General features: G+C 52.8%; 1 protein-coding gene and 1 pseudogene across 5 annotated transcripts; one reads left to right on the forward strand and one right to left on the reverse strand.

Moving 5' to 3' along the window:
• Window positions 1–21,466: 21,466 nt before the first annotated feature.
• On the reverse strand, window positions 21,467–226,357 carry CLEC16A (C-type lectin domain containing 16A). 5 transcript variants are annotated; one of them, XM_045993101.1, is made up of 25 exons: window positions 226,120–226,357; window positions 213,782–213,910; window positions 209,751–209,884; window positions 203,548–203,696; window positions 200,802–200,907; window positions 199,399–199,404; window positions 198,858–198,981; window positions 195,424–195,598; window positions 193,915–193,968; window positions 190,979–191,092; window positions 169,553–169,784; window positions 156,260–156,392; window positions 152,123–152,223; window positions 137,853–137,975; window positions 134,498–134,607; window positions 133,692–133,736; window positions 131,277–131,327; window positions 128,290–128,418; window positions 120,094–120,214; window positions 75,202–75,353; window positions 72,817–73,021; window positions 70,955–71,122; window positions 34,586–34,741; window positions 28,425–28,546; window positions 24,867–24,991 (listed from the first exon to the last, which is right to left on the reverse strand). In XM_045993101.1, exons 1-24 carry the CDS (start codon window positions 226,197–226,199, stop codon window positions 28,470–28,472), a joined length of 2,874 nt encoding a protein of 957 aa, XP_045849057.1. In that variant the 5' UTR covers window positions 226,200–226,357; the 3' UTR covers window positions 24,867–24,991; window positions 28,425–28,469. The 5 variants fall into 5 exon arrangements, with proteins under 5 accessions (XP_045849055.1, XP_045849053.1, XP_045849056.1 ...); XM_045993099.1 differs by lacking the exon at window positions 28,425–28,546 and having other exon boundaries at window positions 21,467–24,991; window positions 169,601–169,784; XM_045993097.1 differs by lacking the exon at window positions 28,425–28,546 and having other exon boundaries at window positions 21,467–24,991.
• Window positions 210,725–210,815, forward strand: LOC123934296 (annotated as a pseudogene).
• Window positions 226,358–227,392: the final 1,035 nt, after the last annotated feature.

The raw sequence follows: 227,392 nt of genomic DNA on the forward strand, positions 1-227,392 counted from the left end.
TCCGGAGGGGCCGAGTATTGGGCTGAGGGCCCCCTCCACCCCGTGCCCTCAGTGCCCACCTCCCCTGTGCCCAGCTCCATGCCCTGAGCTTGGCCCCGGCTTCATTCTCGAGACCCCGCGAGGGAAGATGTTATCCCTGTCTTACGGAGGAGGAAACTGAGGCCCAGTGCCGTCTCGGGGTGTCATTTAGAGAATGGAGGTGCCAGGCATCTGCTCGTTTGCTCTCAGACCCACGCCCCGCTCACTTCTGTGCGGTTGGACGGGAGCCCCGTTTCCGAGGCTGGCTGGGCCACGGGCTGCCGGCCCGTGGGGGCTGTGCCTTCAATGGGGGGCAGGAAGGGAGAAGCAGGGCATTCCTCCCTCTGTCCATGTCGGGGGGCACCTTGGGGTACAGTGGGGACTCCTCTGTGGCACCAGCTCCTGTGGGAAAGTCCCTTCTTTTATTTAAAAGAAAATAAGATTTTATTTATTTGGCAGAGAGAAGGAGGGAGAGCGCACACAAGCAGGGGCAGTGGGAGGGGGAGCAGAGAGTTGAGGAAGGAGCCCAACACCGAGCTCGATCCCAGGAGCGTGGGATCATGACCCGCGAGCCGAAGGCAGACATTTCACCCACTGAGCCACCCAGGCATCCCGGAAAGTCCCTTCTGTTAAAAGTCCCACTGCTGGGGCGTCTGGGTGGCTAAGTCAGCTGAGCGTCTGACTCTCGGTTTCGGCTCAGGTCAGGATCTCAGGGTCCGGAGATCGAGCCCCGGCTGGGCTCCGTGCTCTGCCTGGAGTCTGCTTGGGATTCTCTCTCCCTCTCCCTCTGCTCCTCCCCCTGCTTGTGCTCTCTCTCTCTCTCTAAAATAAGTAAATAAATGCAATCTTTAAAAAAATAGATAAAATTTCCACTGCTATTCCTGCTTCCACAAGGGGCACACCTCCTGGGTTCCTGGGCACTGTCTCCTCCTCTTCCCCTTTAGGAAAAGGGGTGCTAACCTCTACTGGCCCCATCGCTCATGCGACCATTTTCCTTTGTTTGAAATACTAGCTGTGGTTTCTGTTTCCCTGACCGGCCTGTGGCAGGGCAGGGATTCGAACTCAGGTCATCGGACCCCAGAGACTGCAGGCTTAGCCGAGACGTGACGCTGTCTCTGACCGGAGCTGTCCTTCCAAGCGTGCCTCTGGCTCCTGCAATGGCCCTGGTGCGCGCGAGCCTCTCTCCAGGTCCCCTTTGTCTAGTAGAGCTGAGCTGCAATTCCACCCACCGCTAGCAGGGGGGAAGTCCCACGTGCTCTCCCGCAAACTGCTTTGACTGAATTTTCCTTTTCCGGAGTCTTCCTCCTGCTGAAGGAAGCAATGCCTTCGTTAATTTGCTGGTCAGCGGGCATCATGAATGGCTGATGAGAACCTCCGGCCCGTCAAGATTCTCAGTGGACAGAATTCCTGGCAAGAGGAGAGAGCTGACGTTTCCCTCCCTGCCTAAACTGCATTGGCAGGGAAAGTGAACGCATCATGTTCAAGTGCGTTTTGCCAAAGATAGCTCCCAGTGGTCCCAGGCACGGGCCTTTGGATCTAACGCGGTGTGTCCCTTCAATCTAGAAATGCCGTATGGTTGAAATTCCATACGGCACGTTCTGGAAAGTGCCTGGCGCCCTCCTTCTGCCGACAGCTCCGTGCCTGGCGGGAGGGGGGCCTCTGGAGTCAGGGAGACCCAAATGAGCATCTCAGTTCCCCAGTCACTGGCTGTGAGGTCTTGGGCAAGTTGCTGAACCTCTCTGAGCTTTGGTCTCCAGATCTCTAGAACAGGGAGATGACCACACCATGACAGCCCTGAGGGGTCGTTGAGCGGATGAAACGAGCTGACGCGTGTGTTACGTGTCCGGCACAGGTAAACCACGCCCCTGCCTTTTATTCCAGGTGTGTAGCCCGTGAAGTCCGAGGCCCCTGGGAAGTAACTCGGAATGTCTGGAGGCTTCTTTGCTCAGGTGACTGGCACCTTTGTTGGCAGGACTCCAAGGCCGGATGTCACTGGGGCTGTTGACCGAGGCGCAGACTTCATGCCTTGGGTTCTGCCACATCATGGCAGCCTCCCCCCGCCGTTCAAGGCGCCAAGGGCAGAGTTGCAGCAGACAAGGTGGGAGTCGTGTGACCTTCCGTGACGTAGTCTCAGATGTCACATACCATCCCTTCCGTGGTGATCTCTCAGCTGAAGTCCTTGAGAGTTCACTCCAGGGGCATCGGGGCAGCTCAGGCAGTAAAGCATCTGACTCTTGATTTTGGCTCAAGTCATGGTCTCAGGGTCATGAGATTGGACCCCACGTCAGGTTCTGTGCTGGGCATGAAACCTGCTTAAGATTCTCTCTCTCTCAACAAACAAACAAACAAAAAACAAGAGTCCACTCCAGTTTAAGGGGAAGACAAATGGGCCTCATACCTCAATCCAGGAAGTAGCAAAGACTTTACACCTATGTTTGCAAACGACCCCATCCTTTGCCATGACCATCCCGTTCCTGAGTATTAACCCTCCTTGTAGGCAGGAGATCATTCCTGTACGAAGGCAGTCACTCTAGCTCCAACTGTAAGAGCCAAAGATTAAGAATAACTCAGATAGAGGACCCAGTGGGGGACGGGGTAAATGAAGCACGGTGCCCCCACAAGGAATACTGTGCAGTTAAACGAAATCAAGTCACTCTAGTGCATTAATATGCAACTATTCTGGAGACTTGCTCAGTGGAAAAAAAAAAAAAAAGCAAGGTACAGGATGGTACATGTGGTAGGCGTCCTCCAGGGGACCCACACTAATTCTTAACTCCTACTACCCGTGCCCTGGTGTGGTTGGTCCTCTCCCACATTAAGTATGGTGGATCCGTGTCACTAATAGGATATAGCGGGAATGTGTATCTTCCGAGGCTCAGTCATAAAGGCTGGTGTGGCTTCTACCTTGCCCCCTTTTGGTTCACTCATCCTTGGGGGGAGCTGGTTGCCATGTGGTAAGGACGTTCGAGCAGCTGTGTGATGAGCAAAAGGCCTTCTGCCACAGGAGGGCGCCATCTTGGAAGTGGCTTCTCCGGCCCCGGTCGAGCCTGCGGATGATCAGGGCCCCGACTGACATCTTGACTGCAGCCTCGTGCCAGACTCAGAGCCAGAACCACCCCGCTGGGCTGTTCCCAAATTCCTCCGACCTGCAGAGACGGTGAGGCGATCAAGGTTGGTAATTTAAGGGGTTAGGTTTTGGGGTAACTCGTTATGTAGCCATGGATAGGTTGAAGTAGCCGCTCAAGTCTCCTTGAAGGAAACAGAAACCCATATCACAGAGCAAGCGGGGTGGCTGAGGTCTGGTTGGTGGGGGGGGGGCTCTTGGGCCCCTTTGGCACTTGAACCAAATTTTCAAAAAGACCAACTGAATGTCAAATAAGTAAATAAAACCTTGGGTCATCAGAGCAGCAGCTGCAAGGCATCGCACAGATTCTCGAGCGGCCAGAATGCTGTCCTGAGTGTGCGTGACTGGCCCTACAACGGGTGTTTATGAATGGGAAAGGCAAGGGTACGGAGCCACAGAGGAGCCCCACCCAGGGCCCCGAGGTATGCCGAGGGCTGTGTCCCAGCCTTGCTGTAGGACTCAACAGCCAGGAGAGGCAAGGCAGGGGCCCACGGACCACGGAGCATCCCTCGGAGGCATGGGAGGGGTGAGGGGTACAGGTAGGGGCTGAAAAGCCCCAGGGCTGAGCCGTCGTCTGCCCAGAGCGTGGCCTCTCTCCCCATCTGGTGCCGGGAAGAGAGTTTGGATGACGGGTACCCGCACACTGTGATGACTCCACGGGGTGTGGGGGGAAGAGGGAGAGAGACCTGGGGAATTCCCATGAGGGAAATCTGGGCATTGGCCTCGCAGAGCAGAAAGGTGTCAGGAGGCTGCGCTGGGGCTCTGTATCACAGTATGACTTTGCCAAGTCCAGAGCTCGGCCCCGTATCTGCCCAGTGGCCACACCCCCTGGGCCCCGTGGGGTTCACGGGCGGCCTGAGATCAAGGCAGAGATGGGAGGAGGGGTGGCCATGCCCATCCCAACTCTGAGGACGACAAGAGGCTGCGCCCCTCAGGGGCAAGCGCCTGGGAGGCACCCCTTGCCTCGGATGGGGGAGAGCTGCTTGATTGGGTTGCTTTCCTCATGACTCATGATTTCTGGGACCAGCCTTGTCCCCCGGGAGGCACTTTCCAGAAAGGCCCCCTTCTGGCCCCTCTGTGCAGATGTCCAGGCCTCAGCTGCATCCAGCTGGGGCCAGGAAAAGGCTGGTCAGCCCCTGGCTAGGAAAGGGGGCCTTGCTGGGATGCAGGCCCGTTTATTCTGGAGGGTGACTTGCCCAGGGGGCCATGGGTGACATATCAACTTGCCTCATATCACCTGCTCCCGTTCACTGACCTCAGTCCAGCACACCCGGTCTCGGGACAGCTGCAGGAGCCAAAGCCTGGACTCAGCCTCTCCTTTCCTCTTGGCCTCCCCAGTGTGATCACCAACTGTCCTCATGTCAGGTCCTTCGAAGCAGACCCAAGAAGAGGGTTCTCATGTTCCCAGGAAGGGCGTGGGTGGTGGGGTGGGAAGGAGGCCATCCTTCATCCACCCTGTTGGCCAATGTCCTAAGTACACGTGAAATGCCTGTCTGCTTTGCCCCATCCTGGCTTCTTCTGAGAGCTGGTTCCTCAAGGAGGCCCTGGGCCAGGGAAGCAGATGGACACTAAAGGGACAATGGCAGCTCTCTGTGTCATGACAGGGGGACATGCAGAAGGTGGGGGCCCACAGGAGGCCCTGGTCCTGCTGAGGGCATCCAGGAAGGCTTCCTGGAGGCAGCAACGCTACGCAGAGGAAATGCCATCCCAGGAAAAGACGGCAGCTTGAGCTAAGCCTTTGAGGCGCAGGAGCGAGCACCGAGGAAGAGTTGTGGCATTACTTGGGGTATGTGTGGGGCAGGGGTGCAGAGAGAGGAGGCCACACAGGGCTGGGGCAGGGGTCTGATGATGCACCAGTCTGTGGCGCCCAGATCCGAAGGAGGCTTGATGCCTGGGCAGTGGAGTGACATGGTCCAATGTAAGCTTAAGAAGGACCCCTTCCTTGCACAGCAGGGCCTGAGGGGGGGAGGCCAGGCAGCCAGGCTCGGGCTGGGACCCGAGGCTGCCGAGGCCGTGGGGGCTGGAAGAGGGATCACGGCAAGCAGAAATGTGTCGCTCTTGCTGGGGTGAGGCCTGGTGAGTCGGAGAGAGGCGACACCCAGGCAGGTCCCAGGGCTGGTCTGGTGGCCTCAGTTTCCTTGTGTGTAAATAGAGGGGACTGGGCATGGTGGGCTCTGGGCCCTGGAAGGGGAGCCAGTGAGGCCACCTCTGTTTCCCGCTCCCCACCCACCAGCTGGGGACTCGGGGACGAGAGGGGGACGCTGCCACAGGCTCTTGCAAAGGCCAGCGCAGGTGCGGCTGCCCCCATTGGCCTCACACGCAGGCTCCCATGTCCAGGGCTGCCCCAGGAGGAAAAGGGATCTTAGCTATTTACAGCCTTCTCCTCTTACGGAGGGGGGGCCCCCCTCGGGGCCAGGTTTCTCAGGACAATCGATGGCATCATTCCGGGAAGCCTGCCCCAGGAGAGGCCCAGATCCCCCACCCCCCCCGCATTTGCATAGCGGCGGGAACAGGAAGCGGGACTCAGCAGCCCGGCTGGGCCCGGTAAGCTCCCGGCTCAGCTCCAATGACCCAGCCTGGGCGGCAGGCAACCTCCCCACCGCCCCCCCGCAGCCCTCAGCTGGGCGCCCTGGGTGGCAGCCAGACAGGTGGCTGGAGAGGCACACCTGGGTGTCAGACGTGGAGACTCCAAGCGGGCTAGCTGCGTTTCCCTGGGAAGGAGGAAGGTGCTGTCAACAGCGCCAGATGGGTGCTCTCTGAGGGGTCAAAGGGCACCGTGCTATCACTGAGCCATCCCAGTTCCCAGAAGAGATGGGTCGACTTTCCTCCTGCAGGAAGCGTGCCTGTCGGCTACCTGGCCCCTCTGTGTTCCTTCCCAGCTCCCCCTGCTCCTTTCCGGAAAGTTGGCCGGACTTTGAGCAGGAAGACTATTTCTCAGATGCCCTCCGGGAGGCTCCAAGCAAGGCGCAGATCTTCATGGGCTCAGCCAGGCTCAGACACCAGGGGTTTGGGGGCCAGCCAGGGCTTGGCCTCGTCGGAGCCAGGTGGGCTGGGAGCCGCGGGCCTCCTGGGCCTCAGTCCTCCCCCACCCCAACAGGGACCACAATCCCCGGGACGGAGGGCCGGCATGGGGAGGCATTACAGAAAAGCTGGGTTACTGGAATTCCAGGATTCACCTCTGCCTGTTGGTGGCCTTGCTCTGGGCCTCTCTGTGGCAGCCGTTGAATGAGAAATCAGGTTTTCACGTACGATGAAGCACGGTGGAGGGAGGTGGGCAGATTCTGAGCCGTTCTGCAGACACAGCCCAAAGCGGGCTTGGATTCCGGCTCTGGCACTCGTTGGCTGTGTCGCCGCCTAGCAAGACCCTGCACTTCCCTGGGGCTCGGTTTCCACAGCTGTAGAGAAGGGGTACACAGTGATACCGTCCCCCAAACCAGGCGTGGTAAGGACCCCATCAGATATGACACTCAAGGCCCTGGTGGGGAGAGAATTGCAATTCGAGGGGGTCAGGGACCCCAGCAAGAGGGTGGTGAGCTCCACTCTGCAGCGGCCCCTGTGGGAGGGGCTAGCATTACCAAAAGGAGCCCCCCCGCCCTGTCCCCCCCATGGCCGGGTTGGGAGCCCTCAAAGAGATCAGAGTTGAAGGGAGGAGTTTGGAAGCCCCAAGTCTTATACAAGGAATCTGGAGAAGGACCGAGGAAGGAAAATGCCTGGCTGGCTGGGAAATCTAGGAGGCTTCCTGGAGGAAGGGATGTCTGAGCTGGTCTGGAGGACTAACAGGTTTGACCATGAGGGTGGCAAGGGAGGCCTGCCAGGCAGAAGAGTCATTCCAGGCACCCACTCTGCCTTCCTCCTTCCCATCCCAGAGGGCCCTCGAGCCTCCTCACCTACCTACTGCCCCTCTCTTCCTTGGCCCTGGGGTCTTCAGATCCCCATCAGTGGGACACTCCTTTCCCATGACATGGGAATGACCATCACAGAGAAGGCAGGACAGCTTGAGGGCACCACGCCTGGTGGGCTGGGCCCCATCCTTCCCCGTGGGACCCTGCCCTCTGTCCTCCAGGGTTTCTGTGGCCAGCCTTGGAACATCCCACCGTCTGGCCATCGTTCTAGGATAACTCCGTCTAAACGAACAAAAGTGTGTCGTCGTCCTCCGACTCTTGCAGCTTGCTTTTTCCCATTAGCTATACACCAGTGACGTTTTCCCAAAGGAAGAGAGATTCCCAATCACCATTTCATGGCTGGCGATGGTCCACGGTAGGGATGGACTGTAACAAACTTAAGTGAGTCTATAATCCCAGCAAACATTTCCTGCGGCAGTTGAGGTGTGAGTGGGCAAAAGAATCAGAGCCCAGAATCCTTTTGTTCTGAGTGCTGATCCTGACTCCACTTCCTAGAGCTGTGTGACTCTGGGCAAGTTACTCAACCTCTCCGGTTATGCTCGGCTTCCTGGAAGATGAGGAAAGCGCAGCTTCCGTTCATGCCTTGCGTGCCAGGTACTTCACTGAGCCAGTGCCCCACAGATGGACAAGCGATGTCCTATCCCTGGTGTCTGGGGGCGGGGGCAGCAGGGTTGATGCTGGTGGTGTGACTTGAGCCAGCCCTGAATTCACCATCTGGGGTGGGGGTGGGGGACGGTGAAGGGTTTGCTTGTGACTACAGCGAGGAAGACACAGAGGGAGAAACTGCTCCCAGCTGCCTCTTCCCCTCCCCGCCCCTTCCAAAGAACTCCGCTGAACCTCCAAGAGGCTGGCTGGTCTCCAGATTCCCAGAACCGTCTGGAGTTGGTCCACCCACAGGGTGATGACAGGTGTGCCTCTGCCCCACGAGTCCCAGCGTCCTAGAAAGTCATCCTTGGCAGAGAAAACCCCACTCAGGTCGGCCTGAGCACCAGCCCACCTCCACGGGACCCCTTCTTTGGCTTTGGAGCTGTCCTCTCCCTCCCCCCTTTTCATGGGCAAATTATCCCCCACGAGGCTCTGCAGACCCTCTGGCGAGAGTCATTGCTGAGGCCTGAGGGGACCCCAGATGGGTGGGCAGATGGATGGAGACACAATCTCCCCACTCCGGAGGGGGAGCCCAGCAAGAGGGCAAGAAAGCCCCAGCCTCAGCCTCCAACGGCTCAAATCCCCCAGCCCAAATTCCCCTGCGGGGATGCCTGGAGGCAGCCCCGTGCCCCCAGAGTCTTTGCCACATGCCCCCTTATTTCTGCCTCTCATCTGCAAGCGCTCCCTGAGGATCTCCCGGGCCTGGGACCCAGGGCTGCCCCCTCCCCAAGCCCCTCTCCCAGCTGCTCAGCTACTCTGAGCCTGTTTCTTGCAAAATGCCACCAGTGAGACTATCAGACGCAGCGGCGCTGGTGACGGTCAGTTGCGCAGGTAGGAACCAGATGGAAGGTGGACAAGGTCGTGGGCGGGAGGCCATCCTCCACCTGCCTCCTGGTAGGTGCAAGAGGACTAGAGGAGGAGAGGAACAGTGCCCTTGGCGTGGGGCCCGACTCCACAAATGTTCACAGTCACTGCTATTATTTACTGCAGTGGGTAGAGCTGGCTGCAAGGTTGGGTCTCAGCCCCCCAAAAGCTCAGCCAGTTGGGGGGGCAGGAGGACCACTCCTGCCCCGCCTCCCCAGGATCTCCAAACTCCCCAGGAGCCATGGGCCCTGGAGCCCAAGGGCTCCCTCCCGGGGCTGGACACTCCTTGCTGAATCGTTGATACACAGTGCCCCCCAAAAGCCCTGATTCATTGTCTGCCAGGCCCAGGAGAGGATAGGAGGGGCACCCGAGGCCGCCTTCATGGCCAGTGACTCAGGGAACCGTGCTCAGGCCCTTGGTGTGTTATCCGTGGCGGGAGTGATGAAGTGTGGGGTCATGGCGTGTACCGTACGCCCTGGCGACTCATCGCCTGGCCTCTGACCTCCTTCTGACTCAGGGCTGGCTCTCCTCCCCGCCCCCCCCCCCCGGGGGACCAGGCCCCTTCTCGGCAGGGGCTGGGGAGGCAGGGACTGCGCCTTTCATTCATGGATTCATTTTTCTCATCCGTCCATTCACCGAGTTAGATCAATCACGGTGGCTCCTTCAGGCGAGTCATCAGCTGGGCCGGCCATTCATTCATTAGTAATGAGCCCAGTAACCCTTCCGTGGGCCACGCTCCCGGCGGCTGCCTGTAGTCCTCCCAGGGCCCCGGAGGAGGGCTGTTGTTGTCTGCCGTCCTTCTTGGGCCATGGCCTCCCCTCCCCGCCGCTGGACGGGCAACCCCTGCTCTGGACAGCTTTGCCCCAGACTGTGACACCTGAGGGCAGGGACCTGGTTGGCCACCCGTGTCCCTGGGCCCATCATAGGCTTCTTCGTGCTCAGCTCTTGGAGAGTGGCCTCATGAAGGCCAACCGTCCCTCGAGGCTATGTGAGACCTGGACCTGCGCTCACCACCTTCAACCCGCCAGGAAGGCACCTTCCCTCCAGCTTTTGGAGAACTTCCGAGACGTCCAGGGTTCCCACCGACTCCTCATCCCCGGCCCCAGGTGGAAGAACTCAGCCCCTCTGTCAGTGCCTCCGCACACACCGCACACTCCCACGAGGCATTTGGGAGAAAGGCGGGTTTCCCGGGATTGGGGTGGGGGGTAGACAAGGAAGGGGGTGGTCCGCAGGAACACCTTTCAGACTGACAGCCCGTGGTGGATGGCAGAGGGCCGGATGCTCTGATAGAGACCCCGGGAAGGCGGAGCGGTGGGGGGTCCTGCAAGGTAGGATTTCAAAGAGTCTCTGTGAGCTCCCCTTCTGCGGGGACATTCAGGGCGTGTGCTGGTCTCGGGATGGGGTGTTTTCCCACTGGGTCCTGCCCGGTTCGCTTTGGCTGCTGCTCCGAGGGCATCTGCTCCGAGGGCATCGCAAGCGGGAGACGGGTCTTCCTACCGCGGCTGCCTTGGCTTGAGATGGCAGCAGAGTGGCGTGTGGAGCCAATCCAGACCCCAGACCGCCCCCCTGCCCCGCCCCACCCCACCCCTGCCCTTCCTGTCATGGACTTTCAGTTTCTCACGGGAGACTCCTTTCCCTCCCTTGCGTGTGGCCGCGTTCCCAGCCCCAGTGAGCAAAGTGAAGCCCTCTTTCATGGAGGGGGAGCTCTTTGGGGTCCTGCTTTTCTGCCAGTCCCTTTTCTGCCCTCCCCTGCACATTTCTGTTCCACGGCCACATCCCCGGGCATCAGATGGGCAGAAAGAGAGCCTACCTTCCCTCGTGTCTCGTTTACCTTGAATTCCTTCTTTCTTGCTGGGTCCTAGGATTTCCTTTTCTTTCTTTTGAGCTTATCCCCCTAACCACCCTCCCCACAGGGCTTCCCAGAGCCCCCAAGGATAAAGCCCAGGCTCCTTGCAACAGCCCTGCCAGCCCCACACTGGACATCACTTGATTTGCACAATTCCAGGAAGGAAGTATGACTGTGCCCACGAACCAGATGGGAACACTGAGGCACAGAAGGGCAGAAGGAGCCCTGCCTGGTGTGATGGGGAAGGGGAAACAGGGCCCTGGGGTCCATGCCTCCTGCTCCACCCACTTCCTGGGTGCCAGGGAGAGGCCCAGGACCCGCAGGAACCCTGCCCCAGGCCACCTGACCACTCCCTCCCTCCCCAGAAGTGGACACGTGGCAGGATCTGCCGTGATCCCCTGGCAAGGGCACCCAGCGGGTAAACACCGGGTGTGGTCCTTCCTTCGAGGAACAGGCTGCCTGGAGGTTTCCTTCAAAGAAGTGGGTGAGGTCCTGTCCATCACGGCCACCGCACCCCCTCTCTGAGGCTGGGCCATAGCCCTGGGCTGGGGCTATGCAGGCGGCAGCTCTGAGTCTCCCGGCTTTGCCAGAGAGGACGTGTGGCCAGAGGGTGAGATCCTGGCCTCTGAAGTCAGAAGGACTGGGTCCTGGCCCCTTCTCTGCCCTGAGCCACCCAGGGGCCCTCAGGCTGGTCACCGATCCTCTCTGGCTCTTGGCTTGCCCATCTGTGCAACGGGGTGGATTACAGCTTGCACGTGGTGGGGTGTGGCCAGAGAGAGAGACCCTGTTTGTGTCCTTACGCCGGCCTCTCTGGGCCTCAGCTTCCTCCTCGGTGACATGGGGGAACAGTGGGGTCTCCTCATAGGCTCGGGAGGAGAAAAGGAGCCATTGCGTGCAAAACGGAGCAGGGCCGGGCCGTGGCGTGGCTGCTGGAGCTAACCGGGACTGTGGTCACCCCCAGACGTGCCAACAGCGGGCAGTTTCCTACTCACCCCTTCTGATGGCAGAGATCCTTCTCTCGTCACTTGCCAGCCTCTTCTGGGGCAAATGCAGTCCCTTTTGGGGTAACTCTTCCGAGGACTCTCGTCTTGCCGTTCCTCCTTGCTCTATTCGCGTCCCCAGGGACAGGGGGAGGGAGAGCATCTTCTGCATGTCACCCAGCCCCGGGAGCCTGGGACTGGGATCTGTCCATCTCGGCATCAGGCTGCTCAGGTCTGGGGGTTCCCTGGGGTGTGAGGGAAATCACTAGCCACTCCCCACCCCTCACCGAGATGCCCGGTTCTCCTCTCCTCCTGGGTGCAGGTCACTGTGCTCCTGGGCCTTGCTGTGGCTCGTGGAATGTGAGCAGGTGTCACCTGTCGCCTCCAAACTGACCCGCGGAGCTGCCCAGGGAAGCTCCCTCACGCTCTCGTGGGTCTCTCAGCCATGTCCGCTTCCAGGATGTTCCACCAAGAAGCAGGTTGCCAGGCTCCTCTGCTTTCAGCGGGGGGCCCTCCAGCCCGTCCGGGTCTCCACGGCCCCACAGCCATCCCCCCCGTCCTAGGCTGAGCTGGGGTGGTCTCGCTTTTCTCACCCGGCAACCACAAACAGGATCCCGTATCTACGCGGTCTCTTTTCTTTTCAAGGTTCCGCGGAGAAGTGAGATCAACAGTGTTCGTCCGGCTCCTGATGACTATCTCAGTGAGCGCAAGACTCTCGCCGTCCATCTGCACTGTCACGAGTGGCAGGACTGGGTTCTTTTTCTATGGCTGGCTGTAGATCCCACATTTTCTTTACCCGTTAACCCACCGGGGTCCCTCGGGCTGCTCCCGTGTCTTGTGAATGATGCCGCCGTGATGGCGGGGAGGCAGATGCCGCTTGGACACAGCGATGTCCCTCTCTTTGGATTAAACACCCAGAAGTGAGGTTGCTGGAGCCTATGGGTGGTTTTCTTTATCGTGTTTCGAGGAAGCGCCGTATTCTCAGCGGTGCCTGCACGGGCTTGGATTCCCAGCGCGGTGCCCCGGGGTCCCCGTGTCCTTGCCGGCACCTGTCTCTGGTCTTGGTGACGGCAGCCGAGCCAGCAGGGGTGGAGGGGTATCCTGTTGTGGCGGACACATTTATTTTAAACCCCACACTTTGAAAAAGGGATTTTCGTGGAAAGGGACATTTCGCGATACCAGTCCCAGCGGAACACTCGTCTGGCTGGACACGCGTGGTGGGGAAGAGTGAAGAAGTACAGCGAAAATCAAAGAAAATTGTCACTTCTGCCTTCGGAGGTGGCCTGTTGCTTCCATGTTTTTCAAAAAGGGGGGAGCAGCACATGTTTAACAGGCCATTAAAGACCTGGCGATTCACAGACCTGTACCCCTGAGGCTAATAATACATTATATGTTTATAAAAAATAAAAATAAAATTATTATTATTTTTTTAAAAAGGCTGTTAAAGGGGTGCCTGGGTGGCTCAGTCAGTTAAGTGTCTGCCTTCGGCTCAGGTCATGATCCCAGGGTCCTGGGACTGAGCCCCACGTCGGGCTCCCTGCTCAGCGGGAAGCCTGCTTCTCCCTCTACCTGCTGCTCCCCCTGCTCGTGTTCCCTCTCTCTCTCTCTGACAAATAAATAAATAAAATCTTAAAAAAAAAAAAAGATAAAAGGCTGTTAAAAATGGAGAAGCGTTCCGTGGAGACTTTCTTTTTCCTTTATGTGATGGACCAAAAGGGAGTGCAGAAGAGGGCGGCTCTATCCCCTGTGCTCTCTGAGGTCACGTGAGACCCCCCCCAAGGCATCTCTCCTGCGTGGGAGCCCCAGCAGGGGTGTGGGGAGCCCCTACAGGAGCTGGGGGCTGGGCTGGAGGAAGCCCCAAGCTCCCCGGCCGCCACCCCCCCCACCCCTTGGTGGTCCATGGATGCAGTGTGGGAAGAGGGCTGCCTCCTCTGGGAAACACAGCCGAGCCCCCTGCACTGAGGGCAAGCACGCTGGGACAGGTGGAAGGGAAGTTAGTGTGACCGTCCACCTCTGCAGGCTCTGGGAGCAGATGCCCATTGGGGGGGTGCCCACTCCCCAGAGGGCAGGGCCTGGGTGCAGAGCTTCCCCCTGGGCTGGGGGCAAGATGCTGGTATTGGGTTAGGCCTATTGGGGAACAATCCCAGTCTCGACTCCCAGATCAGTGATCTTGGGCAAGGCTCCTAATCTCTCCGTGCCTCAGTTTCCTTACCTGGAAAATGGGAGATCATGGCGCCCACCACACAGGGCTGAGAGGTGACAAGAGATGGATCGTGACCGTGCACTTAGCACAACGCCCAATTCAGAGGTGGTGCTCGGTGCAGGCTAGTGACCAAGACACCGATGACAAAGGAGAAGGTGAACAGAATGAGGACGAAGAAGCCAGGTTCCCCTGGGCCCAGCCTTCAGGGTGCACATCCTCCCGTGTCTCTCACCAATGTCCCTGCACGGCTTGCAAGCATGGGAGGCAGAGGTCTGAGTGGCTCCAGAGCCCCCACAGTCCCTCTAACATGCCCCAGGACCTTTGCACTGGCCTTTCCCTCCGCCTGTGATACTCTTACTGCCCCGGACATCCCTTCCCGACCTCCTTCAATCTTTCTCCTTCCTAAACACAACCTTCCCTGATCACTGTTTAGAGCTGCTGCCCCTTCTTCTCCTCCCCGGCTGGCCTGACCCTCCTTCCTCGGCTCTCTCTGTGCTTTCTCGTGCACCTGCACTTGCTGTGGGATTTATGTGCTTATTTTCTTCAATGTCTGCCTTCCCCTGCCGGGAGCTCAGCTGCAGATGGTGTGGAGTTTTGTCTGACTTGTTCCTGGCTGCCTCCCCAGTGCCTCGTACAGTGCCTGGTGCACCGTAAATGTCCAATCAATGTTTGCTGAACCAATGCTCCAGCGACAGGGAAAGTAAAACTTGCCTCCCCGCCCCCTGGGGCCTCCCAGGGAGCAGCTGGAGGGCAGCGGGGTGGGGGGTGGGGGGCTCTGCAGTCACCTTTTCTCAGTGACAGATGCCACCAAGGGCAGGGTACAGTTCCCAGGGTATTTTAGCAGGAGCTACCCCCAAAGGACTGTTCCAACCCAGGCAGATTGGCAAGAAGCCCAGAGTCGATAATGCGAGGGAGATAAGCGGGTTCAAGAGAAAACAGTGAGATAGGGCATGCTCTAGGCAAGTTCCTCTGAATTCTCTGGGCAGGTGGGGGGGGGGGTGTTCCCTCTGCCAAGGCAGCTGGAGCTGGCCAGGGCCCTGCTCAGGCCCATGGGAGGAGTGGCGTGGGGACTCTTGTCCTCGCTCTCTAAGAAGCAAAGGGTACAGCTTGGAGCCTCACAGACTCAGGGCTCCTCCACGTCTGAGTTGGGTGACTATGGGCCTTGGGTTCCTCATCTGTAAAAGGGGGATAACGCTAGCACTGCTGTGTGGTGGTGTTTGGGGAGGATAAACTGAGATCAGGCATGTACATCGCTTAGCTGGGGTCGGCATGTGTGCAGAGCCCAGGAGTCGGGAGTTGTTGCGATTGTAGCCCCTACAATGCCACTCAGGAGCTGTGTGACCTTGAGTAAGTCACTCCGCCTCTCTGGGCTGGGTCTCAGTGGCTTCTCTGTAAAAGAGCATCACGCTGACCTTACAGGTTGCTGAGGGAGCTTCTCAGCACCTTAGAGATGCTCAAAATGGGCTGGCTCATGGGGGCTGGGAAGCTGGATGTCTTGGGGGGGGCTCATGTGCCTCGGAGGAGGTCTTACCCCTCCCCCCGCCGCTGCCGCTGCCGCAAATGGTAAGACCAAAGTCAACCACAGCTGGGAAGCTGGGACTGGCTAGGGGCAGGTGGAGAGAGGGGAGGGAGTGGCCACAGGAATGCAGAGGATGCAGAGGGAAAGGGTGAAGAAGGTCTCCCCAGAGGAGTGAGTTCTGAGCCCTGCTGGCAAATGGGAAGGAATTTAGAACTGACAGCCCTCCGTGCTGGGGATGCTGGGGCGGGCGGGGTGGTGGGGGTTGGGGAGGGGGAGATGGCACATTGCTTGTGAGGGCGCCAATGTTCTGGCCTTTCCGGAAAGCCAATTGTTAATTTGTAGCCAGAGCCTTAAAGTGATTTCTGTCTCTACCAGATGGGTAATCCCCAGGCTCAGAACCTCTCCTAGGGATTGATAATATACAATGTGGACAAAGGTTTATGTATCAAGCTCTTCGGCAGGGTGAGTCAAAATAATAAAAGTACAAACAACTTCCATGTCCACCCATGGGCGACAGCCAACCCCGAGGGACACATCCCGCCAGCGGACCTTTGAAACTCTTTTTGGAAACGGAGCTTCCGGGAACACAGGGAGATGCTGGGACCTGGGCGGGGCGGGGGGGGGCACGCTGAATGTCAAAAGCAGGACATGAAGCGACACCCACTGTATTATTTCAACGGCTCAAAGGTATAGAGAAAAGACTGGAAAGGAATCTGCCAGCAGAGGGTTCCCCGCCAAGAGTTGACCCTTAGTGTGGGACTACGGAAAATACTATTCTTGGGTACTTTGCCGGATGGTCACCAAAGCTATGCAATCCTTTGGCAACTGGTGCAAGAGAAGAAAGACAAAAACTGAACACATCAAAGGAGGGAGAAGGTAGTGGGCGGCTCCGCCCAATGAAACTGCCGGTTTTACCTCCTAAATTCGTCTTGGGTCGCCTACTTCTCTTGTGACCCTCCGTGCTGCCATGGACGCCTGCAGGCCCAGGATCTCTTGCAAAGAGTCCCATCTGTCACTTCTTGGCTTTGGACCCTCCTGTGCTTGCTACTGCTCCCAGCGGCCAGGCTTGGGGGCCTCGGGTGGCCACAAAGGGCCACGCTCTGGGCACAGCCTCCTGTCAGGGCGCGCACCTGACTTTCTGTCCGTCTTTCTCACCATCACCTGTCTGTGCTGAGCCCAGCCTGGCCCAGAAGCCACCCTTGCAGAGTGGGGCCGCGGCACGAGTATTGCATGGAATGAACTAGCCAGGTGGTTTCTACCCTCGTGGGAGGAGTACGTGTGGACAAGGAACCCCGGAGACCAACCCGGGGACCCTTGAGGGCGAAGCTACCCTCATCAGACCCATTCTCCAGATGAGGAGACGGAGCCCTGAGAAGTTGTTTCCTGTACCTATTGTGCGGGTGGCAGGGCGGGAAAGGAATGGCCTGCCTGCCTGCCTGTCCGTGTGTCCGTCTGCTGGGAGAGCTTGATCCCTGTGAGGTCAGCGACTGTGTCCAGCTTGTATCCATGTCCCCGGGGGCCCACACCTGCCCAGTGGCTAGTCCACACGCATTTCTGAGTGACGGTCCCCATGAGGAATGTGGGCCCAGGGTCCTTGATTTGATTTTCAGAGGAAGCCATCAATCCAGCTGCTCACAGGCGATCTCCCCTTTGAAGATGTTGGCTCAGTTTCTCTACAAAGCCTGCTTGGGCGGCACGGAAGCTGCTGGTGCGGTACATGGGCTGAGGCCCAGCAGCACCCCCCCCAGCCACCTCCAAGGCCAGGCTCCCCACCCCGCCGGCTCTTGCCCTCAAGGGCCTGCAGGGTCTCCCATCTTTCGTCCCAGTCCCATCGAGGGCTGGCTGATGGGGAGGGGGGGAGCTCCATGGGCCCCAGCCACCCTGCCTGAAGCCAGGCCCTTCTCACCAGGGCACAAATCAACCACAGGGAGAGCCTGTGGCTGGCCTCCTGACCTCTGTGTTCTCGGATGCAGTCGCGAGATGGTTCTGGGAGGTTCTGCAGGGAGGTCCGCAGTGGGGCCTGGGCATCGGGTGCTCTCTCTGCTCCCGCTCCTGCGTGCTGGGATCACCACCTGGAAACCCAGCTGGCACCCACGGCCTTGTCTCTGGCTCTGCTCTCAGCGTTCTTCAAGCTGAAAACAATGGGATTTGGAATGTATTAAATGAAAGTAATTCGAGGTGTGCCAAGTGCCAGGAAGGAAGCCAGTGGACGCTGGTAGAAGAAAGCAGGGGGCTGTCTCTGGAGTGGGCTCTGGCAGGTGACAAGCTGCCTTCTGGGGTGACCAGAGGCATAGTGGCTGCAGGTGCTGAGGTGGGGGAGGGTGGCTCGGAAGAAAGGTGGGTGCACAGGGCCTGTCCCAGGAAAGGGCTTCCGGATGTGGCTGCAGTGAGGGACAGAGTGTGACCAAGGCTCATTCTCATCCCAACTGCCCTTCGGTCACCAGAGGGCCATAAAAGGATTCCATGGCTCAGCCCCACCCCAGAGGCACTCGTTGGAGGCACCTGAGAGGGGCCTGGGCAGCAGGTACTTCCCAAAGCTCCTCCTTGCTTCTAGCTGGGCTGCTGGTGAGGACCACCAGCAAGGTGACCCTAGGTTAGGCCGGGCGTCAAGGGCTTGGCTTCCTTGTCCCCACGATACCACCGAAGCCCCAGCCAGGGCTGGCCCCGGTTCACCCGTGTGCTCCAGGACGAGTGGCTGAGGAATAACAGTGCGGGGACTTGAACCTGGTCTGCGGGCTCTGAAGCCACCCGGTCCTGCGTGAGACTCCGCTGGAGGCAGCAGCTGCCGCAGCTCAGACACCCGGCGAGGGTTGGGGGACGCAGTCTCTAATGGTGGCAGAGTGGAGTCCTCGGCTGCTCCTGTCCTCGTCAATGGGACTGACTAGATTCTGTCCAAGGTCTCCGGCTGGCCTTGGGAAGGCCTAGAAGATACCAGACAGAAGAGAAACAGAAGGAGCCTCGAGGCCGGGGCGACGGGCACAGACACATGAGTGGAACTCGGGCCGTGGGAAGTGGGACTTTGCCCAGGAATGGCCCCTCCCCCCTTCCTTCCTTCCTTCCTTCCTTCCATCTATCCGTCCATCCACCACACATTCAGAGACAGCCCACAGAATGCCAGGTCCTGTGCCCAGCCTTGGGGAGACTGGGTCAGAGAAGACACAAACCTTGCCTTTAGGTGAGGCTACTGGAGAAGGAAGATGAAAAAAACAAAACAAAACAATAAAAGTGAAAAACAAAACAATAAAAGCGAAAAAACTAACGCAGGGTTTGTGCCACGTCTGACCTATGATGTGTGTGTGCGAGAGCGGCACCCCCCATCTGGGGGTCCGGAGGTTTTAAGGGGTACAGGAGCACAGGCTTCAACACCAGAGTCCCAGAGGGAGCTGCTGCTTCTCTCTGATCAGTCCTGTGGAGGGAAAGCCTTGGTTGGGTGCTCGCAGGTCTCTAACTCCAGCGTGTCTCCGGATTACAGAGACAGGGCGGGCCTTGGGCCCGGAGCCCTGGGCAGATTGTGGGAGGTGGTTCAAGGTCAACCACACGGATTTACTTGTATTGTATGTACTTGTACGGGATCTTTAATTTCCCGCAAATTGTGGGTTGAATGGTGACTCTCCCCTGCCCCCAAAAGATGTGTCCCCGTCCCCACTCCCCCCACCTGGGAAATTGTGACCTTATTTGGAAATAAGGTCTTTGGAGATGGAATGAAGGATCTCTAGGCGAGACCATCCTGGATCAGACGGGGTCCCCAATCCAACCACTGGTGTCCTTCTAAGAGAAGGGAGATCTGACGTCACAGGGGACGGAGGAAGGACCGTGAGACGGTCCGGGCAGAGAGCGGAGTGAGGCGGGCCCGCATCAGGACTGCTGGGACTGCCAGCAACACCAGAAGCTGGAGGGGACGGCGGGGAACGGACGCTCCCTCTGAGCCCCCAGAAGGAACCAGTCCACCCGACCCCTTGACCTCAGACCCCTGGTCTCCAGAACAGTGCGGACACGTTCCTGTTATTTGAGCCACGCGGTCTGTGGTCATCTGTTATGGTGGCCCCGGGGAACAAATACAGTCAGCGGGGCTGGTTTTGGGTTTTGGTTTCCAGTGGTAAAGTCTCTCCCTTCTGGAGCACATTGAATTTTGAAGGTCGGCCGAGAGTCGAGGAAATGACAACCCAGGTGTGTTGAGGCAGGCGCCTTTTGGAGGGAAAGCGGGCCGAGCCAGGTGCCATGGGGCCCGGCAGCAGCGGGGGCTGAGGGCCATGGCGCTTGGGTTCTGGGGTGGGTGAGGTGCCTGGAGGGCGGGGGGGCACCTCCTGGGAAGCCCCACGTGTTCCCGTCTGGGTGATTCAGACCTCTCTTTCTTTGGAGAGAAGCGCATCAGACGGGGAGGGTTTTTTCCCCCACCGCTTGGAAGTGCCGCGAGGTGTCAGGATAGGAAGGGAAGGGGGTTTCCAGCAGGAAGCCATTTCCCTGAACGCAGGACCCAAGGTCATTCGCTGGCAGGATGCTGTCTGCCCACCCTCACCCGCTCCTCCACCGTCCAGGTGCCATCACAAGACGCAGGGACAGACTGGCCAGGCACCTGCACCAGAGATGATCCCTCCTGCCCCCTCCCGACTCCTGCCAGGCACTAGGTGGCCCCTTCTTACTCAAGGGCACACAGTGATCCTGGTGAAGCCCTTGAAACTGGTGCGGGTGCTTCCCAGCCTGCCTTACAGACAGGAACTAGGGACTGGGAGAGCAAAGTGACGAGTCACAGACCACCAAACAAGCCCAAGGCCTTTCCCGGGTTTGAGCCTGGGCTGAGAAGGGGGTAGGGGAAGCTGCCACGGAGGGAGTCATGCCCAGAGCTCTCCAGGCCTCCAGCCCTGAGCCGAGCCCTTTGCCTGCCTGACTCCGTCTGGCCTCATGACCCACAAGACTCAGTCCTGTCCTGAGTTTGTAGATGAGGAGACCCAAGGACAGGGAGGTGACCTGGCCATGGCCATGGCCGCAAGGCTGTTGAGCGCCAGAGTCTGGCTCCGGATTCTGCCCCCTGAAGAGAAGATGGCATCTCCCTGGGAGCCGGGAGGCAGAAGAGGGAATGGTACCCCCTCTGGCCTCACGCACAGCGCAGAGGGCCTTCAGCCAGACCACATCTCGGGGACTCGGGGACTAGCTCTGGGGTGTGCCCGGCTGCGATCGTGGACGAGCATTCCAGAGTTCCAGCACCCGTTCACCTGAGAACCACTGTTCCACCTCCTTCCTGTAAACGGCCCGAGGACACTTGGCCCAGCAGCTCGGGTCTCAGGTGGTGTGGGCAGTGCAAAGCACACGGGCCTGGACTTGTACTCCAGGGCCCTTGGGAACATTGCTGAGCCCCACGGGGCCTCAGTTTCCTCATCTGTATGAAGGCGGTGCCTGCACCCCTCACTCCCGGTGCCTGACTCCACAACGTGGGGGCCTGGGCCTTGGTTGGCCCAGAGAGACCCTCTGGAGGGAGCCTGTCCACCACCGGCTGTTCCCAGTCCTGCACCACACCCCCTCTCCCCAGGCCCATCTTCCGCCTTCTCCTGGAAGATCCTTCCAGCAAGTTCCTTTTTCTGAACTGAAGTCCCCGAAATGCGTGAGTGCGCACGTGCCGGCGAGGCAGGGCTGCTCTGGGGAAGGGTGACGCAGCACCCAGCGGGCCGTGGTGCGGAGCAGGATCCGAGCTCCACCCAGGGACCCCCATGACTTCGCCGCCCCAGGCCTCGTGGGCAGACTTCCGAGGAACTGAGTCTCCACCTTTGGCCAGAAACGCCCCAACTCCTGGCATGAGGCGCGTGTCCCGTTCATGTTTAGGATTCAGTTCGGGCTTTATTTTACCTCAAGGCCCAGAAGGTCCTGCCTGTTTCTGTGCCGGGTTTAAGCTGGAGAACCTGTGACCCCATATCCAGGCATTTTCATGCAGGTGCATGTCCGTGTGTTCCGGAACCGTGGCCACCTGGGACAGACTTCACCAGACTTGGTCCCCGGTGGGGAGCCTTCCCCACGTAGCCCGGCCCAGCAGCACGTGTGCAGAGGCTCCCTGTCCCCGGCCCTCCAGTACGAGGCCCTGTGCTTGTCCCATTAACAGCCCCATTCCACAGACGCAGAAGCTGAGGCTTGGACAGAGAGCTCCTGGCCCAGTGGAAGGAAAGCACAGCAGGACCGAGCTCACTGTACCTGGCTGGGCTTGGAGAACCTTCCCAGCGAGCTTTCCCTGCCCCGCCCCACCCCTTTCGGGAGCCGGGGAATACCTGGGCCCGGTCGGGGCGGGGAGAGGCCCAGTGGCTGCAACGGGCCACGGGGTCAGGCTGCAGAGAACCTTCCCATCCCCGGGCCATGGCCTTCTACCACAGTGCCACGGAGCAGCAGCCACATTCTTGGTAACTTTTTTGCTTTTATTGCCAAGTTCAAATTTACCAGGAAGTTCCAGTTTTCATTTCCACCCTCGTGTTCGGTGCCCACAGAGCATGAGTCACACAGGCAAGAGCAGGTACTTCCCTGGAACCGTCCCTTGGCCCAGAAGCACAAGGGTTTCCCAACCCCTACTCCTCTGCGGGACAAGAATTATTTACACGTTTTCACTTCAGAGGGAACATAAGGAACCCTGATAGTTGATGCCCAATGTCAAACATAACTACGTTACATATTTCTTATTTATTGCGTCTAGAGAAGAAGATGAGACTCCGTTCACGCCGTGCCTTTATTTCTAACAGTGCATCTGGAGACCTTAGAGAAATCTAGTGTATGTCTTTAAAGAGGTATGTGTCTTCACTCCCTCCCCGGGCCAGGGGTTGCTAATGCAGGGGCTGAGGTGGGGGGGAAGCTGCCTTCTGCAGGGAGCAGGGAGCAGGGAGCAGACAGGCTGGGCGGAGGGAAAGGGGGCAGGGAAGGCCTGCAGGGGTGCGCACCCTTCTCCCGCCCATCCCTGGGACGGCGGTCTTTGCCCCACATTCCCGCTGTGGCTTTGGGGCTGCTGCTGGAGAGCTCCTGGCCTCAGCCTGCCTGACCTTCACTGAGCGGTGCACTCGCTGGCTCAAGTCCCCGAACTGGAAGGACATACGCTTCTTCACAGCAACTTGCAAAGCTAAGGTTTGAGGGTTCATGGGGCCGACCCTGCCCCTGACGTGGTGAGCCCAATGGGCCCAAGGGACTTGAGGAGGGTGGGCGCTGCCCTTCTCTCTGCGGGGACGTGGAAACAGTAGGCTGGGCGGGCTTGGCGAGTGTGACCCCAGAAGGACACAGTCCCCACGCTTGCTCTGCAAGGACTCCCGTCTCTAGCTCTTTCTGCCAGACCCTGGAGTCCTGGCACTACCCTGTCTGGGCCGGCCTGCCTCCGAGTGCCCTGCTGTTAGGTTTGCGGGGTGTTCCTGAAGACGCGCCTGCTCCCACCGTGATGGTCACGACCTAGCACGGCAGGTTCTCCATCGGAGCCAAGACGGCTGCCTGCCTCCTCCAGACCCCAGGCCTGCACAGACAAGGATGCAGCCTCCTCCTCACCCACAAGGCGACGGGAGGCCGTGGTTAAGGAAGACCCGCCCCCACCCCATAGCTACAGTGTCCCGCTGAGGCAAGCCGCAGGACCAACACTGCAAGCCCGCCTCCGGGACAGGCTGCCGAAGGACCTCCCGCTGAGCCACTGGTAATGTCTCCTTCATTGTTCGGTCGACGTGAAGCTGGCTGGAGCCGCTGAATTTCAGAGGGCAGGCTGCTGGTCCTGGAGCGGGGGCCTCGGTCCATCTGCGTGGGCCTGTTCTTTATGATAATGCCACCGGGCTGGGAAGTCACTCGCCTTCTGTCATTTCTGCCACCTCACCGCTGCAAAGCCAGAGCGCCAGCCTGCTCTTCTGTCCAAGCCAAAGATCAGGCAGGACGTGTGGCCAGCTGCTGGCCCCTATGGCTGATGTCGTGCCCGTTCCTGTCAGGGACCGCCTGACCCCTTCTCCCATCCCACCTGCCTTTCCTTCCTGGAGGGGCTCTGTGGATGGTCACGGCTCAGTCCTGGAATTTCTGCATGCATGGCCTTCTTCGCTGGCCTGGGGCTCTCCCCTGTTGAAGTGGGTGAGCACGCCTACGCCAGGGCCTCTGATGATGGATAGCCCTGTCCCCACGGGCGCCGCGGCCCTCCTTGGCGGGCTCTGTGACTGCAACGGGGTGACAGAGGCCATAAGGCCCGCGGTCCTTGACCAGGCAGATGGTCCCCGGGCCCGTGTGTGCTGGCACTCCGGGCGGGCATAGGAGAGGAAGGTGTGGAAGGTCTGGCCGCTGACCCAGGAGAGGCGACGGTCACCTTGCCTGGTGAAGCAGACAGGAACCGTGTGGGTGCCCGGGCACATCTGGCCCAAAGGGAGAAGCAACAGTGGAGTTTTCATTTTTAAAAATCAGCTTGTGTCTCTGCAACGGCAGCCGAGAGGGACAGTGGCACGCCTGAGCTCCCAGGACAACTGGTCGAGATGGGACGTGTCCCTGCGGCGGGTGGGACCTGGCCCTTGGGCGTTGCCCCGGCCATGCGGAGGACGACCTCTGTAACCTCCTCTTTCCAGCATGGCCACGGGCCGGAGTCTGCAGGGTCCCAGTGGCTCTCTCCAAAGGGAGGTGGCGAGAACTGAAGGTGACGCTGGGAAGCCATCCTGACTGGTTTCAGTCCAGAGAGATGACGGATGGGTCCTGAGCGGGGGAGCTGGCTGGCAGGGCCCCTTTCCTGGGAAGATCTTTCGGGAAACGCAAGGCGCCTTGGCTACTACCACAGAGAAACTTTTGGTCCTCTCCGCTCTGTGTGTACCTGAGAATACATGTATCTCCCTTATCTTTGTTTAAAAAATAAGCTAAACTTTCCAGGAAGGTACTTATCATTCCACAGGCTTGCAGGGTTAGTGAGTGGGAGAGGAGTAAGGACACGGGGAAAGCCAGACTGAGAGCTTCGGACACAACGCTGGGAAGTTCGAGGGAAAATGAAAATGAAATCTTAACGGTACTATTATGCTTTTAACGTGACGTCAAACCTTAAGGGCTGAGGATTCTTTTTTTGGACTTTTTTCCTTTTTTTTTTAAATAGATGCTTTTTAAATAAATGCTTTTCATCTGCTGCCAAAAGTGGAAATAAATATCCAAAGGAGATGCTTATCGAAGTTTGTTTCTCTAAAAATTTCTACCCAGTGTGAATTGGTCCATTTGTTCCGGGCACACTGGGCGTGGCGGCCAGGGAGCTTCTAGACTGTGGAGCGGCTGGCTGGTGGGGAGGGGGGCGGGGGTCCTGCCACCCCAGGGTCACCAGGCTCAGAGACCAGGAGGCTGATCTCTGCCCCGACGCGGCCGCCTGGTTATCGGGGCTCACTGCGGTGTCGCCACCGGGTCCAGCCTGCTCCCCAAGACGTGCAAAGTGAAACGGGAATTCAAACGGAGCGAAGGAGGGTGAGCAGAGATGGCAGACGTGGTTCCTGGGGCCACGGGGACCGTGGGTGCTCCCGATGTGTCTCTGAGTCAGCTATCCTGGGTCCCTGCCAGCGGGGCCACACACACAAAGGGAGGCCGCTCGGCGCCCACTCAGTGCTCGGCGGGGCCCGCTGGCTCCGGGGGTGCGGCCTCCTCGCTGGGCGTCGCTGTGCCCACCGTGGCGGGCGGCGCGGGGATGCCGGTGAGGGTGCGGAGGCTGTGGGGGTCGACAGGAGGGACGAGGGTCAGCGACTCCACGCTCAGCGTGTCGGCAGTGTCCTCACAGAGCAGGGAGATGGTGGGCTGCTGGGTGGGGATGAGGCTGGGGGACAGGCTGACTGTCTCCGCGTCTGCGCTCCTTGCCAGGCTCTTGCTGGGCCTGGCCTCTGCTTCCGTTTCGTTGACGATCACCAACTGGCTGGGAAGATGAGGCTGAGGCTGTTCCATAGTTATGGGGTCATCTGGGCGGGGGGAGAGAGAACAGGCGTACACTTAGTCCCAAGACACTCTGCTCCTGCCGGTACCCTCTGCTCCCGTCCTGCACAAAGGCCCAGGGACATCTGGGTGGGAGACGGTGGTGCTGGGGGGACAGCTTGTCTCCACGTCCTCCTTCTGGGGACACAGGAGCTGGTAAATCCAGTCTTCCCTAGGCCTGGGGAGAAATCTGTCAGGGCCCAGGGCTACCCTGACTTGTGGTGTGAGAGAACAATTAGGGGCCTGTGCAAAATCAATGGGCAGATGATGGCGCCAGGAAGCCGCCTGGGCGGGCTCCGCTTGAGGGAGAGCCTTGGACCACCTGCCCAGTGAGTAAATACGTGTTTACGGAGGAAATAGGCTTGGATGTGCTTATCGCTTCAGGCCATTTCCAGAGCCTACATTTGGTAGTATTTACCCAAGGGGGAACTCGCTGCGATAGTTAAAAAACAAAACCAAACAACAACCAAAAGGGATTCTGTGCAACTCTGCTGCTTGCAAAACCAAAACAAAATCTGACTGTGGTTTGTCTCCCGCTCCTTCTCTGTGAGCTCAGTTAGCGCCTAGACAGGGGCCAGTCCGATCCTGAGTGTCCCCATGGGGGTCACGGAGAGAAACCAGGGCAGGGGGGAAGGCAGGGGAGGCTCCGCCCAGTGCAGTTATTTTTGGAGTGGCAATTTCTTTTTTTTTGGTGCTTTTCAAAATCCTTGATTAGATTACAGACAAATGGCCTATCTGCTTTCCAATGACGAGTCTGCCGGGACAGAACGGCAGCTGAGATTGGCGCTCACGGTGGAAAACATCCTCCCGACGCTGAGCGCCGGTAATCTGGAAGCATCAACAAGAAGGCCAAGCGCATCTCACTCGGAAAGCAAATACCTTATCTGTACAGTTTTGGGGGTTGACCAGGCATCAGCAGGAGGTACTGATGATGGGGTGTTGAGCCATGAGTCAGCGGGACGCTGGGAAGGATGGTTGACATGTTTTGTTCGAGGGGATTCGAACTAGGTGGGTTTTTTTTTTCCTTTTTTTAAGTTAAGCCAAAACAAAACAGAACTGCAAACTGAACATACGGCAAGAAAACGGAAAAACCAAGAGCAAAAGAAAACCGAAGGGCGTAGAGAATGGGATGCGGGAGAGAAGAGGCTCCCCACCGTAGAAAGAAAGCACAAGCAATGGGTTGAGCTTCCCAGAGAATACGACGGCGTTTCTTCCCCCAGGGCTCCTGGGCAAGACAGGCTCTCAAAGATTCCAGAAAATTCCTCCTTAAGGCCTTTTTTGTTTTCCTTCTTTTCATTATTACTATGTGTGTGTGTGCGCGTGTATATATATTTATTTATTTTAAAGAGAAATAAGGCCCCGAGAAAACCACTCCACGGGGCTTTGGGTCTGTCCTGGCTCCGGGGGTGGGTGGCGGTGAGCACTAGCGGAAAATGTGATTAAGGCGGTGAGCTTGAGCCCAGAAATAACTGAATAAAATAGCTGAATAAACACTCCACGCGCATTCTGGTTTCTCCGCATCTCCCTGCACTCGCTCCGCTCAGCGAGCACACCCTCGCAGCATGGGCTGCCTTGCACGCGCAGGCTCACCGTCTGGGCCCGCGCGGTCTACCTGCTGCTCATCAGAGCGTGTGGCCCCTTTGGGGGCTCACCTGCTCTGGCCGCCTCCACCTGGCTTCCAGGGAGGGCGGGCACGGCTACCGGCCTGCATACCAACACATCCGCGTAAGCTCAGCTGCTGACAAGGCAGTTCAGAAATGACTAATTCTCCAAATGGCACTTTTGTGCCATCTGGAGACAGAGCTGCCAAAGCATTTCCTTCATGTTCTCTCGAAACTTCTTGTAAGAGTTCCCTCTTTGCTCATTTGCATGCAGATATTCAAAAAAGCTGGCAAACCTCTTTCCCTGATCCCTAATGGGTTTTCTTGGGGGACGAGCATAATCGAGGATATGACAATTTGCCCTCAAATATAGTTAAAAACCAACAAACCAACAAACAATATTACACGTGCACAAAATTGGTTTCTTCTTTAAGAAAGGAACCAACAATTTTTATTAAGAGGGTCGGGATTTTTTTTGCTTAAGAATAGCCTTTTTTAATTTTTATAGGAAAAAAAAATAACCTCTCACCCATCACCTACAACACCTTTTTTTTTTAAACCTAAAAATTTTTTCCTGAATGTGATCTATAAATATATCCATTCCAAGGGGAATGAAAAAGGAGATCTTTTTCACCAGGGGAAAATAACCCAACGAAGACACATGCTCCGGTCCAGGGCTGAGCCCTTGGTTTTGTCTCCCTGCTGGTGTTTTTGGCTGGAAGGCCACAAGTAGAGGCCTGGCCCTGAAAATGAGAGATTTGGAGAACATTCTGGTTTCCTGGCCAGGAGCCAGGGAGAAGAGCGGCGGCCTAAGTGGGAAGTTCTGGATGTCCAGGGTTCCGTGAGACATGCTTGGCCTCCCGATGCAGTAGGTCCCAAAGTCCCTGACCAGCACCCTCCAGAAGCTGATCTTCAGCTTTGGGGCAGGGGCTGGGCTGGCCCTCACCAAGTGACGGTTTCCAGGAAAACTTTGGGTTTGCGGCCGCTGTGCTCAGACTGGGAGAGGGGGACTGAGTGTGTGCGTTCGAATGTGTGTGTGTGTGCGTGTGTGCGCGTGTAGGGGGTCAGCAGAGCATAACAGGGCAGAGGGCAGAGCTCAGAAGAAGCAGCTTTAAATGCAAAAGAAGGCAAAAGGCTCCTGACGGGGGTGGGGTGGGGTGGGGGGGGTGGGGGTGGGGGTGGGAGGCCCCCAAGGGAAACCCTGAAGGTTTACCCTGAAGGTGGGGAAGGTGGGAGGGAAGGCGGGGAGCAGGCAGATGCGAGGGGCCCTGTGCCGGGAGCTGGCCTGGGTCGGCGGCCACCTGGAACGCGTAAGTATGGGGATGATGGAGTCGCCCCCCAACAAGTGCCTGCGGAGGTGGGGGAAATGGCTTTGGCCCCTGGCTGAGGCGGGACTGAATCCACTACTGAGCTTCGAGCAAGGTTGGGGGAGAGAGGGGGAGGAAAAGAAAAAGAGAACCTAGTTGACTTCTTGGTTGCTTTTTGCAAATTCTACTGCTCAACCCCCGTGGTCTAACCTGGGGGGCCCCCCCGGGGGACTGGGCTGGAGAACCCCCCACAGCTGGGCAGTCCATGGAGAAGGTCAGCATTTCCAGGCTGCCCGAGGCTCAAGGGCCAGGGATCCCCCCAGCCCAGGTGAGGCCGGAGGGGAATGGAAGAACGGGCTTCGGGGAAGCTGGGGAGATGGCGGCTTGGAGGAGGTGGCCCAGGTCTGGTCCCCCAAGGCCCAGCGAGGCCCCGCTTGCGGTGCACAGCCCGCCGCCCAGGAAGGCCGCGGCGGGGCGTGTGTGGGCCGTGCAGGCTAGCGGATGAGACCTGCCTGAGTCGCCTGTGAGAGGTGCCGTGACAGCTGCCGTTCGAAGCACTAAACCCAGTGGCCGCCGTGACTGTCGGCCTCCGACAGGCTGAACACTCGCCGGCGTCCTTTCCTGCCACTCCTGACTAGAGGGAAACACAGCGACAGGTCAGAAAGAGCCTTCAACAATGGGACAGAGAAAGGGGACGCGGAGAGGGGTGCAGAACAGTGGCAGATGTCCAGCGCGGACGAGAGCGTGAACGGAGCAGGATGGGGCCTCGGCGGGGGCTCAGGACAGCTGCGGGGGGCACAGCCCTTCTGAGCAGGTGATGCCCCCACCGGGCCCCACCAGGGCGACGTGCTGTCACCACAGCTAGGGACCCAACTGTGTGCTCACTCGTGGGGCTCACTTGAGGGTCAAGACAGCGAAGGTTCAGTCCTGTTGGAAAGGAAAAGACTGGGGGGTAGTTGGCAACGCGGGGTGTCTGTCGGTGAGAGACCTCCAGGGACAGTTTCACGTGTGAACCAGCGGTGATCACGAGGGCCCGGCACCCCAGGGACCATCTGAGGAGGGAAAGCTGTGCAGCTGGGGGAAGGGAGCCCAGCCAGCTAGTGAAACAAGCAGATTTCCGACCCTCGACTGATGAGGCCCATGGTTCCTGACGTCGCCACACTAAAGCCAACAGCCCAACTCGGGGAGGTCTGGGCAAGCCCTGGACCCCTCCCCAGCTGCAGGGTGCCGCTCTCCAGAAGACACTCACTCGGCTGCTCTGAACCTTTGGAGACCAAGACCAAGCCACAGTGGAAAGGCCTGAGACCAGGTGCCGAGCGGCCAAGGCTGGGTTCTAATCGGCTGAAACAAAAAAGTTAGGAGCATCTCCCTGGGAAAGAAGGAACCGTACTCTCAGACACAACCACGGGATTCAAGCAAAGCTGAAAATTAATGCCACAAAACACAACGGGAATACGGCTGATGCCGCGCGGGGCTGTATGCTTAAAAGTCGTTAAAATGGTACGTTGTATGGTATGTGCAGTTTACCACGATAAAAAAAAGATGAACGCCATGGAGAAAACTAGGCAGAAAAGAACATATCTTGCTCAGGGTTTCTGTCCTTAAAGTCCCGCCTGACTGGTAACCAACTTCGGTGACACGCGGGTCAGTCTTGGGCTTGTCTGGCTCCCACTGGGCCCGAAAGGGACCGAGAGCTGGGGGGAAGGTCACGTGTTCAGACAGCCCAGGCAGCAGGTCAGGATGGGGAGAGCAGGACCCAGCCCCTGCCAGGCCTCAACGAACCCTTCCTTCTTCCCATAAAACCCTGGGGGAAGGTCAAAGTGCTCATAATTCCACTGGCCTTTAAAACGGACGACGGAAAGAGCTGACTTCATTTTTAAACAACTGTCTTTTCTCCTCCAAGCAGCTCACCCAGAACATGCGTGAGACCCAGGAGAGCCGGTCACAGAGCTCTAGCCTGAGGAGTTCTCTCACCTGAGCCCGACGCAGGGCATACAAGTGCGAGCGTGTGTGCTGGGCGCGTGTGAACGAGCGTTTGCTGTGTCTGTCAGCTGTGACCCAGAAAGTTTTTCTCAAGTATTCCTACTGGCCCTACATTTGGTTCCAAATTTGGTCTGTTTTCTCTTTTCCGCCGTGTGTTCTCTGCAATTTCAGCTTCTCAAAACCCTGACCAAGTGTTCAAGGAAAAAGAACCCTGCTAACTCCAACCCGGTCATTTGCTCACTGGGGAGCAAGCAGAGGCCTATCAGGCTGGACGAGAGGGCAGCAGGATGCTGGGTCCCAGGATGCTGCCCAGGGCACCAGTCTCCCCAGGCAGCCTTGGGAGCTTTACTGCACTTCCTACAAAGGGCCAGGGGAACAGGTCAGCTCACACATCAGCTGTTAAAACCGGACAATAATTCCCTCGGCACAGCCTTCACAGGTGAATAGCTAACAATGGAAATAAAATACCCTGTTCCCAACTCCTTCTAGCTGGTTTCTTTGGTTGCCAGGGGATTCAGTTGTAACCTTTCCTTCAGTTGGGGGTATCTCTTGTCCCTGATTGGAGGTCCAGCACTTGCAGAAAAAAGCCACTCACCAGCATCCACACTTTGTCCCTGGCATGTGGTGGGGACTCAGAAGCAGGTGCTCCCAGCACAGAGGGCAAACCAGTGACCCTCCAGGAGGTGCCCTTCCCCCTGCGGTAAGGGGCCCTCTGCCAGCGCTGGCCACAGGCCCCCGCCCCATGGGCACATGGGCGGTTCCTCACAAACAGGCTGCCCCTTGGGGTCTGTATGGGAAAGGGCAAGATTTATAGGTAGACCCCAGGGAGAGAGGGAAAAGGAACCAACTTGTCTCCGGCCATATGCCAGGCTCAGCCTGGGTGGGGTGGGGGGGTGGGGCTGTGTGTGACCCCAGGCCCACAGACCCCTGTCCTCATTAACCCCTCAACCTTCGCTTCTGTCCCCGGTGTTGCCGCCTCTGGGAGCCCACTGGGCCCTCCCGTTGCCTCCTGCGCTGCCCGAGCCCCCCGCACCTTTCCTTTGTCAGAGTTCTCAACTGAACACTTCTGTGTGGTCACCCGGTGGCCCCGGCCTCCCCTGCTAGACCGTGCATTCCTTTATTGCCCTCTGTCCCCAGTGCGGCCCACGGCAGGGACTCAACCGAAACCGGGTTGGTTAGCAAACATTAACGTGGAGACAGGGCCCCAAGGTGGGCAGTGAGGAGATGCAGAGAGAGGCCAGACGTGAGGGCCACCCTTGGAGGGACACAAGTGAGATCAGGTCTGACACCCATAAAACCCAAGTCACCCAGACTCAGGGTCCCGTGGGCAGCTGAGAAAATCTGTGTTCAGGATAAACAAGGGCCTCTTGCAAACCCAGGCAGAGAACTTGAGGTCCCCTGGGCTGGACAGAGGGTCGGAGAGGAAAACAACTGAGTATCTAAAGAGTTTTATGGCCTCATTCGGGGATGACCCCATGTGGGCTGTCAGAGGACACGGGGCCATCTGGGGTCCACTGTGTTGCTGACTTTGGGGGATTCGTGGGCTTCTCCCCACCAGGGCCCCACGGCCCAGCCTTGGCTGACAGGGGCAGCACAGTTGCCAGGGTCTCTGTGAATGGGCTGTGGTTTTCGTGGGTTTCTAGAGCAACCACGCACACTGGAAGTAGAAATGCACGTACTTCGCGGGGTACCCCCCCCATGGGGATCTGGACCTGAGGTCCGGGGCTCTGCAGGGCCCCATGGAGGCACCTGAGACAGACTGAGGAACCGCACGGATATTCTGTGGGGTGATTTCAGAAGGTAGACTCTGATTCTGGAATTACTAAGACTGGGGCTTGTGTGTGGGCTCATCCGCTTCCCAGCCGCACTGTCGTGGCCAAGCCCCCGTGTTTCCCACCACAGGGTAAGGTGGAGGGTGGCAAGTCTCAGCAGAGACACGGAAAGCTGGGCCTGCCTCGTCCCCAGATGGATGGCCTTTCTCGTCTGCCTCCCCGACCAAACACCTGCCTGTGCGAAGTGTGGCTTCGAGTGCAGAGAAGCCACCGGAGCTAATTCTGACAGCCAAGAGCCCGGCAGCTGCTTTCCCCACTGGGAACTTCTTAGACTCAGCGGCTCTGGCAGGACAGGGATCAGAAAGCTTCTGATTCAGCACTGCGTCCTCCAAAACCACTTGGGAGGACAAGTGGCCCCTTGACTGGGCGGCAGCTGTCTTCTGCTCTCCCGGCTGGGTGGGCTGCGGGGAGAGGCCCAGGCCCATCCCGCCGCCTCGGCCCGACTGTGGCCAGCCCGTGGGCGGTACGTCTGGGGAGGAGGCAGCATGGGACCAGCCTGTGCCCATCAGAAGCCTGAACACCAAGCCGCTGCTCCGGGCCGACGTCCCGAAGAGCACCCAACCTGACAAAACCTCCCTTCCAGCATCCACTTCCTGTCCAGCACAGCCCGGGGAGACAGCAGGCGCACGGCGGCCCCGCCTGGGTAGGCCCGCCCTTAGGAGGAACATGGACACCTCCTGTGCTGTGTTCCAGGTGGACCCAGGAAGCTGGAGCCCAGCCTGGAAGTTGGCCATTGGGAGGCTAAGGGAATGTGGCCCTCCCAAGACCTGACACCCCGGCCTGGGACTCCCGTCGCCAGGCCCCTAGACAGCGAGCCGTGTGTGGGTTCCGATGCTCTCTCTTTCCAGGATCAGGATCTGGGTCCTCAGTTCAGGGTGAAGTGTGGGCTGCCTGGCAGGCTGGCCCTTTGTCAGGGGTGAGTGATTTCAGTGTCTGCAGAGACTCGGACAGGCACGCTGGGCTGCAGACTTTTACTGTCAGGCAGCATAAAAAATGGGGACTTGCACGCTTGCCTCCACAGGCCTGCCGGGGATGCACGGAACGGGGGCAGGCACTCAGGAGAGTCTGACCGTCACTTAGCGACTGGCGCTGTCGGGCTATGTGGCAGTCAGGCTCACAGCCCCAGCACTTCTGATGAGAAGGCAGGTCACTGGCACCGAGCAGGGGATGGTGCAAAGCCAAAGCCCCTAGGTCCGCGCTCACGTGAACATGTGCAAACACAGACCTGATTCTGACCATCGTGGGTCTGGGCTGGTTTCAGTTTTAGGCGAAAAAGTATATGGCTCGTCTGTTTGCTAAGCTGTTGTCTGTGCCTTTTTAAACATGAAAGAAAGGCATACATAGCTCCACCGGGAAGAGACCTTCGCCCAAAATGCAATCGTAAGTCTACGTGAGTTGGGTGCACACGACACAAAAACAGAAGCGTGTATACGCAGGCAGCACGAGGGTGCACACACAAGCCCGTGAACACACAACCCTGCCCTTCCGTCCCCAGAGCCAGCCAGCGGGAGATCAGGCTGCAGAGGAGGGTGGAGGGCTGTTCCCAGCTTCTGGAGAAAGCGCCATCTGAATGTCCCACTGTGGACCTGCAGCCAACCTCAGATGGGGCTCCAAAACAGCTCAGACAAGGCGGCCTCCTCCCCTAGGCTGGGGCTGGGAGGGGGCGGGGGGGAGGAACAGGTGCCTAGTGGAAGAGGGTTAGGATGACCCTGGAGCCTGTGATAGATGGATGCTGGCAGGAAGGGGGGAGGTTGCCGGGAGCAGGCAGGGTTAACCCTTCGCTGGGCGATGTGGGACCTGACAGTCCCGGAGGGGAGAGTGCACCGAAGGAGATCCCGCACTGAGGGAATGAGAGCTGGGGGCCCTCAGTTTCCTGGCGCCACCGCTGGGGCTCATGCCCTGCATGGGGCTCTTATCACGACCCCCTCGATCCGCCACCGAACAAGAGTTTGGTCAGGCGCCCTGAGGCAGGATGGGTCAGAGGTCTGGATGGGGCCTTAAAGGAATAGCGAAGGACATGGAGGGTTCCCAAATGAGGGTGCAGACCAGAGTCCCTGGGGGCCTCCCAAATCAGAGCTGCTGGGGGCCCTCTGGACACAGGGGGTCCTGCTGCTGGGGCATGAAGCTTCGTGCACCCTCAAGCCCATCCCCAGCATCCCTGCTTGGGCCCTGCCCCTCTGGCTGCATTGTAGAGCCATGGGGTTCGCGAAAAAACCCTGGTGCCTTGCCCCTGGGGTCTCACCGGGCCCAGTGAGGCACTCATGCGCGAGGGGTCACGGCGGCTGAGAACACAGGGAGCGCCCCCTCGTCTCCCTGTAGCCTCCCTGCTCATGGGGTCTGTCCGCACAATGCCTGCCCTTGTCTGAGGCCCCCGGAAGGCGAGACGGGACTCCGGCACGTTCCGACAGACTCTCAAAATGTATACACTGGGTCACAGACGATGGACTGCACCACGTGTTTACAGAGAAAACTGGTACGTTATGAAGGAAAGAACAAATTAGCAGGGACACAATGCTTCTGCCAGGTCCAAAGCATCCGGTCTGGGAGACCCCTCCTTGTGGAGGTGGTAATGGGGCAGAGGCAGGCTGGGCAGCCGTCCATCCCCTCCGGCTCTGCGGTCAGGGAAGGCCTTTCTCGGCGGCGGGCCAGCCCGGAAAAGGAGTGGTCCTCCCCTGCTGGGAGCTAACCCAGCCAACGCTGCATCAGAACGAACACAGAACCCCAAGCGGCGGTGTCCCCAAACACGGTGGCAAGGAGGAGCTGGGCAGGGGGTCATTGGTCTCAACCCGGAGTGATCGCAGAGTTCCCCGAAGTCCCCCCCGCCATCCCCACCCCGCACCGTGTCACGCGGCCCATACCTGACGGGCTCTGGGTGGCGGAAGGGGTGGACGATGAGCCGGCGCCCCCGGAGTCACAGTGGCTGGCACTCCCACTACTGCTGGGGCTCCCGCTGGCAGACGCTGACAACGGGGATGGCGAGCTGTGCTGGTTTATGCACTGGGCCACGGCAAAGCCTGCAAGACAGGTGGAGAGGTGACCGAGTAGGAAGAAACAAGAAGGCCTAGCAGGAGGAGGGCCACACACCCCGATTTCGGGGGAGATGCCACAGGGCAAGCTGCACTTCAAAGGTGGTGCTGGGGACCTTAATGTAATGGCTACCCCCCCAACCCCAGCCCAACCCGGCCCCTTGAAGAGTCCCCAGTTGACCTCGCTGGCCATGGGCGTGACCTGGACACACTTCAAAGCCATTTCAAGGAAGAGGGTGCAGCCGGCCAGAGTGCCGAGGGCCCGGAGCCATAAATCAGAGTGCCTGACTCTGGCTCCGCGAAGGGTTTGCCGTGCTCTTGAAGGGGACACGCAGCCTTGGGGCTTCAGAGACATGCTGGTGAAATTCACACACGGACTGGGGACGGCCTCCTAGCACAACCTTGGGGCCTTCGCTAATGTGCCCGAGTTGACAAAGGCAGGGCCCTGGGCAGGAGGGGAGGGGCCCGCGAGTCTCTCCCTGCCACAGGCTCTGCTTAGCTCTGGAGGCTCTGCTGGGTTTGGTACGGGAGGAACAAAAGCTCCTGCTTGCAGAGTTCCACATGCCCTTGGAGCAACTCTGGGTTCAGAGACGAGGACCACCCATTTGTGAGGCCTGCGGCCTTCCAGGCACTAGGGAGTGGGGGGAGCCCCACGCTTTGGAGATACTTGGAATTGGGCAGGCTCTGCTCCCCATGCAGAAACACCAGAACGCGTACCTAGGACTCCCCTCGGGTCAACCTCACTAGCTGGGAATGTTTTTGTCACTAAGTTCTTGTCACCGCACTCTACTGGGGGTACGGTGGGGCACAGGGCTTGGCACACAGGGAGAGTGGAGTGTCCTTCAGGATGAAAGGAGGCCCATCTGAATGAGCCCGTCTTGGAGCCCCTTCCCTGCAGACCACGGCTTTCTGTCCTTTCCACTGCCTGCCTTCCTAAAGGGCCGTAGCTTCTGATTTTATTCACTAAACACAGGAAAGCTTCCACGGAACAAAAGCCCTGAGGATCCCAGGGGGCTACGAGGACGGGACCGTGGTGGCTTCTGCCTCAGCCCCCACAAGCTGGGCAGGACCACGGTCGAGGCGCTCTGTGGAGCCTGATGCTTGTGCCCTGTAATTCAGAACTGGTGCCAAACTGGGGTGGGGATCGGGGTGGGGGGGGACATGTCCTCCTCCTAGCTGACAGTGGGAGGGATCCCACACCCAGCCTGGGCTCCGGCACCACACAAGCTTGTGTTCTCTCCCTCATCTGCTCAAGTACCAGCCGGTGGGACAAGTCCCCACACTATCCGAAGCCCCCTTCACCCTCCTCTGCAGCCGTGGGCAAACACGGGCCTGGCTGAGGGGGGTGGCGACCTGCGGCTTCATCCCCCTACCAGCTCAGGACGAGTGGGACCCCACACCTGTCCAATGTGGAGGGGCTATTTTGTATTAATGTTTGCGGGAAGTGACTTCTGTCTCAGGATTAGCTCTTTAAAAGCCAGGTCTTTATTGTTTTATCGTATTTATTTAATTTAAAAAATTTTTTTTCTTTTTTTCGTTTTGAGTCTCGTGGACACGCAACGTGACATTAGTTTCAGGTGTCCCACTTAGCGATTTGTCAAGTTTATACAGTATCCTGTGTTCCCAAACGTAGCTCCCATCTGTCCCAGGACACCAGCATTAGAGTATGAGCGACTCTGTTTTCCATGCTCCGCTTTTTAAAAAAATTTTTTATTTTATTTTTTTTTATTCCCACGACGTCCTCATTCCTTAACTGGAGGCCTGTATCTCCCTCACCCGCCCTTCGCCTGGGCAAGCGGGAATACCCAGAGCCAGGCCCTCCAAGTTTTGCGACATGATGGCAAGGGGACGTGAGGCCTTGTGGGAGCGGGGGGTGGGTATCTTTCGTGGAGGGCAGAACTCCTCTCCTCCAGTTACTGCGGATGGACGTTTGCTCCGCAGGGAGAAGAGCAGGACTGACCAGCTGGAGTTCCCAAGAAGAGGCCTTACGTGATAGACTGTTGGTAGAGCGGGAGGCTCGGATTAGCTACGGCAGAGGACGGCGAGGCAAATCGGAATGTCAGTCGGGAAGATTCCCAGGGGGCGATCAGCCCGCAGCCCCAGAGCACCGGCTTTATGGCCGCTTACTTCTTAATCACTTCAAGTGGTAAACCCCCAAGTTTACAAGCTGTTAACTTGACTCGAAAATGAATCATGCCTTAACAAATCAAAATGTCAAGATGCGCCCCCCCCCCCCCCCGCCACAACCCGGGCTGCTTATTTATCAGAGCAATGAACACAGGGGCCGCCAAGTGTGGTAACAGGGTTGGGACAAAGCCTTTTATGCCTCCGACAACGCCCTAGCCGGGACAGACGGCTGGTGTGACTGTCACCAAGGTGACCCCTTCTCGTCTGCCACAAGTCTTCCCCGTCAGGCTCTCCAGAGCCCTGGTTGTTTACTGCTCTAAGACCTCCGGGGCTGGGTGTGTGTTCCAGCCAAGGAGAGGCTGAAAACCATGCCAGGAGACTAGTGTGCCTTCATTTGGGGAATGGATGAGGGTCACACCACATACCTTGGGTTTGTGCTGAGAAATAAATAGAAAAAAAAAAAAAAAATCACCAACTTCCAATATCACCTGTTCCCGGGGTCTGGCTGAGCAGAGACAACTGAGTACATCTTCTCCTTGCTGGCTGCTGCCAACACCCCCCTTTCCTTCTTCCCCACTTTGTACTCCTCTCCCTTCCCCCACGGCACTGGGGACCCGGAAAGTCTCAGTGATTTTTTTTTTTTTTTTTTTTTGGCCAGGTGTCCAGATTCTTCCTGTCAGTTCAAGGGGCCCCTTCCCAAGTTGGTCAGCCACTGTACCAGCAGGTCTGACAAGTCAGAGGGCCAGGAGGGCTCTCGAAAGAACTCAGCAATGCCGGTGGCCTGTCCACGGGCTCTTGCTTCATCCTAGCAAGGCGGTTCTTCATGAACCAGCTTTGGTGGAGATGCCAAGGGGCTTTCTGGGCACGAGTCAAACACACATGGACAGCCAAGTATTTGTAAACACGGATGAGCCGGAGATCATGGGACAAGGGCACAGACAGAGAGGCCTCCCTGAGATCTTCTCCAGCAGATAAAATTCTTGGCTCTCCCCGAGTGTGTGTCAAAAACAGCCTGTGAAATGTGTAACAAAGGCCGTACCATTTTCACGCCATCTGAGTCCACGTCTAGAACTTTAGGCTACAGAAGTCACTGTGGACGGACCCCAGAGTGCACGACACCGATGTTCAAAGCACTGGTGTGTGTACCGGGGAGCTGGAGAGCCCACGTGCCCCGCAGTGGGGGAAAAGACCGAATGAATTAGAATATTTCTAGGTGTTGGAATCGTCTGCGGGGGCTTAAGAATGCTGGTGGGAGAGAAGATTAAGCGCAAAGAAAACGCTTGAGGCAGTAGACGAGAAAAGATTGGAAAAAGCATGTCCCACGTGTCCCTGTTGTTGTAACAAAAAAAGAAAGAAAAAAGAATGAAAGAAAGAAAGAAAGAAAGAAAGAAAGAAAGAAAGAAAGAAAGAAAAAAGAAAAGTCAGTCTCTGTCTCCCTCCTTGTGCAGAGTGGACCAGACTGCAGGGATCCGAGCTAAAGTCATGGCAGGATTGGGTGGTTTTATTACATGAATTTTCATTTTAGTTTTTGCACTTGTCTGAATTTTTTCAAGATTCCTACGATGATTATTATTTTGTACCAGAAACAGAAGGGAGAATGAAGGCAGGGGCATGAGCTGGACAGGCTCAAGCTCTCGGGTCCCTAACACACCCCTAGGATCTGCTCTGGCCTCCAGAGCCCTCTTCCCGGGGCTCATTAAGAGCCTCCCCCAAAGCCGGGGCCTGGCCTGGCGCTCCGGCAGCAGGCAGGCCCACACGGATGGCAAGCCCTATCCCCTGCTTTCCAGGAGTGTGGGTTTCACAGTGGGCAGCCCGGGGTCTTCCTGCCGCCCTCTGGCCCCATTCTGCCACTTATTCTGGGAAGATGAACTCATGAGTAACTCTCTGGCATGTGTCAAGCAAGAAATACCACAAAAAGGTCAGCCTTCTATTTTAGGCCCCTTGATAGAGGGAGCACTGGGCTGGGAGTCAGAACCCCAAGCCTGGGTCCAAGCTCTGCCCAAACGGCTTTGGGATCTTGGACAAGGCTCCTCTCCTCCACGGGCCTCCACGTCTTGATGCGGAAAAAGAAGACAGTTAGTGAGGCTCTCTTGGCCTCGATGGCCAATAGTTTTCTTTTTACCCACAAATCTGAATTTGATTTGAACCCTCTGACCTTTATGGGAGGGAGGCAGAGGAGAAATGCACCTTGAGGACACTTTGTATGCACCCCTTCTCTTGGACGGAATACACGCTAAAGCCTTCCCTGGGAGACCCAGGTTGCTGTGTGGGGTCAGGGTCCAGAGCTGGCCAGCAGCAGCCCAGGCGTTCAGACACTGTGGACCGTTCATTTCTGGAACCCCCATTTGCACACTGGGAGATTTTTATACCCCAATCTGGTCTTCTGGCTTCTTAAAACATAGAAGGATCTGGCATCACTGGGCCCCACTCCCACACAGACAGCAACTAGAGAGAGGGAGAGAGCAGACTCCTTCCCCTTCCCACCCTGACTTTGCCTGGTGTTCCCAGGTGTTCCGGTTATGAATGTCTGTGCTTAGATTCTTGGTCAAATGCCCACCCTGAGGAAAATTCCCAACTCCAGAGACTTTTATGCTGTCTTCCTCCTCAAACCCCACCTCCTAGAATCACCAGCGGGGCATTTCAAGACAGGGACACCTGCCTAATGGCAAGAACCACTTGCTCTCTGCCTCAGCTGGGCTGTTCCCTTGGTTTGGAATTCTCCGTTGCCTCTTCCGTCTCCATAAATCCCTTCCCATAAATCCCTTCCCCATTCTTGAAGGCTCATGCAGCTCAGGGTCAGCTTGGGCCAAGAATTTCTGTGCCAGGGCAGTGACTGCTTCTCACCTCTGTGCTCCAGCAGCCTGCCCGTCCGCTGTAGGGAAGCTGGGCTTCCCACGGAAGGTGAAGGGAACTTCACCGCAAAGATGATTTGGTGGTCTGTACAACAACTTCCCTCACTTGAACCGCTAACACCTGGGATCCTCTGGGGTCGAGAGGGGTCTGGACAGTGTTTCTGAAACAATGAGATGTCTCCCAATACCTATACTCCCCTTTGTCTAGTTGCAGGCCCCGGCAGCTAGGCATGGCCATGTGGCGAGCTTATAGACAAGGACACAGAAATGGAAGTGGCATGCTGGGTTACCAGGAAGGCGTCTTAAAAGGAAAGGGGTATGCATTCCTCCATTGTGCTCCCTGAAACGTGGATGTGATGGCTGGAACTCCAGCCGCTATCTTGGACCACAGGAGTCACGTATTAGGGATGGCAGAGCATGAAGCAGATAGAGGCTTGGGTCCCTCATGCTTTGTGGAGCACCTGACGACCTTCATCCAGGCTTCCTCTACTTGGAGAGGGAAATGAACATCTCTTTGGGGTTTTTCTTGACTGTGTAGTTGAACCTGATCTTAACGGACAGTTGCAAAAAAGCTTTGGTAAAGTAGGAACGTGAGCTGAGCTCTGTGGGGACAGGGGCTGGCAGGTCTCCAGAGCTGGTGTAAGGAAAGCTGCCCTGCACTTTCTGGGGGAATTCTGGGAGGGGTGGAGTGCGGAGAAAGAAGGAAAGGGAAACTGAGATGGGAGAGATGGCCTTCCTCACCCCCACCCCCAAATCGTTAGGAAATGCTCCTTCAACTCTTTCCTTGTGTGGTGTAAGTGGACTTTTTAGGGGGAAATCAGGGAAGGGACTGAGTTTCCATCTGGGTTCCCACCAGGCCATACAGAGATGATGCCCGAGGGCCAAGACCCAAAAATGGTGGGGCCCGCGAGAAACCAGAGGGTAGGAAGGCTTGCCTGTGTGTGGCAGAATTCGGGGGTTTGACCCAAAGGTTTCCTAAGTCTCTGAGGGGCGGGGAGGCCCAGCTGACCTCTGTCCTCTGCCCACAGCTTGTGCTGTGTGGCACACTGGAATTCCTCTGAGGACATCGGTTCCAGGAAGGATCTGACGTGGTTTAGATTTTACTTTGCAAACCCACCGTGCCACGGGTACTGAGTACTGACAGCCACCAAAACACAAACGAAATGACGAGAGTCCAACAATGAAATGCGGCTGGAAACGGAAAATTCACAGCAGAACAGTCCCCAGCGACGGGAAGCCAACATCACTGCTTGGCTCTGTGCTTCCTGGGAGCCAAGACCTCAAGGAAAACTCCCGAGTGACCTCGTTCTCATGACACACTGTCCCTACACCCTCCTGGAAGCCGCAGTTGCATGCCCGGAGATGCGGCCCTATTCTGGAAACAAGGCCATCTCACTGCACTCTGCAAATGCTTTTTTCTGGGCAGCGAAACTCTCATTTATACACAAGCTAAAAATGGAACTATCTTGGCTCCAGGGTGCCCTACCGGGGGTGGGCTTCTTCTGCTGGCTTTTCCAGAACCCTTTACAGATCTGCCCTCTGAACATTACAGAGACAACAAGCAGGTGCCAGGAAGGCTGAGCCCCATGGGCTGCAGACACTAAGCACCACAGGACGGGTAAGGTCGGCGAATTGGGGAGGGGGGCCCGAACGAAGGGAGGGCAGCCCTCCCAGTCCGCCATCTGCTTTCCCTTATTTGGTTCAGACGCAGGCACTCTGAAACAGTTCCCTTTTGTCAGGAAAATAAACACGGCCCATGGACATTCGGCCTCTGTGTCAGGGCGACGGAAGACACGGGTCAAGAGTCTGGAGCAGGCAGGTCGGCCACTGCCTGAGAGCCAGGGCCTGCATGTGGTCACAGTTTCCTGTTCTGCCCAAGAAGCTGGATATCCGGATTTTATGGGAAACTGCCTGATTTTTAAAACTGTTGGCCACTTAATTCACATTCTACTTTCTGCCCGAGAGGCAGGGCACCCCGGGCTGGCCAAACCCAGTGCGTCTCCCGTCTGCATGGGCCATGAGCGCACGGCGTCTGCTGTGGGGGGACGGCGGGCTATCGGCGTCCAGGCCTCGGGGCCCAGCAGGAGACACATGGCTTCGGCGTCTCAAGTACGTGGCTCTGAGCTGCCTGGGTCTCCTGTGGCTATGCTTCCAGGGAGCCCGGGTTTTAAGAGTGCTCTTTCAGGCAAAAGCTCTAAGATGTCGAGGTGAGAGCGGCCTCTCTTAGCAAAAGCCCACATTCATTTGGCTCCTGCCACACTGAAAAGTCCAGGACAAAGCGCGCTGAGGGCTGCCGAGGCAGGAGAAAGAACCCGGGCCTTTCCTGCGGTCTCCAGGGTCCGTGCAGCCCGTGGGGCGAGGGTGCCCTGCCCGAGCTTGCCTTGAGCTGGCAGATTCACAGCGCCCACTGCCGCTCAGGTTTTCCCGATGCCATTCCTGCTTCCTCACCTCCCCGGCGCGGCTGGGAAGCAGAAATCAATATGCCTCGTGACCTCAGGCACAGAACCGAAGAAGGCAAGAACGGTCGTGGCCTAATGCCTCCCCTCGATGGCTCCTTCCCTGGCTCTGCCCTTTCCCCTCCCAGGGCCGTCGGCCAGGTCCCAGGGTGGGAGAAGGGTCAGTGGGGCTGAGTTTGTAGTCTCAGCCTGCGGAAACCAGGACAGACTGCAGTCTCCAGGGCCTACAGGTCACCTGGAGCTCCTGCATCCATGCTCTGGACTCAAGAGTCTGGCTCTGAAGCCTGCCCCCCAGCAAGAGCACGGCGATGCCCACGGGTTCTGGGGCCAGGGGCCATGGCATCGGTGGCCACACCAGAAATGCCGAATTACCCACCAACTCTTCAAAGAGCATGTGCGTGGGGGGCTAAGAAGGCAGGCTTCAGGTTCGAGCCCCACAACAGGCCAGGCCTCCTCTGAGGAATTCACACAAAAATGAAAGAATCTACCAACACGGGTGCAGGACCACTGGGGGTGATCCCCCCACAGCCCCTTCCTCTACTGCTAGGACTTTGAGGTTCTGGTGAAGGTGGAAGGCTCCAGAGCCTGCACAGAGACCTTTCCAGTTTCCCTTTCCGGGGAGCCACACAGGAGGTGGTGTTTTCAGGGGGTGTGCACAAAACTCTGGGCCTCAGTGGCCATCTATGGGCTTCCCCCAAGTGGCCGCTGGAAGCCATTTCTGATTTTCTTCATGTGCATGTCTCGGCCGGTGCCGGGGTCGGGGGCAAATCAGGCCAGGCCTGGGCAACCTCCCCCCATCTACCTACCCCTGTCTACCCCTAGATCACGGAAGGGCTGCACCTCAAAACGCTTAAAGGCTTTTATTTCGGGTCGCTTTTAAAGGGATAATACATCCAACACACAAAATAGCTGAGAACTTGCAGCATCTCTTAGCCTAAAGCTCTTTATCCATGGACAAATCCTCTTGGATTTTAAGGACTATACTTGAAAACCTGCAGAAGAGAAAAAATGGTCTTTCAGTATCTTGCTTTCCTCTGGGGCCATCTCTGTCCCAGCTTTGTCCCTCCAAAGTGCCTGCTCCTGGGTGAGGCCTGCCTGATATGGGGCTGCTACCCGTGGGAGTGCCAAGGCCTCCGGGTCCCTCTGGCAGCGGGGGTACAGTCGGGCAGCGTGGACAGCAGCACGGCACCCGCCTGCTGCCCCGATCACGGGTCCCTCTCCGGGCCGCGGAGGCTCAGCAGCACGTGGGGGTCACGGGTGGACTAGGTCTCCAAGGATCACTTCTGATGGCATCACCTCGCTCTGCTGGGGACCTGGGTGTCATCCCCGAGGCCCGGGCCCCTGCCTTGCCCAGCCCCTGCCCTTTCCGGGGGCATTACCGTCTGTACATTAGTAAGCACAGAGTTCCACAACAGTCTCTCAGCAAAGGCACTAGAAAGCTCAGCAGTGGCCATCTTGGCTGCCCCTCTGCTGAGGCAGGAAACAGGGCTGAAAGAGCAGCGAGAGGGAGGTGGGTTAGACAGCTGTTAGGGCAGAGGGGTCACCGACCCCTGACTCCTGTGGTCCCAGCACCCAAGGGGGCAGAATCTGGGACCACTGGCCCGGGGTGGGCTGGGGTGGGTGGGCTACAGCCTTGCTTGCGAAGGACACGCCCCCCCCCACGCCCCACCCAGCGGTTCTTGCCAGCTTTTGGATCTCTTGGTCCTTTCTGGTGAGTTTCTCATCTCACCAGCCCAGCTCCGTGCCCGCCTTATGTGTTCTTCAAAGTGGCAGTGTGCAAAGGGGCCAGGGAATCCGTTCTGATCTTCTGCAGAAGGCATGTGCCCTAGGCACACACTTAACATGCTCCTGGAGCAGAGCCGTGCACCTGTGGTTGCCAGGTCTTGGGCTCTACAGAGTGGGGTGGTTAATTTTTTTTTTTTTTTAAGATTCTATTTATTTATTTGACAGAGAGAGAGAGAGAGAGAGACAGAGCAAGGAGAGCAACAGGCAGAGGGAGAGGGAGAAACAGGCTCCCTGCTAAGCAGGGAGCCAGATGTGGGGCTTGATCCCAGGACCCTGGGACCATGACCCAAGCCAAAGGCGGATGCTTAACCGACTGAGCCACCCAGGCACCCCTGGGGATGGTTAGCTTCTGCAGCTGGGCCACGTCACCCAAGCCTCTCCTGCTGTGGGTTTTAACAGACTGGGGGCAGGCCAGACCAACAGATGATGACATTCGATGACGCATCCTCTACAAAAAGAACTGGAGATACTATCTGGAACTACGTGAGTCAGATAGAATCAGGGAGTGTGTGCAGAGCCGCACAAAGATCGTGATGAATGCTAGCCCAGAACAAGTTTCAAAAGCCCTAGCTGAGGTCCTCGAGGAGATAGGACTGTCACCTTCTGTCATAGCAGCCCGGTGGAACAAGGCAATCAGGCAGCCGTAAGCCCAGCTCTGCCATCTCTAAGGGAGGAGCCTTGAGAAGGGCACATGTGTGGCTCTGGGCCTGTAGTTCCCACCCTCTCTGGGCATGAGGGACCAGGGTGAAGAAAGTGCATGGGGGTCGCAGGGGGACGGTCAGGCCACCCCATGTGGGCACGTGACCACAAGGGACCCATTCACGCTGCAAGCCGGCGTGTGCTCATGTGTCAAGGGGGTGACCATGGCTCCCTTCACACGGCAGTGAGGCCTGAGGGAGGTTGCAGAGTGGAAGCTTCGGTTAGCCAGCTGATTTAATTATTTAACTGGCACGTGTGGTCCCTGGCACTTGGGTCCAATGAGGCAAGAACTGGGGATTTTCATCTTTATGTGTCTCTACACATGCGGGTATGTGGGAGAAGAAACGGCTAAATGCAAAGCAAGATTCTTTCTAGTGTGATCGCTTTTGTGTGAAGGTCTTAGGAGTTCATAGAGACAAAGGGCTAAGTTTAAGGGACTTACATGCAAACAGTATAGGAGGGGGGGACTGGGTGGCTCGCTCAAGTCGGAGTCTAACCCTTGATCTCAGAGTTGTGAGTTTAAGCTCTGCCCTGGGGCTCCAAGCTGGGTGTGGAGCCTACTTCAAAACAAAACAAAACAAAATAAAACAAAACAACAGTGTAGGAGAAGGCGTTGCTCCTGTTACCTGTTACAATCGGCTCAAGAATGTGTTTTATGAGTTTCTTGGCTAGGGGGTTGAATGTATTGTGTGGAACCCAATGAAAGCCTTTCTCTTAAAGACGTGCACTGGGACAGACTCCTGGAGGACGGGGGAGGTGACAGCCAACTGTGCATTCAAACGAGTAGCTCTCCCTAGGTCTCCCATGCTCAGTCCCCAGTGCATCCCGTGTGTGTCTGTGTGCACCTCCATGTGTGTGTGTGTGCGTGTGTGTGTGTGTGTGTGTGTGTGTGTGCGCGCGCGCATGCACACACACGAGTGCTCCCGTCTCTAGTTTAGTCTGGTCTTTTCATTTCCAGAAGGCACCGCTTCAACGAATTGCTTGGAAATGATGTTTCCACATCATTTCCACACACTGAAGGAGGTGTGTGTCTTCTTGATGGAAAGCCCCCAACGAGGGGGTTTGTGAGGCCTTGGAGGGGCTTCTCAGATGGGCCCCGCTGCCCTCTGTGTCCCCTTTGTGCTTCCTTGCAAATGCTAAGCTAATGTGTTCGACGCTGAAATCACCCGGCTGTTCTACGTTTCTAGTTTTCACTTATTATGTTTTTGTAGTATTATTAATATTTCATCATAAAAGTATTGATTTCCTTTAACTAAGAGACTTTAAAGTTTGCTGCATCCTTAAGCATGATTTTATTATGTCTTGGGGCCAAATGTTTTTTCCTCCCCCCACCCCAAAGGAATGCTTTTCCTTTTATATAATGTGTGTCAGGAAGAAAAAAGGAATTGATTCACAGAATTCTGCCTTATAGGCAACTTTTAAGGAACAGATCTAGTAGGAAGACTGGATAGACCTCTCCTAAGCATGCCCACGGGATCGCACTGTTAAGCCTTTTCCTCTTTTAGGGGTTAAGAGCCAAAGCACAAAATTTGTATCAAAATATGAGACAGCTCAAAAAAAGAAAAGAAAAAAACGAGACAGCTCTAAGAGAACCCAGTTTGGGACAATTAAGACAACTCCAGACACGACCTCAAAGCTTAAAACTCCTTGCAAGCGCCCTGGGATTTATCAAAGCCTCCGTTTTCACACTGTTTTCCCTCTGCCTCCCTTTCAGAAAGCCTGCAGAAAGCAAGAAGACATACTGCCGGGTTGGGGCTGCCTCGAAGAGGCTCTGCTTTCCTCCCCATGCAGAGCACCGGGGTCAGAGGCTGGCCGCAGAGACCGGCGAAGGGCGCCCAGTTTTGCAGAACCTGTCCAGGAAGCAGGCCCAGGGCAGTAACCGGCAGACCAAATGGAGCGCTCCGAAATGTTTAAATATTGAACATCCTTTTTCTTCTCCTTCCTCCACATTTATTATTAACTTGGACCCACATCACCGTGTATGTTGACTTCACTTCTTCCCAAGAATCCATGACCCAGTGGACAAAGCTCGGGGCTGGCGAGTGGGGGCAGGGCAGAGATTTGGGTTTTTTCTTTCATACCCTCGCTGGAAATCCTTTACGGTCAGCTTGTTTTTAGAGCCATGAATTCCTGGAAACGTCTCAGCCTTTCAGTGACCCCTGGCGCCCGAATGCAGATGATTAGTGCCCCAAATATTGACAGACCGGACTTTTTTCCCATTCCCAACAAGGGAGCGGTGTCGGCGCGAGGCCACATGGGGAGATGCTGTGGCCACCGGACCGGGGAGGTTGTCATGCAGACAGGAGCTCTATTGTTTCCTCGCGGTCCCTCAGCCTCGCCCAGGTCTCAACAATGCCCGCCGTGCCAATGTCACAAGTGCCTTTTTTTTTTTAAACAAAAAAACCCCAAAACCCCCAAGAACTCTGTCTACAGCTACCAGATGTCCTCTGCTTAGTCATGACACACAGGAGGAGCTGGGGGTGACCCTGCTCTGACACGCGAGGCACACTGGATGTTAGCAGCCTGGGTGAGCCGCCAGCGGACTCAGGGCCGGGCCCTGCATCACTCCTTGTGAAGAGGAACCTTCGGGTTTGGAAACATAAACCTCAAGCCTTTCCAACACACAAGGCAGCACTATTTCTTGGGAACAAGAAAGGGGGGGCCAGGGTGAAGCATCCGTCATGCCCAGGAAGAAAGCGGCCATCCTCCTGCCCAGAGGACGCCTTTCTCTGGCCCTGCCAGCAGGGTAAGCTGGTGGTAAGCATTCGTTTTTTTTCCTGGGCTTTTATCTGTTCAAGGGAAATTGTCCCAAATGACCAGCCTCAGGCTTCCACTTTCTTTTAAAAGACCGTACTACATTGGAGATCGATGTTTTCCCCTGAAATGCTGGCTAAATTTATCCTTCCCTGCATCTACTCTCTGGTCTCTGCAGTAAGCTGGCAGGCTGCGTGGGCCCGGCCTCGCTGAGGGAACTGTCTGTCTTGTACAACACTCGCTCCTCGCTGCCGGGAGGGTGCAAGCATGGAGCCCCGGCCGGTCCTTTTGTTCGCCGAGCATACCCAATTCCCAGTTCTCCTCCGGATTCCTCCGCTGCCTCATTCTCTCAAGTCCCGGGTGCTGGAGCTCTTTACCCGGCCCTAGCTCTCACCACCTGCCCTGAAAAGCCAGCGGGGTAGCTGGCTTTGACCGGCTCTTAAGAATCCCCTTCCTGGCTGTCCCCCGTCCCCCCCGCCCCCCACCAAAGTGGCTGAGTGCTCATTATTTGATTGCCTTTCGAAGCAGTGGGATGATGTAGCTATCGTGGGCTTCACGGACTGAACTAAAGCAGAGAACTTACTTCTGTCTCCTGCTCTGGCTTGGCAAGCCACCCTGTGAGTGGAATTTCACTGATTGATTTAATGCCCAAAGCCCAGAAAGCCCAGGATTTCTGAAATCTTTATTCGTATATGCGGCTTCAAGAGAACATGCCCTAAACACACACTCGCAGCTACGGCTTCTGGTGCTGTTAACCCGTGGACTCTCTTTTTGGCGGGAATAAGAGATAAAAATAAAAATGAACCCGGAGAGAAAGAAAGCACGTGCCCCTGCTGGTAGGCCCGTGGGGAGGAATTCTGCCTTGAAGCGCCAAGCAGGCTGGTGTTTCTGGAGGGCCCCACTGAATCAGAGTGCGGGGTGCAGGTGTGGTCAGTCGAATATCCCCCACCCTGCTCTGCTTTCTGGAAAGCAACCTGGCAAGATGCTATCAAGAGCCTTAGATACGGGCATTCTTGCTGATCCCAAGAAGTGGTTTCCAAAGAAATAACGGGAACCATGGACCAAGACTTCTGTGTAAGGATGCTCATCGTCGGTGAGGCATACAGTGCGGCGGGAACTGGGTAAGAAGCCAACAGAAGTGGCCTGGCAAAGCAAATTTCGGTGAAACTCCAGACTGTTAAGAGTTGAGCTGTGTTTCCCCCTAAATTCTAATGCGGAAGTTACCCCCTAGTACCTCAGAACATCACTTCACCTGGGAACAAGGTCATTCTGCACATGGAAGTCGTGGAAATGAGGTCATGAGTGTGGGGGCCGGAATCGAGTGTCAGCGGTGTCCGTATCTGAAGGGGAAATGCAGACACCAAGGCGAGCGGTGACCCGGGGGTGCGGGGGTGGGTGGTGGTGGTGGTCCATGGGAAGATGAAGGCACAGATTGGAGTCATGTTTGGACAAGCCAAGGAACCACAGGACTGCCGGCAAACCACCAGACGCCAGGAGAGAGGCACGGCTCTTCCAGACCTCCTTCAGAAAGAGCCAACCCTGCCGACACCAGCCTCCAGAACCGTGAGACAATATATCCCTGTTATCCAGGCCACTATGTCCCCGGCACTTAGTGACGGCAGCTGTGAGAAGCCAATACTCAGACCAAGGATGTCGGGGACAGTGAAAACCTAGAAATGGAATAGATGCCCAGCCCAAGACGCTATGGAATACCACACAGCCACGAAAAGGAGTGAGTGAAACCTGTACCCCTGCTTAACACAGGAGGATTTTTACTCACAGTGGTGTCAGAAAATCAGGCTGCAGAAGGATATTCAGAATCTGAATTCTGTGTAGGTTAAAAGCGGGGGCACAGCCCAAACCATGAGACCATTTACAGATCCAAGACCCCTTCTCCTAAACCCTTGAGGCTAGACATGCCTTAGGCCCTGTGGTGCACACCCACACATATTAAGGCACACCCTCAGCTGGTCTCTGGCAGCTAAAACCCAAAATATTGCATTTCTGCAGGAAAACAACAACGACGACAACCCACATGTACTCACAATAAATGGCATCTACAGTTCTTACAAGTGGCCTACAAATAGTTCAGGGCAGGTTCTGCCACCAAGTGAGTTACGAAAAATCTTTTCATTTTCAGTGCTGCTTGGATTTCAGAATTGCAGAGAAGGGGGCTGTGGCCCCTTCCTGCCTGCTGGTTGTGGGCACATGGAGAGAATGGAACAGCACACAAAAGGATCTGGAAGGAGGAAGCCAAACCATCGAATGTCTGGGGAAGGGTGAGAGTATGAACGAGTACTCTTCTGAGGGGACATAAATCCCATTTGTGATATTTTTGTTTAACTTTTACTTTTTTTTTTTTAAGATTTAATTTATTTATTTGACAGACAGAGTCACAAGTAGGCAGAGAGGCAGAGAGAGAGAGAGGAGGAAGCAGGCTTCCCGCTGAGCAGAGAGCCCGATGTGGGGCTCGATCCCAGGACCCTGGATCATGACCTGAGCCCAAGGCAGAGGCTTAATCCACTGAGCCACCCAGGCACCCCTTAACTTCTACTTTTTAAAATGAAGAATCAACTCATGTATTTCTTCAGTGACTAAAAAAAATAGGGAAAAGAGAGAAGATACAGATGAGAAGAAAGCAGAAATATTAACAATGCTTTTCTCTGGGGTCGGAGGACTGTAGGGATTTTTTTTTTTTCTGGTACCTTTCCTGTTTCTATTGATTAGCTTCTACATTTGGGCACAAGAGCGCACAGATGAAGAGAGTGGGCCCGTGGTGATGGCGGGACAGCTGACTGGTGACTGGTCCTGTCCCTCCCTGTCATCAGCAGCTCATCCCCCAGGGCCCTGGTGACCTCACAGGGCGGCTCTTGGACTCGCTGCCACAGCCACCCCGGGCTGCTCCTGCTCCCAGACTCCAGCCTCCATCACCGTGAGATATGGCCCCGTCCCGGGGCGCTGCTCACACTGGCCACTTTGATTCATCATCTCTCTTACTCTCTCTGTCCTTTATTTTTCTGCCCTCATTGGCCCTTGATTGCTTTTCGGGAGTTTATCATATTGAACTTTTATCCCTTTCCAGGAAACCCTATTCTTTTTTTCTTCCCTTTCACAATTAATAAATAATTGTGAGAGCACTTCTTTGGACAGAGCACATCCTGCCTCCTGAACAGAACGGCTGGAGCGTTTCTTTTGGGCTCCTCTGGGCCTGTGAAGGGCACATCACCTGTCACAGAGAAAGAGCATTTTGGTCTGTCGCTGCGCTGTGGGGGAGGGTGCCAGTGGCGTTCTCAGTGTGGGAGCCGCGCCAGCCCTCCAGGACCAGGACCGCTGTACTTTCCCAGCTATCCTCCAGGGAGGGGCCAGGCAGGACGGGTGCTGGCTGGGGTACTGAGTGCTGGGGTATGGACAGGGAAACATAGGGACAGGATAAGAGTTACAGTGTGAGCTTTGAAGACAGACAGATGGGTTCAAATCCCAGCCTCCTACTGCTGGCCTGTGTTACCGTGAGCTTCTGTTTCCCTGGGTACAATAGGGAGACAGTAATCCCTACCTCACGCACCATCACGCCTAGCACCAGGACTGATCCGTAGCAACGGGCCGATAAAAGAGCAGAGGGCACTGCTAAGCGGTAGCTCGAGCCATGGCTCTGAGCCTTTCTCTTCACACAACTCCATCAGTTTCTACCACGCAAGAAGAGCACAACTGGCCTTAATCATCTCCAAGAAGGAACATGGAGCCTTTGGGATCACATTTTTTTTAAAGTCACTGGAGTGAGCTGGACAGAGTGGCCGACACATCACCTAACCTCCTGGTGCCAAGAGGGGACTCCCGGAGCGACAAACAGGTGTTGTTCACCTGTTTCCCGTCTCAACTCCACAACACAAATCGCTTGCTCTCTTCAGAGGTTTTCGTTCAAAAAATGCTCGGAGCAGTGATTTTCAATACCTACTTTCTTTCCCAGAAGCCTTGCTTCTGAGGTCAGACCACAATCAACAGAGACTTCTGGAAAGGTACGAAATGCAAATTTATCTCATAATTTACAGGAAAGGAAAGGGAACAGGAGACTATTTTACCAGTAAGAACAGAGCCTTTTCTTCAAAGTCAGAAAATAAATGGAAAAAAAGGCAAATTTTAGGGAAGAGGAAGGGTGCCAGGTAAGTCTGCATTGCATCAAGGTTTCCAGATTATTCCTGTGTTGTGGGTTCCAACTTTTTTTTTCTCCCACATCTGGACGGCTTTAAGGAAAATGCTGCACGAACTGGACGACTTTATGATCAAAATAGGATACAAATGAGATAATCTGGTCTTTAGAAAAAGATGATAGCTTTGCGACAGTCTGACTAGTTTTTAAACACAGAACAGCTTTTGGGGCACCTGGGTGGCTCGGTTGGTTACACGTCTGTCTTTGTTTTAGGCCGCGATTTCGGGGTCCTGGGATTGAGCCCCACACTGGGATCCTTGCTAGGCAGGGAGTCTGCTTCTCCCTTTTCCCTCCGTACCTCCCCCTGCTCATGCTCTCTCTCAAATAAATAAAATCTTAAACAAACACCCAACAGCTTTCTCAAGTTACACTTCACATCCTATATAATGTATGCATTTAAAAGGGTACAATCCAATGGTTTTTAGTCTATTCACAGAACTGTGCATCTGTCACGACAATCAATTTTAGAGCACTTTCGACCCCCTTCTAACTAGTTGTGATCGTAACTTGCAGCGGGGGCTACAGACACATTTATCCCCAGTTACGCTAATGAGTCTAGAACCTGGTGTTTTCAAAAACCTCCCACTCCAGACTCTGCCATTTGTTCTCCTGCACATGGCATAAAACATTTTGTTCTTCACGTCCGGCCTGAGCCCGTGAACTTCTATTCCCAAAGAATTCATCGGAAACACGTCCTGGGTCAAAATCTTCCTTCCACGCTCTTTGCTCACACGGGAAGAGACCTGGGTCACTGCTGGGAATGCTGGGCTGAACCCCTTCCTAGGAAACAGGACTGGGCTCTGTGCCCCACTTAGCTGGCCAGGGAGGAAGGTGACAACAAAGGAGAATTCTGTGTACAGACTGGTGACAGGTTATCACCTGGAGAGCAGTGTTTTCATTCTTTGGGTATCTGGGCAGCCTGTGGGCCCAGGCATCAAAGTCCATCTGTGTGCTCTCCTATCTGGGATGGATTCCTGCCCAGCCTGGCTCCTTCACTTCCTCCCAGGCCAACAACCCTTCCTCAAGACATGCTTTCCCGGACTTCCTGTCCAGGTCAGATCCCTTTGTGGCACACTATCCCAGCTCTCCGCTGGTTTCTTCAAGGCCCTGATCACGGTCGACATCTATGGCATCCACAGGACCTGGGAGCTCCAAAGGGACTAGTGTGTTCAGCATACACCCAGAGTCCCCCGTGAACAATGTCTAACACATGAAGGGGGTACTGAATGTCTATTGGTTCCATCCATCAATCTCTCTCTCTCTTCCTCTGTATCTGCCCACCCATTCAACCATCCATGCATTCAACCATCCATCCAAGGCTCAGCGGAGGGGGGCTCCTGTGGCTGCCCTGGAGTTGGCCAGGGGGGCAGTGGGGAGACGTGAGGTCTTGAGCATCTAGACTGTGTGGGATCTTCGGGGCCACCGTAAGGAACTGGGCTTTCATTCTGAATGAAAAGGGACCCAGTGACGGATTTAAGCAGAAGACACACATAACCTGACTTACACCTGAAAAGGATTTTTTAGCTACGGTGCTGGGAACAGACTGAACTGTGGTGTGAACCTGGGTGTGTGGGTTTGGGGATGGAGAGGTGGGCGGGGCTTGGCGGGTGATCAGGACAATTCTGAAGGCCAAGGTCAGGAGTCAGAAAACAACATCCTGCAGACCAAATCACAAATCCAACAGCTGGCCTGTTTCTCCAAGTGACGTTTTACTGGGTGGGGCCACGCCTGCTCATTTACGTATTATCAGGGGCTGTTTGGCTGCAGGGGTAGAGTCAGTCAGACTGTGACAAGCAGCACACCGCTAGTGAAGCCTGAAATATTGACAACTGGGCCCTTTAAGAAAAATGAGCGAGTCCCAGCCTAGCAGATGGGGTACAGTGGTGGCAGGGACTGGATCCCGACCACGTTTCGCAGGTGCACTAACAGGCCTGGTGAGCTTTGGCCCTGGAGCGGAGGAGCGCTTGGGTCTCCAGCTGCTGCTTCTTTCCAACTAAGTGTAAGTCATCCGATCCCATGGGCAGCCCAGGCTGGGGCCGGCCCCTGTGAATGACCCCGTCTTCCGGCTGCCAGGCTGGTGTGTGGTCAGTTTAGAGGGCAGCCTTTAGCGCCAGCACCCTCTTGCCCAATTTGAAGCCCCTCAGCAGCTCCCCCTGGGCTCCTCCACAAGTCCGAGACAGTGGACCTTACAAGGGAGGTCGTTTGCACATGGCCTCATCTCCTGCTGCCTCCTGTCCCACACATCTCAGGCAGCTTGCGGGACCCATGTGCAGACCATGGTGTGCACAGCCCAGAGCCTGCCCTCATTTGCCTGGGACGCCCCCTGTTTAACCTGGCCCATCTGTTAAAACCTTCTTCTGGAACCTCCTTGCCCTCCAGTTCTGGTTGGGCTGACGTCCCTGTCCTGGGCTCCCACACCATTATGGCAGGGATCAGACTACGTAGATGTTGTCTTTCCCAGGACATCAGGAACTCCTGCAAGGCAAGGCCCATCCAGAACCTTCTACTCTCTGGTTCTTGGCAGAGCATGGCATAAAGCTGCACCCATGATAGGTGTCCCGAAAGCATGCTGAGCATTGGTCTCTCCCGAAACTGGGCCCAGGGCACCAGACAGATGTGCTCCCAAACCCTGAATGTCCCAATACTCCAAACTCACTAAGGAGGAACTGCTCTGATGGAGGAGAGAGCCTGTCCGAGCATGACCCCAGCCCACCAGGCTGTCCACCCATTTCTGGGCTATAGTTGATGGGGCTGCTCACAGGGGCACATCGGATCTATGGAGAAGGGATCTCGGTCATGCTAGGCCCCATGCTGCACAAGCCAATGGTAGGAGTGCGATGAAGATTTGTGGATTAAAGAAATGACAATCGGGCCACAGCATCTGACCCCAGTGGTCACCCAGACCCTCTGGTTAAGCCACCTAAGAGATCTCTTCATCTCTAATAGTGTTCTCAAGACTGGATGACCTTTAGAAAGGGCCAGGGAGCTTCAGAAAACACCAGTGACCCTTCTCCTCACCCAGATTTAACGGGCACTGGGCTTTTCAAATGTTCTCAAGGTGATTCTAGAAACACGCAGCCAGAGCTGGGGGGGCAGAGGCAGGGTTAGGCTGGTTCGGCCTGGGGCCTCTAGCTGTAGAAGATCTTGCAAGAGCTCAGACTCCATGCTTCTAAAAAGGTTGTGCCTCTGCCCCCAGGAAACCATGAGGACAGGACCCACGGGATCCTCTGGCTGAGGGAAGGGTCCCAGTTGACTGGCTTTCTGATCACTCAGGTGGCTATCTCACAGAAGCTGTGGGGGTACCGGACTATAAACGGACAGGGCCACCTGTCTACAGGAGCAAGGAGCTGGCCCAAAGGCCTCTCTGAGCTGAGCAGGCCCTATCGCCTCCCGCAATAGGCAAATGAGGTCACTCTCTAGCCAGAGGCCGGAGGAACACCCCCAGACACGGCCCAGCACACTCAGCCCCTCTGCTCCTTGGGGATGGCACAGCTGAGCCTTTTGGATGGGGTCCTTGGATGGGGTCCTGACCAAGGCTCAGGGATGTGCTTACTGGAAGGTGGATGAAGTGGGCTTGGGCGTCAGTCACTCGAGGGGTTTTCTGGAAAAAAGCTACACACCAGGGACAGGAGACACATGCAAAGTGCAGTTTGGGGCTTCTGGCTGTTTGCACATTGGAGGTCAATAACTCAGAAGTAATTATCATCCCATGGGCTTGTTAGTTACGGGGTGCTGATTCTTCTGGCAGGCCTCTGAGTCTTATCAGTAACAACGTAGGCTAGGAAATCAGCGTAAAAATAAGAACACAGAGAGGGAGGCTGGCAAGAGCAGAGGCTGGGGTCAGGCAGAGGGAGGATGGACACAGGAGTCACCAACTTGCTGTGTAAGTCTAGGTAAGTTCCTCAAATACTCTGGGCCTCAGGAAACTTTGCAAAATGGGCGGAGGTCTGCCTCTCCCCAGGCAGGCTCGGAAGGGGAGAATGAATCCATGCAACGTGCTTGATACCGAGTGGGAAGCACAGAAGATGGCCCATTGAGGGGACCAATATGAATGTCGCAGTGATGGCGAGCGGGGAGACTGGCCCTCACTCCGTGCTCAGCTTCCCTGAGCATGCTGTCCCCTGCCTGGAGCCCCTGTCACCTCCCATCCCGTCTGCTCTAGCAAGTCCTCCTGTATCGGCCCATGCCACCGACGCAGGCAAGCCTCCCCGGTCCCCACTGGAGAAGACCAGGGGCCCCATTATCGGTTAATCATCTCCTGGTACAATTACATGAAAAACGCTCTTACTTTCACAAGAGCGCAAGCTCCACGTGGCGGGGCCACAGGCGTCACCTTATAGGCAAGCCCAGCACCTGCCACACAACAGATGCTCAATACACTTAAGCTAAACAAAGGACTTCCACGGAAGCCCGTCTGTGTGGGGCCACAACGGCCACAGCTGAAGAACTCCCCAAGCTCACGTCCCTGAAGAGCTGAACTACGGGCTGGGCCAGCCCTAGAACCTTCCAGAGAGTCTCTCAATTCACCCCGGACCAGCAGACCTTACATCTCCAGAGCAGAGGCTCCCGTGCTCAGCGGGCACACGAGTGTTTCCCACACTGCAGTTAGTGCTTTATAATTTGGGGGGGGGGGAGAGTTCTGGCTGAGAGCCAGCTCAGGCTGCAAAAATGTAGGGCAAAGCTGTGGCTACATCACACCTATGGCAGCTGTCCATTGGCCTGGGGAAGCCTAGGCAGCCACTCAGCGCTGCGCGCCACGCACGGGCATCTTGGGCCGGATCGATCAGTGCGCTGTGACGGGCGAGCGCAGGAACCCCGTCTCGGCCCGGGAGCAAAGCCGGGCTCAGGGACCATGTGTGAGGGGCTGCAGTTGAGATCCTGGTGTTCCCCTCTACCTGCTGCGGCTCCCCCAGGGCGAGGCTGAGAACATCCTTGGGTCTCCAGGCCCTGAGTAGATGGGGGTGTGAGGGGCAGAGGAGTGGGTTTCAGCGGCAACCCCGACCACTGTGCGACCTAGGGCAAGTCACTCAACCTCTCTGGGCCCTACACTCCTCAGCTGTGAAGTGGGGATAATAACAGGGCCTTCCTCCCCAGGCTGTTGTGACCTGGATCGTGGAGACACTCAGCCAGACGCCGGTGACGCGGTGAGCCTTAGGAAATGGTCTTCAGTAGCAAGCGAGCAGTTCAGCCACTTCAACCTCCCAACAGCTTGAGGGGTAGAGGGCAAAGCACACCGGGGCCTCCTGAAGGTCCGACCTGGCTGGTCACCTCCACTCCAGGGCCTCGGCTCCCCTTCCCCTCCCCTCCTGGCATTACTGAGTGTGTGAATGGGAAGTGCTTTGCAGACCGCAGGTGCCACATGGGGACATCAGGGGATAGCGTCATCCTCAGGAGCACACCTGTCACAACCAGGCAAGCTGCTCCCAAACCGTCACTGACTGCGCTAGCCGCTGCCCTGCACTGCTGTCTCCAACCTGTTCCGACCTGGCGGCCACAAGGAGCTCCGACAAACGCAGATCCACTGTGCCCTCGCCGGCTTGGAAGTCCAGAAAGCTCGGATGAAATCCACATCTCCCGCCAGCCTGCCCCTCCCCCCAGAGCAACCTTCTCTACCTAGCACCCCTCACCCCCTGCATGCCAGCAGCAGCCGGCCTCTGGGTGGCTTAGCTGTCCGCACCTGCCTCCCCACTCCCCATCCCTCATGACTTCTGGCACAGAGGACACCCCATTTCCATGTCTTCTGCCACACAGGCTGCCGGCTGCACGAGGGCCAGGCGTGGAGCCGCAGGAGGTACTCAGTACCTGCTTGCCGGAAGAATGCGCAGGGGCTGAGATGGCGCTGGCTTTGGTGGCCCTCGCCAGGCTGGTGCCCAGAAGTCCCCTTGGCTGGCAGAGTCTGAGAGCACCAGCAAGTCTGCTTGTGAGTGCCTGGGTGAGCTGGGCCAGCTGCCCTGTAAGGGGCTAGAGCCCCAGCCACAGGGCCGAAAGTGCTGGCAGGTTGACCCCAAGGTCAACGTGGGCAGGCTGCTCTAGTCCTCGGGGCACTGGCGCCCTCCTCTTCCATCAGAGACTTACTTATGAGGGTCTCGTGAGGCCCCTTACAGAGTGCTGGCCCAGGGCTAAGCTCCGGCCCTGGAAGGGAAGGCCGTATTCTATAGAAGAAGAAAATGAGGCTCAGGGCCTTCCAGAACTTCCTGACAGCACACAGCTACCAATGGGTAGGTACCAAAAAAGCGAAGTGGGCTAACTCCAGGGCACGGGCTCCTACCCTCCTCCTGGCGAGAGCTCCCTGGCAGGGTTGTAACATGGTTTGGAGCACCCGGGGGCATACTTGTGGCAGAGCGAAGATGCCTGAATGTTGGGAGTTTTTAAGCTGCTTGAGGCTGTGGGTGTCCCTGCAGGCACGAAGGGCCCCTCTGCTGACCCAGTGGGGACACAAGTCGGTACAGGGTGTTTTCTGTACCTGATTTCTGCTGAGGTGGAGGGAGAAAGTCAGAGAGGGCACAAGGAGCAGGCCGTGCCCCCACTGCACGGACACTGTTTCGAGACAACAGAATGCTGCTCCGAGCTGTGGAATGTGCTCCCTGGGCATCAGGCTGGGAATCTGTCTTTGTTTTTTAAAAAGCATTTTTTCCAGAATGCCCAAGATTTTATAAATGTCAACTATCTCAGAACATTCTCCAGGATACTAAGGGTAGGGGCAGGACGCTCATTCTGTCAACACGGACTCTTCCTGCCGCTGGACTGAACCCAGGATTTATGAGGACCTATTCTGCCTGGGAGGCTGGAGTGTGCGTCGTACGCAGCACCTGAGACCCAACCGTCAGCCCGTGAAGTCAACGTACTCAGAAAGCCACAACAAAAGGCCACTAGATCTCAGAAGCGCCAAAGAACCTTGAAGTCAATTTAGCAAGAAAGGAAAGAACACTGAGCAAGAGATAACCTTTTTCTCAGGAAGCAGGTAGAAGCGTTACAAAGGGTTGGAGTCTGAAACCAGGCTCAAGCTCTCCGGGACCCCGGGTAGAGGGTCTGCATTTGAGTCTCGCTTATCCCAGCTGCAAACGCGGGGTTAATGATGTGAAAGTTTTTACACATTTCTCTCTCTCTTTTTTTTTTTACAAAAAGCAACTCGCTCATTAGTGCCTAGCTAGCCCATAGCAGGCATTCAATACAGGGGATCCTGGAGCCTTACAAGGTCTGTGAAGTTAGAAGTAGGCCACATATGGCACGCATCTGAATTCTTACCAAACTGGCACATATGTTCAGAGAAGTCAGTGCAAATCACCCCCCAAACTTAGTATTTCATGCAGTTGAAGCATCTAACGCCCAAGTCTCATGGTGATTTCAGGGGTTGGAGTTCGTGGCAGGCAGCTGTGGAGACAAAGTAAAACAAGTCATCTGCCCCTGATTTGATGGGCTTCGGGCTACCTTTTTACCGTTATTCTGCGGCTCTAGGAACAGGCTGTTGAAGTGTGAAGTGATATCACAACACAGCCATTCCTGCCACACTGGGCTAATATTGACTTCTGGCCCTCTGGGAGTCTAAGATGTTGAACAAATAATATTCTGTGTTTCTGCAGAAAAGCACATTCATACAAAATGCCCCGGCCAGACAGCCACAGATAAAGGAAGCTGTCCTGAGTCATGGGATGCTGGCTAGAGAGAGGAAAGAACCGGAGACAGTCCGAACCCCAGCGGAGAAGCCAGGAGGTCGGAGGAGAACCCCCGGGGGGTGCTATCATGCCATCATGCCCTGTTGGCGATGACAAGCCAAACAGAGGGCACGCCAGCCCTCGGGGGCCCTGCGCCCACTCCTGGGAACCTTTCCAGTCATCACAGCTCTTGAAGGCCTCCTGGACAGAACGACATCCACAAGCAACGAGGATTTTGCTAGCTCACAACTTGGGATCATCAGAATGCCCTGGGTAGCTACGCGCACACAGAAGGTTTACAGAGAAAGTGGGACTCCTTGATGGCCCTGGGAGTCTCTCTCTCCCTCCACCCACATAATGAAATATGTCCCAAGTCCCATTAGGGCCGCAGCCCTAGACACTTCTGGATTCACTTCACGGTTACCTGCTCCAGGCAAATCCTTGCGCAATGGTGCGCAGAGCGCTCATTCTTTGTTAAGGACAAAAATTGGCCCCAACCTGAAATGTCTGCCAATGGAGACCTGGCTAAATAAACAGTGGTTTGCCCACACGACAGATGGCTCAGCAGCAGTAAAAATGAAAACGGGCACTCTTATGAATGAACAGAAAGAAAAAAAAAATCCAAGGTGTGCTGTTGCGTGAAAACAGTGATCGTCTGTGTAGAAAACATACAAAAGCCATGCAACACTGGAGCACAAGCACCGCAGGCACATACAGACAGAAAGGTCTAGAAGGAGGCAGAGCAAGCTGAGGAAGGGAGGACCTCCACAGAGAGGCCGCTTCTCACCCCTGCCAAGGGCACCGCGCCATCCACTGCGCAGGTGCGGCCCACCCGCTGAAGGGTGGAGAGGGCCTTCCGTGTCTTTTCTGCCTACCCTCTTCTCCTCTGCTCTTCCTGACTCCAGTGAGGCAAAACCCATGTCCCCTGACTCCTCATTCCTTGGCCTTAGTCCCTCCGAGGACTTCCTACTGCTCCCAGGGTACACTTCCAACCCCTCAGCAGCTGCAAGCCCTCTGCCATTTGGACCCCCACCCAGCTTTGTAGCCTGTCTCCCCATCACTGCCCGATGCCCAGCCATGCCACCAAATGTCGCCTGCTCCCTCCTGCCTTCGGTGCATGTCGTCCTCACCACAACCGCCTCGTTGGCCACACAACCTGTTCGTGCACCCATCCCCTCCGTCCAGTCTGGTGGGCTCGCCACGCCATTTGTTTGACTCCTAAGAGACCCCTGGAAACACGCATCCTCTCTCCTGACCTTCTTGGTGTATCTGTCATGTAACTTCCTGGGAACTCTTGAAGTTCTTCTGGAAAAAATGCCCGTTCCTTCATAAACCTGGGGTCCTCCTCTTCTCTCCCTGGTGGTCCCCTCTCTGGCCCCTAGGTGCTGCTGTGTTTTGAAGAGTCCACAAAGAAATGGGGCACAAAGGAGAGGGACCTGTGTTGGACCGATGACTGACGCCGCTCTGGGAACACGCAGCACTGTTCCCGTGTCCCGTGCCTGGCTTCTGCTTTGGTTCTTCCCACCCTGTGGAGAGGCCTCATGAACTCACAGCCCCTCCTCCTAGCCATCTGCACATTCAGCAGTGCCACCTGGTTGGCATCACACCCTCTGGGATCCCAAGGCCCGCACTATGACTGGTTCTTTGGAAGTGGTACAGCAGTTCTCAAACCCAGTTCCGGGGGGACCCTGGGGTTCCTTAAGCGAGTTCAGAGATATTTTAAGGTAAAAATCAAATCAAGGTGGTCTTTTTCCAGTTCACCGACACAATTAAGGGCTAGGGTCTTCTCTGCTTCCAGGTTTTACCCCCTCAAACCAGACTTCAATCCTTGCCGTTTGCTATCACTTATCTGTAACAAGAGCCTGTGGTTGGTAGGACAGATGACTCAGCAGCAAAAAATAACATCTATAGGAAAAGGCTCATAAAGTTTCTTCATATAATTTTATGGGCTTTTCCTCTGGACGCACTTGTGTCCACAGAGAATGGTCATGTTCTTTGCTGGTTTCCACACACCTGGCTCATGCTATGGGATGGAATACAAGAGTTCATGGGGTTCCCAAAGCACACCTGATTCCCAGGGGTCCACTGCCCAGTCACCTTTGACGCTGAACACGTGGGCTCACGGAGCGGGCCAGGTGCTCTCCCTCCCCGAGCTCAGGTTTCCGGGTCTGCCTCCCAGGGTTGTCCGCGTGGTCGTGCGGGAACTGCCCTGCTCAAGCAAACGTGGAATTAGCCACGGGGGTATTGTGGGGAGCGGACCTGTTCCGGGCTTCGGTCAGAGATCTCTGCTCTCCTCGGGCCCTGGCTCTGCCTCTACGAGCTACAGGGCCTCGGGCACAGCCCAGAACCACAGTCCTCATGGCCCTTTGGCAGGTCAATTCTGCCCTAGTGTTTTATCAGCACCTGATGAAAAATCTTTCTGAATGAGCAAATCTACACAATGGCCGTGTCTCTGTTATTTACAGCAGACGGAGCCGTGGGTGATTAACTTTGCACAAACCGATTTAACATGTAGAAAGGGAACCTATTATTTAGGGTCCTGGGGGTCAGCCCTGACTAATAACAATGACAATGAAAAATACCGAGAACCTAACCCTCGCCGCACCCTGCACACATGTGAGGCGTCCTGCTAGGCACTTATGTGAATTAATTCCTATCACGCTCACGACAGCCTAATGAGGTGGGTGACACTTTCAACCCCGCTTTTTTTTTTTCTTTTGAATTGTGGTAAAAATACACGTTGAGATTTACCATCTTGACTGTTTTTTAGTATACAGTTCCGTGGTGTTAAGCCCATTCACATTTGTTCTATGAATAAACAGGCGCAAGGGGCGACCCAACCGGCCCAAGGCCACGCCACGAGTCTAAGGTACAGCCAGGACTTGAGCCCGAACTGTCTGTCCCAGGGCTGGGTTCAGCGGTCTGCTTCTGCGGACTCTCCTCTGCGTGAATGCTGCTGCTGAGAAAAGAGGAGAGGACGATGGGAGAGGACACTGGATTTGCTTCACGGACACCTCACTTGGGGAGAGGTCTAGTGCCTTCTGTCTTTTCTTGGTGCTCTTCCGTTGTTCCCGACGGCCCTGTAATATAGGGGCTCGACCCGTCCTCGGAAGGCTGACGGTCCCGAGAGCCAACGGGAGCTGCATTCTCCAGGGCGGGCATGGGCGTGTGCGCACACACGGGCACACCACCGTGCCACTTGCCCTGACACGTGCCTGACCGTCCTGCGCTGCCAGTGAGGCTGTCCCTGGGGGCCCGCTGAGCCAACAGAACCTTTCCAAGTGCAGCCAAGGTCAAAGGGCAGAGTGAAGCTGGGGTCCGGTCTCCTCTCCTGAGCTCTAGCATAGGCTCTCTGCTCTCGGCTCCATGAGTGACCTGGGCCGTGTTCCCTGCTCCCCGACGTGCTGTTCTCACCATAAGGCTCCCGGGCACACAGTCACTTTGACAGTTTGAGGTGGGGAATGACCCCGAAAAGTGACGCAATACTCAATTCTTTGGAACTTTCTCCTCCTCTCTGTCTCCACCCCCCCAGAAAGGCTCCTCTGGGACCTGAAGGCTGCCTCTGCCTGCTGTGTGCTCCGTTTCGCAAGAGTGCTCCTCAGGCACGGAGTGTTGATTGGGAAGGAGCCTAAATCTGGGGGTACGTTCCAGGTGAGGGAACCTTCTGGGCCCTGATTCACGAAGGTGGTTCCTTGTGGGCTGTGTGCTCACAGCCTTCTTCATGGCTGCCCTGGGGGCCCCCAGAAGAGGCATGGAAAGCAGGGACCCTTAGGACTCAGCTCAGGGATGATTTTTATACGGAACCTGATTCCCACATCGCCGACCCATCGGCCTGGAAGCTGCTGTCTTGGACGTGACTGCCAGAAAGCTTTGAAGAGAGCTCACATCCTGCTGCTTTTGCACTGGCAAGATTGAAAGTCTCATTTCTGTTTTTCTGGTCTTCACAAATCTTTACGAGGCTGGGCCTTCACGTGACCCCGAGCTCTACCCCGTCTGGAAGTCTGGAAGTGGGGGCTGCCGGGGAAGAAGAGTGTCCTTGCATATGGCTGCTTTGCAGGTTTATCCCTGATCCCAGGTGGGGCTTCGAGCACGTGGGTGTGGAGCAGGGAAGACAGGGACGGGGACCGCTGCGTCTCTGCTAGCGCCGCCACAGCCCTCTGTCTAACGGGGGTCTGTCTCGCCAACCCTTGGCAATCGGGGCTATGTGGCAGAGCTTTCAGGGCTCGGTCTCCACCAGTGCCGGCCTTGAGACGAACAGGGTTTGGAGGCAGGCAGTGGAGGCACGGCTCGGGGCCTGCGCCGTTGGAGCCTTGCAGCCTGGGTCCACGCCTTGGCTTCCTGTGTGTGGATTAGGACAAGCGCCGCCGGCTCCCGGCACTGCCCACAGCAGAGAATTGGTGCATACTAAGGGCCTGGCGCAGTTCATTCTTCCATTCAGACTCTACTTTGCGCTCCCAGAAGGCAGATGATGCTGTCTGTCTGAAACACAACCCCTTTTGGAGCCAACAATGTGGTTTTGCCTGATACCAGGGAGGCCTCAGGTGGCTGTGGGGAGGCCTTTATTTCTAAAATCAGAGAATTCACTTGGGATGTGTCCAAACGGAGTCAGGAACTAAGAGGTGGTGAGGGTGGGGGCAGCAGCGGCCAGTCAGGGTCTGGCTCAGGCCATTCCGAGTTCACGGCCTCGCTGGGTGGGGGGGGGGCGGGGGGCTCCCCGGCGGCGGGGGTGGGGTGGGGGAGGGGCACCTGGTGTGACCTTGGGGCACTTGTTTCCTCACAGGCACAAAAGGAAAATGGCAAAACCTCCCTTCTGAGGGTTGTTGGGTCCAATGAGAAAATTAAAGAAAGTGCTTAGCAGCTCAATACGTCTTGCTTTAAAAAAAAAAGAGGCCTCGGGGTCAGAATCCAGTTTCTCTAACTCACTGACCCAGGGGCTAGAGTCCTTGGCTGGGAGCTAAAGGCTGGAAGCGGGGAGGAAAGGGAAATGGAGCACTGGAGGAAGGTGGCAGGGAGGTTCTCTTTCCCGTGTCTCTCCAGAAAGGGCGCTCCCCTTGCCTTGGGGAGCTGGAAAGAGAGGACCGGTTCCAGTGTTATAATCGGAAACAAGAAAAATAATGGGCCTAAAAAATCCGTTTCTGGGAAACGCTGTCATGAGATGACATTAGCACCTAGTACGTTATCCCGTGAGAGAAGTCAGGACTGAGGTCTATGAATTAAACATTGATTTTTTTTTTTTTTTTTTTTTGGCTGTCAGTCCGAGGCTTCGTGGTCAGCTCAGCTGGCTCTGAGCACACTGTCATCTCTGCATTCTTCCTGAGTTACTCAGCTGCCAAGGGTTGGCTCTGGAACCGTGTTGCCTTTCCACAGAACTATTAAGTGTTCTGGGTCAATGACTGATAGGGCCGGTTTGTTTGCCTTTGATAAAGATAAGTCTCGTGGAAGGCAGAGCCCTCCCTCTGTGCTCGGGGATTTGCATGTTTGCTCAGAGGCAGCTGGTGCCCTGGATCCAGGAGGACATGAAGCTGGGGCGAGAGGAGAATAAAGCAGAGCTTGGCCCTTGCGGGATGAAGTTGGACTGTCCAGCTGGCACCTGAGCCAACAGGTGCAGGTGCCCAAGCCGGGGTGGAGCAGGACAGCTTATCGAGACACTGGGTGGTTCCCCCAGCCCAGCCTCTATCCAGCAATCCGTGTCCCTCAGCCGCATTCGAGAGTCACCGAGCACCTGTTCGCTAAGTGTCAGCAGCTGAGGGCAAGACGAACAGGAACCCCAGGCCCTTGCCGGTGAGTGTAGGGCGAGCGACACAGATGACAAATGGGTCAAACTTCAGCTAATGGCAAGGGCTCTGGAGACCGTGGGAAAACCCATCCCAACTCTGATGCAGATATTCCAAAGAACTGGGAACAGGTGTTCAAATAAAAATTTCCAGGTGTACACTCACAGCTACGCGGTCGCCTGGAGGTGAGAACGAGCTGCGTGGCCATCAGTGGGTGAGAGAACGGGTGAATGAGATGTGGTCTGGCCACACAGTGGCTAGCTCGGACACACGCTACAACGTGGAGCAACTTCGCAAACACGACACTACGTGAACGAGGCCAGACACAAAAGGCGACGCAACATAGGATGTATACGAAACATCCAGAACAGGTTAAGTCCAGAGAGACAGAAAACAGAGCAGCGGTTGCCAGGGGCTGGGGAAGGGCGAATGGTGAGTGAACGCTCAATGGGCTCTTACATGGGGGGCAATGAAGCTATTCTGGAACCAGCAGAGGTGGTCACCGCTCAAGACTCTGAATGGACTAAACGCCACTGAATTGTATCCTTTCGATATGCTTTCTGTTATGTGAATTTCACCTCAAATAAATAAAAACCATCTGATGCACAGAGCAGTCCTGGATGGGTCGGGGCCCCCAGTGGAGGCCCCCCTGAGCAGGTCGCTGAGCAGAGTCCTGAATGCTGAGAAGGAACCAGCCACGTGGAGGGCTCCAGGCAGAAGTCTGGATTAGAGCTGGGAAGCAGGAGAGGGCCTGAGCAGGAGGCACTGGGGTGTTCTGCCCACTCCACGTCACCACGACCTGCCAGGTGAACACCTGTGAGTGGCGTCTGGGCCAGAAGGAGTCCAGAGCGGGGCTCAAGGCTGCCCTGGGAGGCCAGAGGCCTGACCCTCTGTCTGGAGACTGCTGCCAGGCCACCACCACCCCGACCCTGGGGCAATTCCCGGAACTGCTTCTGATCCACTTGGTGTTTGTGGAAAGAGGTCTCGGTGGTCTAGTTTTGGACACCCCGCCTCCCTTGGAAGATTCCGGCAGTCAGCTGACACTGTGCGCTGGTGAGACAAGTCCTCGAGGGCACGAACCACCGAAGGCTGCATCTCAAAGGCCGAGTCTAGAGCTGGCCGTGCCTGTGCACCTGGACACACTATCTGCTGATGCCCCGGACGCCTCAGCCAGGCCTGCACCCAAGCCTCCACCCTTTGGAGTAGGACACTCTGCAGGGGCAAAAGCCATGAATCTAAAACTGGCCAATACAGAGAATTTACGATTTCTCTCCAAGCCCAATGAGAAAAGAAAAATATACCACAGTGGCTAAGAGGCCTGATTTATATTCTACTTTAGTATCTCTTCCAAGGAGATGGAGGATACATTTTCATCAAATATCATCATTTACAGCTTGTAAAGGGGGGGGCAAACTGCTCGGTGATGACCACCTGGGCGGCAGATGACGTTGGAGCTAGCTCCTCTAGCCGCCAGCCCAAGGCAGGCGGCCAGAACTGACTTCTCCACCGTGAATTATCCCCCAGGCCGGAGTGGCGGTCCCACGCGGCCCGGGGTTTCGCAGCTGTGTCGCCTAGGGTGAGGGACACAGAGCAAGACCATTGCCAGAGTGCGGTTGGGGCGGCAAGGGTGCACTCACGGGCCCAGACAGCAGCGGGCGATGCCGTAGCATCAGAGGCCAACCTAGGCTGTGCTTCCGATGACCGCCCCCAACCCCTCCCAGCCCCACACTTCGGTTTTTGAAAACCTCCAAGTCGAGGGTGAGGAAATTCTGCTTAAGCTCTTCTGGGGGCTCCATTCCCTGGTGTCCCTTCCCTAGTCCGAGTACCACAGACTAAACAACCCAAGGTCTAGGGCCCCAGAGGGAACTTCGTCTTCCCGGTGTTCACGCAGGGAGAAGGCATGAGTGGGAACTGCGCCAGCACAAGTGTGGGTTCATCCTGCATCTAGTAAATACCGGATGGAGGCGTGAGGCTAGGTGCTGAGGTACAGCAATAAACAGGACCGACCGGCTCTCCACGGGAGGGGTCTTCTCCATTCAGAAGACGGCAGCCGGGTACCCAGATAGGTCATCCAGGTAAAGAACTGCAGAGAAAATAAATCAGGCTAATGAGATGGAGGAAGGAGGGGTGAATCAGGAAAGGCCTCTCGGAGGAGGTGGCATGCAGACTGAGGCCTGCGCAGGAGGAGGAGGCAGGCACACATCCAATGAGGACGCCCTAAAGCAGGAGAGAGGCCGGTGACTTGGAGGAGTGGTTCTCAAAGCATAGTCTGGGGAACCCTGGGGGCCTTCCAGGGTCAGAGCTACTCACATAAAAATAGTAAGACAGCGTTTTCCTTTTACATTCACTCTCCCAGGAGCATATGGGGGACCTTTCCAGAGGCACAAAACGTACGCTATGACAACAGACTGAAAGCAGAAGCAGACGCAGGAGTCCAGCTGCCTTCTATTAAGCCAGATATTACAGAGATTTGCAAAAATATAAAACATGAGGTTTTGTGTTTTGGGTTTATTTTGCTTTTTGTTTTTTGCTTTGGAAAACAGTCATTGTTCATTAAAAACTGTTATTTATATTTACGTGTGATGTGTGAGGAGTTTGTTTTTATTTAAAAAAAAATACGTGAGTGAAGTATTTCTGTTTTAATTTGTACTACCTGAAATACTAATAAATATAATCGATATAAGCTATACCTCTTTGGGATCCTTGGTACTTTTTTCAAGGATCTAAAGGGGATCCCAAGGCCAGAACTTTGAGAAGCCATGAGCCCCAGCTGGTACAGCTGGGGTATGGGACGGAAGGAAGGGGGGGGGGGCTGCTTCTGAGAGGACAGCTGGGGCCAATCTCACAGCAACCACACAAGACCAGAGTGAGAGCTTCGGATCGTATTCCAAGTGCAACAGGAAGCTGCTAGAGAGTTGGAGGAAGGGGCACGGTGTGATCTATGTTCTGGAAAGATCTCTCTGGCCAAAAGGGAAGAGGTGAGGCTGGATATCCAAGCCCACCGCAGACAGTCCTGCACGATCGCAGGCGAGGGCGGCTGTGGGGCAGGCCACTGAGACCGTAGGTGGTGAGGAAGGGCGGGGCGGGGAAGAGCTCCCCTCCCTCCGTCTGAGTCATGCTGAGGCTCACGGCACGGATTTCACTTGCTCTTTAGGTCCCATCTCCGACACAGGCCAATGCGGGAAGGCAGCAAGGCCTCTCTCCCCAAGGGTCCAGAGCAGTCGCCCTTGGGGGCACATGAGGGTGAATGTCCCACTCCCTACCTCGCACCACACCCGGCACCTGAGCAGCACTTCCAGGGGCTGCCAGGGGCGAGAGACAGGGAAGGGGCAGGCGGCCAGCTTCGGCGACTACCTTTGCCCTGCCACAGTCTCCAATGGCTCAACCTCAAATTCCCAACCCTGGGGCCCAGCGACAGGATGGAGGCATTCCAGCCATGCCGGACCCCCTGCCAGGCAGGCCTAGGCCGTGGCAGACAGGACCGTACCCCCAGCACTGGATGAGCTCACTTCTCCCCCGGAGCCCAGGCAGGGTGGGAGAAGTTAGCAATCGGGCATTGTAAAGCCTTCTGCAAACAGAGACACGATTATGCAGATGCCGAAGAATGTGACATTTGGCTCTATTTATTTATTTACATTTGCCTCGTTCCAAAAAGGATGGAACGGAAACAAGGCGCGTGGTCTTTCTCCTTAACCCGTTCACTCCCGGGATGAAATCCGAATGACCCTAAGGAAATAATTTCTTAATAAATGTTATATGTCAGGGGGCCTGGGTGGCTCAGTGGGTTAAAGCCTCTGCCTTCAGCTCAGATCATGATCCCAGGGTCCTGGGCTCGAGCCCCACATCGGGCTCTCTGCTCAGCGGGGAGCCTGCTTCCCCCTCTCTCTCTCTGCCTGCCTCTCTGCCTACTTATGATCTGTCAAATAAATAAATAAAATCTTTAGAAATAAATATTATATGTCAGTTATAGCTCAATGACAAAAAAATCACAAGGCAGTGCTTATAGAAATGTTACAATAAATTATAACTGCATAGAAAAAAAAGAATGAATGAAAGAAGAAGGAATGATTTCTTACCAAGCCAATCTGTGTTTAACCCAGACTCACGGCCATCATTTATATTTACTTAACAACCATCTCTACAGAATGTGAAAAAGCCTTGACACTTTTTAACAAAGAATCCTCCAGAGGCTCTGTCAGTTAAGCATCCGACTCTTGGTTTTGTTTCAGGTCATGATCTTGTGAGATCGAGCCCCGTGTCGGGCTCTGCGCTCAGTGCAGAGTCTGCTTGAGATTCTCTTCTCCCTCTCCCTCTGCCCCTCCCCACCCTTCAAATAAATAAATAAATAAATAAATAAATCTTAAAAAAAAAAAAAAATTGTCCAGGTCCTGAAGGAGGCAGAAATCATCTCACATTTCATAGCTGAAAACAGAGGTGGGGACACAGTGGGTCTTACAGACTAAGACTGGTTTTAAGGATGAAAAGAGTCACAGGCAGTGGGTGACGGCGTGAACTGGTACATTTTTCCAGAGCGCATGTTGGGACTACATATGTCAGGAAGAAAAGCCTCCCTTTTGACTGAGCCAAGCCACTGCTGAGAATTTATCCCCCTGAGACTCAGGATCTGCAATGGTTACACCAAGGCATCTTAAGGATGTTCTCTACAATACCGGAAGAGCAAAACACGGGGAATGACCCAAACATCCATCGACACAACACAATATAAAAGATTTTTCTGGTCCAGCCATACCATCAAATACCATACAAGAGTTAATTATTAATTAACGTGAAGTCAATCTATAATGCACTGACATATAACACCAAATTAAGTAAAAAAAAAAAAAACGCAAGGTGCAGAATTACACATATGGTACGACCCTATGTGCAAAAACAGATAAGAAAATACATAAAGGGCATAAAATGAACACTTCTAAAATAAGCAAGAAACCGTTTACAGTGATTCCTTCTGGGGCAAAGGTGACTCATGTCTCATTTTATCATGTCCTGTTTGGGTTTTTAAAAAAATATCATATATACTTACAGTATATATATTTCTAAACTACATTAATGAAATCAAAGAACGAAGAAAGGATCAGTCACGGAGTGGAGGGAGAAGGATCCTGATTTTGGACAGGTCCTTAACGGCGGCACTTTAAATCAACAGCTGTTCTTTAATTGATAACTGCTTTCAGACACATTTTGCAACTTATCAATTGAAGTTCGAAACCCTAAACGCTGGCAGGGGACAGCCTGGCCAACTTTCGGAAGTTCTGTAATCAAGCGCAAGGTTCTCTTTTGAGGGATCGGTGTGCACGTGGATTTACTTAAGGCGGACACACCAGCCCAGGAAGGGGAGAGCCCCCCGGCCCTTCTGGAGAAGCAAGCTGCCTTTGAACTTTCTCTTCATGTTTCTCTTTTTGGGAGGGAGGTGGTTTCAAGATGAGCTTGAGAGAGAGTGGGAAGAAGAGCTCCGAGATGGGAGACCGTGTCACGGCCTGTGGGGAGCTCTCCCTTCTTCAGGGGCCCTAAGAGGAAGCATGCATGTCATCTCTCTAGTCATCCCACACGGAGAAGGAAACTACTCCCCCACAACCTCATTACTAGCAATCTAAGTATTTCCAAGAAATTTCCAAGAAACTTCTTAGTCTTAGTTCTGAGAAGTTCTTCCACATCCCCAGAAAATCTCTGGAAAACCAAACCCAGGTGGCAGAATACCAAAGAGAAAGCCAAGGTTTATTTCTAGGGCTCATGTTTCGACGAATTCTAAGAAATGTGTGCTTCCAGCCGACCGGACTCCACGGTGGGGGGAAAGGGAAGCTTGCTTGCGCAGGCTCCTGGGACAGCAAGCCCGGACCCCCAGGAGGGGATGAGAGGCGGCGCGGGCTGGGGGCGGCTTACCTGGCACCTTGTCCACCGACGCGAACACAGAGCGCTGCACCGTGGGGTCGCTGCTGCCCCGGCGGCACTGGTCGTAGAAACGGAAAGGCAGGTGCTGGGTGGAAGAGGAGGAGCCAAGTCTAAACCCCAGGACTTCGGTCGTCGGCTGGATCGGGAGGTCCAGGAGGGCTATGTTCAAACAACACCGTGGTTCATGCTCATCGCGCGGGCTGGGGGAGAAGGTGACGGGGCTCTGGACGGGGCGGGCCGCGGCTGGAGGGGCGGCGGTTCTGCCGGGCGCATCACTTGGATGGTGCCACGCGGGGAGCCGGCAGCCTCGAGCCGGGGAGGGCAGTGTGACCCCAGAGGTCACGCCGGAGCTCAAAACGCAGCCGGCGCCTAGCAAGGGTTTCGGACACGGATGCTGGCCAGTCTCCACTTTGGACATTTGGCTTCCGCACGTGAAAGACCCTTGCCAGGCTTCGCCGCGAGGGTCATTTCAGACCCCAGAACAAATGGGGCCAATTCTGCCCCGAAAGTTCCCGTGCGTACGTGCGCGTGGGGCAGCGTGTTGAGGGCGAACCTGTCCGCGTGTGTGCGCACGCGTGTTTATGAGCCTGTGTGTGTCTGTCACAGTTGCTGTTCTCCCTTCCGGAAACAAGTCTCATGATAGAGCAATTTGGAGGGGCTTTTTAAAATCAATTTAAGGAATACCCAAGGCGTTACTTCGAACAGCCACTTTGCGGCATAATTCTCAATTTTCAAATGAAATATTTAGCCTTCGTGCCAGCGGTGAGAAATTGCTTTACATTAACAACAATGACAACAACAACAGCATCCACAAAAAACATTCCGAAAATAAATCCTCCGAGAAAGGACTGAATGATTTAAGTCACTTTGCACATTACAAAATGCTTCTGTAATGATTTCATAGGCCAAGTTTCCGCTCAGTGAGAAATGAAACAGGGACCGCCTGGGACGCAGGCCTGGGCAAACCAACAGGGCACGCGCAGTCAGTAACCCAACCCCTGACGTCCAGAGACCCGGCCCGCCAAATGTTTATTTTTCGGCGATCCCTTTAGAAGGCGCCCTTCCTCCCCAAGTGGGCTGGAAGTCCTCCCGGGGAGTACACCAGAATGACCGTTGGTGCTTGGTGTCTGGAGGACGACTATTTAGAATCTGAGAAGCTAATAGCCAGCCTTGCCCCCGGGGAATGCCGCGCTGTCAGCCCTGATGAATGGAATGCCCTCTTTTTAGGGCCCTGATTTCTAAGAAAGCGCGGGCCTTCCTGCAAGGGGCAGCGTTAGGCCTCCTTGCAAATTCACCGCAGTGCCTATGACGCGTACACCAACTTCCGAGTTTAGTGCTGGGTCATTGTGGCCCCCTTCGCCAAGCAGGGCTGCCTCTCACGACAGCTGGAGGGAGAGGGGGAAGAGGCGAGCTCTAAAGTCAGAAGTTCTGCATTTGGGTTCTGCCAACTAGCTGCTTGTGTGACTTTGGGGGGAGTCACCGAGCCTCAGTTTACTCTTTTGAGCAGTGGGCAGAACAGCCCCAACTGATCTTAAGGGTTAAGGATCACAGGTGGATGTGGAATGTCCCAGCGTTTTTAAGTATAAGCCAGAAGACTCCTGTGTGCGGGACACCCACACAGATACCCGGCCGCTCGTGGCCTCCTGCTTGGTTAGGGAGGATTCCCCTTCTCTTCCATGGAGCCCTAGAAGCTCTCTAGGAATCAGACACCTGGGGGATGGGGAATTCTGAGCAGATTCTCTGTCCTTTCACCAGAACACAATGAGCTCCTAGACCCCAGGCAACCTCTCCTGGGGGTCAGCGTGAGAGCCCGAGGGCTCCAAGGACAGCCGCCAGGGCTGGCCAGCACTCACCGGCTATCCTCTGCATCTTCATGCGCCTTGCCTGGATGCGGCCCTTGGCCAGGCGCTGCTTAGCGATGATGCAGCGGATGTGGTCCGAGAACACAAAGGTAGCCTGGAGGATCGGGAAGGGCTTGGAGTGGGGGCTGGATGCAGGCTTGTGGATGGTGATGTTCAAGGCGCGGCTGTCATCCTCCACGCCCGTCACCTGCATGTCCTACGGAAGGGGCCAGACAAAGGGCATTCGTGAGGTTTGGCAGGAGGGCAGCAGCTCAGAAGCTGTGGGGTCAGCATCGCGTCAAGAAAGGGGTTCCCCAAATTCAACTAGGTTTTTGCCCTCAAGGGGCAGCCTCCCAAGTCGGAGTCAAGGACAGGCACCCACCAGACCAGGACGTGTGGAGAGGACACATCAAGGGAGCCCGTGCTGGGTGTGGGGGCTGGGACCCTACCGATGAGGACCCGAGTAAGCTAGTGAATAAATGGGGGCCCCAGCTTCATCAAGGGGCCACAGGGATTCAAATGGTCAGACTCCAACAGTTCTGACTTCTGAGAAACAACAGATAACTAGCCAAAAATGCCTATGGCCATCTGACCTCATCTTAGATCTATTCACCCATCCACTGACTGGCTTCTTCCTGGCTTCTCTTAAGAAGGGGGCATCTCTGGCACCCATTTGTGTGTGGCTGAAGAATTTCTGGTCCCTAAAGGAAAACGCTAGCCCCAGGAAAGGGACTGGGAGGGCCCTTGCGGCAGGCATGCGAAGAAAGCTGCACTTGAAAGGCATGGAAGAAAACTTCACACACAGCAACTGTGCTACGGACGGATCCCCTTGCAAACCCCAGAGTGGATTCCGTGTAAAGAGTCTGCTTCCCACCAGAGCTGGAGGCGACACAGGATGAAGGCAGGAGACAGGAAGCAGGTGCGGAAGTCAGAGGCGCTACGGGAGCTGGGGAAAATGCTAAGAAGGCTCCCAAGTGAGATGGTTGCTGTCTGTAGGCATGAAGTCTGACACGGGCTCTTTGGAAAGAAAATCTGCCTTGGAATGTGGCGGTGGGGATTAGATGAGATGTTACACACTGAAAGCGGAGAACCTGGCACACAGTAATGCGCCTGACAAATAAATAGTAACTACTGGAAGGCGACCAAAAGGAAAGGTTTATGTGCCTTTCATTGTCTGATGGAGGACATGTATTAATCCTTCGAGGGAGAAAAACACTTTCCTGACACTAAATTCTACAGGAAATTGATCCTAAGTCTAGATAAATAAGAAGCACTAAGTCATCTAATGGACAGCCTCTTACACGGGAGTCTTTTTTTTAAATGAAACATTCTTCATAGAGTTTCTCACATCACCCTCTGCAAAAGACATTTTTTATATGGAAAGATCTGGAAAAAGAGGAGGTTCCAATAGCATGTTCAAATACGTGGGTGGCTCCCTAAGAGAGTGGGATGTTGCCTGTGGATCACACCACGCAGGGCTAGACGTTGGGCAGGCCTGAGCAAGACCCTGCCGGCGACCAGAGGCTGCCCAGAAAGGAAATGGGCTGCCTCGCAGCCAGGCACGCCTCAGGCCAGGGAGAGCCAGCTGGGTGCTCCGGGAGTGGGGGTTCTAACCGGGGACAGGAGCTGGAAGACTGTCTTCAGGACTCCTGGTTCTTCGCTCCCTTCAGTCAATGAGCTAGCATCAGTCACCCAGCAGACAGACACACATTAAGAAAACCCAAGTCCCAACTTGGTGTTTTGGCATTTTAGAGCTCATCTCTGCTACAAAGGGAGAGAGGGCCAGGGGACTCTTGTGCATTGCCGGTGACGACAACCACTTGAGAGAGGGATTTGGCAGCATCTATGAACAGTGCAAACAGGCACACCCCAACTTCTTAAGAGCCGCCGAGGGAAACCCTGGCTCGAGAAGGAAGGATGGTTCTGTTCACGGTGGACCGTTTGTAGAGGTAAAAAAGCTGGCTGACGTCATTATGCCTTGTGGGGTCATGCAGCAGTTCAAAGAATACTAGGGAGTTTGCGTATAGTAAGACGGTTAGCTCTAAGAAAGACATAGATTGAATAAAAAAGAAACTTTAGAATGCGTTCCATGTGACACTACAAAACACACACACACACATCCTCTCAAGTATGTGTGCACCATGTTTATAAACAGTAAGTGTAGTTGTATTTATATGTGCATTTGGGGGAGCACAAGCTCTGGAAGGACCATAGCGACCATGCAGGAGAAAGTTTAAAGAACTGAGGGTTGGGTCAAAGAATACTTGACCCTTATCTGTGCAGTATTTCAACTTTTTTTTTTCAATGACGGTCTGTTCACATATTCCTTGTATCCTCAGAAATTAGTTTGGTTTAGAGCTGACCAAGAAGAGCTTCCAGAGTCCTTGGACGTCATACCTGCAGGAGGCCGGCGAACTTGACCACTCCCCAGCCAAGCCTGGACACGTCGGGTTCCACCAGGCTCATCTGGTAAATATCGACAGCCAGGAAGCGCTGGACCATGCCGCCGTCCTTGGTGATCACCGTGCACGCAATCAGGTCGCTGTTGTCTGGGGGCAGGGAGAGGGAGAACAAAATGAGGTGCTGTCTGGTGGCCCAGCCTGACGGAGACGGGCTAGAGGGCGGACCTGCGGTCTGGTGGGCAGCACAGTCTGGTCAGCGCTTGGGTCTGGGGTTACACACTGCGAGGACTGAGTCCCCCGCCCCCGAGTCATACTGGACAACTTTTTTTTTTTTTTTTTAACCTTTCTGGGTTTCACATTCCTCATCTGGTAAATGGGATAATGCCTACCCCTTTCAAGGTGCCAACTGAAGGAAGTACATACAGCAATTAGTACAACGTTTACTAAACACAAGGCGCTCAAACTATAGCTAAAAACAATAACCAAGAATCTGTGTAACATTTCAGTGCTTCCTTGCAGACCAATGACGGTGGACGGCTGCGATGGTGTTTGCCTAAATTAAGTGGAGACAGGAAAACAAGAGTCCCCCCCGTTTGGTTACAGAACCATCAAGCTTTCAGTCTGGTGTCTGGCAACTTAGAGCCGAGCTTCGCGCTATATGGTGTGTGATCTCGGGCAAGGTCCCCATGAACCACAGTATTCCGTCTGTAACATGGGAACAATCTCCCTTCTCTTGAGATCTTTGGTGCTTTAAAAGAGAACAGATCAGTAAAGCATTTAACATCGAATCCTTACTGTATTCCGGGCCCCTTCTCTTACTTGGAAATTACCCCCAATTCGATATCTAATTTAGTGCCTATCCTTGATGGCTTTGACATCACCAGAGGAACACAGGACCATGTCATCTATGGCCTGCTTTGTATTTGCTCCAATGGAATCCTTTGCCTCAATGTTTAAAAAAAGAAAAGAAAAAAGGCCAAAACAGGAAACAACCTAAATGTCCCCAAATAGGGGAAAATGTTATGATTTTTTCCCCCATCACATGCAAACTTATATGCCCACTTAAAAATTATCTTTAACCAAAAAAAAAAAAAAAATTATGTTTAACCAAACTGTGAACAGTGGTTGTCTAGGGAGAGGGAAGTGAGACTTGACAGTGGGAGTACAGGTATGGGGCGGGGGGTGTCGGTGGGAGAACGTAAATGTTTGTACCATATACCACTGTACTCCTCGAAATTATTTTTAAATGAGGAGGTACTCAAGACGTACTTTTGAAGTACTTATTAAAAACCAGGGGCGCCTGGCTGGCTCAGTCCATGATGCATGTGACTCTTGATCTCAGGGTTTCCAAGCCCCATGCTGGGTATGGAGATTACTTAAAAGCAAAATCTTCTAGGGGCTCCTGGGTGGCTCAGTGGGTTAAAGCCTCTGCTTTCGGCTCAGGTCATGATATCAGGGTCCTGGGATCAAGCCCCGCATCGGGCTCTCTGCTCAGCAGGGACCCTGCTTCCCCCTCTCTCTCTACCTGCCTCTCTGCCTACTTGTGATCTCTGTCTGTCAAGTAAATAAATAAAATCTTAAAAAAAAAAAGGAAAGTAAAATCTTTTAGGGGCACCTGGGTGGTTCAGTCAGCTAAACAGCCGACTCTTGATTTCGGCTCAGGTCATGATCTCGGGGTCCTGGGATCGAGCCCCATGTTGGGCTCCGTGCTCAGCAGGGAGTCTGCTTAGATTTTTCTCCCTGCCCCTCCCCACTCGAGTGCGTTCTCTCTCCTTCTCTAAAATAAATAAATCTTGGGGCGCCTGGGTGGCTCAGTGGGTTGGAGCCTCTGCCTTCGGCTCAGGTCATGATCTCAGGGTCCTGGGATCAAGCCCCACATCGTGCTCTCTGCTCTGCAGGGAGCCTGCTTCCTCCTCTTTCTCTGCCTGCCTCTCTGCCTACTTGTGATCTCTCTCTCTGTCAAATAAATAAATAAAAATTAAAAATAAATAAATAAATCTTAAAAAACACAAGTACCTGTTAAAAACCCAAGTTGAAAAAATCCTATTTACAAATAATTGCAATGATGTTGGAAAAGATCGCAGAATTTGAAATGAAGGATAAAAATTGTATTATTGTGGGTGCTTGAGTGGCTCAGTGGGTTAAGCCTCTGCCTTCAGCTCAGGTCATGATCAGGGTCCCAGGTTCGAGCCCCACATCGGGCTCTCTGCTCGGCAGGGAGCCTGCTTCCTCCTCTCTCTCTGCCAGCCTCTCTGCCTACTTGTTCTCTCTCTCTGTCAAACAAATAAGTAAAATCTTAAAAAAAATTGTATTATTGTGATCTTGCTATGTTAAAAAAACAAGTATCCCTGCAAAGCAAATGCAAGTGCAGAAAATAGAACTGAAACATGAGGACTTTGTGATTAGAAGAATGCTAGGTGAGCTTTTCTGGGAAGCAGCTTGAATGAGTCACAATTTATACACCCATTTTTAAGTGGACAGTTGGGAGCTTTGGCACATTCACAGCTGTGCATCACTGCCTTCCAGCTGTGGGACACCTGCGTCACCCCAAGGACTTCTCTCGACAGCATCGTAACCAAGTATGTGACTTAGATGTATTGGCGGTGGGTAGGTGGGAGAGGGGAGGGAAGGCAACACAGAGAGTAGAAATCCTGGCCCCAAACGTAGACGATGACAAACCTGGGCTCTGGTATTCCCCAAGGATTCCACCACTCCCCACCCCCATCCCGATTTCTACTTTTCCTTCAGACCTACAGAGGACAGGTAAGTCTCCTCTCAGCACCGTCTCCACAAATACAGCTCAGTTTAACAATCTGAAGGCTAATCTGCTTGGGACTGGAGCTTCATGGGGACGTCTTCTGGTGCACCCTCTGGGCTCTTAAGGGCTCCATCCTTCTGTGTGTTCTGCCTGGGGCCTGCCTGCCTAGGATGGCCAGCAGCCCCTTGGCAAACACCGGCACCGGGCAGGATTAACTCTCTGGGTGGTGTTTTCTCCTTATTCTGTGGCCAGAATCTTCCTCCCTTTCCCAACCGCGGACCTTCAAAGATTTCTAAAAATTATGTCATCCAGAATGTCCAGTGAGTGCCCTACTGGAAGACAGGTAGCCCTCTGTATTCAGAAGTGAAGACAGCCTCTTCACTCCTACTAGCATGTTCTCCGGGGCACGTGGTTTATTTTCTTTACTCAGAACTTAGCACATTTTCCTCAAGGACAAACTCTTACCTTTTTAAATAGAAAACAAAACCATAAAGGATGCTTTTTCTTCCCCTACCCCCCCACCGCCTTCACCTTCCCCTCTCTAAGCAGGACTCCTAGGATTTCTTCTCTTCCCCTTCACGAGAGATGGGCCCCCGAGGGTGTGACCGGGAAAGCAGGCAAGCCATGGGTGTAGGGGTCAATGTGCTTTGTAGGTAGGCAACCCCTCATCAAGCCCGAGGACCTTAAAGGCACCCGGGGGGGGGGGGGGGGGGGGGGGAGAGACACACGGACGGACCCATCCTCCATCACTAAGAACAAAAAAGGAAGGACAAAACCCCGAAGGGGAACAACTTTCAGAAATACAATTGAGACATCAAACATCAAACCCCCTTCAGGGATTTCAAAAGAAAACTAAAAGGCAAGCATCCCCAGGGAGCAGGACCTCAGCAGTGAGGGAGCCTCTGGCTTTTCAGAAGCTTTGGGGCATTTAGGGAAAAACAAAGGAGGCTTCCTCCTGGGAGACCAGGGAATGCTTGCGGGGATGGGGGTGGGGGGGTGCTCATCTGTGGGCCTCTTGATGTCATCTTGGAGAACTCCTTCCCCTCCCCACCTAGGGCTTTGGCTGCTCTCACGCTGGCTATGGACAGGAGCCCTGGGGACAGGGCTTCTGCTCTTCTCTGGATGGCCACGGTGTCTTGGGTGGAGGAGGACCCAAGGACGACCTACTGAACAGAACCCAGTCCTGCCCACAGAATAGTCCTATGCCTGGTCCCTTTATGCGGGAACCTGGATTTTGCTCTAAGACACAGGAAAGAGCCAGGCCAGTGTGGAGGTACCGGGAGGGACATGGGGACATGGGGAGGACTGTCAGGGTGTGTGACAGCCTCATGAGCCTCCCTGCCTGACCCCCAGGAGTGGCCTGTGGCCTGGACACTGGCGCCGCCCAGATCCCACTGCCCATTCCAACCCACTGGGGCCCTCCCTCACCAACTTCAGTTCCAAAGGGGTAGGGCCTACGATTCTAGTTTAAAAATTCACAGCAAATAGCCAGAAAACAATATAGGACAATCTCCATGTGATCTCAGGGGCAGGGAAGAGTTTCTTTAAAAAAGAAGAATCAACATGTACCAAAAAATAAATATGAGACGGGGAAACGGATTACGTCAAAATTGAAACTTACAGAAAACAAATGACTTTACGGCCTCAGTGAAACAACTGGAAAATATCTCCAAGAGCCGGAAGATCTTGCAGCAAACGTGAAAGAAGGAGACAGCCAATGAACAGGCGACTCACAGACGAGAGAACGGAGACAGCCAATGAACAGGCGACTCACAGACGAGAGAACGGAGACAGCCAATGAACACACACCGAGGTGTTCAACCTCACAAGAAAACCAGGAAAAAATTTAAAGAAGATCTCAACCTCCTACCCATTGACTGGGAGAAAGAAAAGGCGTTGGTGAGGACACAGAGAAGCCGGCATTCTCAAACACTGCTAGCGGGAGAATAGGCTAACCGAGCCACGTTGAAGGGCACATTACCATTGTTTATTTAAACTGAAACTTTCACACCATATGACCTGGCAAGTCGTATGTTCCCAAGAAAAACAAACACGAGCGCCAAGAGGCATGAACAAGGATGTTGACAGCAGGATTTGGGTCTACAGTGACCCAAATCTCCCACAACAAGGGATAGCCTAAAAAAATGAAAAGTACATGTCCACTAAGTATACAACCAGCCAGAACAGGGAACGACTTAGATCTCTGGCTATTTCAACACTCAGGCGAAGCCCCGAGAACACACGGCGGAGTGTAAAAAGCACGTTGCAATAGGACGAGTGCAGTAGAATGCAATCTGGGTGAATTCAAGCCTCACAGACCAGGCGGTCTGGTTTCCATGGGCTCCTACATGTGGGTGTAAAAGAGAAAGTTAAGAAAATGCCTGGCAGGGTACACAGCGATGGCCTTTTTGGAAGGGATGAGGTGGGATGGGTGGGGGGGGGGGGTCATGGTCATGAGTTTAAATGCAATGTTCTGATTTTTCAAAGGAAAAGGATGTGTTATCTGTGTGCTTAAAATTCAACCAAGAGAAAAGTGAATCTCTTTCCACATTCCTGCACAAAGGGCCTCGGGTCCTTTGGGGCCCTGGCTGAGCTGTAGGCTAGCCGGCTCTGCCTGATCTGGAAGGGGTGACTATCATCACGAACGGGGCCATGGCGGGAAGCTGGGTCTCTCCAATAGCACCTCTTGGTACACAGGCGTGCACATTTCCAAGCCGGCCAGACGTGTGTGAGCGGAAGAGCTCTTGCCATCGGGTGCTGGGGTCCTGGAAACATGGTGGGCCTCTGTGATTGCCTGGACCAACGGAGTACACATCAATGTGATCCTTCGTAGCTTCCGAGGCAAAGTCACCAAATGCTTGGCACCAGCCTGCCCACCCTGCCGTACGAAGTCCAAGGAGCCATGGAGACACATGCAGGGACAAAGCAAGCCCTCAGGCCCAACCTGCCAGCCCCCAGTTGAAACCACGCGGAGCAGACATAGGCCGCCAAGCCCCACCGGGCCAGTTAGAGATCTGTGAGCAAAATGAATGACTCTAGATGTTCTAAGGCACTACGTTTTGAGGTGGTTTGTTACTCAGCGATTGAGAATCGCAAACGCCGCTGTTGTGATTCACTGTACTTCGGTGCTGTACCCAGGTTCGCCTGTAGTGCTAGATTCTTCTAGATTCTTCCAGCACCACCACGGGCTATGCACCACGTCATGGAAACTAATCTGGAGAAAGAGCGCAGGGCTGGCCGTCTGGAATGCAGAAAAGGTTCTGCAGCGCTTCCGGGGATTCAGGGAAAGGAAAGGCAGCCGTTTTCCAACAACAGGTTAAGGCGTTGACAGAGAACAGGAGAGAAGGAACAAGCATGAAGGAGCCACCCTGACACGACGTGCAGACTTGGGAAAGCACCTTGGACTTGGCGCCGTGGGGCCTGGGTTTAAATTCCAGCTCCGGCCCTAACGATGATGGGACCCTAAAGCCACTCCCCTATCTGGGTCCCGGGTTCCTCCCTATGACACTGCACCTGGGCCCTGGTGGCGCCGTTGAGTGGATGGGAGAGAGGCCTGGAACCGTGCCACATGCAGTGCCCAGGGTGCGTCACGGACACAAGCTGTGTGGCCCTCACCAGCGGTGGCCGGAGCTTGACGGCACCCTAACTTTCTGGAGCCACGACTCTCTACTCAGGGCCCTTGTGCCCGGGGCAAAGTCGTGCTATCCGAATGCAGGCTCTAGCCCGAACAAGGCTCTTCAGAGGGAGAAAATGATTCATGGTTTTTGGGTGTTTCTCAGAAATCCTGTGGGGTCATACGGAGGTGAGCTACACAGGCGCGTGGCCTCTCCGAGGGGCCCCTGCCCTGATCCCTCATCCGTGATCATCCCACTCACCCCATCTCTTTCCACCGTATCTACGCAACTGACCGCCAACTGAGCCCCAATGCCCACCAGTCCCCAACATCCTGTCCACCCCTTTCTTCCAGGTTGAGTCAAGCTCTCTACCTAGACAGAAGGCCCTGGTGGGCAGGGCCCCAGCCGGTCTCTTCACTATTGTACCCCAGGAGGGTTCTGGGCAGCAGGAGGCACGGAAAAAGTATCGGTCGAAGAGCTGGAAGGACGCTAATGTCTTTTGCCCCCCCCCCCCCCCCCCCCCCCCCCCCCCGGTTGGAGAGACAGAGGACTTCCCGACCACTGTCATTTCAGCCCCAGGGCTGAGGCCTTCCTCCGCCGCTCCTTCTGACAGGCTATAGCTCATTACCGAGCGATAAATGGGGATGATTGACTTTTGCTGTGTTTAAATAATCCCTTCATAATAAAATATGGATGCCAATACTGTAATTTAAGTCTTGGCGTTGGTGGCTCCAAATGCATTTAGAAGCGAAGTCTTTATCCTTACAGTGGGATTTCTAGGCCAGCTGCATTTCCAGAGCTTTGAAATCCAATACTCTGGGCTTTAGGGTCAATTCTTGGACCACCACCACAGCTGGAGTTTAGATTAGCAACTCTGTAACACTACCGAGTCTCCCAGGCACCTGCTGTTAACCAGAGGTCAGGAAGGGTTTAGAAACAGGGAACACGGATTCCTTGAGAAGGGCAGGCCACCCTGGGATTCCTAGATACCCGTCCCATTGTCCGACTTCACAGCTGATAGGAGACCAGGATTCCTTTGTGCTTACACAGCACAGACAGCCACGCCACTGCTTTTGCCCGGAATGCGTGGTTCTGCTTCCTCTGTCGATCCAAGTGTGGGCTGGCTTTCTACTCCGGGAACAGCAGGTGTGCCTGAGGTTAGGGAAGGAGAACCCACACCGGCCCATGGGCCCTCGCATAGCTCGCTAAGACAGCAGGATCATGAACTCTCCCCGCAGCGGCTGGCTCTGTCCAGCGGGGATCTGGTGTCACAGCAGGCTTTGGTTCTCTGCAACCACATGCTGGAAGACTGTCGGGGCTGGCTTTTTGGATAAAGGAGCCTTGGGATAAGGGATCCCAGTTCTATGACTGCTGCCAGCACCCTAACAACCTATACGGAGCACTGCTCTATGCCCTGCGCCGAGCTCCCCGCGACACGTTCCCCGGATGCTGTGAGGTGGGATCACCTTACAGGACAGCAAGTACCATTCCAAGGGCACACGGCTGCTAAGGACATGGCGAGATAGGAAGCCAGAGTGCACATGTGACCTGAACAATGTGAGTGTAACCTGGGGTCTAGTTGTCTGGACGGTGCCCAAGAGAGGACTGAGCCTCGTCTCCCCTGAGAAGGGGGTGCGCCTGACCCCCTTCTGGCTCTTGAGGACGCAGGATGCCAGCAGACTCTGGCAGGAAAAGAGTCAAACAGCCCGAGATCTGAAAGAGGCCGGCCCCGGGGTTCTGATCTCACGGCGGTTGACTTGGCAAAGATGCCCGTGTGCTCTTGGACTATACTTGCCAGATTCCCCTGCACCGGGCACTTGGTGGCCCTGGCAGACCTAGGCCCTTCTCTAGCTTGGGGAAGAGCTGCTTCTCTTCCACCCCTGAGGGTTCCCCTTCCTGGCACAGAGGGAAGATTCAGGCTAGGTGTCCGTGCCTCCCTTCAGCTCTCTCTGGGAGCGGGAAAGAGGCAGAGCAAGGCGGGCCGAGCCCAGGGGCTCCTGGAACCTCCCGACTCATAGACAGATGGCAGCCCTTTGGAGCTGCCCAGCACTCTGGGAGTGGGCCTGCGTGAGACACAGAAGGGACTCTGGAGCAGTGAATAAAGCTTTGATGGTGGCTCCAGGGAAAGCCAGCCCTGAACGGCTCCCTAATGACAGAATGCAACCAAGGGGAGAGGCTGTTACTGGTCAGTAAGGCATGACTGGGAAGCAACTGATGACTCACTGGGCTCTGAGTGGCTCTCTGGGAGGTCTGGGGGCAGAGGCAGGCAGCGGCCTCGAGAGACAGTCCATCCGAGGCCCGGTGGGAAGGGGCGATCCATCTCCCGAATGTCACCACTCCATCAACATCCACTACCAAAACGACAATGATAGCTGTTCCGGGGCGAAAGAAAGTTGCTCACACAAGTTTCCTTGGGAGCCACCCCGAGCGCTTTGAAAAGGGGGTCTTGTCCTGGGGAGGCAGGAACCAGGCGCTGGTAAATCCTACAGATCCATCCAAGGACAGTGATCTTGTCAGCAACCCCAGCCCTCCTCGAGCCAGATGCGTGCCAGGGGGAGGACACTCCAGGCCCGGCCCGTGACGCTCTTTAGTCCGACCAGGAACGCGACTCAATTGCTCCCACTTAGGGTGTGAACAAGCACACTCAATTAGGTTGGCTGCTTCTCCTGACAGGCAGATCAATCCTTTGAAGAAAATTAAGTAACCATTTCTCCATCAACCCACGGACAGCTTATGGGTTTATTTGCTCCAAGTAGCAATCAATTACTCTGTCTTCTTTGAAGCTCCCTAAAGCTTTCCTTCCGAGCACAGCTTGGGGGCCGTTGTAAAGTGCGAGGTTTCCTGGATGGAGAGTAGGTCTTGGCACATTTCTACTGCCAGTCATAGGAGTGAGCTCCCTCCAAAGGGAGAGGAAAAAAAAATGTACTGGGACTGGTCTTTGGATTTGCAAAGGGGAAGAGTAATCAGGGACACAGATATTAGGACGTGTGCTAGAATCCGGTCGCCCAGGGAAACTGGGCCCTCGTGCTGGCTCCAGGACTTCTAGAAATCCTAGAATGGGCTCCTCTGCCATTTTGCAGGTGTGCTGACCCTGGGCACGAGACTTTGCTTCGCTTGTCTCATCTGTAGGCCAGGGTAACAGAATGACTTTATTTTTTTTTAAAGATTTTATTTATTTATTTGACAGACAGAGATCACAAGTAGGCAGAGAGGCAGGCAGAGAGAGAGGGGGAAGCAGGGTCCCTGCTGAGCAGAGAGCCCGATGCGGGGCTTGATCCCAGGACCCTGAGATCATGACCTGAGCCCAAGGCAGAGGCTTTAATCCACTGAGCCACCCAGGCACCCCACAGAATGATTTTATAGCTCCATTTTGTGCTATGCGAGTGGATGTGTTTCAGGAGAAGGGTAACTGATGCCTTGCAATTTACTTGACTTTGTTATGCATCAAAAAAAGAATAGAAAGTGTTGCTAGATGGAGTAGATACATGATAAAATGAGTGGAGGAAGATGTGAGCAGGAGAACGCTGCAGTTAGGTGGAGCAGAAGGCTGCTCGCTGTACAAATCTTTCAACTCGGTGGTACACCTGACTTCTTTCAAAATAAAATGTTGGTGGCGGCGGGGTGGGGGTGGGGCAAACGGACCTGTTCGAGTTGTCAGAAAAGTCCAACAAGCACACAGCAGAGCCCAGGACAGCAGGGGCCGGGCAGACAACGGCGCCTGGGATGCGATCATTCACTCTGCCCTCCTGCAGATCACACTCTGTGTGCTTACTCCAGGATCTCCTCGCTGCCCAAACCCACTGGGTTCCCGCATTTGAACAGCAGGGGGTTAACAGGAAGAGTTTGGACCGAGGGTTACCCATGGTGCTCTGTCTAGTGATTCTTTTTTTTTTTTTTTTAAGATTTTATTTATTTATTTGACAGACAGAGATCACAAGTAGGCAGAGAGGCAGACAGAGAGAGAGGAGGAAGCAGGCTCCCTGCAGAGCAGAGAGCCCGATGCGGGGCTCGATCCCAGGACCCTGGGATCATGACCTGAGCTGAAGGCAGAGGCTTTAACCCACTGAGCCACCCAGGCGCCCCCGTCTAGTGATTCTTAATCTTGCAGAATTTTAACACCACCCTGGGCATTCCAGGGCCAGCAAGGAGGCTATGTGGGTGCTGACTTGGTTCGTCTGGGTGGATAAAGGTCATGGTACGGGTCACGTGTTCGTTTGGCAGTTATTTGAGCAATGATGGGTCAGCGTCTTGGTGCCTGTCAGTGGCCAGCTGGAGGGAAGGTACTGGCGCTGTTTTCAGACAGGGAAGCCGATGGCTTAGGGAAGCCAGCCCTCTGTCTCAGGTGCCCACAGGCTAGGGACAGTGCTGGGAGTGGGCTCAGTGCCATCTGCTTCCAGAAGAGGGGTTTTCCATGGCTACTTCCTTTCTCTTGCTTGAAAAGCACATGCCATGCCTAGTAAAAGAATGTGACCTCTTTTCACAAAGTGGTCAAGAAAACCCATCACGTCTTCATGTCCCCCCACCCCTTGAGGATTTCAAGAGACTTTGTTCTTGGGAGAACAAAGAGTGAGAATTTGCTGTTTCTTGTTCCCTCCTGTCTAGACGTGTGTGCGGGGACAGAGCCCTGTGACTGCTACAGTCCCCATGAGGACCTTCTTGCCACCTGCCAAAGCTTTATTCCCCGTTCCTTCTTTGTACTACACAAAGTTCACAGGCGCACAGCTTGGCGAACACGAAATTACCAGAAGCAGAATCCCAGTGAGCAGCAATTCCAAGTACTGCATGGCCTATCGTCTTATCAAGTGACACGCAGACTGCCACCAGAGGCGCAGTGACCTGATCTTTCTGATGCCTTGGTGACCACACTTATCTCTACACCCGCTCTCCCCAGAATGCCACATTTGCATAGCACATTGCATAATTTCCTCTCTGAAAATGGCCCTGTTTAGCATGAGTAAATAAAGTTACCTAACTCTGAGGCAGCCGAATGGAATACTTGAGATTTCCAAGAAAAGATTTGAATACCAGAGGTCTTCACTATGCAAGGCAAGATAAACTAACACAGAATTGACTTCTGGCTTTCGGTATGGCTCCCTCTTTCCTGCTACTCAGCGGCCTGGCAGCTGATGAAGGAGCCCATGTGCCCCCACCCTGCACCCCCCTCCCCCAGCTGCCATGATTTCTCTGCTCTGGGCCCCTCCACAGGATGTGGTCAGGTTGACCTGGGCTCGAATCAGGGCTCTGCCTTTCCCTTCCTTCTGCTGTTCCCCCACCTGCCTCTTCACCCAGTATTTGGCGGGTAGCTACGAGGTACCTGGCACTGGGTTATATATCCCTGTGGAGTGATGAAGGAGGGAGACACGTGCCTGCTCTGGGTGACTTTCTGAGCCTCAGTTTTTCTCATCTGGAAAATGGGCTGACCAATTATTTCATAGGGATCCTGTAAGGACCACAGGAGATGAGGTACAGGAAAGTACCTGTGATTTTTCTCTATGAACCATTACATGAGTGTATCTTCCTCCTGCCAGACAGAAGGTTCTGAAGATAGGGACGAATATTCTCTTTCCCCTGATACTTCATCAGGAAAGCGTACAGCTCCCGGCCCATCGGATTCTCCCTCCTTAGGCTAGGGAGGGTCCTTCTGGCAGAAAACATGAGCCAGAATCCTTTCCCCAAGTACGAAAACCAGAGGGGAGGGGGTTATATTGTTAACGCTAGAGAAGGCATCTGGGGGACATCCGTGCACCGGCAGGCTGGCTAGACTTCAGCGAACTCTTCTGGTCAGTGGCTCTGAGCTTGACCTTCAGGGTCCTTCTCGGGTGCTGAATGTTCTCTCTTGCTAATATCCAACCCAGACCCCGGATCCAACCAGGCCAGTTGTGGAAGGACGAAAATGGCTTTGTGGATAGGACCATTTACACCCACTTTCCTCTTCACTGTCTTAGACTTTGCATTCGGACATTTCTGGGGCACTTTTCCTCCATGCTAGACCCTGTGCTTGACAAAGGGGGCCCCAGAGATGAGCAAGACTTGTCCCTCGGGAGCTCTTGCTCAGCGGGGGAGACCAAGCAAGTGACAATTACATATAATTTGGCAAAGGCCATGCAGAAGGCCAGAAGAGGGACACCAACACATCTCAGGCGTCAGGGCTTCCCGTAGGAGGCGACCTTTTAACCGAATTCTGAAAGAAGTCCAGAAATGGGCCAGGCATTTCAGGCCAAATCAAGCTGTTGCCCCCTCTCTGGAGGACTTGTGGGCTCCTCCGCTACTTTCTGACCCTTCCTGGTCTCGGACTAGCTTCCCGTTTTCCACTAATCCTTTGGGGTTTCCAGGCTCTGCATTATTTTGGTTGGAATGGAACCCATTTCCCTGCCTATCACTTGGGTCCTCCCTCTACGTCCGTCCCTTCTCTCGATGCTTCTTCTTTGCATCCCAGAGAGGCACAGCCTCCTGGTGAAGAGCACCAGCGAGGGACCTCCGCACCCTGCTGTCCACGCTCTGGTCCTCAGGTCCCCAGCCGGCAGATGGGGTGATGACAGCACTTTGCCCATGGGGCTGCCATGAGGAGTAAGCAACACTCAGAAAGCACTAGAATAATGCTGGGCACTTAGGGATCAGAGAATTGCTCTGAATCCAGCCCCGCAAGAGCAAGCGGGGTTTGGTGAGAAGCACGGGGTGAGAGCGAAAAGAATCCCAGCCGGGCACTTAGGAGGCTGCCGGGCCTCAGCTGAGACGACTGACCTTTTCGGGGTGGGTCCTCAGTTTCCTCCTCTCTCAAATGAAGAGGTTGGGACTAAACCACATGCCTCTTTTCTGATGGGAAAGAAGGTCTAAATTTCACACCAGGGGACACATTTACGGCCGTTTGGCAGAAATTAGTTCACAGAGTGAATGCTTACCGGCATAGCAGTCTGATTTTTAATTAGCTTGTGGGAATTCAGTATACTTCAAACATTAAAGTAAAATATGGGAGACCTCTGGTGGAGACAAGCCATACCTTTGGGCTTAAACAAAAGCTGTATACCTCACACACCAAACTGCCTGCTTCACGTCTTTAATCTCCAGTGCTCAAACTGAGTATCAGTAAACGTTTGGCCCTGGAACAACATTTCCAAAGCATATGATTTAAAGTGATACGGTTAATGGGAAACCAAGTCTTATCAGCCTAACTCCATAGAACCCAACGCACCCGATCAGATGGACGTATTTACATTATTAAGCTGTTTCAAGCCGAATTAAGAATCCAGATTCTCAACTATTTTTCCCTCTGAGTCTTTTAAGAGTGAACTTGAACGTGAACTATGCCATTAAATTCATGAAAATCAAAATAAAGAAGGGAAGTTCACTCATTCATTTTACTTTAGTCATTCAAGGGGAGTGGCTCCTTATACAGATTCCGGAAGGATGTGGAATCAGCGGAGGGAAGGGCATGGGATGCGAATTGGAGACAGGTGAGAACACGGTGAGTTTGAGAAGTTCCCTCCTTTGGGGGGGGCTGGGGTGTGTGGAACAAGGCAGTGGGTCCTGGTGGGGAGTGGAGGTTGAGCCTGCAAAGACCACGGGCTCATCTACAAGGCTGTTTATTAAGGTCATGCCAAGTAGTATAAACAGATATCCAGGAAATGGGAACTAAAGGAGAGTTGTCATGGCAACCAAAGGTTTTGCCTGTGGTTATTTACTGAAACTTCAAGCAGGTCTTTAATGGGAAGTATATAATTAAGAGCCAGTCTGGGTCTTAGAGTACACATGAAAAAAGGGCTTCCTAAGGATATAAGAAAATTAACAGTATTTCCCAATCATGGTTTTGTTAAAATTAATTCGACAACTATTTACTGGTCTGTGCTTTGTGCCAAGCATGGTCCCAGGCACTAAGGATGCAGGAGTGAAAAAAAAAAAGGTCCCTGCCCTATGCAACTGTCAGTCTGGTGACAGACCACGAACACAAAACCAAAATAAATCTATTAGTAGGAGCTGGGCCAACACAGTAGGAAGGTAATGCTTAACCTGCTCGTACAGAAACTCATTTCAAAGGTTCATTTGCAAATCCTACAGTTAGAGAGACTGGTTTCAAAAGTTCCATTTGCAAATCCTGCAAATAGACTTTTCAAAGGTTCCACGGACAAACGCGTACCTACCCTAACTTCAGACAATGACGGTTACAGTTTATCCAACAGTTTTATAAGTGCCTGGCTCTGTGCTGGGCCGTCAGGACCATCCAAGGAAGAAGGGACTAGTTTCCTATGGGTCACAGACGAGAACACAGAGAACCCTGACGGGGTTCCTGACTTGCCCAAGGTGGTGCTGCTATAATTTTCAGTCAGATCAGCTCCCGGGACGCCAGGCAGGAAATGCCCAGAGTGAGTCAGTTCCAAATTCCTCCGCACACTTGAAACCAACCCCCGACAGTACCAAACAGATTCTGTGGGCCATACTCTACACTCAGTTACGTGAGTTGGGATGGGCAAGGGAGACTGCGTCTGACCGCCAGCCCGACTAAGACACAGCTGCCGTGGCTTGATTTTGACCAGGCTGTGCGGACATCACCTGCCAACTTCTTGGAAGAGGAACTCTGCCACCAGGGAAAGGGAAAGGTTAAAGAGAGACAGAGATCTTGGCAGGACGGTATGGGGTGGATAGAAGGGGGCGAGAAAGCCCAGCTCCTGGGAGCCGAGAGCCTCGCACACCGACCTCCTTGGTACAGCGAGGTCGGTGCTGAAAACCCCGTTGCCTTCTTGAGTTTGATGCACAGAGAATGTTCTCAGGATTAGGATGCCAGAGATCCAGACTTGTTAGGCAAAAGTGGAAGAAAAAGAAAATGCAGGCACTGCCTTCTTTATGTGAAAGCTAGCTGGGCTGTCCACTGGTAAGGATAAAGCATGAGTGGAGGAAGGAAGGGGTTAGGCTGTGGAGGTCTGCCGGGACGCTGGGCAGGGGTGCAGGGGCAGCTCGAGATCAGTGCCCCTCACCCCTCCACGAATCATACCCCCCACCATTTCTCCTGCCTGCCCTGTGCTGGCTGCTTACACACAGTCCAGGCTCTGGGCCTCCACTTCCCCATCTGTAAACAGGGGTGCTAAGAACAATGAGCTGCGGGCCCTGGGGAGCAAACCAGCAGAGAGAGGGTCAGTGCCCAGCAATCAGCACGGTTCCCATCAGCATCACTGGGCCACAGAGGAGGGCACTTAGGGCTCGGCAAGATTAAAAACAGGGGGGCCAGGATTCGGAAAGCTTCCAAAACCGGTGCTTGTCCTGCTTCCTGACCTGAGCCCCACCTGCCAGACATTGCTGCCCCAGAGAACTTTCTGCGCTGACGGGAATGTTCTGCATCTGTGCTACCTGGCACGGGGCCAGCAGCCACCTGTGGCTATTTTGATGAAAATAAAAGAGATTTCGTTGCGCTAGGCACTCAGGACTACTGAGCATCTACGTGGGGACTAGTGCAGCGGGCGGACGGGGTCTTTAGTTTTATTTCATCTTCGTGTTATTCTTGGCCATTGAAATCGAGATAGCTACATGCAGGTAGTGGAAACCAAAGAGAAAGAGGAACCCTGAGCTCTGTGTGGGGCTGTTGAAATGGCCCCGCTTCGAATCTGGCTAAAAGCTGTGTGTGAAAATGACCTGTCCCAGGAGAGCTTGGTGATAGGTGGCAGTGTGACCCTGGGCTGGGGGCGGGTGCTCCCTGATCTAGAAAGAACGGGGTGCTTTGGCCATCGGCACTCCTGGCTCTCGGCTCACTCGGTGTAGGAGCCTTAGCGCCCACCTGTCGTCCTGGCCCCATGGTCCCTGCAGGTCTGACGGGAGGGACGTGCCCCACCCAGCTCTCGGGAGCACAAGGGATGACTATAAGGCGGCGGCAGTAAACCCTCTGCCTCACTTCTGGGTGGGGCCCCTCTTGGATGGCGCGCTTCTCTCCAGCCAGGCCTCTGGGTCTTCACGGCCTGGGTGTCTGTGTCCTGGCCCCCACATGGGGCCAGGGCACAGTGCGGGGGCGGGAAAGGCCAGTGGAGGAAATGAGCTGCAAGGTCACTGCCACACACCTAGCACTTGGGAGGGGCCAACGGAAGAGGCAGCAAGGAAGACACATCACCTAGGGAGGCCCCCAGTTCTGCTCCCGGTGAGGGCCACTGAGAGCCACGGACCCCCAGACACTGGGGTCAGTGCAGATCTCAGGACTCTGCACTCAGATTCGAAAGGGGTAAGGCCCGGGAGACCTGTCAGAGCCCCGACACGGTTACAATGGTCACACCGAGGCTCAGCACTCACGGCTCTTCACCGGGAAGCTGCAGCCGGGCCCACTCTCCTTACTGAGGAGCCTGACCATTCTCCCAGCGGCAGGGGACTCCTCAGCAACACAGGACAGGATGGAGACACCTGGTGGCACTGAGAACAAGAGGCTGACTGTCCCTGAGTCTTCCCGTCCTGGGCACACACAGGCAACCCTCCCAGCAGGCAGGCTCACCTGGCCCTTCCAGAGACAGGAGGCCGAGGACGATCTGGCTTCTGACACTCCACCGCTCCCTGAGCATCCTGTCAGCCACCACGAAGAGGCCTCAGTTAAACCTTACAATAGCGGCTCCCAAATTCGGTTGCACATGGAATCACTCGGGATTTTTATTTATTTTTGAGAGGGGGGAGGGGCAGAGGGGGAGGAAGAGAGAGAACCTTAAGCAGGCCCCACACCCAGGGTGGAGGCTAGCACAGAGCTCAATCTCACAACCCTGAGATCATGACCTGAGCTAAAATCAAGAGTTGGATGCTTAACCGACTGAGCCACCCAAGTGCCCCTCACTTGAGGATTTTTAAAAGCACTGATATCATCTCCCACCTTGGACAGTGGGATTTCACCAGTGTGGGGTGTGAGCTGGGCACTGGGAATTTACTTGGCAGCAAAGCTGCAGACCACGGCCTGCATGAGGAGGCTGGCACCCCTCCCCATCCTCCGGGTGCAGCTGGGTAGACAGACTTGGCCACGGCCGCACTTGACCAACAAGCAGCTCAGCCTTGATGAAGAGGCTTATGCTCCCACTATCAGAATGCAAGGAACTTGCGGCCCACTGCTAAGTCAAAGCAAAACAAAACACAAAATCCCTTTCCTCATCTTATTCTGAGACGCTGAGACCCCAGGGGAAGATGTTCCAGGTCATTTGCAAAAGAGATGTCCAACAGGACCAGAAAGCCATTGAGCTTCTCAGGCACAAGGAGGATCACTGAGAAAATGCAGTTAAATATAGGAGGCCATGGTCATGCCATTCTAGGTCTGATGGATTGCTTACAGCGTCCTTGGCAGTTGACGAGAACAGCCCTGAACTCGGTCCTGTGTGTCAGTGCTCTCTGCCATTAATGATTCAGGTAAAGAAAGACATAAAATAATAGGGAAGGGAAAGAAACTAATTGAGCTAAGCCAACTAAAAATACTTCTGATACATCAAATTCTAATTAAAGATTAACACACCCAATGGAAATATTAAAAGGCACTTACAAAGGCCCCCAGAACACAGTGAGAATGTGAAATCTGTCAGGGGTGAGCAGACCGATGAAATCTTTCAGATAAGGGAACTGGTGAGTGGCATGAGGCCATCTGCTTAGAGCCCTGAATGTAAATCAGGAAAATAGCTCCTGGTGACCTCACCCTGCTGATCACAACTGCCATGGCCTTCCTGGAGGGCAACCTGACAACGGGTGAAGAAAACCTGCCAGCTGGGCTTGCCTTTGAACTTGGGTGTCTACTTCTAGAACTGCATGCGGCAGCCTCACAGAGATTCAGCTACAGGGATGTTCAGAGAGAGAGAGGAGGGGGAGGGAGGGAGAGAGAAAGAGGACGGGGAGAAAGGGAGGAGAAGGGGAAGGAGAGAGTGGGGCGGGGGAGAGAGAGAGGCTGTGTGTGTGTGTGTGTGCTGGTGGAGGGCTTAGATGGGGAAAAATTCACCCAATTAAAGGAAACTTAATCTTGGCAGACCCTCACCACGGGGTGTTACATAGACAATGGTGGAAAATGTTGTTAAAACAGTGTTTCGTTTCTTTACCCCCCTAAGGATTTTCCCTTGTTGTAAGGTCCCCTCCACTTACTTGCTATTTTCCTTAAATCACATCCCTCCCTTTTAGCTAAACTTTCAAAGGAAACTTTGTATCATTTCCACAAGTACAAGGTCAGCATGGGCTGTCAATCAGGGGACACCACCATATTCGGGGAGGACACACAGGGGCACCAGCCCTACTCACCCCAGGGCCCACCTTGAGAGACAGCTGAGAAAAGCGCCGAGGGGGGCAGAAATGTGTGCCCCTTGGCCTGGCGGGAAGACGCAGGGTACCACACAGGGTGCACAGAAGGACCTCGTTTCATGTAAAACAGACTTGTGTGGTTATCTTTGGCTTACAGGACAATTACAAGGTATCTCTAGTTCTGAAATTTTCTACCGCGGACCGATAATATTTTTATAATAAAAATACAGGCTTTTAAACTTTAGTGGTCTCATGTTTCTCCTGCGGGTCCCTACGTGCTTATTGGAAGATGGGTCTGGAAGGATACACACCTGACATCTGGTTATCTCCCGGGAAGTGGGGCTGGCAGGGGGCAGGAATCACCTGGTTTTGCTTTCTTATAAGGATGATGTACTTGGATGGTATTTGTGTCATTAGAAGTTAATGAAAACCGTAACTACCAGAGTGCAGGCCCTGTCTGGAGCCCGTCTTAGACCCCTGCTGCGCTTCTAGCTCCTGTCTTGCTCAACTGTCCCGTGGCATGCGGCCAACGGGCAGGCCTCTGCTCCCAGCTCCCCGCTCCGCCCAGCACGCAGCAACGTCGGGAGAGGATGCCAGGTCCAATCAAGGTGAAGGCGGACAGGCAGGGAGAGCTGCAGACCCGGTGCTAGAACACGGCGTGGTCAGGCTAGGGTTAGGGTCCACCCAGCCTTCAGCCTTGACGGGGGCTTTTCTTCTTGTTCCTTCTTGTGCATTCTTGGCTCCCCTTTCTTCTACTTGCTGCCCTTCCTGTCTTCTTTCTGGGTTTCGCTCTTAAAGTGTGGCCTAGAAAAGGCAAGCTTTCCATGTTCCATAACATTACCGCCCACTTTTTCCTGCTATTTACATCAAAGATCCCAAGCTCACACATTTGAAACAGAATGTCATTTAAAAGATTACCAACTAAAAAAAAAAAAAAAAAAAAAAAAAAAAAAAAAAAAGAGTAGCAACCGTTTAGAGAAGAAACAAGTCATGGAAAATCTGACTTTCATTCTGGTTCTGCTCGATCACACCTCCCAAGAAGAAAGTAGAAACTTCAAAGGGAGCCCAGAGCCACGAAAGGTTATGTGCTTTGCCCTCACAGACCCCCTGGTGGACAACTTTTTCCACCCCTGACAAGGGGTGCTGTGTTTAAAGGCCCACGGGCCCCTTCAAATTGGCCCCCACTTCTTCCTAATAAGGATAACTTGATTCATTCTACAGCCTTTATTGATTTAAATGTGATTCATGTAAAATTCATGGCAGCCATGCAAAGCTCATTTTTTTTTACACTGGAGTTCTATTATGAGCTCCCCGGCAGAGAGGTAAGGAAATGAGAGGAGGCACATTTGGGCAGTGGGGGGCCCAAGGCAGGCACGCAGGGCCCCAAAGTGACAGAGGGGAGGGATTCTTTCTGAAGAACTCAGATGCACACGGGATGTACGAGGTCAGTTCTCAGGAAGGGAAATGCTTGGCATGTGTGGTCAGCTGTGGCACCCGAGACCTGGCCTGCGGGTGGGGAGGCGGTGCCTACAAATGCCTCCAGCTTCAGAGGGAAGGCCTTGTGGGGGAGCAGCCGCCCCAGGCTGAGCAGCTGCTGGCGGGAGGGCCCCGAAAGCCACAAGAGCGCTCTCAGCCTCCTCCCACAAAGCCTGCACCTGGAGGGGAGACCGGGCCTTTAGGGATCGGGTAGGGGCCCTTCGGACTATTTACTGTAATCACACACTCACGCTGGAAACTTCTGAGGCAAGGCCTGGCTGGGACTGCCATGGACCTTCTGGGTCAAGCCTCTGGAACCTCTGACTCACATCACCTTTCAGTTTCCCTTTGAGGCCCTGGAGCCTGCGTCTTTTGTCATCTCAGGGTGACACAGTGGCAGGGCCCGTTACAAGGTGGTTCATTAGGACACAAGCTGGGAAGGGCCCTACAAAGCCAGCAGGTGCTGCAGGGAAAAGGCTGCGCCTGGGGCATCACTTCAAAGAATGGGGTCAGTCCTATTTTCCGATGGCACTGTTATAAAAGAAAACAGAACTAAACCACCACAGTCCTCTGTGGACCGGGACGGGGGTGGGGGGGCTGCCTGCCTATCATCCAAAGGCACTTGTCCCCACTCCTCCCTCTACCCACGGGGAGCGAGGCCATCATCCTTTCGCTCCAGGTGCAACGGGAGGCGCACCCCACCCCCCAGCTGCCTGCTGCCCCTAGTTCCCCCCTCCAGGCTCTTCATGACTGCGAAAGTGACACGCATTGTAGAACACGCATCCCAGCACATCACCCTTCCGCCCGAGGCACAGCTTCTCCTGCCTTCGAGGGTGCCCCCCTTGCAGCCCGCTCTCCCGCCCGCACGCCACTTGAATCCAACAATGCTCAGTCTCCCGCACGCACTGGCCTTCCCTGGCCATGCTGCATCTTCGGCCAGGCGGGCTCCTGTCCAGCCCTGAATGCCTGGCTGATGTTTACCCTGCAGAAGTCAGCTTACTTTAAGAGAGATTTATGTGGTGGCTCTTTGGTGCCAAGCAGCATGGGCACAGAGAGAAAGCCAGTCTGTCACTGCCCTCCTTCCCCGGAGGGAACCACAGAAGACAACCAGGTCCGGCTGTCACTCGAGTGTGCATCGAGGCATGCCCTCCACCTCCTCTTGCCTCTGGACCAGGCGCTAGCAGAGGTGGGTGGGGGCCTGGAACCCACAGCTGTGCCTACCCCAAAGGGCCGGGCCAGCATTCCAGCCTCCAAAGGCTCTCTTAAACTCTGGAGCACCACCCCAAAGCAGCCTTCCTCCCCAAGTGAAGGACACCGAATAGGCCAGAGCTTTTACTGAAAAGCCACACACACAACTTCCCTTCCACCCTTTGGAGTAAGTGATTTCTTCCTCCGCACCAGCTCTCAGTCTCCTGTTTCTTTTAATAGAAGCAGTTCACGGGGCGCGGTGGGGCAGATACAAACATAGAAGGGAAAAGTGCTTACCGCAGGATTTTACCGAGAGAGGAGGGGGGAAGCTTTAAAAGCAAAATCCACCCGAGCCCGCAAGACACAGGACAAGAGAATCTACAGCGGTGGGGCGGGCGGGCGGGGGGGGGGGGGTACTGGAAAAGATGTCGCTATGAAACAGTCCGCTTGGGAATAAGATGCAGACCAAGTATTTGAAATGCCCACCAACATCACACTCTGCTCCCTGAGGGCATTTGTCACATCAGAACTCCCAATTTCTGGTCCCCCAAGGTCTCTTCTGCAACCAGTTCCCCAAAGATCATCGGGTGAAGCCACCAACACGGGAAAGGAATGAAACATTTCTAAACCTCTTCTTCAAGTCAAGCATTTTGAAGTGAATGGTGATGGGTCACCCACGGGACCAATGAGGCTTTAGTCTTCTGAGGCAGGTCCCCGCTTCCGCACTTCCGAGGAACCAGATTCACGCAGGGGACACACTTTTAAAAATTTTTTTTAGAAGATTTTATTTATTTATTTGAGAGAGAGAGAGAGCATGAGAGGTGAGAAGGTCAGAGGGAGAAGCAGACTCCCCGGGGAGCCGGGACTCGATCCCGGAACTCCAGGACCATGACGCGAACCGAAGGTAGTTGCTCAACCAACTGAGCCATCCAGGCGCCCCCACACTCTTTTATAAGACAGAAATCTGGCCAAGAACCAAGCATATTTCTGGTACAGTTTTAAAATAAACAACTGCCAGGCAGAGGATTGGGAACGTCTAAACAGAGATTCTGAGTGTGAAGAATGGTCGGGGCTTGAGAGAACACAGCTGCGTGTCCTCGCAACACGGATAAAAAGAGTCAGGAATTCCAATGGCAGGAAGTCTTTTCTGGAACCTCTTTGATATGCCAAGACAGGGATGGGAGAAACAGAGTGGGGCGCAGGGTTGGTCTGGATGGCACTTCATGGGGCTTGGTGGGCTGAACCCAGGCGGGGAGCGAGCCTGAGCTCCTCAGCCAGCAGCCTTGCTGTTCTCACCAGGGCCCTCCTCCGAGCTGGTCACTTGGGATCAGGAAGGTGGGATTCCTGCAGCCCCCTTTGAATACTGAAGCAGGCGGACAAGGCATAGGAGACAGATGTGTTTCCGCCATGTTAGCACAGATGAGAAAGGCTGACAGTGGTCAGTGTGGGTGAGAGGTGAGGACATGCGCGCCCCCTACACTCTCCCCCATGGGTACAGCTGAGTTCGAGAAGGCCAATTTGATAGCAGATCTCATACACAACAAGATACCTATCTCTCACCTAATGATTTCTCAGCTAGGACTCCCTCCCACCCCCACACGGCACGTGTGCATGGAGCTGGTCTGGAGGCCCGACTCTCCCGGGTTCTTTGGGGTAGTGGACAACTGGAAGTGGCCCAAAAGCCCCATGGTGGAGGCGGCCACATGAGCGTGACGCTTAGGACGTGTCCATTTAATGCAACAACGTGTAGATAAGTTCCACCCGCGTCTCCCAACACAGGAAAGCCCCACTTTTAACTGTAAAAACCAAGCTGTGGATCAAGATGTACACAGTCCCATTCATGCAGAAGCTACTGGGAGAGCCACACATGTGATAAGTATTTATCACATGCCTACGAAGTGCCAGGTCCCAGGCCGGGCCGGAGTGAGAGTGGTGAGTGAGACATGTCTGCTGTCTACGAGCACGAACGTCTTTGTGCCCCAGCGCAGAGAACAGGGTCTGGAAGGACACGAGCCAAGACCGAGCTAGGGCCACTGCTAGACCAGCCGGTGGGCTTGCCGAGGGCCGCAGGGTGTCTGAGAAGTGGAAGAGGTCCTTCCACTCGTTAGGCTACACGCTGTACCCTCTCAGGTCTTACAATATGAGATATAGACTTCTGTATCACGTGTGACATGAAATCACGGACTCAGTGGCAGGACCCCTGCCTGACAGGGCCCAGGACAGGTGCCCACTCTGTGGGTGGGCAAGGGACTGAGATGGCATGACGAATGGGCTGATTTTCCAACCACCGCCAAGGTTACCACTTTGCCTCGTATCCAGGTCCCTTGGAAAGGGCAGGTGTGCAGGGCATAGACTCGAGCAGCCCATTGGTCTACTCTGGAATTGTGGGCAGGCTCGGAAGCCCGGGGCCGTGCGGCAGAGGGCAAAGGACCCCCTGGGAACACTGAGCAGGAGATCACGGCGGACCTTCTCCCAGCACCCCTCTCTGGGTATGAGAAAACACCCCGGAGGTTTTCTGGGCCCGCCCTCCTCCCCAGAGAGGTCCCTACCCACTCCTCAGCTGAAAGTGGGTGGCTGATTCTGCCATGTGCTGGCTATGTGCCCTTGTGCCAATGTGAGCCTTGGTCCTCAAAGACGTAAAATAAAGCTGTCACCTGCTTCAAAGATACAGGAAGATTCCCCAAGAATGCCCCCCACCCCCATCTCAGTGAACCCATGAGTAAGGGGACCAAGGAATTGAGGTATGTCCACTGATGCCTGGGAACTTTGCCCCAAATGCAAACTGAGCGGCATTTTAATTACCTACCCTTGGTGACTGGGATACATAATGTGTATATATTCTCTGCCTCCTCAGAAGAATGGGTGATGAGGCAGGAGCAGAACTTTTTTCCCCACGGCCCAAGGAATCTGGGATTGAATCTTACTATTAGTTAAACCCAGCCCTCTAAACTGATGCTCAACCAAGCAGAATCTGTCCACATTTAATATCTATAGGTAGATATTTAAAAAAATACAAGTAATTTAGATTTATTTGCTAAATTAAAAATGACAGTATTGAACATCAAATGTGGTTTTATAAACTGCCTTGTTATCCCACTGTTCCAGGATGAAAATCACAGCCCATCTCCTAGGGATGGAAAGGCTTTTCCTAGACGCTCCGGGGGACCAGTTGGGGGGTCTATGGGCAGGCGGGGTCCCGGAGGCGATGAACAAGTACACAGTGTGTGCAGACCATGGGGAGGGGAGATGGTTTTCGAAGGTACACGTGTGAATGTTTACTTTTATTTGAGTCATTCTATATTTATCATCACGTGCAGTGAGGAAAACACACACATAGCTTACGGATCCCATGATTTCGCGGGTATAGGTAAGGATTAGCTTAGCCTAACTCTACCCTGGCCCTGAAAGGGAGAAACTGGGAAGACATTCAGAAAAAAATTTGAATAAACGATAGTACAGTTGGTTCTTTGACTAAGGGGTGGCATCCGATGCCTCCCACATGGGGAGTCCTGGTACCTCGCCACAGAAATGTCTCTGCTCAGCGGAGGTGGACATGGATCGAATGGAAGAGGCAGGGTAGCGCTGATTTCAAAGAGGACACCAGGCTCTGGAAAGGCAAGAACAGGGGCTGACCAGGCACGCAGGCCATCCATCACACCAGCTCTCTCAGGCGGCGACAGAAAGTGACCCGGCGGCCACCACCCACTGACCTCAGCCCATCTTGGCTACGTCTTCAACAGGGACATCAGTTACCCTGGAGTCACCACCCCCAGGACATATCCCAGCAAAGCACTGGGAAGACAGCACAGATTCTCTCACTGAACGCTCACGATGGCACCTTGAAAGGGGGAAACGGTGACTACTCCCGTGGTACAAGTGAGGTCAGGTAACCTGCTGCGGGCACAGGGATAGGAAGTGAGCGGGTGGGGCACGTGGGTGCTCTGAACCATGACACCTACGGCCCTCACCTGCCAGGCCAGGGCGTGGGCCTGCCATCCCCACTTGTGCCGTGTCCCTGGCTTCAGTGCTTCTGTGCACAGCCCCGGACTGAATCTTCACAGAAACCACCGTTAACGGTGATCAGAGCGCGTTTCCAACAAGGACTGGCTCTGGGCTTTACACCCACGGTCTTATTTTAGCCTTGCGACGCTCCTGCTGAGGGGCCCTTATTTATTGCCCCCTCTCCTGCACGGGGGAGCGACTGAGGACCTGAGAGGTGAGGCTCCTTCCCGCGGCACAGAGCCACCAAGCGGCGGAGGCAGAAACAGGACCCAGGCCAGCCGGCCCCCAAAGCTCCCACTCGCACCCACTTCTCTCTGCAGCCTCCCCTGCCACACGGCTTCGGCCTTGCTGCCTGTGCTGTTAGCTCCCTGGGTCGCAACCAGTTCTGATCCCAACTGTGTTCACGCTCTCCCGGCCTCCCTCTTTGCTGGCAGTGGTACTGGGGCGCCGGGGTAACCCTAGGTCAGTTCTGCGGCTTCCTCTGCTGCCTGCCGGTCAGCCAGCAGCCAGGATGGTTCAGGAACATGACCACTGGCAGATTACCATCCTCCCCCGCCTGTCCTCCTGCCTCCACGGGCCTGGTCCATTTCAGCCCAGCCCCAAATTTGCCTCCTATTTCAAAATGGGTCAAGACCCTCATTCACCAAGGTCTTCCTTTCTCTTTCAGTCTGTCTTTGCTCCTCTCTCACTGTTAGTGCCTCAGCTTTTCTTCCTAGCTTAGCAGGGGGTGGGGGCCTGGGCGCCCCCGATCCCCCAATACCCCAATGCCAAGCACTGACGTTCATTCCTGGGGACAGACAGAGCGTGTGCACCTCTGAGGTTGGCCGAGACATTCACCTGGCACCAAGAAGCTGCCCCCCACCTGCTCCCCAAGCCAAGAACCAGGGAGGCGGTAGGGTGGCAAGCATATGTCCAAACATGCTGGGGCCCTAAACACAGAGAGATGAAGCCACTTGAGAGAAAACCAGGAAGTCGTCCCGGGGTCTGGCACCCCGAGCGTGGCATTGACAGCCGAGCGCTCGTAACATACACTGTGCTGAGCAGCTCGAAATGTACTTTCCCACCATCTCCTCTTGACGCCTCTGCGTCATGGTATTGGGCCTCAGTACCCTCGTTTTACAGATGGAGAAGCCGAGGACTGTAGAGATGAAGGGGCAGCTGAGGCTTTGTGGGGAATGACAAAGCTGGGATGTGGCCCAAGTTTGTCTGTGGTCACCAGTCTGGGGCCGCCTGGCCACCTCCATCCCAGGGACTCTGTCTGAGGCAAGTTTCCTCTCCTTCCCTCAGAGTGTCAGGCATCGGTTTTTTATAAGCCACAGATGTGCCCTCTGACCATCCAATTAAGGCTTGCACTGTGAAAATGGGTCTGTCACGTTCCGTTCTGACAGCCAGGACAAAAGCCCCTGCCCGTGCTCCTACTGGAAATGAGGACAGGGGCCTCGCAGCCTTGTCCCAGGGTCCAGCGCTTGGGATGGCAGAGAATGGGTGTTGGAGAGGTGCGTTTCAAGCCCTCAGACAGCGACAGATTCTGGGAAAAGGGGCTCTGGGGCTGGCTCCCTTCCCCCACCCCTGACAAAGGCACCTGCTCGCGCTCTCCGCAGAAGAACTGATTTATACGCAGGGCCAGGAAAGGCCTCCCAAACCAGGGCCCACATGGTCGTGAGTTATCCAGCCGACATGCAGCCATCTGGCCGCGGGCCCTTCCAGCCTTCAGAATTGATGGTGTGGTGTTAATTTTCCTCGAGATAATCACCAGGCGCCTGGGCCGCTTCTTCATAAGCAGCACCTTCCGGGGGCGCTGCACAACGGCGGGCGTTTGGAGGGACGGGAAGGAGCACCAGGTAGAAGGCAGTATGATTTACTAAGGTTTTCTGACATCCTGATTGACCTTAAGAGTTTCAGATTGCCTCTGTGCACGATGACAATGACTCGCGTCGCCGGGCAAGTTCCAGAGACTCATGCTGGTCCCTCGGATCCAGTCTTGACCTCAAGTCCAACATCCCAGTGAGCAAAGAGACCAACTAAAGAAGAATGTCAGATGTGTGCCAGACGGCAGGTTCACAAGGATGCCCTTGGGCCCTGGGATCACGGTGTAGTTTTGAAAACGAGGCCAATGTCCTAAGTAACAGGCGCTTTCTCTAAGTTCCTGCCGCTTTCTCATTTCCGTTCATTCGTATCCAGCAAATCTTCCCCGAACAGCTGCTGTGCGGTCAGCCCCAGGATTCAAGAGGGAAGAGTCAAGGTTTCCCCGCCCCTGCAAACAGCCTGGGGCCCACGTCCATCAAAGAACCACAGAGGACAGAACATCACCTAGGGTGGCCAGTGACACGAAGCGCGCGAGATTTGCTGGGCAGAAAGGTTCTTCTGTGGAGGCCTGGAGGATGTCAGGGCGTTGGCCAAGGGGACCATGGTGGCTGAAGGGCTCACCCCAGACTGAGGGGCTGGGCTGTGTGAGCGTCAGCAGCAGAGGGGAGCACAGTTAAGGCAGTGCAGCTGGAGAGCAGCTGAGACTCAGACTGCACAGGCCCTGGTGCCCTTGACCTTGCCAGTGCACAGAGAAACCAGCAAGGGGGGCGGGGGGCGGAGCTTGGGTATGGCTGTTGCCAGAGGCCACCTGTGCCTGCCTCCTCCAGAGGTGAAAAAGCCCACTGCCCGTTTCCATCCCTGGCAGAGTAAACCACACATGCAAGCAGCTCAGAGCTGTCCCTTCTCCCTCGGGACAGCAGACCCAACGATGTCCCCCTCAGACAGCCTGACGGGCCCTCCCCGCTAACAAAGGAGCTCCCTAGGCAGGAGAGAGGACTGGGACTCAGGGCTAGGGCAGGGTGCTCAGGCTGGGATCGTAGCACCACTTTCAGCCAAAAGCAGCGTCAGGGAAGCTGGAGATGGTACTACATGTGCTGCAGAAGAACAGGGCTTCAGGTGGAGAGCAGCTGGGCGGCATGAGGATGATTCGGAGGTCTGGGGGCTCGCTGGGTGGGAGGCTGGGAGCTGGAGCTCAGCAGGCCCGGGGTCAGGTGCTGGTGGGACCCCTCCTGGCCGGGGGACCTGTACACATAAATCCTCAGGCAGCGCTTGACATCCATGCCACCGCCACCCGCCAGGCTGGCTGTGAGTCTGCAGGACTTCTCAGAGCCTTTGACTGGGTTCTCCAGGGGATCACTGCTATTGCCGTGGGCTGGGACCAGGAAGAAAACTCGAAGCCTCGCCAGGAGAGGAGGTGCAACTGATGGGGAGCTCCCACTTTCTCCCTAATTGGGCACAGATGCTGTTGATGTGCAGCTGACTACGCACTTCCCACAATTTCCAGAGCTAAAAGGCAATCTCACACCCACTCACAACCCGACAGCAAAACCAGGATACAGATTTGTCAAATAAGGAAGGTGTTAAATCTTTATGTCCAGGGCGGGAGGAACCTATCCTGGACCCAGCGGTGAGTGAGTTTGGCCGTTGGAGGGTTGTGTCCCTTTATTTTCATGAGAAGAGGCAAGACAGCTGACTCGGCAGGGCCCCGGCGGGCACACAGTAGGGCTGCAGCAAACGGCTGAAGGTCACATGCAGACTCATTCCCAACTCTCCAGCAAACCCGTCAAGTTAGGCCTTGCCACGTCTGTCAACCCTAAGGTTTCATCCATATGAATTCCTGTCATGGTGTCACCCCCGTTGATCATTTAGGGGGTAGGGACGGGAAACGTCACATGTTTTTGAGAAAAACACTTTCTTCACAGCAAGAAGAGAAGTGAAAGCCTGGATCTGGGTCTTGGGGAAGGGTGGCCTGGATGGGGAAGTGGTGCCACCCATGAGCCCACGGTCCTGGCCCGAAGGGGTGAGCGGCTATACACGAGGGGGTCTGGATTTCCACAAAGCAGGCTACCGTGCTTTCCCCTTACATGTGCACACACGCACACGCATGCACACGTGCGCACGTGGTATCCACGGTTACTGTGGGTTTGTGTTTGAGCAAAAGCCATCTGCATAACTCGCCGAACCTCAGTTCCCATACATATACTTAAGGCCTGAACCAGAATGTTTTTCCATCATGGTCAACAATGTTCTCATTTCTTGAAGCAAAGCAAAACAAAACATATTTATTTTATTTCATTTTTAAATCTAACCACTTTAGTCAATGACTAACATTCTGCAACAGACCGTTTAATGACTGGAACTATCTAATCCCTTCCTGGAGGAAGGACCATCTCAAAACCAAACTGGGACATTGGGTAAAAATTCCTTCTGGCCAGAGTTGGCTACAGAGAACCCCCATTCTCAATACTGCTGTCCTAGACTACTGGTGTGGGAGCACAAACAGAATACAAGGGAGCAAGGCCTTCTGTGTGTGTTTGTGTGCGGGGGTGAAGGTCTGACATTTGAGCTTTTTTAGGGCAGAAAGAGAGTTTTGGGGAGAAGTGAGCCCGGGTTGTCTGGGAAAGCACCAACCATAGGAAGAGCTTCAGCAGCAGGAACCCAGGGGAAGGACAGAGAAGATGGGCAGAAAAGGCAGGAAGTGGTTGGGGCCTGGAACTGAGGGGGGGGGGCGGCGGCTTGGGGAATGTCAGCAAGCGAAGAGCAGGGACATCCTGGGGACGGTGGCAGGAAGCAGGGCGGCAGAGAGTGGAGGGTCTTAACCTGTACCACCAAAGCAGGGCCCTGCTGGGCATGCCTCAGCGCTTAGTGGGGCGGGAAGGTGAGATGGATCTGCCAAGGACAGGGCAGGGGGACAGGGCCCAGTCATATAAACCAAGAACAACCCGGGGATAAATGTCCCTAGCCTGTGCATCTGCTATTGATTCTAGGGGACTCCTCAACTGTGGGGTGCCAGGCAGAGCTCCTACCCCTCTCTCTATCCTTATCTGCTGCCAGTTTCCATTTTTCACCAGTGGGAGGTAGAAGAAGGGCTCCCGAAAATGCCATTCCAGACCAGTGACTGTGCGACCTTACAACAGGATTTTCCCCGGTGTGATTAACTTACAGACCTTGAGATGGGGAGGTTATCCCGATTATCCGGGTGGGTCCCATCTAATCAGAAGGGGTCCTTAAGAGTGGAAGAGGGAGGGAGAAGAGGTCAGAGTCATGTAAGGATGCTTCATTCATCCCACCGTTGTTGCCTTGGTAGATGGGAGAGGGGCATGAGCCAAAGGATGCAGGCAGCCTCTAGCAGCTGGGAAAGGCAGGGAAATGAAGGAAAGTAGGTCCGCTGACATCCTGACTTTAGCCCACTAAGACCCATGCCAGACTTCGGGCCTGGGTCTGCACAAGATAATAAGTACGCACTGTCTGAAGTCACTAAGTTTGTAGAAACTTGTCACAAGAACAACAGGAAACTATCACACAACCCGAGGTTCTAGACATGGGGTACTGACCAAGGTCACCACGAGCATGGTTGTGTCTTCGCTCAGAACATCCGCCGCCTGGGACATTCTTGCCCAGCTCGTCTGCCTGCTGAACACCCCCATGAACAACGATCGGCTCAGAGCCCGGGGCTCCCAGAAGCAATCCCTGTCCCCATGTACCCCCACTGGTTTTCCCCACTGCACCTTAAGGATTCCGTCCAAGCACTCCCATCCACCTGCTGATGTAGCCCCTGCTGGGACACCAGCAGCTGTCCAAACAGAGGGCTCTGTTTGATTCTTCTCTGTCCTTCTACCACCTAGCCCAGGGCCCGCTCAGTAAATGACGGATGGGCAGGTGAGCGGGCGGGTGAGCGAGCGAGCGAGCCGAGGAGCCCGACATCTGCTCAGTCTTGTGTGCGTGTGTCCTGGCTCTCCCGCTGCCTGGCGGCGCATCCTTGGGCAGCTTATTCGACCTCTCTGTGCTTCTGCTTCCTCGTCTGTAAGGTGGGGTAGTCACAGGACCCAGCTGGCCAGGTCGTGAGGGTTCAATGCTCTAACCCATGCGAAGTGCTCACCAGAGGGAAGAAATGGACCGTTGACCCGCAGCTCTCATCCCTGCTCTGGGATGCAGCAGCGGGTGCTGGCACAGGAACGGAAGGAGCTGGGGCCAGGGGTTGGGGACACCTCCGGGAGTGGTGACAAGGCTGCCCAAATCCAGCCTTGAACCTTCCCTAGACACTGCCTGGAACTCCTGTTTCCACTTCCGGCTTCCTCTCCGAGAGTCCAGTCGTGGGGCTCAGCGGAGTGGGGGCAGCAGAGGGAAGCGGGCACAGCAGGGAACAGAGAAAGCTGTAGATCTTCATCAGTTCTGCTGCTTGGGGGTGGGGGTGGGGTTCAACCTATCACTGCAGAGAGGCCAGTTTTGTGAACAACCAGTTAAAGGGTAAAGGTTAACTGGAGTCATTGAAATGACATAAATATTTCCTGGCTTTGCAAGGGCTCTGGAAAACCCCGATTGCACTTAGCAAAATGCAAAGCATATCATCAAACTTGCAGGCCTGGGTACGGGTGATGAAAACAGGGAAGGCACACGATAATCTGGACACACAAACTGAAAACCAGGAAGCTGCATGGGGCTCTTCTGCACAAAGAGTTGGCATTGAGAGGAAAGGTCTATCTCACCTTGAACATGGTGTAAGAAAGGGTGGCCCCAAGCAGACCAAGGGAGGAAGGGAGGGAAGACAGGATGGAAACCTTTAGCTCGTCATTAGAAGCAAATGACCTGCAAACACTTGGGAGGCCTGGAAAAGGCAGGCCCGGCTCCATGGACTTCTAAGCCTCCTGGTCTGACTGTCTGCACCCGAGACGTTTTTAAGACTCTGCCTGAAACAGAGTAGGCTGGTTCCAGGCCTGGTGCTGGTTCAGGGCGACTAGAGAGCCAGGGCTGGGCTGGGGCCGCGGTGCTGCAGACACTGTCCGCTCCTGTGCAGCCCACGTCCTTCCTCAAACAGGCCGAGCACAGCTCCAGCTCAGCGCTGCTTGGGCATGCATGTAGCTGGGGGTCGTGGGGCGGGGCTGCAGGGGTGCTCCGGGAGGTCCAGCCCGGAACCTTGGTCCCTCCTCTCTGCAGGCTGGACTCTGCGTTCACACCGCATGCACAGTTAACGGACACAAACCCAATTGCGTGCACTCAGGAAGGGAAGGGACAGAGAAATGTCAGGCCTTAAATACTAAAGGCTGCTCCCACGGAAGCAGCACACACCCCCAGTGAGCCTGAGGAGCAGATGGCCTTCCGTCGTGGGTCCGGCTCCTCCTGCCTCTCCCGGGAGGACCCCTCCCAGTGGCCAGCAGAATTTGGCCAGACAGAGACCCTCACTCTCACAGAACCGCAGCACAGCTAATGCCCTCTTCCTCCAGTGCTCAAGGACAGGGACTGTTTCAGCCCTGGAGTGTCAGACTCATTCAGAGACGTCACGCTCCCAACAGGTCACCTTCCAGAGGGGTTTGTAAGGTTGACTTAGGAGGGATGAGGTTTGCACTCAAGAAGCAGACGTCAGAACCTAGAGAGATGCGGCCGCCGCATCACACCCCCAAAGCCAGCCTCCCCAGCAACCGCTGGTTGATCAGGAGGTGGGCAAGGAGAGCTCCAAGAGGGAACTGGAGTTTGTGGGAAGCAGCAAAGTAAAGACGAAGCATTAACTTCTGGAATATTCCTCGGTTTAACCCAGTGGTTCTCAACGCTGGTTGCACAATGGAGTCCTCCAGGAAGCACTTAGAGACGCCAGAGCCCAATCCCCGGAACAAGTGAGTCAGAACTTTCTGGAGTGGGCATAGGTAGTGTTTGAAGCTACTCAAGTCATTTTAAGACATAACACGGACGGAGGATCTGCACGGTCACCCTCCTTCGACAGAGGGAGCCCCAGGTCAGAAGCCACTGGCCCACCCACCACCCGCCCTAGGGAGTTAGGCATAAGTACGGTGCCCAGAAGCCCTTCTTGTGACGCAAAGCCTCATTAAGGGCAGCGTAGGAAACCAGTTTTCACTTCTATTTTCAGGCAGGTCGAAATGAAATGACAATTTCAACTTCTGAATGTCACAGGATCTCTACTCTGTACACTTACTGATGGCTTAGCAGAGCAAACACCATTTGATATTGACTTGAAAAAAAAAATCAGTCCAGACCACCTATGGTGCCGCACAACCCGCTGGTCACTGGGAAACAGGTCAATCCTTGTCACCGCTGCCCTCAAATCTTCCCGTGCTGACATCTGCTTAAATCAGAGATCCAGTGGTCAAGTGCTTCCTATGTCTTGACTTTGACCTCTACTTAGGAATTTGGGTGGTAACACTAATCTGAATGAAATACATCTCCCCGCCTGGTCCCCTTTCCCTGCTTCCTGTGCTCTCCAGTGGGGACAAGGGTGAGCTGGAAGGTGAGGACAGGTGACTGGTGGCCCTCTGATGACGGTCACACTGTATGTCACTGCGTGGGTCTCCCCAGAGATTTGCTCTGGGTGCTCTGTGGTTGATCAGGTTTCAGGGGCCAGAAGCCAATCTTCCCCTCCTGAGGCCTGAGCAGTCCTGCGTTGTCCCTGGTGGCCGGATGGGGCTGGGGAAGGGGATGTGTGGTGGGCGGGGAAACCCGTAGCTTCAGGCTGAGGAACCCTGTGTAGGCAGAGCCCCAGACAGTCTCACTGAGTGGGCTGGAGTGAGGGATGTCTTGAAACTCAACATTAACCCTCAACCCCACGCCCTCCACGAATTCCTGTTTCCCGTGGCAGCTCATTGCCCCCGCCTGTGAGCCACATGTGGTCAAGGAGGCTGGCTTCAGCCGCACCATGGGGCAGGGGCTGGTGGGGAGGCGCTCAGGAGCTGCTCTGAAGCCAGTGGTCTGGGGTGAGACTCTTCTATGTTCCCCTGACTGGAGCAGCGCAGGTGGGAGAGATGGGGATACAGGGCAGGAAAATGACCAACAGGTCGCAGGCAGGATTCGGGGGGGGGGGTGTCTCTGGAGGGTTCTAACGGCCACTTTGAAAGGACGCCGCAGGCTCTAGCTAGGGGAGAAAGGCAGTGGAGGAAGCTGGCAAATCAGAGAGAGGTCAGTTTCCAGAGTCTGCACCAGTGGGGGCCAGATTCTGAATCCACCTCATGCCCAAAGTGGCAGGATTTGCAGAGAGCGTGGTTGTAGGGGTGAGAGAGAGAGAGAGAAGAGGGGCTGCTCCAAGGCTTTTGGCCTGAGTGACTGCACAGATGGAACTTTCCACTTACTGACTGGGAAAGATGCTCACGTTTGAGTAGAATCGTTGTTGGCCTTTGCTGGCCAGGCCCTATCAAGTCACCGCAGGCCCCTGCCTGGCAGGCATCGTCCCTCCCTCCCGACAGCCCCGTGATGTACAGACGGAGAAATCCCAGGTTAGGGGACATGCCAAGGTCACAGAGCCCGAGAGTGCTGGGGCCCTGTCGGCTTTTCTGGCGGCCTTGGAACACAGCCATATCAAAATCAATCCGCTTCCCAGTGGCCGTGCCATGCCTCCCAAGATACTGTTCCTTGAGCAAATCTAAGCCACCAGGTCCCCTCTGATCAAAGGAAACAAAACTGTGGCCCCATTTTCAAACACATGGGAAGGACTGGGATTTGGGAAAAACAATGATGTTGTAAATCGCCTTCAGTAAAAACGACCATTTTTACAGGCAAGGAAGAAAAAAGCTCAAAACCAGTCCCTTCCACTCAAATACCTCATTTCCCAGTGCACAGAGTAGAATTTAGAAATTCTGCTTCGTAGAGGGGAAAAAAAAAATCTTAATTTCTGTCTTTTCCAGAAAAACTTGTCTTAGGACTATTTGAGTACGTAACTGACAACAGAGGGCACAGCCATTAGATGACCTTGTGATTTCAGCAAAACGTGTCTCTCTAATGTAGCTCAATTATGATTGTAAGTTTATAAAACAGGGAAAGATTACAGGAATATACATTAAACCACATCAATGAGCTCTACTAAGAAAAAAAAAATTAGTCCAGCAGACAGGTACCAATCAAATAATCAATACGCAGGAAGCAGCTACATCACCCTGCTTTAGGAGAACCAAATAATGCTGCAATTGGATTTACTTTAAAATTTTCCACTTGAACAAAACTGACAGCTGTATTATAATCACATTTCCAGTCACTTTATAAGATACAAATTTCATTTCTCCATATTTCTACTTCATTTCTGAAAAGGGTCCAGCAACATTATTCATCAAGCACACAGAGGAGCCGCCTAATTCATAGAGAGGGGGGAAACGCTGTTAATCCCATGTTTTCTGTCCCCTTAGAGAATTGGTGGTTGAGTTCGAACATGCTTTTTTCTGATCAGTCTCGTTCAGGGTCCTGGTTGCAGAGAGGGGCCAGGGGGAAAAAGCGCAGCATTTTAGTTCTTGGGTAAAATGATGTGGGGTAGTTCGACTGTTGAAATGAAGACCATCTCCGTGTTTAGAAAGCACCCGGGGCAGTTTAAGACTCTTGGTCTAGTTCTTCAAGGCAGGGATGGTGGTCCGCACTGGGAGCCTGACTATCCCAATGTCTGGTAGTGATGCACAAGCACGGTTCTTAACTCACGATCCAACGTCCTCAAATTACTCAAGACAACATTTAGAAATGCCACTTTCATGTTAAAGAAAGTGCCTTAAGCATTTATGAATAATTAAACATGCTGCTAAAGCTCTAATCGGTTCAATCTAAAGAGCCTTCTTCGAGCGCCTACTATGTGCCAGACGCCGTGCAAGCGCACTGGGGAGATGGCTGGAGACCCCCTGACCACGGGGGTCCCCGTGCTGCAGGTCAGGTGAGGCACAGGTGGGGACGTCCACGGGCAGAGACCCCGTGTGCACCATACCCCCTTTGAGGGACAAAGAGCCCTGGGGGATGTGGGCTGGAGAGCCACAAAGCACACTGTCCTCTGGGGGGTTGGCATCAGCAACAAACAAGCCCATTCTCTGGGGCTCCGCGGCTGAGGGCTGAGCGCTTGAACTAACTTGCCCCCAAGGAGCCATCTGGGTCTGAATCAAGCCTCCCCTGCCGGTTTCGGGTCTTCGCCAAGCAGCCAGCACCCACGTTCCTAAAGTCATCTTTCCACGAGACTTGTCTACCTAGCATGCCTGCGTGGCCGCCTCCAGTGCGCCGCCTCTCAGTGCATCCCATGGACAGAAAGAGTCATGAGGCTTTGGTTCGTAGAACTCCTACAGAAAACCTTCTAGCGGGACAAGTCATCCCCCGCCCAGTGTGGGCGATGAATGCTAGTGACTGTTTTTGTGAGGAAAGCCTGCACCCACGGGAGGTGAGCCCAAGCATTTCTGAGGGAACTCTCTCTTTGATCTGCAGAGCAGTCCTGACGGGAGCACTATCATCCCTACTTCACTAAGAGGAAGAATGGCTCAGAGAGGTTCACTGGTTTGCGCAAGGTCACACAGCTGGGATTCAAACTCCGTTTTTTTCCCTGAACCCAAGGTCCGGTCCCTAAACATGACACTCCTTGAATTACATGCTGGATTTTCAGGGACTCGATTTCTCACCTGCCACTTTCTTAAGCTTTTATTTTGAAAAATTTCAAACTTCTGGAAAGGTTTAAAGAAGAGCACAATAAACATACATAAGCCCTCCACCTAGAGTCACGGGCTTCCTCTCTCACTAAACCCACCCGCTCACATCTTTATTTTGTGAATCATTCGGGAGCCACAGGCAGCATGACAATGTACTCAACACTGCTTCCTAAAAACAAAGACGTTCTCCTGCAGAATCACAGTGCCATTATCACACTACGGAAGGCAATAATGACCTCAAATTACATGATCCAATCATAATCTACATGCAGATTTTCTGTTTTCATTAAAAGAAAAAGAAGTCCTTTAAAGCTACTTGTTCCTCTCCACCCAAGATCCAATCCAAGTGGAAGTGTCCTGTCTCCTCCTCTGTTTCGATCATCTAGAACGATAATCTAGAACTGGCCCCCTCCCCGGTGGTGTGTCCGTCCGTCCCCCCCCCCCCCCACCCCCGTCTTCCGTGACCTTCACATTTTTGAAAAGCTCAAGTCAGTCCTCTTTGAGACGTCCACATTCTGGATCTATCTTTCACAGGCTTTATCATTTATGCTATTTTCTCATTTTTTGCCAGGATGAGGCATACGGCAACGATCAGGTCATCAACAAAATGAGGTAACATAGAGAATTTTCCAGAACTGACAGATGGGACCACAACACTATCACTGTCCTGGCAAGAGAAACAAATCAATGAGCTCACATTTTCATGACTTAAAATCAAGCCACGTAACTTGCTTGGGGAGCTTCAGAATAGGTCGCTGGCAAACAGCATCTCAGCAGTCAGGTGAACTAGCCAGGAACTTCCACACGGCCTACAAGCTCTCGCCTGTCAGGACATGGGGGTGAAGCACGCAGAGTGCGAGGACCTGCGGAAACGGGGAACACTGCCAAGTCGCTCACATCATTCACGTTCTTATCCGTGGACAAACAAAAAGGTGAGAAAGAGGGGGGGACTTGGCCCAAACTCAAACACAGATGCAGTACAGGTAGGGTACGGTTGTCCCACATGTAAGCGCCCACAGCTGCATTTGTTCTGGGGGAACGAGTGGTTTGTGGGGGGGGGGGCAGAGCCAGAACAAAGGCCCTGGGGTGGGAATGTGCCCAGTGTGTCTGAAGAAAGGCAAGAAAGCAGAGAGAGCCAAGTGGTGCTAGGGGACACTCAGCTTCTCGGTCGCTGTACAGAGTGGGAAGGAGGCCGCTGTGAGCGAAGGGAGGACACGATCTGACTTGTTTTGGAAGACGACGCTGGACACCGTGTTGAGAATAAATTGGAAGGGACAAGGCAGAAGCAAGTGACTGGCTTGTGAGACTGGCTACTACAACAACGGAGGCGACAGAAGATGGCCGGGCACACCAAGGGCCAGGGGTGGAGTGGAGAGGGGTGGTCACATCTGGAGAGAGGGGCTGGAGAGGTTCGCTGACCGACTAGGAGGCAAGCGGGAGAGAAAGAGGGGAGTCAAGGATGAGTCCAACGTTCTAGGGCCTGCATGGGGCTACCACTGACCGGGAGATGGGCAGGCTGCAGGGGCAGGTCCGTGAGGAAGCTCGAGCCCCACTGTGTTGGCTTAAGTGGGAGGGGCTGAGCGGGTGGCTGGGGTTTAAGTGGGGGCCCACGGCTGGAGATAGCCAGCTGGTGGGAAGCACTCCTGCCCCTGGGAGGAAGCAGCCCAATGCTGCTTGCGGCCCCAAGGGACCAGACCGTTTCAGATTCAAGGGGAGAGCTACCTGGGTTTGTTGGATAAGATGTCTTGATTTTAAAATGTTGCAATTCACATAAGATTGCCAGACACCAAAGGACATCTGTGGGCCTAAGGGCCAGCAGTCTGCAACCTCTCTATACAGTTCTCGCTCTGCCTTACAATCATCTGGCAAAGGTGAGTGCTGCTACTCCTACTTTATCAATGAGGGAACCGAGGCCGAGACGTGCATCGATTTGTTTCAGGTTGCATGGCGAGGAAGAGGCAGAGCTGGGATCCAGAGGCCAGGTCCATCCTCTCCTGAGTCTGTATTTTTCTGGGACCTGGGGCTTCCCTTCTTCCCTTCTTAAACAGGCAGGCCCTGGGCTAGAAACAGCAGGAGCAGAGCTGAGGGGAGGTCCAGGGCAGCTTGCCTTGCCAGGAGATGAGGACAACCAAAATAGCATTACTGTTGTTAATAATTAGCTTTGAAGGCTCGATGGGTTGGGTTCCAGAGAACTAGCTGAATCAAACAGGACAGGTCTCCAAGCAATAAACAGTCCACGTGCCTGGGCCATAAAGAAGAACCCAGGCACACTCAAAACCCATGGGCTGGGGCAAACCAGTGTGCGCGAGAGGCCGCTGGGCACCACCTTTCGGACAGGATCGGTCTCACAGGCCTGGCCTTGCAACAAGGCTCCCTGCTGAAATGCTGCCCCTGACCCCATAAACCTACCCTCACACTGAGGCCGGGGAGGCCCCTTCTGAGATATACACGTGGATCTTCTCACCAGGTGAAAAACACTTGTCACTGTTCCTAGAAGAAAGCCCCAGGTCCCTGATCCACCTATGAGGCCCACATATTGGGCCCTGGGGCAATCTCAATGTCACCTCACCACCCTGCCCTGCCTGGCCACACTGCTGCTTCTCATCTTCCTTAACTCCCCATCAACCCCAGGACCTTTGCTAGTGCCACATCCCGGGATGCCAGCACCTGCCCCTACCTCCAGTCCTCAGATGGGTGCTCGCTCCCCCAGAAGCCTCCCTGACTGACACTTCCCTGGGCTGTGCAGTCCCGAGGTCGGGGAACCACAGGGAAGGACTCTATCCTACAGGGACACTTCCCAGGCCCCCTAACAAGGAAGGCTGCACCTGGGTGAGGAAGCAGACCTGGAGTGCGGGGACCGGTTTATGTGCCGACACTCCTCTGGAGGCTTGGGATCCCCCCGCACAGACCGCGGGCTCTAGTGAGGAGCTGCTGTCGCCGTTGTGCCACAGCACAAGGGGAGATGCCAAGAGAGCTATGCAGTGGTCACAGGAGACGGCTCAGTCAATGGAATGTCACCAAACACGGGAACTCTGAAATTCATGACAGTCTGCGGAAAACCACTTCTGAGGAGAATGTGGAGAGGGTTCCAACCCTCTCCCCGGACATCCCGGCTGGGCTGCCTCCCAGCACCTCTTCTCGGCCCACCCAATTAGCCTTCCTCGACTGCTTGGAACCAGCCCCTCCTCCAGGGCTGGCCCCCGGCTTACAAAATCACTATCTCCTGACTCCTTGCTGCCCGCACTGTCCCCAGAACCCAGAGTCCAGCTGGGTCTCCAGCATCGCCAGAAAATGCCATCCCCAGACTGTGCTCCTGTCCCCCTTTCCCCACTGTTTCTGGCCCCCAGAACCCCGCTGTGCCTCCTTCATGGCCTCCTAGCGACCACACCAGGCACTGTTCCAGGCACTTCACGTATATTAACTCATTTTCTCCCATGATACAGATGAGAAAACTGAGACACCAAGACATTAAGGTACCTGTCGAAGGCCACAGGTTGGCAAGTTACAAGGTCAAAGCTGGGATTTCACACCAGGCACAAGTGTGGCTCCCTAGCCTCTCGAAATGGCTCACAGGCCCCTGCTGGGACCATGGGACCTGGCCATTCCAGTACACTTTCAGGACCCATGTCTCTGGGAACCCTCAGATGGCTTCCCCCTTCCCTGGACCTGAGATCTGGTTCATCTCAGCCCCTCTCCCCCCGACTCCTCACCTGTGGCCCCAGCCAGCTCTTAGGCCATGCTCTCTCCCACCTCCCAGCCTCACCTCTGCCATCCCCTCTAACTGGTGTGCCTCAGTTTTGCATTTCCTCAGAATTTTCTGGTCCCTCCCTACATGGCACCTAACCAGAGAAGCCTTCTCTAACCAGGGTGGGAGATCTTTCCTCCCAGTTATTCTCCAGCACAGACACCGACACAGGCACCTCCACGGACCATCTCCAACAACCCGTAATTACCTGTTGGTGGTCCTCTCATCCCCACCCCCCAAAGCGGAAGCACCACGGAGAGGAGACCAAGTCTGCCGCTACTTCCCTATACATCCCAGCTCCCAGCACTGTGCCTGGCGGTGCTCAACACGTAGCTGAATGAGCAGACGGGTTTTACGGAATGGTTCTTACGAGTGGATTTAGAAAATCCGAATACAAGATGAGGTGTGGGAAGCACGTGGTGTGGGGCCAACACGCACCTGCCGGGTGCGCACGTGAAGAGGCTGGGAAGGAATTCAGAAGTTTCCTGAGCATGTCCGGTATCTACTTAGGATATTTAGATAATGGGGGAATTTCTCCCGGCTGTTATTGGCCATATTTTCTAGAAACAGGCAAGACTCCTTCCAGAAGACTCTGACGCCAGTCCTGGCAGGAACCTGGGTTCTCCTCACAGCATTGTCCTCAGGGCACACCTGGGGACTGCCGGCCAGTAGGCCCGTGAGGGAACACACAGGAGTGCCCTACCTGGATGTGGGGCACCTTTCTTCATCTGGGCCCAAGCAGCCCCAAGCTGTCAGGATATGCTCTTCCAAATGTTGTTAGAGCAGAAAATGCCCACCCCCGGAGCCCAGCAGTTCAGGTTGGACACACTGATCCGGCAGCCGCATGGGAGCAACAGCCGGCTATCACCCCTGAACACCTGCTATGTGCCAGGCGATCACCAACATGGTCTCGTCTGATTTTCAGTGGCTCTCTCTGCACGCCTTTGAGAACCATTTTAAGGGCAGGCCACTGAGCTTCAGGAACAGGAAGGCCCCAAGGTGGGTCACAAGGCCGGTGACCTCCAACTACACCAGGGGCAGCCAAGGCGGTGTCACTGCGGCCGGCCAGCCCTCCCTCCTGCTCCAGCTCCATCCAGAGCCGCGGCGGAGCCGGGGCAGTGCATGATCCAGAACAGCGGGGACCCAGTCAGTGACAAAGAGCAGCCCCAAGTCCTTCTCTGTGAGAAAAGTTTTACAGATGCAGTGACAAGATGTCTTCCATTGGCTTTCCTACACTCGAGGAGGGCCGAGGTGGGGAGGTACTCTGAAAAGAGAGATGGCGGAGCAGATGGAAAGAGATGTAGAGCAAGACTAATAACCCTTGAAGCTGAAGGCGGAGTATGTGGAGATTCACGGTGCCATCCTCTCTAAAAGTCTCATCATTTTATCCTGTCAAGCTAGCCTTCTCTCCCCATCCCCCTTCCCTCACGACTGCCAGGCCCTGACATGGGCCCCACACCATGGTCCTCTCCAGCGAAAGCAAACAGGCTCGAGCAGTCAGCTCTACCTCCTTTGGGGGTGGGGGACGATGGCCTCCGGCATGCTCCTGGTCTGGGGCCACCCTGTCCGAGCACACCAGGCACACCTGCCCAGAGGCCCTCGGCTGGTGAGCAGACACGTGACGTGGCTTCTGTGTACTCTTATGCTGTGGTTTCTTATCAGAGGGCGACAAGCTCAGTAAACACACTTTAAGTCACCTCTTCTGGCGGTGCAGAGCCGGCGTGCCTTTGAGCCTGTCCGCCCAGATCACATCACCTGCCATAAAGCTGACCAGCTCCCAGCATTTCTCCCTGCGTCAGCTTTCTCCAAATCACGGCGCTCACGAGAAGCATGCCCAGCTTCCAATCATTCGGCAAATATGAATGCCTTTGCCTACATTATGATGTTGCTGGTTATTTTATATACTTAGAGGGCATTTTGTAACATGTGAGGCATACTGATTTTTCCTCACTGGAAGGTCAGATGCTCCCGCATTTAAGAACAATCACTGGGAGAGATACAAAGGAAAAAGAACACAAAATCCAACGACAACACATGCTATCTTATTCTAGTACCATGTGCTCATAAAATCCATAATTCCCAGTACTTTCTGGATGGCACTCTCTTAAGCAGAGACATAATTTGTGACCAGGCTGGGTAAAGACAGACAGCCATTACTTTCTTAATGGCCAACTACCCAAAAAGGCTCAGTTAAGTGATCTCAACTAGCAATCTAATCAATTAAAATTGATAAGTGAAATACTTTTAACCTTTATTTCAGCAGGCTATTCCTGGGGGGCGGGGGTGCAGAGAAGGAAAGAATGTGAATTCCCAGCATAAAATTTAATTCCATTTCATGGATACAAATATTCTTGCTACCCTGATGGAGTGGTCCCTTTGAAAGAAAGCTGTTTCCCTTTCCTTGACTCAAATCAGAGAAAGACTGGCGTATGGTTCTCTGCACTCAATCAATTTAAACCCTAAGAGAAATCCTTATGGCAATTTCTCAAGGAGGAAAGGACCAAAGGAGATGAGCACAGATAGCACAAAGGGGACATAGCTTCTTTGTTCTTCCGAAAGAGCAAAAGAAAAGAGAATAAGGAGAGGGCAAGAAGAAGTTAGGGGCACCTGGGAGGTTCAGTTGGTTAAGCGTCCAGCTCTTAGTTTTGGCTCAGGTCATAATCTCAGGGTCATCAGATCAAGCCCCGAGTCGGGCTCTGAGCTCAGCGGGGTGTCTGCTTGAGACTCTCTTTATATCTCTCTGCCCACATCTCTGCCCATGTCTCTCAAGTAAGTAAATAATTCTTAAGAAAGAAAAAAAACAGTTAGACAGGAGGGTAAAACCTATAATAATCACAGGGAATCTTCTATTTGGGGAGAGTGCTCTCTTCTTTCTACGCATCATGTTTAACGAGCAGGTAACAGCATACGGTTTCTTGAGCACAGTCAGATGCTAGACACTATGCTCTGTCGTATAATATTTCATATTATATTCCGCTCAAGTCTCAAAACAAGCCCATCATCTAAGGTAGTTCATCCCCATTTTCCAGGTGAGGAAATGGAAGTTGTAGGAGTTTCGATCATTCGTTGTGAATACACAGCAGGGGGCATGGGGTTCACATGCCAACCCTCAGTGGTCTATATCATGATTGCTGGTCGCACAACTGAACACTTTTGTCCAAACTCATCCAACGGTACACTAAAACTTGGTGAATGTTGTCGGATGTAAACTGTATTTCACTAAAGCTGAGTTAAAGCCGTGGGGACCCTGTCCTTACCATACACCACAAAGAGTGGCCATCCGCCGCTCCTGCCTGCTCAGCTTCCATCTCTTTGTGCGCTTCCTTTGAGGGCAACCTCCCTCCTCCCTCTCGCGTGAAGAGGGCCCCACTTCTCAAGAAATGGGCCCCACTTCCCAGCTTGGGGTTCGCCACAAGACCCTGGCCTTGCCCAGTGATGAATCACATTCCTCTGACAACGACTGGTTCAGGGATGGCCCACCGACCCATGCCAGGCCAGAGAGCCCTGCTGCAGACTTCCACAGAAGTTACAGGAAAAGGAAGCTCTGTTTCTGTCAGGTCTACTTAGCTGGTTCAGCAGGATTTGGAACTGCAGATGGCCACCTTGTTGCTACCTGGTTAAAACCCCCTCAAAGATGAAGCCAGAACAAAGGGAAGCCGAAGTGAGACAGGACAGCAGCTTCTTGATGATGCTGCTTGAGCACCTAGATCCAGCTATGTCTGATGGCAGACATACTCCTGGCCTTTTCAGTGACACCAGCCAGTTCCCCTTTCTTTTTCCCTAAGCTCACCCAAGTTGGGATTTCTGTCCCTTATAACCAAAGAATCCTACCATATAACAATGCCTCTAAGAAAGAGAAAACCACCTTGACCATCCACGTGCACCTGCCCTACAGCAAATGGAGGAAAGCAAGAGTGGTATGCATGCGAGGCGGATTACAGGGGCTCGACTGGGCTTTAGGCCCACTGGCACTTTTAATCACAGCCTCGTGCTCACGCTGCTGCGGAGAGCATGGCGCACTGTGTGGTTAGGGACGGAGCCCACGGCTGCAGGCTAAGCACACACTTCTCCAGCCTCCCCGCCTCCGCCTCACCTCCAGGCTGGTGATTTGCACTTCTGCAAGTTTTCCCCTTTTCCGCAGCAGAGGCCTTGCATCACTGGAATCCGACAGAGACCCCTTACTACACAAGCCAATCACACTCCGGTTACATGGAGGGCAGGGACGACTCCCCCTTACCCCGCACAGCTCCACCTGGGCTCCGGTAGGCAGAGCCTACAGATGGACTGCCAGGGGCCAAGCAACAAGGGCCCTTCTTTGAGTCTGGCAGGACGTGCACACTCTATTAGCTTTTGGTGACAGATCAACGGCGGGAGCAAACACAGGTCACACCCCAACCTTCCCGCGGACACGGGAGCCAGTGCGGCAGCGAGCGCACCCCTCCCTGCCCCGCCCCTCCATCCCCCGAGCGGGACTCACTCAGATCTAGCACGTCATCCGTTTTGATCAGGTCCTCCTCCCGCGTCAGGGGCAACTGGGTCTCGGGCTCCCCTCGCAGCTGCAGCGACAGGGAGCGGAGCATGAAGAACACCCGAATGGCCTGCGTGGACAGTTCAGGAGCAGAGGAGAACGAAACCGTAGTTATTCAGGGGAAGCGCTCCAAGTGCAGAAATCACACAGGGACTCTTGATTTAAACAAACAAAACCAAACAAAGTCCACTTGTCCCAGGATCATGGCCCCGGTGTTTTCGCAGCAAGGTGAATACACAAATAAACAAATAATGGAAGGGTACAGGCAGTTTTTAGTTCTGCACAGGTTTGGGCCACTTGACTTCAGCTGAGCACCCATCCTTCTGCCGGGCTCTCCCCTAGGGCCATGTGACCTTCACGACACCCCTGCTTAGCAGGTAGCCCCAGTGCGGACAATGCACCGGGACCCCAGGAGGCACAGTGAACTGCCCCAGGCCACACGTCTGGGGGGACTAGAGCCAGGCCTCTTTCTTCCAAGGAAACCGGCACAGAATATGGAAATCCAAATCACAAGTACTCGTGTTCCAATGTCCCGCCTAGCGAATGCGGGAGCAGGGAAGGCTGAAGAGGGTAAGATTCGTAGGATTCAGAGCCAGCCAGACTCCACGAAAATCCTACCCCTGCCCCTCCCTGGGTGAGCACGTTTGCAGACAGTCTCAGCCCCTGGGCAGGCTGTGGATGGGACAGCAGCCCTGGTGCCTGGCCGGCGTGCCGTGACATCAGTGCTCCAAGTGCCCCTCAGACTGACCCCGCCAGCTTTCTGGAGGCAGAGTCAGCTCCGTCAGCACAGGGATTCCTGGCCCGTGGAAGAGATGCCTGGGTGGCGTCCAGTGTGGCCATGAGGCATTCCCAGAGAGCAGGACAAAAGCAGAATTCCCAGGCCCAGACCCGAAGAAGCTGGTGTAGAAAGCAGCTTTTACCCCGGACCCAGACTGCCCTGAGAGCATCCCACCCCTGGGTCCTAGATTGGGGCTGAGCTGCCCACCGACGACAGGCCGGGAAGCGGAGGTGCAGCCCATCGGAGAGGACACCTCCATGCTACTTGCCATCCCACACAGCCGATGGTCCTAGCTTCGGCACGCGCCTGAGGGAAGCAGCCCGGGAGTCGGCCATGTGAGCTCTGTGTTGGGCTTGCCGGGCAAGGCCCCTGACCTCCGTGAGCTTCAATTTCCACATCTGTGAAATGGGGGCAGCAGTCCCTGCCCACAGGGCTGCTAGGAGAGTCTGAGAGAATGCTGGGGGGACATGGGGAGCCCCCGGCATGTGTTCTGAAACAGGGCAACCATCTTTTCCTCCAGCCACCCGCTAGCTGGGCACGGGGGAGGGCATGGGGACAAACCACTGTCGCCACTGGTGAGCCACACAACGATGAGTTCCAGCCCACTTCTGGTCTTCCTGTTTACAGTTCCGAGGCTACAGGCCTGGCACACAGAGAGGGGAGGCTGTCCCTCCTAGGACAAGGTGCCTCCCAAAACAAAGCGGGGAACAGGGCTTGCACAGGCTCCTGCTGACCCAGGCAACAAGGATGCCCACCAGGACATTTAAATCCAAATCCAGTCTTGGCCTGGAACTGGCAGAGACCTGAGCCACTGCCTCCCTCTCCTAATGGAGAAAACTGGAAGAACACGATTCTACCTCCTGGATGTATCCTGAGGCCACGTGTTCCTCTTCGTCCACCAGAAGCACTAGAGAAAGATAAGCCTTTGTAGAATAATGATGTGGGGGACGGAGGGGTGGGGGGGATTAGCACTGATCTGATTGTCCTTAGTTTTTACAGTACAGCTTTCGTAAGACATCTGTCACAATCAAAAGAAAAAGAAGTGCCATTTCATTTTTTAAAAATCAAAATAGCTTCTGGTTATTAGGCGCCCAGTGTGTGCCGGGCACTGGGAGCACCTTACTGCAACAGGGAACTGCTAGGTGGTAAGAAACAGAGCCGGGAGGGACAGAGTCATCGAAGTCCACGTGGCTGGGGCTGCCTGAGCTGGGCTTGGAAGCAGCGGTATCTGATGCACGTGCCCCTTAACCAAGTACACAAGGACACCCCCACGCCTGCACCAGCCTGGCTGCAGAAAGCCCAAGATGCGGGGGGCCGCTTGAACTATATGGCCATCTGAGCTCTCAAGTAAGGAGTCATGGCCTTGGATGCAAGGAGAAAGGCCCATCAGTCAGGCCCAAGCAGAGGGAATGCTTCATTTCGGTGTCAAAAATCCATTCCTCTCAAAGGTTTTGAAGGCAAAGAAATCAAGCAGGACCCTTGCTGGGGGGTGAGAAAAGAGAAAAACGTGTGGCTTTCTACAGACCATCACTCTGAGAACCAGAAGCCTCCAATAGGAAAGGAGTTTGGGGGTACCTGGGTGGCTCAGTGGGTTAAGCCTCTGCCTTTAGCTCAGGTCATGGTCTCAGGGTCCTGGGATCGAGCCCCACATTGGGCTCTCTGCTTGGTAGGGAGACTGCTTCCCCCCTCTCTCTGCCTGCCTCTCTGCCTATTGTGATCTCTCTCTCTGTTGAATAAATAAATAAAATCTTTAAAAAAAAAAAGAAAAGGAGTTCAGAATTTGGCTCCTAATTTAGACCTTTTTGGCAAAACATCGCTTTTGTTCTGGAAGCAACACATAGAAAATATTTTTAGAAATACAAAATAATAATAATAATAATAATAATAATAATACAATAAAAGTCTGAAGAATTGAAGACACTGACCAGCCCCACAACTTTGAGAATTCATGAAAGAGAGATAAAACACCAGGATGAGGGTCCTCAAATCCATCGCACAGCCCCCTAAACCATAAGCACCCCATCCCTGCTTACCCAAGGCCTGCCAGGGATAGGCAGGGCTGGACCGTGTCATCTCCCTAAAGCGTTTTAATGACCCTCTGTGGTTCCCATTTTACAGACTGGAAACCAAAACGTGGGGATGTACGGCAGCCTGCCCACGGTGACTCAGCTAATAAGCGGACTCGAGTCTGTTCTTCTAGCCATATGCCTTTGCCTTCCAAAGATTTAAGGCTTGGGACCCACAGGCTTTTATTGAGCGCTGCCCTTTACTTTGCCAAATAAACATGCACTTTAAAAAGTATTAAAATGGAAAAAAAAAGTATTAAAATGGAAGAAAGAATTATTGCTCTTTCTGATGCTTCTCCAGAATGCCAGGAAGACAGACTCTGGATGCGCACACTAGTTTTGGAAAGGGGTGACAGCTGAGCATGCTCAGATATAATGAAAAGGCTCATCCCCTGTGCTCCAACGTACCTGGGAGCAAGCCCTGCAGCTGGGTGGTGGGGAAGGAGCCCCCTAGGTGGGGCGGGATGGCCTCAGGGTCAGACAGACCATGCGAGTCAATCACGTGAATTTCCTGCGCCTGGTCTTGAGTTCTGGGAATGGGGTACCCACCGGCCCTGATCTCGGGGCCTCCCCGGAGGTGCACCCACCGAACCCTGGGCAGCCCTGGATTGAGCACTCAGGTCCAGCCCTCTCTCTGCTTCCCCTTGTCACATTTGCAAGCCATGGTTTTCGGGCCGCTGTCACCCAGATGAGGAGCCCACCAGGTCGTGGAAGTGGCTGTTAAAAACCAGCCACTCCTAAGTGGGTGCCGAAGCAGGGTCACCTGGGCCCAGCCCGCTATGAAAGCCCCTTTGGCAATATGGAGAGCCTCACACAGAAAATGTTCGTGCCCCCAAACCAGAAGTTCTACTTCTGGGAACTTTGCCGAAAGAATTAAGCCAAAAGAAAGAAACCCTGTATTCGTGAAGCCCGCTCATGACAGTCTAGTTGAAAATAATGAATACTGAAAGCACCAGAATGTCTAGCAGCAGGAAAATGCCTGAGTAAGTCACGGAAGAAGTCGCCAGATAAACTTTCTTACAGTAAGAAATGTGACTTGAATTAAAACTGCATCCCAGCATGGAAAGCTTCTCCCTGTACAAGGGAGAGAGGAAAGGAAAGCCTGGAAGGAAGACCACGACGCACTGTTCCTGCCACCATGAGAAGACGTGATTGAACAAGGACAGGGAGGAGACCCGAAAAGCTATGAGGCCTTGTTTGTTTAGGGTGATGAAATCACGGGAAATTCTTTCCTTCTACTTTCGAAACCCTACGAGATGTTCTTTAATGTGAAACACACAGCCAAAGAATAAAGAAAAAGATCCTATTTCCTCGTGGGCAATAGCGATCAACACAAAAACTGTTGGTGGTTTTACATGGGAACAAGGAACAGAAGTCAGGGACAAATAAAGTTTCACGTGACTCTATTTCATAATGGCTTCCAAGTTTACCACAGAAAGATGGCCGGTGGCTTACATTCAGATTTTGAGATTCACCAGAAATTCCTCTCCCTAACTCTTCTCTACCCTGAAACTTTAGGAGACGGCTAAAAACTCTCTTTCTTTCCCTCCTGGGACAGCAGACCACTCCACTCCTGTTCAACCAACATTTCCTGAGCTCTTCCTGCCTGCCAGGTACCTTACAGTCCCTTTTTCTTGTATGCTTTGGGCAGGAGCTGAGAGACCAGACACATGAGGACCTGAGGCTCAGGGAAGGTAAGCAACTTGCTCAAAGGCACATAGCTAGAGCTGGCATTGAACCTTGGCCGGTCCCACCAGCCTGGGCTCTTTCTTAACTGCTTCTCTCAGCTGCCCCTGGGATAGGTTGAGCCACATCCCCATTTCTGCTTCCATGTTCTCATCAGATTCCAGCAGTTCCCATGACTTCGTTTCAATGTGAACTCCCCTTAGCAGCTAGCATGGCTCAGTGGCACTCTTGCCATTTGGGCCTTTTTTTTTTTTTTTTTTTTTAAGATTTTATTTATTTGTTAGAGAGAGAGAGAGAGATCGAGCACAGGCAGACAGAGCGGCAGGCAGAGGCAGAGGGAGAAGCAGGCTCCCTGCCGAGCAAGGAGCCCGATGTGGGACCCGATCCCAGGACACTGGGATCATGACCTGAGCCAGAGGCAGCTGCTTAACCCACTGAGCCACCCAGGCATCCCTTGGGCTTTATTTTATATTATTTGTTCACAGTCTATTCTTGCATTTTGCACAGTGCCTGGCTCCTAGAAAGCCACTCAACAAATATGTCAAATGAGAGAAGGAAGAAAGTAAATTGCAAAATGCAAGAGGGACGTCATGACTTTTGGTGTCAGTTGCCTCCCTGTGGCCTGCAAGGCCTGGCCATCCTCCTCTCCTGTCCCCTCCACTCACTTGTCACCCTGCTCCTTGAACTTGCTACATTCTTCTGCATCTCAGGGACTCCGCACTCACTGGCCCCTTGGCCCTGTTCATTTCTGCACCCTTGGGCCCAGCATCTGGCATCCAGCAGGCATCCAGGGGCTCTCTGGTGATTGTATGGAGGACTATTTTATAAGTCAGGAATGATGCATTAGTAAGGGGTGTTTGAACTTCTTTAATAAGCCCTTAAAGGAAATAAAAGATGGGATTTCTGAAAAGTGTCAGCCTCCTGAAAGTTAAAAAAGTCTGCTTGGTGAGGGTGGGGAAAAGAAAAAGAAGAAAACCTTTGAATCCAAAAAGATGAAATGGAATGTTCTTTGGATGAAAGCAAAGAACTTGAAACAAACCACATAAGCCCTCAATTGCTTGCTAAACCATACACTTCCTTCAGCTCAAATTCAAAGCACACTGCTGTGTTCTGTGTCTGAAGGGACATAGGAGCTAAGCTTCTGGATGATTCTAGACAGCTGTCTCGGAACAGGAACCAGACTGAGGTGAGTGGCCGAAATCCTTCAGAAGCAAAGGGAAGCTTCTCTCAGATAGATGATGTCACTTTGAGATGGTCAGGGCCGTTTTATAAATCCTGCCACCTTCTCCCCGGCTCTAAACCCAGGGACCCTGAGACTTGAGGATTGATTGTATAAACTCATTGGACAAACAAAGGCTGACAAGAGACCCCAGGGAAGCCCAGGCATTCCCAAGGGTTCTCAGTCTGTGTTTCAGGTAGAGAGGTGGGCGGCACAGCCCTGGGAACTTACAACCAAGTGAGATGTCAGGGGCAAAGGGAGGAAGGGAACCCCTGCCCTCGAGAACTACTACTGGCCTTCTGTGTTCTGCCTTTCACTCAGTCTCCACAGCGACTCTGGCAAAGCAGGTACATGCTGCTTTGAGATGGGAAAAGGAATCCCAGAGCCCAAGTGACCCTCCCTCTGCCACATGCCTTAGCCTTGAATTCCTCCCATCCTCTCCTGTGGATCAGGACCGTCCACCCAAAGCCAGCAGGGCCTGAGGTCAGGAATCAGCTAATAAGACCAAGGTCCTCCATGGGCTCTAAGGCCCTGGAGACTGGCCCCCTCCAGCCTCATCACTTTTCACAAAGCCTCCCTCACTCTGGGCTCCAGCCATGTCCTCTCCCCGGGGGTGCCGGAATGCGCCACATCTGTCTGGGCCTTTGCCTCCCCTGCTGCCCAACCGATCCCTCTGCTGCCCGTTCTGCCTCCAGGGAGGATGAGGGGTCTGACCTCATGTTCCTTTAGCAACAGCCTCAGCCACACGTACTGGCAACACTCCCTTCCCTCCGTTGCCCTGCACACGGACTCCTTGAGGACCGAGGCAGTGTATGTTATGTCCCTGGTGTCCAGCACCAAGTAGGGCTAATAAATACAATGAAGGGAGCAGTGGGAAGAAGCAGGTCAGAGCGGCTAAGAGTGTGGGCTCTGGAGGCCACGCTGCATGCACGGAGTCCTGGCTCTGCTATTTATTAGCTGGGGGACCGTGAGCAAATCACTTGATCTCATCATGCCTCAGTTTATTCCTCTGCAAGATGGGTTCCTATGATGCCAACTTCCTAGGACGGTGGTAGAATTCCATGAGGAGGTTCAGACAAAGAATGACTGATATAAAAACTCATATGAATGACACACCTGATATCAAACAGGAGCTCATCTAAGTCTTGAGCAACTGGGGCCCCGGGGACCAAAAAAGAAGGCGGAGTGCAACCCAGAGTAGCAGCTCTCACTATCCACAGCCTCCCAGACCTCTGGCTCAGGGGACAAGGCGGGTCTCAGGGACAGGACCTTTGTGCTAGCCTTACCAAGGAACATCTCCAAGGCCAACCAAAGGCTACAGGTGAGTACGCCCGCCCGCGAACGAGTTGCCAACATAACCCGCGTTTGTCAGAACCGGTCCTAGGCTGCCGGCTGATGCCGCGATGCCCAGTGCAAACAGTGCCACCCACAAACACGCTCGTGGGCCCGGCCACGGGGCCTGCAGGGCTGCCTAGGAGCCTGAGGAAGGAGGGTGTCACTGGCTCCGACGGGGTGGGTCCTGCCATGAGGTCTGTGGGTTTGGTCAGACAGCAGGGAATGTTCAGTGACTAAAACACACAGGTTGGCTTTCCTCTGCAGTCCCCCCGCCCAGGCCTCTGAGGCAAAATCACCGCATAGGTGGAGCAAGACCACGGAATCCTCCTGTTGGAGGCCAATCCAGCAGGTCCCTCCTGCTTCTTAAAATCCCCAAATGAACACCCCGGCCGCTCCGGTTAGATGGGGATTAGCTGAGAAGTAGAGGGCAAGGAACTCATCTAACGCATCCATTCATGTCTCCAGGGAATGATTTTCTAGGAAGAGGGGATGATGCTTTCTAAGAAAGAAACTGATCTTACACGAGAGATAAAATACGGTGAACCGCCGCAAGTCAGCTGCAGAAAACGGCGCTGATAAGGGACGCGCACTCCCGCAGGGTTCTGAGAACTCCTCTGCTTTTCACACAGGGAGCTGGCTGGCTAGAGTCATGGTCTCATGTGCGTGCGCCTCGCCCCCAGAGGCATCTTACCTCGCCCTCTGCTGCATCTTACCATGGCCCCATGGCGCCGTCTCTCAGGGTCCTGAGCCCCTCTGGGAGGGAATTTCACACCAAGGCCTCCCCTGCCCTTGCCTGTTCTAGCCTCAGAGGTGTCCCCCTGAGAGCCAGGGGCTGGGGCTCTGCTCTGCACCAGCCAAAGCAGCCTGCCTGGCCCTCACACAGGGGAATCTCAATCCTGCTTCAGCCAAGGGCAGCTCGCCTTGGGAAGTTCCTCCCGGTGGCGGGGCGCCAGTGCGGGGTGGTGTCGTCCGCCCCCTGTCCCAAAGGGGGTTGGGAGGCAGGCTCTTGACCAGGTCAGATGGCAGCCCAGGAGAGGTGGGTCCCGCCTGCGCTTACTCACCCGCCGAGTTTTCTCCACGTCGCCACACGGCAGCCGCTTCACGAAGTCGATGCCAGTCAGTGGCGTGCCTGTGGGGGGCAGGAGGATGGAGGCGTCCATCATGAGATACTCCACGTTCATGGGCTTCATCTAGAAGAGAGACATCAAAGGAAACCTCACCAAAGGGAGGAAGAGGACGGGGCAGGTTACCCAGGCCCCTCGCCTGCACCCGCGCACGGCAAGTGAGTAAAGCGAGCCCACGAGAAGGCTGGCATGAGGTCCCAAGGCAGCCCGGAGTGTGAGACATATGCCTTTGTTTCGCAAGACATGGATTTTTTCCTTCCCTTGAGGTGGCAGCTCAGACACTCCCCTGAAGCTGCCTCAGTGCTGTGGAAAGCTGTGGTCTCCCACCGGCTCATTCCCCCACACCCGGGCAGGAGCGGGGCCCTGACTGCAACCCGCCTCCCTCTCTGTGCTGTCAAGGATGACAAAAGCAGACGTAGTGATGGCAGTCCCCAGTTATCGTGGACTACGGACTGCGGGCAGGCGGCGAACTGCAGGCTTTGCCTGCATGATCCTACTTAATCCGCCCAAGGACTCCACAAGGGATGTTGCCCGATCTGCTCGTGGGAAAACAGAGACTCAGCTGGTGAGCGGCAGAACTAGGACGCAGACCCAGGCCTGCCTTGCTCCAGACCTGACTCCTGCCACATGACCAGCAACCCCCTTCCCTGCCTTGCCGTCTTTACCTGGGATCATACAACAGAGTCACTTCCTGAGCATCTACTCAATGCCAGGCGCCAGCAGGGCTCACCTCCTGCTGGACAGCGCTGCTTGCTGATGCTGTTCCTTACTATGGACGGGGACAGTGAGCTCAGAGGAAGGATGTGGGCCCACAGCCTCTGGGCCACATGGGAACAGAACTGTCTGCCTGCTTCCACACCACCTCCAGGAAGCCTTCTCTGATTACTGTGATATTTGGTAGCAACATCTCCCCTCCTAGAACTCTGCTGCATCAGTACAGACAGTGAATATCCACGTGTTTTGGGACATGGACACTTCATTTCCCTGACATCATAAAGGAATGATATTTCCCAAGGTAAATTGCCTATAGAACTAACTTTACTCCTTCAAGTATTCCAAGCTTTTTTGTGTGTCTTTTTGAGTTTTGTTTTTCAGAAAGTGGGCTTCAATCGTTATCACACCCTCTGCCCCTTCTGGAACATACAGCTGACTGACTACCCAGGACAGTTGTGATGAGGGCCCAGCTGTCTGGGCTAGGGAGCCGAGGAGACACTTAGTGCATGCTGCCTGTCTTTTTCTTTTGGCCTCTACAAGCAGATCTCCCGCAAAGCCTGGGGTCCCCCATCCCAAATGCCTTTATCCCAGGGCTGGGCGGTGGAGCCCTGAGCTGCATCGGGCGCCACCCTTGGCATCACCTTCCTGCAGTGCCTTCCAACCTGCCCGCTGCTCCCTAGCAGCAACCCCCCAACCCGGAAGTCGCTTATGGCGGGAGGGAGAGGAAGCCAGTATGAGTGGTGCGCACACTCTCCAGGGGGCATCTCCTAGGCACCTGAGCCCAGGCGCGTGGTGTGGGCCCCATCTCACAGCCGGGAAAAATGAACACTGAGAGTGTAAGCAACCCACGGAAGGTCACGCAGATAGTAAGTAACAACAGCAGAGGGGTGCCTGGGTGGCTCAGTCAGTTAAGTGTCAGAATCTTGGTTTGGGCTCAGATCGTGATCTTAGGGTTGTGGGATCCAGCCCTGCGTCAGAGTCGGCTTGAGACTCCCTCCCTCTCCCTTGGCCCCTCCCTCTCTGCCCCTCCCCCTGCTTGCACACCTAGTGTACACTCTCTCACTCTCAAATAAATACATTTAAAACAAAGGCAGAAACTGAGCAGGGGTTTAGGAGCCTGAGCTTTTCCAAATCGTCAAGTGCCATTCGAGCCTTATGTTTCCAACAGGAAACCGAACTATGGAGAACTACGCTGCAGAACAGGACATCCCAGGGACAAGCACCACAGCAGCTAATCCCCGAATCCATTCCCCTCTAGCTACCGGTCCAAAGTGTAGAAGACGGACACACTCTCCCAGGGGCTGGGGGAATAATGGGGAGCAGCGGCCATCTCCAGGTGGGAGGCGCGCCTGAGCGGCCCGTACACCACCAGAGCAGGCCTCGGGCACTACTGCGGTATTTCTGGAGATGATCTATGCCAGCTGACGTCTTCCCTGGAACAGGCTCTGCAGAGGCCTCGGAAGTGCCGAGGGCGAGGACGCAGTAAGGGCCCAGCAGTCCACACCCAGTAAGATGAGCTTGGGAGCCAGGAGCCACTTAGAGCAAGGGCTTTTGTCTTTGTGACACTTAGGTTTACTACAAACTTCTTGAATCATTCCCCTCTTTGATGAGCAATGTCCATGAAAGGACATTTATCCTCTATTTACTGAGCGCCAACAAAGGGTCAGATGATAGGGATGCGCGAAAATGGAAAGAACGGAGAAAGCTGTCACCTTTGGAACTGAGCTTTCCCATGACTGTGCCAGATGGATGGAGGAGATAGGGCTGACGCTGAGCCGGTGCTGTGGACTCAAGGACAAGCAACATGCTAGAACATTCCAGAGGCACAGCAAAGGGCACTGGAGGTGAACTGCTGGGCTTTGGAATCCTGACTCTGCACCTCTCTGGCTGGGCAGATGTGGGGCCTCACTCAACCTCTCCGATTCTTGCCTCCGGATCGGGACGACAGGAGCAGTAAAAGAATGAACTCATCCAATGTGCTCTACATTCCTGATTCGTATCAAAGGGAATCTTGCTGACCCATCTCTGGCACAGCCCACAGAGGGGGAGCGAGGGACCATGTGAAATTTCACCAGCGGTGGGGATCAAAAGGCACCGCTTCTGATTCACCCCCACCAATCTCGGCCAGAAAGGCTCCAGTTAGACAGCGTTCTCCTAGCGCCACAGGACGAGCGTGTGGGCCCCCGCGTGCGTCCCAGCCCCTCACTTACTGTCATGCTCCTGTACTCATCTTCAAACATGTCCAAGAAAATTTCTTCTCCCTGAAAAGAGAGGAAGGGAGAGAGATTATGCATATTTCTTTCCATAAACACCAAAGTATTACAAACTCCAGCTCACGGCTGTTGGGGCCATCTGCTTCGCATTAGTGAGTTCTTATGAATCGCCAGAAAGGACGATACACGAACACGAATACACATGCTCAAACGAAAGCCCAAATATCATAGGGCACCCCTCAACATTTCTCTCTTTTCTTTTTCAAGCATGTAGAGTTAGATTCCTTCTGTCAAGGCAGTGAATTAAAACAACAAAAAGAACACCACACGTAATGAAACTATAAAAGTGCGTGAAATTACGAGTGTTTCTCCATCATCTGTGTGTTGAGAACGGGTGGAGAAACAGGAAGCCTGGTTCACGGGCCACGTTAAATCCGTGGGGCTCCCACCTCAGAAAGGCAGCATGTAATGAAGTATACTTAACGCTACAAGTACACAGCTCGTCCCGGTCATTTCTGAGGCACACCCGTGAGGCCCCACAGCTCCGCTGGGCTGTGGTGGATAAGACTCTGGCTCGGCGACTCGCAAACCAGGGGCCCAGTCGCAGCTCTGCCTCTCAGAGCCTCCCTCTGGTTCACTGCAAGACTAGAACGACAGCCCACATCTACGCGGGTCACTGCGAGGATGCGAGGGTTAGCCCAAGTAAAGTGCTGGCCGCAGGGCCTGCCACTCGGTCGGGGCTGGTAAATGCTAGCACTCGTGGTCACTATGGTCACCCCAGGATGGAGCACAGCCTGGGAAGGGGAGGGAGTGGAGATGCACCTGAAGGCACCATGGCTATTCAAACTGTCCTGTCTCTCTCCTAAGTCCTGAATCTCATTCTCTCTCTCTCTCTTACATACACACACATGCAGTCAGGACGGGAAAAGGAGCAAGTCCTTTACATAGTTTTCCAATTGTCAGAACTACAGATAAGCTTGAATACTCTTGCACGGCAATAAGAACGACGTAAGAACCACAGAGATCACAACGCTGAGAATATGCAAAAGCTTCTGAGATATTATACTTCGGGTATGACCCTTATAGGACAAAAGAACAACCTGGGTAAGGGGGAAGGGAGCTACAATTCAAATACGGCTCTCCTTAGGCTAAAGATAAATCCTCTGGGAAAATGCCTACCTATATATCTCTGTCTTTCTGGGGGTAGAGGGAACAAACTAAGAGCAGCTATCCTGGAAAGAGACCCAAAGATGACTAATGCCCTCCCACTCTCTGATGACAGAGGCTCTCCCAGTGTCTTCTGGGCTTTGCTGAGGTCTTATATTCTCGCTCAGAGGCCAAGCCCCTCAGGATGCTAACGGGAGCCTGGGATCTCTTCCCCCTTGTGTGGGGTCCCACAGTGGTCTCCCCTCATCTGGGCGTGGCCACCACGTGGCAGGTGCATGGGGTCATCTGCGGCTGGCGAGGTGGATTTCCGGGTTATAAGACCTCGTTTTCTCCCCATGAACACTGACAATCATAGCGGCTTAAAAAGCTTCCTGCAAAGAAGAAGGGTCTGGTGCATCTGCGCCTATGACTCATGGCAGTTTGCAGAGATAATGAAAGGGGCTGAATGATAACAAGATGGCAGCGCCAACACCCTTCCTCCTCCAGGGAGGTTCTCGGCGTCAGCAAAATGATGAGGGGAAACCCTGGCTATCTGGACCTGGAGAGACCACAGAGGTCAAAATCTCAAGGAGCCATGGGGCCCCTGCGAATGTGAATTAAGCCATCTCCTGCTGACAGACGATGCGCTTCCCTAAGGTATATCACGCTTGAGATATAGAGCAAAACAAAACCATCACAGCCAGAGGTTTCAAAACTAACCATCTGGAATCTGAAGAGGACATCGACAAATTCCTCGGTGACTCAGAGTCATGGAGGTCCTTTACACAATCTCACTAAACTCAACGATGAAGGTTTAGAAGCCTGTATGAGGCATCCTGGCATCAATGTCTGTAAGTGATATACAGCGTAGAATTCACGAATGCGTGAGTAACTCAAAAGTTATTTTATACGAAAAACACGATACCTCACGAACATATTGGTTTACATACGTAATTTACTCCCGTGCATGCATGTAATTTGCAATTTATGTATAGACTCATCAATCATCGATTTCACGTATCATTGGATAAGCAAACTATCACAGACTAGGGGTGAGCCCTCAGAAGGGGTTCTGCAAAGACAGGCACGGGCCGAAGCGTGCAGGGCCTGCTGCTCGGGGGTCGGACCCGGCACGTGCTCACTCAGTGTGCACGGGCACAAGAAGGCAGCACAGACTTGTGATCGGTACGTGCGCACGCCTAGATACGACGATCCTGTGTCTGTGATACACACCAAGCTGCCCTCCCCTGCGCCTTGACCACTTACCTTATAAAAATGCCGAACCAGGTGAACGCTTTCTTCTCGGGCACCCTGTTGGGAGAGGGAAGGCGTGAGGGAGGCCACTGAGTTGGGCAAGTCACCAATTCCAGAATCTGAGTGCATATCAAGCAGATGAGAGGCGGGGCTCATATCCTTCCGTCTACTAAGTGGTTTGTAACACAGAGGGAGGGAGGGAGGGAAGGAGGAGGGGCTCAAAATAAAAATGGGCAAAGGAGAGGGGACTCCGGGGGGTGACGTGGAAAGTTATTAACATCCAGTTAGGTGGGGGAAGTGGGTTATAAACTATGGCCATGGTGACTCTTACAATGTGTCAGTGTGTGCGTATCTGGAAAGACACACACCAAAGTGTCCACGATAGCTGTTCCTTTCTACCTCTGAACTCTCTAAATAAACATGGAATATAAATATATAAATATAATACATAAATCCCTCTCAAAATAAACCTGAAAAATAAGAGGGAAGACAATGAAAACTAAAAATGAGTGTAGATATTAGCACAGTAAACCATCAATATGTAAAAAGCATGCATGTGTTTGGATGTGTGTAACATTTTTCTAATGCACAAAGAAAAATAATAAAATTCTGCTTAACAAATACAGGGCCACTAACTGTCACAGAAATTACAGAAATTCCATAGTGAACAGGGCTCCTCAAGCCAGTCTCCGAGGAAGGGCTGCTCCACTGGAATGACTGGGTTGCTGGGAACCCCAGGACCTGGGCTCCCATCTAGATCTAGCATCTTTCTTCCCACGGCCGTGTGCAGAACCTGGGCAACAGGACAAGGCCCTCACCTCTAGGCAGGCCAGGTGCACGTCCTTGATGATGCAGCCTGTGCTGGTCACCACTTGTTGCTTTAGGAGCAGGCAGCTCAGCTCCAGCGTCGCCAATCGGATCTTCCCATCTACAGGGGGAAGGCAGAGTCAGCCTCGCACAGCCTGGTGGGAAGCCGTGAGACAGTGCCTTGCTTTGCCCACTTTGAGCTTAACAGGTCAGCAGATGGCCCCTCGACATCCAGTGGGGACATAGAGGGAACTCACATGCCAACCCCTTCCCAATTACAACAGAATGTTCCATCCACACTGCCCACTCCGAGTATTTCCCTGCACTCCCTTTATCAGGGGAGGGGAGGCAGGAAAAGGAGGATTACTAATTATTCCTGAAGGCTGGGAAAGTGGCCATCTGCGGTGGCATTCCTTGGCTGGGTTCCCTCCCCTTTTCAGGAACAAGCACCCCTCTTTCCTTTGGAGACTCACTGACCCCACTTTGGGTGGAGCCGGTCCCTTTGCTCTGCCCCAGGGAGGGGCCCATCACTCGGGCTGGTCTGCACGCTCTGTTCCTCCGGTCACAGTGACTGGGGTGGGGACAGACAAAGGGGCCTGTCAGAGCCAAGAAGGCTCAATTCCACAAGGCTTTGGGACCCCTGAGCAAAAGCAATTCTCCTTCTGCTGGGCTGAGGGCAAGACAGGAACAGTGCTGGGGCCGTTAATGGCCCTGAGGGCCACCAGCTTGATAATCCGCATGGGCCACCGCTGCACCCTTGCCTGCGTTTCCCACCTTTCGTCCAATGCCCACCCTTTCCACCGGACCACCCAGAGTCTGCCTCCTGAGGCGAGGCCCGCACCCCAGTAGGGAAAGGGATGTCTGGGGCTGTTGTTGGCCATCATCCTGCTGACACACAAAGTGGGACAGCCCAAAAATAGTCCCGAAAGCATTGTTCCAGCTTCTGAGTCCAGCTGTGCCTGAAGCCAGGCTCCAATGGACTCCAAGTTGCACAAGCCAGCCATTTGTTTGCATTGTTTCAGCCGGTCTGCGTGGGGTTTCTGTCGCCGGCAGCCGCGCCCTGACTAACCCACCTGCTGTGCTGCTGTGCTGCTGTGAGCCGGGCACGGTGCTAGGCACGTCGCAGACCCTCCCTCCAGGAGTCTCTGGGAAAACCCACTGCAGTGGGTGCTCTAAAGGCTGAAGTTCTGGCAGGGGAAGTGATGTGTCCAAAGTCTCACCCTGGGGGGTAGGAGACTCCAGGGGCTCTGAATGCCAAAACCCACATCAGGCATTGCTCCTAGAAGCATCTGGGGCTGCCTGACAGGTGGGCAACCTGCTCTTAGGCAAACTCCTCCCTGGGTCTTTGAGTGCACCGCTGGGGAGATGTCTCGGTGTGGAAGAGGAAGACGTCTCTAGGCCACACTCCTGAGGTCCTGGAAACCCCAGCGATCAGGATGGGCTACTGGGAAACACTCAAGGCAGATGTACCACTGCACGCCTCCCTCCCCACCCTTCCCTGCTTCGTGTGTCTGGTGGGGAGCAGGAGAAAGGGGATCACTTGCAGGGAAAGGCTGCTTGGTCTCAGCCACGGAGCTAAGCCCCCTCGGCCCAGCATGAACACTGCTCCTGTGCCGCGTGCACCCGCCTCCCAGCTGCAGCTCTCTGGGGCACAACCTCACTCCTGCTTCCCCTCCGCAGAACCCCGCTGGCTCAGCCACGAGCCCCCTGCTGCTGCCTCCAGGGAAGAGTAGTAGTGTGATCTTCCAACAAGACCTTCCTTCCTTCGCAAGCTCCTGCCAGGTGCTGACATGCCCCACTGGCCCCCTCAAGGGGCTGGCTGTCCCTCCCCACCCTGGAGGCTCCTCTCTAACATTCAGGCCATGCACTGCCTTCCCTCACCACTGGGCCACACATCCTCAAATAGCCCTCAGCCACCATCCTCAGGGATGAGCTCTGCTCCCTGCGCTAGACCTCTCAGTAGAAAACTAACCCCACCAGGTGCCCTTGGTTCTGAGCCACACCTGTCTCTCTTGCTGCCCCTTCTTCTTCCATGTGGGACCTGGCTCAGGCTCCTGTGCTGGCTCCCCCCTCCATGCCACCTGACGACACTTGCAGCGGCCCAGGACTTGGTCCCAGAAGTCCTCTCTTCTCTGCTGTGGCTTCCAGAACCACCCAAATGTCTGTGAGTCCCACAGTGTGAGCTCTGGCCCTGGCCTCCGTGAGCTCTGGAGTCTATCTCCACATGGAGTCCCAGGCCCCTGGGACTTCACACACCCCCAGCTGCGACTCCTGGAAGGCAGAAGCCACAACGGTCCTCCACCTCCCGTACCCTGGTCATTTGCCCACAGCGGCTGGCAGGCAGGAGGCACTCAATAAATATTTGTCCACGGACCCTGTTCCCCAAGCCTCTGTACTCTCTCCCCAAAGTCCCACTGGGCTTCTGGCTGCCTGGCAGAGCTCACTCCTTGTGACTTCTGAAATCCTGGCCTGCAACCAAGACCCCCACCCCTGCCCTTCTCCTGAGACCGACCTGGGCCCAAGCCCACACCGTTCCTACTGTACAGCTCAGTGGTTCTCTCTCAACCAGGCCATGTCTCCGTCGGGCCCCTTTCTGTGCCCTCGCTCACATCATGATGGCCTTTCTCACTGCCTCTACAGAGAACTGGCCTTGCTGGCAGGGTCTCTCAAGCTCCTCATGGCTGACGTTTGGGTCAGGTGATCCTCTGTCATTGGAGGCCATCCTGTGCACTAAGGATGTTCAGCGGCATCCCTGGCCCCGAGATGCCAGGAGCACCCCCTCCTCAAGCTGTGACAACCAAAAATGTCTCCAGATGTTGCCAACTGTCCCCCCGGGGTGGGGGGGGGCAAAGTTGTCCCCACTGAAGGAACACCGTACCGGCTCATTCCATCTGTTTCTAGCCCTTGTCCCGGCTGCAGATCCTCAGCCCAAACCTCAGAACTGGGCTGACACGTGTTCGACGCTGGGCATGTCTTGTACTCTCGAGAGCCCCCGATTCAAACCTTTCAGCCTTCCCTCACACACGCTCTCAGCCTGGTTCATGCTCAGACGTGGCCTCAGCCACCGCGAGAGGAAAGCTGGGGACACCGGCGCCGCTGGCCCAAGAAGGGCTGGGTGTGGAAGGAGAGGGAAGACAGGGTCCGGCACACACACCACGGCGGGGGAAAGAGGAGGAGACCCCGAGGTCAAGACGTGGCTGGACAGGACGGTATGGGTGGCCCAGGGTAGGCAGGGCCCAGGGAGTGGCTGAGACCAGCCTGTATTCCCAGAAAGGCCGGGTCTAGAGCCCCAGACTCGTGGTGCATGGTCCGGGGGCCTGGTCCCTCTCCCTCCGCTGCCCTCGTGAGCAGTCACGCCCCAGGCACCTGGTTGGGCCGCGTTGTTCATGATCCTGATCAGTCTCTCGGCCAGGAGATGGTTGTAGGTGGTCTTCTCGGCCACACCGGGCACCGGGAGCTGGATTTGCTCGAGTTTTTCAGGATCCATGCCTGGAATGCAGAATGGGACAGGCTGTCAGTGGAGTCCCCTCATCAAGGACGCTGCTCATCCCGAAAGCCGCAGTCTGGCTCCGGGATCTCCGCCATGACCGGCGCTGCTCAAAGCCCAGCTTACGGCAGACTTCTCCACGAGCGGAACTTAAACCCACATACTGAAACATGCAGTTTCTGTCACTATTGGTAAATGGGGACTCGGCAGTGCCGCACACCGGCAGTCACTGTACGAAAGAAAAAGATGTTTTAGCCAAAGACTTGACTGACGGGCTACTACCTGTCGTGGTCCGACAATGGGGGCACTGGTGTGTACTTAAGAGGTGGGGAAGACGTGCCAGCCCCAAATGGTGACAAGTTCCTGGACACGATCGGGGGCGCTCAGAACAGGGACGCCGAAGGAGTGACTTCGGCACGGTGAGCTGCCTGGCCATCCCATGCCAGCTCTGCGTGCCACCAGAGGCCACCCCGGGATCAGACACATTCCACGGTGGGGGAAACGCAGACCGAGAGGAACGGACCAGACGGAAAGGAAATTACAGTCGTGCCCAACAGTTGCACCTCAAGCTCTTGGCAGCCAACTCAAGGAGTCGGGCCCGCCACTCGAGGAGCACAGAGGCAGGGGCAGGCGCTGCACTGGGCAAGGGACAGCTCTGGCAAAAAGACATCAGGCTACATCCTGCGACAGAAAGGAGCAAATACAAAGACGCTGATAGCACGGGTCTCTCTTAAAGAGGCGAAGGAATCATTTTTCTGCCAGTAAAGCCGAAGAGCCTTCCAAAGACAAAAGCCGAGACCGGGGAGGGGCGGCCGGGCAGAAGAGAACGGAGAGCACACACGTCTGACGGTGAACTCAGGGTCGGCTCCCCTAAAGCGGAACCTGGGGGCCGGGGTGGCAGGAGGACCTGTGTGGGCTACCTCGGCAGGCCGGGTGTGGGGTGAGGGTTCCCCCAAACCCTTCTCTCTCTCCGCTAACGTGGCTCTGGAAAAAATACGCTCCCAGAAACAAACATTTCACTTGATCCAAGGTTGGAGAGCTGAATGGATTGTTTGTGCTGAAAGCACGTCTTTTCCTGTTATTCTACAAAAGGGGGGAAGGTGGCACTTCTCGGAACTCTTGAAATACGGCCCCTTGAGTACTAGATGACGCTTCATTTAGAACCTTGACAAAACAGTGGAGGAGAGCACTGAAGAGCTGACTGTCTGGATCCTAAGTGACTCCTACACACACACACACTGACGTCATAAACCATAACAATATATCTTGCTTTATTGAATTCCTTCCAACTCCGAACCAAAGGCTGAGCCATGCCAAAGAGATGACATGGGTGAGGGACGGCCTGAGGGCTCGAGCTGGGGAGCTCTCGCACGCGCCTCTCCAATGCGGCTTCATCAAAAAACCCGATTGCAGCGAAAATGTAATTTGTGGATTCTATATCCCATTTTGATGCTCCATGTCCTGCTCTGAAGCATCCTGGTTTATTAAATGTCAAGAAGGACACCAAGTGAATCTTTTTGGCGGCTGTGTCTTTTCCCAGACATGTCAACACCAGCCTCACATCTCTCTGTCCTCCTGTCTCTGGCCCTTTGGGAGCCGTCAGTCGGAGGTTCTGCGGAAAGATTGCTCCCTGGCGGGACCATCTCTCATCCCCCATCAAGGAGGCCAGTGGGAGGGGCCCAGCTGCTGGCTCCCTCAGGAATGCGGCGGTGGTCAGCGCGACTGGGACACACCGAGACTTGAACCACGTCTTCAATTTCCACATTGTGTCCCTTTCCTAGGACTGCCCCGACTCCCGGAGACTTTGTCAAAAAATGAGGAAATCTGTGGCAAAATCTCTCAACAGGAAGAAAAACACTCCAAGGTTATCTTGACCTTCAACTAGTGGCTCCACTCTCCGTGAACAGGGGGACCCCGAGGGACAGAAACACTTCCTTGAAGAACTTCACAGAACTGGATTCCAGGGCACCCGCCTCCTCTAGTTAGAAATTAGGGCCCAGAGATGCTAAGTCACATCTGCAAGGTCAGAGAGCAATTGGCAGCACAGTCAGAAGGGTTCCAAAGGTGGACAGGACCCAGCTAACTTCCAAGCGCTCTGCTGTTTGGGGGCTGACTCAGGGACCCGGGCAGGAGTCTAAGGATGAGCGAGAATCCGCCTTGAGCTGCCCAAGGAGCTCCTGCAAGGAGTATGGTAGAGTTTAGGGAGGGTGGGGGATGGGGCGCTCTGGAAGGAAGTGATGAGGCGGACGTTGGGGGAAAGGGACAGGCAAGGCTTACCTGCCAAGATCCCCGGAGGGCAGTCAGCAGGAGATGACATGATCTGGTTGTGCTCATGCCTACTCTGGAATGGTCTCCATTGCCCCCCAACCACTCAAGGTGATCTCTCTCCCTAAAACCAACTTGGTATTGCAACGCATTCTCTGTGAAGTGGACCTGACCACCAGCCACTAGGGAAACAGAAAACAGGGCCGACGCCATACAACACATGGAAAAACTTGGTTTAAAAAACAAAAACAAAAACCCTTTGCGCATCTCTGTTCTTTCCCCAAAGTTCCTCCTGGGCCAGGTGCCTCAGTGCCTCCCCCAACTCTCTTTCTCCTACTGCAGCCTCGAAAACCCCCTCTGTTACTCTGAATGATCCCATTCCCGCCCTGGGCTTTCAAGGCCTATAGAGCCATTCAAAAGCTCAAGGCGTTCTTCTGGGTCCAAACAAATTAGTGGCCGAGAGTTCTTAATGAACAAGGTCAATGTCACGATATGACAAGAATATGCATGTGACCAGGGAAACGGCACACGTGTGCATGCACACACGCGCGTGCACACACACACACACACACGTTTTTGGGCACCAAAAGGCAGGATTTTGTTGCAAGCCTGATTTTCTTTGCTAGCCATTTCCCTTGGACTGAAATAAACACTGTGGATAACATATTGTCTTATTTGCTTCAACCCTTAAGTGCTGAGCAACAGACAAATTCCAAAGAAACCCAGATGTACTTCACCGGCCTGGGAAGCTGCAGTAGGACGCTCCGACTTCCAGCAGACCACATGCTTCCTCACTGCCTTCCCACTGGGGTCAGATCCTGCTCTGTCCAAGTGACTCAGAAAGGGTCTCCCTCTGCGTCCCTTCCACCCAGCGATCACAGGGTTCCCGCGAAGGCGGGGGTGGAACTCCCAATGAATTCAAAGAATCCAAAATAGAAGGGAAGGGTGTGGCTCCCTGATGTCAGGAACCAGTTCCTAAGTTTCCCTTCTAAGGTTAGACTTCTGGATTCCGCCTCCTTAGCAGGAGGCCCCACCCAAGAGAGTGATAGAAAAGACCCAGACGAAAGCTACATGAAAAGACGTAGACAGCCACACCGGCTAAAGAGGCCACAACGGCACCAGGTGAATGATGGGCAAAAAAAAATGTGTTTTGTTCTGACCACGCGAGGTCTCCTTGGCTGTAGTCACACAAGCATGGCCAGCTCTGGAAAACTATAGACCAACTATTTCGAAAGCTAACCAGATGTTGGGCCGATTTCCAATGTACTTCTAGTTCTGATTATGTGTCAGTCGGGATCCAAAATGGTGGTTTGCCAGTTCTCTGCATGGCGAAAGCCTCCTTTTATCCTATTACCTTTCAACCCTTCCCATACCTCTCATCTGTGTTCCAGTAACTTCTCAGCAAAACAAAACAAAACCCAAAAGGCCCGAGATTCCTCTTGGGTAAACAATGATAAATGGATGGGGCAAGAGGGTGATGGGTGGGGTGAGGCAACTTTTAAGAATACCAAAGCTACGGAACTCACCCCCCTCCCTTGAGCCAGGCCTCTGCAGACTGGACAAAGGAGAGAAGGCTGCATTTGCTATTACAGATATGAACCAGAATTCATTATGTGGCCCAATTGAATCACAACGAGTGCCTTCCTCCAACTGGTCAACCCTTTCCACAGTGGGATATTCATTTCGGTGCAGCCTCTCATCTATTATGATTTACTGGAAGGCCCAAGCTAACATTTGGTTTTTATTAACATGGCTTTTATGTTAAAATTGTCTTATGATGAAAAATCTATCGGAAAGAGACCATTTCATTAGGGGCCCTGCTTGCAGGGTACAGATCTGGGGAAGAGAGGCTGAAGGTGAAGGGCAGCTAACTGCCTGCTGCCTGACCAAAACACCAACCGACCAACCACCATGAATAAGAAAAGACCCCCACCAAATAGAGACCTGTGCCCACAAGTGACGACTGGAGGACAAACCAGATAGCGGCTCAGTGCCAGGCAGTGTCCTTGGGGGGCCCCCCGGGCCCCAGGGCCCCAGACAGCAAACCTGAACTCTCCAGCTTCCTCTCCAAACCTGCTCCATGGCCCATGCTTGCTGGTTCTGGAAATGGCACCAGCAGCCACACAGTGGGCATCACCCAGACTCATCCCTTGGTGCCCTTTCCCATCTGAGCCAAGCAGGAGTCCCCTCCCCCAGCCTATTCCTCTCTTTGTCTCCCCATCTTCGAAAATGGCCCCCCACAGTTGGCCAGGGGTCCTCTTCACTCTATCGCCACATCCAATCCATCAGCTCATCCTGACTCCAGGGCCAAAACAAATCATAAACACTTTCAGTTTCCGCTGGCTCTATGGCCAACATGCTGATTCAACCCACATTATCCCTTGCTTGGACTACTGCAATGGCTTCCGCCTGGGCCTCCCACTTTCCCATTTGCAACTCTCTCCCTCACCCCCTTCATCTACCTCCATCCAGTAGCCAGACTGCTTCTTCAAAAATATCTATCTGAGCACTTCACTCTCCTACTTAAAAATACTTCAGTCTCCAGGGTGCCAGGATGGCTCAACTGGTTAAGCACCGAGCTCCTGATTTCAGCTCAGGTCATGATCTCAGGGTCCTAGGATCAAGCCCCGTGTCTGGCTCCATGCTGAGCGGGAAGTCTGCTTGAGATTCTCTTTCTCCCTCTGCCCTTTCCCACTGCTCTCTCTCAAACAAATACATAAATCTTAAAACAAACAAACAAGCCCTTTAGGGTTTCCCACTGCACTTGGAATAAAATCTAAATTCCTTTTCATGGCCTTCAAGGCCCCCTGAGATCTGGGCCCTGCTCACCTGGTCAGTGCTTCACTTTGCTTGGCCTGCTGTCTGCTCCTCAAACCAGTGAGCTCTTTCCCACCTCATGGCTTTCGCACATGCTGTTCCCTTCGCCTCATGCCCCAGATCTTGGCAAAGGGGACTTCTTCTCACACCCTTCAGACCTCTGCTGAGGGCAGAGGCAGAATGCTGATGGCATTCCTTGAGGCAGCGTCCCCAGGCGCCAGCTAGTCACCCCCACACCCCACCAGCACGTGACCTGGTTTCGTCTCGTTTGCTTGTACACTTGATGGAGGCTTGTTCCAGCAACCACGGCAATGCCTCACATGCAGTAAGTGCACAGCACATACCTGTCGAACGACAAGAAAGCCCTTTGGTTTCACCACCTCAACACTGCCCATACCCGGCCCTATCTTTCCATCTTGCCCGTCTTCTGGCAGAACCGTTGCGCACCCTGTCAAGGGACACAGAGAGGTCCGGTGGGCTCCCGGCTACACTGACCTTCAGCATCCCTGACGCAGCCTGTGGGATACAGTTCACCGTCACCGCCCACCCGTTCTCTGCCCACGGGCGCCAGCCTGCCCATCTCTCAGAGCACAGTCTGCCCACCATCACACACCACCCACCCGCCCAACGAGCGGACTGCGATCCCAGCCTCAGTGGGCTGGAGTTCACAGCCCCGGGGCTGAGCGCGCTGCCTGGCACGCAGCGGGACACACATGAATAACTGAGTAACTTCAAGCACAAATTCTTCATGATCGACGCAGTCTTTTGGAACCAAAGGCGATTTCAGACGAAGCCGTCACTTTCAAAAGAAGGTAGACACGGAAGCCACGCAGATTGCACAATGCTTTCCTGCCTGAACAACCTTCAGAGCTCCCGTGGTGCTGGAATACCATCAAAGCTCCTCGCTGCCACGCGTCCCCGCCATGTGCCCCGGCTCGCCGGTCATGCTGCCTTCACCTCCCACCACTCTCGCCTTGCTCCCTCACAGCAGCCACGCTCACCTCCCTGAAAATATGAGTTTGGTTCACCACTGGGTTCTTAATATTAACCACAGTGCCTGGCAGCGAGTATGTGAGGCTTCTAGAAATCTCTGTTAGAAGGCTGAGTGAGTAAATAAATGAGCAGCACTAGCGTGAAATGGAAGAAGGAATTAAATTCCCTCAATTAGACACTTCTACTCTTTTAAGAAGAAACCCCCTTAGATGTCGAGGAAGAAGAGAAGGAAGAGGACAGGGAGGGGGCCATGCTGCAAGAAAGAAAGGGAGGCTCTCCCCACAGGACCTCGGGAGGCTGGTCCCTCCGGGATACAGCCCTGAATGAAGGAGCTGCGGTGTGCGAGGACTTCCCTCCTGGGTACCCAGGAAAGCCAGCCACCAGAATGACACAGAATTCACCCACGTGCCCCTTGGCCCTCTGGAGCCTGGCATTGTCTCCTACAAAGCAGAACCTTCCCAGCTGAGGGCCCAAGCACAGGCCACCATAAAGGGTGGCCAGAGGAGCTGCCATGCGCCTGAGAGGTGACCAGTCCACACACTGGCTGAGCGCTGGCCGGGGGCCAGGTGCTGAGCTGGGTACTACAGAGGTCCATCCGGAGACACATGGTCTCTGCCTCTAGAGACCGAGCAATCCAGGATGGGAGAAAAAAAATGGAGAGAAAAAGAGCTATAAAAAGTGCCACAGGAACTCCATGGAAATTAAAAATGTCTGGTTTTTGTTTTTTTTTTTTTAATTTTATTTACTTGACAGAGAGAGAGAGATCATAAGTAGGCAGAGAGGCAGGCGGAGAGAGAGGGAAGCAGGCTCCCTGCTGAGCAGAGAGCCCGATGCAGGGCTCGATCCCAGGACCCTGGGATCATGACCTGAGATGAAGGCAGAGGCTTTAACCCACTGAGCCACCCAGGCGCCCCAAAATGTCTGCTTTTCAAAGGACATTCTCAGCAAATGAAAAGACAAACCACAGACTGGGAGGAAATCTTAGCAATACTCAAATGATAAAGGATTTGTATCCAGAACATATATAAAAAACAACACAAAACTTGCAAAACTCAACAATAAGAAAATGAACCATCCATGAAAAACGGGCAAAGGATTTTCAGTAATACTGCCCCCCCCCAAAGAAAACATGCAGGATGGCAAATGAGGCACACAGAAAGAAAGTCAGAATCATTAGTCATGAGGAAAATGCAAATTAAAATCACAGTAGGACACTACTACATGTCTGTTAGAAGGGCTAACATTGAAAAGATGGCCAGACAAGTACTGGCAAGGGTGTGAAGACACCAGAACATTCATAGACTGCTGATGGGATATAAATTATACAGCTACTTCAGAAAAAAATTTGGCAGTTCCCCTTCCTTCCTTCTTCCCTCCCTTTCTTTCTTTCTTCTTTTTTTTAAAAAAGTAGGCTCCACACCCAATGTAGAACTTGAATTCCCAACACAGAGATCAAGACCTGAGATCAAGAGTCAGATGCTCCAGTGACCAAACCACCCACGAACCCCTTGGAGTTTTTCTTAAAAACAAACAAACTGACAGTCATCAGATGATTCAGCCGTCCTATTCCTTGGTATTTACCCAAGAAAAAAGGAAATATATGTCCATAAGAGACTTGTACATAAGTGTTCCGAGTAGTCTATGCTTAAGAACTGGAAATAAGCCAAATGCCCATTAACAGATGAATGGGTAAACAAAATTGTGGTACATTCACAGGGTGGACTGTTTTCAACGGTAAGAAGAAATGAACCACTGATAGACAGGACATCATGAATCTCAAGATAATTACGAACATTGAAAAAAGCCATACGAAAAGAAAAAAAGTACATATTACCTAATTTCATTTACATAAAATTCTAGAAAGGGCAAATGAGTCTACAGTGACAGGGAGCAGCCCAGTGTTGTTTGGGGAGAAGGGTAAGAGCAGACAGGGAGGAGGGGAGAAAAGGGGCAGGAGGGAGTGTCTGGGGTGATGGATATGTACTGTCTTGATTGTAGCGGTGGTTTCAGGGGCGTATACAAGTGTCAAAACTGATCAACGTGTACACTTTTCAACGTGTGTAGTTTATTGCATATCGATTAGTCACAATAAAACTTTTTCAGTTAGGATGGGTCTCGGCCAAGATGGACTGGATTTACCCTCTTGAGTCAAGCAACTAGAAAACAAGACAAAATACATCAAACGACGATCATGACACGCTGGGCAGGGCAGCAAGCAGCACAGCGGGGTGCCGAGTGAGAGAAGGTACGAAGGCAGTGGGCGCAGGGACCGCTTCAGTTCACAGGCCAGGAAGAGCCTCCAGGTCTCGGCAGAGAGAGAGAAACCACCAACAAAGGCCACTGTCTCTGAGATGAGAAGGCAGAGTTTGGAGCTCAGATGGGCGGAGTGACTGGAACTGAGAGGAGGGAAGACCGGCGAGGGGGAGGACCGGAAAGGAGGGGGCTGTAGAGAGAGCTACAGAGCGGTCCTTTGAGGCGTTAGCTAAGTCCTGCTCTGTGTATGCATGAGAGGGAAGGGAATGACCTTCAGGAACAATCCCAGGCTCACACAGCCTGAGAAGGGTTCCCGTTCCCAGCAGCCAGCATGGAAAGACCACCCACCCGTGGCCCATCAAGTATAATCCTCAGAAAGGGACAGCCTCAGTAGTGGGGCCAAGTGAGCCTGAGACTAAAGGCCGTTCTGGACCAGCACCAGCAAAGCTTATAAGCCTCGAAAGGATCAAACTGATTCCAAGTAACTTAACCGTGACCCAGGACAGAGTCCAAAACCCAAACAGAAGAAAAATCAATTAAGAGAAACACAACTAGAAATTACACAGACGATACAACAGACAAGAATAAATCAAAGGGAGATTATAAAATATTTTAAACTGAATAAAAATAAAACCATGTATATCAAAATGTATTGCATGCACCTAAAAGCAACACTTAGATGTATAGTGTCAAACTCTTATCCCAAAAGAAGAAAAGTTTAAAAATCAGTGAGTGGTACGGGAAGGTCGGTATGACAGACGGAAAAGGAATGATAGCACAATGGAATTGTTTTTTAAGATTTTCTTTACTGGGGCACCTGGGTGGCTCAGTGGGTTAAGCCTCTGCCTTCGGCTCAGGTCATGATCTCAGGGTCCCAGGACTGAGTCCCGCATCGGGCTCTCTGCTGAGCAGGGAGCCTGCTTCCCCGTCTCCCTCTGCTGCTCCCCGCTGCTTGTGCTCTCTCTCCTTCTTTCACTCTCTGTCAAGTAAATAAATTCTTAAAAAAAAAAAAAAAAAGATTTTCTTTACTTATTTGAGAGAGATAAAGCAAGAGAGTGAGGGCGGTGGGGGCAGAGGGAGAGGGAGAAACCCAAGCAGACTCCACTGTGAGCACAGAGCCCAACTTGGGGCTCCATCTCATGGCCCTGAGCTGAAACCAAGAGCTGGATGCTTAACCACCTGGGCCACCCAGGCAGCCCCAGCACTAGGGAATTCTTGGTTGATGGAACTACTATAATGTCTCCTGATTATGCTGGTGCTGACCAAACCCATACCTGCGCTAAAGTTCATACAACTGCACACAAAAAAAGATTAATGTCACTACACATTAATTAAAAAATAAACTAATTACTTAAAAAAAATCAATGATCTCAGCTTCCATTTTAGAAACTACAAAAAGAAGAGTGGATTAAATCTGAAATAAGCAGCTGAAGGTAAACAATAAAGGACAGAAATAAAATATAAAACTAAAAAAAAATAGACAAAAATCAATGAAACCAAAGGACAGTTCTTTGAGTATGAGCAAAATAAGAAATTGTTAAATCTCCAGCCAAACTGATCAGGAAAAAGCAAACGAATACCTAAACAATCGATACCATGAGATAGAATGGGGACATCCCAACAGATTGTACACACATTACAATGATAATAAAGGAATATAATGAACAAATTTATGCCAATAAATTTGGTAATTTAGATGTGATGACAAATTTCTTGAAAGACACAAGCTATCAAACCTCACACAAAAATAGATAAAGCTTAGGGGCAGGTGGGTGGCTCAGTGGCTTAAAGCATCTGCTTTTGGCTCAGGTCATGATTCCAGGGTCCTGATATCAAGCCCCGCGTCAGACTCTCTGCTCAGCAGGGAGCCTACTTCTCTCTCTCTCTACCTACTTGTGATCTCTGTCAAATAAATAAATAAAATCTTAAAAAAAATAGATAAAACTTCATTAACCTTATATCTTCTTAAGAATCTGAGTAGTTGGGGCGCCTGGGTGTCTCAGTGGGTTAAGCCTCTGCCTTCAGCTCAGGTCATGATCCCAGGGTCCTGATATCGAGCCCCGCATCGGGCTCTCTGCACAGCAGGGAGTCTGCTTCCTCCTCTCTCTCTCTGCCTACTTGTGATCTCTGTCTGTCTAATAAATAAAATCTTAAAAAAACAAAAAAATCTGAGTAGTTAAAAACCTTCCCTCAGAGAAAACTCTAGGCCCAGATGGATTCAGTGGTGAATTCTACCAAACATTTAAGTAAGAAATAATACCGACTGTATAAAAACTCCATATAATCCAGGAGTAGGAAACACTTTACAATTTATTCCACAAGGCAAGCATAACTCTGAAAGCAAACAGAATGAGAGAACTACAAGTCCATAAACCAGTACCACTCTCGAACATAAATGCAAACATTCTTAACAAAATTCTAAGCAAATCAAATTTGGCAAGGTATGAAACGTGCCCGCCACGTTAGATGGTACCAACCCAAAGTGGTATCACCTGAGGGGATCAGAAAACACTTCCTGGAGAAGGTGACTCCTGAGCAGACCTTTGACAGGCGAGCAAAATATCAAGAGGTGGTGACCTTGGGGGAAGGAAAACGGCAGGAGGAAACACAGATGAATACAAGAAGGTAGAACACTAGGCCGGACCAGGAGCCATGTTGGCATTGACTGCTGTGGCTACCAGGCTTCCAAGGAAGCTCCTGTCTTTGGGAATAGTCCCAGACACAGGGCTGAGGCCTCTCGGGCCAAGTCTGTGCTATGTGACCCTGACCCCCAGCCATAAATGCATGTTCCAGAGTCAGACACACCAGTGAGCTGGAACAGCCAGAATGTGAAACCTGAACAGAGACAGACTCCTAGCCCGGTGTCTGCTGGGGCCAAATCTACCTTGAGGGAAGTCCCTGGAGCTGGTTGGTTCCTGTCCTTCCCTCAGCTTTTCAGTAACTTCTCAGATCCTGGGAGCTGCCCCAGGGGGCCTTCCTGTAAACTTTCCCTTTTATTTAAGTTAATGAGAAGTACTTTCTGTTGCTTCTAACCGGAAGAACTTCAAAGAGTTCCGGGAGTACCATGCCAGCATCCCCAGGTTCCTCTCTGTGAAAGAGTTCTATCCCTAGATAAGAATGTGAACCCAGAGCCAAGGGTCTGTGAAGGGAAGTCGGACGAACAGATCAAGTTGGCATGGTGGGTGCCATCTGGACACTCAAGATAGGCAGAGGAGGGCGGGGCTTAAGGGAGAGAAGAAGGCACGGAGGGTTTCTGAACAGAGGAGGAACATGGTCAACACGGTCTAACGGAGGATCGCCAGGCAGTGCTATGGAGGATGGATTATGAAATGGCCGCACCTTTGACCCCCTGAGAGACTGGGATAACGGCCCCTGGACTGCTCTGCCCGGATCTCTCCTGTTCTCCTGCCTCCGGTTCTCACCTCCAGCATCTAGCTTAGGACTGGGTACCAAGCTGCACTCAGTTAAGTTCTGCTGATCAGACAAGCTGAAGAGGGAGCACTGACAAAACCCGATGACTAAATGCTGGGATCAAAGGAGGGAAGGAACAAAAGGTCACGGCGGTTTCAACCTTGGCTGGCAATTTCGACTGAAGCAGAGATGGCAGGAAATGTGATGCAGACGGGGCATACTGAAGGGGGACGAGCACAGTGTTTCAAGGTGGTACTGAGACACCTGGGTAGGAGCCTCCGGTAGGCACCCAGCAGACAGCACAGAAGTCAGGGGCCAGGGAGTGGTGGGCGATCCCTGGCTGGGCGTAGGTCAGTCTCTTCTAGTTTTGTTCCCACCCAGAAACTGAGGCCTCCTGTGTGACATGCACCAGGCCAGGGGCTGGAGGAAAACGTCAGCAGGATTCAGAGCCCACTGGGCTCCTTTTAGAGGTCTCAAGCCAGGACTACGGAGCTGGATGTGAGCACAATGACTTAATGTGAGAAGAGCCATCACGAAGGATCCTAACCACAGTGGGAAAAGCCTGGAAAGAGTTTCAGGTCCATTCAATAAGGGGATGATGGCAGAATAAATGATGCATAGACAAAGGATTAAAAAGAACAAGGCAGGGGCTCCTGGGGGGCTCAGTCGGTTGAGTATCTGACTCTTGATTTTGGCTCAGGTCAGGATCTCAGGTTTGTGAGATCAAGCCCCGCACTGGGTTCCATGCTCAGTACAGCATCTGCTTGAGACTCCCTCTCTCCCTCTCCCCTTTCCCCTGCTTGTTCGCTCTTTCTCAGGTAAAATCTTAAAAAACGAAAAAGAACAAGGCAGTTCTCTGGGGATAAGGAATGATGTGCAGAAACATGAAGATGTGAGAAAAACAGGACAGGTACAGACAATGAGGGACACCTCTACTCATGTTTAAGTAGGGACAATTGTAGAAAATAAAATCACATATACTCATACTTGGGTTTCCATGGATATCTTTCTTTGTTTTTAAGACTGATGTATTTGGGGTGCCTGGGTGGCTCAGTGGGTTAAAGCCTCTGCCTTCAGCTCAGATCATGATCCCAGGGTCCTGAGATTGAGCCCCGCATTGGGCTCTCTGCTCAGCGGGGAGCCTGCTTCTTCCTCTCTCTCTGCCTGCCTCTCCCTCTCTCTCTACCTGCCTCTCTGCCTACTTGTGAAATCTGTCTGTCAAATAAATAAAATCTTTAAAAAAAAAAAAAGACTGATGTATTTATTTTAGAGAGAGAGGGGCAAGAGCAGAGTGGAGGGTCAGGGGAGAGGGAGAGAGGGAGAATCCCAAGCAGACCTGAGCATGGAGCCTGACTCGGGGCTTGATCTCACGACCCCAAGATCATGACCTCAGCCAAAACCAAGAGCTGGACACTTAACCGACTGAGCCACCCGGGAGCCCCTGCATGGATTATCTTTAAAAAGACACACAAGAGAATACTAAGATGAACCACCTTAAAGAAGAGAGTGGAGTGGAGGGCAGGGATGGCAGGCGAGGCTTTTTTCCGGTATATTCTTTATCCACTGGCCCACTTATTTATCAGGATTAGTGATTTAAGAACGACTATTTATTATGCTGAGTGCCTTTTAAGTGTCTCTAGACATAGGCTGTCTAGTAAAACCCACCTCCACCTACCTCCCAATTAGCTTATGAAAAACCTACTAAAACATCGCAGGGTCTCATCCATGCCAAGGCCAACTCTGGACAGTGGCCAGGAAGAATGTTCTCGATTTCTCCTCTGAAGAGCTTCTGATGCGGGGGTTTCAGAACGTGCCCGTGTCGAGCCGGGCGGGGGCATATACCAGCGGCTGTCCCCAGTGAGGAAGTGAGGGAACGAATCTTCACCAGGTCTGTCAGCCCCGCAGGTCTCTGGTCCTGACCACTCTGCCTCCACAGGGGAAGCCAGAGAACCACACCTTTCTCCAGAAAGGAAACCTGCGCTTCCACCCAATCTGCCCAGAGTCTATTTTAGCCCTCGACCCAGAGCTTGAACATCAGCTATTATAAATAGCAAAACCAAGATTACAATTTGACTGATTTCAGTTCTGACGTTAGGAACAGGGGTCGGAGGTAAGTCAGCCGTAAAAGCCAGGGGTCGAAAGAAAACCACATCGTGAATGCAGTCATACTGGGTTAGACAGTCACTTGGACCTTCCCTCCCACCCCACCCCACCCCTGCTGCCTGAGTAACCAATTCCTGTGGCTTTGGTCTGTACTAAAGTACCTGAGAAATTCTAACAAGGCCAAAGAGAAGTTTTGTGGGAATTTGCCAAAACCAGAAAGGACATTCCTCAAGGAAAGTGGCTTCCTCTTTTGGTTCCACGAGCCAGAGAGGGGTGTCACGAAGGCAGGCAAGGTGAGGGGGCTTACCTTTGTTATGAGACATGGCATAGAGGAGGCAGAGAACAAACAGGGCATGGTAGTCGTCATCCGGGCTGTCCAGGGCGTGGTACACCATATCTAGGAAGGGTCTGGAAAAGAGGTGGGGCGTGCATGAGCCTCTCGGCACGCAGGGCGAACAGCTCTCCTCTCCCACCTACCCACGGAGTGCTGGCCACCTGTGCCTTTGCCGGCTCTGCCCCAGCCTGTAGTGAGTCCATTGAGGGCTCCGTCCAGCACTGAGCGTGGGACAGGCTCTGCCCGTGGGAAGCTAACTCCAGGGGAAATTGAGGAACGGGCCACTTAATCAGTCAACAACTGTGGCCCGGCTATTCCAGACACTGCGGGGTAAATGATGCAAAGTCCCTGCTCTTGGGGCACTCCCATGCCAGAGAACAGAGGGACCGCATCATCACCTCGAACAGAAACAAGAGGATGAAGAGAACCAGGCAGTGTAGTAGGCTAACAGCAGACAAGGCACCAACAAGCCCAAACAATTTCAGAACGGAGGCCCTGGAGCCAAGCGGCCTGGATTCCAATTTGGATTCTGCCTCTTCTGAGCTGCGAACCCTTGGGTTAGCTACCTAAAACCTCTCCATTTCCCCATCAGGAAGGACTCCGGGGGAGGGGTGGGGGTTCAGCACGAAACGATGAAGGAAAGGCATCTGGCACAGGCCAGGGGCACAGCACGAAGGACACGTGGGAGCTATGACCAGATTTCTATTTTGAGCCTTCTGAGGGCACTTCTCCAGGAGCCCACTTTGGCAGGTCCAGGCTCAGCAATTTCTTGGACTGACTTTCCCTGACGGGTAAGAATCGATGTGAGGGTTCACCTCTGATGCTTTGTGGGAGAGGTCAAGAGAGTGGCTGCAGATATCGCAAACCACACACCCCAAAGGCTGCCTTTTCAGGTGAAGGGTCTGGCCTGGAAAGACTCTTCATCACCAGGATAATAGAATATGCACGGGTCTGGCCCGTCGGCAGGAGGCTCCGAGCCCGTGACCACCTGCGGCTGCCTCTCTGGAGGCCAGGCTGAGGCCAAGAAAGCAGAGCACCTCGAGGAGTGACCGAGGGCACACGTAACCTCCAGAAGGACGCAGAGCCAGTCAACATCACTGTCGAGGGGGAGTGAAGAGGTGTGGCCGAGAAACGGGGAGACTACTCACTGCATCACCCTTTACACTTCTAAAAAAATCTGAATTCCAAGAACGTACCAGTGATTCAGAATATTAAACTGAAAAATGCAAAAGAGAAAGTGCTGCAGACGTTCTTGTTATAACGTTGCAAATAAACACATGACGCGGGGGAGTTAGAGCAAGAGGCTTTCCTTAAAGGGGACATTTGCCCCCGGGGCTCTTTCTCCAGGACCCCAGATCAGGCACCTTTTGGATGCGTGAAGAGTTCTGCCAGGTAGGGATCTGGGTTTCTGTAAGTGCCTGGCAATACCACTACCAACCCAAGAGTGGGATGAAGTAGAAAACGTTTTCTTGTAACCAGCTGCCCAGAATGTGGACTGTGTTTTCATTTGAGAGCAATGCAGATAACCAAATGCCGAGTAGCGGACGGAGGGCTGAGCAGACACAACACCTTCTAAGAGACGAAGTAGCATGAAACCATTGGCATTTCGTTTACTGAGTGTACAGGAAAGTGAAAAAGATGCCTGGGGTTGGGTATGAGGCAGAAAAAAAAAAAAAGACGGATGACAGGCATGGTATGGTGTAAGTATCGGGGGCAAGGAGGGTACCATTCCCACTGAGAAAGGACGGGTAGGAAGTAACTGGAACGTTAGGGACAGCTGCTTTGAATGCTGGCAGCATGGAGACCTTTTTCCCTTCCTTATGCTTTTTTCAAAATGTTTTTATATTTTCTGCATGTGTGTTGCTTTTATAATTCTTTTTTAAAGACGAGAATGCTTTAGACATTTTTCAGTTTCTTAGGCCTATATTTAACCCCGAATGCAGACACAGCCCACGATACACAAGGAGTAGGAGAACAGTTCCACTTTGTACTATGCTGTTTCTTCAGACCAGCGGACCAATGTGAAGATCCACTTCATGTCAAGGAGAACACACTGCCCCCTCCTTCCCCCAGAGTGCGGTTCTTCCTGCTCAGGGCCTGGAACTGGGAGGAGCGAAGTCCGTGGCAGTATTCCTGATAACCAACAATTCAACACCTTCGCAGAGTAGAAGGCAGCTTTCGCCCAGGGCCAGTCTCTCCCTGGCATTTGCTCTCAGAGCTGAGGGGAGGCCTGGCTCAAGGGTCCCGGGGCCATAAACTTGTGTGTGGGCCCAACTCAAGGCACAAGGATCGGCTTCCATTATAAGTCATGCGGTAGAAGATGTCAGTTAAAGTCACCGAAGGTTAAGAAACAATTTCAGGGTGCCTGGGTGGCTCAGTGGGTTGAGCCGCTGCCTTTGGCTCAGGTCATGATCTCAGGGTCCTGGGATCGAGTTCCGCATCGGGCTCTCTGCTCAGCAGGGAGCCTGCTTCCCTCTCTCTCTCTCTCTCTCTCTCTCTCTGCCTACTTGTGATCTCTCTCTGTCAAATAAATAAAATCTTTAAAAAAAAAAAAAAAAGAAGAAGAAACAATTTCAACAGACTCTAAGAAAACCTCTCTATTTACTAAAAAAAAAAAAAAAAATCAGGAAAAAAAAGTTTCAACCCAACATTCAAACCTAACACTTCGTCTGTTCGCTTTTTTCTTTTTTAAATAATAGATGGTTATACTTTTTCCTTTAACAAACCTATGACCACACACTATGTAAAATATGTGCTCTGTTTCCATTTATTAGATCCGAAGAAACCCAACACCTCCTGATAGTTTTCACTTAAAAGTAGCGGCTCCTATTCTAGTAAGCAGACGCACTCCATTTGCTGATACACCCCCCACGACTAGTCATTGGTGGTTTTTCCAATTATTCATATCCTCGCTAACGCTGTGTCAAGCAACTGAAGGTCGTCTTACCCTCCCTTTCTGTGTTTAGAATGATTTCCTGACTTTTCAGGGCGTTGGGAGTTGTGTTTTTTGCTGCCAAGCTAAATCAATAGTCTTTGCAAGTTCCAACAACAGATAGCCCACACCACACTCCGGTGTTTTTTAATTTAAATCCAACGAGAAGCGGCTCCCTTGTGCATCTGATAGAAATGAGTCCTGAGTGTTAGATAACTACAACAGCTGCCAAACGAAGAGAGGTGGAGGCAAGGACAGGTGGGCTCCAACTCTTGGAGCTGGACTAAGAAATGGGAGGGGGCGTGTGTGTGTTCTAGCCCCTCTGCCCTGAGAGTTCAGGAAGTGAACGCTCGTAGCCTCACAGCGGAACCCTGCTGCCGTGCGTGTACTCACACTGCAGTGGGATGAGGCTACCGCAGGGGTCTCTGCAGTGGGGTCGCTCAGCGAGGAAATAACTCCGAAATGAAAAAAGTCTCCTCCTAGCAGTTCCCTGCACACTTTGGGAGCAGCCTGCCACCCAATCCCACTCTGGAAGAAGGGTGCTGCCAGTTTCCAGGAAACGTGGCATCTCGAAGGCTGAAGAGGGTGTAGCTTCAGCAGGCCATCAGTGAAATGAACGCTTGGGCAAAAAGCCGAAGGCGGATAGCAGCATGAAATCACGCCGGCTGAGCCAAGAAGAGGGCAGGCCCTAGCCGGCGGGGGAGTGTGGCAGTGAGTGAATCAGACAGGCCCCGAGGGGATCCTTCCTGGGAGCAGCAGAGCACTGCCAAGGGCAGCTGGTACAAGGCTGCGAGGCGGCCCACACCCTTTAGGACAGGGCCCACCACTGAAGGGCTTGGGGGAGGTGGCGCCATGTCTCGGTCTTGCCCTTCGGAGGGGTGAGCATGACAGAGTTGAGTGCCAGCTCTGTCCCTGTGGCCTCTCGAGAGGGGCTGGAGAAGCAAGGAAAGGCAGGAAGCAGGATAAGTTTGCTAAGAGGCCAAAGAGGCCATCTGGGTGGTGGGAAGAGGCCCCTGGTTACCTCTGGTGGGCACTGCACCATTCAGCCCACCTCCTCATCCCAGCGACAGAGCAGCACCCCCTGCCCTGACGGGCAGGCTGGCCCCCAGGCTGCCCCCCACCCCGTGCTCCCCATGGCACCAGCGCGAGTGCAGGAGGACTGGGCCCACCCGCGGCACCTGCTCCACTGCGCGCTCTCCAAGCCCGTGGCGGCGGCACTCTTCTCTTCGTCCGTGGTGTTCTGTTCCTGCACGGAGGTGCTGGCCGCCAACTCCGGGAGCTTGCCACGCTCCATGATCACCATCTCTATCTCTGGAAGCAAATACAGAGACAGGGATGAGCTCGGACAGCCTCACAGCCCTAGATTTGCAGACACAGTCATCCCAGAGCCAGAGCCAGAGCCCAAGAGGACCGCTCCTAGCGTGTCCAGCAAGCTCTCGCCAGCAGGGACCAGGCATCAGCAACAAGCTGGGGAGAAATCAGACAGAGGCCAGAACCTCTCTTCCTTTTGTCTTGCCAGTGCCAAGAAACGGGGCCCTGATTTTAATAAAAAAGAGCAAATTGCAGTAATTTATTTTATTTCAAATATGTTTTCTTAAGGCACTTATTGTACTTCTTGACATCACACTTCCTTCCCAAAGGAGTTGAGGCAGCAGAGACAAAAAAATAATATGTGGTTAAGAAAGCATAACCAAGTTCACGGAGAAGATTCTGAAACTGTTTACACTCTAGCGAGGGCTCTGACATGGCTGAAGCCTTTTGTTTTCCTTTTCGACTGACAACCTCCAGAAGGCAGAGGGAGGTTAGGGAGCTCTCTGCATTTTTCCCAATTAAATAAGGGCCACGTGTAGCAACCGGCATAAGCATGGTATACATTTTTAGTTTTCAGGAGGTAAGGTATGAACCAACACAGGTGAATGAGAGATGGTTGCTCCTGGCTCTAAGGGGTCCCCGTCAGAGTTCTTTGACGTGCAGGTGCAGACCTTCATATTAGCTAGTTCTTGGAACCCGGAGTTCAGGTCATCGCCCCCGTCTTCAGGAGACAGACGTAGGGAAAAGAATGCTGACGTGCAAAGCTGCACTAGTATCTGGAGGGATGGGACGCCGCCCAGGACTCTGATGGACCCCTGCCATCTATGCTCTTCCCTGGACTCGGGTAAAGGCCTCCCAGCTGGCTCCGCCTCCCTTTACCTTCTAGTTTCGCTCTGCACACAGACCCAAGTGATTTTAAGTGGAAATTAGCTCATGCTGCCCTTCTGTTCAGAATTCCCCACTGCCTTCCCATCGCACAGAGGATGAAATCCACATGCCCTCCACAGAGTCAAGGCGGCCTGTTGTGGAACCCGGCCCCTCTCCATCTCTGACTTCACTGCCTGGCCTTCCCCCCAACACCGCTCTCCACCTGTGCTGAGCTTCCTCTGTGCTCTTTGATAAGCCCAAGCTTGTTTCTGCCCCAGGATCTTTACACAGCTGCTTCCTCTGCCTGGAATGCTTTTACCCCGGGGTCTTTCCCACCCTGGCCTGACTCAAGGACACCCTTCAAAGCTCAAACACCACCACCCCAGAGATGTCTTCTCAGCCTCCCTCTGCACCGGTTTTTACCTCCTTAAATTTTGATCAAAAATGCGGATTTTATTCATAGTTCCTTAGTTTTTCCCTACTGTCCATTTTCTGTTCCAGGATCCCATCCTGGGGACCATGTTACATCTAGTTATCGTGTCCCCTTTAAGCTCTTCTTGGCTGGGAGTTTCTGACTCCCTTGCTTCTGGTGACCTTACGGGTTGAGGCATGAGAACTGGTCAGGTATTCTGCAGAACGTTCCTCTGAGTCTGTCTGATGTTTTCAGATCAACAGACTGGGGCAGAGGTTTCTGGGAGGAAGCCTACACCGGGGAAGTGCCCTTCGCGGTCCGATATAGCGAGTACGTGGACCAGCGACACAGCCCAATCACCGCCGATGGTAGGTCTGCACCACGGGGCCAAGGGAATGCCAGTCAGATTTCTCCACTGGAAAGTGACTTTCCCTCCTCTCTCCCTGCACACTCCGTGGGAGCAAGTCATTAAGCACAGCCCCCCTTAAGGAGCAAGGAGTTATGCTCTGCCTCCCGGAGGGAGTAGCTACATAAACTATTGGGAATTCTTCTGGCTGAATCTGTCCCTTCCCCCTCTTATCTCGATTTTACTTTATAACATTTATAACTGCCTGGATTTCCTATTTTCTATTTATGGCTTGCTTGTTTGCTGCCTGCCTTTCTTCGCTCGAATGGGGGTTTCATAAGAGGAGCCGCCTTCTCTGTTCCACTCACCACTGGTACTCTAGCACCGAGTCCAGCGCCCCATACGTGGCAAGTGCTCACCACCGGGATGGACAGACGGATATCTAGGCTAGCCCAGCATGGGAAGCTCGGGCAGCAGGCAGGACCGGCAGTGAGGCACGGCTGCTATGACGCGTAGCGGGTGGCCCAGGGCTCCACCCCGTCCGCCCTAAGGCAACGCATGCCCACCACCCCGGGGAACTCTGCGAGGTACGGCTGTGTCCGCACCTATCCTCCAGCACAGAGGAGAACACCCCCCACCCATCCACACGGGCCTGGACCACCAGCCCCTTCCTCCCAGGGTGGATGGGAGCCTCCCACAGGGCCATCCCACAGGTGGGGGCTGACCCAGGATTTTCAAGGGCAATGCGGACAAAGGTTCTGTTTGCGGAGCTCTGCGTTTATTGCAGTGTGCCTTATTAAAAAGAGTCAGACTGCACGGAAAACCTGTTCTTCTGCGGACCTCACTGCTTAGGGGAAGGTGAAATTTAAGGGGGAAAAAACCGAGTGAGTCAATTCACAGGGAGCTACTGAGTCAGCAGCAGTCCGCACAGCATGGCCGCGGCAGCGGGCCGGTGGGGGTGCAGACCGCCGTCTGAGAATGTTGTTCCTTCCCGCGCCTGCACCTTCACCCCGACCAACCTCCTCCAGCTGCCTCCCCACCACCGGGACCTCTCGGCGGGGAGAGGACATGATTCACGGGGCAGCACCTCTCTTATTTTTAATTATCCTCATCTTTCAATCATCTGTTTTGTTTTGTGATATATCTGACCTTGGCACAGCAATACAAGTATGTGTAATTTACAACAAATGCATCTCTATTGGGGAGATGCCTGCGTAAATGACATTTATTTGACTGTTTGTGTTTACCGACAGAGCGTGCCACTGAAAACATCTGAAGGCTACCAAGCAGGACGATGGTGCCAGCCTCTGGCTTCCACCCTGGGACCTCTGACACACCTCCGGCCCAGCTGCAGGCTCCCCTCCCTCTCAGCCTGGCTGACAAGGCAGGAACTCAGCTTCAAGGACTCCCCAAGGTCACAGGGCCAAGCCCTAGCGCCTCAGCCTAGAGAATACATCTGCGGTGATGTGATTATTCCTTTTTAATTTTTTAATCTCCCTGAACACTCAGAATTCTGGAGCAGAGGGCTGTTAAAGATAATCCAGTCTAGTGCTCATCAAACTTAGTTAAGGAGAGGCCTATTAATTTTGAATGACAATCTCCCGTAGCACGCCACCACAGATGGGAGCAGAGCTGCTCCGGGTAAAGGGTGGGTGGGTTCCTGACCCACCCCTGACCGCGGGTTTCCTCCTGCACCCTACAGAAGCCCCTGAAGCTCCTTTCTAGAATTCTGGGGCTTCACACGAAACTGCTAAAAACCACCGGTTTAGTCCTGGATACTGTGTATGAGGAAACAGAAGCCCAAAAGCATAGTGACAATTAACATAGTTAGAAAAGTACCAGCAAAAGCCAGGGCCACTGCCCTCCCTCTCCCAGGTTCCGTCCGCGCACAGGACCAGTCCCACAAGGGTCTCTTCATGCACAGTGAGGTTTCTGAACCTCAGTTCTGTCCCCTTGGTTCCTAGCCGTATCCCACCCCCTGTATCCTCATCCAGCCAGCACAGTCAGGGAGCGAGCTGTTCCATGGGGATGAATTCTCTAGAACGTACAACAGTCCTTCAGTGCCAACACAGGTTTCCCCTGCCCCCCTCTTTTTAACAATTTTATCCAAACAACTCTTAAAAGTAGTGATTCTTTTCTAGCGTGTGTCAACTCCCTGAAACTATGTAAAATGCCATGTGGACATGGGGCGTGTATTAAGTTTTGGGGGAGAGGGTTTCTCTAGATTCTCACCCTTCTAAAACGGGTTCTATAATCATCTTTAAAAGAGGGTGCCAAAGAAGATTTGACCTTTCTTTTCCTGGTGACTCAGGCTCAAAGTGAACCTCCTCTTTATGCCAGACCAGAACGTGGGGCATGGTCCTGCAGAGCCTTCTGGGCCCCCCGCTCCCACTCCTCCTGTGGATATGCGATTATCTCAGTGCAGCCTTGCTCCGTGCCCAGGGTACATGCACCATGCTGCTACTACCAAGGAAAGCAGATCGGTGGGCTCGTGGGCACGGATTTCCACGGGTGGTCACGGAGGCCAGGACTCGGGCTCTGATACCGAATTCCCAGGGAATTCCACTTGAACCTGCTACAACATACCACAAGCCCTCATCCCATCTGGGTTTCTATTTTGGAATCTGAAGGGAGGGCGGCAAGAACGCAGCTTAGTTTTGTTTCAGCTTCAGTCTTTTGCCTGCCTCTTGGACGCTTGCCAAGTTTATGTGTTGCCCATACTATTTGTTATTAATCTCATCATTTTATCTGATCTCACTTTTTTCTTTTGATTTAAATTTAAAAGGAAACTTGAGGGGCGCTCAGCTGGCTCAGTCAGTGGAGGGTGTGACTCGTGATCTTGGGGTTGAGAGTTCAACCACCACACAGGGTGTATAGATTACTTGAAAAAATGAAACCTTAAGAAAAAAAAGGGGGGGGACATTAAATTACATTATACCCTTCAATTGAGCAATCCGGCTTGCAGGGATTTATCTGGAAGATACACCCCTTAACAATATAAAAATGCACACACACAAGGGCATTCACTGAAGTATTACTTTTAATTGCAAAATATTGGAAACTACCTAACTGTCCAAGCGTAAAGATCGGTTGAATAAACTTTGGTACAGACACACACAGCAGCTGTAAAACAGAATGAGGAAGACCTCGGTGAACTGATACGGAGTGATTTCCAGAGAAGCCTCTAAGCAAAGAGGAAAGAGAGTGTTTACACTCTGCTACCTGGTGTGTAAGAGAGAAGGGAGACTAAGAAAACGGGGGTGCCTGGGTGGCTCAGTCGGTTAAGTCGCTGCTTTCGGCTCAGGTCATGATCCCAGGGTCCTGAGATCGAGTCTCACATCAGGCTCCCTGCTCATCAGGGAGCCTGCTTCTCTCTCTGCCTCTGCCTGCTACTCTGCCTGCTTGTGCCTTCTCTTTCTCTCTCTCTCTGACAAATAAATAAAATATTTAAAAAAAAAAAAAGCAAGCAAGCATTTATAGATCCTCCTATTCTCACAAAAACAAACGTGGGAAGGATATTCCAGAAAGCAGCCAAGTTGGTTAACTACCAGTGGAAGAGAAATGGGATGGAATATGGAAAAAGGGACACTTCTTAAACTTACCCTTTTGTGCGGTTTTACATTTGTTAATAACCCATATATTTTAAAAAAAGAAGAAGAAGAAATTAAATCTGTAAAAATGAGAAGGAAGAACCCTAACCAGACCAAAAACAAAAAGGACCAATATTTTTTTCTAATGCATACCATACCCACCCTGATAGGGAATACAAAAAAAGAGCAGATTAACGAGGAGCTACAAACATCCTCCTGGATTGTATACCCTCAGTGGGGAGACAGGTGAGGCACGCAGGGGTGGGAGGGACTGCAAAGCACCATGAACTCCTATTGATTAAACAGTAAACAAACTGAAACTTTTTAAGATGTAGTATAGGACTGAGCAAACAAACGTGTTGACATTGTTGGGAGCCAAGGCTCTGGCTGAAGAAGTGACCCACACAGATTTGGAATGGGGGAAGGCAAGAAAGAATGCTCTGGGAACGGATCTGCGTTGCTCTCAATACTGGAGGTACTGGTACGCATTCATGATTTCTAAAATATGCACACGCATACGCATGTCTGTACATATGTACATGTATGCACGAGTAAATGTATATTTTGTGTACATACAGGCATCCGTTTTTTTAGATCTGTCCGCTGAAGGGACCAAAAAGCAAGGCACCCCAGTAGCCATCAGCCCTTCTGGCACCCAGATCTTGGCCTCTAATACCACTGTCCACTGAGAGGAAGCAGGATTTTTCTCTCTCTTTTTTTAACAAATTCCTGCAATTTTTTTTTTTAAGATTTTATTTGAGAGAGAGAGAGATCACAAGTAGGCATAGAGGCAGGCAGGCAGAGAGGAAGGGAAGCAGACTTCCTGCTGAGCGGAGAGCCCGATGCGGGGCTCGATCCCAGGACCCTGAGACCATGACCTGAGCCGAAGGCAGAGGCTTAACCCACTGAGCCACCCAGGCGCCGGAAGCAGGGTTTTTCAGAGAAATGGCTCGTGTCAGGGATGGACATTCCCCAACCATTCCAAGATGAACGTGGAATACCTTATCAAGCCAGAAAGTATAAGGATTGCTCAAAAGAAATGACGGGAGCTTAGCACAAGGACATAGCAGCCAGTGCACAAGGGTTCCCAAAGGCCAAGTCTGGGACAATTTGAGCATCGGATGAATTCAATCGGTAATGAAATGCAAACCACTAAAAACCGAAATCCTTGAGTCTGTGCCAAGAACTGATAAAGAAAGAAATGGGGAGAAGGGAGGAATCCTGCTTGTAGTGGAATGCTGAGGGCTGATTTTTAAACTCGGAGAGAGTGCTGACGTTGGAAAATGGACGTTTTTCCACCAGTCTAGTGAAGACGGTATCAGGCAAGTATCATCAGCGAATGCCAGCTCTCAGGGGCACTGTAATGAGGCACAGCATGTCTGTATTATCTCTCAGCCCTCCCTGTGAATTAGTCGTAAAGAAAAGAGAAAGCGATTATATAGCGGAGAGATGGGTCACCACAGCAGGTGACCAATATTCATGCCACCCGTGAGGGTCAGGGGGACAGCACATGCCTCCAGGTGGGACACTCCGAGAAGGACAGGACACCACCTACACCACAGTCCACCCAAGAATGCGTAACCTCCATGTAATCACAAAGAAAATGCCACAGACAGACGAGGGAGTATTTTATTAAAACAAAGGAGGGAAAGGTTGTGCATTCTTCAAAAATGTCACTGTTGTGAAAGAGAAGGCTGTGGAAAGATGTTCCAGGGTCACGAAGGCCCGAGAGACGCGACAACTAAAGGCACCGCTTGACCCCAGGCTGGTGGGGGAAATACGCCAGAACGGAGATTATCGGGCCAACAGACAAACTGGACAGGGACAGCAGAAACCCACACTGGCGTGGACAGCTGCCCTGGGGGTCATTCAAGCCAAAGCCCGATTCTTAGCAACTGGGTGCTCACACGCACAGCAGCGAAGCGACAGGATGGATGCAGCTCACCCAGAAAAATTTGTGTGTGTGTGTGTGTGTGTGTGTGTGTGTGTGTGTGTGTGTACAGAGAGAGGGAAAACATAAATAAGAAACCAAATGGGCTATAACATGTTACAAGATGAACCTGGGTAAAAGGTAAACAGGTGTTCTTTATACTATTTTTGTTTCTCCTAATTCTTATAAATATGAAATTATTTTCAAATGAAAAAAAAAAGCCTCCTTAGTCCTCTAAGCATACAGCTGGTGTAAATAGGAAGCAAGTGTGAAAGTGTATGCCATGAGGGAACAACCAGGAGCGAGGCCGGCTGTGGGCTGGGACAGGGGGGCGGGCGGGGGTTGGGGGGGCGCGTGGGGACGTGAGGGAGGCGTGAAGGACAGCACGTCCGGCTGGCCCGGAGCTGATGGCTGATGTCAACAAGAATCTTTTCATTGCCCCATCCGACTTACAAACACCCCCACATCCCACAGCTGGAGCAGTGCTGAGCTGGCCTGACGTCTGCATTCTACAGGAGGGCACACTGAGGGCCGAGAGAGATCGAGGTGGTGGGCCTCCGCCCCGCTGCTGGGGGGGCTCCTCTCTCCGCACGGCCCATCAGCCAGGTCCTGGCAAGGAGCACCTGTGTGGTTACAGTCCCAGCACCAGGCCCTGGACCCACCATGGTGAAGGGCTCCTGCACCCCAGCCTGGTGGGAGGTACAACCCCTTTCCACAACTATAGCCTTGAGCCTCTGGGAGTCGAGGACCTTCCTTATGAGGCTGGGCAGCTGGGCGGGGAACCCCAATCTCCAGCTCCTCAGGCCTCACAGGCCCCGCCCCAGCCCTCCACCTCTTGTCATTTGCATAAAAGCCCCAGAACAGGGCAGGATTTGCATAGCCATGGGCAGAGAGGAGCAGCACTAGTCACGAGGACCAAACGGCGGACACAACCCAAGCTGGAAGGTTGGCAAGTGGAAAGATGGTTGCCAGTGGGGCGGTGGGAAGATGGGGAGTTACATGTTTAAGGGGGGCGGAGTTTCGGTTCAGGAGGATGAAAGAGCTGTGGAGATGGACGGTGGTGTGGGTCGCACAACAGTGTGGATGGACAGGCGAGCCCGAAGGACCCCCAGCACCTGAGGACGTCAACCTCTCCCCCTCCAAGTGACAACTCTGGCCAGACCCGGGAGCTTCCCCGATGCTCTGACACTCTGGTTTTTTAAATAACAGCAATGATCCATCAACTTGCCCAGGATGATGTACATTCTAGTCTGATTAATATTTGGTAAATGAAGTGCTTTTCAGGGAAATGGCAGGCATGACCTCCCGACAGTCTTTGACTTCACAGACTCAAGGATTTTCTGAGTTGCCCTCTAGGTTCTACATTCCAGGAATCAAAATGAGGACAGATAATAAAAAGGGGGAAGGGGAGAATAAGAAGGCCCTTACGCAAAAGCTCAGGGAAGGAGGAAAAAGATGCCCTTGCTGGTTACCTAGGAAATAAGGGAAGGCCTGCGTGCTATTGGCTGGCTCTGGAGCAGAATTTCCAGAGGCACCTGGCAACAACAGGGTGTGTATGGGCTGAGGATCTGGGGGAACCTCTTCCTTTGTTTTGTTGTTTTCCTTGACTGAACAGCACAAGCTTGCATTCCGAATGTTTTTTTCTAGGAAGTTCCTTATACTGGTAAGCCCATTTGAAAGGTGGCACTCCCAGGTCTCTGCAATGGTGGTTCAGACTCCTAATCCTTCTCCTCCCTCCCTTCCTGCTGTTCCCCACCCCCCCCCCCCCAGCCACACACACACACACTCACCCACACAGCCACTTCACTAATTCGTTAGACAATGAACAGAGAACCCGGCTTCATGGAAACTCTCAGTAGCGAGTGGCAGGGGGGTGCCTGAACACACACGTCCTTCCAAGCTCCTCATTGCTCTCTGCCTTGGCCAGACTGCCTCTGCAGTGCTCCTGGGCCATGCAGTTGAGTGCTGAGACAGTGATGCTCTCATTTCTGTCAACCTGAGGGCTGCGCATTGTGAAGCCTCCCACTGGGAAGCAATGACTTGCCCAGGGTCACAGAGCTGCTCAGGAGCAGCCAGCCTCTCCAGGGTCTAGGAGTCAGACCCCCCACCTACCAGTGGCTAATCCATGGCTCGTCCCAATCAGGAAACTCTGCCAGTCATGGGCTTGGCTCTGGCTTTGCAAGAGGAGCCAGAAATGAGGCCAGGATTCCATTTCATTTCAATGGAGGTTTCAAAAGAAAGAAAGAAAGAAAAAAAAAAAAAAAAAAAAAAAAAAAAAAAACAGGCAAAGCTGGGATTCCCAACGTCCGGGCACCCCTCAGCTCCCAGTTGACTTGGCATTTTCAAAGTCAGGGATGTCCTCTTCACTCCATGCCCTTGCTGGGGTTCAAGAAAAGAGTCGGTCTTTAATCTGAGGACATGAAATTAGTGCCTACTTCTTCCATAGGCAAAAACCAAAACTACACCCTATTTTTCAGACAAGAAGTGCAAACAATTTGCTCTCTTGTTCTAGGTCTGCTTAGTAAGTTACTGCTGTGAGTGGCTCCAAAAAGAGACAACTGTCCTTTCAGACTGACATGCATCGAGTGAACACTTCTTTGGCCACGGGCACGAGGGTACCCCTCTTTTTCCTTTTAGTGTGCAATTTCTGCAAATTTAGGGGCCCTGTGATTTTCTCAGTTTCCAAATGAGTCACTCATCAGTTGGGACCCAAAGCCAAGCAGAGGGGTCCAGAGGCACACACTCATTTCACACTACTTCCTTGTCTGGGCTTCAGTGTGGAGGAGGTGTGAATTCTGGTTGCATTTGTAGAAAAAGAACATGTTAATGCCACATTTAAATCAGGTCATGGCAAAATTGTGACTTGTGACCACATGCCTTTTTATGCCTGTGCCTTCTGCCGCCTCGCTGAGGCAAGATTTCCCCCACGAGCGTGGGGACGCCAGGGTTTGCAGGGGGAGTTGCTGCCGACATCTCTTCACTCCAGAGCCGGCTGCGCCTGTCTATTACAGGCAGGATGTCAACAAGCCTCTAGATCCAGGGACCGGACAGGAAGCCTGCCAGAGAAAAGTCATCTGGAGGGGAGAACAGCCACCTCCAAAGGGCAAAGGAGCACACAGAAAGAGTGCAGCTTTCTCTGGGAGCATCTGCTGCTTTCACTGGCTCAGCATCCGTGCCCCCTTCTTCTGATGGACACATCCTATTTTTTTTTTTTTAACCAAGACAGTCATTATCACGGGATCAACAAGCGACCCAAGCCTGGCCAGTCGGCACAGAGCACCCTTCTACAGCAACGGGTGAGCCAGGCCCATCAGGGTCCCAGGGCATTGGCCCCCAGACTGGAGCTGCAGCTGACCGGAAGAAGCAGCTCCTTCTCCACACAGTGGTAGACGGGCAGGAAGCGAGCCTTGCGCTGCTGGTGGTCATCTATACCCGGGGCCAGCCCTGCCCAGGCCTTCCAGCGACACGAACAATAATCACCCTTTGAAACCAGTCAGAGTTGAATTTCTAACTCTCATAACCACAAGAATCCTAACATATATTCGTTTAAAAAAAAAAAAAAAAAAAAAGCACCACGTGAATTACATTTTTTAATACTCAATTTCCAGATGGGGAAACTGAGGTACAGAGCTTGGGGAGACCAGTTGAAGCTCACAATAAACCTAGACATGACTGCAAGGCCAGTATCCCATCTCTCAGCACATCCCACATGGGACACTGTGGCCTGATGGCCTTCCAAGTCACAGGACCTAACAGCTGCCTGGTTTCACCCAGACACAGTCTAAGGAGAAGACACCCACCGGCTGCACCTGAAATCTAAGAATAACCAAGAGTCAACTTCACCACGCACAAAGCCCTGTTCACCTGAGCCGCCGCCCAGTGAGGTGTCTCTTTGCTAGACAGGCCTGGGGGAGCTGTATTTATTTATGTTGAGCTGGGTGGGAAGATGAGAGGTCTGTAATATTTTGGAATGACTAGCGCGTGTTCGAGAAAATAGGAGGACACCAAAATGTCAAGGGCGGGGGCAACCGTTGAGAGTCATGTTCAACTAAAGCTCTAACATCAGCATCAACTGTCCAAGCAAAACCTCTGGGGGAGATCCCGGGGCCCTGTCTGGTACAACCTGGCTGAGAAAGCACCCAGGAAACAGGTTTGTGGAGGCTGGCCAATGTTTTCCCCCTTGCCTGGGCAGAGGACAGGCAGGCTCAGCATTTGGGGAGTCATCACCCCAATCCCAACAGCGAGCTGGAACGGCAGCCCAGCCAAGCCGCTGCAGTCCCGCATGCCAGGACCGGGCTGCTGGGCTGACTCACTTGCCTGTGTGCTTGTGGCCAAGCCTGCCCTGTCCACACCAGGGTTAGTCATGGCCAGGCCTGGTTAGAGAGCAGCCCTTAAAAGGACTGGAATGAAAGAGGTAGCATCTTTCCAAAACAAAATCGACAGGAACACAGAGTACAAAATGGGGTGAAATCCTCCTCCTTGCCCCCAGTGTGGCCACAGGACAACTAAACCCCAGGGTTTTTACCCAGACAGCTTTCTCCTGAGTTTAAAAAAAGAGAGAGAGAGAGAAAAGATGCAAATAAGCCAGCTAAGATGGCTTGCTTACCTTGCAATTGCCCCTCACCTCCCCACCAAAGACACACTTGGCATCCGTGTCCCGAGCCAAATAGGAATTCCTTTGCCAAAGCGCGTCCTGCACACTTTCAACAGGAACAAAAGCATGCGGGGGTCTCAGCCTCACAAAGGGGGCTGGGCGGCACCAGAGAGATACTTCGGTTAGACGTATCAAAACGGGATCTTGACATTTCCTGAGAACTGCCAAGAGACTCAGTATGAGGCCAGCAGGGTGGGGACAGGGTTGGGTTCTGGCTTGGAAATCGTAGCAAACTCCCCAAATCAAATGAGTTCCCAGTCACGGATTTACGGAGCTACTCTGTCTTCCAGCTTCAGACCCTCTCGGACTAGGGACTCCCACAGCCCAGACTGATGGGCCAACGACAGCTGCTGGCTTTGGAGCAGCCAGAGCCAGCCCCGCACCCAAGAGGACAGCCCACAGCAGGAGCTGAGGACAGCCTGTGTCTGTCGCAGGAAGTGTGGGGGGAGCTCACTTCCAGCAAGCAGAGCCCCCATCCCATTTCTACCCCATCCCCTGCTCCACCCCAGGAACTCGGGGCCGTGGCCAGAGACCCCCATCTGTGTGGCCGTGCGCCCAGCCCCTGACACCAGACAGCCTGCACGCTGAAGCTTGCCTAATTCCAGAGCACATACTGCTGTCCAGATCGAGAAGGTGTTAGCGTGTGAGTCAGAGCGAGGTGGAAATTCACCCAGAATCATCCCAACACAAAAGAGAAAGAGGAATGAATGATTCGGCTTTTTGAGCACATGTGCCCCGAACCCCAGTGTACCTCACTCACTGTCGGAAGACAAGACAAGTCCAAAGACTGTGCTCACTGTCCGAAGACAAGACTTCAGACAAATCCTAATGTAAGGATCTAGGGGATGATATCTGATTATTTGATCCCCCAAACACAATTGTCTTAACGGTATATAATCTCATTAAACATGAGTTTTCTTCCCGCAGTGCACTGGAAACAGCGACCCGCGTCAAAAACCAGAATGGCAGGTGACAGGGACGAACAGAACTGCAATGAGCGTGAAACAGCGGTAACAGCATCAAGGGCTCGCGACCCAGGCCAGGCACTGCTCCGAGCACAGTATGCGTATTCACTCATTCCAGGGTCGGAATGACAAAGTAAATACTATCTGCTAGCCTCTGTTTACTGAGGGAGAAACTGAGGCACAGGGTTCTGAGTCAAGAAGCCTGCTCTGGGTCACCCGTGCGATGAGGGCAGGGGACCTGCCCACAGCTGCCCGCGAAGGGCTGGGCCCGCAGAATGAGGTACACTGGCGTCGGGAATGAACACGCGTGCCCACGGACACACAACGGGGACCAGACACAAGGGACAGCCCGGCTCGTGGCGCAGGCGGCAGGGTGGCATTGGCGGGCGCACTCACCTTCACTCTCCCCACTCGTCCTGATGCCTTTTGAACCACCCTCAGTACCTTTAGTCTTCTCAGCGTCTTCCTGGGCATCCTCGGCGGGCCCCTTCTCCTCCTCGTCTTCCTCCCCAACGTTTTTGTAGTTGGGTCTCTTCTGCACCCGCCTCTTGCCCTTGTGCTTGTTCATCTCAAGGGAGCGCTCAAGCGTCTCGGTGGGCTTAATGAAGCACCGAATGCTGGGCTTGGCCTAGGGAAGTCAACACACGGATTGGAACCTTGGAATCTCGCCAGACACCATGGTCAAGCTGCCTACAGTTGCTACCCCCAAGAAATTCTATTTCTGAAACAAAAAAAATAGGCTACCTCCTACTTCATCATCAGGACAATGATGAACACCACCATGGTTAAGTCATCAAAACGAGAGCACCGGCTACCATTTACTCAAGCCCACCACCCTAAGTCAGAAACTCTGCCCCTTACCCACACCAGCCGTGGGCTTCCCAAAGGCCATCGCTTGTCAAGGAAACACCCTTCTGGTTAACACCTTTAGGGTACTTTGCATGTGCCAGATGCTGCTCTAAGGGCCCTGACTGCACTGCTTCATTTGAACTTGACAACGACCCCAGGAGGTCCTCCTATCGTGTCCCTCTCTCTATAGACAATAAAACAGAGGCTCCGAGGTGGTAAAGGACCCACCCACAGTCAAAGAGCCAGGAGGTAGCCGAGTTGAGATTCAAACCCACCTACCATCCACCCAATTTAGTTCCTCAGGATGGCATGCTGCTATTACTGACTTTTTAAAGATTTTATTTATTTGAGAGAGAGAGCAAGCCAGCACATAAGCACGGGGGATGGGCAGAGGGAGAAGGAGAAGCAGGCTCCTTGCTGAGCAGAGATTCCCAACGCTGGGCTCAATCCCAGGACCCCAGGATCGTGACTTGAGCCAAAGGCAGATGCTTAACCGAATGAGCCACCCAGGCATTCCTAACTTCTAATTTAAATAAATGTATGTTAAAAGAAGCTCTATACTGCTACAGGGCAAGGAATACCAGTGTCTCTTATAGTTGTAAAAATAAGTAACAGAAAAGAAAAAGCAAGGTGTACTAGACGTAGCCAAATGCTGGCTCTTTAAAAAGGGGGGCTTGACAAATACCAGCAGGGAGTTAAACTTGTCCCCAAAGGAAGCTGGAAGAAGTTCTCCCCTGAGAAGTCAGGAGGCTTTCTAAGAGAAATGAAAGAGGCCTGTGGGAAACACTGAGTTGTGTCTCAGTCCAGGTAACAAACATGAGATAGACGGATGGCCACTCCCATCTTACAGATACGAAAACAGAGACTCCAAAGGACAAAGGGACATGCCCATGTCACACAGATCCTGAGCCAAGAGTCAGATGTGGAACTGAAGACTGCCCAATCCCAAAACCCAAGGTCCTCCTGAAATACAGGTGCTTCCTCAGGAGCTCAAACTCAGTTCTGGGCTCCGTATCCTCTAGACAGTGTTTACATGCAAATGGACCGGGTCTAGCAAGAAATAAAGACAAAACTGGTCTGGGGCAGATTCAAGTATTTCTCTCTTTTCAGGGTCTGGATGATGTCCAGACATCCTTTTGTCATTAAAAAGGAAAAAGTTTTAAAGAAAACGTTTCCATTATCTTGATATGGTTTATCCATCTTCTGAATTTACCCCCAACCAACCACCCACGATACTCTGGGGGCCACTGTACCTTGCCAGTAAGTGGAATGTGTTCAAGGAGCACAGATTAATTTCAATAACGCTCAAAACAAAACCTAATTGGAAGCTGAATTAGCATCCAAATCTGAACATTAATTTTTATTTACTCATTTTGGATTATTCATCCACAAAAATGACAGATAAATTGAGATAGGATTCTACTGCCCAGGAAACCCAGAGAGTGCATTACAGACACCAACAAGTGGGAGCCCAGAGATGGGAGCCCCCCGGGCGTGCCACGTTTGCCAGACAGCATTCATCAGAACCCACTCAGGATGCTGTGTGATCGAACCCAGCCCTGGACAGCCCCCTCATCTTCTGCTGAAGAACTCGAACCCAGGAAGTTAGGGTCCTGAGATAAAGTCACTGCTTCCTCTGAGCACCACTTACTCCCATACGCAATCAAAGCTTTCTGAAACAGAAAACCGAGACTTAAGCAGAGCAAAACATCACCCAGTTAGGAGGTCTAACTCTAACCTCTCCCCGAGCTCCGTGTGAACTCGGATGTACAGAAGTGGCAGAACAAAGGGAAGCGAAACAGCGTGCGAGGCCCAGGGCTGCTCAGAGCAGTGTGATCCCCAGCTGGACCCTGCCATGAGCTGTGGGTCCTCTCTGAGCATCAGAGTCCTTGTCTAATACACAGGGTAGATAATTCTGGCCTTCTAGAACTAAACGTAATCACGGATGTAAAAGTTCTTTCAGTAAGCATCCAACATAGGAGTCACCTTCCTCTCCCTGCCCCCTTAAAAAAAAAAAAAAAAAAGGTAAGAGTCAACTGTGAAAATAAATTTAAAAACTTTCCAAAGGGATCTGCTCTTCTCGATGGTCAGGTGTTGGGAGGACATGTTTACTGGGGAAATTTCAAACCTTTAAAATGCAACCCTACCCAGTGAACAGCTGGAAATAACCTAAATGTCCATCAATAGGAGAGTGGTTAGGTCATTACGGTCTGCCCATAGAATGGGAATCCACGTACATGTTAAAGAGACCCAGGTCTTTTTGTAGCTACGTGCATGGATTCTGAATGGGTACCAGGGTGGAAAAGCATGAGCGGGGAACTCGGCAGGGCCCCCTACAGGTAAAGCTCTTCAAAGCTCCATGTGATGCTGTGAACGGCTTTTCCCGGAAAGCGGCCTACAAATATCTTCGGATGTCATCTCTGGAGGATAAAGAAGGCAGGTGGTCCTGCACCTGCACAAGCACACTTGCATTTTTTCATTTCTAGATCTTTCCTTCTGGTCTGAAATTTCTAATCTGGTATGCATGTTAACCTTTTAAAAAAAATTCATCAGGAATCATTTGGACATTAGAACTTTGGACTTGACTGTTCCTTTTTTTTTTCTTTTATATTCAAAAGCCTGTGTTTTTCTTAATACTGATAGCATCAAAACCCCGCAGTTACCATGGAGAAGCTGACAGGGCCTGGCTGGGAAATGTGGACAGAGATTCGTGATTGTTCCTATGGCTCCCGTCAAGAGCCTTCTGGCTGCTGGCCTCTCGGGACTCTCCATGTGACAGCGGACAATTCCAGTGTTCCAGATGGCAAGCCCACAGGAGCAGGGCCCGTCCACCTTACAGCTCCCACACCCCCCACCGGCCCGCACGGCTATGCTCGCAACACAAAATCAGGTGCCTGGAGCGAGGCAGGGCCTCAGTGGGCTGCTGTTGAGTGAATTCATGGCTACGTGGTATGTGCCCACACTGCACCCAAAGTAAAAGAGAGAACAAAGAAAAGTGTGGGATGGAAGAAAACAGGAGCCCGACAGCCTTGGAAGGTTAACTTTAGCACAGAGCAAGAGTAAGATGGTGAACTAACCAAAAGAAAGGGAAAAGCTCACTTCAGAGTCAATGTGATTTTAGGGGTGGCCCAAGGGCTGAACTGTTCCCTAAAGTGTTTGCTTCTGCCCACTGGCTAACCATACCTCACTCTAGCCTCCACTCCTCCACCCTGAGGCTTCCAGCCTGTGCAAAGTGTAAATACTCTAGAAGGTGACTCCCCAGGGGTCAGGAGTAACTAAAGCCTTTTGGGGCTGTGGGATTTGAGAGCCAGCTCTGCATGGACAGCGAGAGGGGTCTGGAGCAAGGGGTCAGGAAGGAGGACACAAACACATGTAAGGCCCTGGACACAGGAGAAGACGCAGCACTGTCAACAGCCCAGGTGTTGAACAGAACGCCCTCCGTTAGGTCTGGGAGCTCCCCCAACCCCCCGAAAGGCCATGTGCACACTGCACGTGAGAAAGCGAGCTGCAATCAAGCAACCCATCCAGGATTCCAGTTACAATTAAAAAAATAAAATTGTCAATGAAAACCTGGCCCTCTGTATCATGCTTTCCTGTGTGGAAAGATCTGGGCAAGACAGTGCACACAGCAAGGTCTGGAAGGCTCCACACGCTCCAAATAGTTGTCCCTTCTAAAGAAGACCGTGAGGCTCGGGGAACTTTCACTTTCTCTTCTGGTCGTTTCTGTGTCCAGTCACTGTGCCCAAGAAAGTATTACCAATGCCATATAAATGTAATGAGTACCTTTAAAGAAAGTACCTAATGTCACTAAGCTAGATGCTTAAAAATAGGTAATCCAGGGACTCCTGGGTGGCTCAGTGGGTTAAGCAGCTGCCTTCAGCTCAGGTCATGATTCCGGGGTCCTGGGATCGAGTCCTGCATTGGGCTCCTTGCTCGGCTGGGAGCCTGCCTCTGTCTCCGCCTCTGCCTGCCTCTCTGCCTGCTTGTGTGCTTTCTCTCTCTCTCTTTCTGACAAATAAATAAATAAAGTCTTTAAAAGAAAATAGGTAATCCATTACTTTTAGATGTATTCCACCACAATTTTTTTTTTTAAAGGCAGCTCTAGAAAGGGGGAGGGGTTAGAGACTGAGAACGAGCTATCAGAAATATCTTCTGTCTCGCCCTAAAGTACACACAAATGTAATTCTAAGCACAAAGCCATTGACGATCACTGCACTCTATGTTATCCCTCGATTTAAAAAACATTCACCTAGAGAGAGGAGTCAAGATGGCGGAGGAGTAGCAGACTGAGATGACATCAGGTCGCAGGAGTTCAGCTAGCTAGTTATCAAACCATTCTGAACACCTACAAATCCAAGAGGAGATGGAAGAGAAGAAGAGCAGCAATTCTAGAAACAGAAAACCAACCACTTTCTGGAAGGGAGGGCATGCGGAGAAGTGAATCTGAAGCGTCGGGAAGATAGGCTGCGGGGGGCGGGGCCAGCTCCCGGCAAGCGGTGCAGCAGCGGAGCACAAAATCGGAACTTTGGGAAGTCTGCTCCACTGAGAGATGTCGCTCCAGATGCTAAGCAGTGGTGGAGCCCTTGTGGGGACAATGTGGTCTCAGGTCCCTCAGGGTCACAGAAGGATCGGGGGTGTCTGGGTGTGGCAGAGCTCGCAGGTATCAGAGCGGGGAAGCCGGCTATAGAGACAGAGCTGAGGAGTGAGGTCTCAGCTCAGGGTTACCTTAAACCGTGACCCGCAGCACAGTCGGGCCACTACTCAAGCACAGACCCCACAAGTGGCAGATCCGGGGAGACACATCAGAAGAGCAGCGCGACAGGCATCTGCTGGGTTTGGAGACTCCAAACGGGAGTATGCGCCAGAGACATAAAGACTCAGTCATGGGCCAGGTGAGCTGGGAGCGCGGCCGGAGACCAGGGAGATGGGAGTGATTGAGTGCTTTTCTCCAAGGGCGCACTGAAGAGTGGGGCCCCAGCTCTCAGCTCCTTTGGGCTGGATATTGGGAGGCCGCCACTTTCTCTCCTGTCCTCCAGAGCTCCACGAAAAGCATTCAGGGAACAAAAGCTCCTGAGGACGAACCTGAGCAGATTGCTTAGCCGGCCCCTGGAAAGGACAGCACAATTCTGCCTTAGGCAAAGACGTTTGAGAATCACTACAACAAGTCCCTTCCCCAGAAGATCAGCAAGAACATCCAGCAAGATCAAGCTCACTGATCAAGGAGAACAGCAGAATTCCAAAGGAGGGAAAAGCAAAGCATGGAATTCATGGCTTTCTCCCCATGATTCTTTAGTCTTGCAAAGTTAATTAAGTATTTTTAATTTTTTTTCATCTTATTCTAATTTTTTTAACTTTTACTCTTTCCTCTTTTAAAGTTTTTTAACTAGTTCATCTTAACAATACCTTCCTAAAAAAAAATCTTTTTAAACCTTCATTATTATAGTCATATTTTATCCTTCATTGTATCTAATTTAATTTTTTGTATACGTATAGGGTTTTTTCTTCTAAAAAATTTGGAGATACAACTTATTCTAATAGAGCAAAATATACTCTAAATCTAGCCCATGGCTTTGTTCTTGTTTCCAGCCTGAGCAAATTCTCTCCACTTGCTTTTTCTTTCTTTTCCAAACCAACTTATCAACTCCTTTTTTAGATTTTTAAAAAAATTTTCATCCTTACATTCATATTCCATCCCTTCATTATGTTTACCCTTATTTTTGTATATATATAAGTTATACTTTCTTTAAAATTTTGGGACATAATTTCTTCTGAGACCAAAATACACCCAAAATCAAGTGGGTGGCTCTATTCTATTCATCAGTCTAATATATATATATATATATGTATATATATATATATATATATATCCTTTTTAAAAAGTTTTTTGAACTTCTTTTTACCTCCTTTCTTACCCCCAATTTGGGATCTCTTCTGATTTGGTTAACACACATTTATCTGGGGTCTTTATCACCCTTTTACTATTTTATTCTCTCATTCATATATTCTTATCTAGATAAAATGACAAGGTGGAAAAACTCACCATAAAAAGAAAGAACAAGAGGCATGACTGAGGCTGGGACCTAATCAATTAAGGACATTGGTAATATGTCAGATCTAGAGTTCAGAATAACAATTCTTAAGGTGCTAGCTGGGCTCAAAAAAGGTATGGAAGATATTAGAGAAACCCTGTCTGGAGAAATAAAAGCCCTTTCTGGAGAAATAAAAGAACTAAAATCTAACCAATATGAAATCAAAAAACCTATTAATGAGGTGCAATAAAAAAGCGGAGGCTCTTACTGCTAGGATAAATGAGACAGAAGAGAGAATTAGTGATTTAGAAGACCGGATGACAGAGAATAAAGAAGCTGAGCAAAAGAGAGACAAACAACTACTGGACCACAGGGGTAGAATTTGAGAGATAAGTGATACCATAAGACGAAACAATATTAGAACAACTGGGATTCCAGAAGAAGAAGAGAGAGGGGAGCAGAACGTATATTGGAGTGAATTACTGTAGAGAATTTCCCTAATATGGCAAAGGGAACAAGCAACAAAATCCAGGAGGCACAGAGAACCCCCCTCAAAATCAATAAAAATAGGTCCACACCCCGTCATCTAATAGTAAAACTTACAAGAATTAGTGACAAAAAGAAAATCCTGAAAGCAGCTCAGGACAAGAAGTCTGTAACACACAATGGTAAAAATATTCGATTGTCAACAGACTTATCCACAGAGACCTGGCAGACCAGAAAGAACTGGCATGATATATTCAGAGCACTAAATAAGAAAAACATGCAGCCAAGAATACTATATCCAGCTAGGCTACCACTGAAAATAGAAGGAGAGCTAAAAAGCTTCCAGGACAAGCAAAAAGTAAAAGAATTTGTGAACACCAAACCAGCTCTACAGGAAATATTGAAAGGGGTCCTCTAGGCAAAGAAAGAGCCTAAAAGTAGTAGACCAGACAGGAACAGAGACAATATACAATAACAGTCACCTTACAGGCAATACAATGGCACTAAATTCATCTCTCTCAATAGTTACCCTGAATGTATATGGGCTAAATGCCCCAATCAAAAGACAAAGGGTATCAGAATGGTTAAAAAAACAAAACCATCAATATGCTGTGTACAATAAACTCATTTTAGACACAAAGACACCTCCAGATTTAAAGTGAGGGGGTGGAAAACAATTTACCATGCTAATGGACATCAAAAGAAAGCTGGGGTGGCAATCCTTATAGCAGATCAATTAGATTTTAAGCCAAAGACTATAATAAGAGATATGGAAGGACACTGTATCATACTCAAAGGGTCTGTCCAACAAGAAAATCTAAGAATTTTAAATATCTATGCCCCTAATGTGGGACCAGCCAACTATATACGCCAAATAATAACAAAATCAAAGAAACACATTGACAAAAATACAATAATAGTATGGGACTTTAACACCCCCCCCCCCACTGAAATGGACAAATAATCCAAGCCAAAGATCAACAATGAAATAAAGGCCTTCAATGACACACCAGATGGACATCACAGATATATTCAGAACATTCCATCCCAAAGCAACAGAATACACATTCTTCTCTAGTGCCCATGGAACATCCTCCAGAACAGATCACATCCTGGGTCACAAATCAGGTCTCAAGCAGTACCAAAGACTGGGATCATTCCCTGCATATTTTCAGACCACAATGCTCTGAAGCTAGAACTCAACCACAAGAGGAAAGTTGGAAAGAATTCAAATACATGGAAGCTAAAGAGCATCCTACTAAAAAATGAATGGGTCAACAAGGAAATTTAAGAAGAATTGAAAAAATTCATGGAAACAAATGATAATGAAAACACAACTGTTCAAAATCTGTGGGACACAGCAAAGGCAGTCCTGAGAGGAAAATATATAGCAATACAAGCCTTTCTCAAGAAACAAGAAAGGTCTCAAATACACAACCTAACCCTACACCTAAATGAGCTAGAGAAAGAACAGCAAAGAAAGCCTAAACCCAGCAGGAGAAGAGAAATAATAAAGATCAGAGCAGAAATCAATGAAATAGAAACAAACAAACAAACACCCCCCCCAAAAAAAACAGTAGAACAAAACTAGGAAGCTGGTTCTTTGAAAGAATTAATAAGATTGATAAACTCCTGGCAAGACTTACCAAAAAGAAAAGAGAAAGGACCAAATAAATAAAATCATGAATGAAAGAGGAGAGATCACAACCAACACCAAAGAAATACAAATAATTATAAGAACATATTATGAGCAACTATACACCAGCCAATTTGACAATCTGGAAGAAATGGATGCATTCCTAGGGACGTGTAAACTACCAAAACTGAACCAGGAAGAAATAGGAAACCTGAACAGACCCATAACCAGTAAGGAGATTGGAGCAGTCATCAAAAATCTCACAACAAACAAGAGCCCAGGGCCAGACACCTTCTCAGGGAATTCTACCAAGCACTTAAAGAAGAATTAATACCTTTTCTCCTGAAACTGTTCCAAAAAATAGAAATGGAAAGAAAACTTCCAAACTCATTTTATGAGGCCAACATTACCTTGATCCCAAAACCAGACAAAGACCCCATCAAAAAAGAGATTTACAGACCGATATCCTTGATGAACACAGATGTGAAAATTCTCACCAAAGTACTAGCCAATAGGATCCAACAGTACATTAAAAGGATTATTCACCACGACCAAGTGGGACTAATTCCAGGGCTGCAAAGTTGGTTCAACATCTGCAAATCAATGTGATACAATATATTAATAAAAGAAAGAACAAGAACCATATGATACTCTCAACAGATGCTGAAAAAGCATTTGACAAAGTACAGCATCCTTTCTTGATCAAAACCCTTCACAGTATAGGGATAGAGGGTACATACCTCAAATCATCAAAGCCATCTATGAAAAACCCAGAGCAAATATCATTCTCAATGGAGAAAAGCTGAGAGCTTTTCCACTAAGGTCAGGAACACGGCAGGGATGTCCATTATCACCACTGCTATTCAACGTAGTACTAGAAGTCCTAGCCTCAGCAATCAGACAACAAAAAGAAATTAAAGGCATCCAAATCAGCAAAGAAGTCAAACACTCACTCTTTGCAGATGATATGATACTTTATGTGGAAAACCCAAAAGACTCCACTCCAAATCTGCTAGAACTTGTACAGGAATTCAGTAAAGTGTCAGGATATAAAAATCAATGCAAAGAAATCAGTTGCATTTATATACACCAACAACATGAGAGAAGAAAGCGAAATTAAGGAGTCAATCCCATTTACAACTGTACCCAAAACCATAAGATACCTAGGAATACATCTAACCAAAGAGGCAAAGAATCTGTACTCAGAAAACTATAAAGTACTCATGAAAGAAATTGAGGAAGACAGAAAGAAATGGAAGAATATCCCATGCTCCTGGATTGGAAGAACAAATATTGTGAAAATGTCTATGCTACCTAAAGCAATCTACATGTTTAACATGATCCCTATCAAAATATCATCATTTTCTTTTCAAAGAAATGGAACAAATAATCCTAAAATTTATATGGAACCAAAAAAGACCCCAAATAGCCAGAGGAATGATGAAAAAGAAAGCCAGAGTTGGTGGCATCACAATTCCAGACTTCAAGCTCTATTACAGAGCTGTCATCATCAAGACAGCATGGTACTGGCACAAAAACAGACACAGATCAATGGAACAGAATAGAGAGCCCAGAAATAGACCCTCAACTCTATGATCAACTAATCTTTGACAAAGCAGGAAAGAATGTCCAATGGAAAAAAGATAGTCTCTTCAACAAACAGTGTTGGGAGAACTGGACAGCCATGTGCAGAAGAATGAAACTGGACCATTTCCTTACACCACACATGAAAATAGACTCAAAATGGTTGAAGGACCTCAATGTGAGAAAGGAATCCATCAAAATCCTTGAGGAGAACACAGGCAGAAACCTCTTCAACCTCAGCCGCAGCAACATCTTCCTAGGAACATCGCCAAAGGCAAGGGAAGCAAGGGCAAAAATGAACTACTGGGATTTCATCAAGATCAAAAGCTTTTGCACAGCAAAGGAAACAGTCAACAAAACCAAAGACAACTGACAGAATGGGAGAAGATATTCGCAAATAACATATCAGATAAAGAGCTAGTAACCAGAATCTGTAAAGAACTTATCAAACTCAACACCCAAAGAACAAATAATCCAATCAAGAAATGGGCAGAAGACATGAACAGACATTTCTGCAAAGAAGACATCCAGATGGCCAACAGATAGGAGAAAAAGTGCTCCTCATCACTCGGCATCAGGAAATACAGATAAAAACCACAATGAGATACCACTTCAGGCCAGTCAGAATGGCTAAAATTAACAAGTCAGGAAATGACAGATGCTGGCGAGGATGTGGAGTAAGCAGAACCCTCCTACACTGTTGGTGGGAATCCAATCTGGTGCAGCCACTCTGGAAAACAGTATGGAGGCTCCTCAAAAAGTTGAAAATAGAGCTACACTAGGACCCAGCAATCGCATTACTGGGTATTTACCCTAGAGATACAAATGTAGTGATCCGAAGGGCCATGTGCACCCCAATGTTTATAGCAGCAATGACCACAATAGCCAAACTATGGAGAGAACCTACCTGTCCATCAACAGATGAATGGATAAAGAAGATGTGGTATATATATACAATGGAATACTATGCAGCCATCAAAAGAAATGAAATCTTGCCATTTGCAACAATGTGGATGGAACTAAAGGGTATTATGCTGAGTGAAATAAGTCAATCAGAGAAAGAGAATTATCATATGATCTTCCTGATATGAGGAAGTTGAGAGGCAACATGAGGGGTTTGGGGGGTAGGGAAGGAAAAAATGAAACAAGATGGGATCAGGAGGGAAACAAACCATAAGAGAGTCTTACTCTCACAAAACAAACTGAGGGTTGCCAGGGGGAGGAGGTAGGGAGAGGGTGGTTGGGTTATGGACATTGGGGGAGGGTATGCGCTATGGTGAGTGCTGTGAAATGTGTAAGTCTGACAATTCACAGACCTGTACCCCTGGGGCAAATAATATACTATATGTTAATAAAAAAATAGAAAATTAAAAAAAAAAACATTCACCTACAGACTTGTCAAGGAAATCTCATTGTCCTAATGCCCTAAATACAAACTAGGAACAAGTCAGTCAAGTCTGGAAGCTGGAGTCACAGCCGTCACCAGGGGACTGACCTCACTCACTGAGCCAGACCAAACACCAGGAGCGCAGCTGTCCTGGAGCTGCCTGTGCAGAGCCCAAAGCCCAGCCAGGAGCGGGCAGTACTCTGCTGTGTGTCCACATGGACACCGGGGGCATGGAGGAAGGAGTGGGGAACTATGCCAGCCAGAGGAGGCAGAGGCGAGGGGGAAGTGCAGGAGGGCTTCACGGAGAAAGAAATGACTGGTCCAAGTTTTGAATGGTAGCCGGAGTTCACCAGAACAAGTTTGGGAGAAGAGGAGAATGGTAGGAAGGCCAGCTCAGAGCTCTGGCCATTCACCCTTTATTTCTGTGAAGGCCAGAGCCACTGGAGCTGGGGCGCCTGATGACGTGCTTGGCCAGCTCCCCCAGGAAGCAGCAGGCACACCAGAAGTCGGGTGGTAGAGCCGGGCCTGCTGGGCGGCCCCTCCAGCCCCCGGCTCTTGATGGACTTCATGGTGCCCATGGCCTGGGAAGAGCTCTTGGGGTACCCCTGCCTCTGTACCTGGTAGATCCAACCTGCAGAGAGGCTTTCTTTGTACCTATTCAGTGGTGTGGTGGGGATGGGAGAAGGGAATGACCAGGAAAAGCACCAAGGCAGGCTGGGACCAGTGGGGATGCTGGAGCAGCTGGAGCCCAGGCCCAGTGCCCACCGCTCCCCACCTCCTCCCAGGGCCTCGGTTTCCACAGGCGCCAAATGGGCCTCATAGCAGCACTACCCCCACAGGCCAGTGCCAGAATAGCACACCTCCTTATTACCTGTTTCCAGGTACTAACGACCATCACTAAGGTTCCGTGGGCAACGGAAGTGTACCCTCTGCTGCCGCTGCGAGCACTTTGCATACACGGACTCACGTTATCCTCCAACTAGGGCGGAGAGGGCGCTGGAGAGGGCAAAGGACTGGCCCAAGGACACCCGCTCGGCAAAGGCAGAGCCGAAGCCAGAGCCAGGATTTGGATCTAGGGAGTTCGGCTTCAGTGCCCAGGGGCCTGACGATTCTGCAGCACCGCTCCAGCACTGATCCCCTTCAACAAGCACTTGGCAAGTCTGCCAAGGTGCGGCTGGCCTCCCACAGGGCAAATATAAGGACCCGGCCAGGCCCCAGTCATGCTAATCAGAGCAGCAGGGGGACATGCGCCCTGAAAGCTCAGGGACGGTTGACATACCACTCACGAGGCAGTCTCCTGACCGGACCATCATGACAGCCGCCCACCACGTGTAATTATTCCCCAGTCTGTCTCGTACACACAGGGCTCCGATTGTCACAGGGGGTGACGGTGAGCCAGGCCTGCACCAACCATAAGCAACAGCACTCAGCTTTGCCAACGGCCGTGAAGGGAAGCTCGGCAGATAGCCGCTGCAGAGTGAACCTCTTCTGGTTCCACAAGGCGGGGACCAGCAAGCAACATCAGAGAACAAAAACACCAGGCTGATTCCTGGGTGCGTACACCACAGGCGGGACCCCGAGTAACGTGGGGCTGCAGAACTGAGGCCAGAGCAAGTCTAGAACACACAACCATGTCCGTGAGGCAACTGGACAGCGCTGCCGAATGTAAGGGAGAAAATAAAACCCATCAGGACAAACGTGAAGACGTAAGAGGCCAGTTCCATGAACAAGAGGAGTGCGGCATTCTTCTCCATGAATTGGCCAATTATCAGGGACTGTTTCAGCTGCAGAGGCAAAAACCAGAGAGATGCCCACTGACCTGGCACCAGAACGCTCTCAGAGCTCCGAGGATGTGCACTGCACCCGCGCTAGGCACCGTGCCCGTGTGAGACGCAGCAGGTAGCAGCAAGATGAGGCTGGGACGGCCCAGGAAGCAAAACCTGGGTGCTGCCAGGCCCGGGAGACACCAGCCTCATCTCCTCCCCCGGCCTTCTCCCCCTCCACGCCTAGTGCTGCCTGGTCTGTCCCTTCAGTGCTGTGCCTGGCGTTCGACCAACAGCTAATGAGTGCTGGGGGAGAAATTAACTGCAAAATGCTTATGAGGGAAGAGGCATGTTCAAGGCTCATGCAAAATAAAACACACCGCTCAGTCAGTGATAACACACCAAACACCTGTGGGGTGTTTCTTTAGGAAGAGTGTTTTACTGGAACTTATTCCCTAGGAAGAAGGAGCTGTGGGATAGTGGGAACTCCCAGTTACCCTAAACATTTGGCTCAGAAGCCCACATGTCATGCTGAACTGAGAGTGACTGTCGCTGCAGACGGTGACGGAGGGCATGAATCAGAGGCAGCATTGCGGGTCTGGGGCTGGACGCCTGCAGTCCCCTGGTGCTGGGGGAGGACAGGATGATCACCTAAGCTCTGGGGGTGTCGGCTTGCTCATGCACGGAATGGGATGATATACCACCCCACTCTCTGGAGCCTAAAAGGAGACGTCAAAGGCGATGAACAAGATGAGAAACGCCCCCTCCTCTCCCACTGACCCGGTATTTCTTGCATAGGGGTCCCTGTTCTGATCCCAGCAAGCGTATCTCCCCACCAAGATGCTGACTGACCATTTTCCACACCTTGTTCATCACAACGCACCCTCAGCGCTCACAATCCCCAACTCGGCTCTTCATCTTTCAGTCCTCCAACCCAACAAGGTGACCTCCTCCCGGAAGCCTTCCCTCACCTTCTTCTCTCAAAGCTGGTTTGCTTCTTCCCAGATTCAGTCTTCAATCTGTGTCGACATGCTTATTTACTATGCTTCTCCCTACCAGAATGTCAAGACAGGGACCTCGTCTGTCTCGTTGGTCCTGTATCCCAAGGCCAGCCCAGTGCCTGTTTGGAATGTGTGGGTGCTCCAGAAACACACGTGGGAGAGGGAAGTGGGGTAAGAAAGCAAGCCAGCCAGCCTGGCATGCAGGAAGGGCTCAACAGAGGGGCACTGCTCTTACTGCGGAATGACCCATCGCAGTAGTGGGACCAGGGCAATACCGTGTGAGCCAATAAAGTCCTGAAGCCTTCTTTTCCCTTCCCTTTGTTCATGAAGCTGGAGGTTTCCAGCAGGGTCCCCTGGGGTAAGGTTATGAGCATCACAGCAAGTGGTCAGCGAGTACTCAATCACAGGACAGCCAGGAACTCTGAACTCCCTGGGGAAACCCCACCGACTGTCTCCCGGGATTCGAGTTATGCCCACCTGCCTCGTTTGGGATCTTCAGCTGGACAATGAGTTGACTCACACCACTCCCCTCCTGGCCCAGTCATTAAACCGCTGGGGCATCGGAGAGGGAAGTGAATAAAGTGGCCCTTTTGTCACCCGTGTGTGGCCCCCCAGCCTCCCGTCAGAACAAAGCACGCTGAGCAAAACCAAGTTTCCTGGTGGGAGGACCCTGGCACGGACCAAGACTGGATCTCCTTGGCTCGTTATAGACAAGGTGCTCAATTCCCTCATGGAGATTCATTCTTTCAAGACAAGTGATGTTTACTGCAGGAGCCATGCTAAAACCTGGGTCCACAAAGGTTACGATGGTACCATTTTTCCTGATCTAAACTCCGGAGTCTCCCAGTGGTTCCCAAGGCACCATATGCCTCAAAGGTTTGATGCCTCCCTGACCTCACCCTACTACTATGCCTTGCCACACGGCTCCTTGCTGTTCCTGACACACCAGGCACATTCCTGCCTCAGGGCCTTTGCACTGACTGCTCTTTCCAGCCAAAGCACATTTCCTGCAGAAATCTACATGACTCACTTCCTCATTTCCTTCACATCTATCCTCAACTGTCATCTTCCCAATGAGCCTTACCCCAGCCACTCTATGGAGAACTGCACCCCTCTCAAGCCCTCTCAAGTGCTGCCCTCTCTCCCTTCTCTGATTTACTACTGTTGCTTTTCTAAAGCACTTCTCGCATTCTAACATGCAACAATGTTTACTACCAGTTTTGTTGTTGCTCTCTCTCTTCCCACTAAGACAGAAGCGCCTGGAAGCTCCGGCAGGTCTGGGGTCTTTGTTTTGTTCCCTAGTGCACTATGGTGCCTGTAACAGTATGTGGTACCTGTCCAGTAATTATTTGTTAAGTAGATGAATAAGTAATTCTGACCAGGCTTCAAAAAACTCAGAATTTCATTAAAAAACACAAACGCCCACAGGGGCCAGGCGGCTGATAAAAACCAACCAAGTCCCAGGGCAGAAATGCCAGAAGCAGTGGGTGCCTCATTTTTCTGTCCCCACCCCTGATTTTCCAACTTTTCACAGAAACCTGGAAGAATTCACCAACGGCTCAACACAGACTAGATGGTCCCCATTCAACACCGGGGGAAAGAGGGGAAGACGAGAAGACCTCACATCAAGGAGCAAGCAGTCTGCAGCACCGGGGCCACCCCAGCCTGCTCTGTGTCATGCTGCCCAGCAGTTGCAGAAAAGCCACCAAGGGTCGTAGCCATGAAATCTTCTCCACCCTCACTTCACCCCACTTTGCACTCTGCTTTTCCCTGTCATCTCCTCCAATACGTGGCCATTCCAAGAACCCCTGGCCCTTCTCGGGCTCACTGGACCAGGACTGGCCTCCCTGGCCCTCAGGTGCAGTCACCCTCAGCCCTGCTAAAGGCTCTCCCACCATGAGCATCCAAGCTATGGGAATTCCGTCAACTGTCCAGCCCCACCTGCCCAGGAGAAAGGAAGAGGTGACCGTTCTGAGAGGTCTCTCATCCACAGCGCCCCACTCGCTAAGTGGAAGGAGCCACGCTCTGGGTTCTCTGATTCGGTCACATCCTCTTAGGCATGAATCAGCACTGACCGCCACACTCCAACCTTCTGCAGGCCATGGTGATGACTGGGACCGAGCATTCCATTCAGGGATTACGGGACAGACCACAACGGCCCCGTAAGAAAGGGAGAAGACACAATGAGTTCAAATTCTTTTGTGGGAATGTTTGTATCTGTGCCAGTGAAGGCCCTTGATTTATGGTGGTCTATTTTTTCCTTCAGTGTGCCCCATCAACCCTCTCCCAGAAGCCTCTTACCACTTTCAGGAAGAAGAATGTGCGTGCTTCAGAAGCAGAATTGATTAGCCAGGGATCACGAGTAAGGTCAGGGTCACTGAAAGACTCAGGGGAGCTCTAATTGGGGCTGCAGAGAAGGCCACGCTGCATGCTGCATTCAATACGCAGGAGGCTCCGCTGCCGTTTGGTTCAAGCCCGGTTTGCAGAGACAGTCCTGCAGCAGCGACCAGGGAACCCAAGACAATGGCACGTGCTCTGCTGTCGGGCTGCTAGGTTCTCGGCTGCTGGCTCCACAGGACCAGAGGGGTATTCTGGTCAGCAGACCCAGCTCCCAGGAAAGACAGGTGCCATGCAGAGAGGACACGGAGGCTAATGTTTTAGGGGTGCCCTCATGCACTCTTGGGATCCCCAGAGAATCATATGGAAACCATTCCCACTGGCTGAACCGGTGCCTACAGAGGGGTGGTCGACACCCTCGCTTTGGGACAAATGAGCCTATTCTGCCCCCCAGGACTCTCAGTCCCCATCCTGAATTCATAGCCAGCCAACCACAGGAATACACCTAAGCTGGTTAAGCCTTTGCACTTTCCGGAGAGCGAATCTGGGGCTGGCTAAGTCGCAGGTCCACGAATGCGAAGAGCTCAGCTCCCTGCCACCAAACGGCAACAGTTCACTTAGTGTTATCATTATAATCGCTGTTGCCGGCACCTGGCCCTTGGTGCCTCTGTGTCTGGTCACAAGGCGCCCCCCGAGAGCTGCTGTAAGTGTGCCTCGACCCTCATCATCCCGAGAAGGGAGGTCCCAAGTAGGAGACGCAGGATTGTTGCGTACCTTCAGAAACTAAGATCGTTGTGACGACAACATCTAATATTCAGGGCTTGATGGGCACTAAGCTTCAGGAGAAGCACTTTACCCTGCATTTAATCCTCTCCGCAGGCCCGTGTCCGTTATTCTAATTGGAGAAGGGAGGAAACGGAGGCCTGGGGAGGTGGACTAACTTGCCCTGGGACGCACCTAGTGAGACCAGAAGCCAGAATTTGGGGGACCCGGACAGCCCGACTCCAGAGTCCACCCCACTAGACTGTCCCTTAAGATGAGAAGCAGAGCAGTACCCAAAGCAACCCGCTCTGACACTTTCCCCTCCAAGCCCGCCGCGGAGCAAAGAGAAGGTGGCATGTGAGGGTCAGGCTCTGAAGCCATTTCTGTTTTGAGAGTCATTAAGAACATCACGAGAGCCCTTGTGACTCCACGCCCGGTTCACTCATCGAGTGGCTTGTTCTTGTAAGCGAGTGCCTGTGAGCATCTCCGGCTAGCCCATGAGGGCCCAGGTGACGCCAGCGTCTCCAGGACATGGCCTCGTCCGCTGGCAGGGCACGCGGGAAGCCCAACAAGGCTGGGGGTTGTGTCTTTATTATGCACTACCGCATCCTCGCTACAGAAATGGACCAAATGAATACAAAATGAAGGAAACTATTCCACAGAAGCAGAAGATGAAAACAGGCCCTCAAAAAAAAAAAAAAAAAGGGCACCTGTAGGCAACGATGCGTATCCCGTCATCTCATCTATATTTTCATGTTGCAAAAATAATGAGGCGTTAGCAGTTTCAGGATTAGTGTTCCTACTCGATTTCCCTCGACAAGAAACAGGATCTGCTCTGCATTAGAATTATAGCAAGAACTGGCCCTTAGCAGGAACCATATGATTTTAATGCACAGATGAATTTCAATTCGATATTTACCTAAGCATGCTCATGTGTTTTAAATTTCACCCTAAATTACAGACTTTTCAAATAACTCTGCTCTTCCCTCTGCTTCTCTCTCTTCAATTTTGGTTTGGTTTTGTGAAAGGTCTGCTGGTAAAAATGAAGCAATACCAGTAACTTATCTACAAATTACGGGAAGGAGAAAGTAGGTTAAAAAAGATCAAGAAGCTTAAAACAAGCATGATCAAACCACATCCGAGTTAGGCAGGAAACAATAGGAGACTGTTCTTGCTCAGAGGGAAGGAAGGTGAATCTTACCAGGACTACTGTCAAGCAAGTCATAAATGGGGTTCACCTCCACTCTGCCCAAGTTTCAAGTGCAGTCATCGGAACACAACAAAGTTCAATTCTGCGCCCAGGGAAAGGCGATAGCCGGAAGCAGAAAGCTGACACTTTCACTTGGGCTGGCAATTTCTTCCACGCTCAAAACAATCTCATTTTTGGTTCAGGCGTCCACTGCGGCGAGCCGTTGTGTGCCTATCACAATGGAGGCAGGAGCCTTATCCCCAAAGGAGGCGGGCAAGAGAAAGAACAAATCTCCTAAATGCTCCCTCTCATTAGAGGGTTTGACCAAAGTGGGTATCCCAAGCTGAGCGGTCACCAGGAACTTTGTGCAATCTGCTTTTGCTCAAAACTGCAAACTCCAAGCATTGAGACCAGTATCCCGCTGTGACAGGGTACCAGAGTTTTGCAAGATGGGGCCCCTGGGAGATGACCAGGGCAAGGGTATGATTATTTCTCACAACTGCATGCCTATCAGTCACAATGAAAAACCCTACAAACCCCAGCACCCCAAAGATCTCTGCGTCATCTCTCTGAATACCAAGTCGGACATTGGCACCAAATGTCTTACAGGAAGACATTCTGGGACAAAGCCTGAGCGGCGACCAAAGAAAGTCCAAAGGGATTCAGCACATCCCAGCTTGCTACCATGTTAATGCCGTATGGGTCTGCAGAGGCGGCGTGGGGAGTGGGCACGTCCGATGGCAAACACATGCCTCATCCGATGGCGGAGGCTGCCTTGGAGAAGCTTGCTGCAGAAACACGTGCGTAATGGGGACCAGGCCGGCTGGCTGTTCAACGCAATCCCGAAATCTGCATTGTTATGTGCAACTTCCTAAATGTTAGAGTTGGCCGTTCATAAAATTTTCTTTTGAATACTCCCAACACCAAACCAAACAGCTCTGAGGGCTGGGCTGGACCCATCAGGTACACTTTCGATATAGTTCCCTCCCGTCCTCACCAACGGCCCTCCGGGGTTAAGGACCAGCCCTCCCTGCTTTCTAAATGGGGTGAAACACTGTGTTTGAAGGGAGCCGCGGGCAAGCCCTCAGCAGCTCTGCCTGGGAGGCCCCAGGGACTCTGCGGAGTCAGCGCAGTACCACGGGCATTCAGTCAGCAAGACGGAGTTTAAGAAAGTTGCAGAGAAACATCTCCGGCTCCATGAACACCAAGTCAGCTCCACGTTTTCGCAGCTATGGTGTCCTGGCACGAGCCGAGGGGAGTCCTTCCCGGTTCAATACTCGTCTCCCCTGTCACCCCTAGGTTCCCCATCCTCTTGCCAAAAGCGACTCCTTCCCTTTCAAGCACTTGTAAGACTGGAAAGAGTGCATTTCTTGGTCTATCTGATCAACATCGGTCTCTCCCACTGGACTCTAAAGCTCCAACAAGACAGACTATTTAGGATGTCCGCAGGGCTAACACAGTGCCTGATCCAAAGAAAGGGCTTAATGAACACTCGTTGAATGAATCGAAGGAGGGATAGGCCAGACAGGGGCCATGAAAGGGCCTCATTCAATTCAGCTGAACTACTGCCACCGCCAACAAGGACAGAAAGTTTCTGGGAGCGTTTTCAGAGGCTCTGTGACTCCCTTAAACAGCAAAATGGCCCCGTGGAGCCGCCGCACACCAGAAAAACCAGCACGGCAGGGACTCTTGTCACTGCACTCTGGGCGTTGCCGGCGTTTCAGGCTATGGGACCACAATCCACCAGCCTCCTAGCTCAGATATGGCAACAGAGGCAACTGCCCAAGGGCAAACCTAGCCCTGTTACCTTTGTGCCTACTGCCCGAGAAACCAGTTGAAGACACTGAGTGCTCACGAAACTGCCTTTGTGTGAAATACTGTGCTCGTCTCAGACACACAGGCCAAACCCCAGCTGCGACAGATATGGGGAGACAAGGTGCCTGCCAGAGGTGCCCAAAGCTGCTTCAAGGAGAGGGAATGAGGAGCAATTCGAGGGCATTCCAGGGTGCAGGTATGGAAAAGGCACAGGGACAAGGGGCATGCTGGGGAAAATGCAAGCTGGACCGGTACCGAGGAACCCTGGAGCTCAGGACATAGGAGCAAGATGGTAGGAGGGAAGACAGGAAAGTACACGCGAGCCACGCTAGGAAAACCCTGGAAGAAATCGTGATACCGATCTCGGGAGTCTTCCTTTAGCAGAGCACAAAATGCACCAATACACACACAAACCACAGACGTGCTCTGTTTAGGCCACAGCTGGGGGTGATCGTTTAAAACGTGGGAGTGTCTGCATCCCAGTGCAGATTTCCAGCTTCTCTGGAATCATGAGAGCAGGCACTGCTCCATCCGTCTTCCTACCGAACTGCAGGTAGAGCTGAAACAGCAGCTGCTGACTAAGGACGTGTATGCTCTCCAATTTGCCCCACTCCCCACCCTCCCCTACTGCTCTCTCGTATCAGGCATAGATGTTCTCTGTCCAGTCTCTGTAGGTATTTGTGTCTTAGACAAGGTGCCCTCTCATTCCGTCCCAGTAACAGCGTCTCACAGATACATAACTGTGGGCCCAGAGCGGTACGATTTCCTGTTCAATAACATGTGATAATCAGTTCCACAACCCAAGTTTTCCTGGGTACACATTTAAAGACTGATTAGGTTCCTTGAATCCCCGACCAGCTTACACATCATCACTGCCACAGAGGCAGAATGTTGGTTTCTGGTTTTAGAGAAACACACATGTGAGCAAAACGGGCAGCGGCTTCTCATCAAGGTCTAGGAACAGTCCCGACGCTAATGACTTACACAACTTCTCTGAACATCCTGTTCGGTCTTAGCGTACATCTCAGACAGATCACCATTCAGAATGACGTCAGCTAATGAGTTCACCAGGGGTGCGTGATGTATAATTAGGAAGACCTGATGAGAAAGGAAACATAGGATTTGCATTAAAGCCTGAGCCCTAGCTACCTCTTCCTTCCTGGATCGGAAACAACTAGGTTGGGCTACTTCATCCCTGTGTTAAGCAGCGTTCCCCATGAAGCAAAATCCAAAGAATGGGTCCCATTTAGGCGAAGGCAGCCAGGCCTCTCTCCTTCCAGGGTCGGCCCCTCCTTCGTTCAGACTGTTGCCTATTTGGCTGGCTGCTCCCCAGCGGAAGGAAGTGCATTAAAGCAAGACTGTCCCTCACGGCCGGGGGAAGCCAAATCCGGCTGAAGCGGAGCAACGTGGGAAAGCAGCAGCCAAACCAGCACACTCCTTCCTCTCCACAGGCATTTTAGTGTCAAATTTGATTATGCTAAGACTGGAAGGCACCGGCCCAACACTTCAGTTATACGGGAAGAAGGGGCCGGCGAGTCTTGTTCCAATCGAGGACTTGGCAAAGGGTTGGCTGCCCAGAGATCCCATCACTGGAACGAGCTCTGACCCCCGAGATGCCATGGCAGCGTTGGTAGGTGTGGACGCTGCAGGGAAGGAAAGCCACAGGAGCCAGAGTCGGCCTCGTTGTGCCAGGAGGCAAAATCAGCAGGGGCGGGGCTGTCTGGGATGGCCCTACGACCCCGCCCTATTGCCTAATCTGCAGCAGAACGGCTTTGGGAGTCCGGGTACTCAAAGCTGGCTCAGACACACCTGCTACTTTGTTTTAAAATACAAAGACCACACCGGTGGTGCAGCACAGCTTGGGACATACCCACCATTTCTACAGAAAAAGGGCGTGTGCGCATTTGCATCTGCTTACATACACACGGAACAGGATTTCTAAACTAGTGTCTGGCCATATTCTTTGTTGCGGGGGCGGGGTGGGGGGGGGGATGGTGCAGGAGGGCTGTCGTGTGCATTAGAGGATGTCTGGAAGCCTCTCTGGCCTCTTCCCAACCAGAAATGTGTCCAGACGTTGCCAAACATCCCTGGGGGGGGGGGGGGGGTGAAAAATCAAGCCCAGCTGAGAAGCTCCCCGCCTCCACAGGCCATGTCTCTGGAAGGGCACAGGAAAACCCCGTAACTGTACTTGTCCCTGGGGACAGAAATCGGGCGACAAAGCAAAAGTAGGAAGGAAACTCGGTTTTCACCTGTTTGAACTTTTTAACTTAAAGAATGTATTACAAACATAAACACTGTTAGAAAGAGAAAGAAAGAGGAAAAAGGGAAAGAGAGAAAGAATAAAAGAAAGGAAGGAAGGAAGGAAGGAGGGAGGGAGGGAGAGAAAGCCTCACCAGACACTGGAACACTGCTCCATCTGTGGAATGGGACTGGGTGCCTGGGGGACGGGAATAAGAGGGAGACTTCTCCAAGGACAGCATCCCCCGGTCACACTAGATTAACATGGTATACGTGAATTTTCTTGGTTTTGTAGCTGTGCTTATCAAATAATTTGTAAGGATGCTCTGACGTAGAGACCAAAGACATGAGATTTCTACCTGATTCAAGGTTTTCACACAGTTTGGGGCATCGCTATGAAAAAGTTAACAGAAAATGCAGGGGATGAAGGGCCCCGCCACTTCGGCTGAGGATGCAGAATCGCAAGCTCTGCTTTTTGCGAGATACTGCACAAGTCATCCGGCGCGTGAGCCGCTAGGCCTTCTCCAAGGATACAGGAGCAAGGGGCTCCTCAGACGGGACACTGCCTGCGCAGCGCCCCAACAGCTATGGGGTCCCGGGAGTGTTCTCCTCGGGATTCCTGTGGCTGCGCAGCTGGCTGCTCAGACTCCCAGAATCCCAAGCAGGAGGTTCGGGCAGATCTGTAACGAGGCGGCAGACAAGGGTGCCAGGGAAGCTGGGGTTTGTGCTGCGCTTGGCTGCACAGAGGGGCATTCAGAAGGAGTGGGCACCGGTGCAGGGCTCCGGGCAGACAGAGCCCCTGGGACGAGACTCCAAGGGGGAGCAAGCAGCAGGCCACGTGTGGACCCCGGCTGGCTTAGCCAGCACAGAAAGGCCACAGCTGCAACTCTTCTCGGCGCTGCCTCCATCTCCAAATGGCCCAGGGACCAAGCCAGAAGGCCATTCTCTCGGCAAAGCCAGTAAATACCCAGGTCGCTGCAGAAGTGGGAACAGAGCTCTGGTCAAACGTTCGACTACTTGACAGTCTAATGAGATGGCCCGAAAGTCTGGACGGCTTGTAATAAAAATATTTTTCAAGTTATGTAACTGGGTCACCATGGAGTTTTTCCCTTCTTGTAAATATTACATAATTATGAGAAGGAAACACGCTTGTTTAAGGAGGGGGAGCAGACAAATTGGCTCAAGACGCAAATCTGGGAATGGAGGCTGCTAGAAGGTACCTTCCAGAAGGTAATCTGGGAACCACAACCGTGACAAAAGTCTTTAAAAACAGCCTCATAGTGGAAGTTTCTTAGAGCAAGGCTGCCGCAGGGACACACACACTGGGTCTTATGGTGGGGGGCTTGTTTCAAAATGCCGTGAATAAGACCCACGCCGTCCACATTTCTGGGGTATTTAGAACACTTCTTGGTTGTTTGAAAACCTCAGTCCCCACGGTAAAAACCAAGCACGCAAGGGCCAGGTTTGATTCACTTTTCATCTTTCTTCCAATTTCCACCCACTACCACAAAGAAGATACCAGCCCCTCTACTCAGTGTCTGGAAAATAGAACCCCCCCCACCTTCTCCTTATTGTTGTTTACTTCAAGATGGGGGACACAGAAGGAAGATGGGGTGATATGGCCTGGTCCTCCGAAGGACCCACCAGCGTGGCTGGGGACACACGCAGAGGAGTAACCATACCTGCGACAGGAGATAGAGAGAAACCGGCAGGCTGATCTTCGGGCGTTCTCCTCCCTGGGGAGGGTTAGGGGAAAGAGACAGAGAGAAGTCCACGTCACACACACGAGCAGCACAAAACACAGGAAGCCAAAAGCTACCTGTCTGAAGGCGAGGCACCCTGTCCCTGACATCCCCCGCGCCCCCAAGGCTGTACTTTCCTGGTACTTGTGGGAAGACCACTCTGCTAAATAAATTCGCAATCTAAGCCATCTAATACCGTCTCTCCCAGCCTCTGTTTTTCCACCTGAGAAATCCTTCAGCATTAGTCACGGATTAGAGGCTGGGTCCAAGAGATGAACTAGCTACTTAAATTACCAGGAATGTGAAAGTCCCCCCGCTGCAGCACAGAGCCTACCGCTTCTCAGGAAGAGCTTTCAAAACGGGCAAGGAGGGCTTGGGGCACTCTGGCCTCGGAAAAGCCCCTGGTTTGCAGGCAACCCCAGTGTGCTCCATCCTGTGCCAACCCCGCGAGGGTCTTCAGGGCCCTGCTTTGGCTCAGGCAGGTTAGCTCCCTTGGCTGAGGGCACAGAGGGAGGAAAGGGAAGAAGCAGCATCTATACCCAGAAATCTGAAATCTCCAAGTTCCATGCTTTCCCTCTGCCTCCCAGAGCTGCCTCTGGCAGATCTAGTTAGAGCTGCAATTTTCTCCTATTTACTGGTTTTTAGAAAGAATCTCCATGTTCCATCTCCAAAAACAAAGCTACAACCCCCTGGGGCACATTTGCAGAGACTGGACCCCCCTCCGGCTCCCGCACAATAGCCAACAGGCCCCGTCCTGGCTCCTGCTGAGGTCTCTCCCCCGTAACCCTGGGAAGGACTGGGCAGATATTCTCACAGTGGGATCTGAGAATGGCCAGCTCAGAGCCACCTGGGGCACAGGGTAAAGTTGTAGACTGCTGGTCCATGACAGGTCCACTGAGCCAAAACCCCTGAGACAGACAGCAGGACCCCAAAGATGTGCATTTCAACCCCCACACGGGATTCTGAGCCTAACTATGGACAGTCCCTGCTCTGGGATCTTTTCCGAAGTGCACCCCCTCCCTTCCCATCCGTTCTGTGCAAGTTCTCTGGCTGCCAGGATCTTCTGCAGATCAGTTCGCTCTGGCGACTATCAGAAAGAGTCACCAGGAATGAGAATACTTTAAGAGAAGGATGCAGAGAAACCAAAATCCTAAATTCACAGAGGTTTCCCGTTTCCTTCTGGTTGTCAGTGTTCTCTCCTCATTCATTTCTACAGCTCCATTGCCCTACGTGTGCGAGCGTGCATTTCCTCCCAGGCTTCCCTCTCTCCACCTCCCCCTCCACCCCCAGGACATAAAAGGAAAGAAAAACCAGTGCGCTTTGAAAGGCATCTCAGGCTCAAAGTCTTGGTCCTTTGCAAAGCTTGGTCCTCTTCAAGGGGACCATTCTTTCCCTTCTGAAGTCAGCCTGCAGCCCGCAGGCACGGTGGGGCCAAGCACCCAGACGCACCGTGTCCTGGTTCTCCAGCGAGTACACGTAGAGGGGCAGGAAGAGCCTGTTCAGCAGATGGTCCGTGAGCACGTCATTGAGGAACTCGCAGTTGATGATCAGGATGTCGTTGAGATAGTGCAGGTGGTCCAGGTGCTCGGCCACCAGGTCACTCAGCTTCCCCCGATTCCGGTGTCTGCCAAGAAGAAGGACAGCCTTAGCCTGGAAGCCAAAGCACAGAGCCTTTGTTTGGGCCTTGGCCTGGGACTAAGGTCAGTGGGAGTGTTTCATTCACGCAACAAATATTCACCCAGCAAACAGGCTCGAGGGATCCTTACACTGGCCCCACTGGCAGCATACAAAAAGGGAAAGTGGGCAGGTAGACTATAATCGACTGCAGGGGACTCCTGGGCCCCCCCCCACCCTCTGGGGGGGCGGCTCACGACAACTCACCCATCACCACCACCACAGCCCAAAACAAAATGGGTAAATAAAGCAAAACCCAGCTCCCTGAGGAAGCCATTCCACAAGAGTGGCCACTAGTCAATGTGGCAAGATCCCACGCCTCCCAAGATAGGGAGTATTATTGGAGCAATAAATCCTCGCTGACTAAAATGCCCCAGAGGGCTTCCAAAGAGAAAAGCAGGCCTCAGCGACCACATTCAACCCCCTGGCCCCAAGCATATGGCGGGGGGAGGAGGGATTGGGGGGGGACAGCGTGAGGATATGACACTTGACCCCAGGCCCTAGAGGTCTCTGTCTCCTTCCAGTAAAACAATAAGCACGCTGCTTGGGCCCCACAGCTCATCAGCGGCACCCTTTCCAAGGACAGAACCCTGAAAACAGCCAGCAGGCACACTTGCACTACCCCCAGAGTCTTGTCTCTTGCAAGGAGCATGCAGCTACGGTAAGACATTTTGTGTGTATTACAAGTATTCCTCAAGTAACAGATGGTCACTTCGGAAGACAAGAAATTAAAGAAGAAAAAGCAAAAGACATCAAGGTCTCCTGTCCAACCACTAAGAGATAACACTTTGGGACTTGTGTCCCTACAGTCTGTTTTCCTATTCCTATCTCTAGGTCCCCCTATAACCACATCTAAATGCAGGAAGGATGTATCTATCCTTCTAACCATATGCATTTTTTTTTAAAGTAAAAATAGGATTTTGTTTCTTTCACATAATTCTTTTTTTAAGATTTTATTTCTTTATTTGACAGAGATCTCAAGTAGGCAGAGAGGCAGGCACAGAGAGAGGGGGAAGCAGGCCCCCCGATGAGCAGAGAGCCCGACGTGGGGCTCGATCCTGGGACTCTGGGACTATGACCTGAGCTGAAGGCAGAGGCTTTAACCCACTGAGTCACCCAGGCGCCCCTCTTTCACATAATTTTTAAAATTCTTATTATACTCTAAAAAGCTATTTAATGAATATACAGAGCAAATACATGTTGTAAAGGCTAACAGTATGGTGAGTGCCTATGAGCCCATCACCTCCCTGAGACCATGTTCTATAACCTTTTCCTCCATTTAATTTTAATTAGATACTGTGGAAGTTTTGCTTCAGCAAGATAGCTCACACACTTCACTTTTTAAATCATTATATATTAATTATATATTAAAAGCATATATTAAATACAGGGGCGCCTGGGTGGCTCAGTGGCTTAAAGCCTCTGCCTTCAGCTTGGGTCATGGTCTCAGGGTCCTGGGCTCTCTGCTCAGCGGGAAGCCTGCTTCCTCCTCTCTCTCTATCTGCCTCTCTGCCTGCTTGAGATCTCTGTCTGTCAAATAAAGAAATAAAATCTTTAAAAAAAAAAGTATATATTAAATACATGTATTTATTATATATTAAAATATATGCAGATGGGTTTAAAAGTTAAAGGGTATCAAAAAGCTGATGATGAAACACAACAGCCCTGGCCCAACCTCCCCTACCCCTGCCTGCTCTCCAGAGAAGGCAGCTTTTAACTTTTAAGCTGTTTCTGTGGATAGTCCCCCACCCCAATAACCTCTAGAAAATCTACAAGGTCGTCTATTTTCAAATAGAGCCCTTCAGATATCCTGTAATGACCTCTTGTTCTGCCGGAACCCTAGGCGTTCCCTCCGCCCCTCCCCCCACAGTCACCAACAGTCGGTGCTGACATCATCCCAACCATTCACCAGAGAGCCACACAGACGATGAGGAGTCCGCTTCCTTCCTGGAATAACTTTTTGCCTTTTCTGGAATCCAGTGCCCCTTTATGTGTCCCATCCAGGACTACTCATCTCCACAAAGGTCCCGGTTTTCCCAAATGCCCTGCTGGATGGACCGCCCACCTATCCTTGCTTCCTTCCCAGTATCGGGGCTCATATTCTATGGCTTCAGCCCCGGCCCCCAGGAGACCCCTTTCCTGGATGCCCTTATCGTCCTGAGCCCGCCCAGGGGAGCCTCTCACCAGGGCTCCGCTCAGCTGTCACTCTGGGGCAGTGGTTTTCCGCGGATGGCGATTTCGCCTCAAAGGAGACATCTGGCAATGTCTGGGGACATTTTTGGTTGAAACCACTGGAAGAGGGGCACCACTGGTATCTAGTGGGGGGGACCAACAATGCTGCCAAACCTCCTCCAGGGCATAGGACGGGCCCCCCCAGAACCCAGAATTCCCTAGTTCCAAAGATCAATAGTGCCAACTTGGAGGAATCTTGCTCTGGGACTTGGACTCATCATTCTGGGCCCAAATCACCATCTTAATCTGCTGTGTTGTTTGCCTTTTTTCAACAGCTTCACTGAGTTCTAATTCCCATACCATAAAATTCACCCACTTAACGGGGACATTTCATGGTTGTTAGTACATTCATGGAGTTGTCCAATCCTCCTCCCGACCCACTTTGGAATATTTTTAGCCCCTCCTCCCCAAACAGCTCAGTATTCCCATTTCCCCTCAAAACACACCCTCCTGCAGCCCTGGGAAACCACTAGTCTACACTCAGTCTCTCCAGACCTGCCTGTTGTGGGCATTTCATGTAAAATGGGGTCACACAGAGCGTGGGCCTTTGCGCATCTGGCTTCCTTTACTGAGCATGATGCTCTCAAGGTCCAAGTACAGCATGCCATGGGTCAGCATTCTGTTTCTTTTTACTGCCGACTACTATCCTACTGTATGCAAACGCTCCGTTGTGTTTATCCGCTCACCAGGTGGTGGATCGCCTCACTCTTTTTACCAGCTGCCTGGTGCCCCATTTATGGGTGGAGGTTAGGGACCCTCTTCCACGGCAGGAGGTATGAGAGTCGTTACTAACTTTCCACAGTTCTAAAAAGTGGACAGGTGGGTGGAACCTTTCAGAGGACAGAAGTCCGCATTGTGCCGACGCACAGAGGGGTTCTGCGCTAGCGTTCTGTTTTTCCGCAATGAAAATGGAATTCTCCCCGAACTCCTCTGCCTGGGAAGCCCACCTACCCCCCTGCCCCGAGGCGGTTACTTACTCCTCATCAGTCTGCACACAGTTATCAAGTTCGATCACGTGGCTCCCGATGAACCAGACCAAATTGGAGAAGTAAGGAACAGCAGTTTTATCTCGGATATAATGCAGCATGGCCTGGTTATCCACTGAGAAAATCCACAAAAGAGGAAGGAGGGAAAGAAGAAAAAAAAAAAAAAAAAGGTCAAGCTACCAAAACTAACTGGGGGAGATTTAAAAAAAAACAAAAACAAAAACAAAACACCAAAACCACAATGAAAAAGCTCTCTGCTATAATCTGAACCTTTTCTGTCTTTCCTGGGAACACTTGAAAAACGGTTATCTTATTTGTGAAACCATATACATCAAGGCAGTTCTTGTGCTATTTTTCTAGTTCATAAAATGACTTAATTGGGCTAAACGTTAATAGTGCAATCAGAAAGCCCCCTTATCAGCAGTGCATTTAGAGAGACTCCAATGGCAACTACGCCATTCTCAGGCAAGTTTCCTTTATTTACATGTAAGGATAAGTTAAGAAAGCGGAAAACCAGAAGTTAGTAACTTACATGACACTGGAATAAGGAACACGGGAACCGTCATTGAAGGAAAGGCAAAAAACAGACAACAGTTAACAGGGTTAGGAACTGGGATGGTGAGACAGTTGCTCGGAAGGACAGAGGGCCAGGGCAGGAGGCATCTAAAGATAAGGGCTGGAAGAGAAGAAGAGAAAGGAGCGAGCAGGGGCGGCAGAAGTGGGGCGCAGACCAGGGCACGGGCTCAGCAGCAGGCTGGGTGGGCTGGTGACTCAGTGAGTGAGGCCGGGAGACCCTCCCCCGCTTGTGAACTAGGGAGCCTGGGCCTCGGCCCCAGGGAGAGGCGCTGTTTCTCAGTGCTGGCCCACCACTGCCCTACAAGACTGTGGGCCCAGAGCAGCCAAGTCTCTACTTTCAAGTCAGAAATTCAGAAAGTGACCCAAGATCTCTCCGAGTTCAAACACTGGCACCTCTGTATCTTTTCAAGGAATACCTAAGCCAATCAAAACACATCTGAGGGCTGGCTCCAGCTCTCCAGCCCTCAGTTTGCGACCCTGGGCCTGCAGGCCCGGCTGGGGGATGGGGGGGAGGGGCGCGGAAGGGGGTTCACCAGGCTCTTAGGCTCTTTAATTTAAAGCAATCCCAGAACCAGGCTGGAGTGAGTCCCTGAGGAGTTCCCCTCACCCCAATTAGGGGTCATCTCAAGTAATAACATCATGACTCATAACCCGTGAAGGTCAAAACCCTTTAGTCCTTGAGAATATACAGTCCCAGCTCCAGTGTGGTGACTCCGGAGGGAATAACCCCAGTGTCAGGCAAGGAAGGCGTGCCCTCGGAGGGCAGTTCCAGGCCAGGAAACTTGTGTCCAGCCAGCCTTTGTGCCAAGATGGGCGGGAACCAGTGCAAGGGCTTTCTCCCAGAGGCGCAGTTTTGGGAACTAAGTACATCTTGACAAAAGGGGAATTTGCTGGGCTTTGCAGCTGAGAAGACAATGCTGCCTTCTGCCGTTCATGACATGAAATCCTTCTACACATTATTGAAAGATCCCATAACCGCCGGCTGTATTTAAGTACATTTTACAGCCTGCAACACAAAAATGTAAATATAACATTTAGAAGACAGCTAGGCTTTATCTAAGTATCACGTGGCTGCTTGGAGTCCCACATGCGCCTTTCTTAGGACCTTACTACGACCGTGTGTCTGTACGGAGACTTCAACGTGCAGAACTGCGCGCAGGCAAAGGCAGAGGCACAAAACCTCACGGAAGGGGCCTGTTAAATGTTCCGTGACTGTAAGTCTTTCATGAGACATGCAACCCCAGCTGTCATACGTGAGCTCCTGACCGCCACTGGAGAACTGTGTGCACAGACTCATGACAGCAACCCCCCGCCGTCCAGTTAGAATCAGATGAGGTGTGGGCGCCCAAGGAAGCTTACCTTTGTAGACATTCAAAGTTATGGTTCTTACGGCAATTCTAACCATGCTTTCAGGATGATTGAAGAACTTGATGGCTTCTGTGTACAGGGCAAAGTCATTGGTGTGCTTAAACAAAAGGAGTACAAAAACAGGTTACAAACCCATAGGGCAGGACTCCCCCCTCCCAGCTTCCGGAATCCTAACAGACTTCTGCAAAAAATGAAAACAAAAATTATCCCCCTTGAACCTTAAGCCAGTGGTTCATTCCCAGTGGCAAATGCAGGAAGGAATGGGGAGGCAAGACTATCCCAGAACAAACAGAAAAAAGCGTCCTGACCATGCCAGATCTGGGCTTGTCATCTGTCCTGCCGCTTCACAGTTGTGTGCTGGGTTCTAATATTTCTAAGCCCGTGAGCCTTCATCTATAAAATGGGGATAACACTTCCCAGTTCACAGCTGCTAGGAATCCCCGAGATGACCGCAGGGGCCGGGGCCTACACCTAACAAGCGCTCAGCAGTGAGGCTGGTTGTTACTATTAGAGACCACTCAAACTGATGAAGGGCCAGTGTGAAGTTTTACGACATTTGGAATCTCTTCTGGCTAGGGCACGTTTCTCTATTTAGAAACACTAAAAGTAGACAGGTTACCATAGAGGAGGAGGGTTTAGGGGAATCTGCTGGCATTAAAAAGGTATCATCAGAAGGGATCAAAACAGTTCAGAAGCAGAGAACTGCTCTGTTGGGGCCTTGAGAAAAGCAGGACGGCATCTGGGCCTAGAGCCACGTGAGGCGAGCTCTGCTGCCCTCTCCTGGCCAGTTTTCCCACACGGCTCTGCATCCCTGCTCCAAGGGCACCCATGAGCACTGAGGGCTTGGGGAAGAGGCACAAGCCAACCCCCAGCGAGGAGACAACTGTCTGATGTGGACAATGCCACTGGGAGCACCAGACGTGTGCCCTTAGCAAGTGGCAGCTACGGCACTGGAAATATACAAGAGGGAGCAGGGCCCACCTCCGGTGACCAGCAGGATGTTCTTCCAGAAGCCCTGCCCTGGTCCCAGAGTCTCAGGGTCCCATCCCAGTGTACACAAGCCCAGGCTGCCCCTGAGTGGCGGTACCTCTCTCTGGTCTGAATTTCATCTACCTGGGAGAGCCTCTGGCAAAGACCATCGACATGTCCCTGGACACGAGCACCCACCATCTGGCAGATACTGGGCCACAGGACGGTAATTTTTCAAACTGCCACACATTTTGTGGTCGTGGGTGATGACCAATAATTCTTCCCTCTGAGCCCAGTTCTTCCCCACTCCTCATCTAGACAAGGAAGATCAAGGTTCAGGCTGCTCCCGCCTCATCCCATGGGGACGGCTGGACGGATTTCGCCCACACTTAAGCAATATGTCTGAGAGGAAGGTCTGACTCTAGAGCGGGGCTGTGCGGCACACATGACCACCGATCAGAAGACAGCTGCCGTGCAGACAGCACGTGGCCACGTCGCAGCCCACCTCCAGGACGGCCCAGGGACCGTCACCGCCTGTATTCACAGGCTGCCATCCTCTCTCACACCCAGTCAGGGCCCAGCAGTGTGACCTAAATAATATGGCAGGAAAGATAGTGTGTGGCCTCTGAGACTGGGGTCACAAAAGCTTGTCTTGGTCTCTTGGATCACTTGTTCTGGGAAAAGCCAGCTGCGAAGCCTATGGAACCGAGGCCTCCTGCCAACAGCCATAGGACGAGCCACCTTGGAAGCAGATCCCCCCCGCCCCATCCAGCCTTCACATCTAGTCTCGTGAAAGGCCGAGCAGAGCTGTCCTGCGAGGCTGCTCCCAAATTCCTGACACCCCACGGGGGAGATGGGGCCTAATTCTGACCAGGAAGACACAAGAGGAAGTCTGCTGGGGGCCCTTCTGGGAAAGAAGTGTTTTTGGAAGTTAAAAAGGAACACAAGAAGGGAAGCGATCTCCTCAGGACTTGTGGCAGTGGTGTGTGAGTATGTGATGTTCGGAGCTGCTGCAGCCATCCTGAGCCCCTGAGGACAGCTGCCAACTGTATGGTCAGCAGAAGAGGCAGGTAGAGCAACAGCCTGTGTCCTCAATGAAGCAGTTGAGCCACAGGATGAACCAGCCTCAGGAGAGCTGGCCTCAGCACCTTTTGGTATGTGAGGTCAACGGACCTTATCAAGTTCCCCTGCACTGTGAAAACAGCAACAATTTATTTACTGAAATTGCTAGTAATTCTCCCAAGGAACACCAGGGATGTTAGCTTGTGAAGGACAGCAGTGGGTGTGATTTTAAAGAGTCTGGTACATACTAGGGACTTTGAAGACATCATCTCATTTCATTCAACCCCTGGAAAATCCTGCAAGGTATAGATGATCATCCCCTTTCTCAAATGAGAAAACTCAGGCTCAGAGGATGGAGATCTCTCTGAGGTCACACAGCCGGGAAGTGGCAAAGCCGGGGTTGACCACAGTGCCGGTTTTTCCCTCGGGGCAGCACAACCCCGAGTTAACTTTCAGGCACTTCTCCCTGCCGAGAATGCAATGCTCTTGGGTAGCACAAACTGATTTTTACATTCAAAACAGACAGGTGACTTTTTTTTTTTTTTTTTAAGCAGGTCAAGGTCTAACAGTGTCATTATGAGAATCAGGTAATGGTGAGCACTCAAGTGCTTTCTCAAACAGACATGAGGCCACCCGACCCAAAGGTGCCACTCTGACCGGCTCGCTTGACGCCCCAATGCACAGTACCTTTCTGGAACTCACTTACCTCATTGTAAAAGAAATGGACGGTGTGGTTGTTGAGTTTTAACGAAAGTGTTTTCAGGAATGATATGTAATATGCCATAATCTCTTCATCAGAAAAATCAAACTTATGGACAATGATAGAATTTACATAGTTATTAGAGAGCAAATAATCTGGAGGGAAGGGAAAAAAAAACAAAACACAAAGCAAAACAGGTTAATTCGTGCCGGAGGAAAGCCAAGCAGACAGAGTCAGCTAACAGAAGACTGACTGTGCTCCACCCCATCAAGCCTCTGGGTCTCTGGGGTTTTGACAGGCCAAATGGGAGCAGCCTCACCCTTAGGCAGCACAGAAACCAGGGAGCCGCTAGGTGCAGCCTCCAGCAAGTTCAAGAGCCAAGGGAGAGAAAGACCCAGGCTACCCCTCCCTCCTACACCAAATAGAAAAAACCTCTGAACACTTTTTTCCTTGGTGGCGAAGTTCAGCAGAGAGCTGGGGGTAGGGCAGGTATGTGGGCATTTTCACAAACCGCCCACAGATGAGGGGAAAACACTGTATTTGATGAAAAGTTGCCCCATGTTGACACTGCCATCCCTGAATGCTACAAAGGGCTATGGGAATTTTTTTCTCCCTATACAGCAACGTGATTCCCTAAAAGCTACTTGATACAGAATCCCTCCCACACGCCCAGGACCAGGCTGAGGGCTTTACATGGTCACCACAATGATCCAATCCAGCCCAGCAGGTCTCATTCTCTCCATTTACAGAGAGGTAAAAAAAATTCAGAGAGGTTGATTAACTTTGCAGAAGTCACACAGACCATTAGTCCCAGAGCTGGGATTGCAAGTCAGGTGCTAGGTCAAAGCGTGTGTCAATGTCATGCACTAATGGGGCCCAATAATGAAGATTGAGTGGCAAGGGCCTGAAGTACGGGGCCAACTACAGAACGGCCACCCCCCCTCCCCCAAATCCCCAGCCCCTGAAGAAATCCAGGCCCAGCACCGGGGAAGCCTCCAGCTGTGCAAGGGAAGCTGGAAAACATCCGAAGGCTGCATCCCGACTGCAATGGCGGCCACGGGACCAGCTAGTTTTTCCTGCCAGACGGCGAGCTGCAACCTAGGGGCCTGCAGTTCACGATCCCAGCCTTGGGTCCTTTCCAAACAAGCCTCTGAGTCCTCCCCAGCCACCCTGCAAAGCGGGCGCTGCTCCCCCCACTGTGGGCTGCCAGCCCGTGAGCTCTGCACCATCCCACCCTCGCTGCCCCCCATGGTTAAAGACAGAACGGGATCGACAACCGCACCTGCGGGCACACGGGGTTAAAGCGGTGCGGCTCGGTGGCTGGGAGCCTGCCTACTCAAAGTCTGGTCCTCAGACCCGCGGCCCAGCATCACCCGGAGCTCGTCAGACACGAGGCATCTTGGGCCCCAGCGCCGTGCCCTCAGATCTCTGTGGTGGACTCAGTACGCTCCGCATGCTAGGGAGCTCTGCTCATGGGGCGCCTGGGTGGCTCAGTCAGTAAAGTGTCTGCCGTTGGCTCAGATCGTGATCCCAGGGTCCTGGGATCGAGCCCTGCATCGGGCTCCCTGCTTACTGGGGAACCTGCTTCTCCCTCTCCTCCCCGATTACGTTCAAGCTCGTGTTCTCTAATAAATAAAATCTTTACCGAAAAAAGGGGGGGGGGCACTTGTATTTCAAAGCCGTCGCATTTGAAAGGGACTTAGATCCACGCTACTCCTGCCACTTCCTAGCTGGTGACCCTGGGAAAGCCACTCACCCGCCCCACTCTCCAGTCCCCCTTTCTTTTTTTTCTTTTTTTTTTCTTCTAATTTATCTATTTGACAGACAGAGACGACAAACAGGCAGAGAGGGAGGCAGAGAGAGAGGGGGAAGCAGGCTCCCCGCCGAGCATGGAGCCCGATGCGGGGCTCGATCCCAGGACCCCGGGATCACGACCCGAGCCGAAGGCAGAGGCTTCAACCCACTGAGCCACCCAGGCGCCCCTCCAGTCCCCCTTTCTAAAAACAGGAGTAACAGTACCTTCTCCTTGGTCTGCTGTGAGAGGTAAAGAAGGAGCACTGAGGACAGCGAGGGGCACAAAGCAAGCATGCCGTGACGGCAGCTGCCACCGCTCCTCTTGGTGCTACCGGGCAGAGGCTCCCAATTTCCACCACGGGCCCTCCAGCCCCCCAGGACTGAGCACGCTTGCTCTCAGGGGAGGACAGGAAACAGACCGTTACTTGGTCCCAAGGAGGTACCCAACCTAAACCAAAGTACAGCTCAAAAGGCTGACATCACCAAACGCACCCCGAGGAGCCTTCCAGGAGCCCGGCGTGGTGAGAGAGGCCGGCCGGGCCCACTGCTGGGTCGTCCTCAGAGCCAGCCCTCAGGAAAGCCACTGCCTTCAGGAAAGCATGCTGGGTGTTCCTGGCTTTACGGGCAGGCCCTGCCGTCTGTCCTCTTAGCACAGATTTCAGTACCTCCTGATTCTGACAATTCCTGAGGCAAATCGTGGGGCTCTAAGAGAGGAGGCAGTGGGTCTGGGCTGGGGGTCCTGAGAATCTTAATCGACTTAACTGTTTAAAAATGACACGACACGTATCACAACTCTGACACGTACAGCTGGATATGTGTGGAAACGTACAGAGAGGTGAACCTGAAATCCAAGTACCTGGGTACTTTTACGTATATAAATACAGTCTATGTATATATACGCACATAAATAAATATATATATGTATGTGTATATATATGTATATACACACACACACACATTTACACACTACAAATCTTAGGTGTCCAGCTGGACGAATTTCTACAAACATATACACCATGTAAGGACCATCCAGATCAGAGAGAACACATGTCTAGCTCCGCAGAAGCCCCCTGATAGGCCTTCCAATCCCCTCCCCCTGCCCACAAGCCCTGGTTTGACTCGGATCACACAGACACGTGTCGCCGGTTCTACAGCTTCGTAATCACGGACACCACACGCAAGCTTCTTGTGTCTGGCCGCTCTCACCAGTCACATCTGAGACATACCCGCATTGCCTCACGCAGCGGGGCACTAATTCACTCCTTTCCTCCATTTCGCTACGCAGTGTTCTATTGTTTGCACAGTCCACAACCTACCCGCCTAGACTCTTAGCTTGTAACAAGCAGCCCAGGTGACGCTGAGGCCTAGAGCCCTTCTTCCCTGTTCTGTCCTTCTGGCTGTGGCTTGGGGATGAATGAGCTGGCAGGAGGACGGACTACGGTGATGTCACGGGGAGCCCCACTGTGACCGGTTGGTGGCTTCCGGGCCACCCGAGGCAGAGACGCTGCTGCTGGCAGCTTCAGACTACAACCACGAGCCTCCGGCTGCACTCGAGCTGGAAAAGCCACACGCTCCCGTCATTCCCCGGCGGGGACTTTTCCAGGGCCTCCACACGATGACTCTGTGGGCGGTGAGGGCCACTGTGGGGGCAGCCGAGGTGCCTCTATTATTGGGCTGGGATTTTTCGCCTACCCCCTCCCTGGGTGGCCGACTTTCTGTGGTATCCTTTTCTCAATCCAGGAGTCTCTAAGTAATCTCAGTCCCTCGGGCCCTCTGTGACTTAGGTCACCAAAATCGACAGGCGACAGGTGCACTCGTGAAATGGCTGCTGGTAATAATGAAAATCCGGAAACCACCTTGAGGCCCGTGGGCAGGTTGAAGAACACAGGGCTCAGCAAGACGCAGCCGTGGAGCCCCACTAGGTGGGGGCACATGAACGGGCTGCACGAAAATCTAAGATACAGCAGCAAGTCGGGAAAATGGAAAACAAATGGCAAAATGCTCTGCGTCCACTGAACCGTGAGAGAGACGCTCGGTGGAACTTTTGTTTTTTATATTCTCGTACCATTTGATTTTTTTGTTGTTTTAGAATGAGGACGTTTTCTTCCTATGACTGGAAGATAAAAATAAAAGCCAAAGTCACGTGTCCTCCTCACCCACCCCAGATCGAAGAGCTGTAAAAGGCGGTGATGTGTGCCGCTTCCGCAGGGTTTAGGAAAGTGCTCTGGTGAGTTCTCCCTAAAGACAGCGGCGTCTGCCTGCGTTTCTTACAGCACAGCCCCCTTTTCCAGTCCTAATTCAAGAAGAGCCATGTGATCCAGAACCTCCAGCATTTCCTACCGTCCCAACTACCGAGGCTAGCTGGGCTGAGGCAGGGTTAACCGAGAACAGACATTTGGAGGAACGCTGGATTTCAGGATAAAAGCAGCTCGAGGGGCACCTGGGTGGCTCAGTGGGTTAAAGCCTCTGCCTTCAGCTCGGGTCATGATCCCAGGGTCCTGGGATCGAGTCCACATCGGGCTCTCTGCTCAGCAGGGAGCCTGCTTCCCCTTCTCTCTCTGCCTGCCTCTCTGCCTACTTGTGATCTCTGCCTGTCAAATAAATAAGTAAATAAACCTTTAAAAAAAAAAAAAAAAGGCAACTCGAGTGGACGCCTCCACCCTCCAGACCCCAGGCTCCGTTCTGCAGAGCTGTCACGCTGAACCCTCTCACCACCACGTTCCCCAGACACGAGGATCATCTCCAGTTCACAGAAGCTGCAGCTGAGAGCCGAGAGTCCACCCCCGGAGCACATGCAAGGCCGATGTGGCAGAGTGGGGCCTGGGACCTGGGGGGTCGGACTCCAGGGCCTGCACCCCCGAGCTGGGTCTTCCCCACTCGGAGTTTTCAGAAACCGCACACGATTCATATCCAGGATAACAAAAGTTGTTAACACGGGAAACCACTTAGGGAGAGTGAGTCAACTCGTGTGTGTCAACTCGCGATCGTCGCGAAGTGTGAGCAGACTCCTGGGGCGGCAGCGCCACCTAGCGGCCGCTCCCGGAGCCACCGTGCACAGCCTTCCCCAGCCTCTCCCTGCTGCCTCCTGAGGGGGAATGCCGCCATCTCTACCTCTTTCCACCCCCCAGAAACTTTCCCTAAACCCATCTTGGGAACCTAGAGCCTGTCTTTGACACAGACATTCAGTCACTTGTCTTCTTTTCCCTGCTCCCGGCGGGCAGGGCCTGGGACCTGTGTAGTCGTCTTGGAGTAATAAAGCTGAGGTCAAGCAGTGAGGAAAAGGAGCTAAACCAGGTTTCTTGCCCTTGGCTCTGCTGACCTTTGGGGCTAGATAATCCTTTACTGTGGGGGGCTGTCCTGTTTGATGTTTAGCAGCACCCCTGGGCTCTACCCACCAGATGCCAACCAGATGCCAGACCCCCCCCCAACCCCTTACCACAACCGAGAATGTCCACAGGCACTGACAAATCCCCTCCGGGGGCACAACCACGCCCAGCTGTGGACCACTGAACTACCTCAGCTAGGCTGAAGGCCCTTCTGGATTCTGGCCTGGCTAGAGCCTCGAGCGGTCCCCACGGGCCATGGACTGGAACTCCCTGGGCACTAAGTGCGGGCGCGGACAGACCCTGCCTAGCAGGGCGGCTGTTTCAGATAAAGAGCTCAGGCTTAGTGAGGGCAGAAAAGGTGCTCAGAAGCCTCATCCTTGCCCCCCAGGCAGGTCAGCTGCCAAAGCCCACCCGCTGCATGCCCTTGGGCCATTCTTCCTTGCCCCCCCCCCCCCCCCCCGCTTCTTCTAGACCTTACTCCATTGGCTAATGATTCAGCAACCCCAGCCAATTATAAAGAAAAAATGTGAACAGCCCAGAATCACAGAGCAGAGGGGAGCCCCTGCAGCCCTTCACGGTCTGGCAGCAGGCAGGCATAAACAGTGTTAGGGACCGAACTGCATGATACAACCATTCACGCTGGGAAGCCCTACCGCTGTGAGTGTATTTGGAGAGAGTGGCCTTAAGGAGGTAATTAAGGTTAAACAAGGTCCTAGGATGGGCCCCTGATCAAAGACTCCTGTCCTTCTAAGAAGAGGAAGACACCAGAACTTTCTCTCCACGCACACACACGAAAAGATAGGCCACACCAGAAACAAGGCGACCGACGGTCATCTACAGACCAGGAAAGAAAGGCCTCACCAGAAACCGCCCCTGATGGCACCTAGGTCTTGGATTTCAAACCTCAGGAACTCTGACAGTCAGTTTCCGTGGTCTCGGCCCCCAGTCTAGGACATTTTGTTACAGGAGCCCAAGCACACACACACAGACAGGAAGCACAGACACGCAAAAGGCAACACAATGTCCACGCCGGGCCCCACGCTGCCAGAGCTCAGTGGTGGGAGGGCAAGGGCCAAGCATTGTCCTTACACAGGGAGGTCTCATGACTGATATTCTCGAAGAGGATGTTCAGGGTCTGCAGCAGCTGAACGCACACATAGCGGCCTGACTTCTGCCGCAGGATGTTCAGGAAGAAAACGAACATGTTCTTCTCCAGGAAGAAGCTGGGGAGAGAACAGGAAGGCGTCAGTGATCTGCTTCCACACGTGCAAATAACGGACCACGTGCGCAGCACACGGGCGCAGACCGCCCCCACCCCCAGAGGCACCTGCAAGGCCCCGGCTTCCGCGGACACCGTCATCCCCCCCAGCTAAAGGCGGGCTCTCGCACTCTCTCCCTGCAATGAGAGCGCAGCACTGATCCACGGAAGTAGAAAGGGCAAGATCTCTACGTGCTAAATGATGACGCAGTTACCTACCTGGGCTGAGAAACCCGCCAGGCCGCTTTTCCCATCCAATATTTTGCTTTCTTAGTTTTCCTTACTAGGTCTCTTTCCTTTACTTTCCTATCTTTGCATGTTAAACAGCACCACCTAGAATTACCTACAAAGACTCAAGACAATGCTAACAAGAGTTTCCAAATCGGGGGGAAAGAAGTGGAAGGGATTGAAGGGGCTGATGGGGGAAGGGGGCTACCCAGACCCCAGGTCAGCTTCTGCCTCTCTTGTTCTAGACAGGACATCTGTCCACAAGCAGCCTGGGGACATGGACTTTTGGGGATACGTGCTGGCTCTTTTAGTCCTTCAATGGAGACAGAACCGCTGATGCCTTTCTTGAAAGGCAGAAAATGGTGTTTTCTAGTTATGTGTTCCCAGTGTGCGAGCTAAGACCAGGTAACTGCTCATCTGGGTGACTCAGAACAGGTCCCTGCAGTGACGAGTGTCTGTCACTTGATTCCGGGGAGGGGAGTGGATCTCTCCTCCTGGCTGTCAGCTCCACGGTGGCAGGATCATGGGCCTGGCTCTCGCTCAGTGCTGAATAACTTCTGTTTGAATTCATGAAACAAGCTTTGCGCAGTGGCAGTATCGTAGCCAATGAGGTTTATCCGAGGCGCGATTATTGCTAATTGAATTCATGAAACAGTAATCAAATAACCAAACCAGAAAAACACGAACGCAAACCTTTTCCAATTCTGATTCTGGGAGCCTGCCTACCTACTAAAGCCATGCACGCTGACCCTCAGAACATGGCAATCATTTGACCTATTTTGTCTTCCTTTGCTTCAGGCTGAAAAAATCAGTGACTCGCAAGCACACCCCAGCAAGCTCACTGCGGCACCATGACCAACCTGGGAACTTGTTAAAATTTCTGTACCGAGATCTGGCCCACACAGACAGATTCTGCAGGTCTAGTGTGAAATCCAGGAGCCTGGATTTTTAAAACTCCCTAGGGGAGGGAGGGGTTCCTTGGAAAAACGGCTAATTCTAGATCTGGGGCACGGAAAACACAAGAGGAGCGTGCCGCATCTTAGAGCGCAGGAAAGTAAGGAAGTGCTCAAAAAAACCAGAAGGATGGGGTGTGGCAAGGGACACAGGACCCAAACCCCAAAGGGCCCCCAAGTGCCCAGAGACGGACCTGGAACAACACAAAAAATAGCACAGTACAGGATCACAAAGTCTATCACAGTACTGTGTTGTGATTTAGTATGAGTAACACAATATTTAATAACATTACTGGATCCACAGTCTACTTCAGTCCAAAGCACAAAACAAACATCCACAAGCCCATATTAATGTAAATAAATGACTGAAAAAATAAACAGGGGAGAGGAGACAAGTCTTCCAGCAGAAGAATTTCAAATAGTGTATGTAGATACTCACCACCCCCTTCCAGAAGGTGGAGCTAAATTCCCCCACCCCTAGGTGGGCTAAACTGAGTGACTCTCTTTCAAAGAACAGTGCAGGGAAAGGGGAGAAGAGTAGCTTTAAGGCAGAAAAACCTGGCCAGACACCACCTTAAGCAAGAGATCAGATTAAGCTCACCAGAGAGCAGGGGGACCTCTTGACTGTTGATACTGTGGGATGAGAAGCGCACTGCCCTCTGTGTGGTCTTCTCCCCCACAAGCCCCCTGGCTAGTCCTGAGAAAGGCATCACAGAAACCCAGACGGGGGCAGGGGGCTTTCTACAGGACCCTTGGCTGGGACTTCTCAAAAACAACAAGGTCAGGAAAACAAGACTGAAAATTTGTCACAGCCGGCAGAGGCCAGGTAGACGTGACAACTAAATGCACTGTGGGAGCTGGGTTGTGTTCCGAGAGCAGCAAGGGGATCTGCATGGAAAAACTGGCAAAATCCAAATCGAGTCTGGAGTTTACTTAACATGAACACACCAGGGCTAGTTTCTCTGTTTCCACAAATGCGCCCCAGTCAGATAAAACATTGACAGTGGTGGGAGACAGGGAGAGGGGTGTTTGAAAACTTTCTGTACCATCCTTGTGACCTTCCTATAAATCTAAAATTATTCTAAAATAAAGAAGTGGATGAAAAATAAATTCTCGGGGCACCTGGGTGGCTCAGTGGGTTAAGCCTCTGCCTTCAGCTCAGGTCATGATCTCAGGGTCCTGGGATCAAGCCCCGCATCGGGCTCACTGCTCAGCGGGGAGCCTGCTTCCCTTCCTCTCTCTCAGCCTGCCTCTTTGCCTACTTGTGATCTCTCTCTCTCTGTCAAATAAATAAATAAAATCTTAAAAAAAAAAAGAAGAAAAGAAAAATAAATTCTCCTGGGGACCCTATCAGGGAGCCATTTAGGAACTGCTGGGCTCAGCAGTTTTTCTGAGACAACAGATGGGTTCAGAAAGTCCACTCTAGTCAAGGGGGACACGGTTTCTAATCTTTAACCCAAAGGTCATTCACATTTCCAAAACACACACCAACCAACCAATCAATTCCCCGTGCATGCTCAAAGGAAGCCAGCAGCGTTTGCAGACAACACCTCCCTCTTTACTCATGTTTTCCTCTGGGGAAAAGGCCAGTATCACAGGTTTGCTTTTCCTAAAAATAGCTTTATCTTAGATAACGCTACTGATGAAAACAGAGAGCTAGCTGGAAAATCCGAATATCTAATAAGAAGCCAGGCGGGAGACAGAACACCTTTATTTCCTTTAAACAGGTTTTTTAAGTGGCCTCAATACTGAGAGTTGAGGATTATTTTATATAAAAATAAAATCTGTGTTTGGTGGCTGTCATAACCCAGATCCCTCTGCACTCAGACACGGAGACAGGTGTGCTGGGGCAGCAGTCCACGGCTTCCAGCCTTTGCTTTTGAACTGTCCCATAATGCAGATTTCCTGACAAAACATCATGGGCTAACAATTCTTGACTGCCTACTCTGTACCAGGCACTGGGCAGGAACTTTCTCTCTGAAGATGAAGAGGGGCACCTGGGGGGCTCAGATGGTTGAGCATCTGACTCTTGATTTCAGCTCAGGTCATGATCTTAGGATGGTGAGACCCAGCCCTGCGTTCGGACTTCACCCTGGGCGTAGAGCCTGCTTAAGATTCTCTCTCTGCCCCTCCTCCCCTTTAAAAAATGAGGAAACTGAGGCTGGCCTACAACTGCTCATCGAGGAAGTACACGAATGAGGAGAAGCCCCTTCGCGGCTTACCAGTGTGCAACCCCGAGCAGAAATGCTGATGCTCAGGACACGAGGGCCCCCACCCTGGGGGCAGGGGAGAGACTTAGATTATCTCATGGAGAGCTCAGCACTGGGCCCAGCAGTAAACACAATAAAGATGAGCTCTTCGTGTCTCTCCAGGGCAAGGTCCCTCCAGTTCACTTAGAAGCTAACTTTTCTCCTTCCCTTGGGAAGACTGTCAGACACTATTGAGAACATTATCCATCATGTTTTCAGATTTGGGGACACTCATTTCCCTGAGGTTCCCACTGTCAGCTTACGTTTCTCCAGCGTCTCGAGGACATTTTCTATACAGATATAGATAGAAATCTGCACAAGACCCAAACGGGTGTCAAATCCTGACGTCATCGGCAATGACTCATGGCATACATTTGGGAAAATATTCAAAGGAAGGAGAGGCAAAAAACGAGAAACATGGGAAACCCTTACTCAAATACAGAGCTGTCATTCTGATCTCCCCAGATCAGGATCTCAGTGATGGAACGGATGGTCTCCACTAGCAGGTTCCGATTCTGTTCTGTGACTGTGGTGTTTTTGGTCAAGACATGGTACAGATACCTGAAAAAAAGCAAAGAAAATTAAGGATTACCAACCGAAATACATGTCAGGCTCAATGACTACTAGTGACATTTTGGGGATAATCTGGCTATGCTTTTTCAGATGTGGTTAGCCCAACTCTCATCCGGAGGAGAAACAACTTGCCACCCCCCCACAAAAAAAATGGCAGACAATGCTGGGAAATGTTAACCAGACACACGCTGACCCAAACAGATGTAAGAGAATCATCGAGCTCTTGAAGACGGCCATCCTCAAGCGTCAGTGTGCGAGACAATCACCTAGACAGTTGGATAAAGTGGGTTACTGGAGTCCACCTGGAGACTCAGAACCATCAGGGCTCTCTAATGCTGGAGCAGCCACTGGAGACAGATGGCCCAGGCTGAGCATCACATATAAAACCCTCAGCCAGGCTGATGCGGAGGTTTAGAGACAGAGGCTTAGATTAGGGAGAGGAGATCGCAAAGCCTGTTGTTGGGGCAAAGATCGCGTACAATCAAGACGATCCTTGGGGGGTGCTTGGGGGGTCAGTCAGTTAAGCATCCAACTCCTGATTTTAGCTCAGGTCATGATTTCAGGGCTGTGGGATTGAACCCCATGTTGGGCTCCGTGCTTAGTTCAGAGTCTGGCCCTCTCCCTCTGCTCCTTCTCTGTTTGTGTGCATGCTCTCCCTCTCTCGAATCCTAAAATAAAAAAGAAGAAGAAGAAGCAGCACCAGGTGGGGCAGTCAGTTAAGCATCTCAGTCTGGGTTTCAGTGGACGTCATGATCTCCCCGCTCTGTGCTCAGCAAGGAGTCTGCTTAAGACTCTAACCTTCCCTCTGTCCTACCCCCCACCACGCATGCCAACAGTGTCTCTCTCTCTTTAAGTAAGTCTTAAAAAAAATTTTATTTATTTATTTATTTGACAGACAGAGATCACAAGTAGGCAGAGAGTCACACAGAGAGAGAGGAAAGCAGGCTCGCCGCTGAGCAGAAAGCCTGATGCGGGGCTCGATCCTAGGACCCTGAGATCATGACCTGAGCCGAAGGCAGTGGCCCAACCCACTGAGCCACCCAGGCACCCCTAAAAGTAAGTCTTTAAAAAAAAAAAATCATAGGGCATCTGGGGTGGCTCAGTCGTTAAGTGTCTATCTTCAGCTCAGGGCATGATCCCAGTGTCCTGGGATCGAGCCCTGCTTCAGGCTCCTTGCTCAGCAGGAGGCCTGCTTCTTCCTCTCCAGCTCCCCCTGCTTGTGTTCCCTCTCTTGCTGTGTCTCTCTGTCACAAATAAAATCTTAAAAAAAAGAAAAGAAAAGAAAAGAAAAAGACAACCCTTGGAATGCCCATCAGAATTCACAGCTCAAACGGAGTGGGTTACCTGCAGTTCAAGGCACTGACCTCCCCTGCCGGGTACCCGCTGGGGTAGAGGCAGGTGGATCCAGTCCCACCCTCCGGCCTTATCGGTGTCAGGACAACCGGAAGAATCACTGAGGCCCATCCTGGGTGGTGTGGGGACTAGAGTCTGGCCAGATGCCCCGGGAGTACCACCCGCACAGCTCTAAGAGTGTCCTTACAAAATGGCAAGACTCCCCTCTTTTCTGTGGCGCAGTCCTGTTCCATTGTGTCTATCCACCATTCATCTAGCGATGGGCACCTGGGCTCTTTTCCATAACTGGCCTATGGTTGACAATGCTGCCCTAAATCTCGGGGTGCATGTACCCCTTTCAAGGAGACTTGAAGATGCGCACACCCTGGCTCCCAAAGGCGCTCCCTCCCCTCCCTCAGGTCGTCCCTTCCTCTTTTTTTTTTTTTTTTTAAGATTTTATGTTTAAGTAATCTCTACGCCAACATGGGGTTCGAACCCACAACCCTGAGATCAAGAATCTCACCGACTGTGCCAGCCAGGAGCCCCCCCCTTCAATACTTTTTGTATCTGATGTGGATGGAGCTAGAGAGTATAACACGAAGCGAACTAGGTCAGTCAGAGAAAGACAAATACCGTAGGAATTCACTCCCAGATGGAATTTAAAAAAAACAAAACAAACCAGGGAAAAACCAAGAGGCAAACCAAGAAACACACACTGAACTTTAGAGAACACAGTGCTGGGGACCAGAAGGGAGGTGGGCGGTGGTGGGGGAGGGGTGACACAGGTGATGAGCACAATCACTAAATTCTACACCTGAGACTAATCACACTGTTAACCAACTGGAATGGAAAGAAAAACTTGAGGAAACAATTAAAAATAATAAAATAAAAAGACAGCACCTGGGGCGCCTGGGCGGCTCAGTGGGTTAAAGCCTCTGCCTTTGGCTCGGGTCATGATCCCAGGGTCCTGGGATCGAGCTCCGCGTCGGGCTCTCTGCTCGGTGGGGAGCCTGCTAACCCCTCTCTCTCTGCCTGCCTCTCTGCCTACTTGTGATCTCTTTCTGTCAAATAAATAAATAAAAATCTTTTTTAAAAAATCATTAAAAAAGACAGCATCTCCAGGGCCCACAGACTGACTTCAGCTGTCGTGGTCTGGGAGGAAAAGGGGGACACCAAGAGGGACTGACTCGAGAGGAGTCGCCTTCTGACTTGTTTGATGGCTACCTTCACTTTGGAAGTGAGGCTGATGAGAGCAAGGCAGGGGACTAGATAGGATCCTACCATCGAAAATCTCTAAAAATGGTAGGGTATAAAGACGCGGAACCCCGCAGATGGCACAGTAAGGCCTCATCTGCTTTAGGGGGGTGGGTTTTACTGAAAATTGTTGCCGTTTGTTACATTTTAAAGACAGAACCATGAGGTATTTAATGACCGAATCAAAGGTTCATGCAACTTGGAACAGAGTAACTGGAACAGCTCTGCAAATACAGAAATCTCCCGGCCCTGTGTCCAAATCCACCAGCAGGGCTGCGCGCGGGCACAGAGCCAGCTTCCCCTGTGTGAAGGCGCCTCCACGGCACCGAGGCTCCCAGGACGACCCACTCGTGAATCTCTGCCTCCAGCTCCCCTCCCATGCATTTTCCCCAAGAAGTTCAAAGAGCGGAGTTTTCCGAATTGTGCTCCAAGGGTCCCCTGCATCAGAATCCCCCTTTCAGTTGCGAATTCTAACTCCCCACACCAGATGCACCCACCGAAGCTGATGCCTGGGCCCAGGGACCCAACTCTGCATTCTGAACCAGCTCCCACTGTTTCAGCGTCGCTGCATTCACTCACCCCATGGCCATCAGTGGCACTCAACTGGGCATGTGACCCACAGTGCGCCCCCTATCCTGCTGGACACGCATCATTGGCAGCGCAGGGTGGAGGGAGGGCAGATCCTCCCCACTCCGGCATTTCCTTCTGGGGAGATGATGGCTATCTACAGCTCCCCACTAACACATTCCTGGCCCAGTGGGAGAGGCAGTGGCTTTTATGGCTCCGAAGACACCCCCCTCCCCGAAAGAGGGATAGGAGGGCTTAAAAGTCTTTAGGACCAGCCCTGACTTCTAACTCCTGGCATCTCTTGGGGACGCCTGTGTTGAGCAGCCGGGCAGGATTTGCAGGTGAATGAAGAGGCACCAGCCACCCACACGGGGGCAGCAGGCAGCTCCCACCTCAGAGAACACAGAGAAGTGAAACCCATGGGGTCGTTTTGATCAAATGTGTAGTTTCATTTCACCCATGCAAAGGAAGGAGAGTCACAGATTTATTCCTTACAAATCCCAGAAGCTGAGGGCCAGGGGTCCTGCGATGAGCCAGAGGATGGGCAGTTCTCCAGCCCTGGTCACGGGAGCAGGAGACAGACAGCAGGGTAGCAAGCACCTGTTACTGTGAAGTCTGTTTCACCTTGCAATTTTGACTTAGCATACATCTAGAACTGACTTTTCTGTGGATGGTGTAAGACACTGGCCAAAATTCACTTTCTCCATATGGAAATCGGGTTGATTCAGCATCATTTACTGAAAAGGTCCTGAAAAGGTCCTGAATTCTCCAATGCACTCTAAGGTCACCTCTGTCATTTCTCGATGACTGCGCGTGCGGGAACTCTGAATGCTCTAGTTCCAATGATCATGTACCTTTCTCCTGATTTCACGCTGATTATTGCAGATTTATGAGAAATCCTGCTGGGTGATCATGGAAGTCCTCCAACTTTTCCCCCTCTGTTTTTTCATTATTATATTGTCTATTCCTGGCCCTTTACAGTTCCATATGAATGTTAAAATCACCTTCTCAACTTCCACAAAAATACGTGCTAAGATTTCCTTTAAGATTGCCCTAAATCTCTAGCTAAATATAGAGGGAACTGACATCTTTACAATAAGGTAACATGACATCTACATTTCTTTCAGTGTTGGCTGGATAGGGTCTGGCACATGTTTCATTAGATTTATTTGTAGGTAACTGATTTTTTTTTTTTTTTTGATGCTGTTGTAAATCGTAGCATCTGAAATACTCATTTTCTAAATGTCTGCTGTTGGTTGGTAGATGCAAATACCCACCACATCTCAACCTCCAAATTCCTTTTTTTTTTAAAAAAAAAAAAGATTTTATTTATTTAACAGAGAGAGAGATCACAACTAGGCAGAGAGGCAGGCAGAGGTGGGGTGGGAAGCAGGCTCCCTGCTGAGCAGAGAGCCCGGATGCAGGGCTCGATCCCAGGACCTGAGATCATGACCTGAGCTGAAGGCAGAGGCTTAACCCTCTGAGCCACCCAGGCGCCCCTCAACCTCCAAATTTCTATGATAACTGTACGTGCCCCGTGCCCATCTTTTCACGCCGACGATGCTCTAGCACCATTTAAGGTAATGTTTTAGAAAGAAAGAAAGAAGAGGCACTCAATACATGTTTGCTTCAATGTACGGGGGGAGGGGGAGCTAAACGGATTAGGGTTTAATGTTTTAATGCATCCATTTCCGAGCTTTGGAAGATCAAGTAATTCAACTACTAGAGATATTAATATAGTTTAATAACTTTCTGATTTTGAGGGCGACACTCATTTGAGGAAGGTTGGCTGCTTCAACAACAAAACAGAAATGCCGACTGTGCCACTGCCCAGAGATGAGCACTGACGGAATGTGATGTATTTCCTTGGGTCTTATCCTTTGCGGTGGGTGTTCACGTTATCGAGATTTTGCTATAGAACCATTTCGCTGCCCATCTTTTCCACCTCGGGTTCCATGTTTGTGTTCCGTGTTCCAGTAATAAAAGCGTTTTTGCTTGCAAGCATCTGTAATGGCTACATAGTTGACAGGATAAGCACAAGGTAACTCTTGTGATGGACAAGAGGATTCCTCCTTATTTAGAAGATCAACAATGTTACCGTGGCCCCCTTGGTGTGCAAGGCTGTGTCTCTACCACAGATAAGTTTCCAAGGGCAGGAGGCCAGAGTTTTCTCTTACAAGGATCACTGGTACAATGAAAACATTTTCTCTCAAACTCTGTGTGTGCACATTTTTATCATCCTCAAAGCCATTGCAGCTAGGCCCTCTTGTGCTAGGCCCTCTTCTGAGTGCTCTAGATGTATTCACTCATTAAACCCTTAAAATAACCCCAGGGAGCTGAGGCTCTGGGAGGCTAGATCTGCCCGGAGCCCCTATGCAGAGGACCTAGGCAGTCGGACTCCACACCCCTTGCTTATGACCAAGATAGGATAGGAAATGCAAACAGCCAAGTAAACACTATTATTAGCCAAACATTTACATGAAGTTATGAATGAATGCCTAGCATGCGAGGAAACCAAGCAGATAAACAACGAACCAAAAAGGCATGAAAATACACATCCGATCTTAAAGTCAGTCCTTATAACTGACCCCTACTCTGTTTCTTCAGAAAACAGGCAACATCCTCTTATCTCCAGCACAAGCTCTGAAGAATGTAGGGGTCAGTATCAGACCCCTGCACACGCGCCAACTCTTCCTTGGGCGATAAGCCAAAGAGTCTGAAATGCCTGGATAGAAAACCATAGCCTGCTGCCAGTGCACAACCAACAGACCAGCGGCCAAGGATGATGGACCGTAAACAAATTCTGCCCCCACAGACCCTGCTCTCTCAAGAGTCCCTTATTTCACAGGTTAAACCATTACAGTCAATAATCATTATGTCCACTTCTGAGACAGACACGCGAAGTTCATACAAGTTTTATGACCCTGCATCATAATATGCCTCTTAGGGTGCTCCTACTGGAAGATCCTGAAACTTAGCCGCAGGCTAAAGTGTGCGGAAGGGTAAGTGGAGTGGCAGAGGCCTAAGGAGACTAGAAGTCCACTCCCCCCAAAAGCACACATCCCAAATTAACAATGTCTGGGGGACAGAGGGACACAGAGCCTTTGTGTGCTCGGTCTGAGCATCCATTCCATGTCTTGGGAACCACACGTGGTCAGTGCCCGGCCCTCTGGTCAGCAGGACAAGGAGAAGCTCCACATGGGGCGCAAGGAGACCAGAGGATTGGGGACAGGTGTGACAGGCAGTGCTTCTCCTGGTGAATCACCCCAGCAAGATGTCAAACTGGGCCAGCCAGTGAGACTGGGTCTGTGATTTGGGATGCTGACAACCACTCAGGGGTGTAGGCACTCTACCCAAAGTCACAGCTCCAGTGTGGACGCTGGGTCCAAACTGGCCAGAGCAGGCTGTTGTTACGAAGAGCCTGGCCAGAACTTGCCCCTTTCATTCATCCTGTGACAAATAGTCACTGAAACACACGTACGGTGTGCCAGGCCCTGTGCCAGCATCTGACAGTTCCCAGGTGAAGAAGCCGCCCAGTTCTCTGTCCTTAGGAAGCTTATGCTCAAATTGGCAGAGACAGCATATGCTCAAGTAAGACCACTTCTCATAGCAACAGGACAAGCCTGAGGGACCCCGGGCAGCTTCCTGGGGCTCTAACTCACGGCTGGGATAAAGCTAGAAAAGCCCAGAGCCTCTAACAGCTGGTCTAACTCTGGCGACAGGAAGACTGTACATGACAATGGGTTAACTGAGTGGGAGCATGGGAACAAGAACGAGTGACATGAGCGACGACAGCAGAGCTTCCTGCTGGCTGAAGTGACCAGGGCAATTTTTATGGAAGAACTGGTACGTCAGTGACACGGTGAGCATTTGGATGGGCAGCAAGAGGAGGGCAGCTCAAGTGGAGAGAGAAATGATGCAGGGAGACGGGCGTGGGGCGTATGTGTCACAGACCGCGAGACAGGAGGCCCATCAAGGTGAACCCCTGGATTAGGGAGGGCGGCCACCCTCACTTCCCAGAAGGCGGCAGCCTTCCAACTGGATGTCCACCTCCTCCCGGGCCCTCCCCCAACCCAACCCTCTAAACTTCAGCTGGACCATGGCACTCCAGTTAAAAAAAAAAAACAACACACACACAAAAAACACCTTCAACGGCTGCTCACTGTTCCCAGCCTGATGTCCAAATTCCTTAATGTGACTTAAGGAGAGGTGTCTGTGACGTCTCCTGCCTCATCCATCTGCTCTGGGGTCTACACGTTCCCTTCCCCCCACCAGCACCCCCTCGCTGAACGACCTGAGCCTACCTCTCTCCTTCAGGCCTCTCAATCACAGTTTCCTCTGCCTACAGAATCCTCCCTTTCAACCACCCCCCTACAGTCTGCCACACCTCTCATCCTTTAGACCTCCCTTTAAATAGGTGTCTGCCTGCCAAGGACGCTCCTGACTCGCTATCCTGCATTAGAGGGTCCTCACGTGTGCTCTAAAACCCCGTGGATGACAACAGAGTCTAGAGTACTCTGAAGGCCTCGAAGATCTTGGACTTGACATAATGGGTGCCTCGGGCTCATTATAAGTGATATGGTGAATATGATATCCCCCCAAAAATCCATCTGGCAATACCGTACCCTTAAAAATAATCAGTGCTATCCTAGGCAAAAGTTGACTAAAGTGGGAACAGGTGAGCATCTGCCTGCTAGACACACATTCCCCTTCTCTTTGGGTAAGAACCCCGGATTTTGGGGCGCCGGGGTGGCTCAGTGGGTTAAAGCCTCTGCCTTCCGCCCAGGTCATGATCCCAGGGTCCTGGGATCGAGCCCCGCGTCGGGCTCTCTGCTCGGCAGGGAGTCTGCTTCCTCCTCTCTCTCTGCCTGCCTCTCTGCCTACTTGTGATTTCTCTCTGTCAAATAAATAAAATATTAAAAAAAAAAAAAAAAAGAAACCCGGATTTTCCCAGGGGAAACCACCACTTTCTCTCATTCTCTGTCCACTAGCTTGGGAGGAGCTGATGCCAACCTGGTTCCAGGCAAGGGTCAATGAGAGCACACCATGCCCCCGGCCACAGTGACTAGCTCAGCATCGGGCAAGAGATCCCAGGCTGGTCCAATTATACTCCCTTCTGGACAATATTTAGAAAGGAATCTCCCTTTTCCCCCATGGATTGCTAGACTGATTGGACATAAGCCTGGAGCCTGCTGAGAATGACAGCAACACAGAAGAAAGCGGAGACAAGAACTGGAAAGAGACAGATGCTGACAGCTCTGTCTGAACACCTGGACTTGACCATGGCTTAGCTAGGACGGACGGCTTAGGGACAGGAGCCAATCATTCCATTTGGGGCCAAAGGCAATTCCAGCCAGGTTTCAGTCACTTGCGACCAAGAATCTTGACCCACACACAAAGGTGGTTCTACCGGTCTGTGGATTAGCGGTTCCTGCTGAAGGTGGTCTTTCAGAAGCAATCACACAACTCCATCAGTAAAGGTTCTGCTTGCTGGTGGGCGTTCGTTAGTCAATGTCACGGCCTTGCCACTAGTCTGGGCAATAAATCACCGCTGACATGTAGCCAATAACCTCTCACGATCTCAGTCTGTCTCCACTGAATCTCTGACTCGATTCAGCACACAAGGACCATAGGCACGTAGTTTCCCATTATTTAGCAAAAGTACAACCCTGTCTAACAGAAAGGTTCCTTTCCAGTTTGAAAGCTGAGAATGTTAGGAAGAAAATTGTGGTTCGAAAGCAATTCCCGGGGCGCCTGGGTGGCTCAGTGGGTTAAACTCTGCCTTCGGTTCAGGTCATGATCTCGGGGTTCTGGGATCGAGCCCCGCATCGGGCTCTCTGCTCGGCAGGGAGCCTGCTTCCTCCTCTCTCTCTCTCTCTCTCTGCCTGCCTCTCTGCCTACTTGTGATCTCTCTCTGTCAAATAACTAACTAAAATCTTTAAAAAAAAAAAAAGAAAGAAAGCAATTCCCGCTCTCTGTACTATCTTCTCCATTTTTCTTTAAATCTCAAACTGTTCTTAAAAATAAGGTCTATTTTTAAAATGGGGAGGGTTCTTAGGTACTTTGCATGTCAAAAAAAACCTTTTTGTTTTTCAATTCTAAATTCTTTTATTTATCTCAATCTTACCTCTCCACCCATACTGCCCTAGGTCAAGCCAAGAATCTATCAGGGTGACCAGGACTTTCCCAGTTTTAGCACTGAAAGTCCCACGTCCTGGGAAATCCCTCTGTCCCAGGCACGCCGGGATGGTTGGTCACCCTTCATGTCAGAGGAAGCCCAAGCTACATTCCACCTCCAGCCTTAACTCCCCACAACCACCAGCCCCACCGCAACACTCCACAAACCCCAGGGGCCCCCTCCCACATCCTGCAGTCCCGCAAGATGGCTCTGTGCACAAAGCCTCTGCTCTGGCGTTGCCTCCCCCAGAAGGCTTCCGAGGGTTCCTACAGAATCCTGAACCTACAGCGATCCCAGCACTTGTCACGCTGTACAGTCACTGGCTTTATGGCTGTCTCCCACACCAGCCTGTGAACTCCCTCAGGGAATGAGCTGTTCTGTACCCAAGACCCAAGATGCTAACCATCAGAGCCAAGGGAAGAACATCACAAGCGCTGGGGTGAGCACTATGTGTTTATGGCACTCTTTTCCAAGTCATTTTGGGATCTTCCAAGCCCCACAGCAGTCTGCAAATTGCAAGGTTCCTTAGACTGTAATATGGATTAAAGCTGATCCGCTTGATCCAGGACAGGCAGCTCCAAGACAGGCAGCTCGGGTTTCCAAAAGCACCCAATGGCCTTTTAACCTAAACAATGAGCCTGGGCAGTTCCCAGATTCTTCAAAGGAATCTGAGGACCTTTACCATTCCCTGGCTGGCTGGTGGGTGAAGATGTCCCATCGGGCAGAGAGACTCAACCAAGTTGAAAGTCGTCCCAAACTGACTTAGGAGGCAGTTTCATTCAGAAAGGCAGTGCGGTGGGTATTAGCACTGAAGTCAGACCCTGGCTTTGACCATTTCAGTTGTTGTCACCTTGTGGCAAGTGACTTAACCTCTTTGAACCTTAGTTTCCACTCCTATAAAATGGAAAACAATAACAGTTCCCATAACTCACAGACTTGTGAGGACTAAAGGAAATAACACACAGGAAGTCCTCAGTTAAGTACCTGGCACCAAACAATGTATTCAATAATGATTAAAGTACTTTACAAGGGCTGGAGGCAGGCAGAGCTTGGTGGAAGCCTGCAGGTGCCTGGATGTTAGCAGGAGGCCCGGCCTCCTTTAGATAACCACCCTCCCCTTCTCAGCCCCATCCACCCACTCTCTAAATTCCTGAAATCCTTCTGCCTCTCCCTTTCCAGTCTGGCTGCCCTCCCATTTAAGATTCCTGACCTCCCGAAACACCCCATCCTGTCCTCTGCCTTCTCCTCCCTGTGTCCTCTCTTATCACCCCTCCAATACCATTCCTTACTACATACTGATCCCTCCTACCCCTCCAACTCTTTGAGACCCACAAACATTTATGAGGCACCTGCTCCGTGCTAGAAAAGACATAGCTGAGAGGCACAACACCCTGACCCCTGGCCAAAGGAGAAACCCCATCTAATTTCCCTCCCACCAATCCTTTCCCTGGGCCCCAGTCTTCCTTCTCCTGCTCCCTGCCCACACCCCCTCCCCGTCCTTTTTCCTTCCCATTAGTAATCTTGGGAGCTCCCTTTGGAAACCAGCCTATTTCTTACCACCAAAGGAATGCCTACTCCCCATCCGACTGCCACACACACACACGCGCGCGCGCACACACACACACACACACGATTTTCCTCCCTTCAGTCATTTCCTCCACAAAAGTCTCTTTTCCATCGCACCCCCCCCCCAAAAAAATCCTAGGTTTGTCATCATGCCCTGTGTCTGTCCCCAGTTCCCTCATTTTTTTCCCCACTCTTTCGGGAGCCACTGAGCTCCTACTGTGTGCAGGCTCAGCGCTAGATGCTGGGAATGCAGCTGTGAGCGGGAAAAGCAGTTTCTGCTCTCCTGGAAGTACCAGTTTAGGAGCAGACAGAAAAGGAGTGAAAACAAACAGGCTAAACGCAGATAGTGGAGATATGCATTGAATGAAATCCAGGAAAAGATCAGGCGGAAAGGAATTGAAGTGGGGAAGTAGGGTGGTCTGAAAAGGCCTTAGCTAGCTGATAAACACTGCTTCCGCCATTAGCCACGTACTGTGTAAGAGACACTGGATCTATCTCTTTCTATGCATGACATTATTGAGTTCTTGCACAGTGTACATCAACCCCATTTGCAGATGGGGAAACAGAGGCTCAAGGAGTAATATGTCCAAGGTCACACAGCCATGAAGCGGTAGTACAAGGATCTGAATGCAGGTCTGACTGCAAGGCCATTCTGTGCACTCCCGCTTCCCAGGACCACGTTGGCCACCTGCCCTCCCCCAGAACTCTATTTCTGATAGTCCCCTCCTTAAACTCTCCCAGGGAAAAAAAACGTTTAAACGACTGCCCTTTATTGAGCACAAGCACATGCTTCCTGTTTTATGCGCATTCCCTTACCCAACCCTCAAAACAATCATGGGGAGTAGATGCTGTCAGTATATCCACTTTACAACTGAAGACACTGAGGTCTAAATTCACACACCTAGATTCGAACCCCGACCTGACCTCTGGCCCCTAAGCTGCCCAGCCTAAGAAGTACCACCCCCGGAATCTTGGTGCCCACCGCTGCCCCGGCAACAACGAAGTGTGCATCCGTAAGCTGAAATCTATCCCCTTACTTTACAAATGGGGATACTGAGACTCTGAGAAGCTAAGCCACTTGCCCAAGGTCACACAGCGAGGAGCGACGGTGTCAGGGTTCGAACCCAGGCACCCTGACTCCAGAGCCCTCGTTCTTAACCATCGTACAGCCTCTCCCGGACGTCTCTCTCCGCCCTCCACCTCGCTCTGACACCTCGCAGAGCCCCCGGCCCGGAGCTATTCGCCCCCATCCCCACGTCCAGCCCCGCGGCCTGCCCCCCTCAGCCCCCAACACACTCACTTGAGGTGGTCCAAGGAGTGGATGTTGCGGGAAGACTTGCCATGGCCCCCGCCCACCCAGCTCCGCGAGCGGCCAAACATGTCGGCGGCCCCGACCCGTTGCCCGCCTCACGGTCTCATGCCCGAGCGGCCGAGCGGCCGGGCGCCCGCAGTGGCAGCACAAGCGGAGGAGGCAGCGGCGGAGGTGGTAGAGGGACCGCCAACCACCTACCTCCCCGGCCCACAGCTCCGCACTGACATTCAGCCGGAACCGGCCGTTCGACTGCCGCGCTTTACGGCCGCCGCCACGAGGAACGCTGGGAAGTGCAGTTCGCCCGCGAGGCCCCCGCCGACGGGACTCGGCAAACGAACTACAAGACCCGGCGTGCATTGCGCAACGGCGGGCCTGCGGCCTCGGAGAAGAGGCGGAGCGAGAGGAGGAGGAGAGCCCGCAGTATCCCGGACGGTGGGCGGGAATGGCAAACCTCTGCGCGTACCCCTGGGAAGGGAATCGGTGAGGCTGGGTGCTTAAAAGTAACCGCAGTGTTCACAATCTTTAGCTCGTATGACAAGAATCAGAATAGCTATTGCATGTCTTTTGCTATGTGCCACCGTCCTGAGCGCTTTACGTAGACCGATATTTAAGGCTAACGACCAGCCTATGAGGTGGGTACTACCTCATAGCGTGGGGTACTCCCCACGCTACCCACGGGGAGACTGAATCACAGAGGAGTTGACTTACCGAAGGTCATGCAGTTAGTAAGTGCGTGGTTCAAACCTTGGCACTATCATTTTATGCCCGCGCAAACTAATCTGTACCAAATCGGCAATGGTCTTGACGGTCCTTACAGCTTTTCTTTTTCCACTTTAAAAAAAAAAAAAAAAAAAAAAAAAAAAAAAAAAAAAAGATTTTGAAAGGCCTTCGAGCGACAGTGTACCGAAACTGAACATCCTGTGCTTTCAGAGGATTTCTCTAGTCTTCACCCAAAATCCAAGCAATTCCCAAAACTACCACATTGAGAAGAAGAATTAGAATTAGAAGAAAAGAAACACCCAACTCCCCTCATGAGCCAGGAAGATGCATCTAAATGTCTGTCCTGCAGGAGGAGTGAGAAGCTCCCTGGAGGCAAGATTGCCCTGTTTACCATTCATTCGTTCCTTTCTACACCGCAGAGTTATCTAAAGACTACTGTGTCTCATTAGCTGTGCTCAGAGTTGGGCTAAGGGCTTATGTTTTCTCCACTGCTTAGCACAAAGTTTGGCACGTCATATGTGAATGACTGACAGAATGAAGG

This window comes from Meles meles, chromosome 21 (genome assembly GCF_922984935.1).
Source record: "Meles meles chromosome 21, mMelMel3.1 paternal haplotype, whole genome shotgun sequence".
NCBI lineage: Eukaryota > Metazoa > Chordata > Mammalia > Carnivora > Mustelidae > Meles > Meles meles.

Excerpts from the sequence above, each read along its gene's own strand:
- CLEC16A (XM_045993097.1), bottom strand. The coding sequence starts at position 226,199 with ATGTTTGGCCGCTCGCGGAGCTGGGTGGGCGGGGGCCATGGCAAGTCT. Across the intron at positions 75,354-120,093 it reads GGATGACGTGCTAGATCTGA|ACAACAGCGACCTGATTGCG; the intron begins GTGAGTCCCGCT and ends CCCTGCCCCCAG. Across the intron at positions 34,742-70,954 it reads GTCGGTGGACAAGGTGCCAG|GCTTTGCCGTGGCCCAGTGC; the intron begins GTAAGCCGCCCC and ends CCTGTCTTGCAG.